Source organism: Cryptomeria japonica, chromosome 4, assembly GCF_030272615.1.
Source record: "Cryptomeria japonica chromosome 4, Sugi_1.0, whole genome shotgun sequence".
NCBI classification, from domain to species: domain Eukaryota; kingdom Viridiplantae; phylum Streptophyta; class Pinopsida; order Cupressales; family Cupressaceae; genus Cryptomeria; species Cryptomeria japonica.
Window position 1 is genome coordinate 325,296,967 of NC_081408.1, and position 288,358 is coordinate 325,585,324.

Below are 288,358 nucleotides of genomic sequence, written 5' to 3' on the forward strand. Positions count from 1 at the left end.
CGAGAAGTGCCATCAACGCCTGAAAGGGAAGAAGTAGAGTTTGTTCCATTTGTAACACAAAGTTTTTATTGAAAGTTGAAAACAAAACATCCATCATCTTACTCATACATCATCATTTCATCATCCATCTGTTCCAACTCTCAAAACATTAAGAGGTTCTTGTCCCAAGATTCCTTTTTAGATATTGCTTGAATCAAACACATCACATTACTTTTTAGATTGTTTCTACATCTAGGATAAGCTCATCCTAAGAGACACATCTACGCAGGTTAAAACTAGTTCATGAGTGAATCCTCTCATTGCTAGGTAGTCAAAATCTGTAACACATCTCAGATTTCTCTACACCTTATCACATCCAAACTTATCAAACAAGCAAGCAATTCAAAAAAGGAATTTTCGGTTACATCTACTTTAGAAGTGCTAGAGATCTACATACCACACAATCCACTAATCATCAATCTTTCATCAACAACTCATCATCATCTTCAATCAACTTCAACACAAACTTGCAAACAAAATGGCTCAAACCCGATCTCAAACAAGGCAACGTGAAATAGAAAGAGAAGAAGAAGAAGAGGAAAATCTCAATGAATTTCAAGAAGCACTTGGAGGAAATGCAGATGATGAAAACCCAAGTACTCCCACTCCTGCAACAATCAAAAGGGCTCAGGATAACCCTCTCTTTAACAGATTATTTGATGAAATACTCAGGAGTAATGCGGATGCTCACTTCTTAAGACTCGCACAAGAGGGAGCAAAACTCCCCTCTGACTTTGATCTCGCCCAATTAAGACAAGCATCAGATAGACAAAGTCGCCATGAAGAGGAAAGAGGTAGAGATCACATCAGACATAACATTCCTTAAGGTAACCCACCACCTCCTCCTCCAAATGAAATGGAGATGTTGCAGCAACAAGTCACGAATCTCACCCAACAACTTCATAGTGGTGTTAAGACCAATCAATTCTCACTTAATGACATCTGTCCCTATCCATTTGATAGGAATCTTTATATGCCACCCTTTCCACGCGGGTTTGAAACACCCAAATTTGAAAAATATAGAGGAAAGGGAGATCCATGTGATCATGTCCGAGAATTTCATTCCGCTTGTCTTGAAGTGGCCTATGAAGACACATACCTAATGCTCCTTTTTCCCGAGAGCTTGGGAGGAACAACCACATCATGGTTTTCCCAACTACCAGGTGGCATTAGAACATTTGAGGAACTCATCCAGAAGTTCCTATCTCATTACTCTCATAACATTGAACGCGACATCACTATGGCTGATCTATGCAACACCAAACAAAAACTAGGTGAACTATTCTCAATATTCCTACAACGATGGTGCCAAATGTCTAGCAGACATTCTCTTCAGTTACCTGAACGAGAACTAGTGGAAATTTTCATTACCAACTTAAACGAAGAAATGGAATTTCACCTAGATGTCAAAGACATAGACTCTTTTAATGATATGATCACCAAGGGTTTAAAATGTGAAAGGGCACTCATCAAGAAAGGACTCATCAAAATCTTTAATGAACCAAAAGATGGTCCTCACCCACATTTTAATAGTGACAAACAGAACTTCTGGAACAAGAACAAGAATATCGTCAAGGATGGAGTTGTGGATGCTCGAACTATCCAAAATGCACAACCAGTGGTTCGATTTGTACGACAAAATCCTCCACCTCAAAATAACACAAATGTTCCTTCAAATCAAGGTCACATCACACCTCACGATGAACCAAGACCTTGTCAGCAAAAACAAAAACGAACATACACTCCCTTAGGGGAACCCATTGAAACAGTCTTGCGACAACTCATTTCTCAGAATTTGGTCACTCTACCTAAACTATCAAACTATGAGCCGCAGGTCAAACTGGCCTGGTGGAGAGATACTGAACACTGTGAATTCCATCAAGGAAGAGGGCACAAGACAAGTAATTGTCACAGATTGAAAGATCTCATTCAGGATCTTATTGATCGAGGAGAAATTGAGATTGAAGGACATGACCCAAAAACAACCAATAATGATCATTAGATGTTCAAGAATCCACTTCCATCACAAGATCAAAGGGGTCCTTCCACTTCCCAGCGAGGCACTGATACCACTGATTATACGCAGGCTGCGTATAACTACACTATAAATCATCTGTATGATGCCAGTGAACAAGTTGCAACTATAACCTTCAAAAATCCCAACTCAAATTGCAATGTTGTTACACGTCGTGGCAAAGTCACCATAAAGGTAGCTCCACAAGGCACCACCTCCATCCCAAAGCAGTACAATCTTGTGGAACAATTAGACAAAATGCCTGCGCTTATATCCATTCTAGAACTATTGCGCCTATCACCATCTCATAAAACTATCTTGGATCAAGCACTCCAAGAGGCATCAGTCCCTGCAAACCTGAATACAGACCAATTTCAAGCCATGGTTGGAAATCTAAAGTCATCACCTTGTCTCACTTTTTCCGAAAGTGACAACTCTTCTTTCCAACAACCTCATAATGCTTCGCTACACATTGAAGGCTTTATCAACCAACATAGGATCAAGCGAGTCTTGATAGATAATGGAGCAAGCCTAAACATTTGTACACTACAGTTGGTCACAGCATTGGGATATGCAATAGAATCAGTGGATCCTCGCAAGAAGATCACCATCAAGGCCTATGATGATGCAGAGCGTTCATCCAAAGGAGCTATGGTACTACCAATCCGAGTGGGCTCTGTGGTAAAGCACATCATCTGCCAGGTTCTGGACCTTCCTCTGCCATATAATCTATTATTAGGGAGACCTTGGATACATGCTATGCAAGCCGTTCCATCCACCTACCATCAATGTATCAAGTTCCCACATTACGGTACAGAGATCACAATCCTGGGCGATGCAAATCCCTTTGCTTTTTGCCATAATATCAATCATCAACCAGAGATTACTATTCCTAATAATAGAGAAGCCATTTCCTCCACAGCATATGTAAGTCCCGCCTCTCTTGCTAGTTCGAACACCCCTATACCCAAGCAAGAAAAGCTTAAGATGAAAGTCGCGGAGGAAGGTCCGAGGGAATACAACTTGAGTCAACTCTTTTGTGTGGGACAGATGCCCACTTCCCCTAGAACATATGGTAAACCACCACAGTTACTCCAGCAACCACTGATCACGCCAGCATGTGCTTTGATGCCTTTCATCCTTGGAAAGAGTCAAGAGGAAGAAACAATAGATGAGGACCTAGCAGACTGGATCTATAAAGATCCCATCACCACTGATCTACCACAAGTTAAACTTCCTACAGATCAGTATGGTAAAGGCCTCCTCATTATGCAAAGAATGGGGTATGATGGTCAAAGTGCTTTGGGATATTGCAAACAAGGACGACATGAACCGCTGCTGCCAGAATTCAAGCCCAAAGGTAATACAGGCCTAGGCTTTGAGAAAGAAATATTTCCTAAACTCAAATTCAAAGGACAACCCAGCAAACCATTATGTCAGCCTACGGCAAAGAGGACACCTTTTATTATCAAAGCACCATCAAGCAATATCCCCACTGCCCCATTGAGGCTCACAACTCCATCGCAACTATCGCCAATGTCATTCATTCCATCAAACGAACCAGTAATCCCATCTGCAACACCATATGTAGTAGCAACTGTATCAGAACCCGCAGCAGCATCTATGGCACCAGTAGTTCCAGTAGAAGCCACTGAGTCAATCTTACCGATACTTCCTATATCAGATTCCTTGATCTCGTATATCAAATTCCTTGATCCCCATCAAAATCCCTGCACCACTGATCACTACAAAAATACATAAACCAATCACACCTGCAGTGTTTAACTCAAAAGATATCCCAGTATGGTATAGCAATCGGATGCTGGAAGGTGATTCAGAGACTGACTCACATGAATGGGAATTTGATTATGTACAGCTTAACACTTCAGATGAGGAAGACACATCACCACCTTCACCACGCAAAGACATCCCTGTTTACGGAGAAGCACAGATAAAGACCACTTGGGTACCTGAGCTGGAAATATCTTCCACAGACCCTACGTCTCATCCTATGCCTGATTCTAATAGGGAGAGTACCATTAATGACCTTCACCATAATGTCTTAACCCTCACTGATACATCTAACGCACTTAACCTAATCGATGAAGTAATGCCCATTATCCACCCTAAACTCATCGAATGGAACCAACCAAATTCCCCATGCCTTGACTTCTTCCAAAATGATGAGGCCATCATTGACTTTTTGGAATTAAGGGATAACCTACCAAGCGGGGATCACAAAGCTGGATTCGCCATTGAACTTAATAGTGCAGCATACTTCGGGGCGGATGCCAAACCTTTCAGCTGCAAAAATATAACAATAAAACATGGATCTTCCAGTGAAAACCACATTGTGGCACTGTTTGATCTGACAAAAGTAAAAAGAAAGAGCGTATCCAATGGTGAAAACCTCTCTAAGGCACCTAAGGATGAAGGGTTTGACATTCTCCCTACTAGTACACAACAGGAACGATCAACGATTCTTATCGAGGAAACCAATGAATACAATGTGGGGACTCCTAAAAATCCTCATATTATACATCTGGCATCTCTTCTCACTCCAGAGGAACAGCCTAAATTTATAGAGTTCTTCCAGCAGCGTCAGATCAACTTTGCATGGTCATATGCAGACATGCCTGGGCTTGATCCTGATCTAGTCATGCATCACCTCACCGTAGCAGAAGGAGCCAAACCTGTCAAGCAGAAACTTCGTAAGATGCATCTCCAGATTGTAGTACTAGTCAAAATAGAACTCAAGAAACTCCTAGATGTTGGTTTCATTAGACCAATTGATTATGCAGAATGGATCTCCAACATCATGCCAGTTGGCAAACCAAAAGGGGGCATCCACATTTGTACCGACTTCAGAGATCTAAATAAGGCTTGTCCTAAAGATGATTTCCCCCTACCAAATATCGACATCATAGTGGATTTAACAGCAGGACATGCCATGCTTTCACTCATGGATGGCTTTTCTGGATACAATCAAATAAAGATCGCACCAGAGGACCAACATAAGACAGCCTTCACATGTCCATGGGGCACATATTGCTGGAATGTAATGCCCTTTGGTCTAAAGAATGCAGGAGCGACCTATCAATGAGCAATGACCACCATCTTCCATGACATGATGCATACTATGATGGAAGATTATGTTGATGACTTACTAGCAAAATCACTCACCAGAGAAGGGCATCTCCACATCTTAGATAAAATCTTTGATAGACTAGAACAATACCATGTTCGACTCAACCCAAAGAAATGTGTCTTTGGAGTGACCTCCGGGAAGCTTCTAGGATACATTGTCTCAAGCAAAGGTAAAAGCAATCATGGACATGCCACCTCCAAAGAATATCAGTTAGCGAAGGACATTACAAGGATGACATCAATCCATCCAAAGATTCATTACACAATTGGCTGATAAGTGTCACCCATTCACACACCTGCTACACAAGAACATCCGCTTTTAGTGGGATGCCCGATGCCAGCAAGCATTTCAGACACTTAAAGACTATCTCATGAATCCACCATTACTGATCCCACTAGATCCACGTAGACCATTGTTACTCTATATCTCAACGACAAGTACAGCATTGGGTGTACTACTGGCACAACATAATGCAGAAGGAAAAGAGTGTGCTATTTACTACATCTCTCGCACACTGGTGGGCTATGAACTCAATTACACACCTATTGAGTGAGCTTGCCTAGCAGTAATCTTGGCAGCTACTAAACTGAGGCACTATCTGTTAACACATAAAGTGCAACTCATTGCAAAGACTGATCCACTCAAGTATTTACTCAGCAAAGCAGCACTGACAGGTCGCTTGGCCAAATGGGTAATGATTCTAAGTGAATTTGACATCAAGTATGTGGATCGTAAAGCTATCAAAGGTCAAGTTATTGTAGATCAGTTGGCCGATGCACCACTCATAGGCGATCATCCTCTCATTTCCAATTTTCCAAATGAAGAGATATTTATGATCACAGAAGTACAACCATGGAAACTATATTTTGATGGTTCATACACTCAGCACGGCTCGGGGGTAGGCATTCTGTTTATCACACCTCAAGGTGATAGCATCCTGAAGTCTTACAGGCTCACATTTCCATGTACCAACAACATCGCAGAGTATGAGGCCTTGATCACAGGACTCAGGTTAGCAGTACAATGGAAATTACAAGAACTGCAAGTATATGGCGATTCCCAACTAGTCATTTGACAAGCAACAGATGAATATCAAACCAAAGATGATAAACTCATGCCATATAAGCAAATGGTGGACACTCTAAAGACATCATTTATTACTATCACTTTTGAGTAGATATGAAGAGATCAGAATCGAGCTGCTGACGCTATGGCTACCATCGCATCTCTCCTAGATCTTCCACAAAATTCAACACGCTACGAGTTCTTGGTAGAACAGCTTTGGATTCCCACTTATGATATCCCCGAATCCGAAATAATATGTCGCCTTGTTGGTTCTGAATCCCCATGGTACAGTGAATTCTACACCTATCTTCACGATCACACCCTTCCTCCCAACCAATCAAATAACCAATGTAAAACCTTCATTCGCCAAACTGCTCGATATACCATTATTGCCGAAACCCTATACCAATGCGGTCTTGATGGTATTCTCCTTCGATGTCTGGAACAAGGTGAGATAACAAAGGCTTTGGATGAGGTACATGAAGGAATTTGCGGGACTCACTCAAGTGGTCCATCACTAGCCAAGAAACTCCTACGCAATGGATACTATTGGCCATCTATGGAAAAAGATTCCTACTACTTTGTTAGAAAGTGCAAGAAATGCCAAGTTCATGGTGACCTGATACATGCACCAACCCAGGAACTACAACCAATCACAACACCATGGCATTTTTGTCAATGGGGCCTTGACCTTGTGGGTAAGCTTAACCCATCTTCATCTAATGGCCATAAATTCATTATTACTGCCACCGAATATTTCACAAAGTGGATCGAAGCTATTCCACTTACCCAAGTCACCGGCAAGCAAATTGCCTCATTCATCCTCAACTACATCATCTGCCGGTATGGTGTGCCCATGTCCATCATCACAGATAACGGTCTTCCTTTCAAAAATCAGGATGTCCGCGAACTTTGTGAAAAATTTCATATCCAACACCGCTTTTCCACTCCCTATTACCCACAAGGCAATGGTCAGGTCGAAGCATCCAATAAAAACATATTAAGAATCCTAAAGAAGACAGTCAATGATGTCAGCCGTGATTGGCACGTTCAACTAAATCCAGTGCTATGGGCATATCGAACTAGCATTTGAACCCCTACAGGTGCAACTCCTTATTCATTGGTCTATGGTGCTGAATCTATCTTACCTATTGAAGTCGAGATACCATCCTTACGGGTTTCCTTGCACAATCTCATCGATGATGAAGCATACAGAGTCTCACGCCTTCAGGACTTAGAGTTACTTGATGAGAAGCGACAAGCTGCATACAATCACCTCAAAGCCTATTAGCAGTGCATGAGAAGAAGCTACAATCACCGAGTTAGACCTCATACATTTGAGGTAGGTGACCTTGTTGTATGAGAGAATCCTCGCAACCAACCAAACAGAGAACATCAGGGCAAGTTCGAATCAAACTGGCTGGGCCCATATGTTGTCACTGCTGTATTCGGGTCCGGGGCATATCAGTTGGCTACATCAGAAGGAGAACCGCTTGTAGATCCAATCAACAGCATGCACCTCAAATGGTTTTATACCTAGGTTGAACAGAGCATCAGGCTCCCCTGCATACCAGAAAATACCAAAAACATTCACAAAAAAAAAAAAAGAGTAAAGAAAAATCATGCATCCAAAATGGTGAACAACCACTCCGGTGGCACCTTGGGTAAGTGCGATGGTGAAAACTTGGCAAATAGGCACCACTCGTAAAGACTATGGCTCTAGTATCTTTCAAGCTCATTGTGATCACATTCATACATACACACATCCATCCATCCAAACCATGGCTTGCTATTTGATCTGCAACAAAGAGAAAGTACTTCATGCATCTTGCATCCCACCCTATCATAGTCATGTCTACACTTGGGGGCAATACCCTTAAAAATTCTAGAGGATGGAAGTGGATTCTACATTACTGGTGATTCATTGGCAAAAACATTCGAAAATGTCTCACAAAAATCCAAAAACATTCGAAAATGTCTCACAAAATCCAAACAAACATTTGAAAATGTCTCACAAAAATCTAAAAACATTCGAAAATGTCTCACAAAATCCAAACAAACATTAAAAAATGTCTCACAAAATCCAAAAACATTCAAAACTGTTCCACAAAAGTCCAAAAACATCGAAAAACCATCAAAAATCACACAAAAACATGGCAACGCCTTGTACATACTCATCTGCGCAGATACAAAACAAACATTGACATAATACTCACATGATGACCATTTACCAATCGACCACACAATCAACATCCAACAAATCGGAAACTGTCTTTAAACAAGGATGCATCCTTCCTTACCAAAACAAAGACAAAAGTGACGTTTTCTTTGACAAGAAAATTATGTTAAGCTATCAAATACTTGGTTGATTTATGAGTACAATCATTTGTTTATCTGTATCAGGATCTTTCAGCATTGTTTTGTATCATTTGCACATTGCTTCTAATGAAGTTCTGGGGCATGTACTAATGGTGTCTACGTGGGAAGTTCACTAAGCTACATGATCATAGGCAAAAATACAGTCATAGATCACTACGGCTTGCTGACTACAGCATATACCTCGACCATATGAGCATGAACCATTACCAAGGATCCATATTCTTTATTCTTTATGTATATACTGTTTGTTTGCAGGTACAATGCTTTTTATTTGGTTCCTCCTACCTCATCCAAATTGGATAAAGGTTTTATCTCTTAGTATGGTATGCACTTGTCTCAGGATATGATCAGCCTAAGATCAAGGAGGACGATCCAAGTCATGCATGAAAGGAGATAATCCTTGTCTATTCCGCAAGCAATACTCAGGTCAACTTGATCCATTATATCAAGTTGCTTGTATTAACTTGCTATATCAAATCCATGTAAGAAATACTCTGGTCATCTTGAATCTTTATGTCAAGTTGCTTATATTTTCTTACAACATTTTAAAGCTCAATGATGAAAAATAAAGCACCATGGATCGTCATTCCATCTCATCTGTATATATTGCATTTCGTTGCATTCCACCCATCCATACATTCATAATAGCTGCATATTATGCATACGTAGTCATAATAATGCATACTCTATTTTACTCATCTTCTTCCATAGGACTCAGTCCTAGTCCTCCATATCTTCTATCTAACATCGAATCCCCCCTCACCCTCCCTATCTTGATCATCAACATCATCCTAATCCCTTCATCGCTTCCCATCCTCACTCATCCACAAAATTAAGCTAGTTACTCTGTCTACACAGATACATCGACTCCCACACACCTAGACTATCAATAGATACTCTGATCAAGTATCTTCGGGTCTCAATAGGTAATCGATCATGGTAATCCTAGACTACATCAGGCATTTATCATAATGACCTAGTCTCAACGGGGCTGCCATGATTCCCCACAACCATCCATCACATGCACACACTATCAATTGATCAACCAATCAAACACAATCCAACGGACAATTACATCAATTGTCTACGTCTCAACGAGTATTTTGCTTCATATACCTTGACTTCATCGGGCAATTACATCAATTGTCTAAGTCACATCAGGTCACTTTGATTCACTTACTCAGACTTTATCATGTCCAAGCGACCAACTGACATCAACTGTCACACTTTGACTTGACCGAGGCAATTAAATCGATTGCACCAGATTGTCCAACCAATTTTGATCAATTGTATAGCATCAATCCAAACCCCACACTACATCTGCTATGTATCTCTTGCATGACCTCAGGGTACTCGCTGGCTTGTTGTTTCTTCATAGTCACTCCATTTTCTCCCATTCTTTCATCATTAGTTCTAAAATCTTCTATTTTTACCTCCCCTCCACTTTTCATCCTTTTTCGAGAGATCGCCTGATTTTTCAAAAAAATTCGGCCCATCTCTCGAGGGGGCATACCACCCATTAAATTTACATTTTATGGGGCATTTCTTCACACCTATTTTTCTTTCTTTGAAACGATGCGATAAACTGCACCGTCTCAAAGAGGGGCAAATGTAGTCACATAAATCTGTCCACTTAATTAAATGAATACTTAGTATTTATTTGATTATTTAACCATCAATTAATAATTAATTAAATTAATATTTAATTAATTCATCTTAACCCTCTTCTACTATTAATTAAATAAATTATTCAATTTATTTGATTTAATTCACTTAACAAATTCAGACCATTAATTAAATAAATAAATCATATTTATTTAATTAAATATTCTCTCACATTTAAATAAATAAATATTTATTTAAATCCCCCAAAATCCCACCTCTCACATTTAAATAAATTAACATTTATTTAAATCACCTTTATCCTCCTCCCACTTGTATTTTCCTACAAATGCAAGTTGCACAATTATTTTAAATAAATAATTTATTTAAATCACCTTTATCCTCCACCCACTTGTATTTTCCTACAAAAGCAAGTTGCACAACTATTTTAAATAAATTATTTATTTAAAATCCTATTTATCCTCACCCACTTGAAACCTTTAATGGTTTCCCTTAACGTCTTCAAACTTGATGGCTTTAAAGTCTTCAAACTTAATGGCTTCCCTTAAAGTCTTCTTAAGACTTTAATGGTTTTCCTTAAAGTCTTCAAGCCTTTAATGGTTTCCCTGAAAGTCTTCAAGCATTTTAATGCTTTATCTTCTTTTTTCTCATTTAAATAAATTAATATTTATTTGAATATTTATCCAAATGCAAATTACACCATTTAATTGAAATAAATGATTTTATTTTAATTGAAAATACCAAAATTCCTCCCACTTGCATTTTCCTACAAAATCCACTTGCATGCCTAAACCCCTTCTAGATTCTTCTAAACCTTTCCTAATTAACCTAATACATCCCCTAAATATTGTCACATTCCTAAGCAAATTGGAGTCACTTCTCAAAGACTCCAAAGTCTTTGAAAAACAATTACTGCTTTGTGTGTTCAACAAATTAACCTCTAAAGTCTTCCAAACCACTTATGGCTCTTACATGACCATTAATGGTTAATTCCACTTGCACCCATGGTTAAGGACTTTGACCCCTAACTTAACCCTCATGTAACCCATGTGTCTTTTCAAAGCATTTATTTCTTTGACTAGGGTAACCATCATGTCCCCTCAAGAATTTAATGCTCCTTATCTCTCCTCTCAAGCCTCCTCATGGTGACACTTGTCAACATGGGATTGGGTTGAAAGTCTCACATGGATTGAATATCTTTCAATCCTAACCCTTGTTAAGATTGCTCAATCTTAACCCTTCATTTCCCCATTTCTTCTATAAATAGAACCCTTCTCCTCAAGCAAAAGGAGGAAGCATTAGAGTATTGTTGTTATACTGGCATTAGCATAGAGCTTTCTCATAGCATCACTATCTACACTTGCATAGCATTTGCTTATCATATTCAACCACCTTGAATCTCCATATGGCATCCATGGCTAGTGCTAAAAGCTGAGAGCTACACTCATTTGGGATTTGGAGAGGAGAGGAACAAGGGAGGAGCGACTATAAGCATCTTGATTAGCTATTTTATTCTATGTTTATATGCTTTCTATTTCATGCTTAATATCTCTCTTGATATGCCTGTTTAGGATAATCTTTTGTTGCTAACACTAACGTTTGTTTCTTGTGCTCTTGTGTGTGTTGCCATCAAACAGATTTTCTAATCCTTTTTGCAGAGCATCATTTCCAATTTGGTACTAGTGCATTTATTGGAAAGATTTGCAGTGATATAAGAAATATTTAAAAAAAATTAAAGCAATTAATACGGTTAGAGAAGGTATTATTACAATCAAGAGCTTCAACTATTTATATATGATCTCTGCTTATTTCATCTTCAATTATCCTTCGGTAGATAAATTATCGGAGCTCATGGTATTTAAATTCTACCTCTGGTTTAGGTCTATAGGCTCAGGCTGTTTAATTTGGTAATTTGATTTCTCAAGATGGACACTCCTATCCACTTGAGAAGCATTTCTGTAGAGGACCAAAGGGCCTTTTTGGGCTGTGTTAGAGACCCAACTGTCCAATCAGTCTACAAGGAGGTTGGGATGTTCACTAATGCATTTGTGAGGATGGTGTGGGGCAAAGACTTTATGCATAATGAAAATAGATACCGTGTTAACACGGACATTATATCCTAGTTCTTGGCGTCTCTTCTGGACCTCAGAGGAGACAAGGTGGATATGTTGATGTTGTTACGGAAGGTGTTTAAAGAAGAATTCCTTGGAGATGATGTTACTTTTGGCATCCTTATAGAAGTAGGGGTGGGATCCCTTGGGCAAGTGAATTAACCAAGCTTCTCCTCCTTGACAAAACAGTGTCAGTGGCCAGGCAACCATTTCTTTTCAACCTGAATGCGGAGCAGTTGACGCATCATAGGAAATGGGCGCAGATTGGTAGGGAATTTCTTTGAAAATGGTTCCTCCCAGATGACTTTCCAAACTACAGTCGGCTTGAATAATTCTCTCATCTTATAATTTTTGAAGAATTATACATGGAGTGAGGTCCAGATTCTTAGGGTAAACCATGAATGTGTCCACTACCTGTGCCCTAGCCCCGACCCCCTAGTAGTTTTGTTTTTTTGGCTATGTCCTCGTAACCTCATAGGCTCAGTGGCTCACTCATTTTGGTTTTAAAGTTTTTGAGGGACTCAAGTCTCAGACATGTAAAAATTGTAAATTTCTAAAACATAAATATTAATGATAATTTTGCTAATTCCAATTCATTTCAGTTTGCCTCTTATGGATATAAAAATGCTTTCTATTTAATTTTATTAATGATAATTTTGCAAATGCTTTTTGTCTATGAGCTATGTTATTTCAATATTTTTTTAAACAATGGAAATAAATTTAATATTTTGATCTTTTTAATGTAATGCTTCTTCCTCTCTCTCTCTCTCTCTCTCTCTCTCTCTCTCTCTCTCTCTCTCTCTCTCTCTCTCTCTCTCTCTCTCTCTCTCTCTCTCTCTCTCTCTCTCTCTCTCTCTCTATATATATATATATATATATATATAATCCAGTTCGTTCCATTAATTATTTGTACATTGATTATGGTTGATTATAATTTTATAAATATTAAAAAAAAGATGTTTATCTTGCGAAAAACAAGTGAATTAAAAGTCCAACTTACTTCTTGTTGAAGTTTTGAACTAGTGCATGTGTGGGTTGGTACATGCTATGATTTATAGTTACGATTTTGTCATTATGAAGAAATTTGAGATATTTATGAACGGTAGATGGGATCTCTTTCATGGAAGAGAACCAAGGATGTGCCAACTTCATACAAAATTGAGCTAATGTAGGAATGATAGCAAAAATGACATCTATGCACTGAGTACCAACCTTAACGGGAAGAGTAATAGAACCTGTAGCAGGACAAGAGAAACCATCAAAGATCTTAACCACTAAATCAAATTTATCATATGTTACTTCATGCAATTGTAAATTATAAAGATATTATTAAGTTATTACATTCACCCACTAGTATATTCAGGGCTAATTTTTGACTACCTATTGTCGGAATTTCAACTACTTTTCGTCGAACTGCCAACAAATGAAGTCATCAAAAACTTATCGTCGAACTTCTCGATGATGCCATTTAATGTCATAATTCTGACAACATCTTGAACTCTTCTGAGGTTGGCCATGGTCGCTCCATCGGCCAAAAATGTCATCATATGGATGTCAGAATTCCAACGGTCACGCATAAATATACTTCAACGACCGTCTAACAAGAAATTATCATCAAACATACAACATCCTCATTAGATGTTTCTTCAGTTGGTGTCAGAATTCTGACGGCTACAATAAACTTTGCACCAATGAGGATGTTGTTGGTCTGACGGTTTGGTTGTCGATGCAAAGTTTAGTTGTTGTTGGAATTCTAATGGCTATTTATTTTAAATTAAAAAAATGAATACGCATATGAGGTTGTAAGCCACTAGTCAATTTGATTATTCCATACTGTGACTACAGTTGGGGGTATCAGTCGGGTGTTTACTTAATGTAGTCTGACTTACTGGAGTGGAGGTGTTTTCCATAGTCTAGATCCTCCTGAATACTAGTGTATCAAGCTAGAGGGCGGGTGTTGTCTACAATCTTTTTCAGGTGGTGTCCTCATCGATCTATGCATACCTTTGCTAGGGCAGCCAGGAGTGTTATTCAAATATATATATATATATATATATATATATACGGTTACCAACTATCTCTATACATACACCATCTCTCTAAAGTATATCCAGGAGTGGTTCTCCTTATCTAGACATAAATCACACCCCATTGATATGTATAGTGAATGATAATCTATCCCCATCAACTACCAATAGGGGGCATAGGTTTCAAGCTAATATGACGTGCACCATGGTTGAGATGGTCCAAATCCTAAGAGGACTATATGAACCACTGAGTACTGGTAAACCTATTAAAAATGGGATTAAAGGGAGAAGCTTTGGTGCTAATAGGGAATTAGCTAACCCAAATACAAGAGCCTTTAAAGCCAATTTTCTGGAAAAGGAAGGGACAACACCAATGGAAGAAGAGAAACCCAATCAGGGAGATGAAATGACAAGTCTTCATGATAAATACAATGCCCTAAGTTATAGCATATGAAGAGACACTTCCTTTACAAAATAGTATGAGATGAAGACAAGGAATTGGCATAGGAGGAGAAGATGTGATGAGAATCCCCAAAGGAACATTCAACAATGCTTTGGAAAGATCAACATTCCCACCTTTACTGCATCCGATAGCTCTTCAACAAGAGCTTGGTTGCAAAAATTGGACGCATGTTTCCTTTTGAATCCTAAGTTTGAAGAAGAGGCCATCAAGTTTTCCAACTTGCATCTTGAGGGGATGACTCACAAATGGTGGTATCATGGAATGATGGCCCAAGGGAAAGATTCAATCACTACCTTAGAAGATTTCAGTGAGACATTGATAAAGTGATTTGATAGAAAGGATAGAGAAATTCATTTCAAAAAGCTAGCACAATTGAATCAAGAGGGCATAGATAAATAGAGAATACATAAGATTTTGAAGGAGTGGCGAGACTAAACCAAACTTAGAATTTTATAACCTAAGGGCCAGACCTAGTGTCTCGGGGGCTCACTTTCCTCAATCTACCTTTCCCCTTCAAGTACACCCCTTTGAATTTGTTAATGGGGTTGGGATCCCAAATGTGATCCACATGGATCTTTGCTGCAAACTTAAGAAGATATTCATAAATGTACACCATAGTCCGGTATACCATATATCCCTCCACCATAGAATCCTCAGGATGTGCTCGTTGTCAAACCAAAGTCTTCAAAAATTTCAAGTGCCTCTCAACCATCCACATTGACCTAGTGTGTATAGGTCTACAAAATTCAATGTCCTCAACTTGGTGTATGAGGTAGCATTCTTGTGCATTGCAAAAAATTGAAGGTAGACACTTTTGCATTTCACACATTAGATGAGGAATTTTTCTCTTCTAATATTTTATATCTTCTTTATGGATTTCTTCAAATGACAACCACCTACAAGATATTCAAGACGCAAAAAAATATATTACATAAAAAGTAAAACAAATTGCAAATATAATATCTATACAACGAACTGAACAAATATCACTACTTATCTCATGTATTTTCCAAGATCATATATGACTTGCTTGACATTATTGTCGAAGTCGTCTGGGAGAGATAGAGGTAGAACATACTGCAACAATTTTAAAATTATCTTTTCATTTTTTTCTAACATAATACAATCAAAAGTACATACACAATATACAAATATATAGTAAAAACACAAGAACATGAATTACCTTAATGAAGGTATGCCAATCGTGCATTTTCATCCCTAGCCCAAATTCACTTTTCTTTGATATGAGATTGTTTATGTTCGCAGCAAACCCTGTGGGAAATTGAATTTTTCGTATGACTTCTTTTATAGCATTTCTTTGTTGTTCGTTAATAACCAAGGAAGGTCACTTATATTAATCTGGTCTCCATGGCTATTTGATTGAATGACATTTTTCATTGCATGATTGGAATCTTGAACGTGACTACAAATTTCAACAATTTTTCTTTGTCACGCCTTCCATCCAATATTTTCCATAATGTCTCTGTTATATTCTTTCCAAAATATGCATAGTATCAAACAAATGCATAATTTGTAACTGCTCATAGTAGGGAAACCTACTAAATTGTTGGGGATAACTTTTTAGTCCCTTAGGAAGGTGGTCATTTATGCCTGGATGACCTTTACTATAATCAATCACATCATCAGTGAACAAAACACAATAGAAAAGATGTTTTATGACATAAAACATTAGATGGAATGGCATTACCTTGACGATTAATTATATTATATTCTGACTTCCATAGGTGAAGTGTCATTCTTTGTGGCTTTGATGTATTCTCTTCTTTCCCATTGAAAATATGTTTTTTCAGTATTTCGATACTTATGATTTTTGTGGAGAAAGTGCCTATACTCATCAAACACTTGCTTTCCTAAACTTTTTGAATGATGAGATTTCATCTTTGGACCATAAACTAGACATGCAAATTTTCCATTTGTTTGAAGACCTACAAGATAATGTATAATTGGATTAAATATGTTAATTTTTTTAATTATAATTATCATGTACAACTTGAACACTATAACATACCACAAAAGCGTGTTAGCCCTGGGGCATCGTATGAAATTGAAATTGTCTTTGTCCTATTGGTCTATAGATGTCATACATAGTGACACCATTCCATAACTCCAACAACTCATCGATAAAAGGCTCGATATATACATTCATATCTTTAACCTTGTACTTACCTAATCGAATGAACAAAAACATTACATAATTATTATGACCATTTTACTGCAATATTTATAATTAAATGTAAACAACGATTAAATGATAAAATAGCTGGAACAATCATTGCCAACATTATGTGATCCCTCTTTATTGACATCCATAAAGGAATTTAATTGTTGATAACAAAAATAGGCCACACTAAGTAAACAGATCTCAGCTCTCCAAATGGATTGACAGCATCTGCTACCAATGAAAGCTTGAGATTATGAAGTTTTTCTTTAAAGTGTGGCCACTTTTCCTCTATGTCCATAAATGTTGAACCATCTTCAGGCATTCAAATAATGTCATCTCGACTTCTATTGTGTGCATGGTAATCCATAAATTGTGCCAAGCTAGTGCACTTGAATAATTGTTGCATAGGTGGAATAATGGGAATATAGCAAAGAACCTTGTGAGGAACCCTTTTTGTTATTTGATCTGTTCGATATCTACTGATATGACATTTAGGGCATTCAATTTGAAATTCATGTTTTTTGTCATATATAATATGATCATTGGGACAAGCATCTATTGCTTTATACTCCATTCCAATATCTTTCATAATGGCAGATAATTCGAGGTATGAGCGAGGTAGAATATTTGATGGTGGTAACAAAAACTCACCTATCAATCTACAACAAAAAAATATAATTTGTTAATATAAAGAATATTAAAGGTACAACATGATTCACCATTTATTATGACATATATGACACACTTTAACATACGTGAGATTGTTATGTTGGATAAACCATTCATAACCTTCAAGTTCACCAACAAAAATACAGTGGAGAGAAGAGTTGTCTAGAAGCCTTCCTAAAGGGACATCATGAACAACATCAAGTTCATCCTCATCATCATGATCAACTGCGCTAGTACTAAATGTGTCATGGATCAATGTATTTGTACCATCATCTTCAATTGTGTTTTGTGGCTCATGATCATCATCTTACATGGGATCATTGTCTTCAACTTCAATATTCACACCTCCATGTTCCTCCACTTCAAAAACCATATTCTTTGGGTTGTGTTGATCCATATCATGTGCTCCGGGGTGCTCGACCTATATAAAATTGATAAACATAAATAAACCATGATCATGATCTCATCATCAAGTGATTTCTTATGTATATAAATTGCTAAAATGATATAATGAAAAACTTACCAATGGATGATAATCATGTCCACCTTCAATGTGACCATGCAACCTACAATTTTTCTTAGTTGTTTTGATTAGAAGTCTTCTAGTCTTTAACCCCTTACAAATTTTGCGGGGACAATAACATTTTCCATCACCTTTTCTTTTCAAGTTAGACCACAATCTAGCAATTGTCTCCTTATTTTGTTGTTCGCTGATATTGTCTGACATGGTCTTTCTTCATAGGCAAAAAAATCGGTCTATAGAACTAGTTATATAGAAGTTGAATGTTAGTTATGAAATCACGTTTCAGTATAATATACCAAATTAAATTACTTGAACATAGAAATTATGCAAATTGAACCAAAACCATTTAACTCTTCTTTTTCATCTCAAAACATATCTAATGGCTTTGTGGTGATTTAGAGAAGGTGATATGCCCATTGAGAGTCATAGACCCAAGTTATAGAGAGTCATAGACACAAGTTAGTCTAAAAGGAAAGTAACTATCCATTCCCATGCTCATACATACTTACATGACTAATGCTTCCCTTGTGTATCCTAAACATTGGAGAGACCTTATTTGACTTGCCTAATCAATGTGGTTGTTATCCTAATATGAAATACTAAGTTCTATCCTTGCCTCTGCATCAAACTTCTCACATCATGTTTCTTCACCAAAACACACTTTTCCACTTTCTAGGTTAGTTGTCTTAGCTTAGTTGGTTGTTGTTGATTCTTTGTTGTTAACCCTTTGTTCGTAGTTTCTTAGGAGGTAGCCAAGTCTTTCTCTTTGAAATGAAGTGAGGTTTAACATTCCCTTTGCCCTGCCAAGGCATAATCCCTTCCACTTCTGTTGATCCTATCAATGGGTTCCCAAACTCAATCACTCCCATTTCCACCTCCCCTAACACTCTTTACTTCCATTTACCATACCTTCTAACTCACCTACCTTCCTATCCTCTATCCTTTAACCACCTTTCATACCCCATGCCTTAACCTCCTTCACATCTTAACTTAAACCTACCCTTCCATCTTACACCCTCACCTCCCTCCACTAACTTCCTTTCCACCTTACCCATACCCCTATTCTATCCTATCATCTCCCTTCCCCTCATACCTTATATCTCACACTCCCCTCCACAATACCTACCCCTTTACCCCTTTATTCCCCTAAAATCACCTATTCTAACCCACATCCCATAAGTCTTACTTCCTTTATTTCCCTAACCTTATCTCTACCACACACCTATTAACCTACCCTTTCCATCTTATCCCCTACCCCCATCCTAGCCTACCCATATCCTATCCCTATCCTAACCTACTAGCCTACCCCCTTACCCTTTTTCCTTGCCCCTTATAACTCCCATTATAACCTACATCCCCTTTACCCTTTCATTACCCCCTTATACCTCCCACTCCACTTTATTCCCCAACATATCCTAACTCCAACCCTTCTACTGCCCACATCCTAAACCTCTTTCCCCCCACGTATCTCCTTCTTCCATCATTTATATCCCTTATGTGCATAAAGAAGAATGGGATAAAAGAACGTACTTATTCTGTAACACTAGAGCAGTAGAGACAGAGGAGAATTTTGTCATGAAATGCTCGGCATATAGTGACATTTGTTCAATTTATGAAGACATTTTGAAAATAAATAATTTAAACATGCTTTTTGAGGAAACAATACTCAAGAAAATGATAAGTTTGCTAATTAAAATTCGCTGAAGAAGAGCATATCTTGAGAAGAGGTTACATGTTATTTAAAGTCATAATGCCTTGATTTTATAGGGTGTGTGTTGTCTGTGGGTCCCATGGGCTTCTTTTCCCTCATGGATGTTATTAAAATCCATCATCATCATCATTTCATGTGGCATTCAATGTATCTTTGTGTTCATGTCAACTTTTCTTCCTGTTTGGGCTCCTTCATTGTGAAAATGAGCTTAACCACTAAAAAAACGTTGTGTGTAAACCCTTATATGCCTACTGCACCACCAAAGAAGCCAAAAAAATGGCAATAATCTGAACCACATGAACAATCATGCATATGAAGGGCAGTCCCAAAGATTCAATGAGTAGTCAAAGAGCAATTCAAGAAGAGTTTTCAACCAAGATCATAGATTGAGGTAGGATTTCAACCCAAAGCCAACACCTTACATTGCAAAGGAAAAAGTATTTGCATTCAATTTAGATTGTTTATTGATAAATATAATTGTTATCAATTACTTAGGAGAGATCGTAATTTGTGAATATTACATAAGGAGGGCCAAAATAAGATGTTTGCAGAGATATGATGACAACTCCCAAGGGTTAATAGTCATAGAAATCACATAGATGTCAGCCATTAGGTAGAAGACGATGAGTAGAATAATGGGAAGATGATCAAAAATAGATGGAGCAGCGAATGTTACAATCCAAATAGAAGTTTTATAGCAGCCAAACATAGAGATTAAAAGCTCATGCCTAATGGATAGGTCTGAAGTGCTACAGACAACAAGGGTGGAAAGAAAATTTTTAGAGATGAAGAAAACACGTGCTTAGAGGGATTTCATTGACACCAAGGAGTAGAGATTTGTTCTTGGCCTTGAATTCCTATGAATGCATACAAACCATTGCCAATGATAAAATATATAAGTTTGTATAAAGAACCAATAATGGAGAATATGATATTCTTAGGAACACAAGAATATAAGCATGAATCTCAGAGTAGTCACAACATCAAAAGATAGTACAATGATAGATTTTGAGATTCTTTTTGGAAAAGAAATTATCAAAGGGTGATAGTTGAGATTTAGGAGAAAGTGGAGCCAATCAAAAGAAGTTTAATATAAACGAAAAACAAAGATCAATAATACAAATCATAGCAAGTATGTCCAAGGATAACAAAGAAATTCACCACAAGCATATGGAAACAATACCAAGTTGGTAGTTATGTAGTCCAAGATAGTTCAAGGACAAAGGCATTGGAACTTGTAGAAGTTTTTTTATCATCCAAATGGTATGAGGCAACAATGTTTTATGAAAAAAATATAACTATGTGAACAAAGAATCATGTCAAGACATAAAGAGGTAAGGTGGTATCCTTACGCTTAAAGTATGACAATTACCAATATTATGAAGAGAACTCACATGAATAGATTTAGTCACCTATGCAAAAAATTTAGTCATCTTATGATAGTCAAATAGGGCAATAGTAATAATTCTTCATGATGGAAGTCCATTAAAGGTGGTAGTCAACATAGTGAAAAATCCTAATCGTGTTTAGAGCAATAGGCAACCCTAAGAACAAGAAAAAATAGTCATGTGATTGTGAGATTTTGCCAAGATCAAGAGGCAATGGAAAGCACAAATAAGAGAGAAAAAATGTATGATAGGAATAAACCATATTCTATCAAGATGCAAAATATGATCAACTGGATCATTACAAGATTTTCAATGATTGCACGTACAAACAATGTAGATGAGCCTGCTTATATAGGCAATGCTTATGGATATGTGAGCACACAAACATGACATGTGGCTCAATAAGAAACAAGGGTAGGTAGGAAATAGGTGTGGGTAGGTAGGAGAAATAATATAATAGTCCACATGAGGTGGATCGCCCACTAAATGTGGAGTGTAACAACAATATCAACACCATAAAAGGTGGAAATTCTCCTACACACACTATCCCAATGTGGCACAAACACCCAAGTGTCTCATACCCAAACTACTATGAAATGCATGTACCTAAGTAAACTTAAGTAAGGTGTAATAATATCCAAGATGAATAATTATTTACAACAACACCCCCCCTTAAGTGCAACTTAGGGGAATGCACTTAAGTCTACAATGCAACTAAGCAATGCAAGAAGGGTCCTGGCTACTAGGCCATGTTAGGTACCCATGTACAAATGCAAATGCAATCTCCCATAAATGAGGAAAGAGAGAAAAACCCAATGGGAAAAAACTCTCCCCCAAAAGAGAGATGATGAAAGAACACAATGCTCTCAATGATGAATGAGAAGAACAAAACTATGTCCCCCCCATAAGAGAGAAGAAGAGACCATAAAGCCCCCCCTCAATGTCGAATCTCCTGAAAAGATGGTCTAATGATGATGACCAAAATACCTCCCCATAAGGAAGAAAGAGAGCCAATGTTGCACCAATAATGTCAAAGTGTGACAAAACCAGGTACCAAGTCGATGACAATGAATCACTCACTGCAACAAAAAGAAGATCAGGCATGTAGACAACCTGCTATGAGCATCATCTAGATACTCAGAAGTAGCAAAAATAATGGTACAATCCAAGGCTCACGGGAGCCATGCACAAATGTGTACAATCTAAGTCTCAACTGGAGCCATGCACCAAGTCTCACAAGATATTCTTAATCTACGTGTATAAGAGGATTACATCAAATAGTCAACAATGACAAGATACAAAAAGGTGTGGCACTTTATGGTAGTGTGAGTACAAAATTGCTCAAGCAAGAGCATACATCATGATAAAATATTCAAATGTGGAAACATGAAAATGATGCCACCAACAAAGAAACCCTGTAGAATACTGCAGATGAAGATGCCTTCGAATGGAATTTCACCAAGAGATATAAATGAACAACTGATCCCCCATAAAAAGATCATGTTGGCACTTGAAAATAATGACAAAGTGGACTTCTAATTTCAATGATCACAACTTCTCAAAATGAGATATAAGAGACTTCAACAAATACTGCTAGTGATCTAAACTGAGATCCAAGCAAAATACAAGTACCAAATAGGCCAAAAATGACCAAATATTGAAAGTATAATTTTTACTCAGAATCACTTTAAACTACTAGCAGATTCTGAAAGTAGATGAAAAAATATGCACTTTCAAAAAAAATGGCACCTAAAAAGGAGTCCATATAAGCCCAAATGAAGCCTTGAAAGTTGTAAAAATCAGGATTTCACGATTTCCGAAAAGCCTATATCTGAAAATTAGAAAAATCCTGCACCACTGTACAGGTCGTGAAATTCTAAACCAAAACAAAATAATTTGCTTGAAAAAAGGAGTCTAGATGAGTGAGATATCACTGTAGACGTATAAAAATGACCATATCCCTAAATGAATATTTTATGTTCATTTCTCTATTTAATTAAATCCAATTTAATTAAATTACCCGTATTCCTCTATTTAATTAAGTAAATTACTCAATTAAATTCATCATACCATTTAATGAATAAATCATTTTATTCAATTAAATCCCTTCTATCCACTTTTAATTAAATTCAAATTTAATTAAATAGTTATCCTAAATTGAATAAATCTAATTTATTTAATTTTCCCAAATTGCAACCATATTGAATTAAATTAATTTTATTTCAATTAAAACCTATTATCCCTCCATCCACTTGCACTTTCCTACATCTCCCACTTGCTTCCTAAATCCTTTCTAGACTCTTCTAATCGCTTCTAATTAGCCTAACCCATCTTCTAAACTTTGTCACATCCCTAAGCAAAGGGAGGTCACTTCTCAAAACCTCAAAGTCTTTGATAACCATTAAAGGTTTCAAGTCTTCAACCACTTAATTCCCCAAAGTCTTCATAACCATTAATGGTTAACTCAAACCCTCTTATATGGTTAAAGAATTTATTTAAACTCAACCTTCATCCAACCCAAGGGTCTCATCAAGCCTTTAATGCTTTGACCATGATTATCTCTTAATCATTTGCACAAAGGTTTATCTTTGGATTAACTCTTAATCCATTGGATAAGCCTAACTTAAGCTTAACCCTTACCCTCTAGATAACCATAAGGTCTTCTCAGGCATTTAATGCTTCCAACCCCATCTCTCAACCCAACCCTATGTTGACACTTATCACCATTTCATTGGTGCCAATTACAAACATGGATCCCCAACTTTCAAACTCAACCCTTGATTAAACCATTTAATTCTGACCATCCATTGTCCTACTTTTGCTATAAATAGAGCTCTAATTCCTCCATTTTCATCATCCAAATTTGTAGTATCACACTTATGCTCAAATACATTCAAGCTTTCATATATGCTCATCATTTTAGTCTCTCTTTTAAATAGGAATTAGTCTAAATATGCATGTTTAGAATACTTTCTTTATCATTTAGCTCAATCATAAACTAAATATATCATGTTAGGATAGTATTTATACTAACCTTATCATCTTATCATCTAGTTTATTGCATTTCTAGAATCATGCATAGTTTAGGATACATTTCATTTTAAAATCTATCAAAGCATCCCTTGTTCTTGCATTTGCCATCCCTAAACCAGTTTGCTCAGTGATCTGAGAGCAAAAATATTGGTTTGAGGGACATTGTGAGATAGAGAACCATGGGACCAACCTTGGGAAGCTAAGTTATACTTCATGACTCCATAGCTTGCACCAAGAAGTCCTCTGTATGTGTGTGGACAAGTCTTTTGGAACATTTTTCACATATTGAGTTCTATCCACCCACTTTTCCCGCATACATTTCTGGTGCCCACCGTGGGGCCCAACCCCATATATCTAATCGGTTTTTAAATTTAACTACTTTTGCAAGCACGCGAGAAAAATGAATTGGCGCATTAAGCTCACTGTTTAGCACATCCGGTAAATAGCATAGCGCATTCGGTCCACTGTTCAATGCGTGGAGTCCATCATCTAGCACATGAAGTCTATACATTAGCGCATCAAATCACCAATTTCTTGTAGGTCTCGGCACGGGAGAAAACCAGAGCAGCACTTTTGGCCCACAGAGTAGCGCATCCAGAAAATAGTGTAGCACATTGAGACTTTATTTTAGCGCATCGAGGGTATATTGTAGTGCATACAGTCTATTCTGTAGCGTGTCGCAGACAGAATATAATTTGTAACCGAAAGATAAAAAAATTAGGCTTGTAAAGCCCACCATGATGATTTGATTTTTTTCTGCTAACTGACTGTGTGCAGGTTCTGACATTTTATGCAGGAACAAAGGGGACTAGTCTAGTTTTCTTTGCTTTCTTTCAAAGTTAGTAAAAAGAATTCATCTTTCTTTATTGCATGTTAAAAAAAACAACAAAGCAAACCTTTCATTCCTGCAAGTTAGGAAAAACACTTCATTTGGAAGCTCTAAAAAGAACAAGCAAGTTTACTTTTTGCAAAAGCTTAAAACGAACCTCGCTTTCCTTTGGTATCTAAAAGGATTCACTTCATTTTTGCAAAGTAAAAGAACCTCATTTTCATTTTGTTCAAAGCAAAGAGGGAAATTTTTCCCCCATCGATTTTCATTTTACTGACCATACATCACGATTTACTTTGTTGACCAGGCTTATTTTTCAAAGGTTTTTGGAAATACACACTTTGCTATGAAGGGTTAAAAAGAACACCATGCTTGTTGGAGCAACATCTCCAAATAGAAGTTAGAAAATCATTGTCTTAAAGGCTAAAAAGAACAACTTGATTGCTTTGTCTCGAAAGTGAAAGGAATATGCTCTCCCCTTAACTGGGTGATCAAAAATCCAGACCACTCTTACAACTTTCTGTATTTCAAGCATTTACATCCTTTAGCAGGCCTGCCTTCCCGAAGAGTTGGAATCAACTCTTAAAGCTGTTTATGGCCGGTGTGAGGGGAACGACCTAAGTGGGGAATAGCTTTGACGCCAAGAATTCCAACCCACTATAATCAAACATGGAAAGTGACGAAAGTCTTTTTCAACGGTTGCGAGCAGCGATTAGCCTTCCCCCAATATCCTCGAGATATGTAAAGCCTTTGTTCTAAAGGTTGGGAAGCCTCCTGAGGGAGTTTATCACTGATGGCCGAATGGGAAGCCTGATTACGAACCATAGAAATAGAAGCTTTGAACCGAGTCAGTAACCAGACATTTATAACATCATAGTGCAAGGGTGGGGAAGAATCCGCCCCCAAGATTACTCACCATATATCTCCCAAGATAACTACTCAATTGTGAAGCGATTCACTTTGAGTTAATTTCTGGCAAAAGGCAAAAAATGGGTGCCCTCTAGGGGGTGACACGACTATTTGAGCTGACGGAGTATCGAGACTAGTGGGCTATGATGTTATTTATGACCCTTGACTAAAGAGTCTTTCTAAAGTGTATTATTCATATCCAAACCTGTTAAAACATTGGGGATTTGAACACATCCTTGCAGAACATACACTTTTTGTTAGATTAGGCAAAATGGTTGTGCTTTTTGTGTCGTGCTTGCATTTACTACTTCAGAAAATCATCCATCAAACTTGAAAAGTTCACAACAAAAATTCAAAATTCACAAACAAACCAACCAAAGGAAAAATTAGGGTAGTTTAGCGCATAAGAGAAACTTCTTAGCGCGTGAGGTATTTTTGTTAGTGCATCCAACCATCAAGTTAGCGCGTTGGTTCTAAACAGTAGCGTTTTATCTTAAAATCAAAACAGTGTCAAAACATTTAGCGCATCAAAAAAATATTCTAGCACATGGAAACCAAACATTATCGTATAAAGTTTAATAGTTAGCGCGTGATAGGCCCAGGGTAGCGCATGACCTTTAAACAGCTAGAGAACAATTTTTTTGAATATTCAAAACTTTAGCGCATGTCTGGGGGTAGCCTAGCGCATGTGGTCATCATTTTAGTGCATGGAGTCATTTCAGTAGCGCATGTGGTCATCATTTTAGCGCGTGGAGTCATTTCAGTAGCGCATGTGGTCTCTGTTCTAGCGCATGATTGAAAACACAAAAACAAAGGGAAAAACCATGAGGAATTTAAAATTTTTTGAAAACATTTTCAAAAGCCTCTCATTACCAACATCATTTTTCATCAAAGCAGAGTGACAAAAACAAACCGTTAAGGCTATTTCTTGAGCTAAATTTGTGTCAAAACAAATGTTGTCAAAATCCTAAATGAACCGCACAATAAAACATGTCTCTTATCATAATCCGGAAACCACATCATCCGTATCAACCAAATCCTTTACCATCTTATGGATTTTATCTCAAAAACACTTGTTTAAAATTTTCAAGTTGTCAAATCAAGTTTCCATATCGGGAGGCTTTTATCCATATCATTTGACACGCTTTGTCGTGAAGGGGCATCTAAACCTTCATTTTGATAAAAGTAAGATTTGAAATTTTTTAAACAAGATCAACTAAATCCAAACAAACCAAAGGAAACCATTGATTACTCATGCATGACTAATCCCCATATTCTAAGAAGAAAGAACCTTTATCGTAACATCACATTGAAGAAACAACAACCTAGTTTTTCCAATTTCATCAAGAGAAATAAGTTTTCATACATCAATCATCAACTCTTCAAATCTCATCGGGTATTCCTTCATCATGTCAAACATTATATCCAAAACAAATCCAATGAATTTGACAAAGAACCCTTAATGACAAGAGCCTACTGTCAAAAGTCCGCTTTTAATCAAATCATAAACCGCGGAGGAAAAATCAATCCAGCATTCTTTCCTGATGAGTGCATCACTTATAATACATCTCGACCAGAACCACCCACCCCTGAACAACACATCGAAGAGGATTTGGTCCCCTTCATCACTGAAAGTTTCTACTAAAATGCTTGTTACTTTCTCTCAAAGAAACCAACAAAGCAAGACACACACAGAGTCTAGTATGAATCAAAGATTGTCAAATCCTTTTGAAGTTCCACACTTGGAAGTGACTGAAATTTTTGAAGCACTTCTTCAGGAATGTCACGAAAACCCTTCATTCCAAAAACTTGTAGAAAGGCTTATGGAAAAAGACAAAGAAAAGTATCTACTCATGCTCACAAGTAAAGGAGAGAAACTTCCTAAAGATTTAGACACAAAAATTGTTGGAACCGGATCTTGACAATATGAATATCAAGAACAACAAAGAGAAGAAGAAACTCATGACTTTAAACAACGCATACCTGAGCAACATATTCCAGAACAACGTATACCAAAAATGCATATACCTGAGCTAGAAACTCCAGAGCAAAATATACCATTTACCACACTTTTTCAGCTGAGAACTAATACAAGGGAAGAACTTTTTCCCCAACAAGATAATGCACCTTTGGTTGCTCTTACTCAACAAATGCAAATGTTACAAAGGCAAATACAAGATATGCAACAAGGGACAACAGTGCGGTACTCTTTAAACAAAATCTGTCCTTATCCATTTGACAGGAGATTGAACATGGTGCCTTTTCCTCCAAACTCAGATGTTCCCAAATTTGATAAATATGATGGAAAAAGTGATCCCCAAGATCATGTTCGAGAATTTTGCACAATGAATCTTGAATTTGCTCATGATGACACCTATCTGATGAGGTTATTCCCAAGAAGCCTGGGAGGGCAAACAATGGAATGGTTATCCAAAATTACACCACCTGTCAAATCATTTGATGAATTGGTTAATAAATTCATAACCCAATATTCCTATAACATCCAACACGCCATAACCATGCTAGATGTCTGTAATACCAAACAAAAGAACAATGAAAAATTCATGATGTTCCTTCAATGCTGGCGACATATGGTATCATGATACCCTCGAGATATTCCCGAAAAGGAGAAAATGGAAATCTTCATCGATAACTTGAATGGTGAAATGAGTTACAGACTAAAACTTCAATGCATACCATCTTTCGCTAAATTGATTGAAAATGGCATTCAAGTAGAGGAAGCATGTGTCAAAAAGGGAACACTCAAATTCTACACAGAAGGAATGAACTCACCAAACTACAATAACCAGAACAACACCAACCTTGACAAATCTCAATTTTGGACTCAAAACAAAAATGAAGGCAACAATGAATCAGATGATCCCAAATCTAAGCAACTAGTGCTTGCATTATCTGGAAATCCTCAAAATACGAAAAATCCTAAAAATGCTAATCCAAATGCTAACACATATGCACCAAACACCGATCAAGGACAACTCAACACAAACAACACCAACGATACTTAGAGCAAAAAAATGAATCCAGGACCAAACAATAATTCACGCAACAACACAAACAATTTCCAAAAGCATATCTTCACACCACTCGGGCAATCATTACAATCAACATTCAGAGAACTTTTGGCAAACAAGATTCTTTCTTTGCCTCCAATCAACAACTATGAACCCCAAATCAAACCACCTTGGTGGAATGATTCACACTATTGTGATTTCCATCGTAACAAGGGTCATCGGACGAACGATTGCATGAGATTGAAACACATGGTATAGGACATGATCGATTGAGGTGACTTAACAGTAGATGGTCTCAAAACAAATGGTGATCACGGAGCCTTTAAAAATCCTCTCCCAAATTACAACAAAGATGGCACCTCAACCTCGAATGATACACGCAGAGCTCGTATCAACCATATCTACAACAACACCATAAATCACATATCAACCGAAGATCATCAAGTAAATGTCATCACCATTCGAGATCGGCGTGATCATGAATCTGTCAATGTAATAACCCAAACTCAGAAATATGTCTTGAAAGGACATACTACACCTACAACTACTACGCCAAAAATCCAATATGACTTGGTTAGCCAACTACACAAAACTCCAGCTCAGATATCTATACTAGAATTGTTGAAACTATCACCAAATCACAAAGACATATTGGAACAAGCACTATTGGAAACCAATGTACCTCAAAATCTGGATACAGATAGATTTCAAGCCATGGTTGCCCATATGACAGGACCTCATAACCTCACCTTCTCAGAGCATGACATTACTTCCTTGAGTCATCCGCATAATACTCCTCTCCATATTGAAGTCATTGTTTGCAAACACTGAGTAAAAAGAGTCTTAATAGATGGAGGAGCCAGACTTAATATATGTACTTTAAAGCTTATCTGTGCATTAGGCTTCTCAGAAGAGTTTATTAATCCTTGCAAGAAGATTACCATAAAAGCATATGATGATGAGGAAAGGTCCTCTAAAGGAATTGTGATATTACCTATTCAAGTGGGACCAGTGCAAAAAGATACTATATGTCAAGTCTTAGACATAGATCTCACCTACAATATTTTGTTAGGGCGACCCTAGATACATGAAATGCAAGTAGTACCTTCTACGTATCACCAGTGTGACAAATTTCCTTATGATGGACAAGAAATCTCCATATCTGCTGATCACAATCCATTTCAACATTGCAATGCAATGGGGGCAGCCCAAGACAATTTGGTTCCTCATAATAGAGAAAAGCAGCAATCTTTAACATCAGGTCTACAAACAACAATGCCCAACTCCTTACCCCGAGATTTCAAAGAGAAAATGCAAATCAAAGACCAAGGTATGAGAGAATACTCTTTGGAGCCTTTATGTTTGGCCAAATTACCAACATCACCTAGATCTCATGGATTGCCTACTACATCAACACATCTGGCCACTCAGCCCATCACCAAATTTGATAGTACCTTCATCCAATTGGGTACTCTAGCACATGAATCAGAAGACAAGGATGTTCTTAGCTAGTTATACAAAGATGAGGAAGAAGATAATAGAGCAGCCACTCTAGACATTGTTCTACCAACACACCTGTATGGAAAAGGATACTTAATCATGCAGCAAATGGGATATGACGGTAAAGGACCTATTGGGAAACGCAAAGAAGGAGTCACTGAACCTATAGATCTTCCTTCACAACCTAGTAGAAACAAAGTAGGATTGGGTTGTAAGCTCACTTTCCTATTGAAAAAGCCACCCAACATAACTAGAAAACCTCAATGGAAAGTAAAGAAGAAGTACAAAGAAGAATCCTGGCAGGAAGCACTTTTTGAATCAGCAGAAACAATCTGCAAGGCATGGGAATGTCAAGATCAGAAGTTACATCAGGGAAAGCTTCTAAGTTATAAGAAGGCCATATCTGTAGCAGAAGCTCATATTCCAACACCAATATCTCAAGAACAAATCATATCATCTCCAGATACCATTATTCCTCCCCGAGGAAGCACAATCTATGAACAAATACAGAAAGTAGAAGACCGATCTGACACAGAATCAACAAAAACTATCAAAATGGTATCCATCATCAAAGATTTGTTTTCACCATACAAGATACATGTTTACAGCACTGATAGAATCTGGGATGAGGCCTTTGAGATAGATTCCAATGAATATGAATGGGGTACTTGCTCCAATGCTATTACAGATATCCTTGATGATACTGATTCCATATCCCTTTCTCAAGAAGAACATAACGTAAAAGATAGACCTCTTGAATTTGGACCACAAAATATCTATGACGCCAAGGAAAGCGAACAAAAATATTATGAACAAGTCTATACGGAAGATAATACCATCGAAGACCTCGATGAAATCCTAGACTTATTTAAAACCAAGAACAATCACACTGAAAACTCTATCCTAACACTTACAGTTGTAGAGCTTGATCCACCCAACGATTCCTTACCACTTGTTTTTCCTAACCTCATTGACTGGGATGAACCTGAAATCCATGATATACCAATTTTCCCAGATGATGAATCTATTATCCATTACCTATGTACTGTAAATCTAGAAACAGGCTCTACCAGTGAATAAAGTAATGATGTCTGCCAATCAGGGAGTGCCAAGTCTCTCAGTCGCAAAAATAAACCAAATAAAAGATTTGATGCTGAAAACCAGTCAATGGCAGCTCTAGATCACAAAAAAATAAAAATAAAGGATGCATCTGAGGGTGAAAACCTTTTTAAGGCACCTAATGATGGGAGACTTGACACTCTTCCTGAACACTTTCATGAGCAATCACCCATATTGACTGAGCCCACTCAATCAATCAACATTGGTACCACGGAAGCAGCCAGAAACATACACCTTGCAGAATCTCTGATAGAGGAAGAAAGATCAACATTCATCATTTTTTTTAAAGAACAACAAATTAACTTTTCTTGGTCATATGTTGATATGCCCAGAGTAGATCCACACTTAATCATGCATCACTTGTCCATTTCTATAGGAGTTAAACCAGTCAAGCAAAAGCTATGAAAGATGAATCCACAAGTGGCACTCATGGTCAAAACTGAACTAAAGAAACTATTAGATGTCAGATTCATTCGACCCATTGACTATGCAGAATGGATTTTCAACATCATTCCAGTCTCAAAACCAGATGGTAGTATCAGAATATGCACTGACTTCAGAGACATCAACAAAGCTTGTCCAAAGGATGACTTTCCTCTGCCCAGTATTGACATAATTGTAGATCTCATAGTAGGCCATGAAATGCTCTCACTAATGGATAGTTTCTCAGGCTATAATCAAATCAAAATAGCTCCAGAAGATCAAGATAAAACCACATTCACTTGTCCTTGGGGAATGTACTGTTGGAATGTTATGCCTTTTGGCTTAAAGAATGCAGGGGCCACTTATCAAAGAGCAATGACAACAATATTCCATGACATGATGCACACATTTATGGAAGACTATGTGGATGATTTACTAGCTAAATCCTTCACCAGAGCTGAACATCTCGGCATCTTAACAAAGATCTTTGATCGATTGGAGAAATTCCAAGTCAGGCTGAACCCTAAGAAATGTGTCTTCGAGGTTACATTAGGCAAGTTACTAGGATATATAGTCTCAGCTAAAGGTATTGAAGTAGATCTAGCAAAGGTACAAGCCATTATGGACATGCCACCACCAAAGAATATCAATCAACTCAGATCTCTACAAGGATGACTTCAATCAATCAGGCGATTCATCGCTCAACTAGCCGATAAAAGTCTACCATTTAACCATTTACTACACAAAAATGTACCATTTAGATGGGAGACCAAGTGTGCAGAATCTTTTTACCAAATCAAACAATACCTGATGAATCCACCAGTCGCAGGAAAGCCTCTTATCCTATATATCTCAACAACTAATATATCGCTGGGGGCACTATTAGCACAAGATGATCAACAAGGAAAGGAACAAGCCATATATTACATCAGTGGGACATTGAATGGCTATGAACTCAACTATACATTCATTGAAAAGGCTTTCCTAACAGTGGTCTTTGCATCTCAGAAGTTCCGACATTATATGCTAGCACACACCATTAAGCTAGTGGCAAAAATTGATCCTCTCAAATATCTACTCAGCAAGGTAGCTCTTACAGGCTGATTGGCTAAATGGGTAATGATTCTCAATGAATTTGACATTCAATACATAGAAATATGAGCCATTAAAGGACAAGCAATTGTAGATTAGCTGGCTAAAGCACCGCTACTAGGAAAACAAACCATGGAGATTGAATTTCCAGACAGGGACATTCTTGCTCTTTCTAGCAAACAATGGACCCTATACTTTGACGGATCCTACACACAACATGGTTCAGGTGCTGGCATTCTATTCATCACTCCTGAAGGACACACTATACCAAGATCATATAGGCTTATGTTTCCATGCACAAATAATGTGGCTGAATATGAGGCATTGGTTATAGGCATCAAAATGGCCGTAGAATGGAAAATCACAGAGTTAAAAGTCTACGGAGACTCACAACTCGTCGTCCATCAAATCAACAATGACTATTAGACAAAGGATGACAAGCTACTACCCTACAAGATTGAACAACAAAGCAGCCGATGCAATGGCTACTATCGCTTCATTACTACAAATTCCAGAGCAACAGAGTCGTTATGAGTTCCTAGTAGATCAACTGTTCTCCCCAGCCTATGACCACTCTGAATCCCATGTTATCTATGCCTTGACTGGCTCTAATTCTCCGTTATATGGACCAATATACGACTACCTCAAGAACAATATCTTATCAATTGACCAATCCCGTAACCAAAAACATAACTTTATCCGACAAGTTTCCCGTTACACCCTTACCGCTGATACTTTGTATCATCGAGGTCTAGATGGTACTCTTCTTCGTTGCCTTGATCGTAATGATTCTGATTCTGCTTTACACGAGCTTCATGAAGGTATTTGTGGAACACATTCAAGTGGTACTACTCTTTCTAAAAAGCTTCTACGGATGGGATACTACTGGCCTACAATGGAAAAATACTCATATCACTTCGCCAAGAAATGTCCTAAATGCTAGATCCATGTCAATCTGATACATGCACCAACACAGGAACTGCAACCATTTACAACATCCTGGCCCTTTTGTCAGTGGGGACTAGACTTGGTTGGCAAAATTCGTCCTTCATCTTCAAATAGACACACATTTATTATAACAGCAACATAATACTTTGCCAAATGGATAGAAGCAGTTCCCATGACCACAGTGACTGGGAAACAAATTGCCTCTTTTATCCTAAATTATCTAATTTGCAGATATGGTATTCCAAGTTCAATCATCATAGATAATGGAAGACCTTTCAAAAACCAAGATGTACAAGAACTATGTAAAAAATTCAAAATCCAACATCGGTTCTCTACACCATACTACCCACAAGGAAATGGTCAAGCAGAAGAATCTAACAAGACAATACTGAAAATCCTAAAGAAAACAGTAAATGATGCAGGAAAAGATTGGCACGTCCAACTCAATCCAGCACTTTGGGCATACAGAACCAGCATCCGCACACCTACCGGAGAAACACCATACTCATTGGTATATGGATCCAAAGCCATTTTACCACTGGAAGTAGAAATCCCATCTCTCAAAGTCTCTTTGAAAGGTTTAATCCCAGATGAAGAGTATCGAGTTAATCGACTGCAAGAACTTGAACTATTAGATGAAAGACGTTAGCATGCTTACACTCATCTCAAAGCATATCAGCAACACATGTGCAGGAGCTACAATCACAAGGTCATCCCTCGCAACTTCAAAGTTGGTGACCTAGTCCTCAAAGAAAATCCAAGAAATCAACAGGATCGAGAAAAGAAAGGGAAATTTGAACCTAACTGGTTGGGTCCCTATGTCATCATATCAGTCTATGGATCAGGTGCTTATCAGCTAACAACTTCAGAAGGAGATGTGTTCGATGAACCAACTAACAACATCCATCTGAAGAAGTACTACACTTAAGTAGCCTAGTGCACGAAAAAAGCCAAAAAAGCAAAAAAATAAAAAAATCCAGAAAAAGCAAAAACACAAAGTACAATAAAAACAAATGGTGAAAACCTAGTAAATAAGTGCTTTTGTGAAAGCATGGCTCCTCTATCTATCTCCATACCATTTTATCCATAAAAACACTATCAGCCATTGCCCGACACTTAGCACATATCCATTCAGGACACACTTTTATCCATATCTATCCTCTTACCACATTCCACTATGGCTTGGACATCACTGTACATGATCATATCAAGAGGCACACTTAGCCAGGGGCATTAAATCATTTGCAACTTGCAAACATTCAAGACATCAAAACTATATTAGAATTCAGAAACATTGCATCCAACATCCAAAACTAGGCTTCATCGCAAAACAAAACAAAAACAATCTTCACAGACATACCAAGGATGGATGATTTTCTGAAGTACTACATGTTGCATTATCGCATAAAAATCTTGACTATTTTTGCATTTTTGAACTTTTTTAAATTATTGGATTCTCTTCCTTTTCCACTAAATGCTTCAAAGCTAGAGATCATGGGGAACTTCCAATATTTTCTTAGTCTTCTGTCTGGGAAGCGATCACTTGTACTGTGTGAATACTTGCCTCGAGACGTGATACATCGAATATCACTGAAGGCTTGATTCCACTTCACGCATACAAATGATTTAATCTTGTCTGTTTACGTAATACACACTCAGGTCATCCTAGTTCAATTATACCTTAACGCTTGTGCTATCTTGCAAAATCAAACATCATGTAAATTTTTCTCAGGACATCATGGTTCAATTATACCATTATGCTTGTATAAATTTTCAACATATCCTAAACAAATCAATGCTCAATGATGATACCTACAAAGAAAGCAAACAACATATGTCTATATCAGATGGCAAATACAAAATAAGGATGCTACCAAAAACATCATTGCATATCATTTTAAAAATAGCTGCATATCATTTTACGATTAATTGCATATCATTTTCAAAATACATCTTATCAAATCATACATCTCATTTTCAAGATACATCTCATAGCATAGAAAAGCATACATCCTGCATCATACATTATATCATATATATCATCATACAGTAAAGAAATAACCCACATCCATATAAACACACCACATGATCAATGAAAATGGTGCCATATATATATATATATATCTCAAAAATGATCAAAATATACAAAATGTATCAACACTGTGTCCTGTACAAAGAATCCAAATGATCAAAAATACAACAGAGACCACGTCTCTCAAGTATGACTATCCCCTGACGGAGATGGTCTAGCTCCAGATGTCCCTGCCCCTAGATCTCCAGGAGGGTCCTATCTTGGTGGCCCTGTGACACCTCAGCTCTCAGACCGCGACCCAGTATCCCGAGATCGACTAGATCTCAACTGTGCAAAGCTCTGTACTCGATGATCCCTAGGTACCACTGCCTCATAGTGTCGCCAGTAGTACTCCATCTCTTGAGCTCTCAATGCCAGCTCTCTCAGGGTGTCTCTCATCGGACCACCCGCCACTGCTCTCTACATACTGGATACTAGCTCCTCCGCTCGCCTCCTCCGCTCTATCTCTGTATCTTGCTCAATAGTCAATTGTGCAATTTGCTGCTGATATGTCAACACCTATGCCTGCAGCTGCTGCACAGTCACCTATAGGGTCCGAATTTGGGCATCCTCAATATGACTAGGGACCCGAACCCGTAGCGGCACCTGTGCTGGGGCAACCCCTCCCACTCTGCCTGTCCTCAGTGCTGGAGGTGGGAGCACATCCATCCTCCTCCTCTAAGCTGGTCATCTAGCCTCATCTGTGCCACCCACTATAGCTAAAACCTCCCCCGCTCTCCCCTCTCCACCGGCTCCAATAGCTAATCCACCTCTCCCCCTATCTATCACCGCTTGTCTCATTGCTCTCTCCACACCTCTATCCCCTCTCCTCCCTCTATCTCCCTGCCTCCCTCTGGCTCCTCTCCCTCATCCTCCATCTCCTCCATCATCTCCCTCTCCCTCCTCCTCATCATCATCAAAAGCTGGCCGCATCTCCTCAGGATCCGATATCTTGGCCACCGCCTGCGCAGCAAACAACCTGGCAAACTCATCAATCATGCACGCGTCCAGAATCTCTGAGGCATAATCCCATATCTGCCCTACCAACCTGACAAACTCCTCCACCGCCACTGAACTATCAATGTTTGGGCCCCAATCAGCTACATCCTGCCTCCATCGTGCATATAGGCAAGCTCCCTGAGAAATACCCTGCCAGCGCCCAAACTGCCTTAAAACTCGGGTCACCACAAACCTCTCTATAACAAATGGGGTCCTCCCAATCAGGTGTCTCATCATAAAAACAAAGGGCATCTCCAGCCCATCCTTCGCCCACACCTCACAACCTATATACGATCGCCATGTGACTATATCAATATCATCTAGTACTCTCTTCCAATGCTCTAGTTTGCCCAGCTTGCGCTAGACAACTAGACCCCTGTATCCATAAGCATATGCCGCTCCAATGGGCCTGTCTCTATTTGCTAATGGCCTTACAACTGGAATGTGCTCCTAGCACCATACCTATAACAATGTCATGCCAGCTGACAAACTGTCGTAACCAAGGTATACCACCTCATGTAGGCCCCTCTATAGATGGGCCAGCATAGTTGATCCCCATGAAAACCTCTGGCCCTGTGTGACCATCTCCTCTAATACCAGCCCCCATCCCACAAAGAATCCCTTTGACCTGTGATCAGGACAAAGGAATCCACCAATAAACCTTGCTAGTACGGATGGTAGTGGTGCATAATCCAGGTCTAAAAAATCCTGCTATAGGATCTCATAACCACAGACTATCTCATCGTGGAAGATGCAGCGCAGTGCCTTTGTACCACCCTCCTCTGACTGCTCATATGGTAGTAGTGCACCTACTACGGGAATGCACAGGATCCTGTAACAGTCCTCTGGTGTGACTGTCATCTCTCTAGTAGCAAAATGAAAGGTGTTCGTGTCACTGTGCCACCTCTCTGCAAGTGCTGTCAGTAGCCCCCAGTTCATAGTGAACTGAGGCATATCCAAAAGGGAAGTCAAACCGCATCTCTCAATGATATCGAGGTCAGCGTGCGACAACCGCGGTATCAATGTCCACAGCCTCGAAAATCTCTCTCGCGACTGCACCACACCCAATCGCTCCTGTCAACAAGTAAAATGAATCCAATAGTAGTTTCCACATCAAAACAAAGATATCAAAATCAAACTCACATCAACAACATGAAACAATTTGCTCATCTACATCAAGTTCAAAATCCTATCATTTCATATCAACTTGTAAAACAACTCAAGTTCTCAAAAACCATATCAAAACTTGTAACACAACTCAAGTCTCTATAATCACATAAACTTGTAACACAAATCAAGTTTCCCACCCATATCAGCTTGTAAAACAACTCAAGTTTCCAACCCATATCAGCTTGTAACACAAATTAGGCTTCACACATTAAACTTGAAATAACGTGCATAAATAAATCATATTTTGATCAACACAACACCTTGATATCTATACATAACTTGAAATATCGCAAATCAACACAAGTTATACCGACACTCATATTGGACAAATCCATAAATTCATGACAACACGACACAATAGATTCACAAATCCTTTCATCTTGCAAAATTTTTCCCGATGCACTAAAACAGACTCCCGCTGTGCTAAAATCCCCCCACGCGCTAGGCTATTTATCCTACACACTAATCTATTTCCCTTATGTGCTAGACTGACTTTATGCGCTAATATTTTCCCCCCATGCACCACCTAACCTACCCTATGCGCTAAAACCTATCCACGTGCTAACCTACACCTCATTGGCGCTACCTTTGAGACCCTATGCGCTAGGTCTACCCTACGCGCTAAAACCCCTTAACCATGCAAACCCTTGCGGCCTTTGTGCGCTAGGTCTACCCTATGCGCTACCCTACTGACCTGACGTGCTACCCTATGCTCGGCATGTGCTATTTTAACTCGATGAGCTAACCTAAATTTCCTATGTGCTACCCCATTTTTTTTCGGACGCACCCCTAAAAATCAGCTTGATGCGCTACTTAAAACTTCGTATGCACTAATCTATGACTTGGATGCGCTAAAACGCTGAAACCAAATTTTAAAAATCAAAAAAGGACCAAAAACGACCAAATCAAAAATCAAAAGAAGGTCAAAAGTATTGACTTACTGGTGGTCCATACGTTGTAGGTCTCCCGTACCTCCGAACACGCTCAAAACGGTGTCTATGATACGGAATAGGCATTTTGACTTCAGACCAAATTCTCTTTCTCCAAAGTCAACATGGCACAAATGAATCAAAAAAAATCCCTTTTCCCCTTTTATAGGAGGAAAATGAAATTAGGCTTAGCCAAACAGACCTATAATATGTTCGCGGTCTCCCCTATACCTTACACAATGTACATTATCGGGAGATGAATCAATTTACACACATTTCACATAGACGAAATCCTACACACCACACACCACTCATCCAATTAAATCAAAAAATTTCAAAATATTGATTCATCTCCTGAGGGGGCATCACCATCAAATATCAAATTTGGGGCATCATCATCAAATATCAAATCTGGGGCATCACGCATCAAACCCTGTGGTCATGGGGCATATTAGATTGCATTTGATCATAAATCATGATAAAACATCATTTTCTTTGAAATAAGATGTGCACACACGTCACTTCAAAGAGGGGCAAAATGTAGACGTATAAAAATGACCATATCCCTAAATGAATATTTTATGTTCATTTCTCTATTTAATTAAATCCAATTTTATTAAATTACCTGTATTCCTCTATTTAATTAAGTAAATTACTCAATTAAATTCATTATACCATTTAATGAATAAATCATTTTATTCAATTAAATCCCTTCTATCCGCTTTTAATTAAATAGTTATCTTAAATTGAATAAATCTAATTTATTTAATTTCCCCAAATTGCAACCATATTGAATTAAATTAATTTTATTTCAATTAAAACCTATTATCCCTCCATCCACTTGCACTTTCCTACATCTCCCACTTGCTTCCTAAATCCCTTCTAGACTCTTCTAATCGCTTCTAATTAGCCTAACCCATCTTCTAAACTTTGTCACATCCCTAAGCAAAGGGAGGTCACTTCTCAAAACCTCAAAGTCTTTGATAACCATTAAAGGCTTCAAGTCTTCAACCACTTAATTCCCCAAAGTCTTCATAACCATTAATGGTTAACTCAAACCCTCTTATATGGTTAAAGAATTTATTTAAACTCAACCTTCATCCAACACAAGGGTCTCATCAAGCCTTTAATGCTTTGACCATGATTATCTCTTAATCATTTGCACAAAGGTTTATCCTTGGATTAACTCTTAATCCATTGGATAAGCCTAACTTAAGCTTAACCCTTACCCTCTAGATAACCATAAGGTCTTCTCAGGCATTTAATGCCTCCAACCCCTTCTCTCAACCCAACCCTATGTTGACACTTGTCACCATTTCATTGGTGCCAATTGCAAACATGGATCCCCAACTTTCAAACTCAACCCTTGATTAAACCATTTAATCCTGACCATCCATTGCCCTATTTTTGCTATAAATAGAGCTCTTATTCCTCCATTTTCATCATCCAAATTTGTAGTATCACACTTATGCTCAAATACATTCAAGCTTTCATATATGCTCATCATTTTAGTCTCTCTTTTAAATAGAAATTAGTCTAAATATGCATGTTTAGAATACTTTCTTTATCATTTAGCTCAATCATAGACTAAATATATCATGTTAGGATAGTATTTATACTAACCTTATCATCTTATCATATAGTTTATTGCATTTCTAGAATCATGCATAGTTTAGGATGCATTTCATTCTAAAATCTATCAAAGTATCCCTTGTTCTTGCATTTTCCATCCCTGAACCAGTTTGCTCAATGATCTGAGAGCAAAAATATTGGTTTGAGGGACATTGTGAGATAGAGAACCATGGGACCAACCTTGGGAAGCTGAGTTATACTTCATGACTCCATAGCTTGCACCAAGAAGTCTTGTGTGTGTGTGTGGACAAGTCTTTTGGAACATTTTTCACATATTGAGTTCTATCCACCCACTTTTCCCATATTTGAAAATTGCCTGGAAAATTATAATTTCTCGAAACAGCTTCAAACTTCAAATGCCTCTAGATTTGGCCTCAGAAGTCTGATTTGGATGAAGCAAAAGGAAAATTGACTTTCTTGGACCTCCTCAATCCAATGGTGACCTCAGATTTGACCCATCAAGCTTCAATAAAAACCTGCAATAGAAATCTCCAAAATACGCAACCCCAAATAGCATCAAATTTCTCTCCATTGCCAAACCAATGACACTCTAATGGCTCTGATTCCATGTGAGACATGGAACAACTCTAATACCATGTGAGAATTTTCCAATATCAAGAGGCAATGGAAAGCACAAATAAGATAGATAGAATGTATGATAGGAATAAACTGTCTTCTATTAAGATGCAAAATATGATCAACTGAATCATTACAAGATGTTCAATGATTGCCCGTACAAACAATGTAGAAGAGCCTGCTTATATAGGCAAGTTTTATGGATATGTGAGCACACAAACATGACATGTGGCTCAATAAGAAACAAGGGTAGGTAGGAGAAATAATATAATAGTCCACATGAGGTGGATCACCCACTAAATGTGGAGTGTAACAACAAGATCAACACCATAAAAGGTGGAAATTCTCCTACACACACTATCCAAATGTGGCACAAACACCCAAGTGTCTCATACCCAAACTACTATGAAATGCATGTACCTAAGTAAACTTAAGTAAGGTGTAATAATATCCAAGATGAATAATTATTTACACCAACAGTGATAATGCATAGGACAACCTTAATGCCCAAGTTTAGAGAGCATACAAGATGAATAATGATAGTCTATTTGATAAAATATCATTGTTGCATGAAGATGATGATCTATGGCTATTGTGAACAATGTAGGATGCAGTCAAATTTAGAGCATAGTCAATGATATAAATAGTGAGCATCATCTTCAAGATCTTTATGAAAAAGCAGAAAGTTAATAAGGTCTACTACAAGTCTAGATTAGTCGAGATTGGGAAATATTTTGGTTGATCCTCTGTTCATGCCTTCTAGTCCATTAGCGAGATTGGGAAAGAGTTTGGTATTGAGTTTGGTGCTGGTGGAAGGTTTAAGGAGGTACACTATCATCATAATTAATGTTAGAGAGTGTTGTGAAGAAGAATGGCCATGAAAGTAGTGACTGTCCTAAGTGCTTGAGACTGTCACAAAAAGTGAGTGTTGTAGTAGTGAATCTTCCTTTGACCTTTGGGTGGTTGGGAGGGTAAGGACCCATGGTGGTATATGTTGAGTGGTTGGGAGGGTAAAGACCCACATATCAACTATCTACTTTGGCATCCTAGGATGGTGTCCACCTACTCTAAAACCTTGTGGGAACTCTCTGTCTGATACTAACATACACATAACATTTGCTTCTCATATGACCCTATGTTGGCTAAGCCCCACCATAATTAGAAGATCCTAATTACTAAAAACACTAGATTCCCCCCTAAAAGGTTTTTGAGTCATAGAAGGCCTAGCTTGATAGCCCTATAGTCTCTCATACCTAAAATATCCTTGTGTCGATGATGGTCACATGTGACTACCCTATGGACCCTACTGTGCTCTAGACCTTTGTCCCTAATATTGATACTATTGGGTTTCTCTTTGAAATCCTATAGTAAGTCTAAATTCTCCTATGAAGGATGGGGAGGCCTATGGACACTTTAGTCCCTTGATCAAGGTTACAAACTTCTCTCATACCTCTTGTTTCCTCCCATGTACCTCCTTTTGCATGAGAGACTTTTCCATAGCAACCCTAAAGTCATTTGGCTTGGCCATGTGTAGGAAAATTGAAATTTTGGGCTTTCCACCCCTAATGAAATAATTGACAAGTAACTTGTCTTGAATGTAATCTACAAACTACAAGAACTCCAAAAACTAACTCTCATGTTGAGCCACTACGAAACCTCATTATGTAAATTGTGAAACTCATCTATGCATCTTTGTCAAAAATAGTTTGAAATAGAAAACACTTTGCAAAACACCAAAATGGTATCCCATGAGAGGGTTTCTAATCTGAGTTGGTGCATTTTATCCTCCCAGTACCACAAGGTGGAAGCAAGTCCTCCAAAAATTGCATTGAAAATTATGCCTTTAGCTTTCTCACACATAGATGCAACCCAAAGCATAATTCCAAGCTAAGTAACCAAGACTTAGCCTCAACCCCATTTGTGGATCTTAAAAAAGTAGAGGATTGGAGATGAAGCAACTCTTGAATATGATCCTTTGACTCATGATATGTGCTTTCTATAGTATATACCTCTTGTATTTATGCATGATGAGGCTAGGTAATGTGTATTGATCAATATTCTATCTCCTCTATGTGTATTTCCCAAGATGCAAGTATATGCTCCTCTACTACAAGTGGATCCTCATGAGGTGTCTCTATTGTGGGTGAAAACCTATCCTATATCACACCTATCAAATTCTATAAGGCTTTTAAGATTTGAGGTCCATACTCAGGCTACTCATCTTGGTGAAAACTCTCAAAGTGATATGACTCTTCTTTTCCCTCATGTGAATGTGCTTCTCTTGAAGCACTATGACATGGATGACCCTTCCTTCTATTTCCTACACCCTATTTTCTAACCCACACCTCATAACCTTTACCTCGCTTCCTATCATTATTACCTTCCATCTACCTTTCATATCCCCTCTCTTAACCTTCTTCACTTTCCTCCATCCTATCCTAAACCTTAACCTCATACACATTTACTTTTACTTCACCTACCTAACCCCATTCCATCCTTCACATCCTTTTATCTCCCCACCTTCGCTTTCCTACCTTCCAAACCCCTAACATATCCTAACTTACTCTTTCACCATTACATCCTTCATCACTTACCTCCCTATCTTATCCTAACCCACACCTCATAACCTTATAACTCTCAGCTTCCATTTTATACCACCTTCCTATCATGGTACACTTATCCTCCCTTCCAAAACACTGACAAGCATATGGCTAATGTGAATGCCACCTAGGATCAAGGAGGGCCCACCCACAAAAGAAGTGTTGAATAAAAGAGATCAAAATCAACCCCATTTTGACCTTCAAAGACCATGATGACCATTGAAAGAACTCAACACTAGCTAAAAGGAAATGAAGGCTAACATGGATCTAAAAGGAGAATCATATTCAAGCACAGCTATTGAAAATTCCATTTTTTTAAAAATAATAAACATATCAAAAGCTAAGTTGGATATCATAAGGGTACACCACTCAAGGAGAAGGGATAAAATATTTTGTTTGTTAAAGCAAGTTGGCTATGATAAGGGTACACTGCTCAATGAGAAAGGAAGACAAGAAAGAGGTTATGCCTATAAAGAGGATAATTGATCATTTCATTTGATCAACCATCCAATTCAATCTTATTTATCTCTTTTTCTACCAGACAATGAATATGAGCTAGGGAAAAAAAATTATGAGCAGTAAAATTCATTATAAGAAGGATACAACTTGATCATCAACCAAGACAAATGCAACCTCCTATGTAAAATTCAAACAATTTCATCACTAATCAATCAAATTCGACACATTGTCACAAACATAATGATTTTTTCTTCAAGAAAACATCTTGTTAATGAATTGGTTGATTACCCTACCTTTTTTCTTCAACCGGATCTTGGCGGCACCCCCCACCCCCATCTATGGAGGCCCTATCTACCTATCCTGGGTGACCTCAATCTAGAACGTTATGTTTCCCTCCTTGTAATGCCCAATGTTTGTGTGGATACCAGAGGTCAATGGGACGAAGTCTAGGCAGGATTAATAATTTATCAAATGACTTGCTCTTTTTTTTTCAAGTAATGCCCACGGTTGTCAAAATTTCAATGAACGCGGGCACTTTTTCTCAAAAACACAAATTTCATTGCCAATTCCTTCTCTATCAAAACCAAATGTGCAATTATCATTGGAATTCTGACGAATTCAAGCATTTTTTCAAAAAAAATCAAATTTGGTCACAATATACCTTCTCCGTCAGAAACCTCTATTGGAATTTTAGACCAAATGTATTAGTGACCATACATGTTGGATCAATGAGAACCCCTCGTGAGAGTATGTCTTTGATCTTTGCAGTGATATATAGTGGGCCATTAGGTGTTTCAATAGTCTCACTAGGATCAAAGGTAATGCATATTGCATAGGTCCTTAGGAGGTGTAGGTTTATCAATAAGATTCACCACATTATTAGACTCAAGGCCAAGGTCATTAGAAGAAAATTCAAGATTCTTAGACTCAAATATAGAATAGGATTAGACTCAATTAGATCAATGACTTAGGGTGGATTTCGGCCCAAATGTGGGAAGTAAACATATTTGTGAGAACTTCACCCGAAATTGAACATTTTACATTTAATTAACTATAATTAAGTCTATAAATCTCTCTTTCGGGCGAAAGTTGAAAAGGATTAAAAAGACTTCAAAAACAGTCCGAAAAACTGACTTGAGTCTGGTGACGTGTTCAAAAAATGGATAAAGTCATGGGACCCATGACAACTGACAATAGATACCATCATCTGTTGGATGAGCACAAATCAACGACTTAGGGTGGATTTTGGCCTGAATGTGGGAGGTAAATGTTAGGTCCCGAAGGCAACTAAGAGGGGGGGTGAATCAGTTGTCAATTAATTTCAAACCAAACTAACTTAACCAAACTTAATGCTTAATATCGGTAAACCAAACTTTAATGCCGGTAGAAAGTTTTATCAGTTAATTGCAGTACCGGTAAAGTTTAATGCATGAAACAAAAAGACAAATAACATACACAACACATAACACAATTATTTGTACATGGAAACCCTGTAAGGGGAAAAACCATGGTGGGAAACCTTACCTACAATCAGATGATACTACTGTAGATAGTAGGTGTGTACAATATGGAGTCTACACATGCAAAAAGGTCGACTGCCTAGAGCTCACTACTCAATCACAAAATGGGAGTCACACTAACTACAATTGGATGGTTAAATCCAATGATAATGTACTACTCAAAATAGCATCTTCATATGCTGGATTCAGTACCAGTTAAGCTCCGATTGCCTTCTTCAAACCTTCCTTGAATCTTCAAATGATGTCTATGTGTATAGCTCTGCTTATATTCGCATATACCTTATTACAATCCTTTACCACTTCTACCACACAATCTCATAAATGAGATCTTACATATATACCAAAACCTAAGACCAAATGTGTAGGTCGGCTCACTAAGATATTATAATAAAATAAATTACAAATGAATCAATATGTGATGCATGATGTCATCTCAATGCATTTACAATAATAACAAATCATCTTCATGATGTGTCGTGCTGATCTGGAGTAGATAATGCTTGCCAGTGCATATCCTGGACCTATTTGTCGGTAACAACAAATATGCAAACCCAATTAGATGGCCAAATCACCAAAACCAAGTGATAAAACAATGTCTTTGACATAACCAAGTAATCTCCAGATGATAACAGATCATCCTCAGTGCCTCTGAACAATATAACCTGTCGGTGAATCAGATACCAGTGACTGTGCATATGTCACTAATCATGTTGGTGAACATAACCAAAGATCTCCAAGTGTTTCTCAAGATTTGACAAGTGTTGACATCAATGACAAAACCAATGCAACACATCCATAATACCAACAGTAAACACATTTGTGAGAACATCACCCAGAATTGAAAGTTTTACATTTAATTAAATATAATTAAGTCTATAAAGCTCTATTTCAAGTGGAAGTTGAAGGATTAAAAAGACTTAAAAAATAGTCCAGAAAAGTGACTCAAGTGAGGTGATGTGCCCAAAAAATGGCAAAAGTCATGGGACCCATGACAACTGACAACAGATACCATCGTCTACTGGACAAGCACAGATCAACGACTTAGGGTGGATTTCAGCCTGAATGTGGGAAGTAAACACATTTGTGAGAACTTCGCTTGGAATTGAATGTTTGACATTTAATTAAATGTAATTAAGTCTATAAAGCTCTATTTCAGATGGAAGTTGAAGGATTAAAAATACTTAAAAAATAATTCTGAAAATTGACTCGAGTGTGGTGACGTGCCCAAAAAATGGCAAAAGTCATGGGACCCACAACAACTGAAAATAGATACCATCATCCATTGGATGATGTAATGCCTCACCAGGAAACCCCTAAGGGTTTAAGTTAAAAACACTCAATTAGAGTGTAATTTTTTTTTTTTTTTTTAATAATAATTAAGAGCGTTAATGAAAAGTTACAATATTAAGATAGATTGAAGTTATCTGACATCTTAGATATCACAGCGGAAGGCTAAAACGATCCTAAGGAGTTTCCCAACGCGATTACATAACCTCACACCTAACTCAACTTGCGACATTGGATCCATTAAACTGGATATTATAAATACGAGATGATGCATAGATCTTGATTATATATGTGTTCTATGGTTTGACATCTTATAACTTTAGGAAGCGTTCAATTACCTTGGGTGGATAGGAGGCCATCGAGAGGTTAATTACCCAATGCACTTTAATTCATAATTTCATTAGGAGGCCTCCCAATAGGTTCAAGCGTTTAAATATAACAAAGTTCATTCATTAGGGTTTTAAGATAACCATCCACACTTGACATCATCCTTTAATGCTATAAATATGCGTAACGAGATTCATTCGTTTAGGGTTAAACCGCGATTAGTAGAATGAGGGTTCCATCATTTGATTTTAAAGTATTCACCCACATTTGATATATATTTCTTAAATATTAAAAGGTATGGTTAATAAGAAGAATTCGTTTCTTAAGGATTAAACTTCCATTAGTAGAGTGAGGTCTCTTCATTTGTTTTCATGCATAGCCAACTAATGAGTTGTAGATTCTTATGTGAAAGATAAAATGTGAGTAACCATAGAATTCATTTGAAGTTTTGATGATGCAATTAATTGGACTAATTTTCATTAAGGTGGGTGTGTATTAGGGCACACGAGAGCATCCTTTAAATTAAGATATCGTTAGCTAGATGAAATTCTTCATTTCAAGATTGAAATAATAAGTCCATAAGGGCGTTCTTCTATTAGGATTAAAATACAATTATCTTTTGCATATCTCTTTTTTTGTTAAATGAAAATAATATGAGAGAGATTCTTTTACTAGGTTTAATGTATAAACAACAAATCAATTACTTTCCCATTTTAGATTAATTTTAGCAATCATGAGGGATTCCTTTTATAAGGATTAAAATATGGATATCTAATTGAGTTCACCCAATTATAAAGTTAATCTGGTGAGGATTATTGATTATAATTACAACATGGATTATTAAGTATATTCATTCAATATACAACATGAATACCTAATTGAGTCCACACGATTATCAAGTAAATCTGGTGAGGTTTATTGTTAAGATTAAAACGTGAAATAACTTAACAAATTCATCCAATGTAATGAAACATAATTAACATGGCGTGATTCATTTACTAAGGTAAATAAAGTAGATATTTATATGATGTGCATCCTTTAGATTTCAATCTAGGAATTGTGACATAATTTTTAACTTTGTTTCCCTCTTACATTCATTCCATTAACATGCTTATTAACAAATTAAACCAATGAAGTATTCTAGCAAGATTCTTTCCACTATTACTACGTTTAACTAACCTTATCAAAATACTTCTTTCCACAACTTTAATTACAATATCTTAAATACTTTGCCATAATCATAATTCACATTGCTTTATGAAACTTAAATAACTACATTTATTCCAGATGATTAATGTTATGCACTTAAATTTTGAATTCATTAAATTTCCACCATACACTTATGCAAAAATACAACCATACATGAGTAACTTAAAGAATGAAACAAAGGAAAACTAAACCATCGCATAACACAGAAATGATCTCGGAGTTCACCCCTGATGGGCTACATCTCCGGGTCTGCTCAACTGCAAGACCCCTTTGGTATTATATATAGTTAAGGTTACATATTTACATGTCTTTACAACTCTGCCCTTTAGGCGAACACATACACTATTCAACATCTACCTCGATTGATTATTACATAGTGATCCCTTTTAAAGCGGGTCAAATTGAATCATAACAAAAGATGACAAACAAACCTAAATTCTGTTGTTTGATGGTACCCTAACTAGGGGCTAGACCAACTTGCAACCAAACACTGTCATGTCAAATCTTACCATTACATAACCAAAATCAATAATAGAAGTTTAATTCAGCATAGGCATTAACCGGTAGAGGTATTCGTTTTATCATATAGCTCTGACTAATAATGTCGATACTTCGGTATACTAGCTAAATTAACTTTTATTTAAAACTCGCATTAAACCACCATCACTATCTATTCCATGTCAATAATAAATATTAACTCGAGTACGTTATACAACATGAATTTAGTAACTTGTATTATAGTAGGGGTCAGCTAAATGTTGCATCTCTAAAACCCAAATATGTTATTTAGCAAATCAGAGATTAATTAACATAAAAGAAATTGAATTTTGAATGTAAATGATATAAAAGAACTAAGTTTAATTTCCTTATATTAATCTTAAATTCACTTATCAGCCTGTTTTTTTTTCGTTATTGTTGCATATTATACGCAAGCTTCGTGTTTAGCGCACACACACACACACACACACACAGATATATATATATATATATATATACATTATTCACTGAAATTATAATTCCCAACTCTCTTTTTTTTTATATATCACAAATATTATTTGAAATAAAACTATTTTAATAAGCATCTTCTTTTTTTTTTTTTTAAATACCATGGAAACCCAAAGCCAAGTGTAAATCCATACATAAAATACTGAGTGAAATACTATTAATACAAAAACATTTTAAAGGTTAACAAAGCGGCAGCCGAACCCTAAGCGAGCCCCAAATCCGCAGGGACTCTCCCGTGCGGCGGCGCCACAGCGGTGCCCGCGGCGCCCTGCGGCCACCACGGCCCCTGCGGCCACTGCATACATACGCATGTGAGCGGGGAAAAATGGCGGAAAGCGAGCGGGGAGGAGAACATGGGGTAGCCAGCGGGGGAAGGGGAGGAGGAGCGGGTGGAGCTCCGCTCCCCGCCCTCCAAACCCCAACCCACGGCCAAAACCACTACGCGCGGGCTTAAGTAAAATGCGTTAAACACAATGCATTTAAATATAAAACACAGTTCGTTTTACATTAACAATGGGAAACACGAAATGCTTCGAAAGTTAAATATTTCGATTCAATCAAACCAGAGGTTTTATTATTATATTTTTTTTTTAAATAAGAACGTGGGTTTCATCCACTCCCACTCACAACAGCAAAACCCCCAAATATCATGAAAAGAAAACAGTCTTAAAAAAAAAGACTTACAAGAGGATATTTCAAACCCATACCATTTCCATCAAGACCCATTTTTTTTTAAAAACAAATACAGTCACAGCCATCTCTTCTTCATCATTTTTCTTGGGTTTAAATGCAATACAAGATAAACAAGAGACTTACCTCCCATTAGCATCCCTGGCATGAATCTGAAGAAGAGCTCCACCTGCAACTCCAAGCAAGAAGGAAAAACTCCATCTTCTCCCACCATTTTTCCCACCTCCATTTTTTTTCCAAAACCTCCCCCCAAAGAGGGAACCCCCAAAATGTTTTCAAAACTAGGTTAAAAAGTGAAACCCTAATTTTACCCTAATTTTTAATTTCGAATTTAGGCATTTTATTTTTAAAAATAAAATAGATGAAAATCCAAATGGGAGTCATTCATTTCCTCCTTACTCATTTTTTTTCTTTTAAAATTTAAAAGCTTCCATCTCTTATTCAACTCTAATTTTTTTTCTAAATTTTCTTCATATCACTTTAACCAACACGTTATATTTTGATTAATTTAATTTTCTGAAAATCAAACTTTTATATTTTATCAACTATACAAGTAAGAAGAAATAATTTCTTTTTAAATAATAAAATTTACCCTTTTCTTCCAAATGCGAATATGATTAATTTATTCCCATCTCCCAAATGACTTTGAATTTTTCCTTTCCAAAACGCATAACTCATTAAATTCATTATTTTAAAATTAGCTATTTAATTAACTCGCCATAACATAATAAAGCGACATTTTTAAATAAATGACTAATCTAATGCAAGAGTCTTGTTTATTCAAATTTCTCAACTACAAATGCACAAATGTTACAAATGCGTAAATGAGCGCACTAACCCCAGTTAAATACCTTAAGCTTGCTACAATAACAATTTAAAGCAATCTCTTAAATTAATGATTAATCATATAAAAGAAGCTACCTATTTAAATTCCTATATCACTATTGTGTATGCCTACTCATTAATTTTGAATTTAATACTTAGGATAGCAAACCTCACTTACCTCGCGCAAGGCATGCAAATCGAGGGAGTCCTCCAAATCTCTCGACATGCATCCCAATGAAAAGCAAGCCCCACGAATCCACACACGATGCTCACCTAACCATGGCTAAGGCAAGACGAGAGCTATATGACCACTAAATCTGAATTCTAAAGATGAAGGAGGCATACTCAACCTTGCAAATCCCAAAGGAGATGAACCTTGCCCTAAGCGGTGTTGCACTTGCAATCATCTGCACCCATGAATTCATACAAACATGCATATACATATACACATTCAATGAAGGCGTTAGCTCAAGATTTGTCACAAGGGTTAGGAACAATTACATTTTTACGAAAATCGATGCAAAAGCACAATAATAAGTATGCACAGTTATTTATATTATCTAACTACACATTTCACCATGGTTAACCTACCTTTCAAGAATGCCACATAGGAAGCCAATCATGGTCAAACAGGTTTTACAAGTCTAACTAGGGTATGGGCATTACATTCTCCCCCCCTAGGCTCCGACTTACTCCTGGAAGTCGCAAAGCTAAACGGAAGTCCTGCAACACTTATTAGTCCTTAAACTCAATTAACCATTATCAGTTTGTACAAATAAGTATTTTGTCAACAATTTAAAACATTATTCATAACTCCTCTATGAGTGTCATCATCCATTATCAAAAATGCATCCAACATCAATTTACATCTTCAAATATTCTAAAATTTGCTCATAATCATAGTAGAGAAACGAGAATTTTCCATTTTTATTGCACCAAATTTAAGCAATTTAAAATATATAGGCACAGTTTTCATACTCATTTATCAATCATGACAAGAAAATATGCTCTCAAGGTCAATTTCTTTCACCAATTCATCTCTTTCACAAAACTTTATCACATAAAACTAGCCTCAATTAACAATTTCTACAACCAAGTTAACTTTTCAACAAATAAGAGCAATGTAAGAACTCAATTGTTTACATTTTTCAGCCATACCAGAACCTTTCCAATGACTATGCCCCATAACATAGTGACAAGTTAATACCATTTGATCCATGATTACACATAATATCCAACCACAAGACTGGTTTGCACAACACAATAGGCCACATGTGAGCATGTCCAATGCTCGGTCAAAGGTAACATATATGATCCACATCTCTATGTCTGCTCTCAGAATAAATATATGATCAACAAATGTCCAACATCTCACTCAAGGGCTTGATGGTGCTAGGGTACACCATAGCGGTGCTACCTTCCATACAAGTCCCTCGTGAATATCCCTTGTTGTGTAAGGTGTTTAGCCTCCAAGAGATAGTCACCACTCACAGGTAGGTAGTGGATCCTAGCTGTTTTCACAGCCTCACATACCTCCATCCTCAAGGTTCCTTGCGTCTACTTCCTCGTATACACTCATCCAAGCCCATCTCCTACGTTCTTGGAGAGGAATTCACATTACATCACAAGACCAGCATACGAAAACAACAAGGATAAACCGGTTTAGCCACCAAAGTACAAGAGATTAAAGATAATAATTGTCAATCCCAACAATAAAACAAGAAAATAATTTCCGGATTTGCAACATCAAATCAAATAAGATCAAGATTGCAAGATCATGGCTAAACTTTCAAGGTCAAAGTAAAATAAATTGCTGGCCCACAAAGAAATAAATAAATAATTAAAAGACAATCATAATTGCACATTACATCACTACGTGACTAGTAGCTAGCCACCAACGAGGAAGGAAGGAACAATCGTCTAGCTATCCTAGTAGCTCATCATGTGGTGTGGCCAAGACACACATCCACATGGCATGGTAGTGTGCACCTCGACATCACCCCGCATCACGTCGTCACGTGGCATGGCTCTACCCTATACCTATTGGTAGGCCACATGGAAATGTCTACTACATCCCGCATCGTGTCTCAGCATGGCATGGCAATACTCCAAGCGGACAAAGCATGCAATGGACGTATCCCGCATGGCAGTGTACCCCGCAGACAAGGCACGCACCGGTCACACTCCGCATAGCGATGTTCCTCTCAGGATACTCGCCGTAAGCTAGAGGTATACATGGCTAAGGTCTACCCACAAGTCTACCAACACCAGACAGTTGGCAACTTATGCAAGAAAATAACACGCCTCTCATGAAGACAAGGCAACAGATGCTCCAGTAGAATCCAACAATATGCTCAAAAACTGTCATTGATATGCTCAAGATAAAGGATAGGAATAAGGCTGGCACACATGAACCTCAGAAATCGGTTCATCACAAGGGGAAGTATTGAGTACACCTATGTTATAGTTTCATTACAAAACCATACTTTTCCTCAAAATAGGGAAGCTAAAGTCGCTTCGCGTCGACATTACTCGTACGTTGTTCATCCTATTCAAGGAATGGTGACTTCTACTACTACCCCTTCACATACTGACTTATCAACAACCCGTGGGTTGGCACTCAGTAAGGAAACAAATAAGCAACATCACATAGATAGGTATGGTTTCCCATACTCATAAACAAACATATTCCCCATGGTTGATTACTTCACCATCCCATGGGCACACAAAGAAAGTATGGGTTTTCTCATAGCACACACAGAATAGCACCATTACTTGTTTAGTCACATTTACGGGGATTACTTTACATTATGCTAACATATACTTAAGGGAAGTTTAATTATGCTTTACACATGAATCACCAAACAAAGTTTACTCTAGATCCACGTACTGAAATTTTCAACAATTCAAATTTTCACAAGGAAATAACATCATTCTGATATCTTTCTCAATATTCCCTAAGCATTTTCATTCACATTACTGACTATGCAATTTCCCTTTTCAAGATGAAAAATGTTCCCCTTTCAATTAGAAGCCCAAAGCAACATGAAATTTCATATGCATTATAAGGATTTCTTTAAATCACTGCATCCCAAATAGTACTTCGAAACCACAATTCTTATATTTTAAACAAGAGGAGGAAGAGAGTTGGAAAATCAACTATTTCCTACGAATACACAAGAATTTTCAAGATCACATCATATGCTCGGACATAAGTTTATCGTTTGAGTTGCACGGTTTTTTTTTTGTTTTGCTATCTTTTAGGAAGGTGCCAAAACATCCTATCATGACATTTCCAATCATTATTGTTGCACTCTAATGCTCCAGTTTTCCAACTAAGAATTCAAAACAATCAAATTTTCTTTTTGTAATACAAGTCTTCTAGAGCACAATCACTATTCGTAATACAATACAATACAATAATACCTCAAATTTAACATTGAAACTTCATAATATGATAAGGATGTAAATAAAGAGCTATCTTCTAAATTTTACACATTCAATGCATACAATTCCACATGTCTTTCATTTACTCTTTCTTAAACACAATAAGGAAATTATCTAAATCCAAAACAAGTTAAATGGTGCATCATTTAATAGGTCCTAATCACACTAGTTGCATAAGCACATAAAACAATCTTTTGAGGAGCACGCCAATTTACTCTTGAAGCTACTACAACATGTCCTCTTTTGGTTTTCCTTTCACATCAAGCAATTTTCACAAAATCAACTATACGCATTTTGAAGCACCTTACTTAAGATGAAATTTAATTATATTACTCCTACCAAACACATGGAGAACCCTTTAAAGCAAACATACCATTTTCTATCATTAACCAAAAATTTAACTCCCAAGTCATTCCCTTTCACAATCTAAAGCACCAAAAACATTATGAGTCTCACACAAGGGCTCAAGATATATCATCCTTTCTCTTGCAATAAGAAAACTTATATAAGCGATAACTACACATATCAATTCCTTTTAATTTACTTAGAGAGAGAAAAGGAGATGAGTCATAATCACTCAATGTACTACATGATAAGCATTAACATTTGCCATACTAGTCTTTCAAGTGGACAATCATTAAAATAGATCAAAACCATAAACAAGCACATTTCGTACTTTTAGATTTAAGATATCAACAACTCACCCATATGGATTAGTCAAAAGAGTAAAACAATCAAGAACGAAGGTACATATGAATCTTTTTCAAGTAAGGGAAGTCATAGACCCAGACCTCAATAAGGAGACAAAAACCTATAACCATTCACAAAACACCCACATCAAGAAGGTGAAAACAAAGTGTGAACACACATGTTACACACAAATAGGGTTTGTTAAATCACACCCTCACATCAAGGTGGACAAGCATACAACATAAGATAGACACACACACAACAACTAAGGGCACAAGCGAAACCAGAGATCCCAGTGTTGCAACATGGGCTCTGATACCAAGTGTAATGCCCCGCCAGGAAACCCCTAAGGGTTTAAGTTAAAAACACTCAATTAGAGTGTAATTTTTTTTATTTTTTTTAATAATAATTAAGAGCGTTAATGAAAAGTTACAATATTAAGATAGATTGAAGTTATCTGACATCTTAGATATCACAGCGGAAGGCTAAAACGATCCTAAGGAGTTTCCCAACGCGATTACATAACCTCACACCTAACTCAACTTGCGACATTGGATCCATTAAACTGGATATTATAAATATGAGATGATGCATAGATCTTGATTATATATGTGTTCTATGGTTTGACATCTTATAAATTTAGGAAGCGTTCAATTACCTTGGGTGGATAGGAGGCCATCGAGAGGTTAATTACCCAATGCACTTTAATTCATAATTTCATTAGGAGGCCTCCCAATAGGTTCAAGCGTTTAAATATAACAAAGTTCATTCATTAGGGTTTTAAGATAACCATCCACACTTGACATCATCCTTTAATGCTATAAATATGCGTAACGAGATTCATTCGTTTAGGGTTAAACTGTGATTAGTAGAACGAGGGTTCCATCATTTGATTTTAAAGCATTCACCCACATTTGATATATATTTCTTAAATATTAAAAGGTATGGTTAATAAGAAGAATTCGTTTCTTAAGGATTAAACTTCCATTAGTAGAGTGAGGTCTCTTCATTTGTTTTCATGCATAGCCAACTAATGAGTTGTAGATTCTTATGTGAAAGATAAAATGTGAGTAACCATAGAATTCATTTGAAGTTTTGATGATGCAATTAATTGGACTAATTTTCATTAAGGTGGGTGTGTATTAGGGCACACGAGAGCATCCTTTAAATTAAGATATCGTTAGCTAGATGAAATTCTTCATTTCAAGATTGAAATAATAAGTCCATAAGGGCGTTCTTATATTAGGATTAAAATACAATTATCTTTTGCATATCTCTTTTTTTGTTAAATGAAAATAATATGAGAGAGATTCTTTTACTAGGTTTAATGTATAAACAACAAATCAATTACTTTCCCATTTTAGATTAATTTTAACAATCATGAGGGATTCCTTTTATAAGGATTAAAATATGGATATCTAATTGAGTTCACCCAATTATAAAGTTAATCTGGTGAGGATTATTGATTATAATTACAACATGGATTATTAAGTATATTCATTCAATATACAACATGAATACCTAATTGAGTCCACACGATTATCAAGTAAATCTGGTGAGGTTTATTGTTAAGATTAAAACGTGAAATAACTTAACAAATTCGTCCAATGTAATGAAACATAATTAACATGGCGTGATTCATTTACTAAGGTAAATAAAGTAGATATTTATATGATGTGCATCCTTTAGATTTCAATCTAGGAATTGTGACATAATTTTTAACTTTGTTTCCCTCTTACATTCATTCCATTAACATGCTTATTAACAAATTAAACCAATGAAGTATTCTAGCAAGATTCTTTCCACTATTACTACGTTTAACTAACCTTATCAAAATACTTCTTTCCACAACTTTAATTACAATATCTTAAATACTTTGCCATAATCATAATTCACAATGCTTTATGAAACTTAAATAACTACATTTATTCCAGATGATTAATGTTATGCACTTAAATTTTGAATTCATTAAATTTCCACCATACACTTATGCAAGAATACAACCATACATGAGTAACTTAAAGAATGAAACAAAGGAAAACTAAACCATCGCATAACACAGAAATGATCTCGGAGTTCACCCCTGATGGGCTACATCTCCGGGTCTGCTCAACTGCAAGACCCCTTTGGTATTATATATAGTTAAGGTTACATATTTACATGTCTTTACAACTATGCCCTTTAGGCGAACACATACACTATTCAACATCTACCTCGATTGATTATTACATAGTGATCCCTTTTAAAGCGGGTCAAATTGAATCATAACAAAAGATGACAAACAAACCTAAATTCTGTTGTTTGACGGTACCCTAACTAGGGGCTAGACCAACTTGCAACCAAACACTGTCATGTCAAATCTTACCATTACATAACCAAAATCAATAATAGAAGTTTAATTCAGCATAGGCATTAACCGGTAGAGGTATTCGTTTTATCATATAGCTCTGACTAATAATGTCGATACTTCGGTATACTAGCTAAATTAACTTTTATTTAAAACTCGCATTAAACCACCATCACTATCTATTCCATGTCAATAATAAATATTAACTCGAGTACGTTATACAACATGAATTTAGTAACTTGTATTATAGTAGGGGTCAACTAAATGTTGCATCTCTAAAACCCAAATATGTTATTTAGCAAATCAGAGATTAATTAACATAAAAGAAATTGAATTTTGAATGTAAATGATATAAAAGAACTAAGTTTAATTTCCTTATATTAATCTTAAATTCACTTATCAGCCTGTTTTTTTTTCGTTATTGTTGCATATTATACGCAAGCTTCGTGTTTAGCGCACACACACACACACACACACACACACACACACACACAGATATATATCACAAATATTATTTGAAATAAAATAATTTTAATAACCATCTTCTTTTTTTTTTTTAAATACCATGGAAACCCAAAGCCGAGTGTAAATCCATACATAAAATACTAAGTGAAATACTATTAATACAAAAACATTTTAAAGGTTAACAAAGCGGCAGCCGAACCCTAAGCGAGCCCCAAATCCGCAGGGACTCTCCCGTGTGGCGGCACCACTGCGGTGCCCGCGGCGCCCTGCGGCCACCACGGCCCCTGCGGCCACTGCATACATATGCATTTGAGCGTGGAAAAATGGCGGAAAGCAAGCGGGGAGGAGAACACGGGGTAGCGAGCGGGAGAAGGGGAGGAGGAGCGGGTGGAGCTCCGCTCCCCGCCCTCCAAACCCCAACCCACGGCCAAAACCACTACGCGCGGGCTTAAGTAAAATGCGTTAAACACAACGCATTTAAATATAAAACACAGTTCGTTTTACATTAACAATGGGAAACATGAAATGATTCGAAAGTTAAATATTTCGATTCAATCAAACCAGAAGTTTTATTATTATATTTTTTTTTTAAAATAAGAACGTGGGTTTCATCCACTCCCACTCACAACAGCAAAACCCCCAAATATCATGAAAAGAAAATAGTCTTAAAAAAAAAGACTTACAAGAGGATATTTCAAACCCATACCATTTCCATCAAGACCCATTTTTTTTTAAAAACAAATACAGTCACAGCCATCCCTTCTTCATCATTTTTCTTGGGTTTAAATGCAATACAAGATAAACAAGAGACTTACCTCCCATTAGCATCCCTGGCATGAATCCGAAGAAGAGCTCCACCTGCAACTCCAAGCAAGAAGGAAAAACTCCATCTTCTCCCACCATTTTTCCCACCTCCATTTTTTTTCCAAAACCTCCCCCCAAAGAGGGAACCCCCAAAATGTTTTCAAAACTAGGTTAAAAAGTGAAACCCTAATTTTACCCTAATTTTTAATTTCGAATTTAGGCATTTTATTTTTAAAAATAAAATAGATGAAAATCCAAATGGGAGTCATTCATTTCCTCCTTACTCATTTTTTTTCTTTTAAAATTTAAAAGCTTCCATCTCTTATTCAACTCTAATTTTTTTTCTAAATTTTCTTCATATCACTTTAACCAACACGTTATATTTTGATTAATTTAATTTTCTGAAAATCAAACTTTTATATTTTATCAACTATACAAGTAAGAAGAAATAATTTCTTTTTAAATAATAAAATTTACCCTTTTCTTCCAAATGCGAATATGATTAATTTATTCCCATCTCCCAAATGACTTTGAATTTTTCCTTTCCAAAACGCATAACTCATTAAATTCATTATTTTAAAATTAGCTATTGAATTAACTCGCCATAACATAATAAAGCGACATTTTTAAATAAATGACTAATCTAATGCAAGAGTCTTGTTTATTCAAATTTCTCAACTACAAATGCACAAATGTTACAAATGCGTAAATGAGCGCACTAACCCCAGTTAAATACCTTAAGCTTGCTACAATAACAATTTAAAGCAATCTCTTAAATTAATGATTAATCATATAAAAGAAGCTACCTATTTAAATTCCTATATCACTATTGTGTATGCCTACTCATTAATTTTGAATTTAATACTTAGGATAGCAAACCTCACTTACCTCGCGCAAGGCATGCAAATCGAGGAAGTCCTCCAAATCTCTCGACATGCATCCCAATGAAAAGCAAGCCCCACGAATCCACACACGATGCTCACCTAACCATGGCTAAGGCAAGACGAGAGTTATATGACCACTAAATCCGAATTCTAAAGATGAAGGAGGCATACTCAACCTTGCAAATCCCAAAGGAGATGAACCTTGCCCTAAGCGGTGTTGTACCTGCAATCACCTGCACCCATGAATTCATACAAACATGCATATACATATACACATTCAATGAAGGCGTTAGCTCAAGATTTGTCACAAGGGTTAGGAACAATTACATTTTTACGAAAATCGATGCAAAAGCACAATAATAAGTATGCACAGTTATTTATATTATCTAACTACACATTTCACCATGGTTAACCTACCTTTCAAGAATGCCACATAGGAAGCCAATCATGGTCAAACGGGTTTTACAAGTCTAACTAGGGTATGGGCATTACATTCTCCCCCCTAGGCTTCGACTTACTCCTGGAAGTCGCAAAGCTAAACGGAAGTCCTGCAACACTTATTAGTCCTTAAACTCAATTAACCATTATCAGTTTGTACAAATAAGTATTTTGTCAACAATTTAAAACATTATTCATAACTCTTCTATGAGTGTCATCATCCATTATCAAAAATGCATCCAACATCAATTTACATCTTCAAATATTCTAAAATTTGCTCATAATCATAGTAGAGAAATGAGAATTTTCCCTTTTTATTGCGCCAAATTTAAGCAATTTAAAATATATAGGCACAGTTTTCATACTCATTTATCAATCATGACAAGAAAATATGCTCTCAAGGTCAATTTCTTTCACCAATTCATCTCTTTCACAAAACTTTATCACATAAAACTAGCCTCAATTAACAATTTCTACAACCAAGTTAACTTTTCAACAAATAAGAGCAATGTAAGAACTCAATTGTTTACATTTTTCAGACATACCAGAACCTTTCCAATGAATATGCCCCATAACATAGTGACAAGTTAATACCATTTGATCCATGATTACACATAATATCCAACCACAAGACTGGTTTGCACAACACAATAGGCCACATGTGAGCATGTCCAATGCTCGGTCAAAGGTAACATATATGGTCCACATCTCTATGTCTGCTCTCAGAATAAATACATGATCAACAAATGTCCAAAATCTCACTCAAGGGCTTGATGGTGCTAGGGTACACCATAGCGGTGCTACCTTCCATACAAGTCCCTCGTGAATATCCCTTGTTGTGTAAGGTGTTTAGCCTCCAAGAGATAGTCACCACTCATAGGTAGGTAGTGGATCCTAGCTGTTTTCACAGCCTCACATACCTCCATCCTCAAGGTTCCTTGCGTCTACTTCCTCGTATACACTCATCCAAGCCCATCTCCTACGTTCTTGGAGAGGAATTCACATTACAACACAAGACCAGCATACAAAAACAACAAGGATAAACCGGTTTAGCCACCAAAGTACAAGAGATTAAAGATAATAATTGTCAATCCCAACAATAAAACAAGAAAATAATTTCCGGATTTGCAACATCAAATCAAATAAGATCAAGATTGCAAGATCGTGGCAAAACTGTCAAGGTCAAAGTAAAATAAATTGCTGGCCCACAAAGAAATAAATAAATAATTAAAAGACAATCATAATTGCACATTACATCACTACGTGACTAGTAGCTAGCCACCAACGAGGAAGGAAGGAACAATCGTCTAGCTATCCTAGTAGCTCATCATGTGGTGTGGCCAAGACACACATCCACATGGCATGGAAGTGTGCACCTCGACATCACCCCGCATCACGTCGTCACGTGGCATGGCTCTACCCTATACCTATTGGTAGGCCACATGGAAATGTCTACTACATCCCGCATCGTGTCTCAGCACGGCATGGCAATACTCCAAGCGGACAAAGCACGCAATGGACATATCCCGCATGGCAGTGTACCCCGCGGACAAGGCACGCACCGGTCACACTCCGCATAGCGATGTTCCTCTCAGGATACTCGCCGTAAGCCAGAGGTATACATGGCTAAGGTCTACCCACAAGTCTACCAACACCAGACAGTTGGCAACTTATGCAAGAAAATAACACGCCTCTCATGAAGACAAGGCAACAGATGCTCCTGTAGAATCCAACAATATGCTCAAAAACTGTCATTTATATGCTCAAGATAAAGGATAGGAATAAGGCTGGCACACATGAACCTCATAAATGGGTTCATCACAAGGGGAAGTATTGAGTACACCTATGTTATAGTTTCGTTACAAAACCATACTTTTCCTCAAAATAGGGAAGCTAAAGTCGCTTCCCGTCGACATTACTCGTACGCTGTTCATGCTATTCAAGGAATGGTGACTTCTACTACTACCCCTTCACATACTGACTTATCAACAACCCGTGGGTTGGCACTCAGTAAGGAAACAAATAAGCAACATCACATAGATAGGTATGGTTTCCCATACTCATAAACAAACATATTCCCCATGGTTGATTACTTCACCATCCCATGGGCACACAAAGCAAGTACGGGTTTTCTCACAGCACACACAGAATAGCACCATTACTGGTTTAGTCACATTTACGGGGAGTAGTTTACATTATGCTAACATATACTTAAGGGAAGTTTAATTATGCTTTACACATGAATCACCAAACAAAGTTTACTCTAGATCCACGTACTGAAATTTTCAACAATTCAAATTTACACAAGGAAATAACATCATTCTGATATCTTTCTCAATATTCCCTAAGCATTTTCATTCACATTACTGACTATGCAATTTCCCTTTTCAAGATGAAAAATGTTCCCCTTTCAATTAGAAGCCCAAAGCAACATAAAATTTCATATGCATTATAAGGATTTCTTTAAATCACTGCATCCCAAATAGTACTTCGAAACCACAATTCTTATATTTTAAACAAGAGGAGGAAGAGAGTTGGAAAATCAACTATTTCCTACGAATACACAAGAATTTTCAAGATCACACCATATGCTCGGACATAAGTTTATCGTTTGAGTTGCACGTTTTTTTTTTTGTTTTGCTATCTTTTAGGAAGGTGCCAAAACATCCTATCATGACATTTCCAATCATTATTGTTGCACTCTAATGCTCCAGTTTTCCAACTAAGAATTCAAAACAATCAAATTTTCTTTTTGTAATACAAGTCTTCTAGAGCACAATCACTATTCGTAATACGATACAATACAATAATACCTCAAATTTAACATTGAAACTTCATAATATGATAAGGAGGTAAATAAAGAGCTATCTTCTAAATTTTACACATTCAATGCATACAATTCCACAAGTCTTTCATTTACTCTTTCTTAAACACAATAAGGAAATTATCTAAATCCAAAACAAGTTAAATGGTGCATCATTTAATAGTTCCTAATCACACTAGTTGCATAAGCACATAAAACAATCTTTTGAGGAGCACGCCAATTTACTCTTGAAGCTACTACAACATGTCCTCTTTTGGTTTTCCTTTCACATCAAGGAATTTTCACAAAATCAACTATACGCATTTTGAAGCACCTTACTTAAGATGAAATTTAATTATATTACTCCTACCAAACAAATGGAGAACCCTTTAAAGCAAACATACCATTTTCTATCATTAACCAAAAATTTAACTCCCAAGTCATTCCCTTTCACAATCTAAAGCACCAAAAACATTATGAGTCTCACACAAGGGCTCAAGATATATCATCCTTTCTCTTGCAATAAGAAAACTTATATAAGCGATAACTACACATATCAATTCCTTTTAATTTACTTAGAGAGAGAAAAGGAGATGAGTCATAATCACTCAATGTACTACATGATAAGCATTAACATTTGCCATACTAGTCTTTCAAGTGGACAATCATTAAAATAGATCAAAACCATAAACAAGCACATTTCGTACTTTTAGATTTAAGATATCAACAACTCACCCATATGGATTAGTCAAAAGAGTAAAACAATCAAGAACGAAGGTACATACGAATCCTTTTCAAGTAAGGGAAGTCATAGACCCAGACCTCAATAAGGAGACAAAATACCCACATCAAGAAGGTGAAAACAAAGTGTGAACACACATGTTACACACAAATAGGGTTTGTTAAATCACACCCTCACATCAAGGTGGACAAGCATACAACATAAGATAGACACACACACAACAACTAAGGGCACAAGCGAAACCAGAGATCCCAGTGTTGCAACATGGGCTCTGATACCGAGTGTAATGCCCGGCCAGGAAACCCCTAAGGGTTTAAGTTAAAAACACTCAATTAGAGTGTAATTTTTTTATTTTTTTATTTTTTAATAATAATTAAGAGCGTTAATGAAAAGTTACAATATTAAGATAGATTGAAGTTATCTGACATCTTAGATATCACAGGGGAAGGCTAAAACGATCCTAAGGAGTTTCCCAACGCGATTACATAACCTCACACCTAACTCAACTTGCGACATTGGATCCGTTAAACTGGATATTATAAATACGAGATGATGCATAGATCTTGATTATATATGTGTTCTATGGTTTGACATCTTATAACTTTAGGAAGCGTTCAATTACCTTGGGTGGATAGGAGGCCATTGAGAGGTTAATTACCCAATGCACTTTAATTCATAATTTCATTAGGAGGCCTCCCAATAGGTTCAAGCGTTTAAATATAACAAAGTTCATTCATTAGGGTTTTAAGATGGTTAACCATCCACACTTGACATCATCCTTTAATGTTATAAATATGCGTAACGAGATTCATTCGTTTAGGGTTAAACTGTGATTAGTAGAACGAGGGTTCCATCATTTGATTTTAAAGTATTCACCCACATTTGATATATATTTCTTAAATATTAAAAGGTATGGTTAATAAGAAGAATCCGTTTCTTAAGGATTAAACTTCCATTAGTAGAGTGAGGTCTCTTCATTTGTTTTCATGCATAGCCAACTAATGAGTTGTAGATTCTTATGTGAAAGATAAAATGTGAGTAACCATAGAATTCATTTGAAGTTTTGATGATGCAATTAATTGGACTAATTTTCATTAAGGTGGGTGTGTATTAGGGCACACGAGAGCATCCTTTAAATTAAGATATCGTTAGCTAGATGAAATTCTTCATTTCAAGATTGAAATAATAAGTCCATAAGGGCGTTCTTCTATTAGGATTAAAATACAATTATCTTTTGCATATCTCTTTTTTTGTTAAATGAAAATAATATGAGAGAGATTCTTTTACTAGGTTTAATGTATAAACAACAAATCAATTACTTTCCCATTTTAGATTAATTTTAGCAATCATGAGGGATTCCTTTTATAAGGATTAAAATATGGATATCTAATTGAGTTCACCCAATTATAAAGTTAATCTGGTGAGGATTATTGATTATAATTACAACATGGATTATTAAGTATATTCATTCAATATACAACATGAATACCTAATTGAGTCCACACGATTATCAAGTAAATCTGGTGAGGTTTATTGTTAAGATTAAAACGTGAAATAACTTAACAAATTCGTCCAATGTAATGAAACATAATTAACATGGCGTGATTCATTTACTAAGGTAAATAAAGTAGATATTTATATGATGTGCATCCTTTAGATTTCAATCTAGGAATTGTGACATAATTTTTAACTTTGTTTCCCTCTTACATTCATTCCATTAACATGCTTATTAACAAATTAAACCAATGAAGTATTCTAGCAAGATTCTTTCCACTATTACTACGTTTAACTAACCTTATCAAAATACTTCTTTCCACAACTTTAATTACAATATCTTAAATACTTTGCCATAATCATAATTCACAATGCTTTATGAAACTTAAATAACTACATTTATTCCAGATGATTAATGTTATGCACTTAAATTTTGAATTCATTAAATTTCCACCATACACTTATGCAAGAATACAACCATACATGAGTAACTTAAAGAATGAAACAAAGGAAAACTAAACCATCGCATAACACAGAAATGATCTCGGAGTTCACCCCTGATGGGCTACATCTCCGGGTCTGCTCAACTGCAAGACCCCTTTGGTATTATATATAGTTAAGGTTACATATTTACATGTCTTTACAACTCTGCCCTTTAGGCGAACACATACACTATTCAACATCTACCTCGATTGATTATTACATAGTGATCCCTTTTAAAGCGGGTCAAATTGAATCATAACAAAAGATGACAAACAAACCTAAATTCTGTTGTTTGATGGTACCCTAACTAGGGGCTAGACCAACTTGCAACCAAACACTGTCGTGTCAAATCTTACCATTACATAACCAAAATCAATAATAGAAGTTTAATTCAGCATAGGCATTAACCGGTAGAGGTATTCATTTTATCATATAGCTCTGACTAATAATGTCGATACTTCGGTATACTAGCTAAATTAACTTTTATTTAAAACTCGCATTAAACCACCATCACTATCTATTCCATGTCAATAATAAATATTAACTCGAGTACGTTATAAAACATGAATTTAGTAACTTGTATTATAGTAGGGGTCAACTAAATGTTGCATCTCTAAAACCCAAATATGTTATTTAGCAAATCAGAGATTAATTAACATAAAAGAAATTGAATTTTGAATGTAAATGATATAAAAGAACTAAGTTTAATTTCCTTAGATTAATCTTAAATTCACTTATCAGCCTGTTTTTTTTTCGTTATTGTTGCATATTATACGCAAGCTTCGTGTTTAGCGCGCACACACACACACACACACAGAGATATATATATATATATATATATATATATATATATATATACATTATTCACTGAAATTATAATTCCCAACTCTCTTTTTTTTTATATATCACAAATATTATTTGAAATAAAACTATTTTCATAACCATCTTCTTTTTTTTTTTAAATACCATGGAAACCCAAAGCCGAGTGTAAATCCATACATAAAATACTGAGTGAAATACTATTAATACAAAAACATTTTAAAGGTTAACAAAGCGGCAGCCGAACCCTAAGCGAGCCCCAAATCCGCAGGGACTCTCCCGTGCGGCGGTGCCACTGCGGTGCCCGTGGCGCCCTGCGGCCACCACGGCCCCTGCGGCCACTGCATACATACGCATGTGAGCGGGGAAAAATGGCGGAAAGCGAGCGGGGGAAGGGGAGGAGGAGCGGGTGGAGCTCCGCTCCCCGCCCTCCAAACCCCAACCCACGGCCAAAACCACTACGCGCGGGCTTAAGTAAAATGCGTTAAACACAACGCATTTAAATATAAAACACAGTTCGTTTTACACTAACAATGGGAAACACGAAATGCTTCGAAAGTTAAATATTTCGATTCAATCAAACTAGAGGTTTTATTATTATATATATTTTTTTAAATAAGAACGTGGGTTTCATCCACTCCCACTCACAACAGCAAAACCCCCAAATATCATGAAAAGAAAACAGTCTTTAAAAAAAAGACTTACAAGAGGATATTTCAAACCCATACCATTTCCATCAAGACCCATTTTTTTTTAAAAACAAATACAGTCACAGCCATCTCTTCTTCATCATTTTTCTTGGGTTTAAATGCAATACAAGATACACAAGAGACTTACCTCCCATTAGCATCCCTGGCATGAATCTGAAGAAGAGCTCCACCTGCAACTCCAAGCAAGAAGGAAAAACTCCATCTTCTCCCACCATTTTTCCCACCTCCATTTTTTTTCCAAAACCTCCCCCCAAAGAGGGAACCCCCAAAATGTTTTCAAAACTAGGTTAAAAAGTGAAACCCTAATTTTACCCTAATTTTTAATTTCGAATTTAGGCATTTTATTTTTAAAAATAAAATAGATGAAAATCCAAATGGGAGTCATTCATTTCCTCCTTACTCATTTTTTTTCTTTTAAAATTTAAAAGCTTCCATCTCTTATTCAACTCTAATTTTTTTTCTAAATTTTCTTCATATCACTTTAACCAACACGTTATATTTTGATTAATTTAATTTTCTGAAAATCAAACTTTTATATTTTATCAACTATACAAGTAAGAAGAAATAATTTCTTTTTAAATAATAAAATTTACCCTTTTCTTCCAAATGCGAATATGATTAATTTATTCCCATCTCCCAAATGACTTTGAATTTTTCCTTTCCAAAATGCATAACTCATTAAATTCATTATTTTAAAATTAGCTATTGAATTAACTCGCCATAACATAATAAAGCGACGTTTTTAAATAAATGACTAATCTAATGCAAGAGTCTTGTTTATTCAAATTTCTCAACTACAAATGCACAAATGTTACAAATGCGTAAATGAGCGCACTAACCCTAGTTAAATACCTTAAGCTTGCTACAATAACAATTTAAAGCAATCTCTTAAATTAATGATTAATCATATAAAAGAAGCTACCTATTTAAATTCCTATATCACTATTGTGTATGCCTACTCATTAATTTTGAATTTAATACTTAGGATAGCAAACCTCACTTACCTCGCGCAAGGCATGCAAATCGAGGAAGTCCTCCAAATCTCTCGACATGCATCCCAATGAAAAGCAAGCCCCACGAATCCACACACGATGCTCACCTAACCATGGCTAAGGAAAGACGAGAGTTATATGACCACTAAATCCGAATTCTAAAGATGAAGGAGGCATACTCAACCTTGCAAATCCCAAAGGAGATGAACCTTGCCCTAAGCGGTGTTGTACCTGCAATCACCTGCACCCATGAATTCATACAAACATGCATATACATATACACATTCAATGAAGGCGTTAGCTCAAGATTTGTCACAAGGGTTAGGAACAATTACATTTTTACGAAAATCGATGCAAAAGCACAATAATAAGTATGCACAGTTATTTATATTATCTAACTACACATTTCACCATGGTTAACCTACCTTTCAAGAATGCCACATAGGAAGCCAATCATGGTCAAACGGGTTTTACAAGTCTAACTAGGGTATGGGCATTACATTCTGCCCCCCTAGGCTCCGACTTACTCCTGAAAGTCGCAAAGCTAAACGGAAGTCCTGCAACACTTATTAGTCCTTAAACTCAATTAACCATTATTAGTTTGTACAAATAAGTATTTTGTCAACAATTTAAAACATTATTCATAACTCCTCTATGAGTGTCATCATCCATTATCAAAAATGCATCCAACATCAATTTACATCTTCAAATATTCTAAAATTTGCTCATAATCATAGTAGAGAAACGATAATTTTCCCTTTTTATTGCACCAAATTTAAGCAATTTAAAATATATAGGCACAGTTTTCATACTCATTTATCAATCATGACAAGAAAATATGCTCTCAAGGTCAATTTCTTTCACCAATTCATCTCTTTCACAAAACTTTATCACATAAAACTAGCCTCGATTAACAATTTCTACAACCAAGTTAACTTTTCAACAAATAAGAGCAATGTAAGAACTCAATTGTTTACATTTTTCAGACATACCAGAACCTTTCCAATGACTATGCCCCATAACATAGTGACAAGTTAATACCATTTGATCCATGATTACACATAATATCCAACCACAAGACTGGTTTGCACAACACAATAGGCCACATGTGAGCATGTCCAATGCTCGGTCAAAGGTAACATATATGATCCACATCTCTATGTCTGCTCTCAGAATAAATACATGATCAACAAATGTCCAACATCTCACTCAAGGGCTTGATGGTGCTAGGGTACACCATAGCGGCGCTACCTTCCATACAAGTCCCTCGTGAATATCCCTTGTTGTGTAAGGTGTTTAGCCTCCAAGAGATAGTCACCACTCATAGGTAGGTAGTGGATCCTAGCTGTTTTCACAGCCTCACATACCTCCATCCTCAAGGTTCCTTGCGTCTACTTCCTCGTATACACTCATCCAAGCCCATCTCCTACGTTCTTGGAGAGGAATTCACATTACAACGCAAGACCAGCATACGAAAACAACAAGGATAAACCGGTTTAGCCACCAAAGTACAAGAGATTAAAGATAATAATTGTCAATCCCAACAATAAAACAAGAAAATAATTTCCGGATTTGCAACATCAAATCAAATAAGATCAAGATTGCAAGATCGTGGCTAAACTGTCAAGGTCAAAGTAAAATAAATTGCTGGCCCACAAAGAAATAAATAAATAATTAAAAGACAATCATAATTGCACATTACATCACTACGTGACTAGTAGCTAGCCACCAACGAGGAAGGAAGGAACAATCGTCTAGCTATCCTAGTAGCTCATCATGTGGTGTGGCCAAGACACACATCCACATGGCATGGAAGTGTGCACCTCGACATCACCCCGCATCACGTCGTCACGTGGCATGGCTCTACCCTATACCTATTGGTAGGCTACATGGAAATGTCTACTACATCCCGCATCGTGTCTCAGCACGGCATGGCAATACTCCAAGCGGACAAAGCACGCAATGGACGTATCCCGCATGGCAGTGTACCCCGCGGACAAGGCACGCACCGGTCACACTCCGCATAGCAATGTTCCTCTCAGGATACTCGCCGTAAGCCAGAGGTATACATGGCTAAGGTCTACCCACAAGTCTACCAACACCAGACAGTTGGCAACTTATGCAAGAAAATAACACGCCTCTCATGAAGACAAGGCAACAGATGCTCCTGTAGAATCCAACAATATGCTCAAAAACTGTCATTTATATGCTCAAGATAAAGGATAGGAATAAGGCTGGCACACATGAACCTCATAAATCGGTTCATCACAAGGGGAAGTATTGAGTACACCTATGTTATAGTTTCGTTACAAAACCATACTTTTCCTCAAAATAGGGAAGCTAAAGTCGCTTCGCGTCGACATTACTCGTACGCTGTTCATGCTATTCAAGGAATGGTGACTTCTACTACGACCCCTTCACATACTGACTTATCAACAACCCGTGGGTTGGCACTCAGTAAGGAAACAAATAAGCAACATCACATAGATAGGTATGGTTTCCCATACTCATAAACAAACATATTCCCCATGGTTGATTACTTCACCATCCCATGGGCACACAAAGCAAGTACGGGTTTTCTCATAGCACACACAGAATAGCACCATTACTGGTTTAGTCACATTTACGGGGAGTAGTTTACATTATGCTAACATATACTTAAGGGAAGTTTAATTATGCTTTACACATGAATCACCAAACAAAGTTTACTCTAGATCCACGTACTGAAATTTTCAACAATTCAAATTTACACAAGGAAATAACATCATTCTGATATCTTTCTCAATATTCCCTAAGCATTTTCATTCACATTACTGACTATGCAATTTCCCTTTTCAAGATGAAAAATGTTCCCCTTTCAGTTAGAAGCCCAAAGCAACATAAAATTTCATATGCATTATAAGGATTTCTTTAAATCACTGCATCCCAAATAGTACTTCGAAACCACAATTCTTATATTTTAAACAAGAGGAGGAAGAGAGTTGGAAAATCAACTATTTCCTACGAATACACAAGAATTTTCAAGATCACACCATATGCTCGGACATAAGTTTATCGTTTGAGTTGCACGGTTTTTTTTTTTGTTTTGCTATCTTTTAGGAAGGTGCCAAAACATCCTATCATGACATTTCCAATCATTATTGTTGCACTCTAATGCTCCAGTTTTCCAACTAAGAATTCAAAACAATCAAATTTTCTTTTTGTAATACAAGTCTTCTAGAGCACAATCACTATTCGTAATACGATACAATACAATAATACCTCAAATTTAACATTGAAACTTCATAATATGATAAGGAGGTAAATAAAGAGCTATCTTCTAAATTTTACACATTCAATGCATACAATTCCACAAGTCTTTCATTTACTCTTTCTTAAACACAATAAGGAAATTATCTAAATCCAAAACAAGTTAAATGGTGCATCATTTAATAGGTCCTAATCACACTAGTTGCATAAGCACATAAAACAATCTTTTGAGGAGCACGCCAATTTACTCTTGAAGCTACTACAACATGTCCTCTTTTGGTTTTCCTTTCACATCAAGCAATTTTCACAAAATCAACTATACGCATTTTGAAGCACCTTACTTAAGATGAAATTTAATTATATTACTCCTACCAAACACATGGAGAACCCTTTAAAGCAAACATACCATTTTCTATCATTAACTAAAAATTTAACTCCCAAGTCATTCCCTTTCACAATCTAAAGCACCAAAAACATTATGAGTCTCACACAAGGGCTCAAGATATATCATCCTTTCTCTTGCAATAAGAAAACTTATATAAGCGATAACTACACATATCAATTCCTTTTAATTTACTTAGAGAGAGAAAAGGAGATGAGTCATAATCACTCAATGTACTACATGATAAGCATTAACATTTGCCATACTAGTCTTTCAAGTGGACAATCATTAAAATAGATCAAAACCATAAACAAGCACATTTCGTACTTTTAGATTTAAGATATCAACAACTCACCCATATGGATTAGTCAAAAGAGTAAAACAATCAAGAACGAAGGTACATACGAATCCTTTTCAAGTAAGGGAAGTCATAGACCCAGACCTCAATAAGGAGACAAAACACCTATAACCATTCACAAAACACCCACATCAAGAAGGTGAAAACAAAGTGTGAACACACATGTTACACACAAATAGGGTTTGTTAAATCACACCCTCACATCAAGGTGGACAAGCATACAACATAAGATAGACACACACACAACAACTAAGGGCACAAGCGAAACCAGAGATCCCAGTGTTGCAACATGGGCTCTGATACCAAGTGTAATGCCCCGCCAGGAAACCCCTAAGGGTTTAAGTTAAAAACACTCAATTAGAGTGTAATTTTTTTTTTTTTTTTTTTTTTAATAATAATTAAGAGCGTTAATGAAAAGTTACAATATTAAGATAGATTGAAGTTATCTGACATCTTAGATAACACAGCGGAAGGCTAAAACGATCCTAAGGAGTTTCCCAACGCGATTACATAACCTCACACCTAACTCAACTTGGGACATTGGATCCATTAAACTGGATATTATAAATACGAGATGATGCATAGATCTTGATTATATATGTGTTCTATGGTTTGACATCTTATAACTTTAGGAAGCGTTCAATTACCTTGGGTGGATAGGAGGCCATCGACAGGTTAATTACCCAATGCACTTTAATTCATAATTTCATTAGGAGGCCTCCCAATAGGTTCAAGCGTTTAAATATAACAAAGTTCATTCATTAGGGTTTTAAGATAACCATCCACACTTGACATCATCCTTTAATGCTATAAATATGCGTAACGAGATTCATTCGTTTAGGGTTAAACTGCGATTAGTAGAACGAGGGTTCCATCATTTGATTTTAAAGTATTCACCCACATTTGATATATATTTCTTAAATATTAAAAGGTATGGTTAACAAGAAGAATTCGTTTCTTAAGGATTAAACTTCCATTAGTAGAGTGAGGTCTCTTCATTTGTTTTCATGCATAGCCAACTAATGAGTTGTAGATTCTTATGTGAAAGATAAAATGTGAGTAACCATAGAATTCATTTGAAGTTTTGATGATGCAATTAATTGGACTAATTTTCATTAAGGTGGGTGTGTATTAGGGCACACGAGAGCATCCTTTAAATTAAGATATCGTTAGCTAGATGAAATTCTTCATTTCAAGATTGAAATAATAAGTCCATAAGGGCGTTCTTCTATTAGGATTAAAATACAATTATCTTTTGCATATCTCTTTTTTTGTTAAATGAAAATAATATGAGAGAGATTCTTTTACTAGGTTTAATGTATAAACAACAAATCAATTACTTTCCCATTTTAGATTAATTTTAGCAATCATGAGGGATTCCTTTTATAAGGATTAAAATATGGATATCTAATTGAGTTCACCCAATTATAAAGTTAATCTGGTGAGGATTATTGATTATAATTACAACATGGATTATTAAGTATATTCATTCAATATACAACATGAATACCTAATTGAGTCCACACGATTATCAAGTAAATCTGGTGAGGTTTATTGTTAAGATTAAAACGTGAAATAACTTAACAAATTCGTCCAATGTAATGAAACATAATTAACATGGCGTGATTCATTTACTAAGGTAAATAAAGTAGATATTTATATGATGTGCATCCTTTAGATTTCAATCTAGGAATTGTGACATAATTTTTAACTTTGTTTCCCTCTTACATTCATTCCATTAACATGCTTATTAACAAATTAAACCAATGAAGTATTCTAGCAAGATTCTTTCCACTATTACTACGTTTAACTAACCTTATCAAAATACTTCTTTCCACAACTTTAATTACAATATCTTAAATACTTTGCCATAATCATAATTCACAATGCTTTATGAAACTTAAATAACTACATTTATTCCAGATGATTAATGTTATGCACTTAAATTTTGAATTCATTAAATTTCCACCATACACTTATGCAAGAATACAACCATACATGAGTAACTTAAAGAATGAAACAAAGGAAAACTAAACCATCGCATAACACAGAAATGATCTCGGAGTTCACCCCTGATGGGCTACATCTCCGGGTCTGCTCAACTGCAAGACCCCTTTGGTATTATATATAGTTAAGGTTACATATTTACATGTCTTTACAACTCTGCCCTTTAGGCGAACACATACACTATTCAACATCTACCTCGATTGATTATTACATAGTGATCCCTTTTAAAGCGGGTCAAATTGAATCATAACAAAAGATGACAAACAAACCTAAATTCTGTTGTTTGATGGTACCCTAACTAGGGGCTAGACCAACTTGCAACCAAACACTGTCCTGTCAAATCTTACCATTACATAACCAAAATCAATAATAGAAGTTTAATTCAGCATAGGCATTAACCGGTAGAGGTATTCGTTTTATCATATAGCTCTGACTAATAATGTCGATACTTCGGTATACTAGCTAAATTAACTTTTATTTAAAACTCGCATTAAACCACCATCACTATCTATTCCATGTCAATAATAAATATTAACTCGAGTACGTTATACAACATGAATTTAGTAACTTGTATTATAGTAGGGGTCAACTAAATGTTGCATCTCTAAAACCCAAATATGTTATTTAGCAAATCAGAGATTAATTAACATAAAAGAAATTGAATTTTGAATGTAAATGATATAAAAGAACTAAGTTTAATTTCCTTATATTAATCTTAAATTCACTTATCAGCCTATTTTTTTTTCGTTATTGTTGCATATTATACGCAAGCTTCGTGTTTAGCGCACACACACACACACACACACACACAGATATATATACATTATTCACTGAAATTATAATTCCCAACTCTCTTTTTTTTTATATATCACAAATATTATTTGAAATAAAACTATTTTAATAAGCATCTTCTTTTTTTTTTTAAATACCATGGAAACCCAAAGCCGAGTGTAAATCCATACATAAAATACTGAGTGAAATACTATTAATACAAAAACATTTTAAAGGTTAACAAAGCGGCAGCCGAACCCTAAGCGAGCCCCAAATCCGCAGGGACTCTCCCGTGCGGCGGTGCCACTGCGGTGCCCGCGGCGCCCTGCGGCCACCACGGCCCCTGCGGCCACTGCATACATACGCATGTGAGCGGGGAAAAATGGCGGAAAGCGAGCGGGGGAAGGGGAGGAGGAGCGGGTGGAGCTCCGCTCCCCGCCCTCCAAACCCCAACCCACGGCCAAAACCACTACGCGCGGGCTTAAGTAAAATGCGTTAAACACAACGCATTTAAATATAAAACACAGTTCGTTTTACATTAACAATGGGAAACACGAAATGCTTCGAAAGTTAAATATTTCGATTCAATCAAACTAGAGGTTTTATTATTATATATATTTTTTTAAATAAGAACGTGGGTTTCATCCACTCCCACTCACAACAGCAAAACCCCCAAATATCATGAAAAGAAAACAGTCTTTAAAAAAAAGACTTACAAGAGGATATTTCAAACCCATACCATTTCCATCAAGACCCATTTTTTTTTAAAAACAAATACAGTCACAGCCATCTCTTCTTCATCATTTTTCTTGGGTTTAAATGCAATACAAGATAAACAAGAGACTTACCTCCCATTAGCATCCCTGGCATGAATCTGAAGAAGAGCTCCACCTGCAACTCCAAGCAAGAAGGAAAAACTCCATCTTCTCCCACCATTTCTCCCACCTCCATTTTTTTTCCAAAACCTCCCCCCAAAGAGGGAACCCCCAAAATGTTTTCAAAACTAGGTTAAAAAGTGAAACCCTAATTTTACCCTAATTTTTAATTTCGAATTTAGGCATTTTATTTTTAAAAATAAAATAGATGAAAATCCAAATGGGAGTCATTCATTTCCTCCTTACTCATTTTTTTTCTTTTAAAATTTAAAAGCTTCCATCTCTTATTCAACTCTAATTTTTTTTCTAAATTTTCTTCATATCACTTTAACCAACACGTTATATTTTGATTAATTTAATTTTCTGAAAATCAAACTTTTATATTTTATCAACTATACAAGTAAGAAGAAATAATTTCTTTTTAAATAATAAAATTTACCCTTTTCTTCCAAATGCGAATATGATTAATTTATTCCCATCTCCCAAATGACTTTGAATTTTTCCTTTCCAAAATGCATAACTCATTAAATTCATTATTTTAAAATTAGCTATTGAATTAACTCGCCATAACATAATAAAGCGACATTTTTAAATAAATGACTAATCTAATGCAAGAGTCTTGTTTATTCAAATTTCTCAACTACAAATGCACAAATGTTACAAATGCGTAAATGAGCGCACTAACCCCAGTTAAATACCTTAAGCTTGCTACAATAACAATTTAAAGCAATCTCTTAAATTAATGATTAATCATATAAAAGAAGCTACCTATTTAAATTCCTATATCACTATTGTGTATGCCTACTCATTAATTTTGAATTTAATACTTAGGATAGCAAACCTCACTTACCTCGCGCAAGGCATGCAAATCGAGGAAGTCCTCCAAATCTCTCGACATGCATCCCAATGAAAAGAAAGCCCCACGAATCCACACACGATGCTCACCTAACCATGGCTAAGGAAAGACGAGAGTTATATGACCACTAAATCCGAATTCTAAAGATGAAGGAGGCATACTCAACCTTGCAAATCCCAAAGGAGATGAACCTTGCCCTAAGCGGTGTTGTACCTGCAATCACCTGCACCCATGAATTCATACAAACATGCATATACATATACACATTCAATGAAGGCGTTAGCTCAAGATTTGTCACAAGGGTTAGGAACAATTACATTTTTACGAAAATCGATGCAAAAGCACAATAATAAGTATGCATAGTTATTTATATTATCTAACTACACATTTCACCATGGTTAACCTACCTTTCAAGAATGCCACATAGGAAGCCAATCATGGTCAAACGGGTTTTACAAGTCTAACTAGGGTATGGGCATTACATTCTGCCCCCCTAGGCTCCGACTTACTCCTGGAAGTCGCAAAGCTAAACGGAAGTCCTGCAACACTTATTAGTCCTTAAACTCAATTAACCATTATCAGTTTGTACAAATAAGTATTTTGTCAACAATTTAAAACATTATTCATAACTCCTCTATGAGTGTCATCATCCATTATCAAAAATGCATCCAACATCAATTTACATCTTCAAATATTCTAAAATTTGCTCATAATCATAGTAGAGAAACGAGAATTTTCCCTTTTTATTGCACCAAATTTAAGCAATTTAAAATATATAGGCACAGTTTTCATACTCATTTATCAATCATGACAAGAAAATATGCTCTCAAGGTCAATTTCTTTCACCAATTCATCTCTTTCACAAAACTTTATCACATAAAACTAGCCTCGATTAACAATTTCTACAACCAAGTTAACTTTTCAACAAATAAGAGCAATGTAAGAACTCAATTGTTTACATTTTTCAGACATACCAGAACCTTTCCAATGACTATGCCCCATAACATAGTGACAAGTTAATACCATTTGATCCATGATTACACATAATATCCAACCACAAGACTGGTTTGCACAACACAATAGGCCACATGTGAGCATGTCCAATGCTCGGTCAAAGGTAACATATATGATCCACATCTCTATGTCTGCTCTCAGAATAAATACATGATCAACAAATGTCCAACATCTCACTCAAGGGCTTGATGGTGCTAGGGTACACCATAGCGGTGCTACCTTCCATACAAGTCCCTCGTGAATATCCCTTGTTGTGTAAGGTGTTTAGCCTCCAAGAGATAGTCACCACTCATAGGTAGGTAGTGGATCCTAGCTGTTTTCACAGCCTCACATACCTCCATCCTCAAGGTTCCTTGCGTCTACTTCCTCGTATACACTCATCCAAGCCCATCTCCTACGTTCTTGGAGAGGAATTCACATTACAACGCAAGACCAGCATACGAAAACAACAAGGATAAACCGGTTTAGCCACCAAAGTACAAGAGATTAAAGATAATAATTGTCAATCCCAACAATAAAACAAGAAAATAATTTCCGGATTTGCAACATCAAATCAAATAAGATCAAGATTGCAAGATCGTGGCTAAACTGTCAAGGTCAAAGTAAAATAAATTGCTGGCCCACAAAGAAATAAATAAATAATTAAAAGACAATCATAATTGCACATTACATCACTACGTGACTAGTAGCTAGCCACCAACGAGGAAGGAAGGAACAATCGTCTAGCTATCCTAGTAGCTCATCATGTGGTGTGGCCAAGACACACATCCACATGGCATGGAAGTGTGCACCTCGACATCACCCCGCATCACGTCGTCACGTGGCATGGCTCTACCCTATACCTATTGGTAGGCCACATGGAAATGTCTACTACATCCCGCATCGTGTCTCAGCACGGCATGGCAATACTCCAAGCGGACAAAGCACGCAATGGACGTATCCCGCATGGCAGTGTACCCCGCGGACAAGGCACGCACCGGTCACACTCCGCATAGCGATGTTCCTCTCAGGATACTCGCCGTAAGCCAGAGGTATACATGGCTAAGGTCTACCCACAAGTCTACCAACACCAGACAGTTGGCAACTTATGCAAGAAAATAACACGCCTCTCATGAAGACAAGGCAACAGATGCTCCTGTAGAATCCAACAATATGCTCAAAAACTGTCATTTATATGCTCAAGATAAAGGATAGGAATAAGGCTGGCACACATGAACCTCATAAATCGGTTCATCACAAGGGGAAGTATTGAGTACACCTATGTTATAGTTTCGTTACAAAACCATACTTTTCCTCAAAATAGGGAAGCTAAAGTCGCTTCGCGTCGACATTACTCGTACGCTGTTCATGCTATTCAAGGAATGGTGACTTCTACTACGACCCCTTCACATACTGACTTATCAACAACCCGTGGGTTGGCACTCAGTAAGGAAACAAATAAGCAACATCACATAGATAGGTATGGTTTCCCATACTCATAAACAAACATATTCCCCATGGTTGATTACTTCACCATCCCATGGGCACACAAAGCAAGTACGGGTTTTCTCACAGCACACACAGAATAGCACCATTACTGGTTTAGTCACATTTACGGGGAGTAGTTTACATTATGCTAACATATACTTAAGGGAAGTTTAATTATGCTTTACACATGAATCACCAAACAAAGTTTACTCTAGATCCACGTACTGAAATTTTCAACAATTCAAATTTACACAAGGAAATAACATCATTCTGATATCTTTCTCAATATTCCCTAAGCATTTTCATTCACATTACTGACTATGCAATTTCCCTTTTCAAGATGAAAAATGTTCCCCTTTCAATTAGAAGCCCAAAGCAACATAAAATTTCATATGCATTATAAGGATTTCTTTAAATCACTGCATCCCAAATAGTACTTCGAAACCACAATTCTTATATTTTAAACAAGAGGAGGAAGAGAGTTGGAAAATCAACTATTTCCTACGAATACACAAGAATTTTCAAGATCACACCATATGCTCGGACATAAGTTTATCGTTTGAGTTGCACGGTTTTTTTTTTGTTTTGCTATCTTTTAGGAAGGTGCCAAAACATCCTATCATGACATTTCCAATCATTATTGTTGCACTCTAATGCTCCAGTTTTCCAACTAAGAATTCAAAACAATCAAATTTTCTTTTTGTAATACAAGTCTTCTAGAGCACAATCACTATTCGTAATACGATACAATACAATAATACCTCAAATTTAACATTGAAACTTCATAATATGATAAGGAGGTAAATAAAGAGCTATCTTCTAAATTTTACACATTCAATGCATACAATTCCACAAGTCTTTCATTTACTCTTTCTTAAACACAATAAGGAAATTATCTAAATCCAAAACAAGTTAAATGGTGCATCATTTAATAGGTCCTAATCACACTAGTTGCATAAGCACATAAAACAATCTTTTGAGGAGCACGCCAATTTACTCTTGAAGCTACTACAACATGTCCTCTTTTGGTTTTCCTTTCACATCAAGCAATTTTCACAAAATCAACTATACGCATTTTGAAGCACCTTACTTAAGATGAAATTTAATTATATTACTCCTACCAAACACATGGAGAACCCTTTAAAGCAAACATACCATTTTCTATCATTAACCAAAAATTTAACTCCCAAGTCATTCCCTTTCACAATCTAAAGCACCAAAAACATTATGAGTCTCACACAAGGGCTCAAGATATATCATCCTTTCTCTTGCAATAAGAAAACTTATATAAGCGATAACTACACATATCAATTCCTTTTAATTTACTTAGAGAGAGAAAAGGAGATGAGTCATAATCACTCAATGTACTACATGATAAGCATTAACATTTGCCATACTAGTCTTTCAAGTGGACAATCATTAAAATAGATCAAAACCATAAACAAGCACATTTCGTACTTTTAGATTTAAGATATCAACAACTCACCCATATGGATTAGTCAAAAGAGTAAAACAATCAAGAACGAAGGTACATACGAATCCTTTTCAAGTAAGGGAAGTCATAGACCCAGACCTCAATAAGGAGACAAAACACCTATAACCATTCACAAAACACCCACATCAAGAAGGTGAAAACAAAGTGTGAACACACATGTTACACACAAATAGGGTTTGTTAAATCACACCCTCACATCAAGGTGGACAAGCATACAACATAAGATAGACACACACACAACAACTAAGGGCACAAGCGAAACCAGAGATCCCAGTGTTGCAACATGGGCTCTGATACCAAGTGTAATGCTCCGCCAGGAAACCCCTAAGGGTTTAAGTTAAAAACACTCAATTAGAGTGTAATTTTTTTTTTTTTGTTTTTTTAATAATAATTAAGAGCGTTAATGAAAAGTTACAATATTAAGATAGATTGAAGTTATCTGACATCTTAGATATCACAGCGGAAGGCTAAAGCGATCCTAAGGAGTTTCCCAACGCGATTACATAACCTCACACCTAACTCAACTTGGGACATTGGATCCATTAAACTGGATATTATAAATACGAGATGATGCATAGATCTTGATTATATATGTGTTCTATGGTTTGACATCTTATAACTTTAGGAAGCGTTCAATTACCTTGGGTGGATAGGAGGCCATCGACAGGTTAATTACCCAATGCACTTTAATTCATAATTTCATTAGGAGGCCTCCCAATAGGTTCAAGCGTTTAAATATAACAAAGTTCATTCATTAGGGTTTTAAGATAACCATCCACACTTGACATCATCCTTTAATGCTATAAATATGCGTAACGAGATTCATTCGTTTAGGGTTAAACTGCGATTAGTAGAACGAGGGTTCCATCATTTGATTTTAAAGTATTCACCCACATTTGATATATATTTCTTAAATATTAAAAGGTATGGTTAACAAGAAGAATTCGTTTCTTAAGGATTAAACTTCCATTAGTAGAGTGAGGTCTCTTCATTTGTTTTCATGCATAGCCAACTAATGAGTTGTAGATTCTTATGTGAAAGATAAAATGTGAGTAACCATAGAATTCATTTGAAGTTTTGATGATGCAATTAATTGGACTAATTTTCATTAAGGTGGGTGTGTATTAGGGCACACGAGAGCATCCTTTAAATTAAGATATCGTTAGCTAGATGAAATTCTTCATTTCAAGATTGAAATAATAAGTCCATAAGGGCGTTCTTCTATTAGGATTAAAATACAATTATCTTTTGCATATCTCTTTTTTTGTTAAATGAAAATAATATGAGAGAGATTCTTTTACTAGGTTTAATGTATAAACAACAAATCAATTACTTTCCCATTTTAGATTAATTTTAGCAATCATGAGGGATTCCTTTTATAAGGATTAAAATATGGATATCTAATTGAGTTCACCCAATTATAAAGTTAATCTGGTGAGGATTATTGATTATAATTACAACATGGATTATTAAGTATATTCATTCAATATACAACATGAATACCTAATTGAGTCCACACGATTATCAAGTAAATCTGGTGAGGTTTATTGTTAAGATTAAAACGTGAAATAACTTAACAAATTCGTCCAATGTAATGAAACATAATTAACATGGCGTGATTCATTTACTAAGGTAAATAAAGTAGATATTTATATGATGTGCATCCTTTAGATTTCAATCTAGGAATTGTGACATAATTTTTAACTTTGTTTCCCTCTTACATTCATTCCATTAACATGCTTATTAACAAATTAAACCAATGAAGTATTCTAGCAAGATTCTTTCCACTATTACTACGTTTAACTAACCTTATCAAAATACTTCTTTCCACAACTTTAATTACAATATCTTAAATACTTTGCCATAATCATAATTCACAATGCTTTATGAAACTTAAATAACTACATTTATTCCAGATGATTAATGTTATGCACTTAAATTTTGAATTCATTAAATTTCCACCATACACTTATGCAAGAATACAACCATACATGAGTAACTTAAAGAATGAAACAAAGGAAAACTAAACCATCGCATAACACAAAAATGATCTCGGAGTTCACCCCTGATGGGCTACATCTCCGGGTCTGCTCAACTGCAAGACCCCTTTGGTATTATATATAGTTAAGGTTACATATTTACATGTCTTTACAACTCTGCCCTTTAGGCGAACACATACACTATTCAACATCTACCTCGATTGATTATTACATAGTGATCCCTTTTAAAGCGGGTCAAATTGAATCATAACAAAAGATGACAAACAAACCTAAATTCTGTTGTTTGATGGTACCCTAACTAGGGGCTAGACCAACTTGCAACCAAACACTGTCCTGTCAAATCTTACCATTACATAACCAAAATCAATAATAGAAGTTTAATTCAGCATAGGCATTAACCGGTAGAGGTATTCGTTTTATCATATAGCTCTGACTAATAATGTCGATACTTCGGTATACTAGCTAAATTAACTTTTATTTAAAACTCGCATTAAACCACCATCACTATCTATTCCATGTCAATAATAAATATTAACTCGAGTACGTTATACAACATGAATTTAGTAACTTGTATTATAGTAGGGGTCAACTAAATGTTGCATCTCTAAAACCCAAATATGTTATTTAGCAAATCAGAGATTAATTAACATAAAAGAAATTGAATTTTGAATGTAAATGATATAAAAGAACTAAGTTTAATTTCCTTATATTAATCTTAAATTCACTTATCAGCCTATTTTTTTTTCGTTATTGTTGCATATTATACGCAAGCTTCGTGTTTAGCGCACACACACACACACACACACACACAGATATATATACATTATTCACTGAAATTATAATTCCCAACTCTCTTTTTTTTTATATATCACAAATATTATTTGAAATAAAACTATTTTAATAAGCATCTTCTTTTTTTTTTTAAATACCATGGAAACCCAAAGCCGAGTGTAAATCCATACATAAAATACTGAGTGAAATACTATTAATACAAAAACATTTTAAAGGTTAACAAAGCGGCAGCCGAACCCTAAGCGAGCCCCAAATCCGCAGGGACTCTCCCGTGCGGCGGTGCCACTGCGGTGCCCGCGGCGCCCTGCGGCCACCACGGCCCCTGCGGCCACTGCATACATACGCATGTGAGCGGGGAAAAATGGCGGAAAGCGAGCGGGGGAAGGGGAGGAGGAGCGGGTGGAGCTCCGCTCCCCGCCCTCCAAACCCCAACCCACGGCCAAAACCACTACGCGCGGGCTTAAGTAAAATGCGTTAAACACAACGCATTTAAATATAAAACACAGTTCGTTTTACATTAACAATGGGAAACACGAAATGCTTCGAAAGTTAAATATTTCGATTCAATCAAACTAGAGGTTTTATTATTATATATATTTTTTTAAATAAGAACGTGGGTTTCATCCACTCCCACTCACAACAGCAAAACCCCCAAATATCATGAAAAGAAAACAGTCTTTAAAAAAAAGACTTACAAGAGGATATTTCAAACCCATACCATTTCCATCAAGACCCATTTTTTTTTAAAAACAAATACAGTCACAGCCATCTCTTCTTCATCATTTTTCTTGGGTTTAAATGCAATACAAGATAAACAAGAGACTTACCTCCCATTAGCATCCCTGGCATGAATCTGAAGAAGAGCTCCACCTGCAACTCCAAGCAAGAAGGAAAAACTCCATCTTCTCCCACCATTTCTCCCACCTCCATTTTTTTTCCAAAACCTCCCCCCAAAGAGGGAACCCCCAAAATGTTTTCAAAACTAGGTTAAAAAGTGAAACCCTAATTTTACCCTAATTTTTAATTTCGAATTTAGGCATTTTATTTTTAAAAATAAAATAGATGAAAATCCAAATGGGAGTCATTCATTTCCTCCTTACTCATTTTTTTTCTTTTAAAATTTAAAAGCTTCCATCTCTTATTCAACTCTAATTTTTTTTCTAAATTTTCTTCATATCACTTTAACCAACACGTTATATTTTGATTAATTTAATTTTCTGAAAATCAAACTTTTATATTTTATCAACTATACAAGTAAGAAGAAATAATTTCTTTTTAAATAATAAAATTTACCCTTTTCTTCCAAATGCGAATATGATTAATTTATTCCCATCTCCCAAATGACTTTGAATTTTTCCTTTCCAAAATGCATAACTCATTAAATTCATTATTTTAAAATTAGCTATTGAATTAACTCGCCATAACATAATAAAGCGACATTTTTAAATAAATGACTAATCTAATGCAAGAGTCTTGTTTATTCAAATTTCTCAACTACAAATGCACAAATGTTACAAATGCGTAAATGAGCGCACTAACCCCAGTTAAATACCTTAAGCTTGCTACAATAACAATTTAAAGCAATCTCTTAAATTAATGATTAATCATATAAAAGAAGCTACCTATTTAAATTCCTATATCACTATTGTGTATGCCTACTCATTAATTTTGAATTTAATACTTAGGATAGCAAACCTCACTTACCTCGCGCAAGGCATGCAAATCGAGGAAGTCCTCCAAATCTCTCGACATGCATCCCAATGAAAAGAAAGCCCCACGAATCCACACACGATGCTCACCTAACCATGGCTAAGGAAAGACGAGAGTTATATGACCACTAAATCCGAATTCTAAAGATGAAGGAGGCATACTCAACCTTGCAAATCCCAAAGGAGATGAACCTTGCCCTAAGCGGTGTTGTACCTGCAATCACCTGCACCCATGAATTCATACAAACATGCATATACATATACACATTCAATGAAGGCGTTAGCTCAAGATTTGTCACAAGGGTTAGGAACAATTACATTTTTACGAAAATCGATGCAAAAGCACAATAATAAGTATGCATAGTTATTTATATTATCTAACTACACATTTCACCATGGTTAACCTACCTTTCAAGAATGCCACATAGGAAGCCAATCATGGTCAAACGGGTTTTACAAGTCTAACTAGGGTATGGGCATTACATTCTGCCCCCCTAGGCTCCGACTTACTCCTGGAAGTCGCAAAGCTAAACGGAAGTCCTGCAACACTTATTAGTCCTTAAACTCAATTAACCATTATCAGTTTGTACAAATAAGTATTTTGTCAACAATTTAAAACATTATTCATAACTCCTCTATGAGTGTCATCATCCATTATCAAAAATGCATCCAACATCAATTTACATCTTCAAATATTCTAAAATTTGCTCATAATCATAGTAGAGAAACGAGAATTTTCCCTTTTTATTGCACCAAATTTAAGCAATTTAAAATATATAGGCACAGTTTTCATACTCATTTATCAATCATGACAAGAAAATATGCTCTCAAGGTCAATTTCTTTCACCAATTCATCTCTTTCACAAAACTTTATCACATAAAACTAGCCTCGATTAACAATTTCTACAACCAAGTTAACTTTTCAACAAATAAGAGCAATGTAAGAACTCAATTGTTTACATTTTTCAGACATACCAGAACCTTTCCAATGACTATGCCCCATAACATAGTGACAAGTTAATACCATTTGATCCATGATTACACATAATATCCAACCACAAGACTGGTTTGCACAACACAATAGGCCACATGTGAGCATGTCCAATGCTCGGTCAAAGGTAACATATATGATCCACATCTCTATGTCTGCTCTCAGAATAAATACATGATCAACAAATGTCCAACATCTCACTCAAGGGCTTGATGGTGCTAGGGTACACCATAGCGGTGCTACCTTCCATACAAGTCCCTCGTGAATATCCCTTGTTGTGTAAGGTGTTTAGCCTCCAAGAGATAGTCACCACTCATAGGTAGGTAGTGGATCCTAGCTGTTTTCACAGCCTCACATACCTCCATCCTCAAGGTTCCTTGCGTCTACTTCCTCGTATACACTCATCCAAGCCCATCTCCTACGTTCTTGGAGAGGAATTCACATTACAACGCAAGACCAGCATACGAAAACAACAAGGATAAACCGGTTTAGCCACCAAAGTACAAGAGATTAAAGATAATAATTGTCAATCCCAACAATAAAACAAGAAAATAATTTCCGGATTTGCAACATCAAATCAAATAAGATCAAGATTGCAAGATCGTGGCTAAACTGTCAAGGTCAAAGTAAAATAAATTGCTGGCCCACAAAGAAATAAATAAATAATTAAAAGACAATCATAATTGCACATTACATCACTACGTGACTAGTAGCTAGCCACCAACGAGGAAGGAAGGAACAATCGTCTAGCTATCCTAGTAGCTCATCATGTGGTGTGGCCAAGACACACATCCACATGGCATGGAAGTGTGCACCTCGACATCACCCCGCATCACGTCGTCACGTGGCATGGCTCTACCCTATACCTATTGGTAGGCCACATGGAAATGTCTACTACATCCCGCATCGTGTCTCAGCACGGCATGGCAATACTCCAAGCGGACAAAGCACGCAATGGACGTATCCCGCATGGCAGTGTACCCCGCGGACAAGGCACGCACCGGTCACACTCCGCATAGCGATGTTCCTCTCAGGATACTCGCCGTAAGCCAGAGGTATACATGGCTAAGGTCTACCCACAAGTCTACCAACACCAGACAGTTGGCAACTTATGCAAGAAAATAACACGCCTCTCATGAAGACAAGGCAACAGATGCTCCTGTAGAATCCAACAATATGCTCAAAAACTGTCATTTATATGCTCAAGATAAAGGATAGGAATAAGGCTGGCACACATGAACCTCATAAATCGGTTCATCACAAGGGGAAGTATTGAGTACACCTATGTTATAGTTTCGTTACAAAACCATACTTTTCCTCAAAATAGGGAAGCTAAAGTCGCTTCGCGTCGACATTACTCGTACGCTGTTCATGCTATTCAAGGAATGGTGACTTCTACTACGACCCCTTCACATACTGACTTATCAACAACCCGTGGGTTGGCACTCAGTAAGGAAACAAATAAGCAACATCACATAGATAGGTATGGTTTCCCATACTCATAAACAAACATATTCCCCATGGTTGATTACTTCACCATCCCATGGGCACACAAAGCAAGTACGGGTTTTCTCACAGCACACACAGAATAGCACCATTACTGGTTTAGTCACATTTACGGGGAGTAGTTTACATTATGCTAACATATACTTAAGGGAAGTTTAATTATGCTTTACACATGAATCACCAAACAAAGTTTACTCTAGATCCACGTACTGAAATTTTCAACAATTCAAATTTACACAAGGAAATAACATCATTCTGATATCTTTCTCAATATTCCCTAAGCATTTTCATTCACATTACTGACTATGCAATTTCCCTTTTCAAGATGAAAAATGTTCCCCTTTCAATTAGAAGCCCAAAGCAACATAAAATTTCATATGCATTATAAGGATTTCTTTAAATCACTGCATCCCAAATAGTACTTCGAAACCACAATTCTTATATTTTAAACAAGAGGAGGAAGAGAGTTGGAAAATCAACTATTTCCTACGAATACACAAGAATTTTCAAGATCACACCATATGCTCGGACATAAGTTTATCGTTTGAGTTGCACGGTTTTTTTTTTGTTTTGCTATCTTTTAGGAAGGTGCCAAAACATCCTATCATGACATTTCCAATCATTATTGTTGCACTCTAATGCTCCAGTTTTCCAACTAAGAATTCAAAACAATCAAATTTTCTTTTTGTAATACAAGTCTTCTAGAGCACAATCACTATTCGTAATACGATACAATACAATAATACCTCAAATTTAACATTGAAACTTCATAATATGATAAGGAGGTAAATAAAGAGCTATCTTCTAAATTTTACACATTCAATGCATACAATTCCACAAGTCTTTCATTTACTCTTTCTTAAACACAATAAGGAAATTATCTAAATCCAAAACAAGTTAAATGGTGCATCATTTAATAGGTCCTAATCACACTAGTTGCATAAGCACATAAAACAATCTTTTGAGGAGCACGCCAATTTACTCTTGAAGCTACTACAACATGTCCTCTTTTGGTTTTCCTTTCACATCAAGCAATTTTCACAAAATCAACTATACGCATTTTGAAGCACCTTACTTAAGATGAAATTTAATTATATTACTCCTACCAAACACATGGAGAACCCTTTAAAGCAAACATACCATTTTCTATCATTAACCAAAAATTTAACTCCCAAGTCATTCCCTTTCACAATCTAAAGCACCAAAAACATTATGAGTCTCACACAAGGGCTCAAGATATATCATCCTTTCTCTTGCAATAAGAAAACTTATATAAGCGATAACTACACATATCAATTCCTTTTAATTTACTTAGAGAGAGAAAAGGAGATGAGTCATAATCACTCAATGTACTACATGATAAGCATTAACATTTGCCATACTAGTCTTTCAAGTGGACAATCATTAAAATAGATCAAAACCATAAACAAGCACATTTCGTACTTTTAGATTTAAGATATCAACAACTCACCCATATGGATTAGTCAAAAGAGTAAAACAATCAAGAACGAAGGTACATACGAATCCTTTTCAAGTAAGGGAAGTCATAGACCCAGACCTCAATAAGGAGACAAAACACCTATAACCATTCACAAAACACCCACATCAAGAAGGTGAAAACAAAGTGTGAACACACATGTTACACACAAATAGGGTTTGTTAAATCACACCCTCACATCAAGGTGGACAAGCATACAACATAAGATAGACACACACACAACAACTAAGGGCACAAGCGAAACCAGAGATCCCAGTGTTGCAACATGGGCTCTGATACCAAGTGTAATGCCCCGCCAGGAAACCCCTAAGGGTTTAAGTTAAAAACACTCAATTAGAGTGTAATTTTTTTTTTTTTTTTTTTTTTAATAATAATTAAGAGCGTTAATGAAAAGTTACAATATTAAGATAGATTGAAGTTATCTGACATCTTAGATAACACAGCGGAAGGCTAAAACGATCCTAAGGAGTTTCCCAACGCGATTACATAACCTCACACCTAACTCAACTTGGGACATTGGATCCATTAAACTGGATATTATAAATACGAGATGATGCATAGATCTTGATTATATATGTGTTCTATGGTTTGACATCTTATAACTTTAGGAAGCGTTCAATTACCTTGGGTGGATAGGAGGCCATCGACAGGTTAATTACCCAATGCACTTTAATTCATAATTTCATTAGGAGGCCTCCCAATAGGTTCAAGCGTTTAAATATAACAAAGTTCATTCATTAGGGTTTTAAGATAACCATCCACACTTGACATCATCCTTTAATGCTATAAATATGCGTAACGAGATTCATTCGTTTAGGGTTAAACTGTGATTAGTAGAACGAGGGTTCCATCATTTGATTTTAAAGTATTCACCCACATTTGATATATATTTCTTAAATATTAAAAGGTATGGTTAACAAGAAGAATTCGTTTCTTAAGGATTAAACTTCCATTAGTAGAGTGAGGTCTCTTCATTTGTTTTCATGCATAGCCAACTAATGAGTTGTAGATTCTTATGTGAAAGATAAAATGTGAGTAACCATAGAATTCATTTGAAGTTTTGATGATGCAATTAATTGGACTAATTTTCATTAAGGTGGGTGTGTATTAGGGCACACGAGAGCATCCTTTAAATTAAGATATCGTTAGCTAGATGAAATTCTTCATTTCAAGATTGAAATAATAAGTCCATAAGGGCGTTCTTCTATTAGGATTAAAATACAATTATCTTTTGCATATCTCTTTTTTTGTTAAATGAAAATAATATGAGAGAGATTCTTTTACTAGGTTTAATGTATAAACAACAAATCAATTACTTTCCCATTTTAGATTAATTTTAGCAATCATGAGGGATTCCTTTTATAAGGATTAAAATATGGATATCTAATTGAGTTCACCCAATTATAAAGTTAATCTGGTGAGGATTATTGATTATAATTACAACATGGATTATTAAGTATATTCATTCAATATACAACATGAATACCTAATTGAGTCCACACGATTATCAAGTAAATCTGGTGAGGTTTATTGTTAAGATTAAAACGTGAAATAACTTAACAAATTCGTCCAATGTAATGAAACATAATTAACATGGCGTGATTCATTTACTAAGGTAAATAAAGTAGATATTTATATGATGTGCATCCTTTAGATTTCAATCTAGGAATTGTGACATAATTTTTAACTTTGTTTCCCTCTTACATTCATTCCATTAACATGCTTATTAACAAATTAAACCAATGAAGTATTCTAGCAAGATTCTTTCCACTATTACTACGTTTAACTAACCTTATCAAAATACTTCTTTCCACAACTTTAATTACAATATCTTAAATACTTTGCCATAATCATAATTCACAATGCTTTATGAAACTTAAATAACTACATTTATTCCAGATGATTAATGTTATGCACTTAAATTTTGAATTCATTAAATTTCCACCATACACTTATGCAAGAATACAACCATACATGAGTAACTTAAAGAATGAAACAAAGGAAAACTAAACCATCGCATAACACAGAAATGATCTCGGAGTTCACCCCTGATGGGCTACATCTCCGGGTCTGCTCAACTGCAAGACCCCTTTGGTATTATATATAGTTAAGGTTACATATTTACATGTCTTTACAACTCTGCCCTTTAGGCGAACACATACACTATTCAACATCTACCTCGATTGATTATTACATAGTGATCCCTTTTAAAGCGGGTCAAATTGAATCATAACAAAAGATGACAAACAAACCTAAATTCTGTTGTTTGATGGTACCCTAACTAGGGGCTAGACCAACTTGCAACCAAACACTGTCCTGTCAAATCTTACCATTACATAACCAAAATCAATAATAGAAGTTTAATTCAGCATAGGCATTAACCGGTAGAGGTATTCGTTTTATCATATAGCTCTGACTAATAATGTCGATACTTCGGTATACTAGCTAAATTAACTTTTATTTAAAACTCGCATTAAACCACCATCACTATCTATTCCATGTCAATAATAAATATTAACTCGAGTACCTTATACAACATGAATTTAGTAACTTGTATTATAGTAGGGGTCAACTAAATGTTGCATCTCTAAAACCCAAATATGTTATTTAGCAAATCAGAGATTAATTAACATAAAAGAAATTGAATTTTGAATGTAAATGATATAAAAGAACTAAGTTTAATTTCCTTATATTAATCTTAAATTCACTTATCAGCCTATTTTTTTTTCGTTATTGTTGCATATTATACGCAAGCTTCGTGTTTAGCGCGCACACACACACACACACACACACAGATATATATACATTATTCACTGAAATTATAATTCCCAACTCTCTTTTTTTTAATATATCACAAATATTATTTGAAATAAAATAATTTTAATAAGCATCTTCTTTTTTTTTTTTAAATACCATGGAAACCCAAAGCCGAGTGTAAATCCATACATAAAATACTGAGTGAAATACTATTAATACAAAAACATTTTAAAGGTTAACAAAGCGGCAGCCGAACCCTAAGCGAGCCCGAAATCCGCAGGGACTCTCCCGTGCGGCGGCACCACTGCGGGGCCCGCGGCGCCCTGCGGCCACCACGGCCCCTGCGGCCACCGCATACATACGCATGTGAGTGGGCAAAAATGGCAGAAAGCGAGCGGGGAGGAGAACACGGGGTAGCGAGCGGGGGAAGGGGAGGAGGAGCGGGTGGAGCTCCGCTCCCCGCCCTCCAAACCCCAACCCACGGCCAAAACCGCTACGCGCGGGCTTAAGTAAAATGCGTTAAACACAACGCATTTAAATATAAAACACAGTTCGTTTTAGATTAACAATGGGAAACACGAAATGCTTCGAAAGTTAAATATTTCGATTCAATCAAACCAGAGGTTTTATTATTATATTTTTTTTTTTAAATAAGAACGTGGGTTTCATCCACTCCCACTCACAACAGCAAAACCCCCAAATATCATGAAAAGAAAACAGTCTTAAAAAAAAAGACTTACAAGAGGATATTTCAAACCCATACCATTTCCATCAAGACCCATTTTTTTTTAAAAACAAATACAGTCACAGCCATCTCTTCTTCATCATTTTTCTTGGGTTTAAATGCAATACAAGATAAACAAGAGACTTACCTCCCATTAGCATCCCTAGCATGAATCTGAAGAAGAGCTCCACCTGCAACTCCAAGCAAGAAGGAAAAACTCCATCTTCTCCCACCATTTTTCCCACCTCCATTTTTTTTCCAAAACCTCCCCCCAAAGAGGGAACCCCCAAAATGTTTTCAAAACTAGGTTAAAAAGTGAAACCCTAATTTTACCCTAATTTTTAATTTCGAATTTAGGCATTTTATTTTTAAAAATAAAATAGATGAAAATCCAAATGGGAGTCATTCATTTCCTCCTTACTCATTTTTTTTCTTTTAAAATTTAAAAGCTTCCATCTCTTATTCAACTCTAATTTTTTTTATAAATTTTCTTCATATCACTTTAACCAACACGTTATATTTTGATTAATTTAATTTTCTGAAAATCAAACTTTTATATTTTATCAACTATACAAGTAATAAGAAATAATTTCTTTTTAAATAATAAAATTTACCCTTTTCTTCCAAATGCGAATATGATTAATTTATTCCCATCTCCCAAATGACTTTGAATTTTTCCTTTCCAAAACGCATAACTCATTAAATTCATTATTTTAAAATTAGCTACTGAATTAACTCGCCATAACATAATAAAGCGACATTTTTAAATAAATGACTAATCTAATGCAAGAGTCTTGTTTATTCAAATTTCTCAACTACAAATGCACAAATGTTACAAATGCGTAAATGAGCGCACTAACCCCAGTTAAATACCTTAAGCTTGCTACAATAACAATTTAAAGCAATCTCTTAAATTAATGATTAATCATATAAAAGAAGCTACCTATTTAAATTCCTATATCACTATTGTGTATGCCTACTCATTAATTTTGAATTTAATATTAGGATAGCAAACCTCACTTACCTCGCGCAAGGCATGCAAATCGAGGAAGTCCTCCAAATCTCTCGACATGCATCCCAATGAAAAGCAAGCCCCACGAATCCACACACGATGCTCACCTAACCATGGCTAAGGCAAGACGAGAGTTATATGACCACTAAATCCGAATTCTAAAGATGAAGGAGGCATACTCAACCTTGCAAATCCCAAAGGAGATGAACCTTGCCCTAAGCGGTGTTGTACCCGCAATCACCTGCACCCATGAATTCATACAAACATGCATATACATATACACATTCAATGAAGGCGTTAGCTCAAGATTTGTCACAAGGGTTAGGAACAATTACATTTTTACGAAAATCGATGCAAAAGCACAATAATAAGTATGCACAGTTATTTATATTATCTAACTACACATTTCACCATGGTTAACCTACCTTTCAAGAATGCCACATAGGAAGCCAATCATGGTCAAACGGGTTTTACAAGTCTAACTAGGGTATGGGCATTACAGATGAGCATAGATCAATGACTTAGGGTGGATTTTGGCCCGAATGTGGGAAGTAAACACATTTTTGAGAACTTGAACCAGAATTGAACATTTTACATTTAATTATCTATAATTAAGCTCTATTTTGATCATAAGTAGAAAAGGATTAAAAAGACTTCAAAAACAGTTTAGAAAAGTGACTTGTCACTCGAGTCTAGTGACGTGTTCACTGTCCTCATAATTTGGACTGAAGCAATGAATGTTTTGTTCTTCGGTGGTGAATAGATATTAAATATAATTAATTAAATTACAATAGGATTCTAGATATTTTGCCCTTTAGGTATTACTTTTGTACTTTTCAGTGTTTTCAAAAATAAGTGACTCATAAATCCTAATCATATTTTATTTCATGGACAAACCAGTAAATCGAGGGAGATTTAGAAACGACTACTAGATTGAGAAATGCAAGTTGCAAGAGAGTCTTTTTGCACCAATCTAGTGAAATAGAAATTTTGGGTAAAATCTAGAACACCTACATCCCACGTTTTTTACTTTTTTTAATCTCGTGGTTCAATTTGAGGGTTAGCATTTTTAGGCTTGTATCTAGCATTATTTTGAATTATTAACAATAACAACAATGGGAAAAATGGGAAGTGAAGAGGATAAAATATAGCAAGGTGGGATTAGATGGTTAGTATTCAAATGAAGCATTCAAACACATAAAACACAAAAAATAACCATTTATACCTTGCTATTTTTACCTCTCCCTTGTATTGAGCTTGATGAAGTGGATGGATGATGAGGATGTGCCATTGATACTCCCTCCACTTGATGTGCTCCTTGCTTGATTTGGATGTGGATTGATCTCCTTTGCTCAACAAGGTTAATGGGTTTGATAGGACTATTGGATAGATTTTGGATGGATTTGAATTGAAAGATTGAAGAAAGAAGAGAGAGGAGAAAAGAGCAGCATGACAATGCATGAGAAGTGGATGATTTGTGAGGAGAATAGGCTCCAATTGATAGATTAGAGAAGGCCAATGGAGGGCCAAGATTGATTTGATCATGAAGGGTTGAGATTGATTTTAGATAGAAGGCATGGATCAAGGGTGCCTTGGGAAAATAAATAGGAATATAAAATTCCTTGGGAAAAGGGGGGAGAAATTTGAATATCAAATATGAAAATTCCAAAATAAGGATGAATTGAGGGATTCAAAGAAATTTGAATTTCTTTGAGAGACTCAATGTTGATGTGACATGAGTGGGAATTAAAAATTGAGGGATAATGATAAGCATGATTATGAGAGATTCTAGAAGGATTAATTAGGTTGAGTGGGATTACAAAAAGTGATTTGTAGGAATCACATGACTAGGTTAATTAATTAAAGTTAATTAACTGAGTGGGTTTAGAGGAAATAATTATTGGAGGGGACTTTAGAAGAATAGGAGAATAATTAAATTAATTATTAGACAATAGTGATAGAATTAATTAAATATTAATTTAATTAATTTCAGGTGTCTACAGGAAGCAATAGTTCAATAGGAAGCCAAGTGAAAAAATAATGTACCTAACTGAACTAGTTAAAACACCAGGTTTCACTAATGAATACCATTATATTTATGACCCTACTATCCATGGTGAAAAGCATATCATAGATATTAGATATCCATTGTCTAATAAGGCAACAGGTCCAAGCAAGGAAAAATTTACCATTTTCAACACAATGTTAAAACAAAGAACAAATAAAATCGCATCGTGGGATGCTAGATTGGGAAGCATGGTGTTACCTGAAGTATTTCCTTACCCTGATTTTGTCATGGTCTCTACTAAAAATTATGATGAAGATAAAAAAGCAATTGTCAATAAAAAAACAAAAGAGGAAATTCTATCCATAAATGTGGGAGAATTTGCTCGTTTGTTAAACCTAGGGTTTGAAGCACAAAACTCAAATGTCCACATTGACCTAGGAAAGATTGCTGAGAATTATGAGAGTCTCTATCCAAGTTGTAGAGATTCATTTATCAAATCTCTAATAATGTGTGGTACTTCATTGGATCTGATTGATAAGCCTCCTTATGATTCTAACATTTTTGTTCCATTGGTTCGGGATACTATTTTCTTGTTGACATTTTACCTGGGATTGGAAAATGATAAGGAAGTGGGTGCTAGCCTTCTTGAAATGATTTTTAATATCCATTGTGTAACTCAACCAGTAAGATATAATTGTGTTGAGCACGTTGTTCAATCCATGCAAAAAAATTACTAATGATAAAAAAAGGTTATTGTTAGACATTTAGGTTCTCATCCTACTTGTGCTATCTCCCTCTATCCAAGTCTCGTGCAATATTTTAGACCAACAATCTTCACATTGTGAACTATAAGATTGATGAGAAGACTCAGAATAGAACAGAGTGTCCAATATATGAATGAACACCAAAGATAAGGATGCATGATAATAGAAAGAACTACAACTATTTTGTAGACTTCTTTTTGGTACCAATGTATAATGAAATTACAAACACTCCAATGCCTAGATTGCATGTTTCTTGTAGAGATTGCATTCAACTAGGAAGTCAAATACAATTAGTTGACTGGTTCTTCATGGAAGAATACATTGTGTTAATGTTTTACAGATCAACAGTAAAACCCTACAGACTTCCAATACATGTGACAGAGAGGGTATTTTCATTGGAATATATATGATAGTTGGAGAGCACATATAGGCACTTCCATGGTCAGCAAAAGAAGAGTATATTTCCTTGTCTTTCTCATGTGGAGGGTTCACATTTGAGAGAAAAGCATTCAATGTGGCACATGATTTTTTGACAATTTTTAGCTTTGGTGATGAGGGTCTCTGGCAGTATGATCCAATCAGTGTAGTTCAAGTAAGGCTTAAGAAAAATGGGAACTCTTCAGCGTTATGTCAACATGAAAGTAAACCATTGCTAGAAAAGATTAGAAACATGGACTACTGGGATGAGACAAAAAAGTGATGGAGAAAATTGTCATTGACAATAACATTTCAATAGAAGAAATGTCATCACAAATTATGGCATTGCACACACAGAGGACAATGGAGGAGTGTTAGGGCATCCAAAATAGGAGGTCCTACAATTTCTACCAAGAACTGCTAATCCATCTAACAAATCTATTCCCAAAACAATTATGCAAGAATGTAAAGATAGTTATTGGAATCAAACCAAAATAAATGATTTTTGGACTATGTGGAAGAATCATGGTGAACCAAAGACCAGTGTAGAATTTGAGTCCATCAACGAGGATGAAGAGTTTAGAAAATTATGGAATATGGAGCATCCCACAATAGCATATGACAAGAGTGAAGATGAAAATGAATATAAGGTTGATCCCACTCCAACAACTACTACAGTCCCTAAAATATTAGGTCGAGTCAATGAGTCCATGAAAGAAAAATATAGAAAAGGGGTAAACATTGTGGAAAAAATGGGTTTTGAAGATGGTGGTCTAGGTCCCAGAGGAGAAGACATTTGGTATCCACTTGAGGTAGAACTTCCATTAAATTCAAAATCAAAAGCTCCTGTTAAACCAATCACTGGACTTGATTCTTCAAATTCATCATGGAAAGATACTACTCATTACCCTCAGGGTCCACCTACATTTGTTTTAGGTTCAAATCCACAACCACCACCACATCATGGTATTCCCATTGGTGGCGAATCAAGTGCCACTGCCACTGGTGGGGAATATGGGGATAGTATTCCTATTAGTGTTTAGTAAAGTGCCACTACGATTGGTGGGGCTTGCATGGGTACTACTACTGATACTAGTTGTCTTGGTGTTGGAAAAGGGCGACAAAAAAATATCTCTTACAAGAGGCCACTAGTTGTATATACTCATACTATTCAGAATCCTATATAAAGTGCCACTGACACTACAAATCTATCATTTGTAGCTTTAGATCGGACCCCTCAAAATACTATAAAAACTACACATTAAAGTGATAGTGGGATAGGATCAGGAATGGTCATTGATAATCCTTGTAATACATTAGTTAAAACCACAGGCATAGGTGGAACTAGAGCCTCTGCTATTCCTATTTCACCTTTTCAAACATTCAATTTCTTTAGCAAACCCATATTTTCAATTTCGTGCTTACTATGCAAAATTTGAACACACAACAAATGCAAATAAAGAAAAAAAAGAGAGCATTTCATAGGGTTGTCATGAATGAATTTTTAGACAAACAACATGCAAGGAATAGGGTATTTCCAACATATGACCCACACAAAGATATGATGGAGTTCATGGTTGTTATTCCCCCAACTAAAGATAAAAATCCACCACATAGTCAGATAGATCCCTTTGAATTTCAAGTTAGAACCCTCCAAATGGATTTTTCCAAAGTACATAATGTGCACAAAATTAGTGTGTCAAAAAGGACTAACGAAGTGGTCTACAATTCACTGCTAAAGGTGTATAGATAAAAATAAATTGGAGAAACAAATAGAAAAGCTATAGGCAAACCTGGCAAACAAAAAATCAAAGAGGAAAGCAGCTGATAACAAGTGCAATGATTTATAGAAAAGGATAAAAAATTTGGGCTTTGCAGTAGAAATTGCATAGAAGGAAAAGATGGATGAAGAATTGAAGGACCTGAGAGAAAAATTGGCTAAAAGTAGTAAAAAAGTTGATGAGGAAAGAGCCAATTTTCAAAAATTATACAAAAGTTATGAGTCTGTTGTTGCCGAAATAAGAAAAATACAGGACCTTTTGGATTATGAGAAGGAAAAAGAAAAACATTTGGAAGAGGAAGTAGAGGAAGAAAGAAAAAAAAATGTGCACAAATGAAAGAAGACTTGCACAATGCAAATGATAAAATCAAAACTTCAGAGGATAGACTGAAAGATAATATGAAAAATACAATGAAGTATATACAAGAAAATATTTGGGGGAAAATAATGCAGAGGAGTGACAAGTTGTGTGAATGGTTTGAATTGAATGAAAGTCTGAGATTAATTTATATGAAAATCAAAATCCAAGGGAATTAAGAGTCGCATTGATGCCACAGTTAAGACATCATCTATCCTTCAAAAATGCTAGAAACCAAGGGAAACATCAGAAGTTATGGATAAATGTGGCAAAAAGATATTGAAGCTGCAAGAAAAGACAACTACTTTGATTAAACTTGGTTTGTGTAAGACTGTTGACCCATCAAATAAATTCATTGGAAAAGAAGCTTACAAAAAAAACATGAAGATAAAAATGAAGTCTGATTTAGACTTGCTTCCTAAGAACACAACTCCCCAAAGCTTTCTAGAATTCATCCAACCATTTACAACTCTGAATGCGGTATTGGGTGAAATAGTGATGTCAAGTCACTCTTCTAAATATGGATTGTTGATGAAGTTGTAGTTGACTTTCCATAGTTTAAAGAATATTGACCTTCCATCAGCCCAAGAGTGGAGCACCCTACAAAAACTAACACAAAAATCTTAAGAATCATAGTATGTATTGCATAGTTTTCTGCTTTTACTCTTAATTTCAAGGTTTTATGTTTTTTCTGTTTGGAATTTGGCATCGCTTGAAATAACTCTATTTTATGAATAGGAAAAAACCAGCACTCATTATTGCTAATCTAGCCTATGAATCTATGATGCATAGTGCAAACCTTCAGCCTATAAATTTGTATTCTCAAATTCTCCCAAGTTTTAACATTTTTGCACTTCTCTATTTCTGATTACTAGGTTTTGGGCACTACTAGTATCTATATTTAATTCATCATGGCTTGAATTAATATTTAATTTTGAACTTTGTTTTTTGAACAGGAGACATCAGACATGTAGCAGTATTTAAATTGTTAATCCATCCTATGATGGCCATGTAAATTTATGCTGAGTTTGTAAATTTGATGTTGTGTTTTCACATGTTACAAATCGACCTAAAGTCGTGTTACTCCCTTGTTTCTATAAAAGGGAATTCAAGGTCACTTGCAAAGGGTTCTGAAAGTTTGTATTGACTTTTGCATGGAGAATCATACAGAGTGGTGTATTGAATGAATTGTATCATATGGCTATATTTTGAAAGAATTAATGAAAATCTAAATTATCAACATGTTTAAATAAGCATCTTTGTATCAATAAACAAATTATGGTCTTTTATTATGCTATTTTAAAGCTGGAAATAGAAAGTTGAAAAATACAATTACAAATCAATATTAAATTCTAATTGCAAAAAGTTGACAAGCTCATAAAATATCATCAAGTTATCAACCATAATAATATGCTTTTGTAATATGGGTGATGAGATACAGTAATAAGATGAATAAATACCAAGCTCTTACAGTTTCCATTCATCCTCATCAAATTCAGAGCTTTCTTGATTCTTTTCTATGTTTTCTTCACTCTGAGTCTGCATACCTTCATTGAACTGCATCTCAATGCTACCAGTAGGTCCAGTACATGAGTCAATAGTCCCACTAGTACTTTGGTTTGAATTGTTTCCTAAACATCGTCTTTCACATTTGGACCTCCATATTTGCAGTGCCCTATCGTAAGGAAAAGTGTGGACATCATACCTAGATGTATAGAACCTCAAGCAATTTTCCAAATTTTTGTCTAGTTTGTTTCTTAGCTTTGATTTTAGGAACCCCAAAGCACTGAAAAATCTCTCATCTTCCACCGAACCCAATATCATGGTAAAACATAAATCAGCAAGCTTCAAATATTCTGGAATTGAATCACGTAACATTGCGTTCTCAGCTATATATTTCTAAAGCCTTGTTATCGATCCCTCTTCGCAGTGGTTCTCCATTGTACCATATTGTTCCCTCATAGTGTATGAAAAAAGGGATAATTTCATATTCCATTTATATTTACTCCATTCAATTCTTTGGATATACAAAATTGTTTTATCAAAGTCAGTAGCTTACTTCAAAAATTAGCTACACTATTGAGGCTCCAATATTGAGGAAACATAATAGACATGGCTTCGAGTAGGTTGTCAGGAGGGAATCTGCTTCTAATTTGTGAGGAAATATCATAGGCAATTTTCTTCACATAAGTAGTTATAGAATCAACAATCTTCTTGAAATCTTCCCTTGTAACTCTTGCTAGTAGCTTCTTGGGGCGCTTTCTTGGTTCCGCAGGGTCGACCATGGCATAGAAGTGCATTAGTATCTCAACTCCCCGTACATTGGCACATACCTCCCCATTTGCACTGATTTGTAAAAATTTATCAGGATTGTTGAAATATGTGAGTGTCTACCACTTAACAAATTTTTCATCAGATAGTGTTGGTTGATTTTGATAGAGATTGTTGAGGGTCATGCATGTCACCTTATGCAACATAGCATATTCTGCAATATACAGAGCTCTTTTATGGGCAACCTTCGTAATATTCCTCATTTCCTCTGGCATGGGCAAAAGAGTTGCTAAAGTTAAGAGTGTCTCTAGATTACTTAACCTCCAAAGAAGGTCAGGAAATTTTGGTTTCTCTGATTCATCACGAGTTGTGTGAAATAGTCCAATCAAGGATGGAAATTTTGAAAAAACTTGATGCGTTGGACCATCCAAAGAGATCCATCTAGTATCATTATCCTTGAGAAGCTTATTCCCATCAGTTATTCCATTAACAAAGTGTTGAAATTCCATAAATCACTTGGGACTTTGATAGAAGTGTGAGTAGAGCTCTCTGATTAAAATTTCAATTTTTTTTACCGAAGCATACTTGCTCACAATTCCAAAAGCTAGATTCATTTTGTGATCCATGCAGTGAATTGTAGTAATGTACGGTGCAAATTAAGTTTCAATCTTTGTACAAAGACCATTCCTGTGAGCTTGCATTACTGAAGCTCCATCTGCTCCAACACACACCAATTTTTTGGCAACCATCATGCCATCCATACCTCCATATTCAATTAAACTTCTCTTTACTAGTTGAAATAAATTTTTCGTTGTCGTACTCTCCTTCATTTTAGCAACAGATAGTAGATGAGCTTGGTAGGCATCATTTTGTATAGTATAAACATGCATACATACCCATGAAGTATTGTCTACTGCTATAACTTCGTCTAAAGAAAATGCAATAAAGTTTGACTCTCTTATTTTTTCCTTTACATCTTCTTTTTCAACCTCAGCAAGACAACTTACCCATTCCCATCCACTGTTTACTGATCAGTGTCTATTAGGATAGTTAGGAACTTTCAAAAAGTGTAATAAACCACTAATTGATGAGAAATATGTCATAGCATGCCCTCTGCTCAAAATATAAAAAACAACGCTTAACTGAACAACGTTTCCCAGTTGTTCTATTTGCATTGCTTTTCCAAAACTAGCTTCAATAGAACCTTTAACTTTAGAAGACTTCATCTATATTTTCTCATGAAAATTTCACTCTTTGACATTCCTCACATGCTTACATTCCTCCTTTATTTTCCCTCTTATCACTGATTTTTCAACTATGCCTATCATTTGTTTTTCATAAACTTCACCCATATGCTTTTCTATGGTGTCAAATTTTAGTTGCAACCTAATTTCCTTGTTATGTTTCCAAGTGCAAATCTTACACCCACATTCTATTGGAGGCTTGCCTTCAATTGGATTCTCCACTGGTTTAATGAATGGATACTTTAATGCCCAATTAATTTGAAAATTCCTCACTGACATGTCCCACTCCCGATCCTTTTTCATTGTAGTTGATCCTTTTTTTATCTGGATTTTCTTTTCCCCTTCCATGCATCATCATCAATGGCATTATCACCCAAGTCGATTATATCATTCCAGATAACTTGGGCACCTACCAGATAATCTTCTTCAAGATCATCCTGATCTGAGATATCAAGCTCACCATCGTCTTCAACATGTAGTGTAGGTTGTGAATTTTGTACTTGTACTTGTGATGATGTACCTTCCTGATTTTCACCACAATCTTTTCCAAAGGCAAATTACAAAGACAATGTTCTTTTTGTTGGCCTCTCATGGCCTTCCCCACATTTAGGTTTCCTACCCTTCTTCCTATTCGACATCTCCAATGAAATAAAGGCTGCCAAAAAAATATCAATTTGTTGAAGAAGCGATAATAGACTATAAAGTATAATATATGTTTCATTGGCCCTATGACCTACAATCTAGATGTTTGAGGTCTGAATCTCCCGACTGACCACTTGGCACTAACGAGTCTCCACTAAATAATAATGAACTCAACAGTGCAAACAAATATAGATAAATTCAGAATAATATTATAACACTTCAAAAATATGATCGCTCACCTTTAGGTCACTAGCAGTCGCCAATGCAGTCAACAACAATGATTTTCCTTGGTCTAAAACTTTGCTATTGATCAGAATTCAGAGCCAAGAACCCACCAAATTGTGTAGAAATAGATATAATCTTTGAATGTATTTATACCAATCCTTATATGGTGAATTCCATGGGAATTTTATATGGTATAAAAATATTTGGCGAATCTCATGTAACTATAACATGACTTATGTAATTTTTGAGGCGATTATGGGTCATCCAAATAATTGGCAAATACAATATAGTTGGCGAAATTTGGGGTGAATGGAGACACGCATCAACAAAATGTCAGGCGAATTGAGTCCTCCTGGCTAACAAATCTTCATATACCTATAGGCGAATTATGATCGTCTATTAAGACAACCTCGGAGAGTGTAGGCAAAATAATTAAATTTACCATGTGGTCACTACATATTGTATTGGCGAAATCCTTGCATAGAAACATTTAATTACATAAAACATATGGCGATCGGTTCATGAATTTGATGAAAATTGATAATGTTTTGGCAACATGGCCACCCCCAGTCAGTACAAAATATTCGTCATTTCCTAGGTCATGGACGTGAAAAATTTGCCATTAGTGAATATTCACCACTAAAGTAATCTCTTCCCCACAGTGAGGGAAAGCCCACACTATGAGTCGATCCACCCACTTTGTGGGTGGTCTCCCCATGGGCCCCCAAGGTAAACACAATGGTAAAACAAAATTTTGCAAGTTGATCAAGAAATTAAACACAGATGGAATAAATATTATGCTACCAAGGATATTGAAGGACAACAATCAATGCGATATTCATAAGAATAATTATATATGTATATTTATATATATATTTTTTATTTATTTATTTTTATTTATTTTTTATTTTTTATTTTTTTTGTGTGTGTGTGAAAACTACAATGAATTAAACATAATTAACAGAACAAAAACACAGGTATGATCAACATTATTAAATCAAATTCTAGATTTAAGAATGACTAATTTCCCCAATATGAAATGATTCAACCACCAATTTTTTTTTCAATAGAAATTACATTATGGAATAATATTAAACGTAAAAAAAATAGAGCCACAAATATATTTCTTTTAGATATCATTTCTTTTGTACAAGAACACAAATTTCAAAGATCTACCTAGCACAATCCTACAAAAACTAATTAATCCTTAAATTCCTTAAATCGGTAAATTTCATTAAGATTTTCATTCAAATTAACTTGCAAAAGAGGAAGATACATATTCCCTACCTCTTTACTCAATTTGGGAGGCAATCACAGAGGATGAAGCAAAGATTTTCCAAGAGATCCTCGACAAGACACCCAAATCTAGAAAAACTTCACAATTCAATCCAATTTCTTCACTAAATTTCTTCAATGGATTGTTCCCCCAAAAATTTCTTTGAAAAAACCCCAAAACAACATTTGCAGAGAAAACTTCACATCAAAACTCCTTGATTTAAAAAAAACAGCAACGATAATAAAATGCCCTTTTCCAGTGTAACTCCCAACATGCAAATTTTCCCATTTATTGAAACATTAATTAAATTATTTTGTAACCCCAACATGCACATGCAAGTTATTAATTAAAATAAATAATAATTTTTTTATTTATTTATTTTTAGATCAAGTGCTTTTGACTGGAGCTATGAACTAGTGAGATCACAAGGAGGACCTCATCTCCGAATCGAGGGTCAAGGCATCCTCTTTGAAGCACCCTACACAACTTGAGAGCACAACTATCAATTTCTTAGCCAACGAATGGAGAGCAATCGACCAACTAGCATCGGGGGGACCAAGAGCACACTCCAAATTTATCATTCACTCACTCCTTGGCATGCACCAACAGCGAATAACCTCTCCAGCCAAGTCTAACCTCTCCGGCCAAGAACAGACCGGTGCAGTGAGAGCTGTGCAGCGAGAGACGAACGGACGGTGGGGTGGAGAGGGGCCAAGCCCCGTGCATTGAACTCATGACCTCCACTAGGGGAGGCTCGCAGCACTACCACTGCACTATGGGGTGAACCCTAAAATAACTAATAATTATTTGCTTTTTAGATTTAATTTTTAAAACAATAAGAGGTAATAATATTATTATATATTTTTTTAAAAGCAATAAGTGATAATAATATTATTAAAGGAATATTTAATTAAATGTTTATAATAGATCAAATGAGACAACAATAATGAATTATTAATTAACTAACCTTTAAATAAATAGTTATTATTTTTAATTCCCTTATAAATTCTCTTTTCGAAATAATTAATTAATTTAAATATTTTAAAGCTTTAAGTATCACAATCACACTTTATTAATTAATTAAACAACGATATCCCAAATACGAAGAGAGATAAAATACTAATCACTCCACAAAAATTATTAAACTATAAGCAAGAGTAAAAAATTATGACAAACTCATCCAAGGGGTTGAGCTTAACTAGTTAAAACACTAGGTTCTCACTGTGGAGACCCAAGTTCAATTCCCAATAGGGACATCTAAAGTGGAATTCTAAGTTGTGACTCTTCGCCTTCCATAGGATGGGGAAGGTCTTGGGGTCAACCTAATCAAACATAATAATAATAATAATAATAATAATAATAATAATAATTGAAAGCTATGTAATGGGGATGGGGCCCCCTACTGTGTCCCTACTAGTTCATAGCTCTAGTCAAAAGCTATTCAGGCTTCAACCAATTACCGATCAAAAAAAAAATTATGACAAACTCAAAACAAAGTGAACTAACAAAGGGTGATGACTAACAAGACCTGACGAACAAAGAACTAGGGTGCCTGACATGGGCCCAACTGATATCTCCTTTGTCTACTTTACCATTGGGTTGGAGAGCATGCTCAGACCTAAAAATTCAGGTGGAGTAGATGCTTGGTACCGACAGCTGCATAAACAAGTTGTCGAATATATATATATATATATATATATATATATATATATATATATATATATATATATATATATATATATATATATATATATATATATATATATATATATATATATATATATATATATATATATATATATATAATCTACAAAATATCATACTGTGAATAGGGAATGTAAGCAACATAGCTTGTTCATAAAGATCAGTGCAGTGCTTTTCCCTTTCACTCAAGCACATCAAACATAAAAGCAGTGTACATCAGTCAGTATACATCGATAAATATAAAGAAACTCATAAATAAACTATCCCAATAATGAAATATCATATATGAATAACATCTAATAATCACATCATAAACTACATCATATGAACATATAATCAATCACAACCACATAACAACATCAGAGATAACAAGAAATGTAAGATCAAGGTAGATATACATCTATAATCATCTAACACACACACACAAAGAAAAAATACATCGTATAACATCATTATTTTGACCATCCACATAACTTGAAATATCATAGTCACATAGAAATCCAAGAAGCATAGACAAGCATCACAACCAAATCTTAAATCGACCAACATCAAAAAGGATCGAAACCACACACAGAAGGCTCATAAATATAAGGTATGCCAAGTCAAAAGAGAGGGGAACTACATACCATATGAACCAAAAATTGGTAGGCAATATTTCAATATTGGAAAAGAAAAAATTCCATCAAGTGGTTCTTAAAAAAATTGCAAATCCTTTAGTAGGATTTTTCTTCATGAGCTTTGGGCACTACGATAACATAATTCCTTTTTCAAATATTAGATTAGAAAGTTGGATCAATAAATATAATAATTTATTTGTACCATATGCTCAACCATGAGCATACAATGGCCCAGAAACAATTAACATCTTCCATTTGAATCATTTTACTAACACATATTTAGTATTTTATGTTCCAAAATTTTGCAATGATGAGTATCAATTGCATTAACTCTATAATTGTACAAATTGAATTCACGTCATATACTTAAAGGTAAGCCCTTAGATATTGCAATGGCTTAATGGTAGGAATTGAGATCATAGTTGTATTAAGTAAATTTGTAAGCACATTATTAACATGCTCGCATAATCTTATAGAAAAATCAAAACTATGTTCCTTAAAAATGATGAATTTGAAGTATAGTGACATGATGGTCATTAGCTTGGCCTCTTGTCTTTCTCTATCCTTTTGGAAATTATTCTTCTTTTCAAATATATACTCATACTTGAATATGTTTATTGCTAAAAATTTTATCTCAATATTCTTCACACATGCATAATTTTTTATAAATTAAGCATTACTATTAAGATAGGTGTTTTGTTCACTGGTTGATAATAATCACTTTAAAATATACTTTGAAGCTCATAATCAAGGAGTTTATGTTGTATTTTACACACATGGATTGGAATCTTATGACATAATCGTGTATAGTCTCATTAGATCCTTATTGACAAGAAAAAAATTAATATATTATTATTCAATCCAAAATCTACATGAAAATGACTCACAAAAGCATTAGCCACATCTAATAATAAATTAATAGACCCATGTTGAAGGGAATATAACCATTTAGCGGCATATATATTTCAAAGTGAATTACAAGAGATTAGCCAGTGACTTATACACTATAAAACAAAACGTGTTGCATTAAAGGACCTTAAATGTGTAATGGGATCTTCTTTTTTATGATATATTTCAATCTAGAGCCACAAGCCTAATAATGGACAAGTCAAAATATATAAATAAAGTGGATTGTGTTGCATTTTGATAGATACAGTCTTACTATTTGTATTATGTAATGTGTTATTTTTTAAAATCCATTCTATAAAATAAATTATGTCAAGGGTAGAGAGGGTTACACTAAGGGTGGGGGTATGAGAAATGAGGGGTTAGGTATAAATAGGTTGTGATTAGGAAGATAATGGGTGAAAAATAATATGAGAAATGAATAGAGCACTAGCAAGAGGAACATGAGAGGTAGTGAAAATAGTAAAAAGATGAGAGGTGGACATGACATTGGTAATAAGAAAGGTAAGCATCACACTAGTAGGTAAGATATATAAATATCACTAGTAGAATAAGCATAGGAAGAAGTAAAGGAATTCTAGGGTGAATAGAAGTGATTTATGAGAAGACGGTACAAGAATATTGGATCTTTTACCATTGATGTCAAAGATGAGAAGATTAATGGTTATTAATGTCATGTTTTCATTGATGTCAAGATGCATGGGTGTGATCAATAGGATGTTGACATTGATGTCAAAGATGTTATTATAAACCATTGTTCCAAGAAAAAGAGCAAAGGCCACCATATCACTTGTCATGATTGACTTCATCTATATTATAGAAGCAATAAAAGATGAGATATTTTGTTAAATCATAGAGGTATGAAAAAGATCATGAATTGACATTGTTAGTACCAAATTTAGCTTGATAAATGGTAGAAATTTTTTTTATGTTTGATGGAAACGATCTCTATATGAAATATGGATTCAAAACTTCATGATTAAGGCCAACTCCAAAGAGAAATAAATAATAATAATAATAAAATTTAATTGCTATTGTGTAGGCCTACAATTAAATACTTGTTAAAGAAATGGCCCACTATATTAAGGAGCTAACTCCCTTCAAACATGGTTGACTCCTAAAATAGAAAAAGGAATTTAGACTGGCACTTGCACCAAATGAGGTGCAAGGGTTACACTAATAGAAATGTATACTTTCAGTGATATATTAGAAGGTAAAATATTACATAACATTAAAAATTATATTATTAATGATAATTTTTTGTTTAATGTAATCAATTGATTTTAAAATATAAAAAATATGTCGACGAGCCCTTGGTCTATTGGTGAAGTTGAATGGCTCCAAATGAGCCCACAAGTGATCAAGTCTATTGTCACAACCCTTATTTTAATTATCTCTAATTTAATACTAATAATAGTGCTAACCTTAATTCTAATTGTAAATAGTTATATTACTCATAAACATAATTGCTAATTATTATTGTAAACTTATAATGTTTAAATCAAATTTATGTAAAAATAATTACTGTAGACATATAAAAATGACCACTTTCCTAAGTGAATATTTAATATTCATTTTAACCTCATTCCTCCATTTAATTAAATTTTATTTAATTAAATTATTCATATTCATATATTTGATTAAATGAATTAATCAATTTATTTAATTAAGTTCACCTAAACCTTTCATAGCCTTTAATTAAATAAATCACTTTATTTAAGTAATTCCCCTTTCTCCCCTTTTAATTAAATTTACATTTAATTAAATTGATCCTTGCAAGTAAATAAATCTAATTTGTTTATTTGAATTCTTCACTTGTATTTATGCAAGTTGCATCTATTTTTGTTGAAATAAAGTAATTTATTTTAATTAAAAATCCCCTCCATCCACTTGCATTCTCCTACATCTCCCACTTGCCTCTCTAAACCCCCTTCTAGATTCTTCTAATCACTTCTAAATTGGCCTAATCCATCTCCTAAATATTCTCACATCCCTAAACAAAGGGAAGTCACTTCTCAAACCCTCAAAGTCTTTGAAAACCATTAAAGGCTTTGTGTCTTCAACAAGTTAACCTTTAAAGTCTTCCAAACCATTAATGGTTAACTCAACCTTCTTGCATGATTAGAGACTTTCTCTCTAACTCAACCTTCATCTAACCCAAGGGTCCCATCAATCATTCATTGCTTTGATCATGGCTATTCCTTTAACCCTTGCACAAGAGTTTATCCTTTGGATAAAATTTTAATCCAATGGATAATCTTACCCTAACCTTAACCCTTACCTCATAAGGTAACCATGAAGTCTTCTCAAGCATTTAATACTTCTTACATCCCCTCTCAAGTAGTCTTTTGTTGACAACTGTCACCATTTCATTGGTGATAATTATAAATATGGATTGATAACTTTCAATCCTGGCCCTTGTTAAGATTATCCAATCTTGACCATCCATTGCCCTATTTTTCCTATAAATAGAGCTCCCATTCTCTCATTTTCATATCCAAGTCTTTAGTATCAAACTTATAGACATTTACTAAGCATCTAATCTAATCATTTTTAAATCAAGCATTTAGCCTCTTTTTGAATAGAAATCATCTTAATAATCATTTTAGGAAGCATTTCTATTATCACTGCATTCTCATATTAGACTAGTATAGCATGTTAGGGTAGTTTTTACTAATCTTCTTATCTTATCATCATATTCATGCTAGTTTAATTCATACTAGATTTAATATCATGCATAACTAGGAATGCATTCATGTCAAGTTGATCAATATCCCTCGTTCCCATGGTTGTCATTCCTAAGTCAATTTGCTCTGTGACTTGAGAGCATAGGCATTGGCTTGAGGGATCCTGTGAGATAGAGAACAATGGAACATCCCTTAGAAAGTTGAGCTATTCAACATAGCTCCATATCTTGTACCCAGAGTCCCATTGGTGTGTGGACTTGTCAAGAAATCAAAATTCAAGTTTCATCCCCCTACTTTTCCCACACACATTTCTGACGCCCACCGTGGGGCATAACCCCATAAATAACATCATTTTTAATGTAGGACTACTATTGCAGGTACTCAGAAAGGTTGAGTTAGTGCATTGGTACCTTCTTTTAGCCCATACAAATTGTTTGTTAGTGCATCTTGCCTACTGTTTAGTGCATCAAATCCTATCCTTGGCGCTTTGAGTAGTTAGACTATCGCATAGCATTTCTTTTGGCAACTGTAAAATCACAGTGCATTAGGAAATTAGTCTAGTGCATCCCAAGAACAGTTTAGTGCATAGGGTCTTTCCTGTAGCACATTTGTGCCTTTCTGTAGTGCATTGGTGCAACAGTTTAGCGCATAGGGTTAGCAGAACAAAAGAAAAAGTTTGTAACCAGGAAAATCAGTTTAGGCTTGTGTAAGACCACGCTATATTTTTATCAATGACTGTGTATAGGTTTAATCTTTTATGCAAGGAAGGAGTTTAGTTTAGGAAAAAAAAAAAAATTAATTTACTTTCTCTCAAAAAGGAGTTGGTTAAAAACAATTCATTATCCCTGTTTTCTGCAAGGTTAAAATAAACCTCACATTTCATTTTGGAGTACTTAAAATGAACATCAGACTTCCTTTTGGCGCTTAAAAGAAGATTCATATTTTTGTTTACAAATTAAAAGGAACAACAACAATCACTTTTTGCTTTCTTAGAGAGAACACACTTCATTTTGGAAGCTCTAAAAAGAACAAGACAAAATTTACTTTCTGCAAAGTTTAAAATGAACCTCACCATCCTTTGGTGTCTAAAAGGATCAATTTTATTTTGTAAAGGTAATTGAACTTCATCTTTAATTTCTAGGAAAAGCAAAGAGGGTCCCCCATCGATTTTACATTTTGTTGACCAAATCGCGATTTCTTTATGTTGACTAGGATTTCCATTCTTAGATAGAAAATCACTAATTTGAAGGTTAAAAAGAACACCATTATTTTTGGAGCAACATCTCTGAATAGAAATTAGAAAATCATTGCCTTGAAGGGTAAAAAGAATCTTGTTTGCTTTGCCTCGAAAATGGAAGGTATATGCTCTCCCCTTAACTGGGTGATCAAAAAGCCAAACCACTCTTATACTTTATTCATTTCAAGTACTTAATTTCTTTAGCAGGTCTACCCTCCCAAGTTGCTCTTAGAGAACCATTTAAATGGTCGGTGAGAGGGGAACGACCTAAGTGGGAAACAAATTTATCGCCAAGAGTTCCAACCCACTATAATCAAAAGTGTAGGTTGACAAAAGTCCCTTTAATGATTATCCTTCTCCCAATATTTTTACAATACGTAAAGCCTTTGTTCTAAAGTTTGGGAAGCCTCCCAAGGGAGTTTATCACTGAAGACCGAACAGGAAGCTTGATTACGAATTTTAGCAATAGAAACCTTTGTTGTCATATGATGAATCAACATGTTGATATGATGATAATGTATGTTGTCATTGATGTCAATAAGTGCAAGTGAACTGGTATGAAAATTGGAAGAAGTTGGTGAACCGGTATGAAGAGATGTAGTGAACCAGTGGCTGGGTTTCACTAACTTTGACTACCGATTGGTAGTCTTAGATCTAGGGTTTCCAGTTTGGAAATCTCGCTTGTGCGATGCAACCGATGACATCCTATGATGAGTTAGCTAAGAGATGAAGATGAGATAATGATGCCACATTAGCCTTGTGCACGTGAAGGATTTCATTGAGGATCTTGCATGAGAAGATCAACTGCATTAAATATCTACCTTGGGAATAAACATTCTTCTTAGCGGTATGAGAATAAAGCGTGATGAGTTACTGATTTCTATGTGTGGTGAAGAATGGACGATGCAGATTGTCTTGTGATCTGTTTGAAATTGTATTTCTCTATGCAAAGTGTTTGGACAGTCAGGATTGGACCACTTGTATTGTAAACCTAAAATGCTTAGGGTTTAGGGTTTATGCTACCGACCTAATTATTGTCTATAAGGTCGATGATGTTTGTTATTGTAAGTTGTTGGCAAATATTGTGTGTGTATCCAAGTGATGAGATACTTGCTAGACTAGTGAGAGAAAACTGCAAAGTGTGATTGCAAAGTAGAGGAACTAAAAAGGATCTGCCTTAGCATATAGTGTTGTTATCATATCAAAGCTTTACCTATTGTCTTCTAACCATTTCAACAAAAGGAAAATCCCTTTGTTGGATAGCTTTAACAGGCTTATTGTAAATCCTCTAACCAAGTGACTCAAGTTCATTGAGTTCTTTAAATCCTCTAGCAAGGTAACCTTTAACAGGGTTTCAACCTTTAATAGGGTATATAGCCATCTCTTAACCGGGTGATCTTTAACAAGATTAGTTCCTAGAGGAACCTTATTGTAAAGTCTTTAACCGGACTAGGCTCCTAATAGACCGAGCTTCAAAAGAGTTCAAAAACAAGCTTATGGGTATTCATCTGCACCGTGATTTTTCCCATTTGGGTTTCCCCATGAAAAATCTGTGTGGACCATGAGTTGTGCATTTTTTTTTGTGATGATTAAGTATTTTTGTTCAAGTGATCATGCATGTAGAGCTAATGGTTATGGTATTTTTGACACACCACATGCATATGTTTATGGGTGAAGTAGTTATTAAGTATTGAAAGAATCTGAAGGGTTTAGTTTTACTGGTTTATGTTGTTCGAAGTCTTACTGTGTTTAACCGGTATTGCTATGGTTAAGCTTAACCACTAGAGGTAAAAGATCTTGCCTTAGTGATAAAGAGGGAAGGTCCTAAGTTCGATAGAGATAGCTTCAAAATATGGAAGGATGGAATGAAGATCTATATCAAGATTTTGGGTGCTCAACACTGGAGCTATGTTGAGAATGTCTATGTAATTCCCACTGGCACTTTAACCGGTGATCAAAAAAGAGAGACTCAAGAAAATCGGCAAGTCATGGAAGCTCTTATTAGCAGTTTGTCTTATATTGAGTTCATTGATGTACAAGATAAGGACACTCCTAAAGATGTATGGGACACATTGGAAACTATTTATGGTGGTGATGAGCATGTAAAGCAAGCTAAGGAAGAGAACCTTAGAGGAAAATTTGAGGACATGAGGATGGTTGAAGGTGAGACCATTCAACAATATGGCATAAGAATCAAGACTATTGTTGGAGATATCAAGAGAATTGGTGGAACAATTGATGATGCCACTGTTGTTAGTAAAGTCTTGAGATCATTGTTACCAGTCTATGCAATCAGAGTTGCTTCTATTCAGGAACTAAGGTCTATTGACAAAACCAAGGTATCCTTAGACTCTATCATTGCAAAGTTAACTGCATATGAGTTGAATAGCTATGATGGTAGTGTTCAGAAGACTGAGTCAGCTTTTAGAGCATATGTTGCACCAACCCAAAAAGGAAAAGAATCAATTATTAGTTATGAATCCATGCAAAGTAGAGGTATGGATGATGAAGAGATTCTGATGGAGTTTGAAGCTCTTCTTGCCAAGAGACTTCCAAAAGGTAATGGAAAATACAAAGGTAAGCTTCCTTTAAAATGTTTTTCTTGCAATAAGATAGGACATATAGCTGTTAACTATCCTAAGAATGAGAATAAGGATAAACTGGAGAGGTTTAGAAAGTATAAAGGAGGAAATAGAAGAAATTGTCTTGTTGCAGTGGATGAAGGTGTTACTGATGAAGAATCTGAGAATGAAGAGAATGAGGACATAGTGTTTGTAGTTGTAAAGGAGGAAGTGTCTGACAAGAAAGCACTTTTCTCTCACATTGACAACTCTAATGAGTGAATAATTGATAGTGGTTGTTCTCACCACATGACTGGTGATCGAAAAAAAAAATTGTATCTAGAAGAATATGATGGAGGTGTTGTTTGATTCGGCAATGATGCACCATGCTTGGTAAAAGGGAAAGGATCCATCTCACTAAATGGAAAGAGTAGTGTGGATGATCTCTACTAGGTAGAATGTCTTAAGCATAACTTGTTGAGTGTTGCTCAGCTAAATGATAAAGGACTCATTCTGGAGTTCAAAGGTGGAGTTTGCAGTATAATAGGAAAAAGTAGTGAACTTATTGCCACTAGTAAGAAGACCAAAGGTAACTTGTTTCAGTTGAATGCCAAGATAAGTTGGTGTCTGATGGCAAATATTGATGACAGTTGGATATGGCATAGGATACTTTGTCATATGAACTTTGATAATATTGTGAAGGCTAGTAAGATCAAGGTAGTAAGAGGATTGCCTTTGTTGAACAAACTAGAGAATTCTTTATGCAAAGAATGTCAACTTGGGAAGATGTCTTCCTCAACTTTCAAAGGTAAGTCTTTTTCAGTAGAAAACTTGCTTGATCTTGTGCATACTAATTTGTGTGGTCCTATGAAAACTAGAAGTATTTAGGGAGATAGGTATTCATGATTCTTACTGATGACTACTAAAGAATGATGTGGGTCACATTCTTGAAAGACAAGTCTGAGGCATTTGGAAAGTTCAAAGCCTTTAGAGCATTAGTAGAGAAGGAAAGTGGTCAAAAGATAAAATGCCTGAGAATTGATCAAGGAGGTGAATTCACTTCTGATGAATTCAACAAGTACTATGAAGATAGCGGTATCAAGAGGCGGATGTCTTCCCCAAGGACACCACAATAGAATGGCATAGCAGAAAGGAACAACAGGACTATAGTTGAAGCAACTAGAACAATGTTGATCCAAGGAAAGGTTGCTCACACTTTTTGGAGAGAAGCGGTGAGCACTGCAGTCTATACCATGAACTAGGTACTCATCAAGAAAGGTAGACTTAAAACCCCTTATGAGTATTGGACCGAGAAAACTACCACTGTGAGTTATTTTAAAGTGTTTGGTAGTAAGTGTTACATCAAGAGAGGTGAGCACCTGAGCAAGTTTGATGCTAAATATGATGAAGGAATATTTATGGGATATTCCACTAAGAGAAAATCTCTCAAGTGCTACAACAATAGAACACAAAAAATTGTTGAGAGTATCAATGTCAAGGTTGATGAATCCCCTAAGGAACCTGAGGAAACTTGCAGCAAGGAATTGGAAGATGAACTAGGTATAGCCTTCTGGGAACCAGTTAAGAAAGAAACAAGTAAAGATCTTAGTGTTCTTGTACCAATAGAAGCTACAATAGGTGAAGAAGAAGAGGTAAGTGAAGAAGAAGAGGAAAAACTAGCAGAACCAGCTAGAGTCATTCCTAGGTATGTGAAACTACATCATGATCTAAAGCAAATCATAGGAGATAAAGATGCAAGGATACCCACAAGAAGAAAGGTGAAAGAAAACTCTTGCATGATTTCTAAATTGGAGCCCAAGACTTCCAGAGAAGCACTTACAAATGAAGACTGGATTAAGGCAATGGAAGAGGAGCTAGACCAGATAGAAAAGAATGCAACATGGTCCTTGGTACCCAGAATAGAACACAAGAATGTCATAGGTACCAAATGGGTCTTCAAGAATAAGCTAAATGAAGAAGGCACAATTGTGAGGAACAAGGCAAGATTTGTATGCAAAGGATATGCTCAGGAAGAGGGAGAAGACTATGGAGAAACCTTTACTCCCATGGCTAGACTTGAAGGTGTCCGAATGCTACTTGCATTTGCAGCATTCAAGGGATTTAAGGTTTATCAGATGGATGTGAAGTCTGCATTCTTGAATGGAATCCTGGAAGAGGAAGTGTATATTGAGCAACCGAATTGGTTTGCCTTATCAGAAGATAGTAACATGGTGTGTAGATTACACAAAGCCCTGTATGGATTAAAACAAGCATCTAGGCATGTAATGAATGATTACACTCTCATCTTGTGAAGATAGGATTTCAAAGAACAAGTGAGGATAGAAACATCTACCTAAAATCTGAAGGTGATCAGATTTTAATTTGTGAAGTATTTGTAGATGACATAATCTTTGGAGGAAATGATAAAATGAGTCATGCTTTTGCAGATGAAATGAAGAAAAAGTTTGAGATGTCTCTAATTGGAGAGATAAAGTTCTTCATCGGTCTACAAATTTAGCAAATGAAAGAGTGTATCTTTATTACCCAGTCCAAGTATGTCAAAAAGGTATTGAAGACCTTTTCCATGGAGGAGAGAAAACCGGTTTGTACATCGATGCTGACTAGTTGTAAACTGACTAAGGAAGATGATTTAGCATTGGTGAATGAGGAGTACCGGTCAATGATTTATAAGCTGTACTATGTGGTGCACAACAAACTAGATATTGCTCATGCAGTGGGCATAGTAGCTCATTTTCAGAAAAGTCCAAGAGAATCCCACTTGGTAGCTATCAAGAAGATTCTTAGATATCTGAAAGGAATAGTTGACTATGGATTGTTGTATCCATATAATGGTGACTTTAATCTCAAAGTATATACCGATGTCGATTTCATAGGTAATGTAGATGACTAGAATAGCACAACCGGTGGAGCATTCTTTCTTGGTGGAAGACTAATCTCTTGGAAAAGCAAGAAGCAGAGATTTACTTCTCAGTCTATAGTTGAAGCAGAATATGTGGCAATATTTATGAACTGCACTCAAGCAATCTAGATGAAACATGTATTGGAAGGTTTCAAAGTACCTATATCTGAACTAGTGAGTATATTTTGTGACAATAATAGTGCAATAAATATTTCCAAGAATCTGGTATTGCATGCTAGAATTAAGCACATTGAGCTCAAGTATCATTTCTTGAGGGAGAAGGTTCAGAATAAGGAGGTTGTACTAGAGCATGTTTCCAGTAAGGAGTAGCTAGCAGATATAGTCACTAAACCCTTACCGAAGACTACATTTACCTATTTGAGAGGTGAATAAAGGGTTCTGCCCCTTCATGAAGTCAACTAAAGTTGTGTGATCCACATCAGTCAAGTACTACACTGTCAAATCTTTCAGGATCGATGTGTTGAAGGATGCTACTCCATAGGGGGAGCAGCATAGTGGAGAATGGAAGCTTGTGCCTCCACTTTGGCATTGTTGTCAAAGGGGGAGAAGATATCTGATGTATAGGGGAGAAGATATCTGATGTATGGGGAGAAGATATCTGATGATGCCGAATACACTGGTCTATGATGTTTACAATTGCAATGCTACACTGAGTATTGCCATCAATGCCAAAGAGGGAGATTATTGGCATATGATGAATCGACATGTTGATATGATGATAATGTATGTTGTCATTGATGTCAATAAGTGCAAGTGAACCGGTATGCAAATTGGAAGAAGTTGGTGAACCAGTATGAAGAGATGTAGTGAACCGGTGTATGGGTTTCACTAAGTGTGACTACCGGTTCGTAGTCTCAGCTCTAGGGTTTCTGGTTTGGCAATCTTGCTTGTGTGATGCAATCGATGACATCCTATGATGAGTTAGCTAAGAGATGAAGATGAGATCATGATGCCATGTCATCCTTGTGCATGTGAATGATTTCCTTGAGGATCTTGCATGAGAAGATCAACTGCATTAAATATCTACCTTGAGAATGAACATTCTTCTTAGTAGTATGAGAAGAAAGCATGATGAGTTATTGATTTCTATGTGTGGTGAAGAATGGATGATGCAGATTGTCTTGTTATCTGTTTAAAATTGTATTGCTCTATGCAAATTGTTTGGATGGTCAGGATTGGACCGCTTGTATTGTAAACCTAAAATACTTAGGGTTTAGGGTTTATGCTACCAACCAAATCGCTACCTATAAGTTCGATGATGTTTGTTATTGTAAGTTGTTGGCAAATGTTGTGTGTGTATCTCAGTGATGAGATACTTGCCAGAACAGTGAGAGAAAACTATAGAGTGTGATTGTGGAGTAGAGGATCTAAAAAGGCTCTTCCTTAGCATATAGTGTTGTTATCAGATCAAAGCTTTACCTGTTGTCTTCTAACCATTTCAACAGAAGGAAAATCCCTTTGTCAAGTAGCTTTAACAGGCTTACTGTAAATCCTCTAACCAGGTGACTCAAGTTCATTGAGTTCTTTAAATCCTCTAGCAAGGTAACCTTTAACAGGGTATATAGCCATCTCTTAACCGGGTGATCTTTAACATGATTAGTTCTTAGCAAAACCTTATTGTAAAGTCTTTAACCGGACTAGGCTCCTAACAGAGAAAGCTTCAAAAGAGTTCAAAAAAAAGCTTGTGGGTATTCATCCCCACCGTGGTTTCTCCCATTTGGGTTTCCACGTGAAAAATCTGTGTCATGAGTTGTGCATTTTTTTTTGTGATGATTAAGTATTTTTGGTTAAGTGATCATGCATGCAGGGCTAATGGTTATGGTATTGTTGACACACCACATGCATATTTTTATGGGTGAAGAAGTTATCAAGTATTGAAAGAATCTGAAGGGTTCAGTTTTGCTAGTTTATGTGGTTTGAAATTTCTTTGTGTTTAACTGGTATTGTTATGGTTAAGTTCAGTAATGAAGACAACCAGTTAGCATTGTTTTAACTTGATAAGTTGCAAAGAAGTTTTTGTATGTATTGATTCACCCCCCCCCCCTCTTAATACCAGTTAGGGTATTTGTTGTTCATCATTATTCATAAACCTTGAGCTGAGTCAGTATCCAAACATCTTCAATATCATAGTGCAAGGGTGGGGAAGAATCCACCCCCAAGATCACTTACCATATATCTCCCAAGATAACTACCCAATTGTGAAGCAATTTACTTTGGGTTAATTTCTAGCAAAAGGAAAAAAAAGGGCGCCCCTTAAGGGGTGACATGAATGTTTGAGCTGACGGAGTATTGAGACTAGTGGGCTATGATATTGTTGATGACCCTTGAATAAAGAGTCTATCCGATTTGTCTTCTTTGTATCCAAACCTGTGAAAACATTGGGGATTTGAACACATCCTCATAGAAAATACACTATTTGTTTAAAAAAGGCAAAATTGGTTGTCTCTTTTATGTTGTGTTTTCAAGTTATATTTTCAAAAAATCATCCATCAAAAACAAACAAGTGTTGAAAATTTCAAAAAAGCTAGAAATAGAGCAAACATGGTAGTTTAGCGCATAGGAGCAACTTCCTAGTGCATCTGGAGCATTCTTTAGTGCATGCAAGAAAAAACTTAGCACACTCACCCATGAAAATAGCACATGTAACAGTCAGAAATTTTATTAAACATCTCATTAGCACTTTTGGATACCATATTAGTGCTTTCAAGCATTAGTCTAGTGCATTGGGGGCAAACCTTAGTGCTTTGAGTCCAAACAACAACGTGTATTCAGAACTTAATATCACGTAATCATTCTATAAAAAGAAAATTTAAAATAGTCAAATCTAGCGTGTGGCAGATGCATCTTAGCTCATAGAGAACTTTTAATAGCACATCTAGATCATACCTTAGCGCATCTGGTCTCTATTTTAGTGCATGGTTAAAACTCAAATAAACAGAGAGTAAACCAAGCAGTTTTGGAAAATTTTATCATCAATCCTAAATACCCCTTTGGACCTTTCATCAAACTCACCAATCAGAATTTGAACCAAATCATCAGAGCAAATATTCCAAATATCAAGCAAGCATCCTTAGAACAAAATTGTCAAATCTAAAACTAGCTAGAGATAAAACTTTATCCAATCAAAATCAGGTAATATCATCACCCCGATCAAAAGGTCCGCCATCTAAATGGATTCTATCAAACCAAACAAAATACCAATTTTAAACCTGAAGTTGTCAAATCGATTTTCCATATCGAGAAACTCTTATCCATATCATTTGACACACTTTGTTGTGGGGGCGAATCTAAACCTCTACTTGATAAAGTAAGCTTGAGTTTTTCAAACAAAGTATCTCAATCCAAACATCGAAGGAAACCATTGATCTTTCATGTATAACCACTCCTCATATTTGGAGAAGAACAAGTCTTCATCAAAAAACTGAGTTGAAGAAGAGACAACCTAGTTCTAAAAAGCTTGCCAAATAGAATAAGTTTCTTTATATTAATCGCTAACTTTTTAAATCACATCGCGCATTCTTGAGTCATATGAGATTATATCTTCAAGGAAAATCAAACGAGTTTGACGAAGATCCCTTAAGAAGCAGAGCTTACATTTAGAAAGCAACATTCAGTCAACGCTTAAATAGTGGAGGAAGGATCAACCCCGCTTTCTTCCCACAAGTCTGCATCACTTATAACATAGCTCGATTTGAATCACCAACCCTTGAACAACAAGAAGAAGAGGAGTTTTTCCCCTTTGTCATGGAAAGCTTCTACTAGATGCCCATTGTCACTCACTCTCAAAGAAACAAGAAAAGAAAACCACAATTAGAGTCAAGTATGGGTTGTAGACTATCAAATCCTTTCGATTATACTAATCTTGGAGATACTAAAATCATTGAGGAACTTCTCCAAGAATGTCAAGAAAACCCTTCATTCCAAAGGCTCATAGAAAGACTCATTGAAGCTGAGAAAGAAAAATATATGCTATTGCTAGCTAGCAAAGGAGTTAGACTTCCTGAATATTTCAGTACTGAAAACTTAAGGAATGTAGACGAACAAATTTTTAGGACAAGGTCTCAAAATTACGCCTATCAAGAACAATAGAGAGAAGAAGAAATGCATGACCCAGAACAACATACCATACTAGAACAACATACCATACCTGAACAATGTAACATACTTGAACAAAACCATGCCCAAACTAGGGATAATGAAAGGGAAGAAGATTTCCCTCGACAAACAAATGCACCCATGGTTTCTCTTACACAACAAATTCAAATGTTGCAAAGACAAATGCAGAACATGCAATAGGGGACCATAGTACGATACTCCTTAAATGAAATTTTTCCTTACCCCTTTGATAGTATATTAAACATGATACCTTTTCCCCCAAATTCAGATATACCAAAATACGACAAGTATGATGGAAAAAGTGATCCCCTTGATCATGTTCAGGAATTTTGTACCATAAGCCTTGAATTTTCTCACGATGACACTTACTTGATGAGGTTGTTCCCAAGAATTTTGGGAGGAAAAACAATGGAGTGGTTGTCTAAACTTACACCTCCCATCAGATCCTTTGATTAGTTGGTAAACAAATTTATCACACAATACTCCTATAATATTCAACATATGGTCACCATGTTGGATGTATGTAATACCAAATAGAAAAACAATGAAACATTCATGGTGTTTCTTCAGTGTTGGAGACATATGGTTTTGATATATCCTTGATATGTTCCTGAGAAGGAAAAGATGGAGATCTTTATCAACAATCTAAATAGTGAGATGAGTTATCTACTCAAGCTCTAGTGCATACCATCTTTTGCCAAGTTAATTGAAGACAGAATCCAAGTAGAGGAATCTTGCATCAAGAAAGGAACATTGAAGTTCTTTAAGGAAGTAACTAACTCATCCAACCCTCACTCCTTTAACAACCAAAACAACAACAAAACTTTAGACAAATCCAGATTCTGGATGAGAAACAAAAATGTTGTTAATGAGGGAGGAAATGATGCTAATGATATGAAGTCCAAACAACTAGTATTGGATTTATCAGGTAATTCGCAAGCTAACAAGAATAAAAAAAGTGTTAACCAAGGCACTAACACTTATCCACAAAACACCAATCAGGGACCTTCAAACTCAAACACCAACAAAAATACCCAAACCAACAACAATACCCAAGGCAACAACACTAACCGAGGGACTAGTACAAATCAAAGAGGTAACATCAACAATTTCCCAAATAGACGCATATACACACCATTGGGGCAATCCTTAGAATCAGCCTTTTGTGAACTCCAGGCAAACAAGATTATCACATGGCAGCCATAAACAACATTGAACCCCAGATTAAACCACCTTGGTGGAATGACTTGCATTTCTGTGATTTTCATCGAAACAAAGGACATCACAAATGATTGCATAAAGCTTAATAACATTGTCCAAGATATGATTGATAGAGGTGATTTAATGGTTGATGGTTTAGAAACAAATGGTGATCATGATGCCTTTAAAAATCCTCTTCCAAATTACAACAAGGAAGGAGCTTCATCATCAAACAATACACAAGAAGCTCACATAAATCATCTATACAACAACAATATCAATCACATATCAACGGATGATAACCAAATAAATGTCATAAAGATCAAAGACAAACAAGATCATACATCAATCAATGTGACAACTCGAGCTCAAAAATATGTCTTGAAAGGGCATACATCAATGTCGACCACTATCCCCAAGACTCAATATGATTTGGTAAATCAACTATGGAGAACTCCTGCTCAAATATCCATACTTGAGTTACTCAAACTCTTGCCCAAACCTAAGGACACCTTAGAACAAGAACTCGTTGAAATAAATGTGCTTCAAGATCTAGATATTGATAAATTTCAAGCCATGGTGGCTCATATGACAGGGCCTCATAATCTCACCTTTTTCAAACATGATAATATCTCTTTGAGTCATCCACATAATACTCCCCTTCATATTGAATTTTTAGTTACAAAGATTGAGTTAAAAGAGTATTAATAGATGGAGGAGTTGGTCTTAATATCTGTACTTTAAAACTTATCTGTCCATTAAGCTTCTCTGAACAGTCTATTGATCCACACAAAAAGATCACCATCAAGGTATATGATGAAGAAGAAAGATCATCCAAAGGGCCAGTGATACTACCTATTCAGGTAGGACCAATACAAAGGGACACTATGTGCCAAGTCTTAAACATAAACTTAACATACAATATTTTATTGGATCATCTTTGGATACATGAAATGCAAGTAGTACCATCAACCTACCATTAGTGTGTCAAATTCCCATATAATGGATAGGAGATTTTCATATCTGTTGATAATAATCCCTTTCAACATTGCAATGCTATGGGGGCAGCTCAAGATAGCCTGGTTCCACACAATAGGGAAGCTCTAGCTTCCTCAACACTAGATCATCATCAAGAAAAGCTCAAATCTTTATCAATGGATTTCAAACAAAAGATGAAAAACAAAGAGAAAGGCATGGGGGAATGCTCTTTCAAACCCATGTGCTTATCATAATTACCAACGTCACCAAAATCTCATGGACAACCTTCTGCATCGATGCATTAAGCAACACAACCCATCACCAAGTTTGATGGCAAATTTATCCAATTTGGCACACTAGCACATGAATTAGAAGAGAAAGACATCCTTAGTTGGCTATACAAGGATGAGGGAGAAGTCAGAGATGCTACCCTAGAGGTAGCCATACCAACACAATAGTATGGAAAAGGATTTGTGGTCATGCAACGAATGGGATACAATGGAAAAGGACCTATAGGCAAGCGACAAGAAGGCATTACAAAACCACTCGACCCTCCTTCACAATTTTCTCAGGATAAAACAGGATTGGGATATGGACACAGCATACCCCCAAAGCAAAAACAAAATAAATAACAAAAACCTCAGTTGAAATCAAAGAAGAAATGCAATGAGGACTCATGGAAAGAAGTACTACACCAAGAAACAATAAGGAAAGAATGAGAACACCAAGAAAAAGAGAAATGACAAGAAGAGTTGGCCATTCAAAGAGAAGAAGCATCTTATGAGGAAGTGAACCATGTTCAGAAACCTATTCAAAACAAGGCAGAGCCACCACCTGAAGAAATCACTACTCCCCAAGGAGAAACAATATGTGAACAAATGCAAAGGGTACAAGCAGGTTTTGATTCAAAATCAAAGAAAACTACAAGACTGGTATCAATTATTAGAGATCTCTTTTCACCCTACAACATACCCGTCCACAACACTTAAAGACTCTTGGACAGTACATTTGAAACTGATTCTAATGATTATAAGTGGGGTACTTGTTCAAATATTACTGAAGATGTCCTTGAAGGTGATATACACACACCCCTTTCTCAGGAAGGACAAGGTACAGAGTCTTGATTACTTGAATTCAGTCCATGACATACCTATGAAGCTAAGGAAAATGAGCAAATGTACTATGAACAAGTCTACATGGAAGATGATACCATCGAAGACCTTGATAATATCATTAACCTAACCAACATCTCAGATAACCCTAATGATACCTCTATCATGACACTTACTGTAGCCAACCTTGACCCATTAAATGACTCTCTACCGCTCGTATTTCCTGATCTCATAGACTAGGATGAACTTGAACACCATGACATACCTATTTTCCCAAATGATGAATCCATTGTCCATTACTTATGTACAGTCAACCCAAAAATAGGCTCTACCAGCGAACAAAATAATGATATTTGCAATCGGGAGGGTGCCAAGTCTCTCAAACACAAAAATTAGAAACGAAGGATCTTATGTTGAAAACCAATCAATGGCAGCACTAGATCACAAAAAAGTCAAAATAAAGGACGCATCTGAGGGTGAAAACCTTTTTAAGGCACCTGAAGATGGGAGACTTGACACTCTTCCTGAACACTATCAAGAGTGATCACCCAAATTGATTGAGCCCACTCAATCCATAAACATTGGTACACAGGCAATAGCTAAGAACATATACCTAGCAGAATCATTGAAAGAAGAGGAAAAACTAGAGTTTATCAAATTCTTCAAATAAAAGAAAATCAATTTTGCTTGGTCCTATGTGGATATGCCCGGAATAGATCCAAACTTAATCATGCATCATTTATCTATTGCTCCAGAATCTAAGCCAATCAAACAAAAGTTAAGAAAGATGAATCCACATGTAGCATTAATGGTCAAAGCTGAATTAAAGAAACTATTAGACATCGGATTTATTCAACCTATAGACTGTGCTGAATGGATTTCAAACATTGTACCAATTTCAAAACTAGATGGCAGCATCAGAATATGCACAAATTTTAGAGATGTCAACAAAGAATGTCCAAAGGATGACATTCCTTTGCCCAACATTGACATAATTGTGGACCTCACAGTGGGCCATGCAATGCTCTCATTAATGGACGGTTTCTCTGGCTATAATCAAATCAAGATAGCCCCAGAAGATCAAGATATAATAGCATTCACCTATCCTTGGGGAATGTATTGTTGGAATGTCATGCCTTTTGGCTTAAAGAATGCTAGGGAAGCTTATCAAAGAGCAATGACAACAATCTTTCATGATATGATATGCATACCTTCATGGAGGACTATGTGGATGATTTACTGGCTAAGTCATTCACTCTGGAAGAACATTTGGGCATATTAGGTAAAATCTTTCAAAGACTGGAGAAATTCCTAGTTAGGCTAAACCCTAAGAAGTGTGTCTTCAGGGTGACATCACGTAAATTATTAGGCTACATTGTGTCTAAAAAGGGCATTGAAGTAGATCTAGCGAAGGTATAGGCCATCATGGAGATGCCACCTCCCAAGAACATTAGTCAACTCAGATCTCTACAAGGATGGATATAGTCAATCAGGCGATTCATAGCCCAACTAGCAGATAAAAGTCTACCCTTCAATCATCTACTACATAAGAACATACCATTCAGATGGGAAGCCAAGTGTGTGGAATCATTCTATCAAATCAAGCAATATCTAATAAATCCCCTAGTTTTGGTACCACCTATAGCTGGAAAGCCGTTCATTCTCTACATATCAACAATGGACATATCATTGGGGGCATTTTTAGCACAAGAAGATCAAGAAGGCAAGGAACAAGCTATATATTACATCAGCAGAACATTAAATGGATATGAGTTGAATTACACATTCATTGAGAAGGCTTGTTTAGCTGTGGTATTTGCCTCTCAAAATTTTTGACATTACATGCTATCTCACACAATCAAGCTAATATAAAAAATTGATCCTCTCAAGTATTTACTCAACAAAGAAGCTCTTACAGGCATACTAGCTAAATGGGTCATTATTCTCAGTGAGTTTTATATCCAATACACAGAGATTTGGGCTATCAAGGGACAAGTAATTATAGATCAATTAGCTAAAGCACCACTACTAGATAAGCAACCAATGAAGGTGGAATTTCCAGACAGGGATGTCCTTACTGTTACACTCAAGCAATGGACCCCGTACTTTGATGATTCCTACACTCAACATGGCTCAGGCATCGGTATCTTGTTCATCACCCCTGAAGGAAACACCATTCCAAGATCATATAGACTCATGTTTCCATGCACCAATAACATCATTGAGTATGAAGCCCTGGTCACTGGAATCAAAATGGTCGTGAAATGGAGAATCATGGAACTGAAAGTCTATGGAGATTCCCAACTGGTTATAAATCAGATCAAAAATGAATATCAAACAAAAGATGACAAGTTCCTGCCATACAAAATAATGGTGAATGAATTCAAACAATATTTTGTACATATCACCTTCGAGAAAATACCAAGGTTGGACAACAGAGTGGTCGATGCAATGGCTACTATCGCTTCACTACTACAAATTCCAGAGCAACAGAATCATTATGAGTTTTTGGTAGAGCAATTGTTTTCCCCAGCCTATGACAATTCTGCATCCCACGTCATCTATGCCTTAACCAGTTCAAAATCTCCTCTATACAGGACAATCTATGAATATCTTAAAACCAATGCCCTACCCATTGACCTATCTCATAACCAAAAACACAACTTTATCCGAAAAGCCTTCCGTTATACCTTAACTGTTGATACACTTTACTATTGAGGTCTAGATGGTATTCTTCTTCGTTGCCTTGATCGTAATGAATATGACTCTTCTTTACATGAGATTCATGAGGGTATCTGTGGCACGCATTCAAGTGGTTCTACTCTTGCTAAAAAACTTTTGAGAATGGGATATTACTGGCCGACAATAGAGAAAGACTAATCAACTTGCAAAGAAATGTCCTAAGTGCCAAATTCATGGCAATCTTATCCATGCACCAGCATAGGATTTGCAGCCATTTACAACATCTTGGCCTTTCTGTTAGTGGGGACTTGATTTAGTAAGAAAAATCCATCCTTCCTCTTCAAATGGACACAAGTTCATAATCATTGCAATAAGGTATTTCATAAAATGGATTGAAGTAATCCCGCTAACCATAGTAACTGGAAACGGATTGCATCATTCATTCTCAACTATCTAATTTGTAGATACGACATTCCCAGTTCCATCATCACAAACAACGGGTGTCCCTTCAAAAATCAGGATGTTTGAGAACTATGTGAGCAATTCAAAGTCCAACATCGTTTCTCTACACCTTACTACCCACAAGGGAATGGTCAAGCAGAAGCATCAAATAAAACAATCTTGAAAATCCTAAAGAAAATAGTAAATGATGTAGGTAAAAATTGGCATGTACAACTCAATCCAGCACTCTGGGCATACAGGACTAGCATTAGGACACCTACAGGAGCTACGCCATATTCATTGATGTATAGATCAGAAGCAATTTTACCTCTTGAGGTGGAAATTCCATCACTCAAAGTATCTTTAAAAGGCCTCATACTAGATGAGGAGTATCGGGTCAATGGATTGTAGGAACTATAGCTTCTAGATGAAAAATGACCACATGCCTATGATCATCTCAAAGCATACCAACACCACATGTGCAGAAGCTACAACCACAGATTCATCCCTAGGATTTTTAAAGTTGGTGATCTTGTACTCAAACAAAATCCCAGCAATCAACAGGATCGAGAAAAGAAGGGGAAGTTTGAACCTAACTGGTTAGGTCCCTATGTTATCATATTAGCCTATGGATAAGGTGCCTATCAACTAAGAACTTCAGAAGGTGATGTGCTCGATGAACCAACCAACAACATCCATCTGAATAACTTCTACACTTGAGTGGTCTAATGGACAAAACAAGTAAAAAACATAAAAAAATACAAAAATACAAAAATTTTTTTTTAAAAAAATCAGAAAAACAACAAAAAGGTGCAATAAAAATAAGTTGTGAAAACCTAGAAATAGGCACTATTTGTGAGGGAAAAAATCCTCTATCTATCATTACTCATATATTTTACATCCAAAGTCAAAACTAATGGCCATCACCCAACACTTTCATGCAACATTATCCCAAACATACCTAGCGTAGTCATTGTCCTTGATTATCTAAAGATCAGTTCATCATATCCCACCATGGCTTGGTAATCACTATGAATTTCCCCATCAATCTATATCTATAGCTAGGGGCAACATCCCTTTGACTTCAAGAATTCCAACAAAAAGAAAATAAGAATCACAACATGTTAAGGAAACCTTGTCAACAACAGCTCATCAGCCGAGAAATCTAAATATTGGTCCAATTAGCAACTTCAAAACACACATGATGGATAATTTTCTGAATTATAATTTGTTTACATCTCGCATGAAGTTTTGGCTATTTTACACTTCAAATTTTTGAATCATTGGATCTCCTTAATTTCTCAATGATGCATCGAGCTAGAGAAAGTAGCGGGAGAGTCTGATATTTTTTTTGGTTTTCTGTCTGTGAGGCGATCACTTGTACGATGCAAATCTGTCTTGAAACATGATTGGAAACATATCATTGAAGACATTGTTCCACTTTGTGCATACAAATGGTTAAATCTTATCTATTATACGCAACCAATGCTCAGGTTGTCTTGGTTTAATTATACCTCGACGCTTGTGTCATCTTGCAATATCAAAATCCATGTACATTTTACTGAGGTCATTATGGTTCAATTATACCATTATGCTTGTATAAACTTCCAACATATCAAAATCTCAATGATGACAAATAAAAATAGAGCAAAATCATGTGACTATATAGGAATGACAATGAGAAAATGAGGGTGATCAAATAGTTGCATATCATTTTAAATCTTTCATTTAGTTGCATATGATTTTAAGTCTTGCATTTAGTTGCATATCATTATCATGCATCTCATTTTCAAGATACATCTCACATCATCATTATCGTACATCTCATTTTCAAGATACATCTCACATCATTATCATTATCATACATCTCATTTTCAAGATACATATCACATATCAAATTCATCAAAGCAATCTATCATTATATCATTAAATCTTCATCATCAATCATATCAATCAATATCAAATCAAGAACATTTATCAAAGCATCATCATCATAGAAACATCATATCAATGCATAAATCATCATCCATGAACACATCACATGTGGATCAGAAAATTGGTGTCATATATATATATATATATATCTCAAAAATGGTCAAAATATACAAGGGATGTCATGTCTATCAAAATACAACACAATGATCAAAATAAAACAGAGACAAATCTCTCAAGTATGACTATCTCCTGAGGCTGACGGTCTCGTGATAGATGTCCCAGCTCCTAGATCTCCAGGTGGATCATGTTGAAAAGGCTCTGTAACACCTCTAATCTCTGTCCCCGTCTGACTCCAAGCTGCTCGACTGGCTGCAAAACTAGGAGCTCTCTTCTCTCTAGGGACTCTCTCATATAACTGCCTGTAGTACTCAACCACCATGGTTGTGTACCATATCGCTCTTAGTATGTCCCACATTAGGGCACCACATGTCGCTCTCTGTAGTCTCTCTGCAAGATCCTCTACTCCACCTAAGCGTTCTATCACTGTATCCCTCTCTGTTGTGATATGCGTAATTTGACAGTGTTGAGCTAGTACCTGCACTGTAACTTGCAGTGCTCGAATCTGTGAATCCTATCAATGCGATGGTACCATGATCTGTACTGGTACCTGAGTGGTGACACCACCTGTCCCTATCCTAGGCCTAGTGGACGTAACACATTTGATCTCCTCTGCTGGGTCAACCTCCTAAACTCCTCTAAACCACCCACAACTGCTAGCACCTCGCCTACTCTACCAACCCCTCTAGCTCCCAAAACCAACCCTCCTCTACCTCCATCACCACCCTATCATCTATCTAATTTAATCTCTCCTCCTCTCCCTCTCCTCCCCCCATCTCTGCCTTTATCTCCTCTCCTCCCTCCATCTCCTCCTCTATCTCCCCATCTCCCTCTCCCACCTCCTCTCTCATCTCCTCCACCATCTCCTCCATCACCTCCATCTCCCTCCTCTACCTCCTCTCCCTCCTCCTCTCTCTATCTAACTCCCCCTCACCTCTCTGGCTACTCATCCTCATCATCAACAAAGGCAAGAAGAATCTTTGTCAGATCTGATATCCATGCCACTGCATGTGCCACGAAGTACGTTGCAAACTCCTTTGTCATACCCACATCCACTATTCCAGCCCCATAATCCCATATTTATCCCACCAAGAGCATGTACTCCTCCACCGCTACTGCACTATCTACCATAGGACCCCACTCTGGCACGTCCTATCTCCGGAGAGCATATAAGCACACTCCCTGTGGCTTACCCTCTTGTCTCCCATATTGTCGCAAAACATAGCTATGTAGAAATCTCTCAATAATAAAGGGTGTTCGCCCAATCAGGTATCTAGACCTATAAACATAGGGCATCTCTAGCCCATCCTCCACCTATACCTTGCTATCCATATATGGTCTCTAGATGACTATATCAATATCATCCAAAACCCTCCTCCAATGCTCTAGCTTTCCTAGCTTACACTGGACAACTATACCCATATGTATAGGCTCGACCAATCGGCCTATCCCTATCTGCAAGTGGCCTCGCTGCAAGTTTGTGATCCCAAGCCCACACCTATAATAATGTAACCCCCACTAACAAACTATTGTATCCTAGATATACCACCTAGTGCAGCTCCTTGTACAAGTGTGTGAACATACAAGACCCCAAAGTGAACCTACGTCCCTGTGTAACCATGTCCTCCAACACCAATCCCCAACCCACTGCTAGTCCCTTCGACCTTCGATTGGGATACAAGAATCCACCTATGAAACCTGCCAGTACAGAGGGTAAAGGAGCATACTCAAGATCCAAAAACTCCTACCAAGGGATCTCGTATCCACAAATCTAATCATCATGGAATATCCAGTGGAAAGCCTATGTCCCATCCTCCTCAGTCTGCTCATATGGCAATAGTTCCCCAATCACTAGAATCCACAGAATGTGATAATAGTCCTCAAGTGTGATTGTTATCTCGCTAGTCGCCAAACGAAAGGTGTTTGTGTCACTGTGCCACCTCTCTACTAAAGCTGTTAGCAAGCCCCGGTTAATGATATACTAAGGCATGTCAAAAAGAAGAGGATAAACCATACCTCTCAATAACATCTCTATCCACCTGTGATAACCATAGAATCAAGGACCAAGGTCTCAGAAATCGCTCTCGTGATTGGAGTATGCCAAGTTGTGCCTGCAAAAATGCAAAATGTTCAACATCAGTTCCCACATTAATCTGATATATCCAATCAAAACAAAATCAACTTGAAACAATGAAGAATCAAATCAAGTCCCATATCGAAATCAGTCAAGTCCCATATTGAAAACAATCAAGTCCCATATCGAAATCAATCAAAGAACCATATCAAAAATCAAAGACCCATAACGCAAGCAACTCAAAATCCATATCGAACGAACCACATCCGGAATCATATCGGACATCCAAATCTATTTTCAAGGCATGCTATAATAGATCCATATCAAAAGAAAATCAGGATCCTCATATAAAACAAAAACTCAATTTGGCAATCCATATTAGACACAAAATTCAAAATGGCAACATCTGACACTAAGACAGTAGACACCTATCCATCCCTAAGCCCTCTACCTCTTTTATTTCCCCAAGTGACACCTTCTCCAAAATCATTTCTACCCATTTTTCTTACCCACACACCAAATCAGCCCTCCCACGCACTAAGCTGCTAACAATGCACTACCCAAACCCTGCTACACACTAAAATCTTTACTCAATGTGCTAAACTAAATCTATGCGCTAACTGGGGTTTCCATCGCATTAACCTAATTACCCTATGCACTAGGTTAACCCTACGTGCTATCCTACATTCCCTATGCGCAAACCTATTAGCCCTATGTGCTAAACCACTCTACGCGCTATCCTATACCCGAGACATGCTACAAACTAACCCCAAGATGCTAACCTACCTAAATAACCCTATGCACTACTGTTTCTATCGTATGCGCTACCCAAGGAACCCTATGCGCTAAAATGATGGAATTCAAAGCAAAAAATAAAAAACGTGACTAAAACTGACAAAATAAATAAATAAACATGGCAAAATTTAGGTGAGTTACAAGTTGACCATACGTAGTAGGCCTCCGGTATCAATGAACGTGCTCAAATTGATGAGAATCCTAAGGAACCGACATTTTTGTCAAACTCCACATGTCACTATCACAAAAGGTCAAATATGCAAATGATAAGAATAAAATGACTTTTTACCTTTTTATAGGGTAAAAGTCAAAAGGGGTTAGTAGGTGGGGCATGTATTTTGCTCATTTTCTCACTTTTAACCTTGTCAAACAACATTTTTTGGGAGATGAATCAAATACCCTGCATTAAACACAATCAATATTTCAAAATGCAAGTAATTCAAAAATGATCATCAAATCAAAAAAAAATTCAAAATCTTTGATTGATCTCCCGAGGGGGCATCATCAACATCATTCATCAAATTTGGGGCACGACATTGACATTGATCAAATTTTGACGACATATCCGACAATTTTCTTTGAATCAACATGTGCACACACATCACTTCAAAGAGGGGCAAAATGTAGACGTATAAAAATGACCACTTTCTTAAGTGAATATTTAATATTCATTTTAACCTCATTCCTCCATTTAATTAAATTATTCATATTCATATATTTGATTAAATGAATTACTCAATTTATTTAATTAGGTTCACCTAAGCCTTTCATAGTCTTTAATTAAATAAATCACTTTATTTAATTAATTCCCCTTTCTCCCTTTTAATTAAATTTATATTTAATTAAATTGATCCTTGAAAGTAAATAAATCTAATTTGTTTATTTAAAATTTTCACTTGTATTTACGCAAGTTGCATCTATTTTTGTTGAAATAAAGTAATTTATTTTAATTAAAAATCCCCTCCATCCACTTGCATTCTCGTACATCTCCCACTTGCCTCTCTAAACCCCCTTTTAGATTCTTCTAATCACTTCTAAATTATCCTAATCCATCTCCTAAATATTGTCACATCCCTAAACAAAGGGAAGTCACTTCTCAAACCCTCAAAATCTTTGAAAACCATTAAAGGCTTTGTGTCTTCAACAAGATAACCTTTAAAGTCTTCCAAACCATTAATGGTTAACTCAACCTTCTTGCATGATTAGAGACTTTCTCTCTAACTAAACCTTCATCTAACCCAAGGGTCTCATCAAGCATTCATTATTTTGACCATGGCTATTCCTTTAACCCTTGCACAAGAGTTTATCCTTTGGATAAAAGCTTTATCCAATGGATAAGCTTAACCTAACCTTAACCCTTACCTCCTAAGGTAACCATGAGGTCTTCTCAAGAATTTAATACTTCTTACATCCCATCTCAAGAAGTCTTTTGTTGACAATTGTCACCATTTCATTGGTGAGAATTGTAAACATGGATTGATAACTTTCAATCCTGGCCCTTGTTAAGATTATCCAACCTTGACCATCCATTGCCTTATTTTTCCTATAAATAGAGCTCCCATTCTCTCATTTTCATATCCAAGTCTTTAGTATCAAACTTATAGACATTTTACTAAGCATCAAATCTAATCAGTTTTAAATCAAGCATTTAGCCTCTTTTTGAATAGAAATCATCTTAATAGTCATTTTAGGAAGCATTTCTTTTATCATTGCATTCTGATATTAGAATAGTATAGCATGTTAGGAGAGCTTTTACTAATCCTCTTATCTTATCATCATATCCATGCTAGTTTAATTCATACTAGATTTAATATCATGCATAACTAGGAATACATTCATGTTAATTTGATCAATATCCCTCATTCCCATGGTTGTCATTCCTAAGTCACTTTGCGTAGTGATATGAGAGCAAAGGCATTGGCTTGAGGGATCCTGTGAGATAGAGAACAATGGAACATCCCTTGGGAAGTTGACCTATTCAACATAGCTCCATAACTTGCACCAAGAGTCCCATTGGTGTGTGGACTTGTCAAGAAATTGAAATTCAAGTTTCATCCCCCCACTTTCCCGCACACAATTACAACCCTAATCTTAATTCTTATACTTAACATAAATAATAAAATTACTCTTAAACAAAATTGTTAATTAATATTAAATTGTAAATTTATACTATTTAAATTAATTTTATGTCAAATTATTTATAACCTTGAGTATTGTAAATTTATATTGCATAAAGTAAGCTATGCCAAATTAATTATAATTTTAAGATTTTAAAAATAAATTTATTTTATTTTTTATATACAAATTTTGGGATTGGGGCCACTTATAATAAATTGTTTTATAAATTTTAATGAAATAGAAATTTAATTTTAATAATTAAATAAATTTCATTTTTTTTTTTTTTTTAAAATACATTATGCCTCATAAAAATTAAGAAAATATTTTTTTTTAAAATTGACATTTAAAGTAAAAATGTTAGTTAATGTGATAACGTTTTGAAAGTAAAATAAAGCAATATTTTAATTAATAAAATATTTATGTATTTATTAAAAGTTTAAATTTTAAAAAAAGATATATAATTAATAATTACTCACAAATTTTAATAAAATGGGTATCTAATTTTAATTAAAAAACATATATATTTTTTTTCTAACTTTACATTTTTCTTTAAATTTAACATTTAAATAATTTTAAAACAATTATATATGAACATAATTAGTTTTATATCCAACTTTAATCTTACCTTCACACTTTATCATTTAGACAAAAAAATACAAAACTTTTTATTTATAAGAATCTAAGGAGGTGTTAACACTTCTAAACTTAAAACCATTAAAAGAAATTTAAATATGTAAGAAAATATCATCAAATTATTAATTAAGACTAATCAATTTATAATATTAAAAGAAAATATTCTAAGAATGCGAGAAAATGAGACATAATCACTCAATTAATTAATTTTTTTTACTTTCAACTTAAATTTTTCCATCTATAAATACTTTAACTTATAATTTAATATTTATTAAAAATATGATATAAAATATATAATTTTAAAATTTTAAAATATTAATTAAATACCTAACTTACTTTAATAAAATTGATTCTACATAATTTACTACAAAGAATACTTAATACCACATTTTGTTACCAAGACTATAATATTAAAACAAATATTTAAAAAAAAAGAGGAGCAAATTCACTTTTTAATACTACAAATGTCTAAGATAAAACAAATATTAACTGGCAAATTCCCACAACATTGATGTTTAATTAAGAGCTAAGAAAAAAGGAGAACAGTTTTAAAGGACAAAAATTAGAAAAAGACTGAGAATGGTAGGTTAGCCTATATGTTCTTCCACATTCAAAAGTAAGTTTATATTCCAGAACAAAAAGGACTAATTTAAATGTGGAATTTACAATAAGAGAGCATAGTAAAAAAAATATTTTACAAATGTAAAACGAATACCAGGTCAATAAGATAAATGTGCAAGAATGAATATCTATCGTGAAATATTTATAGAGGAATGGTAAAGAAAATTTGAATGATAGTTAGGGGAAGAGCACTAGTAGTTGAGCATGTCCCAATTGTTGTGAGGGTTGTTGATACCTTTTGTTCCAAAAATTGAACAAATAAAACCTATTGTTTGAAACATAAAATATCAATTTTTGTTAGTAAATGTACCAATAGTTGTAAGGAAATGTACCAGTAGTTCTTAGGAAATGTACTAATATTGTAAAAAGTAACCAATCACGTGATGCCATATCAGCTGCACAACTATTGGGGTCTCTTTTGCACACTTATTAGCCTCACTTTTTTTTTGGGCTGTTTTGGACACCTTGACAAAAAGATTGCTTATGTGGCATCATATTTGATGATGTGGCCCTGAAACCTTAGTTATAAGTAGGGGCCTTGCCAAGTAAGCTGCTGTAAAAAAATCAGAGTGATTTGAAATTTCCACATAGGATTTTGAGAAGCACGAAGTTAGGGTACACAACTACTGGGTCATTTCCCTACTAACTATATTAAATAACATTAATGTCTAAATACAGTCAACGCTATTTGTGCACCACTATTGGAACATTTGTGTACAACTATGGGACATTTGTCAACAAGTACTAGTGATTTTGAGTTGACGGTTACTAGAACATCTTTAGTTAGGTATCACATGACACTTTGAAATGTGTACTTTTTGACCTTTGTGCGCATAATTGATTCCATAGTGTGCATCGTTACTACCCAGCTATAAGTAGTTAAGTCGCATACGAAGACAACTAAAAAAATAAAATTCAAAATCTGATGTACCATTTAGGATCTGTGGGTGCATGAAGTTAGCTATGATAGCTATTGGTGCTCTTCCCCTAATGTGAACATATGTCATGAAAGATAAAATAAAATTCTACCTAGGGGAAGAGCACCAATAGATAACATAGTTCCAATAACCATCACCTTATTGTCATGTTGACCATTAATAAATTTGTTTTGTACCAATAGCCGATCATTTTTTGTAATTTTTTGTTCATAATTGGCCCATTTGTTTGTGCACCACTATTGGAGCATTTGTGCACCACTATTGGGACATTTGTCAACAAGTACTAGCGATTTTGAGTTGACGGTTACTGGAACATCTTTAATTATGTATGAGGTGACACTTTGAAATTTGTACTTTTTGACCTTTTATGTGCATAATGGATTCCACAACGTGTATCATTACTACCCAGAAACCAGATCAATAGCTATAAGCAGTTAAGTCGCATATGAAGACAACTGAAAAAAAAATCAAAATCCGATGTACCATTTAAGATTTGTGGGTGCATGAAGTTAGCTATGATGGCTACTGGTGCTCTTCCCCTAATGTCTATGTATTATTTGGTGAAAGCCTAGTGGTGGTTTCTATTGGCGATACATATAAATTTCCATTTTTATATCGCCTTATTGAGTCATGTCCCTAACTAGTCCTTTGATCGAGTTGTGTTTTTCAAATTTTCTGTGCAATTTAGTCTTCGCAGTCTTCTTTATTTATGTTTCATTGTGTTGAACTTGAACCTTGAACTTGAACCTTTTCGGGGGTTCAAGGTTCAAAGTTCATGTTAAAGTTTATTTCCCCACGTAGCTTTATAAGTCTTTTTCAGTGTTTTTCTGTGTTTAGCATTGGTTGAACCTTGAACTTGAACCTAATGGGTTCAAGGTTCAAAGTTCAATATTTGTCATGTATATGTTTTTGCGTTGTTGTTGTTCTTCAAGGTTCAAAGTTCAATTTTTGATTTTTTGGAAATCATACAACTTTTCACAAGATGGCAGTGTGGATTTTGAGGAATGGCTAATGGCGGCATGGAAAGGGAATATTCTTTCTTAATGATTTAAAAGTTGTCATTTATAGCAAGTATGGCGTGGGAATCCGTGTTTTCAAATATGAAGTGACTTGTTATTAAATGCATGATTGTTTGCAATCATTTCAGAGTAATGTCGCATGAGTGAAGAGTAATGATGATAACTTATGGAAATCATGAGTAAGATTTTCTTGGTTGTTTTAAACTGAGCAGTTGTCTGATCGAGATTGTCATTTGTGAAACATAAGTTTTAAGGAAATTTTTTGGAGCAAAAGAAAATAGACTATGACAAGGGGTTTGCAGATGACAGAGGAAGGTATGTTCAACGACTTTCCTAATTGCTACAATTTTAAAAGATCTGGGTATATTATTTAGCTGCTTGTTTCTATTCTACCTATTTTCTTCTTTTTCTGAGTTGATTGGGAAAATATTATGGGTTAAGCATGAGGCCAACCTTGCCTAAATTAGTGAGCTCTTCTTCTCTTGTGAGTTCCTTACCAGAGATAGCTGATACGGCTCTAGTTCAATTAGATTTAGATGTTTTCTTAAAAAGAGTGAGGAACCCAGCTGTTGATACTATGCTGAAAGATATTGCACAAAGTGGTTTATTGGAAGTGGCACCATTTCCCACAACCACCCCTTGTCCTGAGTTGGTTTTAGAGTGCATGAATCACTATGTCAAGGCTAACAAGTGCATTAGGAGAAATAATGGTGAAATTTTGTTGTCTATTGATAGAGAGATAGTAATGGCGGCCATGGGTATCCCACATCGACAACCCTATGAGGATTGGACTATTGGAAAGTCTTATGGGATTTATTCCGAGAAGAAGCAGTATTACAGAACCATTATTGCACAAAATTAGCTTATGAAGTATCAAAAGGGCGGCTCAAGGCTACCAAGGACATTAACCCAAGAGCATTTGATTCCTGAAATCAGGGATTTGGTAATAATGTTGAGCAGAATTAGGGGAAATTCACAGTCCTTTTATTGGGAGGATTGGATGTATTTCTTCATCCAAGTCACTTTCGAAAAAAACCAGTTCATTGATTAGGGCACAATAATTGCAGAAAGGTTGCATGAGGGTTTGAGCAATCATGTTGGGGTTTCAAATTTTTACATGTCTTCATATTTGTTCTACATGTTAGCCTGTGTGAGGGAGTGGCCTGGAATGTTCCATACAAAATGGATTCAAGGTATAAAAATCTATGAATACCACCCCCATTTGACCCAAAAAGGACATGTTGACAGTTACCTTTGCTGGAATGATATATTTGTCGGGAGGCTAACTTTTGAGTTACAAGGTAATTTCCAGAGGAGAATGTCAGTTGAAGCTGTCGAACTAATCGACAACTATGGTAGCTTCTTTATTTAGTTTAATCACTTCACTTATATATGGGTTGGAGGCTTTAAAGGTGAACCCTTTAGGCTACCTAGATATGTTTCAGATTGTTGTGTTTTGATTGAAGTTTCCAGGCAATTAGCCTATGTTGTAAAGGATTCTGGTGAAGATTCTGGCACAAATGGAATTTTTCTTATTGATTTAGGTCATTACAGTTGCAGGTCTGTTTCTGTTGCACTGAATCTTGAATTGGAATTTCAAAGGTTCCATTTGAAAACTTTCATGAACAGAGATAATTTTGACTGCAAAGGTTTTACTGCTCATTATGTGAAAATGACAATGCCTCGTCAACATGTTGCAAAGTTTGAAGGTTACTGGGAAGACTGCTTAGATGAATTTGAAGTAAGAAAAAGAAATTGGTCCAAGTTAACTCTAAAGCAGATTCTTGACATGAAGTTGCAAATGGATACCTCTGTTGTGACTATTGATAACAAAGATGTATTGGACCGAGAATTCATGAAACAAGTCCACAATGAATATCTTCCAGAGGTTGATTGGAGTAGAAGGGTGGAGGATGGAGGATAGTGAACAGGCACGCACCTTCAGTATAATTCGTAAAATGGAGAATTCGCTAAGGAACTGCAGATTTCATCCAAACATGGGAACTAGTTCAAGAAATAAGGGTGGAAAAAAGGAGATTGTAAGCAAAACCACTGTTTTAACTAATATTCATATTTTTGTTGCAGGAAAGAAGCAAGCTAAGATTAAAGAGGAAAAACTTGGCTTTGAAGCTGCACATTCCATTGGTGGCCGAGTTACTAGATCAACATATAAGAAGAATTTTCCGCCACTTGGCACTCATCTCATTTTTTATTTGGACGTTGAGTAAGTACAAGGCAATATGACAACCCCTGTTTCTGATGCTAACAAGGTTGTAACCAATGTTGATGGTAATGTCCAAGAGTCATAGGTGCTTGATGTGCTATTGAATACAGATAATGCTATGCTACTGACTTTAGGAGGGCCTCCACCCATGCAAACCAAAGATCTAACTGTGGCTCCTAAATGGTTGAGTGATTCAATTACCAAGAAGAGGAATGTTGTGCCTATTTCTGTGTCAATGGAAGATTCTGTGAGTAAATGTCCAAGAAGAGCCATGAAGCCTAAGCGGCTAAAAGTGGAAACCATGATCAGTTTTGATGAGGGCACAAAACATTGGATTGCAGATATTGCTAGGCCTACATCTGATAAGGATGCTGCCACTACCTTAGAGGCCAATTATACTATTGAACGAGTTGATCTGGGGGTAGGAACTAGAGCGGTTGATGTGAAACATTTAGAAACTTCAACCAAAAGGATTATCTCTCGCGGCTCGAAGGATGAAAAAGATAAAGAAAAGTTGAAATAGATTTTAATGCAAATGGCTCAATAGGATGAAAAAGATAAAGAAAAGTTGAAATAGATTTTAATGCAAATGGCTCAATACATCCATTCTATGCAGAATAGTCCACTGCCATTGTCCCAAAGATTTGTTGCCTTTAATCTAAAATCCCCTCATAATCAGAACTTCTTGAATGAAGTTCAAAGGAACAAGATGATCGTAGATATTTTCTCTGTGTGGCTTACATCGATTGTGCATCAAGGAACTAATTATATATCTGATTTAGTTCAAATTTTCAAAGATTCCAATGATGTTACCAAGGAATTGGATGCTGACTTAATCGCATGGCAAAACAAAAAGACTAAATGGGCGATGATATCAAGCCAAATGTGCGATATTCAACGCTATGGGTTGATGAATTTTCTTGTCGAAAGACAAGTGTCAGGATTAGATGAAGATATAATGTTCATATGCAAAGAAAGTATAGAGTGGCATAACCAAATCATTGAGCAAGGTCATAGTGAGTCTATCAATATGCGAGGTGAACTAACAACCCTGAGAACAACCATGCAAAAGGATCTACATTGTGTAGATATTTAATTGCTTAAAGAGGATGGCCAGACTTTGGAAGATACAACAGAAATGGTCAATCTATTTAGTAGTTGCATTAAACAAATTAAGGTGGAAAAGTCCCTAGCCGTGGAAGATTTTACAAAGATAGCTAAAGTGGAGTTGATGCTTACAGTATGTCTAGATGACTTGAACTCTCACAGAGATAAAGTGCAACTGGTGAAAAGAAAGAAGGAACTCTAGAAGCAAAGGGTAATTCATATCAGCCTGCCACATGTAGCAGTAATCTAGGAATTCTTGAGGGTTCATCAGGAGTGGAGTGCAGCGAAGGTGGTTATGGTGTCCGCCCGGAATAGCAATCTGGGCAATCTGACTGAAACAGAATCAACCACATGACTAGCATTGCTGGCAGTTGTATGCCAGCGTGTCTAGGTTTCTTTTTATTTTTTAGTTATGCAATTAGGATAGTTTCTCATTAACTCATTTGGAGTTAATTTTACCTTTGGTTGAACTATTGGTCTGAGGGCATATTTATAAGCTTTGTAATGACTTTACGCGGGTCCGCTAAGTTTTTGAAAAACTCTCTCTTTAATTTTGACTGAATACTTTATGTATGTGGTGGAAGTTAATGATCAGTTATGAATGAAAATCAAATGACAATTTATCTTTGGCTTCAAATCTGTGGGTTTGGTGTTTGAAATTTGATTTTTGTGAGAATCTATTTCAAGAAAGAATCTGTCATAGCTTTCTATATGTGCAGAAAATATCAGTGAGATTCATCTTTTAAGGTTTTCATTTTGTTATAGCATACATGGGAAGTCTGTCGGCTTTACACAAAGTATTATATATGAATCAATGCTTGTGTTCATTTGGTATTGACTGGTGAATACAATTACCATTTTTGTACTTTTTGGTGAAAAGTATAATATTGGTTGTATGTAATTTGGAGTTGATTGAATATCTATTAAAGGGAGTTGTACCTTAATTGAGAGGTTAATCAATACGATGATTTTCCAACTGTATGGTGAAATTTGTCTTTCATTTCTTGGGCTAAAGAGTATAAAAGTTAAATAAATTGTGAGAGACAAATTTGTTTACCAACAACTTCAAACCCTGAGACTAAACCAATGGCAGGATACAATGTGTGCCTCCAAAAGTTTGTAGTGGATGTCCTTCCTCTGTTATACGAAGTCACGGTCAATGAGAGGCCATGCAATAAATTATATTTCACAGTTCCAAAGAAACTCTTCTCTATTTACAAACCCTTGATGCTATGAAAGTTTCAGTTGTGAGTCTAGAAGATGATTCAATCACGACAGGCAAGTGGAAAAGAGAAGTGCAAACTTCTTCTCATTTTGCAAGTGCCTCTACTTCATCTAACCCTGTGATTGAATGGTTAATGAATGATGTGATTGCCCTAAAAAGATGGGCTCCTAAAGCAAGTACTTCATATTCTCAACTGTACTAGGACATTCCTAGAAAATATCCCAATCAACAAGGAGGAAATGGAGGAAGATAATTACAATTACCTCCTGCGCAACAAAGACTTGCTATTGAAGCACCACCTCCTAAGACAAACACATGTACGTTTCATTTAAACAATGAACATGATGGTTCTTCATGTCCAGAGATGGCTCATTTTTCTAAAATGGTCAGTAAATGAGAAACAATCTTAGAGGCTGATGAAGGAGGTTCCCAAAGTATGCCTAGCGACTCTAAAATTCATTATATGGAATATGTCTCTGACTCAAAAAGGGGGGGAAACATGTTGTTGACTTTGGAGGATTCCTCATATGCAATTCTTACTAGAACTCAACAAAATTTGAAGCCTCAAGATGTTGTAACACCTGTCCATAGCACTGCAAAGGGTAAGGAAATTCTGACTCGTCCTAGAAGTGTTTCAAAAGTTGTTCAAGAAGTTGCTTCTTCAAGTTCTGATTCATCTAATAGTTCCTTTGATATCATCAAATTTTACAAATCATCCCATATTCAAATTACTCTAGTTGAGTATCTGAAGTTGGACCCTAAGGAGTTAGATAGACTAGTTGAATTTTTCACGGGAAATGATACTCAGGCTTTAGCAAGTGAAACCCAAATTCCCATGACTTGTAATTCTTCAGCATAGGAAAATGTCAGCCCTGCTTTAGTAATACCTAAAGTTTCATCAAATATCATTCCTCAACAAGCTGAATTGGTTGAACCTAGTCTTGAAGATAAGCCTGAACCTTTCTATGTGTCCTTGTTTATCAATGGGCATAAATTGAGTAATTGTATAATAGATTCTAGAGCATCAGACAATGTCATGCCCTCAGCAGTAGCAAAAGCTTTAGGTTTAACTTTAGCAAAAACCTTTGGCAAATGTTATTCCATGGATTCCAAGCAGGTTCCTTTGTTAGGGTAAATTAAGGATGCACAAGTGGCTTTAGTAGCACATCCTGATAAGAGAATCAAGTTGACAATTCTGGTGGCTAACATCCCTGCCAGTTATGGCATGTTATTGAGTCGTACCTTTTGTAAAGACATGGGTGGGGAAATTAGAATGGATTGGTCTCAAGCAATGATCACAGTTGGAAAATAGAGAGTTGTCCTACATCCTGAAATGAAAGCCAAATACACAATCTTCCCTTCACATGATCTGAAAGCTCAAATTTTTAATCAAGATTGTGGCTTTGGAAAATATATAATCTCACCCGATTTTAAAGGTGTAGATAAGACTGTAGATTCAGGTGTGTCTGATGAACTCTGGTCTATGGAATTTGATGGGAGTTGTTCATCTTCTAGTTCAGGGGTTGGGGTTGTATTAATTCCTCTTGAAGGTAAAGTTATTCCTTATGCTTTCAAATTGGAGTTTCAAAACACTAATAATACAGCTGAATATGAAGCTCTATTATTAGGTCTTGTTGAAGCGAAGAAATTGCAAATCAAAATGTTGAAAGTTAAAGGTGATGCTAAACTTATTGTGAAGCAAGTGAGAGGTTTATTAGCTATTAAAAAGGAGAGACTGAGATGTTACAGAAACCATGTTTGGGACGAGATTGAAGCATTCGATGCTTTCTCAATCGAAGCAGTACCAAGGCAGTTCAACTTGAAGGCTGATTCTTTGGCGGTATCTGCATCTTTAACAGTGCCTCATCCTGATTTCACAATTGATACCTATAGGGTAAAATTGGTTTATAGACTGGGTGTGCCTGACAATTTTGAATCCTGGCAAGTGTTCAAAAATGATAAGCAGATTCAAAATTTTTTGTTGTGTGCTGAGATTTTCGCTTCCTTGTTTTATGAAGGATCAGAAGAAAGTTGTAAAGAGTTTTCTCCTGATTCACCAGAGGAACTGCATGATGGGGTATTATAGTTGAAAGGAAACAAAATCCCAAAAGGCTTGGTTTCTCTTGAATGTCTATTTGATAGAAAGGATGGGTATGTTAAGCAAGGGGAGAAAGAGACTCCTATAATTCAAAACTTTGGTGAGTATGAGCGAATCAACACTGGTACTGAGGAGGATTCTAAATTTGTTAATTTGGGAAAATGTTGTTATGAAGAGGAGAAGAGGAGGTTCATTAGCCTTTTGATTGAGTTCAAAGATGTTTTTGCATGGTGCTACAATGATTTAAAGAATTTCAGAGATGGTAAGTTCCAACATCACATTCCTTTGAAACCTAGAGTCAATCCTTTTCGATAGAAGTTGAGGAACTTTAACCCAAAGGTAGCAGAAGTAATCTTTCACAAGGTAGACAAGATGTTGAAGGCCCAAGTTATTTATCCTATACATCATTCTACCTAGATTGCTAATATTGTCCCTGTTCGGAAGAAAAATGGTGAGATAGGAATCTGTGTTGATTTCAGAAACTTGAACTTAGCAAGCCTGAAGGATAATTATCCTCTTCCAGCAATGGATCATATTTTACAACTTGTTTTAGGATCAGAGATGATGTACATGTTGGATGACTTCTCAGGATATAATCAAATCAGTTTCTTGATGCAAGATCAACACAAGACAACCTTTATAACTCCCTGGGGCACCTTTGCATATAATAGGATGCCTTTCAGATTGATTAATGCAGGGGAAATGTTTCAAAGGGTAATGGACCTTTCCTTTGGACATTTGAGGGATAATATCATTATAATATATTTAGATGATTTGACTGTGTTCTCTAGGAAGAGAAAACATCATCTGCGAGATTTGAGGAAAGTTCTGATCAGATGCAAAGAGCATGGAGTGTCATTAAATCCTAAAAAAAAAAATTTTGGCATCACAGAAGGAAAACTTCTTGGACATATAGTTTCAAAGGAGGGAGTAAAGGTGGATCCAGAAAGAGTAAAAGAAATACAACAACTCAGCCTTCCTTCCAATAGAAATGGAGTGAGATCCTTCTTTAGACAGGTGAACTTTCTAAGACGTTTTATTCCCGATTTTGCTGAGACTACTAAATATATTGTAAATATGATGAGTGAGAAATTAGTTTTTAAGTGGAATGAGGAAGGTAAAAGGGCTTTTGAAGAAATAAAAAGAGAAATTGTGCATGCACCTACTCTGGTTAATCCAGATTTTAGTAAGGATTTTATTATTTATTGCTATGTGTCAGAGCATACTATGTCTAGAATTTTAGTGCAGAAAGGAGAAGATAATGAGGAAGTCTCGATCTCCTTCATGAGTGTACCTCTAAAGAAGCATGAGTTAAAGTACTTGCAGATAGAAAAGTAGGCTTATGCAGTAGTGAAAACCATAAAACAATTCAGGTACTATATACTTCATTCACATGCAACTGTCTTTGTTCCAAACTCTGCAGTGAAAGGTATTTTAACCCAGCAAGATGTTGGTATCAATAATAGAGCATCTTGGGTCTCTAAGATTCAAGAGTTCAATTTAGACATTAAGCCCACTAAGCTGGTCAGAGGACAAGGCCTTTGTAAACTAATGGCAGAGAGAAAGTTTGAAGAGGAGGAGAATCTTCCCTTAACTTTATTTGTTAGTCATCAAGATTCCTGGTTCACCTATGTTGCCTATTATCTCACTTATGGAGACTGTCCAGAACATCTTTCTCCTAGGAAGAAACAAAATTTGAAGCTGAAAGATGCAAAGTATGTTATCTTTGATGATATACTGTACAAGAAGGGTTTGGATGGCACATTTCTCAGGTGTGTAGATAAGCCGTGTCAAGAAGCTTTACTGAAAAGTTTTCATGATGAGGCGTGTGGTGGTCATTTCTCTTCTATGGTGACTGCATATAAAATCTTGAGGAACTGTTACTATTAGCTAGGAATGTTCAGAGATGCATATTCTTGGGTGGCGAAGTGTGAATAGTGCAAATTGTTTACAGATAAACCCCAATTGGCTGCCTTGCCTTTAAAACTTGTAGTGATTGAGGAACCCTTTAAACAATGGGGATTAGATTGCATTGGTCCTTTGAACCCAACCTCCAGCACAGGACACACTCACATATTAACAACAACAGATTATTTTACTAAGTGGGTGGAAGTTATCCTTGTGAAAAAGACCACTTCAGAGGTTGTGTCTGCGTTCCTTAAGGACAATATTCTTGTCAGGTTCGGGGTTCCTCAAAAAATAGTCACAGATAATGCATCAAATTTCTCTTCATCCGAATTAGTTTTATTTTGCTATGATCATGGAATTTATTTGGTGCATGCTTCTGATTATTATCCACAGGGTAACGACCAGGCAGAATCAAGTAACAAAAACTTCATTAACATCATAAGGAATTGGTTAGCGAAAATTTCAGAGACTGGCATAAGAAGTTGCATGAGGCACTATGGAAAAATCGAACCTCACCTAAGCGAGCTATAGGGATGTCTCCTTTTAAGTTGGTATATAGCATTGGTGCCCAAATCTCTCTTCCTCTAGAATTAGCAGCTTCCAAATTGCAGACTATAGTAGAAGACGCATTCTTTCAAAGCTCTCTTGAAAAGAGAATTATGTACTTAATTAAGATCGAGGAAGAAAAGGAAAAGCTAGTCGACAGGATTCAGAACATCAGATGAGGGTGAAAAAGATTTTTGATCAGAAGGCAAGACCTAGGAAGTTCATGAAAGGTGATCTGGTGTTATTATGGGATAAAAGGAGGGAGTCGATAGGAACTCACAGCAAATTTGAGTCACTATGGAAAGGACCTTATGTAATTCATGAGGTAAAAGGTCCCAATTCTTCTAAAATTGCTTATCAGGATGGCTTTGAACTACCTCTATCCTATAATGAGCAGGACTTAAAATTGTATCAATTGTAAGCAAGAGACCTTGCCAGTTTGTGCATACATTTTTTGTTGTGTTTAGCTTAGGTGTGTGAGTTTTGGTGTGAGTCGGGCCTTACATTTAAGTCATTTGTGAAACCAAGGATTCTAGGATTCATTGCTTGGTACTTTATAGTTCCAGTCCCCATGTAGACCCACTATTGGTGGTACGTATAAATTTCCATTTTTACATCGCCTTATTGAGTCATGTCCCTAACTGGTCCTTTGGTCGGGTTGTGTTTCTCGAATTTTCTGTGCAATTCAGTCTTCACAGTCTTCTTTATTTAAGTTTCATTGTGCTGAACTTGAACCTTGAACTTGAACCTTTTCGGGGGTTCAAGGTTCAAATTTCAATGGGCATCATGTTAAAGTTTATTTCCCCACACGGATTCATAATTCTTTTTTAGTGTTTGTCAATGTTTAGCGTTGGTTGAACCTTGAACTTGAACCTAATGGGTTCAAGGTACAAAGTTCAATATTTGTCATGTATATGTTTTTGCATTGCTATTGTTCTTCAAGGTTCAAAGTTCAATGTTTGATTTCTTTGAAATCATATGACTTTTCACAAGATGGCGGTGTGGATTTTGAGGAATGGCTAATGACGGCAGGGAAAGGGAATATTCTTTCTTGATGATTTAAAAGTTATCATTTATAGCAAGTGTGCTATGGGAATCCATGTTTTTAGATATCAAGTGACTTGTTATTAAATGCATGATCATTTGCAATCATTTCAGGGTAATGTCGCATGAGTGAAGAGTAATGATGATAACTTATGGAAATCATGAGAAAGATTTTCTTGGCTATTTTAAATTGAGCAGTTGTCTTGTCGAGATTGTCATTTGTGAAACATAAGTTTTAAGGAAAGTTTTTGGAGCTAAAGAAAATAGACTGTGACAGGGGTTTTGCAGATGATAGAGGAAGGTATGTTCAACAACTTTCCTAATTGCTACAGTTTTAAAAGATCTAGGTATATTGTTTAGCTGCTTGTTTTTGTTTTACCTATTTTCTGCTTTTTTTGAGTTGATTGGGAAAATATTATGGGTTAATCATGAGACCAACTTTGCACAAATTAGCGAGCTCTTCTTCTCTTATGAGTTCCTTACCAGAGCTAGCTAATACAACTCTAGTTCAAATAGATTTAGATGTTTTCTTAAAAAGAGTGAGGAACCTAGCTACTGATTCTATGCTGAAAGATATTGCACAAAGTGGTTTATTGGAAGCGGCAACATTTCCCACAGCTGCCCCTTGTCTTGAGTTGGTTTGAGAGTGCATGAATCACTATGACAAGGTTAACAAGTGTATTAGGAGAAATAATGGTGAAATTCTATTGTCTATTGATAGAGAGAAAATAATGGCGGCCATGGGTATCCCACATCGAGAACCCTATGAGGATTGGACTATTGGAAAGTCTTATGGGATTTATTCCAAGAAGAAGCAGTATTACAGAACCATTATTGCATGAAATTGGCTTCTAAAGTATCAAAAGGGTGGCTCAAGGCTGCCAAGGCCATTAACCCGAGAGCATTTGATTCCTGAAATTAGGGATTTGGTAATAATGTTGAGCAGAATTAGGGGAAATTCACACTCCTTTTATTGGGAGGACTGGATGTATTTCTTCATACAAGTCACTCTTGACAAAAATGGGTTCATTGATTGGGGCACAGTAATTGCAGAAAGGTTGCATGAGGGTTTGAGCAATCACGCTAGGGTTTCAAATTTTTATATGTCTTCATATCTGTTCTACATGTTAGCGTGTGTGAGGGAGTGGCCTGGACTGTTCCATATGAAATGGGTTCAGGATATTAAAATTTATGAATACCACCCCCATTTGACCTAAAAAGGACATGTTGACAATTACCTTTGCAGGAATGATATATTTGTTAGGAGGATAACTTTTGAGTTACAAGGTAATTTGCACAAGAGAATGTCGGTTGAAGTTGTTGAACTAATTGGCAACTATGGTAACTTCTTTATTTAGTTTAATCACTTCATTTATATAAGGGAAGGAGGCTTTAAAGGTGAACCCTTTAGGTGACCTAGATATGTTTCAGATTGTTGTGTTTTGATTGAAGTTTCTAGGTAGTTAGCCTATGTTGTAAAGGATTCTAGTGAAGATTCTGGCACAAGTGGAATTTTTCCTATTGATTTAGGCCGTTATAGTTGCAAGTTTGTTTCTAATGCACTGAATCTTGAATTGGAATTTCAAAGGTTCCATTTGAAAACTTTCGTGAAGAGAGATAATTTTGTCAACAAAGATTTTATTGCTCATTATGTGAAAATGAAAATGTCTGGTCAACATGTTGCATAGTTGAAATATTACTGGGAAAACTACTCAGATGAATTTTAAGTAAGAAAAAGAAATTCAACCATGTTAACTCTGAAGTAGATTCTTGACATGAAGTTGCAAATGGATACCTCTGTTGTGACTATTGATAACAAAGATGTACTGGACCCAGAATTAATGAAATAGGTCCACAATGAATCTCTTCCAGAGGTTGATTGCAGTAGAATGATGGAGGATAGTTTACAGGTACTGGCCTTCAATATAATTCGTAGAATGGAGAATTGGCTTGGGAACTGCAGATTTCATCCGGACAAGGTAACTAGTTCAAGAAATAAGGGTGGAAAAAAGGAGATTGTAAGCAAAACCATTGTTTTAACTAATATTTCTATTTCTATTGTAGGAAAGAAGCAAGCTAAGATTAAAGAGGAAAAATTTGGCTTTGAAGCTGCACATTCCATTGGTGGCCGAGTTACTAGATCAAGATACAAGAAGAATTTTCAGCCACCTGTCGCTCATCTCATTTTTGATTTGGACGCCGAGGAAGTACAAGGCAATATGACAACCCTTGTTTCTGATGCTAACAAGGTTGCAACTGATGTTGATGCTAATGTCCAGGATTCACAGGTGCTTGATGTGCTATCGAATACAGATAATGTTATGCAACTGAATTCAGGAGGGCCTCCGCCCATCCAATCCAAAGATCTAACTGTGGCTCCTAAATGGTTGAGTGATTCAATTACCAAGAAGAGGAATGTTGTGCCTATTTCTATGTCAATGAAAGATGCCATGAGTAAATGTCTAAGAAGAGCCACGAAGCCTAAGCGGCTAAAAGTGGAAACCATGATTGGTTTTGATGAGGGCAGAAAACATTGGACTACAGATATTGATATGCCTGCATCCAATAAGGATGTTGCCTTTGCCTTAGAGGTTGATTATACTACTGAGTGAGTTGATCTGGGAGTAGGAACTAGAGTGGTTGATGTGAAACATTTAGAAACTTCAACCAAAAGGATTATCTCCTGCGGCTTGAAGGATGAAAAGGATAAAGCAGAGTTGAAACATATTTTAATGCAAATGGCTCAATAAATCCATGCTTTGCAGAATAGTCTACTGCCATTGTCCCAAAGCTTTGTTTGCTTTAATCTAAACTCCCTGATAATCAAAAGTTCTTGAATAAAGTTCAAAGGAACAAGATGATCACAGAGATTTTCTCTGAGTGGCTTACATCGATTGTGCATCAAGGAACTACTTATATATCGGATTTAGTTCAAATTTTCAAAGATGTCAATGATGTTACCAAGGAATTGGATGCTGACTTAATCGCATGATAGAATGAAAAGACTAAATGGGCGGTGATATCAAGGCAAATGCACAATATTCAGTGCTATGGGTTGATGAATTCTCTTGCCGAAAGACAAGTGTCAGGATTAGATGAAGATATAATTTTCATATGCAAAGAAAGTATAGAGTGGCATAACCAAATCATTGAGCAAGGTCATAGTGAGTTTGTTAGTCTATGAGGTGAACTAACAACCCTGAGAACAACCATGCAAAATGATATGCACTGTGTAGATGTTCAATTGCTTAAAGAGGATGGTCAGACTCTGGAAGATACAATAGAAATGATCAATCTATTCAATAATCGCATTAAACAAATTAAGGTGGAAAAGTCCTTAGCCGTGGAAGATTTTACAAAGATAGCTAAAGTGGAGTCGATGCTTACATGTCTAGATCACTTGGACTCTCACAAAGATAAAGTGCAGCTGATGAAAAGAAAGAAGGAACTCTGGATACAAAGGGTAATTCATATCAGCTTGCCACATGTAGCAGTAATCCAGGAATTCTTGAGGGTTCATCGGGAGTGGAGTGCAGCGAAGGTGGTTATGGTGTCTGCCCAGAATAGCAATCCGAGCAATCCGACCAAAATAGAATCGACCACATGACTAGCATTGCTGGTAGTTGTATGCTAGCGTGTCTAGCTTTCTTTCTATTTTTCAGTTATGCAGTTAGGATAGTTTCTCATTAACTCATTTGGAGTTAATTTTACCTTTGGTTGAACTATTGGTCTGAGGGCCTATTTATAATCTTTGTAATGACTTTACATGGGTCTGCTAAGTTTTGAAAAACTCTCTTTAATTTTGACTAAATACTTTATGTATGTGTTGGAAGTTGATGATCAGTTATGAATGAAAATCAAATGACAGTTTATCTTTGGCTTCAAATCTGTGTGTTTGGTGTTTGAAATTTTATTTCGGTGAAATCTATTTCAACAAAGAATTTGTCATAGCTTTCTAAATGTGTAGAAAATATCAGTGAGATTCATCTTTTAAGGTTTTCATTTTGTTTTAACGTACATGTGAAGTCTGTCGGCTTTACACAAAGAATTATATATGAATCAATGCTTGTGTTCATTTGGTATTGACTGGTGAATACAATTACCTTTTTTGTACTTTCTGGTGAAAAGTATAATATTAGTTGTATGTAATTTGGAGTTGATTGAATATCTATTAAAGGGAGTTGTACCTTAATTCAGAGGTTAATCAATATGATGATTTTCCAACTGTATGGTGAAATTTGTCTTTCATTTATTGGGCTAAAGAGTATGAAAGAATAATTGTGAGAGACAAATCTATTTACCAACAACTTCAAACCCTAAGACTAAACCAATGGGAGGATACAATATGTGCCTCCAAAAGTTTGCAGTGGATTTCCTTCCTCTATAGTAAGAAGTCAGGGTCGATGAGAGGCCATGCAATCAATTATATCTCATAGTTCTAAAGAAACTCTTCTCTATTTACTTGTGCAAGAAGGCAAAACATGGTGGTGAGTACCATGATTATGAATGATGTGGCATGTTGATAAAATCTGCAGCAAGATTTTCCTAGCTATTATTTGAGTATTTGTACAACATGTTTGAGTATTCGTACAATATGCACAAAGATTCTAGAAGAGTGCATTCATTAACACCTCAAATCATGCCTGGGATTGACGGGAAAAGAAAATAGCATCAAACATGAGGAAAATCTAGTGGTTTCCCCACATAATATAGCCTATCGGCTAATTACTCATGTTGGTTGACTTCCTTATGTTGGCCCACCTTCACTAAAAAGATAAATCATCCTATATATTATATAATAAAGTAGTGATTGGATATAAGACATGAAGCAACTATTAAATATAAAGTAAAAGAAGCAATTATTAATGAAGTAAGAGGTGGCAGTGATTAATACATGGAGTAAAAGCAACAATGTAGCAAGGCATTGATTAAATATAAAGTAAAAGAAGCAATTATTAATGAAGAAAAAGGTGACAATGATTAATATATAGAGTAAAAACAACAATGTAGCAAGGTAGTGATTAATATATTAAAATGTAATTATTAGTACTTTTCGTTAGGCTAGTACTATTGTAATTATGATTTTTAAGTTCTTAAATAACATAAATTTTTTTTCTTCAATCTAATTGATTCAAATAATTTGCATCTTATTACTGGATTTCTCAGATCCACTTTCTACTTGAGTTCTTTTATGCAAATTTTTAGCTCATTAAAATAATACTTAGTAGAGTTCATTAAAATATTTTGATGTTAATTAACTAGCATATATATATATATAAAATACGCTGACTAATATGCTTCTCGAGCCGCCTAACTTTATGATTTAAATTTAATTAAATTTAATAGGGTTTAGTGTTAAGTTCTGATACTAAATGCAAAGTATTGATGCCAATAGCTAACAAGATGAGAGGGGGGGGGTGAATCATACACACTTAATCTTCAATGAAATCAACAAATTCAACCTTGGTAACTTATACTTCAGCAACATAACCAAAAACTGCTAAACATGCAAACTCATAAACGCATAATCATCATAACATGTATAACACCAGATTTAACATGGAAACCCAAATAGGGAAAAACCACTGTGGGATTTTGGACCCACTAAGAAATATACTCTTCTAGAGTATGCTCGGTTAAAAGCAAATCCTATTAAAGATTACAAACACATTGCTAGATGTGACCCAGTTAAGGGATTTCCCTCAGATCTGTTAGGATCTTCACTTTGTTAGAAGTGACCTTGTCAAAGGATTTCAAACACTCATTTAGAATGTTACCTTACTAGAGGGTTTACAAATAAGACTGTTAAGTCCACTCGGTTAAGAGATTTTCTGTCACTTACAAAATAACAGTAATAAAAATATATCTGCAACTTCACATCTAAAATGCTAAAGAAGATTCTTATTTGCTCAAAACTATTTTGTCATAGGACTTATCTTGTCCCTCTACTGGGCTCCTTAATCTGTTATTCAAAACAAGTCTTTAAGCTTCTGTGCTCGGTAATCACTATGTAGCATCCCTATGCTTACACTTGCCCGCATACATTGTTTATCAACAATTCCTTATTTTATAAACAATTTGCTAACCGCTGAATCTCCTTGATCACATTTCCCATGATCAATATTAGCCATGAGAACTTCAATCTTGACCAGGTTCAATGTATCCTTCGATCTGAAAATGTTTTCCCTCGCCTTGGGACTTGCATTCCTTTCTTGGAACTTGCACAAGATTATTTCGGTTCAATCTACGCTGTAGATCTTCCTTTTGATTTTCCATTGCCATAGATCCTTAACAAACTTCATGCATGACATACCAATCATTTATACATCTCTAGCTCATCAGCATCCTTCATTAAATAATACTTGTATTAATCCAATTTGATTTGTCATAACTCGGTTGCAACTCGGTAAATACTAAACTTTACTCGGTAGACATTCCGCCTTCATTAACCGATATCGATAACCTTAGGGTTTACCAACTAGGTTCTTTGCTCGGTGACATAGTATAGTATTAACCTTACAATCAACAACATTTGTAGAATATAAAAACAATATAAACATCATGATCTCATAATTGTCTAACTCGGTAATAGTTGCCCATTGAATAACTTATTTCTTCCCTTATTCATCACATTCTTTCTATGTCACTTACCGACCATTTAATACTCATCAAAACATGCTTCTTAAGATATGGCAACATCATACTGAATCAGAAAATCAATTTCTTGACATCAATGACAAAATAATGTTATAAAGATAGTTATCATCCTTTTTCAGTAATATCAATAATCTTCAACAACCTTCTTAATATCCTTAATAAATATCAACAATCTCTCTTTCTACTAAAAATGTCAACATTTAGGTGCCTCGAGAAGGATATCAGTCGACGTATATATATATATATATGCTAGTATCAGTCGCGAGACAATGTAGAAGACATTAAATAAGTAGATAATATATAAATTGGTTGTTTTTTATAATAAAGCAACCAAAACAAGGGTGCTGACTTGCAAATTACAGCAAGCCTCAAAGAGAGCAAAACTGACACACACAGCCGCCTAATGGCAGTCAGTCAATCTCTACCTTAATCATCAAAAACAAAAACTGCCTACAACTATTGGATAACCCAATATTAATAACAATCTCATCTAAATAGCACCTTAAATAGTAGATAATCAGCATATTGTTCATACTATAAAAACTAAGGAAAGTAGCAAGAGTCTTGGCAAGTCTCATATGGCTAATAAGGAAATTAAATTTAACAGGGATCCAACCGATCCAGAAATTAAAACTATAACAAAAAAGAAAAGCTTCCACTATTAATCGTGTTTTCTAGCTCCCATGTGATGTGAGAGTAGAAGCCCAGTCCAATCTTCAGCTAGGAACTCAAAGAGTTTCTTCGTGGTGTTGCCTTCTAGCCCGCCCTGTTCCAATTTTTCCTGGTGCAGCAGGAACATTGAAGTAGCCGAGGAGTGCATGACTTTAATGGTGAATTTCCCAATTTTGTTGACATGGGACTCAGATAGTCCAACTTCTTCTTCACTCCATTCAGGTCCTCGGAGATAGCATTACAACCCGCATAGTGCACCACCTCCCCCTTCTCCCCACCTTCAATAGTAGTCTACCCATCCTTAGAATTTCTTTCATCCTCCTCAGAGATATGCGGGGGGAAGTGTTAGAATAAGGGGAGGCATTCTTATTATCATCCTTGATAATCTCATAGTCAGGAGCATTTATACCAAGCTTGGAGGATTCTGAGCCCTTCGTAGCCTCCATCTCATCCTCAACGTTATCACTTTCTGCCTTCTCAGAATCTTCCTCCTCCTCATTAACATAGTTCTTCCTCACGACAATTTGTTTTATTTGGGGTTTGCCAGTAAACCCATGGGATCTTCGCGGGGTCAATCCATCCTCCACGTCAGACTCAACTAATAGGATTTTAGGTTCTTTCCTGGGTTTCTTGGAGGTAGGTTTAGCAGCGGAAGGGCTGCCTTTGTTCTTCTCCCCAAATTTTGGGGGAAATGAGAGGGGCGTGGTCAAGGGATTGAGAAGGCATAATAGGATTTTTTGGATTTTTTGAGGTCTTTTTGAGACCTTTTTTAGTACCAGCAGGGGGGCCCTGGATGGAGAGAGCAGGTTGAACAGAGATGGGTTTAGGAGGACATAGGGCCCTGTGGAATTTGTAGAGCTGAAACATCAAACCTTGGTGGAGGATGGTGTAATTGTTGTCTTGGCTCATGCAATGGTGGACATCTTTAACAGTGGACTCTAAGGTGTGCAGTAAAAAGAACAAGAAAGAAATAGTATCATGGTTGCAAAATTGATTGAGCAACGAGAAATGGTAAATATAGAAAACACCATACCTTCCCTCAAGGGTAAAGTATTTCATAATGATTTTGCACACTTGGTCCCATAGGTAGGGTAGGCATTCCCTATTGAAACCCCCATGCATCTTGACAGGTTCCTCACCCTTTTTGTAGAAGCAGTTCATACTGGTCTCATCCACGACCCTGCTGGTTTTATTCCACTTCCTTCCCTCAGTTGAAAGACCCGTAGCCTGGGCAATGACATCCTCACTAATTTCAAAAAAAATATCCCCCATAACAACTCTCAAGTCATTCTAACTACTGACAAACTGCATGGAGAGGTTTTTCATCAAACCCAGTCATGGCTTCCATGAACAAGATGATGCCCCCTTTCTTGGCATACATCCAAATGCATGGGTCATTGAAAAAGTGGTCATCAATAATGTCTGGCTCAACCCAGACTAAATCCCCCCCCATAACAACTTCCTCTAGAGTGAAGTTGGAATGCAATGCAAATCAGAAAATGGTTATCCAGAGGGAAAAACCAGAGCAGAAGATAAGAAAAATTGACCAAGAATTATCCAATGTGTAGTGAGAGCTGCAATAATTATCTTTTGTGGTGTTTCCCAAGGCATGTGTCTGCCAGCTCTGGTAAGCATGTGAAGGGAAACCTCTTAATTCATTTGCCAACTTGTAAAGATCCTCATTATGGAGAAATCTTAAGTTCTAGTTATAGTAATAAGTGATGTACTTAATATGGTTAGTCAAGTTAATGATTAAAATTTGGCTATTCAATCCTTTGGTAATACAATTATCAATGGTCGATCAAATCATCACCGGACCAGTGCGATGGAGAAAATGGGGACCACCGAAAGCCACCTTGGCATAGCCCACCAAATTTGAATTTGAATTTCTCTCCTACAGCTTGACATCACAGATGGGCCAAAATGACCCCCCATAAAAAAGGACATAGCACATCATTGGCAAGTAGAGAAATTTTGGTCTCTCCCAATTAGGGACTTCTGCCTGTCAAAAAGTGAATCTAGGTGCCTCCAGCACCTTGTACCTTTTATCTCAAGGCTCATCACAGCCAGAGAGTTTGCCACTGAGTTTCACTCTCTGTAAATGTGTTGAATTTCAAATTCCTCAAGCTAGACTATCATAGACCAAATGTCCTTGATTATGTTGCTAATCATCTAGCTAATCCCTAAAACTCCTTTAGTTGCCTCAATAATCAGCTTAGAGTCCCCTTAAATGATCAATATTTTAGCATTGATATCGAGAGCCAATTTAAGCCCCTAGAAGAGTGTAAGGGCTTCAACCATGTTACTTGAGACAAAGTCAAAATTCCCCGCATAGGCTAGAATCAGGTTGCCCAAGCTATCCCTAATAATTCCACCTCCTGCCGCAACTCCACTGCGAGTGGTGCCATCGAAGTTAAGTTTGAGCCATGAGGGGGGAAATTTCAACCATCTAGTGTTAAACCTCTCCATTTTTTTTGAGTTGTCACATTGAAGGAAGGTGTCTGGAAGATTCCATGTTCTAATCCAATTGCAATCTGATGCCCTCCTAAATGGCACAAGGTTAGTCTAAGATCAAAGAACACAAAAACATACAAAACATTAGCGTTAGTCAATCTAAAACTAAACATATGAAGGCATACCAAAAGAGACACAAAGAGACATGTTAATATATCTAATAAGTAGAACAAAGATCATGAGACATCTCCAACTGCCTCTTAGCATGGCCTTAGCTTCTTCTGCCTTGTTCCTCTCCTCTCCAAGTTCCAAAATAGTGTAGCTCTCAGCAGCTTTTTGCACTATGGATGCTTATGGAGGATTGAGATTGTAGTATAGCTCTAAATGTGAAATAAAAAAGCTAATACTAATGCTAAAATGATATATTTTAACCAAAAAGACAAGATGTTAGATTGTTTATGCTAAAATGCTCTCTAAAATGTCTATAGCTTAGATGCATACAAGTTTTCAGGATCTGGATTATGAAGGAATGGGTTCTATTTATAGGAAAAATGGAGCAATGGATGGCCAGGATTGAAAGGTTTAATCAAGGGTCAAGCTTGAAAGTTGGGGATCCATGTGCACAATTTGCACCAATAAAATGGTGACAAGTGTCAACATAGGGTTGGGTTGAAAGAAGAGGTTGGAGGCATTAAAGGCCTGAGAAGACCTCATGGTTATCTAAAGGCTAAGGGTCAAGCCTAAATTAAGATTATCCACTAGATTAGGAATTAATCCAAGAATAAACCTTTGTGCAAATGATTAAGAGATAATCATGGTCAAAGCATTAAAGGCTTGATGAGACCCTTGGGTTGGGTAGGGGTTGAGTCAAAACAAATGTTTTAACCATGTGGAAGGGTTTGGGTTAACCATTAATGGTTTTTGGAGACTTTGGGGATTAAGTGGTTGAAGGTTGGAAGCCTTCAATGGTTTTCAAAGACTTTAAGGATTTTGGTGGTTGAAGGTTGAAAGCCTTTAATGGTTATCAAAGACTTTTAGGCTTTGAGAAGTGACTTCCCTTTGCTTAGGAATGTGACAATAATTAGAGAATGGATTAGACTAATTAGGAAGGGGTTAGAAGAATATAGAAGGGGATTATATTTTGCAAGTGGATTTGGTGGGTGAGGAAAAATAGGATTTTATTAAAATAAAAATTCATTTATTTCAATAAATGTGTGCAAGTTGCATTTGTAGGAAAATGCAAGTGGGGGGGATGATGATTTAAATAAATGTTTTATTTAATTTATTTAAAAGAGGAAAAGGGAATTTTAATTAAAATAAATAGATTTTATTTATTTAATTGATTGGAATTTGATTTAATGAATTAATTAAAATAAACTGAATAATTTATTTAATTAATAGAAGAATGTTTGGAGATGAATTAATTAAATATTAATTTAATTAACTGATGGCTAGTGGATTTTTAATCAAATAAATAGCAAATATTCATTTAATTAAGCTAGACAGATTTATGTGACTACATTTGCCCCTCTTTGAGACGGTGCAGTTTATCGCGTCGTTTCAAAGAAAGAAAAATAGGTGTGAAGAAATGCCCCATAAAATGTAAATTTAATGGGTGGTATGCCCCCTTGAGAGATGGGCCGAAAAATTTTGAAAAATCGAGCGATCTCTCAAAAAAGAATGAAAATTGGCAGGGTGATAGAAGAGAAGAAGTTAGGTATACTGGTGAAAAATAGGAGAAATCGGGGGAAACATGGAGAAATGGGGGGCTCAGGAAGTTCACGGGGACCACGGCGATGAGCGGGGCGAAGTTACGGTGATGACGGAGGGTATAAATGGGGTGAAATGGGTGAAAATAGGATCATTTGTGACCGCGACTAGTTGAAAACGAGAGCTCTGATAGTGACATTTGGAGGAGCAAGGAGGAGCTATTATGCCGATTCCGATCACTAAGCATAGATTCGAGCGAGTCCGACGGTTCTAGCGCCCAGACGACTACGGACCAGCGGTACGCAAATTTGAAAACTTACTTTTTATGCATTTTTGATAGGTTTTTAGCTGAGTCCAAGTCAAGTCGGAGCAAGAGCACTGGAACTATGGTTTTAGCGCTTTTTCTCCATGAATTAGTGCTATTGTGCCACAATAACGCTATTGTGCTCTAGTGTGAGCGCTTTTGTATTCATTAGTGCTAATGTATGCAAGTTTTAGTGCACTTGACCAAGTAGCGGTATGGTAGGGTTAATTGAGCGCTATTGATGTGTAATAGCGCTATTGTATAGTGGGTTTAGCGCTTTTGTTTTTGTAGCACTTTTGTAGAGCTTTTTGAGCATAGTTGCTAGGGTTGTAGTGCTATTGTGGAAAACTAGCGCTTTTGTAAATAAAATAGCGCTTTTGCCTTAGGATAACGAGATGCCCCAGTTTTGGACAAAATAAATCTCCTGATGCCAATGATTGATGGAAGGCGAGGTGAAGTGGGAGTTGTTTTGAACCATAGCAGCCCGATGAGACTTAGGTCATTTGTTAGGATAAATGCCTGTTGAAGTCTAGGTGGCCATGATTGCTTACCTGTGGAGACCCGAAGATACTTGATCAAAGTATCTGATGATAGTCTAGGTTTAAACTTAAGAAAGTTTGAAAACAAAACAACTGATGGTGATTGATGAATGTCTATGTGCAGGAGGATTTGCGCGTGTTGCAGTTATGCGAGTGCCATCCTGCGACACAGGGGTTGCGGGACCGATTGACGCAGATAGAGATTGATTGTATAGCAACGACTGGGTTGTATGAGGTGATGCACATGCCCGTGATTTGGATGAATCACGGCCTGATTACAGCCTTGGCAGAGCGATGGCACAGTGAGACATGCACGTTTCATCTAGCCCAGGGAGAGATGATGGTGACTTTGGAGGACGTGTGGCGTATCCTTCAGATTCTGATTCGGGGGGAGCTGGTGACATACGATAGATCCTGGGGGATGGTGTCATGTTAGAGGATATTTGATGATGATGTATACATTGACGATGGCTCGATCGCATGGGAGGATATAGCGGCACTATATGAGCCCCTTCCAGCAGTGTTGTCAGGGATTGTGGGAGGACTTTTGTGTCCAGACAGGCGGTCACATAGATTGGCGGTGGGATGGGGACAGGTTATAGAGATGATGATGACTGAGGGGACCCGATTTGCCTGGGGGCCGTGCATGTTAGCGCACATGTATCAGGAGCTCCACGAGGTAGTATACTGAGGGAGGGGTTCTTTAGCAGTGGGCATGACGCTGCTACATGTGTTGGCATGGGAGCACCTTCCAGTGACTCAACTAGTGAGTCTCAGATTCCGAGCCGTGGACCAGCCATACATGTTTATGTACAGTGGCATGATGAGTTAGCCCCACTTGGGGAAGTTAGAGTGGTGGCGGTGAGCATTGGATGACTTGGATGCAGTGATCTGGCAGCCATACTTGGAGTGTGAGCCATGGGAGGATGATGCGGAGGCACTACCTTATGTCTTCATGACCCAATTCCTCATTGGGAGGACCTCTTATCATGTAGAGAGACAGGTGCCGGGACGAGTGATGAGGCAGTTCGGACGGCAGCAAGGACTGCCTAGCGGATCAGGGGAGTATACACGAGTGATTCGGGAGCGGTATGCATGGGGTCCAGTGCTACCGTATGATCAGGCACTGGCAGAGTTTCGGACACTGCAGGCGAGGCCATGGGACCTACGACCGAGGGTCATTGATGCAGGGGTGACAGATGAGTATACACAGTATCAGGCGGTGCACCCGATCCGACGGATATCAGACCCGGCAGAGCCGATCCCATCTTTTGAGGATGAGAGGGGACGGGGACGAGGACGGGGAGCAGGAGGTCGAGGTGGAGGAGGAGTAGGAGGAGGAAGTGGAGGAGGAGGAGGAGATGGAGGTGGTGGAGGAGGTGGAGGAGATGGAGGTGGGTTGGGGATGCCGAGGCAGCGGAGAGGGAGAGGTGGACTACCTCTTCAGATATCGCAGGGACCTTTGATGCAGGGAGGAGTGCAGCTGAGTGGGAGGGGGATGGAGAGAGAGATCCCGATGGATACAGGGGCAGGGGAGGGTGGTGCAGGGGAGGGACCTACTGGAGGGGGTGATACAGGTGCGGCAGCCATGGACACAGGAGAGGGAGCTACTAGGGATCTGTGGGATGATATGATAGGTTATTTGTAGACCTAGGTAGAGAGATTAGAGGAGGAGGTAGCAGCTAGGGATGTGCAGCTATTTGCACGTGAGTCAGAGCTGACGATGGTGCTGCGGGAGAGAGATACTGCGATGGAGAGATTGGCGGAGCTGCAGGAGAGAGTCCGAGCGGGAGTAGGAGCACAGGGTCCTACAGGGGAGATTATGAGGCAGTTTGGGTGAGCACAGGCTAAGATAGAGTACTGGCGAGGTTTATATGAGCAGGTGGTGCCACTCAGTCAGCGAGCTCTCAGTTATACCTAGATGCAGCAGACGAGATCAGAGCGATCATAGAGGATGCAGAGCAGTGGGGGTGTGATGGGTCCTCTACAACAGGAGAGATCAGGGGATGCAGGAGGGAGTGGGGGTTCGATGAGACCTCCACGGAGAGATGGATCAGGTGGTGCAGGTACCAGTGGTGGAGCAGGTAGAGGTGGTGGTGGTACAGCATCTGGCCAGAGCGGCATTTGAGAGAGCATTTTTGCATATATATATTGTATCATTGTCTATTTATGGACTGTATCTTGGATGGCTCTTGATAGCCGATTTTGTAGACTTCATTGTACTCTTATATATGAGATGATATATATGAGGAGATCCCATATTGTGATGATATGCATTTGATTTATGTATGGATGTTTATGCATGATGATGATATATACTACTTAGATGGATATGTCTATATGTATGCATTTGATGAGATATTTCCTATATGCATGTTTTTATGATGATTTATGATGTGGGATACTGACATATGAATGCAGGTTTATATATGTATTTGATTTTTGATGTAATGCTTTATGTAGGTAATGCCATGATGATGATATATACTGATGCGTGATGTATGAACAGGATTTTTGATGCTTCCTATTGCGATATAATGATGAGATAATGTTAATGCAATGGTTTGAATGAATGACATTTATGTATGAATATGCATCTAGATGTGTTTAGATGAATGTAATATGGATAAACAAATGTAAAGTACAAATGTTTATATGATAATGTGTAAATGAATGTATTTATATAATGGATATTTAAATATGAACCAATGTTTTTAGAAACAAATGAACTTATGAATCTAAAATGCTTAAAATATGAAAAATGTGATGATACTATAACTAATATTTGTAATAACTGCACCTTAATGCAATAAAAAAGAGGATAATGAATGCGATGTGAATGACTCCTAAAATGAGCATAATAAAATACTTTAATAACTGGATGAATGAGTGCAATGTGTTAATTTATAAACGAATGGATGCAATGATAAATGATAAAGGATAATGAAATGATGACGAATAATCAATACTATATGAATGCTGAGTAAAGGACTAAATATAATCAAAGACAATTTAATCCCCTAAATGGATCTATTTATTTATGATCAATGTAATGATGCAAATAATGATTAATGAAAATTTAATGTCTAAAATGAACGATATGCAAAGTTAAAAGTGACATGAATGTTTAATGCAAGATATAACTAAACATTTAATGCAAGAGGCAACTAAATGTGAGGATGATATGATTATGAGGAATGCAAGGTTTGTCAGACTTTGCGTGATGCATTGATGATGTATCAGAGTACTTGGTCGTGATTGTATCCAAGATCAGCTTTTATTGGTCATTTGTTGCGTGTAAATCCTACATATGAATGAATGGGTGGGTGATATGCAACGGAATGCAATGTATAAACAGATGAGATGAGATGACGATCCATAGTGCTCTATTTTCATCATTGAGCTTTAAAAATGTTGGAAGAGAATACAAGCATCTTGACACAATGATTCAAGATGACCTGAGTATTTCTTTCATGGATTTTAATATAGCAAGTTAATACAAACGACTTGATATAAGGGTCAAGTCGACCAGAGTATTGCTTGCGGAACAGACAAGGATTATCTCCTTTCGTGCATGACTTGGATCGTCCTCCTTGATCTTAGGCTGATCAGATCCTGAGACAAGTGCATACCGTACTTAAGAAATAAAACCTTTATCCAATTTTGGAGGAAGAGGAACCAAAGGATGAGTATTGTACCTGTAACCAAACAGTACATATACATAAAGAATAAAGAATAAGGATCCTTGGTAATGGTTCATGCTCATATGGTCGAGGTATACGCTATAGTCAGCAAGCCGTAGTGATCTATGACTGCATTTGGCATAAGATCATGTAGCTTAGTGAACTTCCCACATAGACACCATTAGTACATGCCCCAGAACTTCATCGGAAATAATGCGCAAGTGATATAAAACAATGCTGAAAAGATCCCGATACAGATAAACAAAGGATTGTACTCACAAATCAACCAAGTATTTGATAGCTTTAACATAATTTTCTTGTCAAAGAAAACGTCACTTTTGTCTTTGTTTTGGTAAGGAAGGATGCATCCTTGTTTAAAGACAGTTTGGATTGTTGATGTGGTTTGTTTTGGTCGATCGATAAGTGGTCATTGTGTGAGTATTGTGTCAATGTTTGTTTTGTATCTACGTAGATGAATATGTACAATGTGTTGCCATTTTTTTTTGTGTGATTTTCGATGGTTTTGCGATGTTTTGGGATTTTGATGAGACATTTTTGAATGTTTTTGGATTTTGATGAGACATTTTTGAATGTTTTTGTTATTTTGATGATTGCTCGAATGAAGAACGTAATGACACATAAGACAATGTAGAATCCACTTCCATCAATAGGTTAAGGGTATTGCCCCCAGTTTTTTAGACCTGACTATGAAAAGGTGGGATGCTAGACGCATGGAGTACTTGCTTAATGACAGATGAATAACAAGCCATGGCTTTGGATGGATGGATGTATGTATGAAGTAAATGTGATTGCAACAAGTCTGAAAAGATAATGGAGCCATTGCCTTTACGAGTGGCGCATGTTTGCCAGGTTTTCACCATCGCACTTACCTAAGGTGCCACCGGAGTGGTTGTTCACCGTTTGGATGCATGATTTTTCTTTACTTTTTTTGAATGTTTTTGTATTTCTTCAGGATATTTTTCTGAATGTTTTTGGTATTTTCTGATATGCAAGGGAACCTGATGCCTTATACACCTTAAGTATAAAACCTTTTGAGGTGCATGCTATTGATTGGATCTGCGAGCGGTTCTCCTTCTGATGTAGCCAACTGATATGCCCCAGACCCGAATACAGCAGTGACAACATATGGGCCCACCCAGTTTGATTCAAACTTGCCTTGATGTTCTCTATTTGGTTGGTTGTGAGGATTTTCTCGAAGAACAAGATCACCTACCTCAAATGTACGAGATCTAACTCGGTGATTGTAGCTTCTGCTCATGCGCTGTTGATAGGCTTTGAGATGATTATATGCAGCTTGTCGCTTTTCATCAAGTAACTCTAAGTCCTGAAGGCGTGAGACTCTGTAGGCTTCATCATCGATGAGGTTGTGCAAGGAAACCCGTAAGGATGGTATCTCGACCTCAATAGGTAAGATAGCTTTAGCACCATAGACCAATGAGTAGGGAGTTGCGCCTGTAGGGGTTCGAATGCTAGTCCGATATGCCCATAATGCTGGATTCAATTGAACATGCCAATCAAGGCCGACATCATTGACTGTCTTCTTTAGGATCCTCAGTATGTTTTTATTGGATGCTTCGGCCTGACCATTGCCTTGTGGGTAATAGGGAGTGGAAAAGCGATGTTGGATATGAAATTTCTCACAAAGTTCACGGACATCCTGATTTTTGAAAGGAAGACCATTATCTGTGATGATGGACATGGGTACACCATACCGGCAGATGATGTAGTTGAGGATGAATGAGGCGATCTGCTTGCCGGTGACTTGGGTAAGTGGAACAGCTTCAATCCACTTGGTGAAATATTCGGTGGTGGTAATAATGAATTTATGGCCGTTGGATGAAGATGGATGAATCTTACCCACAAGGTTAAGGCCCCATTGACAAAAAGGCCATGGTGTTGTGATTGGTTGCAGTTCCTGTGCTGGTGCATGTATCAGGTCACCGTGAACTTGACATTTCTTGCATTTCCTGACAAAGTAGTAGGAATCCTTTTCCATAGATGGCCAATAGTATCCAACTCGCATGAGTTTCTTGGCTAGTGACGGACAACTTGAGCGAGTCCCACAAATTCCTTCATGGACCTCTTCCAAAGCCTTTGTTATCTCATTTTGTTCCAGACATCAAAGGAGAGTACCATCAAGACTACGTCGGTATAGGGTTTCGGCAATAATGGTATATCGAGCAGTTTGGCGAATGAAGGTTTTTCGTTGGTTATTTCATTGGTCAGGAGGAAGGGTGTGATCGCGGAGATAGGTGTAGAATTCACCATACCATGGGGATTTAGAACCGACAAGGCGACATATCATTTCAGATTCGGGGATATCATAAGCAGGGATCCAAAGTTGTTCTACCAAGAACTCGTAGCGTGTTGAATTCTGTGGAAGATCTAAGAGAGATGCGATGGTAGCCATGGCGTCAGCAGCTCGATTCTGATCTCTTGGTATCTGCTCAAAAGTGATAGTAGTAAATGATGTCTTTAGATTGTCCACCATTTGCTTGTATGGCATGAGTTTATCATCTTTGGTCTGATACTCATCTGTTGTTTGTCGAATGACTAGTTGGGAATCGCCATATACTTGTAGTTCTTGTAATTTTCATTGTACGGCTAACCTAAGTCCTGTGATCAAGGCCTCATACTCTGCTATGTTGTTTGTGCATGGAAATGTGAGCCTGTAAGACTTCGGAATGCTATCACCCTAAGGTGTGATAAACAGAATGCCTGCCCCCGAGCTGTGCCTAGTGTATGAACCATCAAAGTATAATTTCCATGGTTGTGCTGTTGTGATCATGAATATCTCTTCATCTGAAAAATTGGAAATGAGAGGATGATCACCTATGAGGGGCGCATCGACCAACTGATCTGCAATGACTTGACCTTTGATATCTTTCCGGTCCACATACTCAATGTCAAATTCACTTAGAATCATCACCCATTAGGCCAAGCGACCTGTCAATGCTGCTTTGTTGAGTAAATACTTGAGTGGATCAATCCTTGCAATGAGTTGTACCTTGTGCGTCAACAGATAGTGCCGCAATTTAGTGGCTGCCAAGATTACTGCTAGGCAAGCTCGCTCAATAGGTGTGTAATTGAGTTCATAGCCAACCAGTGTGCGAGAGATGTAGTATACAGCACACTCTTTACCTTCTGCATTATGTTGTGCCAGCAATACACCTAATGTTGTACTTGTCGCTGAGATATAAAGTAACAACGGTCTACTTGGATCTGGTGGCATCAACAATGGTGGATTCATGAGATAGTCTTTAAGTGCCTGAAATGCTTGTTGGCATCTGTCATCCCACTAAAAGCGGATGTTCTTGTGTAGCAGGTGTGTGAATGGGTGACACTTATCAGCCAATTGTGCAATGAATCTGCGGATGGATTGAAGCCGTCCTTGTAGTGTCCTTAGCTAACTGATATTCTTTGGAGGTGGCATGTCCATGATTGCCTTAACCTTTGCTGGATCGACCTCAATACCTTTGCTTAAGACAATGTATCCTAGAAGCTTCCCGAAGGTCACTCCAAAGACACATTTCTTTGGGTTGAGTCGAACATGGTATTGTTCCAGTCTATCAAAGATTTGATCTAAGATGTGGAGATGTCCATCTCTAGTGAGTGATTTTGCTAGTAAATCATCCACATAATCTTCCATCATAGTATGCATCATGTCATGGAAGATGGTGGTCATTGCTCATTGATAGGTCGCTCCTGCATTCTTTAGACCGAAAGGCATTACATTCCAGCAGTATGTGCCCCATGGACATGTGAAGGCTGTCTTATGTTGGTCCTCTGGTGCGATCTTTATTTGATTGTATCCTGAAAAGCCATCCATGAGTGGAAGCATGGCATGTCCTGCTGTCAAATCTACTATGATGTCGATATTTGGTAGAGGGAAGTCATCCTTAGGACATGCCTTATTCAGATCTCTGAAGTCAGTACAAATGCGGATGCCCCCTTTTGGTTTGCCAACTGGCACAATGTTGGAGATCCATTCTGCATAATCAATTGGTCTAATGAAACCAACATCTAGGAGTTTCTTGAGTTCTGTTTTGACTAGCACAGCAATCTGAGGATGCATCTTACGAAGCTTCTGCTTGACAGGTTTGGCTCCTTTTGCTACTGTGAGATGATGCATAACTAAATCAGGATCAAGCCCAGGCATGTCTGCATATGACCATGCAAAGTTGATCTGACGTTTCTGGAAGAACTCTATAAATTGAGGCTATTCCTCTGGAGTGAGAAGAGATGCCAAATGTATGATATGAGGGTTTTCAGGAGTCCCCACATTGTATTCTTTGGTTTCCTCGATAAGAATCGTTGATCATTCCTGTTGTGTACTAGCAGGGAGAATGTCAAACCCTTCATCCTCAGGCGCCTCAGAGAGGTTTTCACCGTTGGATATGCTCTTTCTTTTTACTTTTGTCGGATCAAACAGTGCCACAGTGTGGTTTTCACTAGAAGATCCATGTTTTAATGTTATATTTTTGCAGCTGAAGGGTTTGGCATCCACCCCGAAGTATGCTGCGCTATTAAGTTCAATGGCAAATCCATCTTTGTGATCCTTGCTTGGTAGATTATCCCTTAATTCCAAAAAGTCAATGATAGCCTCATCGTTTTGGAAGAGGTCAAGACATGGGGGATTTGATTGGTTCCATTCGATGAGTTCAGGGTGGATAATGGGCATTACTTCATCGATTAGGTTAAGTGCGGGAGATGTATCAGTGAGGGTTAAGATAGTGTGGTGAAGGTCATTGATGGTACTCTCCTTGTCAGAATCAGGCGTAGGATGAGATGTAGGGTCTGTGGAAGATATTTCCAGCTCAGGTACCCAAGTGGTCTTTATCTGTGCTTCTCTGTAAACAGGGATGTCTTTGCGTGGCGGAGGTGGTGATGTGTCTTCCTCATCTGAAGTGTTAAGCTATACAGAATCAAATTCCCACTCATGTGAGTCGGTCTCTGAATCACTTTCCAGCATCTGATTGCTATACCATACTGGGATGTCGCTGGAGTTGAATACTGCAGGCGTGATCGGTTTATGTACCTTTGTAGTGACCGGTGCTGCAGGAACTGTGATGGGGATTAAAGGTTTTGTTGCTGAAAGTATCGGCAGTGTTGATTTAGTGGCTTCTGTTGGAATGGCTAGTGCCAGAGATGTTGCTGTGGGTTTCAATATAGTTGCTGCTATGAATGGTTTTATTGATGTGATGACTGCTGCGGATGGGATGACTGGTTCGATTGGCGGGATGTTTGGCACTAGTGATGGTTGCGGTGGAGTTGTGAGCCTTGATGGGGCAGTGGGGATGGTTCTTGATGGTGCTTTGATTATAAAAGGTGTCCTCTTTGCAGTAGGTGGGCAAAATGGTTTGCTGGGTTTGCCTTTGAATCTGAGTTTAGGAAGGATCTCTTTTTCAAAGCCTAGGCCGGTATTACCTTTGGGCTTGAATTCTGGTAGCAGAGGTTCATGTCGTCCTTGTTTGCAGTATCCCAAAGCACTCTGACCATCATATCCCATTCTTTGCATAATGAGGAGGCCTTTGCCATACTGTTCCGTAGGAAGTGTAACTTGCGGTTTATCAATGGTGATGGGATCTTTATAGATCCATTCTGCTAGGTCCTCATCTTGTGTCTCTTCCTCTTGACTCTTTCCAAGGACAAAAGGCGTCAAGGCACATGCTGGCGTGATTAGTGGTTGCTGGAGTAACTGCTGTGGTTTACCATGTGTTCTAGGAGAAGTGGGCATTTGTCCCACACAAAAGAGCTGACTCAAGTTATATTCCCCAGGACCTTCCTCTGCAACTTTCATCTTAAGCTTTTCTTGCTTGGGTATAGGGGTGTTTGAACTGGCAAGAGAGGCAGGATTTACATATGATGTGGAAGAAATGGCTTCCCTATTATTAGGAACAGTAATCTCCGGTTGATGGCTGATATTATGGCAAAATGCAAAGGGATTTGCATCACCCAGGATTGTGATCTCTACACCATTATGTGGGAACTTGATACATTGATGGTAGGTAGATGGAACAGCTTGCATGGCATGTATCCAAGGTCTCCCTAATAATAGATTATATGGCAGAGGAAGGTCCAGAACCTGACAAATTATATGCTTTACCATAGGGCCAACTCGGATTGGTAGTACCACAGCTCCTTTGGATGAACGCTCTGCATCATCATAGGCCTTGATGTTGATCTTCTTGCGAGGATCCACTGATTCTATTGCATATCCCAATGCTGTGACCAATTGTAGTGTACAAATGTTTAGGCCTGCTCCATTATCTATCAAGACTCGCTTGATCCTGTGTTGGTTGATAAAGCCTTCAATGTGTAGCGAAGCATTATGAGGTTGTTGGAAAGAAGAGTTGTCACTTTTAGAAAAAGTGAGACAAGGTGATGACTTTAGATTTCCAACCATGGCTTGAAACTGGTCCGTATTCAGGTTTGCAAGGACTGACGCCTCTTGGAGTGCTTGATCCAAGATTGTTTTATGAGATGGCGATAGGCGTAATAGTTCTAAAATGGATATGAGTGCAGGCGTTTTATCTAATTATTCCACAAGATTGTATTGCTTTGGGATGGAGGTGGTGCCCTGTGGAGCTGCCTTGATGGTGACCTTGCCACGACGTGTAACAACATTGCAATTTGAGGTGGGATTTTTGAAGGTTATAGTTGCAATTTGTTCACTGGCATCATACAGGTGATTTACAGTGTAGTTATACGCAGCCTGCGTATAATCAATGGTATCAGTGCCTCATCGGGAAGTGGAAGGACCCCTTTGATCTTGTGATGGAAGTGGTTTCTTGAACATCAGATGATCATTATTGGTCGTTTTTGGGTCATGTCCTTCAATCTCAATTTCTCCTCGATCAATAAGATCTTGAATGAGATTTTTCAATCGGTGACAATTACTTGTCTTGTGTCCTCTTCCTTGATGGAACTCACAGTGTTCAGTATCTCTCCACCATGCTGGTTTGACCTGAGGCTCATAGTTGGATAGTTTAGGTAGAGTGATCAAATTCTGAGAAATGAGTTGTTGCATCACTGTTTCAATGGGTTCCCCTAAGGGAGTGTATGTGCATTTCTGTTTTTGCTGACAAGGTCTTGGTTCATCATGAGATGTGATGCGACCTTGATTGGAAGGAACATTTGTGTTATTTTGTGGTGGAGGATTTTGTCCTGCAAATCGAACCACGGGTTGTGCATTTTGGATAGTTCGAGCATCCACAACCCCATCGTTGACGATATTCTTATTCTTGTCCTAGAAGTTTGGTTTATCACTATTGAAGCGCGGGCGAGGACCATCTTTTGGTTCATTAAAGATTTTGATGAGTCCTTTTTTGATGAGTGCCCTTTCACATTTTATACCCTTGGTGATCATATTGTTAAAAGAGTCCGTGTCTTTGACATCCAGGTGAAATTCCATTTCTTCGTTTAAGTTGGAAATGAAAATTTCCACTAGTTCTCGTTCAGGTAACTGAAGAGAACGTCTGCTAGATATTTGGCGCCATCGTTGCAGGAATATTGAGAATAATTCACCTGGTTTTTGTTTGGTGTTGCATAGATCAGCCATGGTGATGTCGCGTTCAATATTATAAGAGTAATGAGATAGGAACTTCTGGATCAGTTCCTCAAATGTTCTAATGCTACCTGGTAGTCGGGAAAACCATGATGTGGTTGTTCCTCCCAAGCTTTGGGGAAAGAGGCGCATTAGGTATGTGTCTTCATATGCCACTTCAAGACAAGTGGAATGAAATTCTCTGACATGATCACGGGGATCTCCCTTTCCTCTATATTTTTCAAATTTTGGTGTTTCGAACCCGCATGGAAAGGGTGACATATAAAGATTCCTATCAAAAGGATAGGGATAGATGTCATTAAGTGAGAATTGATTGGTCTTAACACCACTATGAAGTTGTTGGGCGAGATTCTTGACTTGTTGCCGCAACATCTCCATTTCATTTGGAGGAGGAGGTGGTGGATTACCTCGAGGAATGTTATATCTGATGTGATTTCTACCTCTTTCCTCCTCATGGCGACTTTGTCTTTCTGATGCTTGTCTTAATTGGGCAAGATCAAAGTCAGAGGGGAGTTTGGCTCCTTCTTGAGCGAGTTTTAAGAAGTGAGCATCCGCATTGCTCCTGAGTATTTCATCAAACAATCTGTTAAAGTGAGGGTTATGCTGAACCCTTTCGATTGTTGAAGGAGTGGGAGTACTTGGGTTTTCATCATTTACATTTCCTCCAAGTGCTTCTTGAAATTCATTGAGGTTGTCCTCTTCTTCCTCAATTTCTATTTCTCGTTGCCTTGATCGCGATCGGGTTTGAGCCATTTTGTTTGCAAGTTTGTGTTGAAGTTGATTGAAGATGATGATGAGTTTTTGATGAAAGATTGATGATTAGTGATTTGTGTTGTATGTAGATCTCTAGCACTCTAAGGTAGATGTAACCGAAATTCCTTTTTTGAATTGCTTGCTTGTTTGATAAGTTTGGATGTGATAAGGTGTAGAGAAATCTGAGATGTGTTATAGATTGTAACTACCTAGCAATGAGAGGATTCACTCATGAACTAGTTTTAACCTGCGTTAGATGTGTCTCTTAGGATGAGCTTATCCTAGATGTAGAAACAATCTAAAAGTGATGTGATGTGTTTGATTTCAAGTAATATCTAAAAGAGAACTTGGGACAAGAACCTCTTAATGTTTTGAGAGTTTTGGGATGGATTGATGATGGAATAATGATGTATGAATGAGATGATGGATGTTTTGTTTTCAACTTTCAATAAAAAACTTTATGTTACAAATGGAACAAACTCTACTTCTTCCCTTTCAGGCATTGGTAGCACTTCTCGAGCTGTGTTGTAGGTGATACAGATGTTTGGGAAGAAGTTGGGATTAATCTTTCCTCCTTGATTTTTGTGATAACTTAGAGCTCTATATTGCATAAAAGCTCTGCGGTTTAATGATTCGGAATCAAATTCGTTTGTTTTGCCTTGAAGGTAGAGACGCATGCGATGTAGAAAGACTCTATGGGAGACAAAGATTTATCAATTGATATAGAAGAATTTCCTCCTCTTGATCAAAGCCTTTGAGCTTAATGGTCTTCTTTTCAAGTTGATATTCTGATGACACTTCTTCTTTCGCAAGATGTGAAGAATGGTCATAAAATTTGACTCTTTGTTGTTTGCACTTTGTTTTTGATGTTTTTGGTTGTTTTGACAGATGTTTGGTTGGATGAATACTTTGTTTTTGGGAAGTGATTTTCTGATTTTTCTTTGACAAGAAAACAAAGCAAGCACACAAACACAAGAATGTTGCCTAAAAGGCACAAATGAGTATGGGTCTAGATCAACCCAATCCTTGGACTTTGATATGACCCTTCCTTTAGATGTATTTTAAGGTGTATTTCCAAAGCCTGAAGTTGGCTCAATTTGCACCAGGTCTTTAAAACGAACACACTTCAAACACTTTTTATCCCTAAGGTCAAATGGCCAGTTGTGATAAATTTAGCCCACATCTTGATATTTCTTCGACTTTGGTACTACATACCTTATGAATCCCACCGTGGCAGGTAAGGATGTGATATACTAAGTCTTGCACGAGCATAACAAATAGATGATCCCTATGATGGGGGAGTCACCACTTTTATCAAGCCACAATTGACTTTTCAAAAAGCTATGTTTCTACTCAAGGAAATATGTATGGTGAGTATCTTGGGAGCAAAACCATCTATGCTCTTGCACTAAATTATATCTCAAATATCCTCAATCAATAGAACAGGTGGGCTACTACTTAAAGGTGTTTAGTCATGTTCGATGGCTTTGGACATAAGTTCATTTTGCAGTGACTCACTTAAGAGCCTTGTAACTGGTGGTGGGGCCCATTTGTCCTTTCGGTCAGTTACACTGTAGGAACAGCTATACCCAAGGCTACAGCTTTCGCTCTCACCTAATTTCTATAGCGGCTCGAAGGATTTACCGCTCGAGGTCGTTCCCAAGAGTATCAATCCCTTGGCAGGCCTCTCTTAAAAAGATAAAATTTTGAGTGTTACTAACACTTTTCTCTTGCACCTAGGACCACAAGAGCCAAGGGAGAGGATAGTGTGTGTTAGAGGTAGGTCCACTCGACTGACTTTTGTGCACAAGCATGCCAAACACGAAATTCACTTGTTCTTTTTAATCCATCATTGCAAATATTATCTAACTATTTGGAGATGTTGCTCCAACAGTCATGGTGTTCGTTTTAACTTCAATGGCAAAATGTGTTGTAATCTAAAAATTTGGAAATCCTGGTCAACTTAATGAAAAACACGTTTTTTTTTTGCTTGAAGTAAAATTTGTTTGCAAAACTCAAAACAAGTGGATTGTGTATTTTATTTGCACCAAAATTTCGAAGTGTGGATTGTAAATTTTAGGTCCAAATTGATGCAATGAAATCAAATTTGTGTTGTTGATTTTAAGCACCAAAAGAAAATGGGTCCTAACTAGAAAACAATGAATATTTTTTTTTGTGTTTTTCAAGTTCTTTTTAAGCACTAAATGTCAATTTTGTGATTTTTATGTTGGGTTGTTAACCTGCATGAACAAAAACAAGTTAGTAAAAATCAATGTTCAAGGGGGGCTTCCACAAGCCTAAGATACTCAATTTTTTGGTTACAAAGCGACTTGGACAACATTCTGTCGCAATAGCGCTAGTCTGCTTTTTAGACAGAAGCGCTAATTTATACAATAGCACTAGTCTGCGCTTATAGAAGCGCTAATTTACATCGTAGCACTGAAAGAATAGAAAATTCTGAGAGGTCAAAAGTGCCAGAAGTGTTTCAATAGCGCTAGAATTGTGACAAAAGCGCCAGAATGTTGTCAATAGCGCTGAAACTTTTTCAATAGCGCTATTTTAGGGACAATAGCGCTAAAAGAAATTGTTTCGATAGCGCTAAAATGTGTTCATTAGCGCCGAAGCACGACCTGTGTGGCACTTTCAACAAGCAAAATATGTTAGTTGTCAAAAAAATAATTGTTTGTTGAAGTGTTCCGATTCACGTCGGGTTCACCAAATGATGCCCTCGTAAATGGCACAAGGTTAGTCTAAGATCAAAGAACACAAAAACATACAAAACATTAGCGTTAGTCAATCTAAAACTAAACATATGAAGGCATACCAAAAGAGACACAAAGAGACATGCTAATATATCTAATAAGTAGAACAAAGATCATGAGACATCTCCAACTACCTCTTAGCATGGCCTTAGCTTCTTCTCCCTTGCTCCTCTCCTCTCCAAGTTCCAAAATAGTGTAGCTCTCAGCAGCTTTTTGCACTATGGATGCTTATGGAGGATTGAGATTGTAGTATAGCTCTAAATGTGAAATAAAAAAGCTAATACTAATGCTAAAATGATATATTTTAACCAAAAAGACAAGATGTTAGATTGTTTATGCTAAAATGCTCTCTAAAATGTCTATAGCTTAGATGCATACAAGTTTTCAGGATCTGGATTATGAAGGAATGGGCTCTATTTATAGGAAAAATGGAGCAATGGATGGCCAGGATTGAAAGGTTTAATCAAGGGTCAAGCTTGAAAGTTGGGGATCCATGTGCACAATTTGCACCAATAAAATGGTGACAAGTGTCAACATAGGGTTGGGTTGAAAGAAGAGGTTGGAGGCATTAAAGGCCTGAGAAGACCTCATGGTTATCTAAAGGCTAAGGGTCAAGCCTAAATTAAGATTATCCACTGGATTAGGAATTAATCCAAGAATAAACCTTTGTGCAAATGATTAAGAGATAATCATGGTCAAAGCATTAAAGGCTTGATGAGACCCTTGGGTTAGGTAGGGGTTGAGTCAAAACAAATGTTTTAACCATGTGGAAGGGTTTGGGTTAACCATTAATGGTTTTTGGAGACTTTGGGGATTAAGTGGTTGAAGGTTGGAAGCCTTCAATGGTTTTCAAAGACTTTAAGGATTTTGGTGGTTGAAGGTTGAAAGCCTTTAATGGTTATCAAAGACTTTTAGGCTTTGAGAAGTGACTTCCCTTTGCTTAGGAATGTGACAATAATTAGAGAATGGATTAGACTAATTAGGAAGGGGTTAGAAGAATCTAGAAGGGGATTAGATTTTGCAAGTGGATTTGGTGGGTGAGGGAAAATAGGATTTTATTAAAATAAAAATTCATTTATTTCAATAAATGTGTGCAAGTTGCATTTGTAGGAAAATGCAAGTGGGGGGGATAATGATTTAAATAAATGTTTTATTTAATTTATTTAAAAGAGGAAAAGGGGATTTTAATTAAAATAAATAGATTTTATTTATTTAATTGATTGGAATTTGATTTAATGAATTAATTAAAATAAGCTGAATAATTTATTTAATTAATAGAAGAATGTTTGGAGATGAATTAATTAAATATTAATTTAATTAACTGATGGCTAGTGGATTTTTAATCAAATAAATAGCAATTATTCATTTAATTAAGCTGGACAGATTTATGTGACTACACAATCCATCACCAAAGGGGTAGATTGCAGAGTTTTCCATTTGCAGACTAGAGCATTCTCCCTGAGGAACTTTTCAGTTATGCCAACCACCGTTTCAACAGAGTTATTAGTTTCACAGAAGATTTGATTGTTCCTTTCCTATCAGATATGCCAACAGATATGGGGAGGGATGAGTTTCCAAAACTATCTAATCGGCGGGTGGGCACTTCCAATTGCTAATAAACTGCTGCAAGTCTTCTAAGAAGCTCCACACAATATTAAATTTCTGTAAAACTTTATGCCAGACCATAGAAGCGAAGGCGAAATGCATAAAAAGATGATTTATGCTTTCCTCAGTACAATTACACATGACACACTGATTGGCTCGCAGGAAGCCTCTCCTTTTAAGGTATCAATAGTAAGGATTTTCCCATGTAGAGTCATCCACTAGAAGAAGTTAATTTTAGGGATAAGCTGAGAGTTCCAAACTTCTCTCCAGCTATAGCAATCATTCACAGGGGTGAACAAGAGATTTTAGGCCAACTTAACACTGAAAGTCCCTGAGGGATTCATAGCCCAAGAAAACTTATCAGTATGAGTGAAGTGGGGGATCTTGACCTTCTCAAGAAGAGATTGTAACTCTCCAACCAAATGGTCCCAATGAGTATTATTTCCCAGACCATCAGCAAGCCTCAACTAGCAATGAGAGGGAGAAATGTAGTTTATCACAAGAGGACCTAGCAAGTCCTTGAGAGTTCCCATGAGGCAACTGAAGCAGGAAGAGGCCAAGGGCCTATCAGCAATCCATTTGTCCTCCCAAAATATGATCTTCTCACCATTGCCCACCTGCCATTTTAGGCCCTGTTTAAGCATCATCTTGTTTTTGACAATGTTGTTCCATATCTTAGACCCAAGTGGAAGCTCATTAGAAGAAAGGAGGGAAGAGAAGGGTGTGTGATTAAAATACTTTTCCCTCATGACCTTTCTCTAGTCAGCTTTGTCCTTCATAAGATTCCAACCAATTTTAGTCAGCAAATCCTTGTTCAGGTCTGAAAATTTTCTAATCCCTAGGCCTCCCATGTACTTAGGTTTGCACACCACCTCCCAATTGACTAAGATGATTCTAGACTTTTCCTCTATCCCCATCCATAGAAAAATTCTTTGTATTTTCTCAAGTTTCTCAGCCATAGCAATGGATATCTTGAATAGAGATAGAAAATAGACCGGGACACCTTGAAGAGAGGCCGACAGAAGCTGGAGTTTACCTGCACTACTCAAAGTTTTTCCAGTCCAACCAGCAAGTTTCTTCTGTATTCTTTCTAAGACTAACTCCCAGAAATGGGAGGTGACCTTAATTGTGAGGGGAAGACCCAAGTAGGAATCGGGGAGATCAGCAACACAACATCCGAGGATTTGCATAAGTTTACCTTGGAAATTTCTATTAGTGTTGAAAAATAAATTTTGCTCTTGTTATAGTTGATAAGTTGTCTTGAGGCAAGGGCATAATCCTCCAACAAGTATTTCCATTATTTTTCTTCTATTACAGATGACTAGCCAAATGGGAAGATGTCATCAACAAATTGATGCATAACCACCGAGGGAAGGGTAGAAGCAACTTTCACCCCCGAGATACTTCTAGTCCTAATTAAATGGGAGAAGTTCCTACTCAAAACTTCTACCACCATAATAAACAAATAAGGTGAGAGAAGGTCTCCCTGCCTTAGACCCTTCCCGGCATTAAAGAATCCCCAAGGGGTGTCATTGAGAATCACCGAATAGTGAACACTTTCCACTGCCACCTTGATAATATGATGAATCTTCCCTGGAAACCCATCTTGGAAAGAACAACATACATGAAATTTTAGTTAGCTTTATCATAAGCCTTAGAGATGTCAAGTTTAAGAGCCAAACCTAGGTTGCAACTTTTCTCCATGGAGTGGATGACCTCATGGGTAGTAATGACTACATCAAGAATCTGCCTGCCTAGAATAAAACCCCTCTGAGAGGGACTGATACATCTTTCAAGAAGGGGTTTAATTTTGTTGACAAAAACTTTAGAGAAGATCTTATAGACCGAGTTACATAGGTTGATGGGGCAGTAATCAGTCATAAGCTTTGGGTCAGGAACTTTGGGCACCAAAACAATGAAAGTGTTATTCAATTTCTTCAGAAGGTTCCCAGTGTGAATGAAATCCTTGGTAGCTTTGATTAGGTCATACTTCAAAGTTTCCCAGAACACCTGAAAGAAAGTCAAAGGGAAACCGTTAGGTCCAGGGGCCTTGAAGGAAGTCATCGCAAAAACTGCCTCTTTAACTTCTTCTTTAGACATGTGGCTCATCAGCAACTCATTATCAACATCATTCAGGACTTGATGGATAAGATTGAGAAGCTTATCACTAACCTCAGTAGGTTCATTGGCTCTGTCATTCATGTAAGCATTAGCAAAGTATAGGGAAGCCCATTGGCCAATCTCGCTATTCCCCACCAATTCCTCATTTCTGTTATTGAAAATGGATCCAATAGTGTTCCTCCTTTTGTTCTTTGAAGCAGATCTATGAAAGAAGGAGGTGTTCCTATCCCCCTCAATTAACCACTGGATTCTGGATCCTTGCTTCCAGTAGATTTCTTCAAGGTTCATGATTTCTTTCCATTTTTGTCTCCAACCTTCCTCCTCTTTGTGGATATTCGTAGAGGTGGTCCCCTCCGTAATGGTTCTCTGGAGGTGGTCCAAATCGGTTTCAGCCTCCTTCTTTCTCTTGAAGATATCCCCAAAGGAAGATTTGCTTCAGGCTCTGACCTCCCTTTTGATTATCTCCAACATTTTAGCAATTCTAAACATAGCGGAACCTTGAACAAGGGAGTTCCACCAACTTTGGATACACTATTTGAAATCTGCATGGAAGTGCCACATAATCTCATACCTAAAGGGTATGGGGCCCAGAGTTGGCTTGTCAACCCATAAAAGGAGGATTGGGGAATGGTCAGAGATAGTGCGTGAGAGAGACAAGAGCGAGGAATTGTTTCCAAGGTTCCACTTGCAGAGATCAAAAACCTATCCAACTTGACCTGAATCAGATTGGAGCCTTTTCTGTTGTTATACCAGGTGAAAAGATTCCCTTGAAGGTCAAGATAAAGTAATTCATTATTTCTAATGAATTCAGCAAATTCAAGCATGCTATCATTGTAATCAGTTAGACCTCCTAACTTCTCAGAGGGAAAAGGGGGGGTGTTAAAGTCACCAGCTAACATGAACATTGCCTCCCTATTATTAGTCATGAAGGTAGTGATTTCCTCCCAGACCAAAGCTCGGCCATGTCTAGTATTAGGAGCATAAATGTTGAAAAAGTACCATGAGAAGTTGTTCATAGTGAACCTGGTAGTAAGAAAGTTGTGAGAAAGGCCAACTGTGTACCCGTCTAGCTTGCTCTTATTCCATAGAGTGGTGATTCCCCTTGAAGTACCTTCTGCCTCACCATAATGGAAAGCAACACCCGGCCATATATTGTCCACGAGTATATCAACTTATAAATTGGTTGTTGTATTATTAGGTTTAGGCTTAATTTTTGGGGTTACAGTGTACATTTAGGGTTAGGATCAGAGTTAAGATTAATGAGAATCATGCATACAAATCATGCTTAGTATTTATGGTCGTAGGGGTTACAATGTACATGTAGGGTTAGGATGAGAGTTAGGATTAATGAGAATCATGCCTAGGGATCATGCTTACGATTTATGGTTATGGTTGCCAACGTGGGTAGGGTTAGGGTAGATATCATGGTTACTTTATTCTTATGTAATAGATTTCTACTTATTTTGAGAAAAACTATTAGAATATTTTAAACATTTTGAGTACATATGTTTGTTCATGTATGTCAAGGTATTAATATTTAACATTTGATACTATTAAGTTTCTTGAATTGGTTATTTTTTTAGAAATAAATTGAGTTTAATAAATTATTTAAATACATTTTGCATATTTCATCACTATAATAAATTTCTGAACTTTAAAAGATTCATTAAAAATTGCCAATAGAATATTGATTATATTTAAATAATTAATTAGTTGTTAATGTTAATTCAATTAATAATGAATTTTTATTGTAAATTTTAAACACTTTATTAAACTAATTGACTTAACATTATTTAAATCATTTGAACAACTTTCATATATTAATATAATACATTTGTAAAACATACTCCAATTTCGGAATGATTTTTATATCACCATAGTCACCGTGCATGTAGAGGACATGAATCGAAAAAATTATAGCGTGTCATGATCAAATTTGAGAACACTGAATGAAGTGTGGTTTGTTCCAACATGTGTACAAATTCATTGAACATATACACAAGTAGAGAAATAGAATTTGGAAGGGTAATACAATTGAGCCAATGATAGTCAATGGAATACATTTTACAATTGGTACTTATGAATGTAAAAGTTGTCTCCACGTCTTCGGGTTTATGTAAAGAACCTGTTAAAAACAAAAGCAATTGACATTAATATTAACATTTTACAATACATCAGTTTAGAAAAAACTTAAAACTTAATATTAATGGTTTGAAACACTTAAAACCTTATTCTATAATATGGAAGGGGAGTAATGAACATTTTCATTTGTACATAACGATATTGATGTCATAGAAATTTAATTGTGTTTTTTATGTTGTCACATTTATGTTAGGGCCCTGTGAGAAGAAAGAAAATTATAATTAATATTGTCATTCTTTCATAATATAGTAGTATTCAAGTAAGTGGAAAATAGATGTACTTCATGAAAGAAAAACTTGCGTGAATTGTTCTCGATGGATTGAAGCCTTTCTTCTTCTCTTTTCCTACTGATGACTTGTTTGCCTTTGTTTAATTTCTCATACCTATCATAGCTAAATGGTGGCATGATTCATAGTCCCTGTAAGCTTTTCATCCGAGAGATTGCCATGAACGTCAGACCTATTCTTTCTATTGGCCCTATATCAATGGTAGCCTTTTGAAGAGTGAGTCCTTGAGATTTGTGTATCATTAGTGCCCATGCCAATCGCAATGGTATTTGACAAGAACCACCTCTTTTAATTGCTCAAATTGGAATTGTGGATGAATGATGATCATCGAATGGCAATCCAGAGTAATTGTCAAATTCAACTAACACATATGTTGCTGGTTAAGGTAGTGCACTTCTAGGTTTATAAACAATTTTTCTTATATTTCCTAAATCTCCGTTGACAAGTCCTTCTATCCACATATTTGATGTCAATATTACTCTGGAATTTTTGAATAATAATAATTCTACATCAAGTTCATCATCCATTCCACTTTTGTTCCTAGTACCATTCTATACTTTTGATGCAATGCTGTGTGCAACTGGATTTTTTAATGATTGTAATTTTTTCTTGTTGTGGTTGTGAACATTGTCGTTTGTTGAAAAAAATGCATGCAACTATCAAATTCTTGGTTGCTTGTTGTATCAATTACATTGTATAAGACCTTGTCATTAGTAACATCCAATCATCCAATGTTGGTTTTGCATCTCTAATGTTCACTAACAATTATCGAAAGCATTCTTGGTCATTGTCTTGTCCTTGTTGTCAATAGATATGATCCAAAGCAATAATAGTTCTAAATTGTTCCCACAAAAGTTTTGCCCATCTTCTACTATTATATGGCGGCCTATCGTTCACCGGAGGCAACTGTCCAAGATCACCAACCAGAATAATAGATATTCATAAACATTTTTTAGAACTATTAATTATCTTAATTTGTATCTATCATGATATTCACATTTAAACATTTCTATAGTACAATAGTTGAAATAGAATGGAATAATTATAATTTTTAAAACTTTCATAGAAGACAAACCTATGAAATTTTCATTAGCATTTGAAGGAAAAGTTTGGCATATACGTGCATCTATGTTCTCCAATAACCTTTCGCCAATAAAACTCATTTCATCAATCAAGATATATCTGACATGTGTCATCTCCTCTTGGAAGGTTGTTAGTCTTGTTGCCTGAAGACCTGTAAAATCTCTTATGGGTAATCTTAATCTTGAATGAATGGTTGATGCTCCTATATTGAAGATAGCAACTCTAGTTGGTGCAAGCACAAGTAGAGGAGATCGATTTGGCATGGAAGCATTTTTTAGTGCTTCATTTATAGCACCTATTAAATGTGATTTCCATGTTCCAGCCATACCTTGAATTATCATGAATAAAGGAGGCTTTGTTTCATCTGTGAGGTAGTGTGAAATGATAATATTGAGTGCCTCTTCCTATTGATTGTTGAGGTTGTGATAGTTGACAATCTGTGGTATATCATCATGGATGAGAGAACCAATACTTTTCATGGTGGCAATGAAATTCATGGCCTTGTCAATATATTCTTCACCTTCATAATCAGTCGACCAATTTGTCTCCTTATCTAAGTCTCTCCTACCAAGCATTTCTATCTTTCAAGTTTACATTAATTGGTCACAATGAAGCCTAGATATTATCTCCCACTCATTTTCTATAGTTTCTTCTTTCCCAATATCATTTTCTTCAGTTTCCAAGAATTAAATGTTTTCATCATTCTTTGTTTCTATTCTCCATTGCACATGCCATTGATTGTAATTGAAGTTATCCCAATTTTTCTGTATTGTATCATCATTATTCCCAATGTCCCTTTCAATGTTGTGAATAGGTTTGTATAGTAGCAATTCTGAAAAAAAAAATGTGATCAATTTCTCAAAGCCACATGTCAAAATGGATGCGAACCTGGGGAACACTCTAACAATACTTTCACTTTTTTGTGGATTCCATTTGTTGTCATCTTTTCTTTTCGGATTGTATATTCATGATTTTGTTGCATCAATCAATGATATAGCTTCCATAGAAAATGGCCTATTTTGATATGCATCTATGAATGTGACTATGTGTTCTTCATCATTGTTTTCAACATCTTCTACCACATGCTTGAAAACTTTAGTTGAGACATTCAAATTAATAAATTTTTTGCTACTTTCTACCAATGGAAATTCCAATAACATGTGGCTCATTTCTTGTGCTCCTATGTCTCTCTCAATTATTGTTTCAGTTAGTAGCTTTCGATAAGCCTTTGTTGCAGAATCATCTGGGTTTTCAATATTTGCCAACCGTAGTAACATCTGTTGGTATGTTTGTGAACTTTTCTCTGATTTGGCTGCATACTTTGCGATGTATTTAATTACTGCATGTCTAGAGAGAACGGGTTGCCCGTCAATGTTTTCTCTCCAAAGTTGTAATACATACCTATTGTGTGTGTTTACTCTATCATCATTTCGTGCATGTTCAAACTTCTTATCACCCGTCTTTGGATAATTGTACATTTTTTAACCATGCAAATTAATTGGCCAAGGACCATTGTATTTGATGGTTCAAATTGTCATATGATTGTATAATTTATCAATTTATTCTATTATGAAAATTGTTGTTACATTATATTTCTTATAAAAACATTACCTGCAAACCATTCTTCCTTTTTTCTTACGTAGACATGCTCCTTCTTTGCACATTGTATGTCTTTCAACTGTGTTGAGTATTTCTTCGTAGTCATTGCCAAAATCAGCTTTTGCAATCTGTCTTGTGTTTTTCAGACATGGATGCAAGGAGAAATCTTGAAATGGCTGCAAATAAAATTTGAATTGATTAATTTATGATTTTATAAGGATGTTGATAATAAAGCTTTTTGCAAATATCAATGAATAGTTGAAAACATACCTGTACATTTCGTTGATGTCTATCTTCTCTAGGGTTCCATGCATGAACAATGTTGTCAAAATATTTTTATGCACTTTTTCTTTGTACATCATTCAACCAATCAATGTTATCCATGTCTGGTTATCCATGTATCTAGAGAAATCCATGTACATGTGCAGATCCTTTGTGTTTCCATTCATGTCGATACCAATAATCTCTAACATCAAATCCTTTCTCAAGGATGTCTTTTCTAAAATTAGAGTTACGTAGATGCATGTATTGTGCAACAATATGTGGATAATCAATGACATTTTTTTTTTGCCATAGCTGAGCTTCACATGGATTTGATGGTGTTATACCTAGAATTAGTGCATGTAAGTCTGGCCAATACAAATCAGCGGTACTTAAAGTGAAAAATATAATCGACGTTCCAATTTGATGTAGCATGTTTGTTAGTTTTGCTCAACATTTTGTCCAGTAAGATCTTGTACCTCTTAGACTTGTCCCAAATCACATCAACCTATCATCCAAATGTGAGCTTATAATATTCTCCATATGCTAACGTAGTTCCATTATAGTGATTGGCAATTTGCCTAGATTTCTTTTGATGAAAACAACAATTGACGTTTGTGCTCGATGTCTCAAAATCATATTTGTAATGTAATATCGGAATCTGAGATACTTCCCAAAATGGTTATCTCTATATCAAATTAGATGATTTGCATATTCATGGAAATGTACTTGTTTGATCCAAGGCTCCAACCAGTCACATTTCCCATTGGGAAAAAATATCAAGAATGCCATATCGAGTAGTCCCAATGTAATATATTCATTGATTGGATATCGACCAATTGCTAGACACTCGATCAATGATGATAAATTTGTGTTTTTGTTGTTAATTCATGCACGAATCAACTCCATCTCTCTTTGTGTGTTTGGTGGTCTTGATGCCATCGATATCATGTGATCAATAATGTTATCTTCTTTAGTTTCCAAGAGCGGTCTAACAAACACAATTTCATTTGTATTAGAATGTAATTTCATGTTCACAGTTTTTAGCTATTCAAATATATTTTGATCATCTTTTTCTAATAAATTTTCAAGTGCACATGTATCAATCATCACATCTGCATAAAACTTGTCATTTTGAATTTTGTATTGCAGTGCTCTATACACATGCTCTCTGTTTACTATAAAATTGTAACTCGTCCCATGTTGATCTCTCCTTTGTACTATAATTATTGGCAAGCTTGTAATACAATGTGGCAATTTTTCCGCTATTTTTTTGATGTGTTGTGGAAAGCTAATTGTGTGTCCTTTATATTTAAACTGAGCACCTGTGGCATGTGTCACTTGTAATATTGGATTTACATGTGCGATAAACATTTCTTTTACTTGTGTCAAACATGCTACTTTGGGTGGTTGGCCTCCCGGATCCATATTATTCATAGCTGAAAATCTGTTTATTCCTCTCTCTTTCTTGCATCTATTGCAAATAGCTCCTTCTAGATTTCAAAATACTTTCATTCCAATATAAGATTCTTGGCATATATGACACATTGATGGTGAATGGTAGGCATCTAAATGATTATGAAATGTCATTTGCACCTTTTTAAATTCAGTACAAAGTAATCCATTCAGATTTGTTGTGTTATCTATATTGAATCGATTAGGGCTTGGGATTCCCCTTCTCATAAGTTTCCAACATTTTTTGTGTTATTTTCATTCAACGTTGTTCGGAGAGGTTCCTCCTGAAAACTGATTTCTTATGGTTGTACATCTCGAACTAGTTGTTGACATCTATTGAATTGTTAAATTTTAGATTCACTATGTTGTGCTGATAATTCTTGTGTTGATAGTTGTAATCTTCTAGATGCAGATGTAGCTCTTTCTATTTCATTCCTTTGCCTCTTTTGCTCTTCCTTTTTTGCATCTGAAATTTGTTCATTTTTTTGTTTCCTATATTGTCTCTGATATTCTCTTTGATATTCCTTTCTTTGTTCATCAGATTCAAATAATTTCTTTGATCGACCCATTTCTACAAATTTGATAAACAAATAAGAAATAAATGAGTCATATACATTGATATAATTAACATTAATAAAACTATTTAGATTTTCTCAAGTCAAACAAATAATAAATAAATGAGTCATATACATTGATATAATGAAAATTAATAAAATAATCTAGATTTTATCAAGTTATCAAATCATTATTAATATTGTTAACCTTTTTCAAGTTTGAAACTTTATTAATATTAATATCAACATATTCATGTTTATCAAGTAATTTATTTAATTATTGCAATATTTTTTTTTTTCGATAAAAGTGGACAAGCCACTAAAGTATATTTTATTTATATTGAATTTTGATACAAATGGGTTCAAAGGGCATACCGGCAGGAAAGAAACTACAAGAAAACCTCTAGTTGTAGCCCAAAATGCAAAAAATTAAAAAACCCCATACACCCGATTACATATCTGATTTTGATCACCCACCCATTACATGGCTTTCAAATATACATTTAATTATCCATATGACCCAAAAAAACATGAGAGAGAACCATCCAGCTTGTGAGATATGATCTATAGAAGAGGTTCGTAGCATCAAGGCTTCCCAGGCTTGCCAAAATTTGAACATATCAATCGATCAGAACCCTGCATCAAAAAGACATCAACCCATAGGTATCTGCATAAAATAATTAAATCTGAAACCAAGAACTTGAGCTCTCAATAGTAGGCTCTCTACCCATGCTCGAAGGAGGGATGGTTTGCAAGGGAAATTCTAGTCGTGGAGGAGCTGAGGCCAAAAAACCAAAAGATAGCAGAGAATGTAAACCCATAAGTACCACCAATGCTTTACCCACAAACTGTGAGGGAACTAATTCTATCAAGGTTTCAAATGCATTCAAAGTGTCCCCCAGTCTATTGCATAATAAACCCATTCTCAACTCAAACAATAAATCCCCACACCTCCCATTATCCAACAGATGAGAATGAGGAAGAAAGCCCCCATAATAAAAAGAACCCAGCTCAAAATGATAATTATCCAATTCAGACCTAACAAGCTCCTAGGATAAAATTGAGGGAGGGATGAACACATGAACCAAGAGTTGGAGTAAATATTTATCAAGCAAAATGTCGTGGCAAATAATAAGAAATTGAGACAAAATCTCATAGCCAGAAAAGGAAGGACCAGACTGCAACCAGAGAGTTCCCACCAACCTACGGACCTCAAAATCCACCTAAGGAGTAAGAAAACAAAACACCTTCCCAAGTATTTCAGAATTATTATTTGGAACCTCATTTTCCCCCTCAATCTGTCACTCAACAATGACCCTATATCTTGAAAGAGCAATAGCACTCAACATATGAAAAGAGCCCAACAAGAACAATACAAATTTTTATTGTTGTATTGAAAATGATATCGGCTTTTAAAGACAACAACCATCAAAAATGTGAGATGATCAAATCATACTACTTCATGATTACAAGGCAATTAAAGCAAGAATAAAGCTCATAAGAGATAACACATAAATGAAGGACTTTGCACAATGGTGGCAGTTGGAGAAAGCAGTACTCATATCCTAGCCAATGCCACATAACAAACTACTTACTCCACCATGATGACATCATAAAAAACCATGACCGATTACAACTAAAGCACATTCCCTACATACAACACATGACAATAAAACCTTTAAAACACTCGTGCGAGAGCAGAGCAAATAAACAAGCCGAATCATAACTGCTGACAGGGCGCCACCTTAATACCATAAAAGGTACCCACCCTTGCTACCTATGCTGGATCATAACCATACTTAACAGCCAACTAGGAGTTGCCTACTAAGCATCCTTACCACCTGTGCATATACACCAAACATGCTTACCTCTCAAGGCATAAGGGCACTAAAAAATTTAATGATATCCATACTTAGGAAGAACCAAAAAGACTTATTACTAATGTTTCAGAAGGGAAGCCGGAATCTCCTCCATATTTATATCCCACAAATTTGCATTACTGTCAATGGCTCAATTTTCCAAGAAATCTGCAATTCTATTAACTTCTCTGAAGCAATGAGTGATAAAGAAAGAATAAAAAAAAGTCAATTGTTGTAAAATTAAATCCAGAACATATTGTAATTTCCAACAGTTAGATTTCTTCTTCATAACACATTGAATGGTTACCATCGAATCCCCTTCAATTACAAGATCCTTAATTCCCAAGGATATAGCCATGTCCAAGCCTAGAGATAGGGCATTAAATTCTGAAAATTTATTGGACTTATGCCCAATAGCATGACATCTAGCTTGGAAAAAATTAGCATGATGGTAAAAAATCACCATACCTACTCCTGCCAAACCGGGGTTTCCATGAGAAGAACCATCAAAATTCAATTTAAAATGCCCATGATGAGGAGGCTTCCATATAGCTGCATTTCTTTTGGTTAAAGCATCATTGTTTTTTAAAATTGATCTATGAGAAGGCAAGATAGATAACAACTTCCAAACCCTAGTCACCCTACTATCCCAGTACGAGAAAGAAGAAAGATTTTCTAGATTCCTGAAGATATAAGTCAAGACAACTCCTGAAATAGAAGATTCAATTTTCATTAAGATCTCCTCAAGAGAAGAGCTAGTTTTTTTACAGATCCTATTGTTCCTTTCTAACCAAACATTCCAGATTAAAATAGAAGGAGAAACGATCCAAAGACAAGCATAGAAAGATGAAGAAAATAGAAGAGGCCAGGTTCTGAAGTGAGAAATGAGATCTTTCCCTATAACAAAAGTCAGATTCAATTTATCAAAAAGCCACTACCAACATTGAAATGTAAAATCACAGTGAAGGAAAAGGTGAGAGGAGGATTCCAATTTTTTGTTGCATAACACACAAGAAAAAACATTAGTGATACCAAGTCTATCCAAGCACATTAGTACCATGTCCTAAACTACTAACCAGGCGAAAGCCCTATCTTTTGGTAGACAGGTCGAATGCCATAAAAGCTTGTGTGGACAAGAGGATGAGTCTTTAACAGACATAAGAGAATTATATCCATTTTTAATCATATATTTGCCCGACATATTCCTTGTCCAAACAAGTTCATCTTCGGAGTCAGATAGGGTAATCATTCTTTCTTCCAAAACCTTTGCATAATGCAGTTTGAGATCTTGCTCAACATCCAAGAACTCAATGGACTTCCATTTAGCCAACTTAAGATCTCCATTATGAATTACCTCGAAGTAATCTACCACAAAGATCCCCCAAAGGGAAGAAAGGGTAGATATCAAAGGGGACCAATCCCTTATATTTCGTAAGGGAGTATGACCATTCCACACCTCATCCCAAAATCTAACCTTCTTCCCATTATGAACAATCCAAGAAAGATTTGGCAAAATGACATTCCAACATTTGCAAATAAAATTCCACATAGCCGATCCTAAAGGTAAGTTTGAAATTTGAAAAATATACTCCCTAGGTCCATTATTCAAATACTTTGCAAACATGATTTATGCCCAAAAAAAATCAGAATTCTCATACAACTTCCAGACCAATTTAGCTCCTAGAGCCAGATTCTGTTTTTCCAAGTTCCTAATTCCTGTACCCCCCAGATCCTTGGGCAGACAGATTTTATCCCAAGCTACTAAAGGTAGTTTATTCCTCCCATCTTTATTACTATTCCAGAGAAAGGACCTAAGAGTGTCCTGCAGGATCACCAACACCGATTTAGGGGTTTTTAACACTGATATAAGGTAAATATGGACCGCATTCAACACAGATTTGATCAGGACAAGTTTCCCTGCAAGGCTTAACCATTTATGGCTCCAAGATAAAATCCTCTTTGAGATGACAAAAATAAGCTTATCACAAAAGGTTAGTTTGTCTTGTTTGATGAAAAAAGGTATACCGAGATACTTACAAGGAAGGATACTAGGTTCAAAACCCCAAAAGGACTGCAATCTCTGCTGAACTAACTGTGATGTGTCAAGGAAGAATATTTTTGACTTCTCAATATTCACTTTTTGGCCAGAAAAAGTCGCATACTTTTGAATAATTCCATTTATAATATTTGCCTCCCTCAAGGAAGCCTGACCAAAAAGAAGAGTATCATCTGCAAATAAACAGTGTGAAATAGGAATGCAAACCCCATGGATCGCAATCCCCTTCCATAATCCTTTTGACTTTGTAGCCTTAATTGCCCAACTAAAGGATTCAACTAAAAGTATAAACAGGAAAGGGGATAGAGGATCCCCCTATCTCAGACCTCTGGAAGAAGAGAAAAAACGACAAGGAGAACCATTGATTAAAACTGAAAATCTTGCAAAGGAAATAAAAGCATTAATCCATTTGACCCAAGCCTTGGAGAAACCTAACTTGAGAAGAACACAACCTAAAGCCCCCCATTCAACCCTATCATAGGCCTTCATCATATCCAATTTGAGAATCATGGACAAGACCCTCTGAGTAGAGATAGAATGCAACACTTCATGAGCCACAATGGCTCCCTCTGATGTTTCCCTACTAGGAACAAAACCACCTTGCTCTAAGGAGATGATTTTGGGAAGAGTTCTTGCCAATCGAAGGAAAATTGCCTTAGTAAATATTTTATATAGGGTGTTGCATAACGCAATAGGACGAAAATTAGCAAAGGTCTTTGTGACATCTTTTTTAGGGATAATAGCAATCAATGTGGTATTAAGTTCTTTTAAGATTGACTTATTTCTCCTAGCCTCTTCAAGAGCCAAGAGGACATCTTTACCCACAAAGTCCCAACACTTTTGAAAGAATAAAATGGTAAACCCATCTGGCCCCGAGGCCTTGTCGGGATTCATATCAAAAACTGCACATTTGACTTCTTCTAAAGAGAAAGGAGACATCACCATCCTATTATCCTCAAGGGACACTAAGGAGGGATTATCAGAAATAAAAACATTCGAACAACACCCACCCTCCGAGGACAATAATGATTTAAAAAAGTTAATTACTTCTAAGGCAATGTCTTCTAATTCAATAAGCAACTTCCCATTGGGATCCTCTATGCAAGATATCCTATTTTGACTCCTTTTTAGCTTGGTGGAAGAGTGGAAAAACTTTGTATTTCTATCCCCATCTGAAAGCCAAACTTCCCTAGATTTTTGTCTCCAATAAGATTCTTCCCTAGCTAATACTTCTCCTAATTCTGATTTTAGAGATTTTAATTCATCAAACACATGTGAAACCATACCATGAGTAAGTACATGCATGTTTAAGCATTCAATCATATCTTGAATTCTTTGTTTCTCATGAAAAATATTCTTGAAATGTGAATAATTCCACTCTCTAATATTTTTCTTCAAAAATCTAAGCTTCTTGACAATCTGAAACATTCGAGACCCTCGACAGAAAGGAGTAGATTCCCACCATACCCTAAGGAGAGGTAAAAAGGAGGAATCCATGAACCACATGGGTTCAAATTTAAAAGAAGACTTAACACTAGGATTGACCTCCAAAATAGTTAATGAAATCGGAAAATGATCAGAACCTGACAGAGGCAAAATAGAGAAAAAAACTCAAAATCTGATTGTAACCATGATTCTGAAAGAGAGAAACGATCTAGCCTCTCTGCTATTTGAGAAAAATCCCTTCTCATATTTTTCCAAGTAAAAACCCCATTTTGAAACTTACAATCAAAGAGGTCCATTTCAAAAATAAAATTCCCAAAATCAACCATAGTTTTTTTAGATGATAAAATGCCTCCTCTTTTTTCACTTGAGTCTATGATTGCATTAAAATCTCGCCCAAATATGACTAAAGACCCTTGCCTCAAGGGAGAAGCAATCCTTTTCAAATCACCCCATAACTTGGATTTTGCCTGAATCGCAGAAGGAGCATAAACATTAAATAACCAAATCTTAAGCTTAGAAATCTTACTAATAATCAAAAACAACATCCAGTTTGTAGCCAAAGTTACTAAATGCACATCTATACTGAAATTATTCCATAGTAATGCTATGCCTCCAAAAGCTCCATTAGCTGGGTGAGAAACAAAATTCCACCTCTTCCAAGATGAAAAAAGCACATCAGCGGAAGCCTAAGATAATTTAATCTCTTGCAACATAAAGATATCAGACTTAATTAAATCCATCTGGGATTTAATCAAGCATCTCTTTTTAGGGGCATTTAAGCCCCTAACATTCCAAGAGATAATCTTCATTGTCCTTGAGGGGATCCTGAAGCTTCCCTCTTCTAAACATCCAGAGCTTTATTGCTCTTACCAAAACAATTTTGAAGGCTTCTTTTAATAGCCCCTGACCTAGTCATAGGAGGTCTGGTCAGCAAAGGCTTCCCCTTTTTCTTTTTCCCCTTTAATGGAGTCAAGCTAGATTTTTTAGGTCTTCCTAGGGAAAGAGTCTTTCTCCCCTAACCAATACCAAGAGAAAGGGACAAATTTTTTTGTAACCCTGCATCAATTTCTAGTTGAGTCTAAAATTTCTTAGGGGGTCTACCTCGTCTAGGAAGCCGACAGGTGGAGTTAAGAATAAAGAAGTTTGAGCAATTGGTAGAGTCTTACCAGATTTTGGAGAAGCTAAGCCATCTACCATGACAGGCCCCAAATCCTTAAATGCCAGGATCTCAAAAGGGTTAGCTGTTAAATTAATAGGAAGGGAAGAATTAATCCCACCTAAATCACTATCAATTGCATCAATAACTCTATCTGCAACTTCCCCTACTGACTGAGGGGCATGTTTAATAAAAAAATCATTTACCTATTCAACCAATTCTGTATCAGGTACAATTACTTCCAGCATCATATTACAACCCAAATTTACTTCCTTATCTAAAACATTTTGCCCTTGATGGGCAAGAGAAGAAGCAAGATTCTGAATTTCAGAAATTAGAACTGAATCCTGGGGAGTTACAACATTAGGAAGCTTAAGATTAGATTGAGTGCCTTTATCCTTCCTAGGAGGATCTAAGGGCTTAAGGTTGGAAGGAAAAACATCAACTTGTTTCAAAATTTGGTGTAACCCAAAGTCGGAAGCAAAAAGTAAACCAAGATTATTAACAGATTTTCGAGGATGAAACAAAAACTCAAGATCCCCTATGATGTAACTAGGTGGAATGTTTGACTGAACAGGGAGCATATGAGAAGCCCTTACAGTAGGGTTATTCTAGGGATTACTCAAATTTCTCGCACCCGACTGTTTGACATGCAAAAATGCAAGAGAAGTCTTGGGAACAGATTCAGCCAGAGGACAATGTTTCTTAAAAACCATGAATAATGGTGCATCTAAGATAAGAGGGGGTTGAAGAAGTTCAGAATCCAACCTTTCAATATTCTAATGCCAGATCCCTTCCTAAGACTTGATATTGCATGTACGAGGATGCACATTGTGAGGTTTAACCAAAACACATATTTTTACTAGAACCTCCACCTCCGAAAAATCCATTCGAGAAGTAATAAAAGTGCCAAACGAAATCCCAATTTGTTGCAGAACAACGGGATCCATAAATTCAAAGGGAATCCTTGGTAAACCAAACCAATAAGGAGTTAACTTCTTTATTGACCAAGCAAGCACAAAAAAAGGCTTCTAGATTGAAACAGACAATAGGTGGTTTCCAAGCCAGTGATGTTCAGAACCCAAAACCTCAGCGCAAACCAAAGGTGAATCAAAAACAATAATGAAGGAAGTCGCTAAAATTAACTGAAAGTAATGCAAATTTTTCCAACATTTTTGCAATTTCATATAAAGCTTGGACAAACCCAATTGATCCCCCCAAATTTCCCCCAAAACAACATTCGAATGCAAACAATGCACTTTCTTATCAACTAGAGTTCCTACCAAATCAATGCAAGGTATCAACACCCAGGCAGAAGGAGAAATAATGGGTTCCAAAGGGGTTCTTGTCATTTCCTTCACTGGAGAAGAAACTTTAGGGCTTGAGATTACTATGTTATTCAAATTCGTAGAATGTAAAGTATCCAACGGAGAAACCCTAGTTCCCAAATTCACAACCTGGGCAAAAGAATAATTATCACCGCGGAGATGACCCCATTTTGTCTTCAAAATGAACTGCTGACGAGACTACATGCTCTGAGAGTGCAGACGACGGGATGATGATGTAGGAAAATGGCGTCGAGAGGAGATGCCCTGACTACGAAAGAAACCCTGAAAATATTGTGAAACTGGTCGATACAAACCCTTCTGCCTAGCTTTGTTAATGTGCCAAGCTTTGTCTTCCCATCGACCCCCGGTGAAAACCCATTGCAGGGTATGCGGCGGATCTTCCCAAGCGACATCTGCCCACAAACCCAACCGATGGCTGTCCTCCATACCCACGAAAATTTGCAGAGATTGGAATATATAAGATTCTTAATGAAAAATATAATTATTGCAATATTATTAGTTGATTATTAAATATAATTGAATTCAATATTTTTGTAATGAATGTTTAATTAAATTTTGAAACTGAATTTTCCTAATTCAATTTATTTAATCATTGTATAAAAAATTGAATTCAAACTTTTGTAGTTGAATTGAGTATATTGAGTATTATATTATTTATGTAAGTAATTATTGAAAAAGAGTGCGCAAGTGCAAAAAGAGAAAGAAAGAAACATTGTGGAAAATTTATTAAGCATGTATATCATAGTATATCATAGTTTAGAAAAGCATGTACATTTTTTTTTTACAAAATGTGGAATTAGCTTTCCACATACACGTACATCAAGCCAAACTCAACAATTAAGAGGACAAACTAAACTCTAAAGCCAAACTCAACACATTCAAAACACAAACTAAACTCTAAAGACTTAAAACTCTGAAGAGACACTATAAATATGTTATGTACATATTAACTGTGAAGTTTGAACTTTTTGCATTATCTATTGATGGAGGAAACAAACAAAGCCTTCTTTAATTTACTCGCAATGTTCCCCTTGATATTGCAATTCGTCATGTGTGATCTCTTGGAAAAACTGGTCCAGTGGTTGAACCTTGAAATTTAAAAAAATCATCATTTCCTGAATGTCACATACTTGCTGCATGTCATGATCATTAATAATTGCTATCTCAACTGCAATATTCTCTAAATGATCAAGAATTTCATGGATATGATGTTCGATTTCATGGATTTCTGTATCCATGAATGATGGGGTGAATATGTTTGAACTTGTTGACTCAATTGGGCTAGGAGGAGATTTCACGGATTTATGAGATTTCATTTTCTCATTACAAAACTCTTCATCGTAACAATGTGCATCCATCTTCTATTTAAAAAAGATAAATTCAATAAAAAATAAAACCATTAATTTGAAATATATTTGTAGTGTCAATAAAAATTATTTTCAGCAAATGATAACTATATATCAATTTCAAAGCTATGTATAGATATCCACTTTCAAAAAACAAAACCTTAAAAAAAAAGAACAATACCATTATTTATGTACAATCTAAAATAGTAAACAAACATGCAAGATTAAAATTAGTAGGGATTTAATTATTACCATTATTACTTTAGTAAAACATATTTCATTGATTATCTGTGTGTTCTTTAATGACAAGTTGAAATTAAAATATATTACTTTTTTTCATTTCTATGTAAAGTGAATTATTGTTGTGTTTCTATGTAAAGTATATATATATATAGTTTACTTAGAAACACAAGAATAATTCACTTTACTTATAAATATGATAATTTTTAGTAAATTTAAGTTTCTATATGATGTGGGATCTATTTTTTGTTTGTTGGTAATAGAGATTTAGGGATTTAGGGTTTAAGTGATATAGGATCCCAAATAGAGAAAACATGGTGTCATACAAACAATGGCTATCAATAGCGTAAAACAATCTTTAGTCATAATTGTACTAGGGTAAAAATTATAATAATTAATTTCACTATTTTTTTATATATTCAATAGTATAAATTTAAATATTTTGTGTTAAATATTTTAATTTTAAATAATATAATTTCAGGTGTCATTTAGTCATTGAGTAAAATATATTTATTTTTTCCTTCTCAGCTCCCCATGGTATTCAAGGTAGATATTTTAATGTAAAGTTTTAAAATATAATATTTGACTATTATCGTAATAGGTTGCAACACATTTTAATTGTAAAGTTGACCAACAAAGTAATGAAAAATTTTCTTTTCAGATTGAACAATCTCAAAAGGGATTTGATTGTTTTTCAGCCAATATGTTCATTTCAATTTTGCCATGTTCTACGCAGACTCATATTAGAAGACAGGCAACCCCGTAATTTTTTGACCGCCCATTGGCTACAGCCACTGAATTTTTTGGTCAAGTAATATTGTGGGTTCATATGAAAACCTAATCCTCACGAAGGCTTCGAACATGATCTTTCATATGAAAACCTAATCCTCACTAAGGCTTCGAACAGGATCTCCTATTAGGTAATCATTTGAAACCAATATCATGCAAATTGGAAGGTTACCATGCAAACTAGAAGCTTCCACCGTTATCATAACCATCTCCATCTCACTGTGTTGCAAAGAAGACACGTGCACAATCAACTACACATGGCATCACTATTGGCAGGAACGGTGGTGATTGCAATGTTTGCTGAGATTTAATCTGAGGACGAATAAAAGTTTACACAGAATGGCTGCCATTATAGTCTATGGCATAATTAATCAATTTATATTTAAAAGAAATAAGTAGTCCACATTTAATAAAGACTTAATATTCAAATTTTTGTCTTCTATATCTTATAATTTTTATTATAATAAAGTTAAAACAATATAAAATAATTAACTAAAGATTTTACCTAAGTCTAACCAATTTAAAATAAAAGCTTTAAAAAATTTAAAAACTAAATTTGACTACTATAACTCAAATTGAATATTGAAGAATGAATAATGACATTTTTTTTTTAATATTTATTATAGCACATGTAATTAAAAAATAAATATTGATTTTAATAATCTTATTGATCGAATACTTCTATCCATATGGATTAATAAAATTATAATAATAATATTAAATTAGATTGTTAACTATTCATTCATTAAGTTATTATTATTATTAAACTATTTCATTTTCTTAACTAATTCTTGAACAGTTACATTTTTATTTTCCCATTATCTCTTCAACATTTTGGTTGTAGACACAAATACATTCTTGAATTAGGTTTAGGCACAAATAATTTTCTATACATACTTTACATTTTTTAAATGTCATGGCTTTTATTATTTCATTTTCCCTTTCCTTTTCCTTTTTAAATTTTTTTTAAATGTTCATATGTGCCATGAAAATAATTAGGGTTTCTTAGGTTTTCATGTCTTTGCAGAGGCAAATGTGTAAGATATGCACACACATAAATGTTCTATTAGCCTAATTCAATCTTATTGGTACTCTCTCTTTATATATATATATATATATATATATATATATATATATATATATAGTTTTAGTTAGGTTAAGGTTATCCTCATACAATTTAATAATATTAAATTTTGTAATAAAATAATAATAATAGTAGTAGTAGTAGTAATAATAATAATATATTTACAATAATAATATTTTAGTTATTATAGTATTAAAAAAATTATTTTAGTTGGTTAGGGTTATCTTGTATTCTAACAATTATAAATGGAATATGATTGAATATTATTACAATGTATCTTACCCTTTTTAATACAACATCATTGCTTAAAATTAAATTACAATACACATAATCATATAATTCAAAGTTATGATTACATTGACAATTTCTATTTCTATTTTATATATAATTATCTTATTACGTATATTACTTCTATTACAATATTAAAACAACAAGTACTTGTCACTATGTGGCACTTGTTAAAGAATGTATACAGTAGTGCACTTGATCAAGACAAAAATATTTGTGGAAGGAAGAGTGTGGAAAATAAAATATTTATCAATTAGATACCCCATATTTGCACATGAAGAGTTGAATAGAAAATTAGTAAAAGAGTTAAAAAGGAAAATTTGTAAGAGAGGACTAAAGGTATATTTCTCTTGAGTATAAGAGCAATTTAAATTGAGTCTTAAAATTAGTGATTAATATAGAAATAAGAAAGTGATTGAGGAAGAGAGTACATTGTTTGGATTAAAGATAAATAACAAATATTAATGAAGAATAATTTGTCTCCTTGAAAGGAAAAATCTATTTAAAGGCATGCATTATTTCATATGAATACGAGGATATATAAATAGGTTTGGGGAATGTAATGAAGTGTGGAGTGTAGAGAAAAAAATATGTTCAGATCTAGAGAAAAAAATATAAAGAGTAAATCAGATCTATAAATATGAAATAGAGTTAATATTGTGAAGGGAGAAATATACGATGCACAATTTGGAGGCAAATTTGTAAGTGAAACTAGAGTAGATCTTAATGTAGAATTATCAAGGTAAGTATTGCATTATTTGAGAGAGAATTTGTGAAGAAAATTAGTTGTGTCATTATAAAGAAGACTTGTGAATGGAAGTGATTACATAATCTACAAACCAGGTTGTAAAGGAGAGCACTTGTATGATAATTGTTAGATAATCCACAAGAAAAGGTGTGAAAGAAAGTGTATTCATTATTAGATCTTTGTGAACACAATTTCATACTTGAAGAATTTGTGTAAAAGTAGGTTGGTATCTACAAATTGTGGGAGTTGGTGCCTACAAATTGAGGGGATTAATGTCTCATGTGGCTCGGTGCCTAGAAATTTTGCAAGGGAAAAATTATATAAGTAATATTTTTTTGTTGTTTTCTCTTTTAAGGGTTTCCACAAAAATCGTCGATTCTATTTTTGTTTCATAATTGTTTCATTTTATGTTATTGATATTGTGCAATTAATATGCTTATGGTATTAAGTTTGAAAAAATAGAAAATAGTATCATACTGATTCTTCCCTCCCCCTTTCTCAGTTTATGTTCTCTTCAAAGAAGTGCTTAAATATTAGAAGAAGAGAGAGGAAATGTAGCATGTGGAATACCATAGAGGGATAAAATAAGGAGGAATGATGAAGAGGTTTTAAGGAAGGGGTAGACAAATGACTCAAAGAAATTAATAATTTATCATTTCACCTATATCTTTAGAAACTCTAATCTATATGGTATTAATCATCAAATTATGTATCTCATCAAATTGTTTAGGATTAGCATTAGCATCCAAATAAGTATGATAATTAGAAATCATATGTAAAGCTAAAGCAATATTGTGTCTATCAATTTGATCAATGTGGAGATCATAATAAAATTTATCTTCCCAATTAAGATGAGGATTATCATTCATAGTTTAACCATAGCATTCTCAACTTAAGTCACAACCATTGTGGGAATCAACTAATGAGTTTTTTAAGGAAAGGGAGGAAAATAATGATATTTTAGCATACACAACCCTAAAATAAATTAAGGATAAAATGATTTTTTTTTATTGGTTTAGAAATTAGAAAACATTCAAATCTAAAAATAAAATCTCAAAGGTCAAATTATAACTTGGGGTGTAATATTAAATGGGTTCACCAAAATGAAATAATTAATTTTGAATATTATTTAGGTTAAATAAAATCAATCAATAAATAACACAAATTCCTCTATATATAGTGATTGATATGGTATGAATACACAAACAATATTTTGAATTTGATGAGGTGTAAGTATTTAGATTTCAATCTTCTAGTGGAGTAATTTATGTTGGTATATTATGCTCAATGGTTGAATTTAATTCTTGATGATAAAATGTGATAATTTTAAGCTCTAAAAAGTATAGTATGTTTCAAACTCTATCTTGGTTAAATTCTACAACTATAGACATGATCCCTATAGATGTTGTTTTGACCCAAATTTTAGATTTGATGTGTGCTCTTGTGACTTGTTGAAACTTATGCACTTTGAATATCTAAAATTGGTGGTATCTAAATATACCTTTAGAATTTATTGTGGTAGGAGTGTTGCCTTAGTCAAAACCATAAAACTGATTTAATGATTTAAACAGGATTGAAGACAAGTCAAGCAACTATCAATATGCTTGATTGATTTCTATTAATGTATATATTGACATTAGCTAATTTATTATCATATGATTCTCCCTACATGATAATGTGATGATTAGATAAGAGGTGGATGCATTGTATAGAATAAATTAGGGTTTTTTCCTTTTATACAAAATTATAGCATGCTAATTGCACATTTCATGCTCAATTTAATAAATATTAATCAATTGGATGGGCGTTGGCTTGGACCAATAATAAGATATTAATTCAAAAATTTATAAATCTAACTTATAATTATGGGTCCAAACTAGATTCAAATATGCAATTTTAGATGAGACCTAAGTCAATGAATTGGGAAAATACATATTGGATCTAAGTGCTTAGCATGTTTGTATTCAAGTTTAGTCAAGGATTTAGCTAAATGTCATTTTTTACACAAAATGATGCCTTCTCACACACTAGTAATTGTATATGACAAAAGTGCAAAATTAAGTCTAAAAATGAAAAAAATATGCAATGTACTTGACACAAGATTTATCCTAATCTTGGCTAAATGTTTGGGCAGAAATATAAGCAAACTTGTTTCTCAGGGTCTTCTGTTGGGAGTTTCTCCCTCTGCTGGATTTAAGGCATTTTCTCACCAACAATTTGGTGATGATACAATTTTAAGGGGTACTTCATCGATTAGAGAAGCAACTAACTTGAAGAATCGTCTCAATACTTATAGTGTTTCTTCGGGCTAATTGATTAACTGGGAGAAAAGCTCTTTATTCTTCTTCAACATTCTGGAGAATAGATAAACCAGGATGGCTTGTATCCTGGGTTGCTAAATTTGCCAACTTCCTTATATTTACTTGGGTTTCCCCTTGGGTACGAAACCTACAGATCTTTTCTAGAACAGTCTTGTTGACAGATTCAACAAGAAGTTGGCTGGGTGGAAAGGGACCCTTGTTAACCAAGTAGGTAAAATCCAGCTCTTTAAATCTTCTCTCCAAAGTCTTCCAATTTATGCCTTAAGTCTCTTCAAAATTCCAAGAAATTTTTTTGAGGCAATTGAAAAAATTCAGAAAGCTTTCCTATGGTTCGAGTTGAGGAGAAGAAGAGAATTGCCCTCATTTCCTGGGATAAAGTTTGCAAATAGAAGAAGTCGGGGGAGCTTGTCCTGAGAAACATTAAAACCCTAAATGAAGCCCTCCTAGCTAAAAAAATATGGAGAATCTATCACAAAATAAGTGAATGGAATGATATATGGAAGGCAAAATATTTACATCTAAATCCTACCATGGAAGGTTTCCTTGCCTCAGATTAGATCCTAATTGGCTCTACCATATGGAACAATTTTAATCATGCTAAAGGAGTTGTGAGTCTGGGCAAAGTTTGGGCCATTGGTAATGGTAGATGGGTCAGTTTTTGGGATGATGCATGGATTGGAGGTGCACCTCTTAATGATCATTTTGTTCCTCAAGTGATCATCTAAGCTTGCAAGATCAAGTTTGGTGTCAAAGTTGTTGACTATTGGAGAGATCAGAAGTGGTTGGACCTGAGCACTATTGATCCCAACCTTAAGCATGTTAATTTGAAACTCAACTAGGTTGTCCTTAACTCAAGAAGGGATGACCACCTGGCGTGGGGAGGAACCTCTTCAAGGAATTATTCAGTGGCTTCGGCTATCCTTAAGTTGGCTCAGTCTCAAGACTCTATCCCCTGTTGGGAAAAAGCTTGGTTTTCAAGTTTGACTACTAAAATAAATATTTTTTATGGATTCTTCTGCAAAATAAAATCCTAATAACCGATAACCTAAGAAAGAGAGGATTTTGAATCCCCAATAGATGCTACTTATGCCTCAATGATGAAGAATCTGAGGACCATATTTTTATTCATTGCCCTTTTGTCCAACCTATATAGTCGATGCTTTTTCATTTATGGGGTGTACATTGGGTGTTCTCGAGTCAATTCAAGACTATTTCAGGAGTTGGTCTTGTAGAACAAAAAATATAACTATAAGAAAAATATGGGATTTTACTTTTCCATATATCCTTATGGGGTATCTAGAAAGAAATGAATAACATAATTTTCAAGAACACCATTAATTCCCCTAAAGTGGTGTGGGCTAAGATAAAACACAATCTTGTTGAGAATGTCGTGGCTACTGGATCTCATTCTTACAATAGTAAGGAAGAGTATGAAGTTTTAAGAAGTTGGAATATCCTTGCCTCTATCACTAATACATTTGGACTAGGTTTTTGACTGAGGTTTCCAACGGAGAAGGTATATTGTGACCAAATTTGATTTTTTTTTTTTAAAATGCCCGCATTCATCGTAATTCTGACGGAAATTACCCATTTGGTTTCGATGAAGAAGGCATTAGCAATGAGAATTTTCTTTTTTTCACAAAAATGCTCGAGTTCGTCGTAATTCCGACAACAGCAGCCATTACAAAATTAAAAAAGAGACAGGGAATTGATTTGTGAATTGCAATCCTGCGTAGGCATCCGTGGTGACTTCAACCCCCAAGAACATCAAACCCGCATCAAAGGCAATCCCACGCAGGAGGTAGATTCAAATTACCCTATTTTTTAATTTCATGTTGCAAAAAATATACATGTGGTGGTTAATTGTCCTAGTTTAATCTCATAAAACCATAGAAATGTGATTGAGGAGTGAGCATTCAATTTTGTATCAGCAATCCCTTCCTCCCATATACATGCGTGTTGATTGTTCACATGAGATCACATCTCTTTGTGGCATCGTATCAAACAATTCACGGGCCTTGTCCATGTTTCCACATTTTGCATTCATGTCAGGTAGGGCATTTGCAAGTACAACACCTAACAAAATTCCTCTATCCGTTATGCTTTGATGGATGTCCATACCCTGTTCCAAAGCTCCCATTTTTGCATAGGCAGGGAGGATGCTGATAAAGGTTGTGGAATTTGGCTTTATGCCTTCCAATTTCATTTGCTTGAAAGTGTCTAAAGCCTTTTCGACAAAACCATTTTGTGCATATCCAGCAATCATTGCAATCCACGAGACAACATTTCTTTCAGGCATTCTATCAAATAGTTCACGTGCCTTGTCTATGCTTCCACATTTTGCATACATGTCTACCAAGGCAATTACAACTACAACATCTAACAAAATTTCTCTATTCTTTATGCTTCGATGAATGTCCATGCCCTATTCCAAATCTCCCATTTTGGTACAGGCAAGGAGGATGGTAGCAATGGTCATGGAATTTGGCTTTACACCTACCGATTGTATTTGCTTGAAAGTTTCTAAAGCCTTCTCAACAAATCCATTTTGTGCAATTGCAACTACATCTGACAAAATTCCTCTATCTTTTATGCTTTGATGGATGTCCATACCCTGTTCCAAAGCTCCCATTTTGGCACAGGTTGGGAGTAGGCTAGCAAACATAACTAATGAAATGCAATGATCAGCTCCAAAGACATAAAACCACTACTAACAAAACTGAGAGTCTAAAATATGATAGGGAATAGTGTGAGCTGTCCTAAAATAAAATATTTTATTTTCAATTTCAACTAAAACATAATTACTCAGCCATTTAATGTTATTAATAAGTGTTTAATTTATGAAAGAGGTAAATGGTTGTCCACAAGTACATGAGTTACTAAATGCACACAAATAAGTGAATTTGATATTCAAAACTATCTACAATGAATTCAATTCTTGTCCATTAGTCATTTATGTTTGCAATAAGCATCTTTCTTTGTTTTTCTTAATCTTTATTCATAGTTATGTGCATATTTCACATTCTATAATTAGGATGTCAATTGCTATGGTTGAACACTAGCATGATGTTTGTGTTGTGGTATAGATGCGTGGAAACATAATTATGGGATTATTATATTATAGAGATCATAAATCTAGATATCGCATATTAGTTCTAGCTCTTCTTGGATTGAGTCTAAAGTTGACATACAGTCATAAAGCCATTATTAGCAAATCTATCCATTTCTAGTAAAGACAATTGAGAAAGTCATTTTGATATTGAGAGTTTCTTATCTGTTTACCTATTGATCATTATTAAGCCATAATATTTAGGTCTATTTATCTCTTTTGCAAAACCTCTGTAAGTGTCCTAGATTGTCCCTACTGCTCACTCTTCAATTTGGAAAAATGGAGTTCTAAAGATTTGTTGCACAAGATGGTGTTGAACGTATCAACAAGGCTAGCATGGAAGGCATGTTCAAGCTTCCACTTGTACAACTTACAACAAATGATTTGTTGATAGAAGAAATTATTGAAATAGGGATACAATCGAAAGACAAGTACATATAAACCTCCTCATTTGAAAGTAAAATTTGTGTATAAAAAGAGTACATTGAATCCCAATCCATAAACACAATAGAGATACCAATGGAGACTTAATTAGATGTAGCATGTTGCACCAAAGTTGTTAGAGTATGCTAAGCTAGTACATAATGTTTCATAAAGCCACATTAGTATTTTACCCAAATCATTATCTACCAAAACTAACTATAGTAATCCTTTTGAGGATTAATTTCATGGTACTAGATCTTCATTTAGTTCCACTTCTTGTTGGAGAAAAGAATAGTTATTTCTTGAGGTAGATGAATATCCCATCGACAAAGGACAAGACCCTTTCTAGAATATAACAAATTCTACTCCAACAAAAGATCATGGGGGTTTCATTAGAGATATTGAATAAGAGATAGACTTCTACTGCTGCATTAAAAGCATTGGCATGTTCTTCATTTATTGATGTAAACTCTCTGTGATGCCACCACAACTAACAAAGGTGTAAAAAGTTGTTTGCAATGCATGGATTTTTAGGATTGTCCTTGTAGAAAACAAAATTAAAGTATGGAAGTAGGATCTGCCAGCTCCTGAGGGAAAGACCATGTCAGACAATAATTTCTATTTTCTTGCCTGTGAAGAAAGACCATGTCAGACAATATCAATGAACAACAAAATAAGGAGACAATTGCTAGATTGTGGTCTAACTTGAAAAGAAAAGGTGATGGAAAATGTTATTGTCCGTACAAAATTTGTAAGGGGTTAAAGACTAGAAGACTTCTAATCAAAACAGTGAAGAAACATTGTAGGCTGCATGGTCACACTGAAGGTGGACATGATTATCATCCATTGGTAATTTTTTCATTATATCATTTTGACAATTTATATACATAATAAATCACGTGATGATGAGATCTTGATCACGGTTTATTTATGTATATCAATTTTATATAGGTCGAGCACCCCAGAGCACATGGTATGGATCAACACAACCCTGAGAATATGGTTTTCAAAGTGGACAAACATGGAGGTGTGAATATCGAAGCTGAAGATAATGATCCCATGGAAGATGACGATCATGAGCCAGAAAACACAATTGAAGATGATGGTACAAATACATTGATCCATGACTCATTTAGTACTCGCATAGCTGATCATGATGATGAAGATGACCTTGATGTTGTTCATGATGTCCCTCTACTTGAGAAGGCATCTGAGGCCCTTTATGAAGGCTCGCAGGCAACTCTTCTCTCTGTTGTATTGTTGTTGGTGAACTTGAAGGTTATGAATGGTTTATCCAGCATAACAATGTCACATATGTTAAGGCATGTCATATATGTCGTAATAAACTGTGAATCATGTTGTACCATTAATATTCTTTATTATAAGAAATTATATTTTGTTGTTGTAGATTGATAGGTGAGTTTTTGTTACCACCATCAAATATTCTACCTCGCTCATACCAAGAATTGTCTGTCGTTATGAAAGATATTGGAATGGAGTATCAAGCAATAGATGCTTGTCCCAATGATCATATTATATATCATAAACAACATGAATTTTGAACTGAATGCCCTAAATGTCATATCAGTAGATATCAAACAGTTCAAATAACAAAAAGGGTTCCTCGCAAGGTTCTTTGCTATATTCCCATTATTCCACGTATGCAACGATTATTCAAGTGCACTAGCTTGGCACAATTTATGGATTACCATGCATGCAATAGAAGTCAAGATGACATTATTTGAATGCCTGCAGATGGTTCAACATTTATGGACATAGAGGAAAAGTAGCCACACTTTAAAGAAGAACCTCGTAATCTCAAGCTTTCATTGGCACTTTCTCCACAAAAATCAAAAGTATCGAAATACTGAAAACATCTTTTCAATGGGAAAGAAGAGAATACATCAAAGCCACAAAGAATGACACCTCACCTGTGGAATTTGGAATATAATAGAATTAATCATCAAGGTAATGCCATTCCATCTATTGGTTTGTCATAAAACATCTTTTGGGTATGTGCAGGATCATGGTGTGCCAAAACAGGCCCTTAAGTGGCAATGAAATTTTAGAAAATCAGAGTTATGCAACTTGACATGAAAATTTGAATAAGTTGTGAACATTATTTTTAAAATATGTAAAAAGAGAATATCTATAAAATTGAATGTAGTTTCTAAGCTACTAGTTATTTTTTGGAAAAAAAAAATCCTATTTGATGAAAATTTCAAATTTCAATGCAGTGGTACTAAAATTTCAGGAAAAAAATGAGAAGTAGACGTATGTCTAACCACCCTAATCACAATCAAATCTCAATATTTTTTTATAATATTTATAATATAAGTATTAGACTCATGTCCGGATGTGACACATTTTTTTTTTAATTTTTTATAAATTAAATAATTATTTATGAATTTTTTACTATAGCTTTTCAGAAATTCAAAAACTCCTATGTCTAACCACCTTAACTTGGTCAAAACTTTATGAATTTTTTTTTTTTTTTTTCCCTATAGCAGACGAAGCATAGGATGTGACACATGTTTCGGTTTCAAAAAATGTTAGACTGTTTGAAAGTTATGAGTGTTTTTCAATCAGTATATCAATCAGGACTACTGTCAGAATTCAATTAGAAAATAAATAATAATTATTTATTAAAGTCAAAATAAGACAAGCCTTATATTTTTGGAAAGCTGGGAATGTCTTTAAAAAACCCTTTTCATTTTATCAATTTTGGTTACAAAAAAAGTCATCAGCCACCAGTGTAAAGTCTAGAAAATCAAGGAATACTGAAAAACACATTTTTTTAGTTGACTTTCCAGGCTTGTCACTTCCAAGCCAAATACCAAAGCATTCCCGAGCCTAAATTGGAAATTTTAAAATTTGTCTACAAAAATCAGATATTAGATTTTATCTGATATTGGATAAAATCAGATATCGGGTTTTACAAAAATTTCCCGTTGCCGCCATTTATTTGGTAAACTGTCACATGGTAGAAATCCGATATACGATTAAATCGGATATCGGATTTTATTAGTCATATTTTTGAGAGAGAGAGAGGAGAGGGAGAGAGAGAGAGAGAGAGAGAGAGAGAGAGAGAGAGAGAGAGAGAGAGAGAGAGAGAGAGAGAGAGAGAGAGAGAGAGAGAGAGAGAGAGAGAGAGAGAGAGAGAGAAGGAGGGGGAGAGAGAGGAGGGGAGGGTGAGAGAGAGAGAGAGAGAGAGGGAAGGAAGGAGAGAGAGAGAGAGAGAGAGAGGTGGAGAGGGAGAGAGGGAGAGAGAGAGAGAGGTGGAGAGGGAGGAAAAGAGAGAGAGAGAGAGAGGAGGAGAGGGAGAGGGAGAGAGAGAGAGAGAGGAGGAGAGGGAGAGAGAGAGAGAGAGAGGAGGAGAGGGAGAGAGAGAGAGAGAGAGAGAGACAATATGACTCCTAATGACACAATTTGGTGTCTTAAGGTGTCCTATGCTGTCGTTAGGGGTCATATGGTGTCCCAAGAACCCTTATGACCTCTTAGGACACCATATGACCCCTAATGACACCATATTAGGTCACTTTGGGTCATTTTGTGTCCTAAGGGGTCATATTGTGTTCTAAGGGGTCCTATGGTGTCCCAAGACACCATATGACTCCTTGGGACACCATAGGACCCCTTAAGACACCAAAGCATGTCGTTAGGGGTCATATGGTGTCCCATGAACCCTTATGACCTCTTAGGACACCATATGACCCCTAATGATAGCATATTGGGTCGCTTTGGGTTATATTGTGTCCTAAAGGGTCAAATTGTGTCCTAAGGGGTCATATGGTGTCCGAAGACACCATATGACTCCTATGGACACCATATGACCCCCAAAGACACCATAGGCTCTCTCTCTCCCTCTCCTCTCTCCTTCTCCCTCTCTCTCTCTCTATGACTACTAAAATTCGATATCCAATTTAATTGGATATTGGATTACTACAATGTGACAGATTACAAATAAATGGTGGCAATGGGAATTTTTTTGGGGGACCACAAATTTTGTACAAAAATCGAATATCGGATAAAATCCAATATCCAATTTTTGTACAAAAAATTGAGAAAAAAAGGGTTTGTGGGCCATTCTGTAGATTCCAACGGCCCACAGTCTATATATTCTATTTTCTGTTGAGGATCACGGGTTTTTAGATAGCTAGAGACAAATTTGTACTTTTGGGAGATTCTTAAAGTGAAAACTTACATTGTCAATCACGAAGGCACATGTGTGGAGGGAAATGGGGAGTAGTAGTCGTCGAAAGTCTAAACGCAAAAGAAAACTTTCAAATGACCAAATTGAAGTGTATAGAGAAAGAGATAGAGAATGTCATAGGAGGAGAAGACAAGGTATGTTAAATATTGCTAATGTTACTTCAACTGAAGAGGAAATTGAATTTGAAAATGTGCCACAAGTTATTGAAAATGAAAATGTAGATTTTGAAAGTGAAAATATTGAAAATTTTGAAAATGTTGAAAGTGATAATGAAAATGCTCAACATGTGGAAAATTTTGACATAGGAGGTGAAAATGTGGAAAACTTTAACGTTGAAGGTGGAATTGCTCAACCAAGTGAACCATATGTAAAGCCTAATTACTTTAGAAATGAAGACCCTCTCATGGATGAAAGACAAATTCCAAATCCAAGACCTTCAAGAACCCCAAAATGGTTATTTGAAATCGATGAGAACATTATTGCGAATCTTGAAGGCAAGAGGTCAATAAGAACCGTTCGGTTGTGGGCTACACAACTTTTCAACCAAAATTTTAGCAATAAGACATTGACTGAGCAATGCCAACTCTTTGTTCAATTGCTAAAGATGATAAAGATGAGACCATTGCTAAACAAATTGAAGATTCGTATGAACAAGAAGATGGAGAGAAATTCTGTTATTGCAAAAAATCTATTTGATGCTCTCAATTCTATTGGAAAGAATACCAAAGAAAGAGATAAGAGAGCCTCTCGAAGAGTGATTAAAACATCTTTAGTAAGCCATCAATTGAGGAAGGCTCATCAAATGAGACAAACTTGTGTTGATTTTAACATAAACCGTAAAACTTTGGATAGAGCACCTACACAAAGACAAATACTTGATGATCCACTTCAACAAGATACATGGGCATTTGGTGGGAGGCTTCTATGTGTTGATAGAAAGTTGACTGACAATGTGAAGGAAGAGATTCAACAATTTTGGCACTCTAATTCTAGAGTGTCACCCAATGTAAAGGACGTTTTGAAATTAAGAATTGGCAACCGAGACTGCACACCGCATCCCAAACATTTCTTTGAATCAAGTCAAACAATGTTGTACAAATTTTTTTGTGAATTACATCCAACTTTGAAAATATCACAAAGGGCCTTTGAATCTTTGAAACCATTTTATTGTGTTCCTCTTAAGATTCGCTATACCTGTTGTTGCAAGTACCATGTGGAGTTTTCAATGTACCATGAAATTTTATGTCATATTCGTTCTACGATGAATACTAATGAGATGTTGCAAGAGTGTGGTGCAATGTTATTTCCGAGATCATCAAGAGACTTGCAAGATCTATTTTTATGCCCTAGATATTATGGCTGCTATTTCTATAGAAATGATTGTTTGAATGAGAAGTGCTTAGAATGCGGTGGGTTGTCAAAGTTTGTTTCATGTTTTCATGAGGGCAATGAACATGAGTTTGGAAATAATTATGTTGAGAAAAAAAGATACGAGATAGTCAAATATACTTTGAAGAGTGGAGGTGAAGGTTCTAAATGCGAATTAGTCTCAAGAGAAGTGAGTATTGCTGATTTTATTTTGGATTTTAAGGAAAATATTTTCTACAAGTATGCAAGGCACACCCATAGGTCTCAGTGGTTGGATCAACAGTTTAGGATGTGTAAGAACTCTTTCCCGATTGGCACTATTGTATCGGTGGTTGATTTTGCAGAGAACTATACATTGCAACCACAGAATGAGGTATAGTCTCAGTACTACAATTCAGTCTAGATTGTTATTTTTGTTCACATTACATATATACATGCTCCTGATAGTACAGAAGAGGACAGGAAGATAATCAGGGAGTATCATTTTTATATGAGTGATGATAGATCACACTCCTCCGAGTATGTGCAACATTCTTTCGAGAATTTTTTTGAGTTCTTGCATGAGAAAGATATTTCAATTGACTGACATATAATATGGTTAGATAACTGTACGAGTCAATTCAAGAATGCGCATATGTTTTATTGGTTGAGTAGAATGCATATGGAGAGGCGTATACCTCATATTTGGTGTTTTTTTGAGGTGGGGCATGGGAAGGGAGAGCATGATGGAGCAGGTGCATGTTTGAAGAGAGCTCTAGTTAAGGAGCAATTGAGGATTTCAAGTGTAAATTTCTCTAATGCATGTTCTATTGTTGATTGGTGTAGTTCAGCATTGTCACATGGAGGTACTCTTGATTTAGCAATGAGCAGATTCTTTTGGTTGGTTGAGGAGGGAACAGTGGGAGATAGATTGGATTGTCAAACAATTAAAGATTCTTCAAAGATGCATTTATTTCTCAGCTCAGATGCAAGTACATGGACCATTTGGACATAAGCATTGGCTTGTTTTTGTCAGAGTTGTGTTCGGTGTGATTGGGATCAGTGCAAGTCAAGTGAGTGGGTTGATATGTGAGTTCCCCACTATCTAACTCCTTTATCTCAAACACTATCCTTGTCAAATGATGACATGGAAAGTTCACTTGAGTATGATCATCTATCAGATCTTGTATAGCCAGGACATGTTTTTGTAGTTGTTGCACCGCAAGGGAATGAAGAGAGATCAGAATATTGGTTGGCACGATGTGGACAAGGAAAACAAAAGCTAACACAACCAGTGACAGATGATGATGGGTTCACATATCCTACAAGTTCAGTTGTTCTTGTGGGAACTTGGTCGTGAACATACATGATTAGAAAGAATGGCATACCTGCATTTTAAGACTATGAGAGACACAAAACCATTATAATGTATTCACACCTTATTATAACTACAAATGTCAAGTTGTTGAAGCATCAAGAAAAACCGAAGACCAAAGAGCTATGGACAGTGACTACTACTTATCATGAAGCAATACTTGATACTCTTAAACAAAGAGATGACCCTTCAAGTACACTTGAGTAGTAGGTCTTTAATGGTGCCTTATTTTTTTATCATGCATTTCATTTCAAACAATGATCATTAAACCTTAATGTTCAAGTTTGTTACGTGTATATTAAGGATGTGTTCAAAATGCAGGTCTATTGATGAACATTTTTTTTTGGCAACACAGTTTTTGCATGCACATAGCGAGTACACTTGATATAATTGGAAGGGACGTATTTTTGCAACATGACTTATTATCATGCATTTGATGAGCTTTACAATTTTTGTTATTAGACAACACTATTTGATAATATTTTATGATATAATTATCGCATAACCTTTATGCTCATGAAGGTCTTTTTTTATGATATATAGTATCACATTACGATTTTTGCGTCAACATAGTGGGTTCTATTGATATAATTTGAAGGGACGTATTTTTATGGTATATAATCCCACCTTTTCATTTATTATCATGCATTTTAGTTAAAGTGATTGTCATAAATCCTTTATGTTCATCCATGCATTTTATGTGTAGACTAATAATTCTTAACAATACAGGTTCATGCTAGACCATTCATCGTTGGCCACATATTCCTTGGTGCATTAATGAGATTAAATTGTGGGTCTTGTTGTGTTTATTATCATGAAGATGATTCAAATGCATGTGGCTAGGACACATCTGCAGTGGATCAAATTGTCATGACAGATGATCTATTGAATCAAACATTTGACATTGATGGTCAAGGTGGTCTGTTGAATCAAACATTTGACATTTGACATTTGTTAATGTTGGGCCTTCAACATTGAAATAACCCACCATGATTCATCCAAAAAAGTAAAAAAAATGAGTATATATATATATATATATATTTTTTTTTCCTTTATTATGTTTTATTCAGTTGCATACTCTGGGCATCCATCCAAATAGGATTGGGCATTCATCCATTCAGGATGAGCTTCTAACCATACGGGTTAGGCAATTGTCCATACGGGACATAAATTCCATCTATCTAATACGGGATAGGCATCTACCCATACGGGGTAGGCATCCATCCAAACGGGATAGGAGATGCTCTGGCCAGAGACTTAGACTCATCGGGACCATTCGAGTCCTGAGCCACTCACTAAGTACTACATTCTTCTAACAAGAATGCACCGAGGTCGCCGTCCTTAGGAGTAGCAAGAAAATAATACAAGCTTGAATTCCGCCTCAGAATTTGGCTTAAAGCCTCGGGAAGTCAAGCGAATCCATACGGGATTCCTTCTGAGTATGCATTGAATTAAATTTGATTAACTTATCTTTCAATTAGGATTCTTACTCAACCAAGCCTAGACCCCACCCATGAACTCCTGAGTACGAGGGACAACTCCGTCCCAAGACTGCCTACATACCCGCTTCGGCGCGGGATCAAGGCGTAAAGTATGTAGTTCTATTTTCTAATCTATGGTTTGATGTAAACTGATTTTGTGGGTACGCAACCCTTTCTAGGGTCAGTGTCCCAGATAGTTTCTCTGCGGTTGCTACCCACGAAGGTAGCACTTAAGCGAAGGCTCAAGATGGCCTATTGCTTGTGGCCTAAACAAAATAACTAGAACCTAATTCTTATCATGAGCGTCACCCAAATTTCAAATCACCAATATCCCTTCGAGGTGAATAAATAAATAAAGTAAATTTCACGAGAGCTCTTAACTTGACCATCCCTAAGAGGGGTTTACTATGGTTTATCTCAACGGATGTGGAATTCAATTAAAAGTTATCTTATTAAATTATCGATCCAAGAGGGATTACCCACCCCTTGGATTTTTTTAAACTTCCAAATGTCCCTTATTACTCCCCGACGATTTATAGGGACGATGCCACAGACGTCGTTAATGCAGCTTTATTAGGCGTTAAGTGCAGTAGTTCAACACGACGGCATTACCCGTAAGCGTGACCCAGAGGCACCGTATATACCAAACGCTGCTGGTTTTAGTTTTCCAACTCCATTTGTTTAGTTTTCTAAACTAACATCATGCTTGAATATAATTATGAAATGGATGTACATAATTTAAACCTTAAATACTATTTGAAAAAAAAGAATATCATTATTCTACAATTAATTGGATTAATACATATATTGGCATGGTAATGATAATTGTGAGTAATTGCATGAAAATAAGTGATACGAAATAATCATAATGCCATGCAAAAGTAACGTCATTTACATACAAAATGTAGAAATGTTTTCTCTTATCGCAAGACTTAATTAGTTATAAGGTTACAAAATGAGTGACCAAATTGAATAATAATGAGACTTTACTTTTCTCCAAAATCATGGGTCAAATAATCCATTCATTTCTCTAAGGAATTGAAATAATACATTGAATTCAACTCTTGTTAATTTTAAGGAAATTAAATTTTAACTAAACAAATGTACATAACAAAAAAAGTTAATTTAACTTTAATTTAAAACGATACACAAAATAACTTAAATTTTAAACCAACATTTAAACCTTCCATCGAAATTTCCCCATGGCCGAACCTTGTTTTAATTGTTTATATATAGAACCGGGGGTGGGGACCACGGGTCCCGTCACTCCCTGCGGTCCTGCATGTGCAGGCCCGTAGGGGTTGACGGGGCCACGTGGTCCCCTCCACTCCCCTGCGGCCACTTGCAGTGACCGCAGGGTAGTGGGGGGTACCACTAACCCTGCCGGTTTACGGTAATGCCATTCTGCGTTCGTATGGTTATTCTCGGGGTCTGTGCTGAACGCGGTAGTGAATACGATAATTGACGTTAGGACATTAATGTTTGTGAATTAACGTTGGAATTTATATATATATGTATACATATATATATATAAATGGTTTCAAATTTCTTTACAAAGGATAATTTATTTAAGAAGGTAAGATCAGGTAAATAATTGAGTTTTTCTTGATTTTGTCTCTTTACAGAATCCAGACTTTTATTATATATTTATCTTATTCATAGAGAGAGAGAGGGAGAGAGATTTATCCAGCCATTACAGGAAGGGAGTTATTCTCAGTCTTCTCAGGAAATTTGTTTGTTTCCAGGATTTATTCTCAGAGTCCAGGAGGATTTATTCAACTGATATTTTCAGTGAGCTCTTTGTTCAATCCACAGAGAGTTTTCAAAAAGAAAATAATAATAAGAATACACATTAAATGATTACAGAGAGAAAAATTGTAGTGAAGTTTATCCTTGATTTCAAATAATTTCTTTTCTGTTCTTCAGAAAATTTATATAACCAGATACAGAGGAGATAATCACAATGAAAATGAGATTTAGATAACAATTAGCAAGAATCAATCTAAAATCTAATAAGAGGAACAATTTAAATCTGGATCTAAATTTTTAAAAACAATGAATCTAATTCTTATCAAGCAAATTTAATCTACTTCCTTTTTATCAAGAATCTGAAATTAATAATCAACAATTTGTTCTACTTTTTTTTTTTCAAACATTTTATTCTATTCCAAAATCTGAAACTAAATTTTATCAAAAATTTGAAACAATGAATCAACAATTTATTTTGCTTTTTATCAAACATTTTAATCTACTCCAAAATCTGAAACTAAATTTTATCAAAATCTGAAACAATGAATCAACAATTTATTTTACTCTTTATCAACATTTTAATCTACTCCAAAAATCAAGAATCTAAACAATGAATCAACAATTTAATCTATTTTTTTTTTATCAAACATTTTAATCTAATTCTTATAAAAGTCTGAAAACTAATTTCACAAATGAATTTCATTTTCATAAAATAATTTAATCTAATCTAATCTACAACAAGAATAAGATGCACAAAACTAAGCTTGAAGGAACCTGGATGCTTGCAAAATGGTGTAGAGTCTTCCTTGATCCTCCAAATTGAAGAGAAATCCTCCCAACAAAACCTTGGCTGCAATGAAAAATGGACTACAAAGGAGAAATTGCAGAATTTCTTATGGAATAGCTAACTTTTCTTTTGAAACTTGTACCTATTTTATAAAAGAAATTTCAAATTCCCACTACCTAATTATTAATTGAAAAAAAAGAGATTCTCTCCTAATTTGGCCTCCATGCAAATTAATTGGGCTTAGTGGGAGGAGTTACATGCAAGGAGGTGGAGAAGCCTCTAGAAGCTTCTTATTCCTCCTACAACATGTGCCTTAATTTGGGTGAGGGAAATTAAATAACTAATTAAAATATATATGCATTTTCCATGTGTGTGTGGTTTATTAATTTTATTCCCTTACAATATTCATTCAATAATTCATCCAAAGAGTATAAATAAAGTTTTGTATTTTAAATCAAAAAAAGTGATAAAGGAGGGTTGTGAGATCCTCCCCCCCTTAATCTGTGCATCGTCCCGATGCACTTATTAAATGCATTCAAAAGAGTTTATAGTTCATGTTCAAAACAAAAAGGGGAATAGCTGCTGCATCTCCTTAGTATCCTCCCACGTGGCATTCTTCTCATCGTATTGGTCCCATTGCACTTTGCACTGATCAACCTCTCTGTTGCGCAACTGGCACTGGCGCCTCTCCAAGATTCTGAATGGCTCTATCATTATTCCCCCCATTTCTTGGACCTGCAAGGCATCCCAATTCAAAACGTGTTTCTCATCAGGTACATACTTCTTAAGAAGAGATACATGGAAGACATCATGGATTCGGCTCAATTGGGGAGGTAAGGCCAACCGATAAGCAACTGGATTAATTCTTCCCAATATTTCAAAGGGTCCGACATAACGAGGTGCAAGCTTAGTCTTTTTCCCAAATCTTATGGAACTCTTGTGTGGCCTAACCCTTAGGAAGACTTTCTCTCCTACTTCAAACTCCCTTGGCATTCTGTTTTTATCTGCATAACTTTTCTGCCTATCTGAGGCTTCCTTCAACCTTTGCCTAATTTCCTTAGTTTTCCTTTCCATTTCTCTCAACATATCTGGCCCAATAATCACTCTATCTTCAAGACTATCCCAACTCAAAGGTGTTCGACATGGTCTACCATACAAAGCTTCAAAAGGTGCCATTCCCAAAGATGTTTGATATGTATTATTGTAGGCAAACTCTACCAAAGGTAGGTACTCTTCCCATTTTCTCTGTTGGTCCATGCAGTACATATGAAGCAGGTCTTCCATAATCTGATTTGTCCTTTCTGTCTGACCGTCGGTTTCCGGGTGGTATGTGGTGCTAAAATTTAGTTGAGTCCCTAGAGCTAATTGAAGAGTGGTCCAAAACCTGGAAGTGAATCTTGCATCTCTGTCTGATATGATTTTCTCTGGTATTCCATGCAACCTAACTATCTCCTTAATGAAACGTCTAGCCAAGGTGGGTGCATCATCTATCAGATTTCCTGGTATAAAGTGTGCCACCTTAGTGAGCTTGTCAATTACCACCATTATTACATCATGCCTAGAAGGTGACATGGGTAGCCCTTGTACAAAATCCATACTAATAACTTGCCACTTATGTTGAGGTACATCGTGCAATTGTAACAATCCAGCTGGGTGCCTATGTTCTGCCTTTACTCTTTGACACTCCAAACATTTAGCTACGTGCTTGACAATATCATTTTTCAACCCTTGCCAAAATTATAGCTTCTTTAGATCTGCATAAAGTTTGTTAACTCCTGGGTGGCCTGAATAAGGGGCATCGTGAGCCTCCGAAAGGACTACTTCCCTTAAGTTCCCTGAATTAGGAATATAGATTCTATTATTATATCTGAGTAGCCCATCTTCATCAAATGTATACCCTTCGACCTTAGGGTCGGTCGGGTTGTGTCTTATAGTTAATTTGACTTGCTCATACCATGGGTCATGTCCTTGTTCATCCATTACTTGCCTTTTGAAAGAGGTTTTGAAGGTTGCTATAGTCATCAAGTGTCTCCTCCTACTTAAGGCATCTGCCACCCTATTTTCTTTCCCCTTAATTTATTCAATCTCAAAGTCATATTCACTTAGAAACTCTAACCACCTTCTTTGTCTGGCATTTAAGTGAGGTTGGGTAAAGATGTATTTTAGTCCTTGGTTGTCCGACTTAAGCTCAAAGGGCTTCCCTAGTAAGAAGTGTCTCCACTTTTGCAGGGCATGCACAATTGCTGCCAACTCTAAGTCGTGGGGTGCATAATTGACTTCATGAGTCTTTAGCTTCCTAGATTCATAAGCCACTACCCCTTCATCTTGGACAAGTACTCCTCCTAACCCTTCTATAGAAGCATCTGTTACAACTGTGAAGTGTCCATTTGGGTCTGGTACCTTTAGAATGGGTGTTGAAGTTAGTTTTCCCTTCAAGATTTGAAATGCCTTATCACTTTGCTCGGTCCATACAAACCTTTTGCCCTTCCTTTGCAACGAGGTGATGGGATTTGCTATCTTAGAGAATCCTTCCACAAACCTCCTATAGTAACCTGCTAGCCCCATAAAGCTTCTTACCTCTGAAACATTCTTAGGGATTGGCCATTCTACTATAGCCTTTATTTTATCTGGGTCGACTGCTATTCCTTCCTTTGATATTATATGCCCAAGGTAGTGAATCTTTTCCTCAAAGAAGGCACATTTGGACAATTTTCCATATAACTTATGTTCTCTTAACCTTTGCAAAACAATTGTAGATGCGCTAAATGTTCCTCTTCATTTCTAGAATAAATCAATATGTCATCCAAAAATACCAAAACAAACTTATCTAAGTAGTCATGGAATACACTATTCATCAGGTTCATGAATGCAGCTGGGGCATTAGTTACTCCAAAAGGAACTACTGTGAATTCATAGTGTCCATATCTCGTCCTGAAAGCTGTCTTCGGAATGTCTTCTTCCTTAATTCTGAGTTGATGATACCCTGACCGAAGATCTATCTTGGAGAAAACTGCTGCTCCTTTCATTTGGTCAAAAAGGTCCTCTATGCGAGGTAAGGGATACCTATTCTTTATGGTAACTTTGTTCAACATCCTATAGTCGATGCATAGCCTTAAGGTTCCATCCTTCTTCTTAACAAATAAAACTGGCGCTCCCCATGGTGATACACTTGGCCTTATTAATCCCTTAGCTAAGAGTTCCTCTAATTGCATTTTGAGCTCCTGTAATTCGGTTGTGTTCATTTGGTAAGGTGCCTTTGATACTGGTTCAGCTCCTAGGAGTACTTCGATAGAAAAGTCAAACTTTCTCTTAGGGGGTAAGCCGGGTAGTTCTTCTGGAAAAACATCCTTAAACTCCTTTAAGAAAGGGGTATTTTCAAATGTTGGTGTATTTTCCTCCTTTCCTTCATCAATTTCGACCATAAAGATTTGTCCTCCTCTTCTCCTTTCCTTCTTTAATTGCATTGCTGAGATAGTTTCTATATTAATGGGTTTAAACTTTCCTTGGATTTTGACCCTTTTCCCCCCATCATCCAAACATTCAACAACTTTGCTATAACAATCTACATTAGCTTGATGGTCTGCTAACCAACTCATTCCCATAATTACATCATATAATCCTAAGGGTGCCACATAGAGATCTACCCTTGTTTTGAACTCAGGGAATTGTACCCTTGCCCTTGGTAAACACTTAGTTACTTCCCTAGTTGCCTTATCCCCATATTGAACCATCCATGATGACTCCATTTGATTAACCTTTAATGCATATTTGTTCACTAATTCAGGTGAGATGAAACATTCAGATGATCCAGTGTCAATTAGAATTGATATCGGTTGTTCAAATAGTGTACCTGTAGTTTCCACGGGAACATTCTGGTATCTTCTTCTTTGGTTCCTAACTGCTGCATGAATCCTCTGTTGGGGCCCTTGTTGGGGTTGATTGGCTCTAATTTGTCCTTGCATCCTGGGGCAATCTCTAGCAAAATGGTTTTCCCCGCACATAAAGCATCCGCCTGGAGGACCTCTCCTACCTTGATTTCTAGGGGGATCGTTCCTTGTTTCATTTCCCCTGGGTGGATAAGTTATCCTGTTCTGCTGGTCATTCCTGTTATAGTTGCCCCTGTTATCATTGCCTCTGTTATTATTGCCCCTGTTATTATTACCCCTGTTATTATCATTTCCATTCCTCTGATATTGATTAGGCGGTGGTCTCCTTTCGGAAGAGTTATTCCTTTGACCCTTGTTGAAATTAGTATTTCCATTGAATTCTTGCTTCCTTTTGAATGAGTGATTCCCATTGTAGTTTCGTCCCGCTAGTGTCTGAATCTTCCTCTCTTGCCTTAGGGACTTTTCAAGTACTTCATTCATGTTTCTGGGTCCATGCATATCAACCTCTGCCCCTATGTTGGTATTCAGCCCCAAAATGAATTTCCTTGCTTGGCCTTCTTCATCCCTTTGGTACATAGGCACATATTTAAGCAACTTGGCAAACTTATCCCAATATTGTTGAACGGATAGGGACCCTTGACGTAGATTATGGAATTCTGTCACTTTCTCATCAAAGAACAATTGAGGGAGCCACCTATCTCGAAAATTGTGAACAAATTGATCCCATGTGATTGTATCCCTGTTATACCCATTTTGTTCCTTGGTGTTGGTCCACCAACTAGCCGCCTCCCCTGTGAGTTGATAGGAGCCCCATAAAGCCTTAGTTGTTTCACTAAAATCTCTTAGCTCAAAATATTTCTCCATTTCATTTAGCCAATTCTCAGCCCCTTCACCAATCTGCCTCCCATCGAACTTAGGAGGGGTGATTTTCTTTAAATCCTTGGAGAGTTCTAATATGTTATTTTCCTTTCCATTACCCATTACATTTCCTTGATTGCTACCAGGGTTTCCATTCTCGGTACCACTTCTATTCTCATAGTCATTCTGCCTTTCCCTAAGATCCTGTAGTGATTGTTCCAGGAAGTTGATTTTATCTCTTTGTTCGGTTAGAAGGTCGATTATAGCTTGAACCCCATCTCCGTTATTCCCTAGGTTGTGTCGAGCCTCTTCATGATCTTCCTCATGGTTCCCTTCATGGTTTTCCTCATGGTTTTCCTCATGGTTTTCCTCATGGTTTTCCTCCCTTTCACTCCTCGTACGTCTCCCATTACCCCTTCCTCTTCCTCTTCCTCTTCCTCTTCCTCTTCCTCTTCCTCTTGCCATTCTAGGTTTTACCTGAAAGTTAAATTATGTAGTTAGTTTTTTTTTTGTAGAATAAAATTTAATTTCTATTATTGTAAAACATTCCCTTAGTTGAATAAATTGAAGTGAGCACAAGGCCTAGATTTGAACCTTTGCTCTGATACCACATGAAATAACCCACCATGATTCATCCAAAAAAGTAAAAAAAATGAGTATATATATATATATATATATATTTTTTTCCTTTATTATGTTTTATTCAGTTGCATACTCTGGGCATCCATCCAAATAGGATTGGGCATTCATCCATTCGGGATGAGCTTCTAACCATACGGGTTAGGCAATTGTCCATACGGGACGTAAATTCCATCTATCCAATACGGGATAGGCATCTACCCATACGGGGTAGGCATCCATCCAAACGGGATAGGAGATGCTCTGGCCAGAGACTTAGACTCATCGGGACCATTCGGGTCCTGAGCCACTCACTAAGTACTACATTCTTCTAACAAGAATGCACCGAGGTCGCCGTCCTTAGGAGTAGTAAGAAAATAATACAAGCTTGAATTCCGCCTCGGAATTTGGCTTAAAGCCTCGGGAAGTCAAGCGAATCCATACGGGATTCCTTCTGAGTATGCATTGAATTAAATTTGATTAACTTATCTTTCAATTAGGATTCTTACTCAACCAAGCCTAGACCCCACCCACGAACGCCTGAGTACGAGGGACAACTCCGTCCCAAGACTGCCTACATACCCGCTTCGGCGCGGGATCAAGGCGTAAAGTATGTAGTTCTATTTTCTAATCTATGGTTTGATGTAAACTGATTTTGTGGGTACGCAACCCTTTCTAGGGTCAGTGTCCCAGACAGTTTCTCTGCGGTTGCTACCCACGAAGGTAGCACTTAAGCGAAGGCTCAAGATGGCCTATTGCTTGTGGCCTAAACAAAATAACTAGAACCTAATTCTTATCATGAGCGTCACCCAAATTTCAAATCACCAATATCCCTTCGAGGTGAATAAATAAATAAAGTAAATTTCACGAGAGCTCTTAACTTGACCATCCCTAAGAGGGGTTTACTATGGTTTATCTCAACGGATGTGGAATTCAATTAAAAGTTATCTTATTAAATTATCGATCCAAGAGGGATTACCCGCCCCTTGGATTTTTTTTAAAGTCCAAATGTCCCTTATTACTCCCCGATGATTTATAGGGATGATGCCACAGACGTCGTTAATGCAGCTTTATTAGGCGTTAAGTGCAGTAGTTCAACACGACGGCATTACCCGTAAGCGTGACCCAGAGGCACCGTATATACCGAACGCTGCTGGTTTTAGTTTTCCAACTCCATTTGTTTAGTTTTCTAAACTAACATCATGCTTGAATATAATTATGAAATGGATGTACATAATTTAAACCTTAAATACTATTTGAAAAAAAAGAATATCATTATTCTACAATTAATTGGATTAATACATATATTGGCATGGTAATGATAATTGTGAGTAATTGCATGAAAATAAGTGATACGAAATAATCATAATGCCATGCAAAAGTAACGTCATTTACATACAAAATGTAGAAATGTTTTCTCTTATCGCAAGACTTAATTAGTTATAAGGTTACAAAATGAGTGACCAAATTGAATAATAATGAGACTTTACTTTTCTCCAAAATCATGGGTCAAATAATCCATTCATTTCTCTAAGGAATTGAAATAATACATTGAATTCAACTCTTGTTAATTTTAAGGAAATTAAATTTTAACTAAACAAATGTACATAACAAAAAAAGTTAATTTAACTTTAATTTATAACGATACACAAAATAACTTAAATTTTAAACCAACATTTAAACCTTCCATCGAAATTTCCCCATGGCCGAACCTTGTTTTAATTGTTTATATATGGAACCGGGGGTGGGGACCACAGGTCCTGTCACTCCGTGCGGTCCTACATGTGTAGGCCCGTAGGGGTTGACGGGGCCACGTGGTCCCCTCCACTCCCCTGCGGCCACTTGCAGTGACCGCAGGGTAGTGGGGGGTACCACTAACCCTGCCGGTTTACGGTAACGCCATTCTGCGTTCGTATGGTTATTCTCGAGGTCTGTGCTGAACGCGGTAGTGAATACGATAATTGACGTTAGGACATTAATGTTTGTGAATTAACGTTGGAATTTATATATATATGTATACATATATATATATATGTATACATATATATATATGTATATATATATATATAAATGGTTTCAAATTTCTTTACAAAGGATAATTTATTTAAGAAGGTAAGATTAGGTAAATAATTGAGTTTTTCTTGATTTTGTCTCTTTACAGAATCCAGACTTTTATTATATATTTATCTTATTCACAGAGAGAGAGAGGGAGAGAGATTTATCCAGCCATTACAGGAAGGGAGTTATTCTCAGTCTTCTCAGGAAATTTGTTTGTTTCCAGGATTTATTCTCAGAGTCCAGGAGGATTTATTCAACTGATATTTTCAGTGAGCTCTTTGTTCAATCCACAGAGAGTTTTCAAAAAGAAAATAATAATAAGAATACACATTAAATGATTACAGAGAGAAAAATTGTAGTGAAGTTTAACCTTGATTTCAAATAATTTCTTTTCTGTTCTTCAGAAAATTTATATAACCAGATACAGAGGAGATAATCACAATGAAAATGAGATTTAGATAACAATTAGCAAGAATCAATCTAAAATCTAATAAGAGGAACAATTTAAATCTGGATCTAAATTTTTAAAAACAGTGAATCTAGTTCTTATCAAGCAAATTTAATCTACTTCCTTTTTATCAAGAATCTGAAATTAATAATCAACAATTTGTTCTACTTTTTTTTTTTCAAACATTTTATTCTATTCCAAAATCTGAAACTAAATTTTATCAAAAATTTGAAACAATGAATCAACAACTTATTTTGCTTTTTATCAAACATTTTAATCTACTCCAAAACCTGAAACTAAATTTTATCAAAATCTGAAACAATGAATCAACAATTTATTTTACTCTTTATCAACATTTTAATCTACTCCAAAAATCAAGAATCTAAACAATGAATCAACAATTTAATCTATTTTTTTTTTATCAAACATTTTAATCTAATTCTTATAAAAGTCTGAAAACTAATTTCACAAATGAATTTCATTTTCATAAAATAATTTAATCTAATCTAATCTACAACAAGAATAAGATGCACAAAACTAAGCTTGAAGGAACCTGGATGCTTGCAAAATGGTGTAGAGTCTTCCTTGATCCTCCAAATTGAAGAGAAATCCTCCCAACAAAACCTTGGCTGCAATGAAAAATGGACTACAAAGGAGAAATTGCAGAATTTCTTATGGAATAGCTAACTTTTCTTTTGAAACTTGTACCTATTTTATAAAAGAAATTTCAAATTCCCACTACCTAATTATTAATTGAAAAAAAAGAGATTCTCTCCTAATTTGGCCTCTATGCAAATTAATTGGGCTTAGTGGGAGGAGTTACATGCAAGGAGGTGGAGAAGCCTCTAGAAGCTTCTTATTCCTCCTACAACATGTGCCTTAATTTGGGTGAGAGAAATTAAATAACTAATTAAAATATATATGCATTTTCCATGTGTGTGTGGTTTATTAATTTTATTCCCTTACAATATTCATTCAATAATTCATCCAAAGAGTATAAATAAAGTTTTGTATTTTAAATCAAAAAAAGTGATAAAGGAGGGTTGTGACAAACATCAACACCTACTAGTCAAGGGGGTCATCGAACTTTCACTCAAGTAACCTTGTCTATTTTTATTCATTAATGGTTTATAAAATAAAGTCAGTTAGATTTTGGCAATTGAATAACATTGTTTCATTTTCAGATGTTGACATCATATGCACCTAATATTCTCTCCACAATGGAGCATGGTGTTCTCTAGCAATAGCATCTTTGATGCTTTTGACAATAGTATGAGTCAGATTAGTAAATTTCTAATTTGATGCTTCCCACAGGGCTTTGCAACTTCAGATTGTGAGTGTGCCCTTGTTACAAATGAATTGTAATTTAATCGACATAGATGGTCTATGATGGCTTTTGTGTAAGACTATATGGTTTTATAACATATATTGTACTTTAATCGACATATAACAATATCCAAGTGGTGGTTGGCATGAGCTTGAATATGGGAAGTTGTATGCATCTTGAAGTTGAATATGATATGTTGTATACATCTTGAAGTTGAAATTTCATTAGACTTTGTTAGCATTTGATGAATCATAAATGTCATTTCATTATTAATCTTGTGAGTGTGAGGTGTAAGAATAAATATCAATTACTTTGAAAGTCATGGATGGTTGTCCTGATATGATAACCACCACATGGTTGTGCCTTATGAAGAAAAGCTGAACAGATAATAACTAATTGAGAACATCAATTCAAATCCATAATATACAAGATACTAATAACAGATCTTTGTATATTTATTTATTCTAATAATGAAATAGGTACAACTATATTGAGATAAAATGAAGCTTTTCTCTCATGGATGTCACATGCGTAGGGTATGACCCCGAGCATTTGATCGAGTGGGGAGGCAAAACAGGAGCATGCGTAGAGTAATTATGCCTAACTCGATATGTCAGAGCTGATGGTTCATCATCACGACGAGCAAAACGAGAAATCGGCCACGCGACAATATTCTATTGAGTGAGATTGACGATTTTTTTGCCAGCCGAAAAATTGCTGCCCTAATAAAACCATAGGGCAACTTGAAGAACCAAGATAGGATTTTGTAGGGACCTCTCTTGTGGCCCTGTAGGTTTAAATGGATCATTCACAGGTGCCACAGATTTTGAGTTAGGGTCTGTCAAAGTTTGATAATTTTGAGCACTTATGGCGCTCAAGGGACGATGCCGGTAGGGTATGACCCCGAGCATTCGATCGAGTGGGGGGGAAAAATAGGATCATGTGTAGGGTAATTATGCCTAACTAGACATGTCAGAGATGATGGTTCATCATCGTGATGAGCAGAACGAGAAATCGACCACGCGACAACATTCCATTGAGTGAGACTGACGATTTTTTTGCCAATCGAAAAATTGCTGCCCTAATAAAATTGTAGGAAATATTGAAAAACTGAGATAGGCTTTTGTAGGGACCTCTCTCATGGCCCCGTAGGTTCAAATGAATCATTTGTAGGTGCCATGGATTCTGAGTTAGGGCTCATCAAAATTTGACAATTTTGAGCACTTAGGGCACTCAAGGGACGACGCCAGTAGGGTATGACCCCGAGCGTTAGATCAAGTGGGGGGGGGGAAATAGGAGCATGCATAGGGTAATAATGCCTAACTAGACATGTCAAAGCCAATAGGTCATCATCACGTCGAGCAGAATGAGAAATCGGCCACGCGACAACATTCCATTGAGTGAGACTGACGATTTTTCGCCAACTGAAAAATTGCTGCCCTAATAAAACCGTAGGGCAACTTGAAAAATCGAGATAGGCTTTTGTAGGGACCTCTCTCATGGCCCTATAGGTTTAAATGGATCATTAGTAGGTGCCATGGATTCCAAGTTAGGGCCCATCAAAGTTTGATAATTTTGAGCACTTAGGGCGCTCAAGGGACGACGTCGGTAGGGTATGACCCCGAGCATTCAATCAAGTGGGGGGGGAAAATAGGAGCATGCATAGGGTAATAATGCCTAACTAGACATGTCGAAGTTGATAGTTCATCATCGCGATGAGCAGAACGAGAAATCGGCCACGCGACAACATTCCATTGAGTGAGATTGACGATTTTTTCGCCAATCGAAAAATTGCTGCCCTAATAAAACCTTAGGGCAACTTGAAAAACCAAGATAGGATTTTGTGGGGACCTCTCTCATGGCCCCATAGGTTCAAATAGATCATTTGCAGGTGCCACAGATTCTGAGTTAGGGCCCATCAAAGTTTGACAATTTTGAGCACTTAGGGCGCTCAAGGGACTACGCTGGTAGGGTATGACCCCAAGCGTTCAATCGAGTGGGGGAGCAACACAGGAGCATGAGTAGGGTAATTATGCCTAACTGGACATGTCAGAGCTGATGGTTCATCATCGCGACAGGCTGAATGAGAAATCGACCATGCGACAACATTCTAGTCAGACTGACTATTTTTTTGCCAACCGAAAAATTGCTGCCCTAATAAAACCGTAGGGCAACTTGAAATACCAAGATAGGATTTTGTAGGGACCCCTCTCGTGGCCCCATAGGTTCAAACGGATCATTCACAGGTGCCACGGATTCTGAGTTAGGGCCCGTCAAAGTTTGATAATTTTGAGCACTTAGGGCACTCAAGGGACGACTTTGGTAGGGTATGACCCCGAGCGTTCAATCGAGTGGGGGAGCAAAACAGGAGTATTCGTAGGGTAATTATGCCTAACTGGACATGTCAGAGCTGACAGTTCATCATCGCGATGAGCTGAACAAGAAATTGGCCACGCGACAACATTCCATTGAGTGAGACTGACGATTTTTTTGCCAACCGAAAAATTGCTGCCCTAATAAAACCATAGGGAAACTTGAAAAATCGAGATAGGCTTTTGTAGGGACCCCTCTCATGGCCCCGTAGGTTCAAACGACTAGTTCGCAGGTGCCATGGATTCTGAGTTAGGTCCCGTACATGTTTGACAATTTTAAGCACTTAGGGCGCTCAAGGGACGACGTCAGTAGGGTATGACCCCAAGCGTTCGATCGAGTGGGGGGGAAAAATAGGAGCATGCGTAGGGTATTGTTCATTAAATGAATTGTATTGTTCATGAATTGTATTGTATTGTTGATTAAATGAATTGTATTGTTCATTAAATAAATTGTATTGTATTGTTCATTAAATGAATTATATTGTTCATTATAAAAACAACACTTACAATGAAATGAAATGAATTGTATTGTTCATTAAATAGCCATTATTAGCCATTGTTAATTATTGTAATGAAGATTAAAGATTTCCATGATAACACCACACACAGATGAGCAACAATTTACATGATCGAATATCAACTTCTGTATATATAAAAATGTTGAATGATTACAAATGTATGTCCATACACAAATATGGCATAAATGCCAACTGAAACAAAATGTATGTCTAAATACATGAATGTATGTCCATATACAAAATATACATGCCAACTAGACATGTAAGCATCCCAAAACTATCTATAACATCCTAAGCTGCTGATGGATCATCAAAATCGATCCTCTTGGCCGCACTGCTCGGCTTTGAAGGATCCTGCACAAGAAAAACAAACCACGATTAATATTAGCTATATTATATCATTCACATTCAAAAAGTTAACATAAAAATGAACTATTTAATTTAACTATTCATGTTTACCTCATCTCCATGTTTTCTCTTCAGCTTTGTAGGACTCTTGATGTATGTCTTTGGTAGAGGAGGTATGTTTTGAATATTTTGATACACAACCTACAAATGTTCAGAAACATGAGATTGATACAAGTTAGCATATAATTGTCACTGATAATAACAAATTATATCTACTAATCAAATAATAAAATAAACACACATCTACTCGAGGCATCTCTTCTTCTTCTTCTTCAGGTATATTGGGTGTAGTCATCAAGGATGTGAAGCCAAGAGTTCTCTATATATATACACAACAAGTATATGAAACTATCAATCTATGTCTAGACATGTATAATCACTATAAGTTATTTAAACTATTCATTCAATCATATTTGCATTCAATTACCTTTCCCTTGTCTCCAATTGCACTACCAAATCCTAGATCACACTGCACCGCACTCATGCTGCTTGTGCCCTACAAGAGTAAAATAAGATATACATGCAAGTTACTACATAATCTAATTAATACAAATATAAATGATGAGTGTGTATGTACAATAAAATACAAACGACTAGGTGCAATAATATATGTACCATCAAGCTATCGAGGCCAAATGAAATGGCCGACAAGGTGCCCTCCTGAATCTGCCTCAACTCATCCTCGATCATCAACTGTTAAATAGACCATGTAAATAAAAATTAGTACTTAATATTATCTAATTTATAAATATTTAATTAAAATATAACATGAACTATGAAAACACAAATCTTACCAATACATCATCAATGTATGATGACGGTGCCTCCTCGCCTCTAGCATGTGAGGACTCCCCAAGGTATCCTCCAGTCTGTGTAATAACCTCTAGTGCATCATGCATCTCATGCACCTCGTAATCTACATTGTCCATAGCAAGATCAACGGGTTGTCCAGCTATACCCAAGCATACATGCCCACACATGACACAACTATGGGGCACGCATATGTGTGGAGCCAAGGATGACGTGTCACTGGCACCGGATGCACCACTACCATCAAGAGTAGGCTGAGCTACTGACACAACCTGAGAAACCAAAAGGCTACTCAAAAAGTGAATAGCCGATATGGTCTGTGAAGCCGCCTCACAAATGATATCAAGATGCTGAACTGGAGGTGGGGGATCAACAGGAGGAGGGGGGACATATGGGCCCTGGGCTACTCTGACTGCCCCAGGTCTATTTTGGGGCATAGCTAAACCTACACCCTGGAAAGGTTGGATGTCAAAGTAGTTCACATGTTTGTGTAAAACAAACACAGCATACAATTTTTTTATGAAATAGAAGGGGATATCAAGATTGTTGTTGGGTGGTTTGTCAAAAACCATCCACCAAAGATCCCAAAAGTTTTTCACAATCCCATTATTTGTGCACCATTTGATAGAAAGTTTTGTTTTTTTGGGATCTACGGGCTGACCAGTACGGGGATTGACAAACAATGAGGCGATTTCGGCTTTGGATATCTCAAGATCCTTAATATCCTTATACAACAAGCCATCTGCATATTTTTCCTTCATAGAATCTTGCCACAAAAGGGCGACATCGTGCTCCTTAGTCATGGTTTCCATACTTTTTACGATCAACATGAGAGGATCAAACAATGGGTTTAGACGAGGGATCCTATGATATACTTCTGCAATCCCCCTCAATTCATTCAAATTTTGTGCAATCAAATCTTGAATTGAGAGGGGGTTTGGCAAATGAGGGTTTGGTTGTTGCAGTTGTGGTTGGTCAGTGTTTTCATTTTTATCCCCCATTTTTAACCTAATTGAATGTAAACAATTAAACTTAGTTAACAAATTTAAACAATTAGGTATTTGATTTTAAAAAAACCTAGTTTTCATGAAAAAAAAACATATTTTCAATGAAAAATCAAATAAACATTCACAAAAAATACAAAAAATGAATGAAAATGATTCAAAACGACAAAATTCTTACCTCTAAATCTATTTTTTAGCAATTTTTTGTCAAAACACCGGATATCGGATTTTGACGAATTCGTGTGAAACATGAGTTAAAAATGACTCACGGGACTGTCACTGTCGAAATATAAAAGTCTCAGAAAATCGGATATCCAATTTTATCGGATATCCGATTTCAACACTTAAATTATTTTTAAATAACATATATAATATAATAATATATTATATAATACGTATTGTATTATATTATATATATTATAATATATAATATAATATAATATAATATAATATTATATTATATTATATTATATTATATTATATTATATATAATATTATATTATATTATAATATTATATTATATTATAATATATAATATAATACAATATTATATTATATAATATAATATTATGTTATATTATATATAATATAATATTATATTATATTATATTATATTATATATAATATAATATTGTATTATATAATACATATTATATTATATATAATATAATATTATATTATATTATATTATATTATAATATATAATATAATACAATATTATATTATATATAATATAATATTGTATTATATAATACGTAACATATAATATATTTTTTAAATTAAAATTACAAATAAAAATCGGATATCGGATAAAATCCGATATCTGATTTTATCAGATATCCGATTTGCATAGGTAATTACCAGGCCAAGGTGTACTGACAACTAGGCCAAGCAAAAAGTCAACATGGATTTTCGCGTTTTTAGGTGAGTGAGGAAGGCTATTTTTTTCACATCGCCACTTTTTGGCCCCCCTTGATCCTGCACTAACCCTTTTCTATTTTGTTTTGTTTATTGACGATGTGATTGATGATCATGAAGGTCGTGAAGGCATAAATGACCACCTTCCTAAGGGAATAAAAAGTTATCCCCGATAATTTAGTAGGTTGCCCTACTACGAGCAGTTACAAATTGTTCATTTGTTTGATAGTATGCATATTGGAAAGAATATAATAGAGACATTATGGAAAATATTGGATGGAAGGCGTGACAAAGAAAAAATTGTCAAAATATGTAGTGAGATTCAGGATTCCAATCATGCAATGATAAATGTCATTCAATCAAATAGCCATGGAGACCAGATTAATATAAGTGAGCTTCCTTGGTTATTAATGGACCAGCAAAGAAATGCTATAAAAGAAGTCATACGAAAAATTTGATTTCCCATAGGATTTGCTACGAACATAAACAATCTCATATCAAAGAAAAGTGAATTTGGGCTAGGGATGAAAACGCATGATTGGCATACCTTCATTAAGGTAATTCATGTTCTTGTGTTTTTAGTATGTATTTAAGTACTACGTGCACGTGTACTTTTCATTATGTTTTTGATTAATTAAAAACAGGTTTTAAGGGACCCGAAACCCAATTACATATGAAAGATATTCAGGAAAGAAACAAAATACAACAGCAACAAAAAGACCAGCAACATAGGAAAGGATAGCAAGAGGCCAACAAGAAATTGGCCCCAAGCCCAGCAAAAACAAAAAATTAGAAATTCTTCATGGTTTCTTTTGCATCCTACACCAAAAGCATCATTGCCTTGGCCACTTCCCTCAAGTCGGTATTTTCCTGAGCGGTTTGGCTTTCTTTCATCTTCATATCCTTCTCCGTCGTAGTCTGCCTGGTTCTGCGCCTAGGGGTCTGGTGGCTTAGGCTAGAAGTAGGAGCATCTTCAATAACACCCAGGTTCTTCTCCTGGTTTTTCTTTTCCAGATGATTCACCAGCGCGTTCATGTCCTGGGAGGAGACTTTTAGAACCTGGAGGCTATGGTCCATAAGGCTTTTCAAGGCTTTCTCATTTCTAGCCATCCGAGCATTGACATTTTCCTTATCCTCCTCCACCTGTTCCTTTAGTATTTTGATGACGTCCTCCAGATGTTTCAGGTCGCCTTTTATCAAGTCTTTCTCCAGCCAGTCTTCCATTTCCATTTCTTCCTCTGCTTCACCATTCTTCATCTCCTCGTGCTGCTTCCCAGAGTCAGACATGTTGATCAGCTTGTTGATCTTAACTTCCAACTCCCTTTGTTTACCCTACATGCTAGTAATGTTTTCCACCACCCACTTCTGAAAATTGAAGAATTCAAGGGTGCAATTGTGGGCGGTATCCAGAATGGTGTCCACAGAATCCTTGCTTTGTTTTGTCTCCTCTGCATTAGGGTTTTCACCTTCCTTAGGCTTCAGAGCCTCTTTCTCAATTTTCGGGCCTTCAAGATTAGGTTGATGATTCTTAGAAATGCCCCCTTCCTCTCCTTCCCCGTAATTCTCCTCCTTGTTAATCTCCATTTCATAAATGTCTTCCTTATTCTTTCCCTCTTCTTCCTCACAAAGCACATCCTTTTCTTCCTGCACAATATCAGCCTTCCTTTTTTTATGGGTAGGGGTGCTAGTCTCCTCAATCGAATCAGAGTCTATGCATTTTTCAAAAATATGAGCATTGAGGATTAAAGGGTCATCCTTGGTAGCCCTAGTCTTATCCTTCATATATTCATAAATCAGCAGAATGAGGCCCTAGTGCGCTAGAGGGTAGGAACTGGGTTTTTTAATATGGTCGGCCAAGCTCTCATTAAGAGAAGAGGCTAAATAGAAGGGCAAAGATATTTTAGCCCCATGGCAGAAGTGGTTTAGGATGGCAAAGTGATAATTGTAAATTTTTGTAAACCTACCATCCACAGTTAGATATTCCATTAAAGCCCTAAGAATTTTTTGCCAGAAAGGTTTTACCTATTGGGGGGTGAAGTATGATATATTGTCCTTCTTCGCCAGGTTGCCCTTCTCATCCTCCATCTTAGGGAAATTTTTGAAGGCCTCAACAGTGTACTTTCTATCCCTATAGAATTTGGTCCCCTCCATCTTGAGTCCCGTTACCTCTAAGATCAAACTTTCATCAATGTGCCAAATTTCCCCAAACAGGGTAGCCTTGTTATTGCTCCAGCTTTTTGCAAACCCATGAGAAACAGAGTTTCTACTACCATGGAGCTTCTCCATATAATCCATGAAACCGTGTCGGTGGAGCCTTCTCCACACCTTTCTTTCACTCTTCTAGTGCTCACAACTTGACGGTTCATTCCTGTTAAGGTTGCCTCCCATTCTGCTTTCTAGGTCACAATCTCCTCTGTTACAACTCTCGGCCCGTGGGTAAAACTCTGAGTTTCTGGTTTCTCCTTGTAGAGAGTCTTTCACAATTTTGAGATTGCCACTCATGTTCATACAAACCTAGCTATTATTACAATTACCTCTCGCACACATATGATCTTGGTTATGATGTCGAGAAACACTCATCATCTTGCAGTTCATCCGCCCCCAAAATCTATCATTGGTACTCATTCCCAAAATTCAATCATAATATTATCTTGCTCCATTAAGGCGATCAAAATATAATTGTTCCTTACTCTCCCACTTGATGTGATCTTCCCCTATATATTTGACTCCCTTTTCCAAATTAACCCCTTCATTGGCAAGGATATCCGCTACCTTGTTACCCTCTCTAAAGGTATGGGTTAGAATAATGCTAACATAGTTATTAAGGATAGCTTTAGCATTTTTAATAATATTGGCAATATTCTAGGAGACTGAACTAATACCTTTGAGGGCTTGTATAATATTTAAGGAGTCCCCTTCGAGCTAGATTTTTTTAAAATTGAACTCCTGGGCTAACTAGAGGCTCTTAGGCATGACCATAGCTTCAGCCACATGGTTGTTTTGGGTTCTGAAAGGGGAAGCAAAAGCAGCAATACACCTTCCTTGAGCATTTTTGATAACTCCACCTCCACCAGCCTTTCCAGGGTTCCCTTTGGCTGCCCCATCAAAATTAACCTTTATCCATTCATAATCAGGGAACCTCCAAACAATGTTATCTCTATTCTTCTTGTTGTCCAATCTGTAGACCTTATGAATCAGGTTCCATTCAGTAAGAATTCCTTTTTCCATATCATTCATATCAATAATAGCCCATTGTTGATTATTCTTGTGAGGGATTTTGATGTTCTCCTTTATAGCCCTGCATATTTTTTCAAAGACAACCTGAATGTTACACTTTTCTTCCTTGAATATCATGTTATTCCTTTCTTTCCAAATTCCCCAACATATCATGGGGAGGGTCAAAGACCACAGGTTTTTAATAATTTAACATTTGGTGGGATAATTCCATTGCCATATTATATCCTTAATGCTTTTGTTCATGACCCAATTAATTTTCCATTTTTCCCACATTTTACACCAGATTTCCCTAGTGAAGGAACATTGAAAAAATAGGTGATCAATGGATTCCCCCTCCTTTTGACAGAGCTCACATCTATTAGGGAATTTTAAGCCCCTTCGAATTAAATTATCAATAGTAAGGGTACTATTATGAGAAGCAAGCCAAAAGAAAATGTTGACTTTAGGGATCAAGATGTTGTTCCAGACTCTACTCCAAATGGGATTGCTGATCTAAGAGAAAGTGTTTTTATAGGTGGAAGAAACTGTGAATTCACCTTTAGGATCACTTTTCCAGAGGATAACACCATCATAGTTGTTGTTAGGGGAAAAGGACAACAACTCTTTCTGAAGAGAGGAAAAACCAGGATGGATGTCCTCAAGTTTGACCCACTTATTCTCCTTCCAATAGTCACAAACCATCAGCCCAAACCTCCTTTTACATTCTTCAATAGCTTGATTGTTGTTTTGATCAGATAGGGCTTCATTCTTCATCCAGGGGTCTTCCCAAAACCTTATTCTATCACCTTTTCCAAGGACCCATCCAGCTCCAACTTTTGCAACTTTTATGGATTTGGTTACACTATTCCAGATGAAGGATCCAGTCGAGATATCTTCAGAATTGAGGATTCCTTTGATAGTCTGATTCTTAATGTATTTGTCAAACCAAATTTTGTTCCAATTTTTCTTAGTGTCATAGGCTCTCCATAACTGCTTGGCAAGAAGAGCTTTGTTAAATGTTTTAATAATTTTAATCCCCAACCCTCCTTTGTTCTTTGGTCTACACACCTTGTCCCAGGCAATCAAAGGTATTCTCTTCTTTTCTTCCAGTCCTGACCATAACAATCTCTTATGAATTCTTTCCATAGCTTCAGAACTTTTTGCTGGAATACCAAATAGACTGAGGGCATAAACAGGGAGATTTTGAAGAGTAGCTTGGAGGAGCTGCATTTTCCCAACCTGAGATAACATTGAGCATTTCCATCCTACAAGTCTCTTATTAATTTTATCAATGATCATATTCTAGAAGGAATTTGGGGGAGCCAACCCTAAAGGAAGACCCAGGTAGGTGGAAGGCAACGATTCCACTTTGCATCCAATAATATTGGCAATTTTCTGTTATCTTATGACTGGAGTATTGAGAAAGTACATAGCTGATTTGTCCCAATTAACTTGTTGACCAGTTGCCAAAGCATAAGAGTTGAGAGCTATTTTGAAGGCTTCAACCTCCTTGACTGATGAATATCCCATGATGATAGTATCATCAACAAACTGTTGATGAGTGCAAAACACATTAGCAGAGGAAGGTTGAAGACCTTTGATAGTTTTGCTTTGTTTCAATTTATGAATCATTCTACTCATACTTTCAGCCAAAATGGTAAAAAGGATAGGAGATATGGGGTCTCCTTGTCTTAGCCCTCTAGAGTTTTTAAAAAAATTTGTAGGAGATCCATTAACCAAAATAGAGAATATAGGAGTAGTGATTAGTTTTCTAATTATTTTGATAACCTTATCATCAAAACCAAAAGCCCCCATGATTTTAAATAGAACATCCCATTCAACTCTATCATAAGCCTTTGCCAAATCCATCTTTATCAAGAAACCTTCTTTCTTTGCAGCACTGAGGGAGTGAATGTTCTCATGAACAAGAATGATTGAATCAAGAACCTGTCTACCAGGAACAAAGCCTTTTTGCTCTTCAGATATGATGAAGGGAAGAACCGCCAAAATTATAGTAGTCAACACTTTGGATATTATTTTATAGAATGAGTTGCATAAGCTAATAGGCCTAAATTTGCCCATAGAATCTGCCCCAGCAACTTTGGGGATTAAGGCAATAAAAGTGGAGTTCAATTCCTTAAGGATTTTTCTAGATCCAAAAAATTCTTTCACCGCATTAACCGTATCCTTCCCCACAATATTCCAAAATTCTTGAAAGAAAAACATTGGGAATCCATCAGGGCCCGGAGCTTTATCCCCTTGAAAAGAGAAGACAGCTTTTTTGATTTCTTCAGCAGACGGGATGGCCGTAAGGGTCTTATTCTGAATAGAGTTTATAATTTTAGGAATATTATTAACCAGATTGAGTTGATGGGTTTGATCAAGATCCTCGTTACTAGATAGAAGTTGCTTGAAGAATCTAATAACTTCATCCTTGATATCATCCTTATTAAGTAGAGTGTTGTTCTCAACAGTTAGCTTTGTGATTCTATTTGCTGCCTTATGTTTTAGGGAAGTCATATGGAAAAACTTAGTGTTTATGTCCGCTGCCTTCAGCCATATAGCCCTGGATCTCTATCTCCAATATATTTCTTCCCTAGAGATAATGCTATGAATGTTGTCAAGGACCTTATCTTCCATGGCTTTGGAATACTTTTTGTAGCCTTCTTTCTAGATGGAAATTTGAATCTGGTCCAGTTCCTCCTTTAATTTTTTCTTTGAATAAAAAATATCACCAAAGACCTTCTTGTTCCAAGCCTTAATATTGGTTTTGACATATTTAAGTTTTTTGGCAACTTTATACATGACTGTTCCATTAATATCAAGATTCCACCATTTAGCAATGGAATTTTGAAGATTGGGGTGGGATATCCACATCTTTTTGAAGCGAAAAGGGAATCTCTGATTATGCTTAGAGTTCTCAGCAACAAAGGAAATGGGATATTGATCTGACCCAATTCTATTAATAACAAAAGGAGATAAACTATGAGAAATAATCCAATCATTAGAGAGAAGAGCTCTATCAAGTCTTACCTGGATAAGATCATCACCATCTCTTCGGTTTGACCAAGTATAGGAGCCTCCGTTGAGATCCAAGTCAATGAGAGCATTGTCATTGATAAAGTCCATCAGGTTAGATTTGCTTTCTGGTTGAGCTTGACTACCTCCAAATTTTTCTCTGTCTTGCAGAGGAGTATTGAAATCTCCCATGACAACCCAACTATTCATAGAGAATTTTTTCCTTTTTTGCTGAACTTTTCCCCAGAATTTACTTCTAGCATATTTGGAATTAGGGGCATAGATATTAGTTATAACGAATTCCTTTTCATCAAAAAAATTTCTAGCTTTTAGGGATAGAATATTGCCATCCTCATCTATCATATCTCCAGAGGTTGTGCTTTTATTCCAGAATATTGCAACCCCTCTAGAGGCTCCATTTGAGCTACTACCACAGACTCCCCCATTTTTAAAAAACTTTAGTTTCTCCACTTTCTCTTTACTCATTTTAGTTTCCTGAATCAGGATAATATCCGGATTTTGATCTTGAATAAGATTCCTTAATATATCCTATTTATTGAGACCGTTTAGGCCTCTAATATTCCATGATATTACTTTCATTCAGAAGCTTGGGGGTAGGACTGCTTGATAGTTCTCTACCTTCCATCAGCTATGTTTTGTTTACTCTCTTGGTCCCTATGCCATTTCATGGTTTTGCGTCCTGGTGGGGATCTTGAGGCCCCAAAATCTGCCTTAGATCTGGTTCTAGTTTTTACTCCATTAGGACCTCCTGTCTTCTTGGTCTTAATTTTCTTTCCATTTTCTGTTGTGTTTTCTTCTTGTTGTTCTACCCTGGATTCATCTTGTATGTTGCTCCATAGCTTTTCTCTTTTCCAGGGTGAAGTGGTCATATTTACTTCTATGTTTTGGAATAAAGCATTTAAGTTTGCTTGTGGCAATCCAAACTTATTGCTCCATAGCTTTTCATTATGCTACAAAAAAATAAAAAGATAATTTTATAATTGCTGCAGTACGTTCTACCTCTATCTCTCCCAGAAGACTTCGACAATAATGTCAAGCAAGTCATATATGATCTTGGAAAATACATGAGGTAAGTAGTGATATTTGTTTAGTTTGTTGTATAGATATTATATTTGTGATTTGTTTTACTTCTTATGTAATATGTTTTTTTGTGTCTTGAATACCTTGTAGGTGGTTGTCATGTAAAGAAATCCATAAAGACGATATAAAATATTGGAAGAGAAAAATTCCTCATTTAATGTGTGAAATGCAAAAGTGTCTACCTCTAGCTTTTTTCAATGCACAAGAACACTACCTCATACACCAAGTTGAGGAGATTGAATTGTGTGGACCTGTACACACTAGGTCAATGTGGATGGTTGAGAGGCACTTGAAATTTTTGAAGGCTTTGGTTTGACAAAGAGCACATCCTAAGGGTTCTATGGTGGAGGGATATATGGTATACCAAAATATGGTGTACATTTCTGAATATCTTCCTAAGTTTGCAGCAAAGATCCATGTGGATCGCATTTGGGATCCCAACACCATTAACAAATTTGAAGGGGAGTACTTGACAGGGAAAGGTAGATTGAGGAAAGTCAGAGGTAATTATAAGATGTTATTGTAGTTAATTAATTCTTAATCTTCAAAATAAATCGATTGTAAGACGTCTATTTATTTTTTGTACAGTTGGTCGAGAGTGGGATGCACTACATTTGTATATTGCAAACAATCTTGATTGGATGATGGTATGGATTGAACATTGTCAACATTCTAGATGCACTTTAACATGGGAAGGTGTGGCTTCATTGGTTAAAGAAGCACATCGTAATGGAGATTCCAATGTTACGCAAAGGGAAATTGATTTAGCATATGGTTTAAGAGATAAATAGGTACGTGTAGCGTCCTAAAATTGTGACACTTGCAATTTCGACCGCATTTGGGTCTTCACGATGGTGACGCAACACTGAACCTGAATGGAGACCCTGAAACTTGTCCACGACACCAAAAACTGCATTTTTCCAGCACCTTGGCTTGATCCTCCCTGCACCCTACTGTCTCGGGAGGTGGGACCAAAGTACCCAGTGCCCTGGTCCTTCAGGACCAGGGCACCCAGCGCCCTAGTCCCCCAGGACCATGGCGCCCAGCGCCCTGGTCCCTGGCCCCATTTTGGGCCCGGTCTCCTATGGGACTTCAGGTCTTTTTGTTTGCAAAATGGAAAATAACATTTCCCGGTCGGCCTAAGGTCGGGAAAAATCAGTCTATCAACCCTAATTGACAAGTATATAAACTACATTTTCCTCTCTCATTTGGATGGATAAAAAAAGGCAGAAACGATACTCAAACATTCAAGCATTCAAGCATTCAAGCATTCCTTCAAGCAATTGATCATTCTAAGTCTCCATTCAAGGCTAAGTGTTGCATTCAAGACAAGGATTCAACCATTGAAGAGGAGATCACATACTACAACATACAACATACAACATACAACATACAACATACAACAACATCTATACCTTCGCATATAAGGATATAAACATCCTTACAACAAGGTATTAGTACTTGTTTTACATTACATTTACAGCATTTCTCATTTCTTGGTTAATTCCAAAACCGGGGTTTGACCTAAGGGCAAACCCCTAATCCCTAACCCCCCAATTGTCTTCGCTTTTCTATGTGTAGGTTGCAGGTACGCGGCTGAAATTGAAGATCTGAAATCCTTGTGCAGAGACGAACAGATCCCCCTTCGTTTCGCGGATTTTTCGGAGGACCGTGTGCACGCCGGGCGCCATCGTCCCGTCAACTTTTGCTCAAATTTGCAAGACAGTGCCGTATCGACATTTTACTGCTAATTCCAGGTCAGCAGCTTCATCCTACATCCCTATCTCAGTTTATAAGCGAATCTTTCTCACTTTCTATGCATTCCTAGCTTAATCATTCTATCCACAATCTTTACAAAAGAGGGTAGCCTTGCTGTCTTAGCCCTTGAAACTCATCTAGAATCCAATCTTGCCTTGTGTGGGATTGGATCTTGTGGGTTTCAACCCCTCTTTTGAATGTAAAGTCTCCCCTAAGTGAAAACCGTCAACCCTAGTGACCTCCCTTCTCTCTCCTTGGAGTTGGAAGAGGGGAGAGCAACTAGGGTTCAATTTTTCCGCTTTACATTTTGGTGAACCCGACGTGAACATCCTTTCTGATTATTCATGGTTAGATTTGAAAATTGGATTCCTTGATTACATTTCCATGTTTGATCTTTTGCAAAATTTTAGAGGTTAATTGCATAAAAACCCTAAATTTTCTTTTTGAAAATTAAACTTGTGAAATATTTAATTGTTAATGCTTGTTTCAGATCTACCCTTCTATTACAAATTATCAAATCATATCTGTGCTTTAATTCTAAAAATTAAGTGGTTAAGTGTCAAAACCCTAATTTTTAAAACCCTCTTGATTCAACCTTTGACTGATAATTTCACTGATCAAAACATATCCAAATCAGTTGTAACTTTGGATTTCGCAATAAAATCATAATATCTTTCATCCTTGAAAATTTGGAAAAAAGTTGCAAGGACCGTGTGCACTCTGAGCGCCATCGTCCCCGACATTTTTTCTGAAATTTTGGGAGCTAGATCTTACTGTATTTTCCTGCTAAAATCCAGAATTTTGGCTGATTTTATCAATTATAACACTTTCAAAATTAAAGTCAAAATTGGTCTTGTGGTTGCTTGGATTAAGGCTTCTAAACATTCAAAAATTGTTGAAACTGAAATTCATGTCAAAATTGTGTTTCTTACTGTCTTAAATCTGAAAAGTGTGTTGGCATTCATTCGAAATTTCAGTGCTTTATTCAAATTCTTGCAATTTGTGACTTTTGAAATTAAGTGCTTAATTACAACAACTTTGATTTCCGCTTTCAAAATTGAATTTTGCGTGAAATTGAGTCAACTTCTAAATTTCAAAACTTGCATTGCTCTTAACATTCCCTCTAAAATCATAAAATTCAAAATTTCAGTTTCCCTCTCTTTTTCAAAATTCAAATTTTGCATTTTTCGACAATCTGGGTAGGGTTCAATTTTGAGATTGCAACTTTAATTTGGCCTGTCTACAGATCGTAAAATCACTCAATTTTTTCAGATTAGCTTTAAAATCATCATAACATTCATCCTTGCAAATTTTGAAAAAAGTTGCGAGGACCGTGTGCACTCCGTTCGCCACGGTCCCGGACATTTTTTCCGAAATTTCAGGAGATTGTCCTGATTGCATTTAACAGCTTAAATCTAGGAGATTGGCTGATTTTACTGAAATTGGCTACCTCTAAAATTCAAAATCTTCTCTCTCTCTTTAGTGCATGAGTTTTACAACAATAAGCCCTACTTACACTATTCCCGTTAGACGAAGCCGTAGAATTAAGTCTTTCCGAGGTTTAATTACTGAGGAGATGGAACCTAATTTGAATAGCCTTTTTAATGAGGACATGGGTAATTCCTCTAATCCTCCTAATGATGAAGAAGCTCTCCATGAGGTTTCTGAAGAACAACTTTCGAAATTGGATAACCAATTTGACGATTTTCGACAATGGATGTCTCAAGAATACCCCGATAGTCAAGCTCTTCCTTTAATTGAGGGTCTAAAATGTATGCTTCAAAGTGATAAGAATGGAATTGATATTTTGCGTGGTATTGCACACATTGTGGATTCGAATGTGATGCCTATGAAGAGTTGTGCTGAAAATTTGGGTTATACACAACCTCCTACTCAAGTCAATCATTCTATTCCTTTGACAACTCCTATTGCTAGCGTACCTACCTTTACATCAAACATAATGACTACTTCAATACAAGACATTCCTCCTATGATCACTAGTCATGGGGGCAATCCTTCCTCTTCAATTAACCCTATTCCTTCATTCAATCCGACTTCTTCATTCATTCCTTCAATGAGTGCTCCTGTTACATCTCCACAAATGAACCTGGTGCAAGGGGGCAATTCATTTAACCATTCCATTCCTCCTTGTAGTGTTCCTCCTTTCCAATCCTCTCCTATGACTAACTATCATAGTGTCCCGCCACCTTACTCTTTACCTTCTTTCAATAACATAACACCTCCATCTCAATCTAACACATCTAATATGAATTCTTCGACTGAAGCGACTATTAACAATCTTGCACAAACTGTCTCTTCTTTATAGCAACAAATTGCCTCTATGAATCAATCTAAGTTTAGTGTGCCCACATTTGATGTTGCGAGCCCACTTTCTCTTGACATTGTTCGAGCTATCCCTCCTAAACATGTTGAAATCCCGCATTTGGAACTTTATAATGGTAAAGGAGATCCTCTAACACATGTTAAGACTTTTCAAACAATATGTACTGATTTTGCTTATGACCAAAGGTTGCTTGCAAAACTGTTTACTAGAACATTAAGAGATAAAGCCCTACAATGGTATTGCTCGTTGCCTTCTTATTCTATTACTTCTTTCGAACAACTTGCAAATGCTTTCATTCAACAATTTCAAAACAATATAAGTCCTAAAGTTACTTTGATTGATTTAATGCATTGTAAACAAGGTGTTAAAGAAAAAGTGACTGATTTCATTGGTAGATATAAGCATTTGTATGCTCAAATTTCTTTTCCAGTGCCTGACAATGATATTCAAAGAATCTTTATTTCTAATTTACAAAAAGATATTCGAGATAAACTTCTATTTTTTGAGTTTACTTCTTTCCAACAGTTGTGTGCAACTCTTCACAATTATCAACTGACTATGAGTCAAATGGAACAATCACATCCTATGGCTCCGAGTGATAAGGGTGATAGCAGTCAACAACAATCTGGAAAGTTTAAACCAAACAGAGATTCCATTAAATTCAATGAAAACATCATCAACAACAATGTGAATGCAGCATCAGGTGTGCCTCCTATTTCTAAGTTTTTCAAGAAAGAAAGAAAGTATACTCCTTTGAATGAATCATTGCATAGTATTATGAATAAATTATTGGAACAAAATGTGCTTACTCTTCCTCCTATAAGGCAAATTGATCCTGCAAAGATTACTTCACCTTATTTTGATAACAAATCTTTTTGTCAATTTCATCGTCAACCTGGGCATGATACTGAAAAATGTTTTGCTTTAAAGGGTAAAATTCAAGATTTGATTGATAATAATACTATCTCTGTTTCTAGAGTGAATGATAAAGGCAATACATCTGTAGCTCCTCCTAACCAAAATCTTTAGATTTTTACTGATCCATTACCTTCTCATACCTCTAATGCGATTGAGGCCAATGATTCCTCTTTCTCATCTGATGGTCTTGTGTCTATGACTCCGAATGTGATTAACTTTGTAGAGCAGCAAGAAAACCCTAAAGAACCTTCCATCACATTTGATTCTAGTGAAACTATCAGGGCACCTGATGGTCCTTTATACATAGTTGCAAAAGTCAAGAATACACCTTGCCGTGGAGTGCTTATTGATCCTTTGTGCATGGTTAATGTTATTACTGAACAATTTCTTTTTACTTTGCAATTGAATCAAGTGATCTATGACAAAACAGATGTGATTGTGAAATTATTTGATTCATTTTCTTCTCCTGCAATTGGTTCTATTACATTACCTATTGAGGTCCATAACAAATCCCTTGATGTGAACTTTGCTATTATTCCTTCATCCGAACAATTTCGTGTGAAGCTTGGCTATCCTTGGCTATCTTCCATGAAAGCTATTGCTTCTCCTATTCATAAGTGTTTGAAATTTCCCCATAATGGTGAAGTTGTTACTGTCAATCATAGTCTCTTTAAACCAGCTGAAAGAACTTCTAGCGTTCCTATTGATTTTTTTTTGCCTAAACAATTCCAATCTCTTCCACCGCGAAGTGATCATCTTTTCAAATCTTATCAAAAGTGGAAAACAGATATGATCCTATCTCTAAGTGAACCTAGAACACCCAAACTTGATATTCCTATCGTTCTTGAGAAGGAAGTTCTTCCTTTGAAAGATAAAACTAATGTCTTTCCTCAAGAAGATTCCCAACCCATCCCTATGGATGTGACTATGTCTATGCCTAATAAACTTCCTAAAAGTAGACCTATACCTCCTCGTCATGATGGACTTGGTCTTCTTCCTAAACCAAATATTCCTCCTTTATATGGAGCAGTTCCTCCTACTTCTTTTTATAGAGAGAAGAGACCTTCTTCTTCTCCTATTATCCAGCTTAAGAGACCACAACCTAAACACCCAAGTAATAAGGATGAGAACATTCCTCCTCCTCAATCTTCTCCACTTCCTACTAAGACTAGACGAAATCGTTCTGCACGTGAATGCCGACAAAAGCGTCATCTTAGAGCTCAAGTAGCTGCTTCTCAAACTTTGCAATCTCCAAAAATACCTTCAACAAGCATTATTCCATTTTCTCCAAAATCTCCTAAACATAAGATGCATGATGATCTTAATCTTGTGCAAGTTAAAGATCCTATTTTTATAAATCTTGATGATGATATAGATGAAAATGTTATTCATGATGAAAATGTTACTCCTCTTGCTTCTGATAGTGAATATGAACTTGTTGATATTGATAACCATCTATCTAACGAGTTTTCTAAAGCACTTATCCTAGCTCCTAGACAAGAACAACGTGGCTCAGAACATGAACATAGCCCTTGTTTGGATCTTGTGATAGCTCCATCTGCTGTGTTGGATGTTCCTCCTCTAGCATGTTCCCTGCCTTCCCGAAACATTGATCAGCAAGATCGGGGGGTAGATGACGTGCTAGACTAGTTTCATTAGCATAGCAGATTCTCTCCTCCTCTCTTTTGTTACTTCCTCTATGTGTTATTCTCATTCTTCTATTTGTTGTCCTTAGTGTTGTCTACTTGAGGATGATGCAAAGCATTGAGATCTCTTTCAGTCTCTCTCATGTTGACTCAAAAGACACATGTGTTCCCTTCTTCTAGGTGACCTTCCTTGATTGGGGAATGAAGAACAATTATGCATACATATATATGATATACATGAATTATCATACAGCATACTGACCCCAAGGAAAGTGAAGTCACCTTGTGCTTTGTGTTTTGTGTCTATTATCCTTGGGTTTATCTCACACTTGGGGGCTAAATCCTTGTGATAACGTGCTCCTTTCCTTCTCATTTCTTATATGTATCACTACCTTAAAGCAATCACCCCCATTGAGGCGTGTGCGATCGCTTTAACGTAGGGGGGCATACACCCCATCTATCCCTTCAGGATACTTGAAAATTTCTTGGCGAACTTAGCTTTGCCTTGAAAAAATTCGGTATTTCTCTTGCATGACTCATAGTGAGGGAACCTTACTACTGACAGTCATGGTTCTCCCTCGTGATCTTCCCTTTTACTTTGTCAATCAAAGTCATAAGATCCTTAGTCCACTGGGGGCTTGGTGTGTCTTGCCTCCTTGACGTGGTGAAAGTCTTTCAATGTTGTTTCCTTGTACTTTACCGGAAGTATGAGCATATGCTTATACTCCCGCTAAAGTGGGGGCTAAATGTAGTGTCCTAAAATTGTGACACTTGCAATTTTGACCGCATTTGGGTCTTCACGATGGCGACACAACACTGAACCTGAATGGAGACCCCAAAACTTGTCCACGACACCAAAAACTGCATTTTTCCAGCACCCTGGCCTGATCCTCCTTGCACCCTGCTGTCTCGGGAGGTGGGACCAGAGCGCCCAGTGCCCTGGTCCTTCAGGACCAGGGCACCCAGCGCCCTGGTCCCTAGCCCTATTTTGGGCCCGGTCTCCTATGGGACTTTGGGTCTTTTTGTTTGCAAAATGGAAAATAACATTTCCTGGTCGGCCTAAGGTCGGGAAAAATCATTCTATCAACCCTAATTGACAAGTATATAAACTACATTTTCCTCTCTCATTTGGATGGATAAAAAAAGGCGGAAACGATACTCAAACATTCAAGCATTCAAGCATTCCTTCAAGCAATTGATCATTCTAAGTCTCCATTCAAGGCTAAGTGTTGCATTCAAGACAAGGATTCAACCATTGAAGAGGAGATCACATACTACAACATACAACATACAACATACAACAACATCTATACCTTCGCATATAAGGATACAAACATCCTTACAACAAGGTATTAGTACTTGTTTTACATTACATTTATAGCATTTCTCATTTCTTGGTTAATTCCAAAACCGGGGTTTGACCTAAGGGCAAACCCCTAATCCCTAACCCCCCAATCGTCTTCGCTTTTCTGTGTGTAGGTTGCAGGTACATGGCTGAAATTGAAGATCTGGAATCCTTGTGCAGAGACGAACAGATCCCCCTTCGTTTCGCGGATTTTTCGAAGGACCGTGTGCACATCGGGTGCCATCGTCCCGTCAACTTTTGCTCAAATTTGTAGGACAGTGCCATATCGACATTTTACTGCTAATTCTAGGTCCGCAGCTTCATCCTACATCCCTATCTCAGTTTATAAGCAAATCTTTCTCACTTTCTATGCATTCCTAGCTTAATCATTCTATCCACAATCTTTACAAAAGAGGGTAGCCTTGCTGTCTTAACCCTTGAAACTCATCTAGAATCCAATCTTGCCTTGTGTGGGATTGGATCTTGTGGGTTTCAACCCCTCTTTTGAATGTAAAGTCTCCCCTAAGTGAAAACCGTCAACCCTAGTGACCTCCCTTCTCTCTCCTTGGAGTTGGAAGAGGGGAGAGCAACTAGGGTTCGATTTTTCCGCTTTACAGTACGTATAAATTTATTAATCACCCATATGTTTATCAACTCACAATACAATAAATTTAATATGTTTGACATATCGTAGGTCAAACACCACAACGCTATGTGCTACAATGGTCATAAATTTTGCATAAAAAAGTTGGATGACATGTAGAAAACTTGTGATTCTGGCATCATTGCAGTCTTTGAGGTGACAAATATTTCATCGAGAAATGACATTCATCCTCAACAGTCTCAAAATCAATACTATGGCATTTTGGATGATATACTTGAGTGTGACTTTAATTCCTTCAAATTAGTTTTGTTCATCATCAAATGGTACAGGCTACGATTGAATAAAAATAATCCTGATAGAACTATTATTGAACATGATAATGGTTTTATAATGCTAAATACAAGGTCATTTGAACTAGTTGGGGATGAGCCCTATGTTCTTCCAAGCCAATGTGAGCAAGTATTTTACTCAGAGGTTCCACATAAACCGGGTTGGTCATTTGTTGTTAGACATGATCCAATAGGAAGGCCGATAAAGTAGAATGTGATGGAAGAAGAAGATATTGAAGAAGTAGAAGATGAAGTGGATGATGATCACGATTGATAGTTTCACAATGACGATTAAGAAGAACAAGAAGAAGAAGAAGAAGAAGAAGAAAAAGATGATGATGATGATGATGATGATGATGATGATGACGGTGATGGTGATGATGGTGATGATGGTGATGATGATGGCGAAGACGTTGATGATGATGATGATGATGACGACGACGACGATGATGATGATGATGATGATGATGATGATGATGATGATGATGATGATGATGATGATGATGATGGTGATGATGATGATGATGATGATGATGATGATGATGATGATGATGATGATGGCAATGATGACCTTGATGTTCATGATGATGAAGAATGAAATGTATGAGGAATGCGATTAGTATATTATCTACTTAATATTGACTTCTTGATAGAAGTTTTTTTACATAATTAATTCATTTTGTTTTGAACTCTAATGCCATTACATAATTAATTCATGATGCACCTTTTAATATGGAGATGGAGATAGGGAGTGTGACTATTTATGTGACAATTTTTAAACTGTGTTTATTTATGAAAGTTGGATTGTTTATTAGCTATGTGACTATTTATGTGATCATTTAGTTGAGGATCTTGCATAGTCTACATAAAGTAAAGGTAAGGAATTAAAAAATTTACAATGATTTTGATGACAACATCTTTTTAATATTTAATACTCTTTTTGTCTACAAAGTTCATGTTGTTCATGTTGTGTATGATGTAATTTTACTAACATTTTTTTATATTTTTTCTTTGTCACAGGCTGACATGGATCCATCACATATCACAGATAGAGATGTACCTTGCGACACTTCTACCAAGCAGGTAAACCTCATTGTAATTGTACAAATTAGGTAGAAGCAAACGGTTACATTATTATGTTCTTTTTTTTAGTGATTTATACTAATTTTGTAATTGTTAATGATATTCTTGACACAGACAGATGTTCAGGGAAAGGGAAAGGGAGTTGCAGTACCTGAGCACCTTTCTATGGATGTGGAATCATTAGGGTTAAGAAATGATGACCCTGAAGATCCCACAGACCTTGTGAAATTCTTTAAAATGCCTCTTATAAAAATTAGAAAAGTGATTGTTGCTTTGGTAGCCGTGCATCCTACCACTGATGAGATATAATAGAGGGCGGAATTATTGTATAAGACATCAAAAAACTTGCAAGTAAGCAGTAATGAAAGATTTAATTATAACAAAAGTTCAATAATGGTTTATATTTTATTCTCTTTTTATGTCATTAACTAAAATATGTACGTATTGTTTTTACAGCAATTTATCCACCCTCATGAAAGTCATTCCTACAATCAAGGTGTTGCAGGATTAGGTGATGACAATTTTCTTGTATTATCACTTGCTTGGCTTATCACTCTGAGTACCCAAAACACATCATACTTGGTACTGTCGATTTTCAAAATAAAGGTTCATCCTTGTTTACAATTCTTGCACTTTTCATATATTTAATGTTTGATATATTTAATGTATTATTCTTTAGGTGTTGTCAATGTTACTATGCAAATGCCGACACTGCCTCATCAGAGGTCACCCTCACCTATATTGCCCACTACAATGTTGGTAACATGTAGCATGCAGACATCCTCTAGTGCACGTCATATTGGCCCGCCCACTGTTGGTAGATCCCTCTTTTGCTCTATCTTCTGTCATATGTTTATTTCCCTTCAAGTGTTCTTTCTTCAATTCTAATGCCATTTCATAGTGGATTCATTTTTTGTATGAGGATGTGCCATAGGCAACTACTGCTGATAACATAGCATCATTTCCTGGATCTTCTCATATTGCTAGTACGGGAACATTGCAGGCCACATTCATGGTGAGCGATGAAGAAATGCTTCCCTTAAAGATACAAAAGTTTCCAGGTACTTTAAAATTATTATTATATATACCCTAATTGTAATTTACTTTATGATCACTCGTTTTGGACTAATGATCCCATGAATTTTTTACAGGCAATGATATTTTCTATAAACATCTTAGTGACATTGCATTGCAGATATTTGGGCCCACCATACGTAAAAGGTGGTACATCATATGTGAACTAACCCTTATCCACTTTTGATTTCATATCATTGCTAGAATACTTTTCCTTTGATCCATTTCTTGAAGTGTAATAAATGTAGCTTCAGTTCATTTCTGAATCTAACAGCTTTGTTTTTGCTTTAAAAGGTGGAATGACCAAGAAAAAAGGTTAAAAGATGAATTGACAAACCAAATGGCTGAGTGGTTTGGAAATGACACCTTTGACAAAACCAAGCTCCTTGAAAAAGCTGGCACATATCTAAAGTATGTGAGGGACCAATACAAGACCCATTTGGAGAGGAACCTAAAGTATGAGCATCTCCCCATGATTCCAGAGAGGGAGTGGAAGGACCTGGTTTTGGATGCCAAGGATAGAATTGAAAGGAAAAAAGGAAATACACCAGTAGACGCCAGAAGAAGGTACAGGATACTATTAAGAATGTAATTATGTACTAATTAATTACTCTTTATATTTATATAATCTAACATATTTCAAACTTTTTATAGACTAAGTGACACGTCAAAGGCAACCAAGGCAAGGCAAGAAAAGCACGGGCAACACAAACTTGGCTCTGGTGGTTACATGAAACTTGTTGCATGAATTGTAAGTATCTCATGTAAACTCCCATATTGTCTCAAAATATTAATAAATTGCAAACATTTTTTTTTATCAAACAATGCAAGAAAAATTCATGGTACCAAGCAAAAATGTAGGGCTCTGAATTCAATAGAGCACCCATAGAAGATGACAAGAGAATTGCCTACCAATAAGGCTATTCAGCTGTGGCTGATCGGCTATGAGAATTGAGTGGGCATATACAACATTCAAGTGCATCCGTCACACAGGTAAATATGCTAAATAGAAGTTGTTTCAAATTGAATAGTTTACCAATAATCTAATTGATGTTGAATTCCAACATAAAGTGACTATATTTGTTTTAAATAAGCAAGCAATGATAACAATGTGCATGTCATTGGAATGCAGCCTGCTAATTGTGAAACACCACTTGCACATGAAGGTCCAAATGTGCATCCCAGTAGTGGAGGTATTCATTTGCTATTCAAATTTATTTATTTAGCTATTAATACAATTAAACATCTTAATTTGTAATTAGAGTAGTAATTAATGTAACCTTTCTTGTTAATATTTTAGAGCATGTAGTCGGTGGTGAGCAAGTGGAGCATGATCTGGGTACACAACCTCAAGAACGTGATGTTCCCCACTTAGGTAAAGAGGACCACTGATATTGCTTTAAACAAATATAATTGCAATTGGTGTTCAGTATGTTGAGGTTGAGGCTACACAAAATGATGTGGCCCCATCAGGTAAAGAGCACAACAATTATGTTCTCTAAATTAATGAAATACTTGTAACAATAATTTTTTTTTTTTGAATTTAACCCATTTCTTTATTATTGCAAAGGACCCCCCTTCGCTTTAGTGTCCTCATCCTTAGTATAGGACTAGGCGTACATTGAGATCACAAGCAGTTAGCGGAACATCTGCAAATGAGGGAAATGATGAAGACACCGATGTTCCACTTAGTCTTTTCATAACTTCAAAGAAAAAAGAAAGAAAGAAATGATTGTAATCTAACTTATTTGATAATGACTGATTTTTATGTGTTGGTGAATGTAATTATGTGCTAATTAATGGTTATGGATGATATGTGTTAATTAATATTGATGAATGTTGTGTGTTAATTAATGTTAATCAATGTTTTGTGTTAATGAACATTATGTGATATTAATGACTGAATGCTATATTTTATTAATGGTAGAAAGAATTAATGAATGAATGTTATAAGATGTTAATGGGGAATTTAGAGTGATGTTGGGGGGGGGAGGGCGAGGGGCCAAATGAGCTTCCACCTTCACATGGTTGGCCCTGTTAAGTAGAGAATATTAAACTATTCTCGAAACCAAGCGAAGCTCAACAAGGTAACACACTTTTCAATATTTCATTATGTTGCACAGTTAATCTTATTGAATAATGTATATTGAATCTTAATTGCAGGGTCCAATAGAACCCACACAAACAAGAACACCACGAGTTGCTGGGTATAATGAACTCCCATATTGTCTTGTCTGTATATGAACAATATGAGTTTCTTCTAGTGTTGATATCCAAGGTGGGAATGCAAAATTTGTGAATATGCCTCATCCTTGTAAGTTTTTTTATTACAACTCCTAATGCTTGAGACTAAACTTTTTGTTCTTGATGTTTTTCACTAGTTGTCATAACCTCTGACTTTGATGCTTGTGCCTTAATAGAACTAGATGTTTCTTGTATGCATACTTGGTCAAGGACTGCATTAATACTCATGTTTCAATGTTGACCTACAAGACATGTAAAAGGACAACTACAATTGATACCAGTGCCTTATCCAAGCCACAGAGTCATCTAAGTTTAAACAATACTCCCACAATCAAATATCTCCACACATCCCATCACCTTGGCTTCTATAAAACCCCACATATGCCTGACATACATAATAATTTACCCTTATCAAACTAGACTGCATTCATCAAATTCAAAATCTCCCACAAGGAATTTATTGATAGAAATGCTTCATGCATATTTAATTTCCCTCCTGGAAAGAAAAGCTAAGAAATGTCTCTATTTAAGATTGCCTTACAATCCATACTCAAATGAATAACCCTAGATTACTCATATTGAAAACCATAAATATTTGCAAGTAGACCAGAAGACAACACAAAATTTAGGCTCGAAAGTTGATAGTCTATATATTGATATTAATTTTGAGAAAATATTGCAAAACTCAGAGTATTCTCCATAAGACTAGAAAAAAGCTTAGATAAATTTTTGCAGTGTTTTCTTACAATTACTTGTGATCATTTTTTTAGGAGTCCTAGTATCCATTTATAATAGTATGGATGCATACAAGCTTTGGACCCTTCAAAAGAAAGTGTGTTACAAACAACCGGACGTTTTCAAGAAGCGATTATAAGTCCTTTTCAGCATCTGCGGCTTCCTCTGCTTGTTGTTCTATTGCAACCTTCTGTAACTACTCCTGAGCATCTTCTTTCTGTCCCATATACTTATCTTTCCACTCCTAATACACATCATCACTAGGCCAAGTAAAACTAGCAATCTTATGTTTCATATCTTCTAGCCACTTCCAAGTGACTCGTACATGCCCAATCTCTGTTTCTATGAAACCATAATGAGATTTCACTTTTTCAATTTCCTCAATTGTTTGGACAAATAAGGATGTGTCATCAGTACTAATAATCTGATTGATCCTTAGGGACAAATTGTGGTCCACCTCCTTTAACCAACTCTTCTCTTCCTTTAGCTGGACAGGACCAATGAAACCTCCTAGAAACATTTCAAATTTATGATTTGAATATTCTTTCCTATAAAGTTGGGCTTTTCTTTTTATACCTACTCCTTCCACTGAAAGAATATTCATCTCTTTTATAAACTCACATGTGGACCTTAGATTGTCATTCTCTTCTGCATCTGCATGGGAAGAACACATGAGCTCTAACTCTTTACCTCTAGGCACCCACTTATTCAGGATTGGTTCCAAAGTGGCTTCTTCTTCTCTGAATTTGATCAAAATCTCAAGAATCCTCTTCATTTTTATGTATACATTGGAGGTTTTGACTGATTCAACAAACTTCAAGATGGTGGCTTTCATTTTCTCCTCATATTTGTTTGCATACAATGTCTAAGCTTGTTTCAATTTTTCCAACTCATGTTGGACATTTTTAGGTAATTGGGAACTAGAAGGCATAGGAGAAGGGGGACATTCAATGATGGGACTAGTAGGAGGGGGTCTTGCTAGAGAGGAGGCTATCATGAGTGTAGAAGATTCATCGGGATGATAGTGACTTGCCAATTGACTCTGGAGTCTAGCAATTATGTTGTCTCTATTGGCTATTCCTTCTTTAGCATCACTGTAAGCTTTTAAAATAGTCTCCAACTTCAATTGGAGATTAGCCTTTTCTTGTGCCTCTTTCTTTGCCACTGCAACACTGAATTTTGCAATCTCTACGACTATGCTTGCAGCTTCCACTACCCCTGTGTCTTGGACTCTTTTAACTATCATGCCTCCTAAGAGGCTAGAATCTGATGCATCCTTCCTTCTTTTGTTTTCATCCTTCTTTAAAGACCACATGACAAGAGCAACATTATCCTTGCTAAATGTCACTCCTTCCATAAGCTTTGTTTCTTTCCTCACTGCATCAAGCACTAAGGCATCAGCTATATCCCATTCAGGGAGAATCAATGCACCAGCCTTTGCTACCATTTCTCTTCCTTTCTCAGGGGTGATTGCTTTGAACTCCTCCATCATTTCTTTCTTAACCTCTTCTTCTACCTGAGTTGTATTTTTAAGAGGTTGTTCACTTTTCCTCTGTTCACATCTAGTCTTGAATTGATCAATATTTTGCTTCCATAGAAACTATATAAAAGCTCCTAATGTGACAAAATTACTGTCAGCTAGTAATTCTTCACTAGCTTGCTAAATAGTAAGGTCCATTTCTTGGCCCTTTAACTCACCATCAGTCAAATCCATTTCAACATTAGGTGGCTCTTCGGGTATCCCCTCTTGGGTCTCCTCATAGGTATAGGCAATCTCACCTAGACTCCCTAACTGCAATAATTGTTCAGCTACAGCTTGTTCATCTCCAATGTGGATAGGAGACTGAGATGGAGAATATTGAGGATCATCAGTTTCAATTTCCTTTCCCACTCTCTTCTTCGTAGGGGAATCCTGGATGTCAATGACATCTTCAATTTTCCTCTTCCCTTTTGAAGTGGAAGGCTCACCTGTCACTAGCATTATCAAAGTGTACTTTGACCTTTTGTGCATTACATAGTCACTAGGCGGGATATCTCTAGGAAAGGAAGGCTTAGCCAATACCATCTTAGCCTTATCAGGCTCATTTTGCATTATGGCCTCCCTCTTTTCTTTTAAGGTCTGCATGAGATCTTCAAAATAAAGAATCAGGAATTTTATTTTCTCCTCAAATGGATTGAAGCTAGAAAGGGGGTCAAAGCCAGTGTCAAATTGATGGATAAAATCAAGGGCTTTCTTATATGCCACCCACTTCTCCTTCCTCAATTCTTGCTCATCTAAGCTAAATTCATTTCTAATCAGATCTTTTGGGAATTGAAATTGATGTGGCCTACCTCTGCACACTGCTCTTTTTCTGAACATGCCATTGAAAAAATCCTCAGGGTCTGCACATCTTGACACTATAGTAGACAACCTATATGGCTTAAATAATTCTTCAAAAAATCTCCATCCACCCTTAGTGATCACAAAATGATGAGCCATGGTAATAGTTGGGAAAATAGTCCCTTTACCTCTATTGATTAGCTCTACTTCTTGTACCCCCCAATTTGTCTCAGGACTTCTGCAATCCCTATCTTCAATGGGACCTGATAGGGTAGTAAAAAGGGGGTGCCTCTAAATCCAAACACTCTAAAAATAGTAGACATAGGGTACAAATATATGTCTCCCCAATTGTGAACAATCTTGATATCCTCTGCAAACTCCTTTGGTCTGAGAAAGTCCAAAAGAGCCTTAGGAATTCTAGGGTTTTCTCTGCATAGAAGAATCCTAATTTTAGATGCAAAGCATCTATCAAACTTTAAATAACTTGCATCTTTTCTATCCCAAGATAGAACAGTACTCCATAATTGCATTGGCATATCCTCTTTATCCTTGACCTTAATCAGGTCCATCTCCTTTCCAAAATAATCAGGCCCTTTGAACAAAAACATATGCATTAACATGGAGTACCATCCAAATGGCCTATCCACCTTACCAGTTTTTATTCCTACTAGCCCTTTATGAATTGCATCAGCAAGGTATGAGGCATAATCAAATGTCATTGCTAGGGAGGGGTTTAGAATTTGTGCAATCATTAACATATAATGGGTTGGCATATTCTTTTCAACATCCTCTCCAAAAATTTGGCATAATGCCCAATACATACCCTTAGCTCTTAGAGTGAATAGGTTGAGAGAGAATGGCTCCATTGTGCTGGGGCCTACAACTATTAACCCCTCTATCTTTACAAAGAATTCTTTCAATGGGCCACTTCTAAGATGATCCCTTTGTGTGTTGTAAACTTGGGCTAACGACTCACAGTCAATAGGCTCTAACAAATTGGAGGACTCACTGAGTTTAAAAACTTTCTTGAATTCATCTTCATTTATCTCAATCAAGACTGATCCCTTTATGTTCCTGATGCATCTTGCCATAGAGTCATAATTCTATGCAATCAGGGATAGCAGATCTACATCCATAAAAACACATGGGACCACAAGTTTTCCTACATCCTGCTCCCATATGCCATTCAAAGGAGCTGGGGAGTTCCTCTGCCCAAAACTGACTTTGAAGAGTCCTAAGCCTAAAAATCCTATTTCAGGGTCCCTCAACCAATTACCCTCATCATAAAGGCCATCTCCAATTTTTAGACGAGGGTTCTTAGGTACTAGCTCTTTGACCTTAGCCCCAGCATTGGTGGACATGGTTAATTGCTCTAAAAAAATCATCACAGATATTTCGGTCCTAGTAATTCACCTTCCCTGTCAATTCTCTTTTGGGTGCCATTCTGGTCAAACAATTATACCACTACCAACTAGCATAGACCTCTAATGAAGTAATTCACATAGCAGTATTTGAGAACAAACCAAGAGTTATCAAGAAAAGCACAAAAAACCTGATTATTCACCTGAAGAAAATCGCTCTGCAACAATTCACCCTGCAACAAACTTCGATGAAACAATACTTAGCAATCAAGTTGATGCAGACTCAAAAAGGACAAGTTGGCATTTAAGTTTTAGAAATTAACTCTACATGCTTTGGCTTTCTTTTTAGAATTGAATTCGCCAAATCAAATTCAAAACTGGCTCCAATGGGTCATAATTCCTCTAAGTCTTTCCTCTATTTCGCTCTTTCGCTATTTCGCAAAACATAAAACTCATGCTCTTTTCTTTCACGAAACAACGTCGGCCGTTGGATCATGAGAACTTGCATCGCTTTTATCTCCGTTTGATCTCTTTGCTTTAGTGTCGGGCCCTACCTCCTTTTCGCCACTTCATGGACTTTAATAGTCGTTCACTTTTCCTTCGCGAGGCCGCGCCAAGCGTTAGATCAAACTCAAATCACCCGGCCTTTAACTCCAACCGGGACCGTCAATCCTTTTAATTAACCGCGCCTCATCTTGACGGCTAACGGTTTTTGCCATTTTGCTAAGGTTAAGCTGCGGGCATCTTAGGGCCACAAAACAATGAGAAGTATTGGATCAATCTTGAGATGAATGCCTTTTAAGTTGGCCCTTTACCCGGGAATTACTTACCCCACTTGTTCTTCGGTTAATAAATGCCACATGGCAGTTGGCCATTAGCCCTGGAAACTCCTTTTGTTTCCACCCTTAATCCGCCATGTGTTCCCTTTTACTATTCCCACATAACTGCTGGTTACACCTTAGGCAGGCCCTCAACCACTTTTAGAGCCACGTGGCATTCGACACATCGCTATCAAGCTCTACAAAAAGCGGTAGCTGTTATGCCATGTCACACCTCCATGTGAATTCCACCTGTCTTTCATGACTTCGCAAACATTATACTTTGTTTGGCTTGCGGCCGCGAATCAACGTGAGCCATTGATCTTTTTCCAACCCGATCATTCTTTAACCAAAGAAGACCGCTTATCTCTAGGACCCACCAAACCCTTTCGCCACTTCACGAAGGTTAAAACACGTTCAGCTTGAGCTCACGAAACCACACTGTCCGTCCGATCAGATGAAACTTGATTGGTGTTTAGCTTTGGTCCAAACCTATATGTCAGGTCCACCTTCACCTTTCGCTACTTCGCAAAAACTAAGTTTTTAGCACTTTTTCATCGCAAATCAACGCGGGCCATCAGATCAACTGAAAATTGCATGATACTTATAAGGCCCGATGAACATTAGAAAAGGCAGATTAAAAGTGAACAAGAATAAAATATTTAAAGGGACTGCCTAGGTAAATGACAAGGGGAGAACACTTTTATGGTAAATGGACCCATCGCTTAAGTGAATAAAGTAACGCCAAATTAGAAACCAAAAGGGCTTTTCTCAGGTATTGAAGCGACTTAAAACCTAAACCCTGAACCCCTTAGGATTTAAAACAACTTAAAAGAACACAGGTGTACCAGACACAGAATTTTCAAAAAACCTAGTCATTTATGGACTGAGAACATCCCTTTTTAAAATAGTGATAACAGGACCATCCCTTTCAGTGAGTCTTTTTGCACCGATAGTGTTATATCCTCGAAGACCTTTTCTTGTCGATGAGAACCATCTCCACTCTTCTCGATATCTTTTATCAATGGAGTTACTATCTTCGATGAGTCCTTTCTGAAGTTCATCGGTGTTTGCTTTCTTTGATGCCCTTTTTATATTGATGAGACATCATTGGGTCTCATCGATACTGTTCGAATCTTAGATAATTTGATAGAATGCTTTTAGACTTGTTCGATAACTTATGGGTTATTATAGTATCAATGAAAATGATGATTTCTTCCAAAGAGAGATGGCTTCTATCGATGAAACCATGTGTATCAGAGACATGCCTTTTAGTCTCCTCAAAACTCATTCTCATCGAAATCTTTTTGTTGTCCGCTGGGTTTCATGTCAAAGAGACTTTGGACTTCGGTGACTTCTTTTTTCCTCCCATCGAAACTCATATTCTTATCGATATCATTCATCGATCTAGTTTTCTTTTGTTTTATCAATATCACTTTTTCGATGAGAATGCTTCTTCCGGTGAATCTTCTTTATCTTGCATCGATGATATTATTTCTTCGAAAGCCTTTTCTCATCAGTGGGAGCCACCTCTGCTTTCTTTGATACCTTTTGTGGGTGGGACCATCCCTTTTGGTGAGTCTTTTTGCACCAATAGTGTTATATCCTCGAAGACCTTTTCTTGTCGATGAGAACCATCTCCACTTTCCTCGATATCCTTTATTGATCGAGTTACTATCTTTGATGAGTCCTTTCTGAAGTTCATCAAAGTTTTCTTTCTTTGATGCCCATTTTATATCGTTGAGACATCACTGGGTCTCATCAATACTATTTGAATCTTAGATACTTCTAAAATGCCATAAAACGGTTAGTCCGGGGGTTAGTCAAATCAACATAGAACTAAACCATTAAAAAGCGTTATCAAGAAAGATTAAGCATAGAAGCATATTAGAAATAAAAATGAATAAACATTAAGACTTCACTCATGATGCTCCCTACGCCATTAGCTCTCCCTTGTTCCTCTCCTCTCCAAGTTCCCAAATGAATGTAGCTCTCAGTAGCTTTTTACACTATTTTTGGATGTCTTATGGAGATTCAAGAGTATGAAGTAAATGTTCATGAAAATGCAAACATGAACAAGCTAAGAAATGAGATATTATGTAACTAACTAAGATTAATTCTAGACCAAAGTGAATTATGCTAAATACTCTCTAGATTTTGCTATAAGTTAGATGCATACAAGTTTTCAGGATCTAGATTATGAAGAAATGGGCTCTATTTATAGGAAAAATGGAGCAATGGATGGTTGAGATTGAGCAATCTCAACAAGAGTCAGGATTGAATGATTTTCAATTCATGTGAGGGCTTTCAACCCAATCCCAGGATGACAAGTGTCCATGTGAGATAGGTTGAGAGGAGAGGGAATAAGCATTAAATGCTTGAGATGACCTTGGGAGTTAAGGTCAAGGTTAGTTGAATGAATAAACTCTTTATTCAAAGAATAAAGTTTTTATCCAATAGATAAACTCTTGTGCAAAGGCAAAAGGGATAAACATGGCCAAAGCAATAAATGCTTGAGGAGACAAGTTGAATTAACCATAAATGGTTATGTAAGAGACATTAATGGTCATGTAAGAGCCATTAGTGGTTTTGGAAGACTTTGGAGGTTAAATTGTTGAACACACAAAGCATTAAATGTTTTTCAAAGACTTTGAGGTCTTTGAGAAGTGACTTCAAGTTGCTTAGGAATGTGACAATAATTAGGGAATGGATTAGGCTAATTAGGAAGGGGTTAGAAGAATCTAGAAGGAGATTAGAATTGCAAGTGGGTTTGGTGGGTGAATAAAAATAGGATTTTTATTAAAATAAAATTCATTTATTTCAACAAATAGGTGCAAGTTGCATTTTTAGGAGAATGCAAGTGGGGGGGATTTTAATGATTTAAATAAATGTTTTATTTAATTTATTTAAAAGAGGAAAAGGGGTTAAATGAAATAAATAGGATTTATTCATTTAATTGATTGTGAGCTTGGTTTAATGAATTAATTAAAATAAATTGAATAATTTATTTAATTAATAAGAGAAAATTTTGAAGATGAATTAATTAAATGTTAATTTAATTAACTCATGGCTAGTGGATTTTTAATCAAATAAATAGCAAATATTCATTTAATTAAGCTGGACAGATTTATGTGACTACATTTACCCTTCTTTGAGATGGTGCAGTTTATCACGTCGTTTTAAAGAAAGAAAAACTGGTGTGAAGAAATACCCCATAAAATATAAATTTAATGGGTGGTATGCCCCCTCGAGAGATGGGCCAAATTTTTTTTAAAAATCGTGCGATCTCTCGAAAAAGAATGAAAATTGGTAGGGTGTTAGAAAAGAAGAAGTTAGCAATACTGGTGAGAAATAGAAGAAATCAAGGGGAAAATAGAGAAATGGGGGGCTCGGGAAGTGCACGGGGACCATGGCAGTGAGCGGGGGAAAAATTACGGTGATTGTGAAGGGTTTAAATGGGGAGAAAGAAGTGAAAACAGGATCATTTGTTACCGCAACCAATGTGAAACTATAGCTCTGATAGTGACTTTTGAGAGGAGCGAGCAGCAATCAGGATGTCGGTACCAGTAGCAAAGCACCGTTTCGAGTGAGTTCGTCGGTTCTAGCAGCCAGACGACTACGGACCAGTGGTACACAAATGTGAATTTTTTATTTTCATGCATTTTTGTCATATTTTTTGCTGAGTCGAAGTTGAGTCGGAACAATAGCGCTGAAACTATGTTTTGGCGCTATTGTCCAATTAACTAGTGCTATTGAGGTGCTGTTTGAGCACTTTTGAAAATTGTAGCGCTATTGTAGGCTAGTTTAGGTGTTGTTGATGGATGAGTGCTATTGGGTGCTTAATTGAACACTTTTGTCATGAATTAGCACTATTGTGATGTTGTTCTAGCACTTTTATAGTTTGAGCGCTATTGGATAGCTGATTGAGCACTTGTGTTAGGAGTTCAGTGCTATTGTAGGTAAGGAGCGCTTTTGTGTACAAAATAGTGCTATTGTTTGCAAGATAAGGGATGCCCCAGTTTGTGTGAAAATCTTCTGATGCCAAAGATGGATGGATAGGGAGGCGAAGTGGGAGTTGTTTTGAACCATAGCAGCCTAATGAGACTTAGGTCATTTTTAGGATAAATGTTTGTTGAAGTCTAGGTTGCCATGATTGCTTACCTGTTGAGACCCAAAGATACTTGATCAAAGTATCTGTTGATAGTCTAGGTTTAAACTTAAGAAAGTTTGAAACAAAACAACTGATCATGATTGATTGATGCCCCTATGCAGAGGATCTACGCATGTTGCAGTTAGGCGAGAGACATCTAGCGACACAGGGGTTGTGGGATTGGCTGACAGAGGTGGAGATCGATTATATTGCTGCGACGGGGTTATATGATGTGATGCACATGCCCCTGATTCAGATGAATCACAAATTGATTACTGCGTTAGCAGAGCATTGGCACAGCGAGACGTGCACCTTTCATCTGGCACAGGGGGAGATGACAGTGACCCTGGAGGATGTGTGGCACATCCTGCATATTCCGATTCGGGGGGAGCTAGTCACATATGATAGATCATGGGGGACTCTAGTGGTTCAGAGGTTCTTCGATGAGGATGTTTTCATTGATGATGGCTCCATTGCTCGGGAGGAGATAGCTGCTTTATATGAGCCTTTACCAGCAGTCATGTTTGGTATTGTGGGAGGACTATTGTGTCCTGATAAGTGATCACATGGTCTAGCTGTTGGTTGGGGGCAGGTGATCGAGATGATGATTACCAAGGAGACCCAATTTTCTTGGGGGTTGTGCATGCTGACGCACATTTATCAGGAGTTGCATGAGGTGGTATACCATGGGAGGGGTTCCTTAGCAGTGACAGTGATGTTGCTACATATTTGGGCATGGGAGCACCTACCAGTGACTCGACCAGTGAGTCTCAGGTTCTGAGCAGTGGATCAGCCGTATATGTTTATGTATAGCAGGATGATGAGTCAGTCCCACCTGGGGAAGTTAGAGTGGTGGCAGCGAGCATTAGATGATCTTGATGCAGTTATATGGAGACCATACCTGGAGTGTGAGCCCTAGGATGATGATGCAGAGGCACTGCTGTATGTATTTATGACGTGATTCCTCATTGGGAGGACCTCGTATCATGTGGAGAGATAGGTGCTAGGGAGAGTGTTGAGACAGTTTGGATGGCAGTAGGGACTACCTAGAGGATCGAGGGAGTATGCTAGAGTGGTCCGAGAGAGGTATGCTTGGGGGCCAGTACTTCCATATGATTAGGCACTGACAGAGTTTCGAATGCTGTAGGTGAGACCTTGGGATATACGACCGAGGGTGGTGGATACAGGGGTATCGGATGAGTATACACAGTACATGGCGGCTCATTTGATTCTTCGGATATTAGATCCGGCAGAGTCGATGCCCGATTTTGAGGATGATAGGGGGTGGAGATGGAGGAGGAGAGGGGAGCGAGGACTGATGGTAGCTGGATAAGATAGAGGAGAGGGTGGAGATGGGGGAGGAGATGATGGAGGAGGTGGAGGTGGTGGTGGTTTAGGCTTTCGGGGCTAGCGGAGAGGAAGAGGTGGACTGCCACTACAGATATCGTAGGGACCATTGATGCAGGGAGGAGTTAGATTGGGTGGTAGAGGTATGGAGAGGGAGATCCTGATGGACAAAGGAGAGAGAGCCATTAGAGAGGGTGATATAGGCGAGGCCGCTATGGATACAGGGGAGGGAGCCACTGGACATCTTAGGGATCATATAATAGTACATTTATAGACCCATGTAGAGGATTTGGAGGCGAAGGTGGCAGCTAGAGATGTGTAGCTATTTGCACGGGAGTCAGAGCTAACTATTGTGTTGCAGGAGAGGGATAGTGTAGTGGAGAGATTAGCAAAGCTGTAGGAGAGAGTCCGGGCTGGAGTAGGAGCACAGAGGCCTACATGGGAGGTGATGAGAGAGATCCAGTGAGCACAAGCTGAGATAGATTACTGGCGGGGGTTATATGAGCAGGTGGTGCCAGCTAGTCAGCGAGCACTGAGCTATTCACAGATGCGGCAGGCCAGATCAGAGTGATCACAGAGGATGCAGAGCAGTGGGGGTGTGATGGGTCCTCTACGGAGGGATAGATCAGGGGATGCAAGAGTGAGCGGGGGTTTGATGGGGCCTCCATGGAGAGATAGATTGGATGGTGTGGGGACTAGTGGGGGAGCAGGTGGCGATGGTGGTACAGCATCTGGTCAAAGTGGCGTCTGAGAGAGCATTTTTGTATATATGTATTTTATTTTTGTTTATTTTTTGACTGTATCTTGGATGGCTCTTGGTAGCCGATTTTGTAGACTTCATTGGACTCTGAGACATGAGATGATATATATGAGGAGATCCCATATTTTGATGATATGCATTTGATATGTATGGATGTTTATGCAGGATGATGAGTTTATGAGTTTATTGCTTAGATGGATATGTATGCATTGATGAGATGATTCTTATATGCATGTTTTTATGATGATTTATGATGTTGGATACTGACATATGAATGCAGGTTTATATATGTATGTAATGCCATGATGATAATGTATGTTTATGATGAGTTATGAACAGGATTTTGGTGTTTCCTATTTTTGATATAATGATGAGATAATGATATGCAATGATGTTAATGCAATTTTTTGGATGAATGATGCTATGTATGTTTATGCAGCTAGATGTTTTTAAATGAATGTAACATGGATAAACAAAATGTAAAGTTCAAATGTTTATATGATAATGTCTAGGTGAATGCATATGTATAATGGACATATAAAATGATATGAACCAATGTTTTTTGGAAACAAATGGTTTTATGATTTTAAATGCTTAAATATGATTAAGTAAAAATGATAATGTTATGGTACTACAACTTATGGTTTAATAACTGCATCTTAATGCAATTAAAAAAGGATAATGAATGCAATGTAAATGAATCCTAACATGAGCATAATAAGATACTTAATAATGGATGAATGAATGCATCTTTCAATTAATGAATAGATAAGTGAATGTATGCAATGATAAAGGATAAAGGATGATAAAGAATGATAAAATGATAATTGACACCTGACACTAAATGAATGCATAGTAAATGGTTAATACAATCAAGGACAATTTGATCATATCAATGAATCTAATCATCATGATTATGTAATGATGCAAATGATTAATGAAGACTAATGTCAATAAACTAAATGAACCATATGCAATTTTAATTAAAAATGACATGAATGTACTTAATGCAAATTGCAACTAAATGTAATGATGATATGACCATGAGGAATGCAAGGTTTTTGAGACTTTGCATGATGCATGGATGATGTATCAGAGTACTCGGTCGTGATTGTATCCAAGACCAGCTTAATTTTCACATAACTGTTCATATTAACCTTGTTCATATTTGCATACAAATTATATATATGAATGAGTGAATGGATGGGTGATATGCAACGGAATGCAATATATATAAATGAGATGAAATGACGATCCATAGTGCTCTATTTTCATCATTGAGCTTTAAAATGTTGGAAGAGAATACAAGCATCTTGACATAATGATTCAAGATGACCTGAGTATTCCTTACATGGATTTTGATATAGCAAGTGAATACAAGTAACTTGATATAATGGGTCAAGTTAACCAAAGTATTGCTTGCAGAACAGACAAGGATCATCTCCGTTTAGGCATGACTTGGATCGTCCTCCTTGATCTTAGGCTGATCATATCCTGAGACAAGTTCATACCATAATAAGAGATAAAACCTTTATCCAATTTGGATGAGGTAGGAGGAACCAAAGGAAGAGCATCGTTCTTGTAAGCAAACAATATGTACATAAAAAATAAAGAATATGGATCCTTGGTAATGGTTCATGCTCATATGGTCGAGGTATATGTTGTAGTCAGCAAGCCATAATGATCTATGACTGCATTTTGCATAAGATCACGTAGCTTAGTGAGCTTCCCACGTAGACACCATTAGGACATGCCCTAGAACTTCATCAGAATAAAAATGTAGAAGGCATACAAAAAATGTTGTAAGAACCTTATATAACTAACCCACAAATCAACCAAGTTTTTGATAGCTTAAACAAAATTTTCTTGTCAAAGAAAAATGTCATCTTGTCTTTGTTTTAGATAAGGAAGGATGCATCCTTGTTGAAGACAGTTTGAGTGTTTATGTTGATTGTTTGGTTGATTGATGAGTGGTCATTTTGTGGAGTATATCACAACATTTTGCATGGTATCTACCCAGATGAATATGTACAATGTGGTGCCATGTTTTTGTTTGTTTATTTTTTGTTTATTTTTAGTGTTTTCCGTTGTTTTTGGATTTTGTGATTTTGAATGTTTTTGGATTTTGTGAGACAGTTTTGAATGTTTTTGGATTTTGTCAAATAGTTTTGAATGATGAACCCAATGAATCACAAGTAATGTAGAATCCACTTTCATCAACTAGATTAAGGGCATTTCTCCCAAGTTAGACATAACTATAAAAAAGTAGGATGCAAGACGCATGAAGTACGTTCTCTGATTGCAGATCAAATAACAAGCCATGGTTTGGATGGATGGATGTGTGTATGTAATGAATGTGATCACAATGAGCCTAAAAGATAATGGAGCCATAGCCTTTACGAGTGGTGCTTGTTTGCTAGGTTTTCACCATCGCACTTACCCAAGGTGCCACCAGAGTGTTTGTTCACCATTTGGATGCATGATTTTTCTTTACTATTTTGATGTTTTTGTATTTCTTCAGGACATTTTTTTGAATGTTTTTGGTATTTTCTGGTATGTAAGGGAGCCTGATGCTCTGTACAGCTTAGGTATAAAACTGTTTGAGGTGCATGCTGTTGATTGGATCTGCGAGCAGTTCTCCTTCTGAAGTAGCCAACTGATATGCCCCGGACCCAAATACAAAAGTGATAACATATGGACCCAGCCAGTTTGATTCAAACTTTCCCTGATGTTCTTTGTTTGGTTGGTTGCAAGGATTCTCTTGGAGAACAAGATCACCTACCTCAAATGTACGAGGTCTAACTTGGTGATTGTAGCTTCTGCTCATGCGCTTCTGATAGTCTTTGAGATGGTTGTATGTAGCTTGTCGCTTTTCATCAAGTAACTCTAAGTCCTGAAGATGGGATACTCTATAGGCTTTGTCATCTATAAGATTATGCAAGGAAACCCATAGAGATGGTATCTCAACCTCAATAGGAAGGATAGCTTCTGCACCATAGACTAGTGAGTAAGGAGTTGCGCCTGTAGGGGTTCGAATGCTAGTTTGATATGCCCATAGTGCTGGATTCAATTAAACGTGCCAATCACAACCGAAATCATTGACTATCTTCTTTAGGATTCTCAATATGTTTTTGTTTGATGCTTCAGCCTGACCATTGCCTTGTGGGTAATAGGGGGTGGAAAAGTGGTGTTGGATGTGAAACTTCTCACAGAGCTCACAGACATCTTGATTTTTGAAAGGAAGCCCGTTATCTGTGATGATGGACATGGGTATGCCATATCGGCAGATGATGTAATTGAGGATGAATGAGGCGATCTGCTTGCCAGTGACTTGGGTAAGTGGAACAGCTTCGATCCACTTTGTGAAATATTTGGTGGCGGTAATAATGAATTTGTGGCTGTTGGATGAAGATAGATGGATTTTACCCACAAGGTCAAGTCCCCATTGACAAAAAGGCCATGGTATCGTGATTGGTTGCAATTCATGTGTCAATGCATGTATCAGGTCTCCATGAACTTGACATTTCTTGCATTTTCTGACAAAGTAATATGAGTCTTTTTCCATAGATGGCCAATAGTATCCATTGCATAGGAGTTTCTTGGCTAGTGACAGACCACTTGCATGGGTTCCACAAATTCCTTCATGTACTTCTTCCAAAGCCTTTGCTATCTCATCTTGTTCTAGACATCGAAGGAGAGTACCATCAAGACTGCGTCAGTATAGGGTTTCAGCAATAATGGTATATCGATCAGTTTGGCGAATGAAGGTTTTACGTTGGTTATTCGATTGGTTAGGAGGAAGGGTGTGATCGCGGAGATAGGTGTAGAACTCACCATACCATGGGGATTCGGAACCAACAAGATGACATATCATCTTGGATTCGGGGATATCATAAGTAGGGATCCAAAACTGTTTGACCAAGAACTTGTAGCATGTTGAATTCTGTGGAAGATCTAGGAGAGATGCGATGGTAGCCATAGCATTAACAGCTCGATTTTGATCTCTTGGTATTTGCTCAAAGGTGATAGTAAGAAATGATGATTTTAAAGTGTCCACCATTTTCTTGTATGGTATGAGCTTGTCATCCTTGGTCTGATATTCATTAATTGCTTGTCGAATGACCAATTGTGAATTGCCATATACTTGTAGTTCTTGTAATTTCCATTGTATGGCGAGCCTAAGTCCTATGATCAAAGCCTCATATTTAGCTATGTTGTTTGTGCAACGAAATGCAAGCCTGTAAGACTTCGGGATGTTGTCACCTTGAGGGGTGATAAATAGAATGCCTGCCCCCGAGCCATCCCTAGTGTATGAACCATCAAAGTATACCTTCCATGATTGTGCTTTTGTGATCATGAAGATTTCTTCATATGGAAAATTGGAAATGAGAGGATGATTGCCTATGAGGGGTGCATCGGCCAACTAATCTACAATAACTTGCCCTTTGATAGCCTTACGGTCCACATACTCGATGTCGAACTCACTTAGAATCATTACCCATTGGGCCAAGCGGCCTGTCAATGTTGCTTTGTTGAGTAAATACTTGAGTGGATCAATCTTTGCAATAAGTTGTACCTTGTGTGTTAACAGATAGTGCCTCAGTTTAGTGGCTGCCAAGATTACTACTAGGCAAGCTTGCTCAATAGGTGTGTAATTGAGTTCATAGCCAACCAGTGTTCAAGAAATGTAGTAAACAGTACACTCTTTCCCTTCTATATTGTGTTGTGCCAATAGTACTCCCAAAGCTGTAGTAGTTGCTGAAATATAGAGTAATAGAGGCCTACTCAAATCTGGTGGGATCAGCAATGGTGTATTCATGAGATAGTCTTTAAGCATCCAGAATGCTTGCTGACATCTAGCATCCCATTGAAATTGGATGTTCTTGTGTAGCAGGTGTGTGAATGGGTTACACTTATCTGCTAGTTGTGCAATGAATCTGCGGATAGATTGGAGCCATCCTTGTAATGTCCTTAGCTGACTAATATTCTTTGGAGGTGGCATGTCCATGATTGCCTTAACCTTTGTTGGGTCGACCTCAATGCCTTTGCTTGAGACAATGTATCCTAGAAGTTTCCCAGAGGTTACTCTAAAGACACATTTCTTTGGGTTGAGTCGAACATGATATTGTTCTAATCTATCAAATATTTTCTCCAATATGTCTAGATGACCTTCTCTGGTGAGTGATTTTGCTAGTAAGTCATCAACATAATCTTCCATTATGGTGTGCATCATGTCATGGAAGATGGTGGTCATTGCCCATTGATAGGTTGCTCCTGCATTCTTTAGACCAAAAGGCATTACATTCCAGTAGTATGTGCCCCATGGACATGTAAAGGCGGTCTTGTGTTGATCTTTTGGTGCGATTTTTATCTGATTGTATCCTGAAAAACCATCCATAAGTGAAAGCATGGCTTGTCCTGCTGTTAGGTCTACTATGATGTTGATATTTGGTAGGGGGAAGTCATCCTTGGGACATGCTTTGTTTAGATCTTTGAAGTCAGTATAGATACGGATGCCCCCATTTGGTTTTCCAATAGGCATAATGTTGGATATCCAATCCACATAATCAATGGGTCTAATGAAGCCGACATCTAGGAGTTTCTTAAGTTCTGCTTTGACAAGGACGACAATCTGAGGATGCATCTTGCGAAGCTTCTGTTTGACAGGCTTAGCTCCTTTTGCTACTGTGAGGTGATGCATGACCAAATCTGGATCAAGGCCAGGCATGTCTGCATATGACCATGCAAAAATAATCTGGCGCCTCTCAAAGAACTCGACAAACTTGGGTTGTTCCTTTGGAGTCAAAAGAGATGCCAGATGTATGTGGTGAGGAGTGTCAGGAGTCCCCATGTTGTATTCTTGTGTTTCCTCAATCAGAATCATTGATCTCTCCTGCTATGTACTAGAGGGAAGGATGTCAAACCTTTCATCCTTGGGCACCTCAGAGAGGTTTTCACCATTGGATACACTCTTTCTTTTTACTTTTGTGGGATCAAATAGTGCCATAGTGTGGTTTTCACTAGAAGATCCATGTTTTGTTGTTATATTTTTGCAGTTGAAAGGTTTGGCATCCACCCCAAAGTATGTTGCACTATTGAGTTCTATGGCGACTCTAGCTTTATGATCCCCGCTTGGTATGTTATCCCGTAATTCTAAGAAGTCAATGATCGCCTCATCATTTTGGAAATGGTCAAGGCATGGGGGATTAGGGTGGTTCCATTCGATGAGTTTAGGATGGATAATGGGCATTACCTCATTGATTAGGTTGAGTTCGTTAGATGTGTCAGTGAGGTTTAAGATGTTGTGGTGAGGTTCGTTGATGGTACTCTCCCTATCATAATTGGGCACAGGATGTGACATAGGGTCTATGGAAGATGATTCCAATTTAGGAACCCAAGTGGTCTTTATCTACGCTTTAATGTAAACAGGGATGTCCTTGTGGGGTGGAGGGGGTGGTGTGTCTTCCTCATCTGAAGTATTCAGGTGTACTAAATCAAACTCCCACTCATGTGAGTCAATTTCTAAGTCACTATTTATGATCTAGTTTTGACAACATACTGGGATATTGTTTGAGTTAAACATTGCAGGTGTGTTCAGCTGATGTATCTTTGTAATGATCAGTGCTGCTAGAAGATTTATGGAGATTGCTGACTCTGACATAGGAAGTACTGATGTTGTTGATTCGACTATTTCTGCTGGAATTGTCAAGTTTGTTGACACGGCCGGAAATTCAGATATAGTGGCTGCTGCTAATGGTACTGTTGCTGGTATTGTGGTTGCTGATGGGGTTGTTGTTTTGACTGGTGGAGTGATGGGTGGTGTTGCTTTGATAATGACAGGTGACCTCTTTGTAATAGGCTGATATAGTGGTTTGTTGGGTTTCCCTTTGAATTTGAATTTAGGAAAGTTCTCTTTTTGAAAGCCTAAGCCTGTATTATTTTTAGGCTTCATTTATGTCGACAGTGGTTCCTGTCATCCTTGCTTGCAAAGTCCTAAGGCACTTTGACCATCACAACCTATTCTTTGCATAATGAGCAGGCCTTTTCTATATTGATCTGTAGGAAGCTTAACTTGTGGGATGTCTGTGGTGATAGGATCTTTATAGATCCACTCTTCTAAGTCCTCATCTTGGGTCTCTTCTTCTTGACTCTTTCCAAGGATGAAAGGTGTCAAAGTGCATGCTGGTGTGACAGCTGGTGTATGAAGTACCTGCTAAGGTTTACCATGAGTTTTTTGGAGAAGTGGGAATTTGTCCAACATAGAATAGTTGGCTTAGGTTGTACCTTGTGGAGCTACTTTTATGGTAACCTTATCGTGACGTGTAACAACATTACAATTGGAGTTGGGGTTTTTGATGGTTATAGTTGCAATTTGTTCACTAGCATCATACAGGTGATTTACAGTATAATTATACGCAGCCTATGTATAATCAGTGGTATTAATGCCTTTCCTGGAAGTGGAAGGACCCCTTTGATCTTGTGATGGAAGTGGATTTTTGAACATCAGGTGATCATTGTTTGTTGTTTTTGGGTCATGCCCTTCGATTTCAATTTCCCCTTGGTCAATGAGATCTTGAATAAGATCTTTCAGTCTACGACAATTACTTGTCTTATGTCCTTTTCCTTGATGGAAATCACAATGTTCAGTATCTCTCCACCATGCAGGTTTGACTTGAGGTTCATAATTTGATGTTCTGGGTAAAATGACCAAATTTTGAGAAAGTAGCTGACGTAACACAGTTTCGATGGGTTCCCCTAAGGGAGTGTATGTTCGTTTTTGTTTTTGTTGATGTGGTCTGGGTTCATCTTGAGATGTGATGCGTCCTTGATTTTGAGGAGCAATTGTATTAGTTTTGGGTGGAGGATTTTGTCCCGTAAATCTAACCACAGGTTGGGCACTTTTGATAGTTCTTGCATCCACAACCCCATCATTGACGATATTCTTGTTTTTGCTCCAGAAGCCTGGTTTGTCACCATTAAAGCATGGGTGAGGACCATCCTTTGGTTCATTATATATTTTGATAAGTCCTTTCTTGATGAGGGCCAACTCACATTTCAAACCCTTGGTGATCATGTCATTAAAAGAGTCGGTGTCTTTGACATCCAGGTGAAACTCCATTTCTTCATTTAAGTTGGAAATGAATATTTCCACTAGTTCTCATTCAGGTAACTGAAGAGAACATCTACTAGACATTTGACGCCATTGTTGCAGGAATACTAAGAATAGTTCACCTGGTTTTTGTTTAGTGTTGCACAGATCAGCCATGGTGATGTCGCGTTCAATGTTATGAGAGTAATGTGCCAAAAACTTCTGAATTAGCTCTTCAAAGGTCTGAATGCCACCTGGTAGCCGGGAAAACCATGATGTGGTTGTCCCTTCTAAGCTTTGGGGAAAAAGTCACATTAGGTATGTGTCCTCATAGGCCACTTCGAGGCAAGCTGAATGAAATTCTCTGACATGATCACGAGGATCTCCCTTTCCCCTATATTTTTTGAATTTGGGTGTTTCAAATCCTCGTGGAAAGGGTGGCATATAAAGATTCCTATCAAAGGGATAGGGGCAGACGTCATTGAGTGAGAATTGGTTAGTATTTACACCACTATGAAGTTGTTGGGCGAGATTTTCAACTTGTTGCCGCAACATCTCTATTTCATTTGGAGGAGGAGGTGGTGGGTTACCTCGAGGAATGTTATATCTGATGGGATCTCTACCTCTTTCTTCTTCATGGTGACTTTGTCATTCTAATGCTTGTCTTAATTGGGAAAGATCAAAGTCAGAGTGGAGTTTAGCTCCTTCTTGAGCGAGCTTTAAAAAGTGAGCATCTGCATTGCTCCTGATTATTTCATCAAAAAGTCTGTTAAAGAGAGGGTTATGCTGGGCCCTTTCTATTGTTGCAGGAGTGGGAGTACTTGGGTTTTCATCATTCGCATTTCCTCCAAGTGCTTCTTGGAATTCATTGAGATTTTCCTCCTCTTCTTCTTCAATTTCTACTTCTCGTTGCCTTGAGTGTGACCGGGTGTGAGCAATTTTGTTTACAAGTTTTTGTTGAAGTTGAGTGAAAATGATGATGAGTTGTTGATGAAATGAAAGATTGATGGCTGGTGAATTGTGTTGCATGTGGATCTCTAGCACTCTAAAGGTAGATGTGACCGAAATTCTTTCTTGGAATTTCTTGTTGTTTTTGATAAGGTTTGATGTGATAAGGTTTAGAGAAATCTGAGATGTGTTACAGACTTAACTACCTAGTAATGAGAGGATTCACTCATAAACTAGTTTTAACCTGCGTAGATATGTCTCTTAGGATGAGCTTATCCTAGATGTAGAAACAATCTAAAAAGTGATGTGATGCATTTGATTCAAGCAATATCTAAAAGAGAACTTAAGATAAGAACCTCTTAATGTTTTGAGAGTTGGAATGGATTGATGATGAAGTGATGATGTATGAGTGAGATAATGGATGAAATGTTTTAACTTCAATAAAAGCTTTGTGTCACGAATGGAACAAATTCTATTTCTTCCCTTTCAAGTGTGGGTGGTATTTCTTGAGCTATGTTGTATGTGATACAAATGTTTGGGAAGAAGTTGGGATTAATCTTGCCTCCTTGGTTTTTGTGATAACTCAAAGCTCTATATTGCATAAAATCTCTGTGGTTCAATGACTCTGAATCAAATTAGTTTGTTTTGCCTTGAAGGTAGAGATGCATGTGACGTAGAAAAACTCTATGGGAGACAAAGATTTGTCTATTTAGATAGAAGAATTTCCTCCTTTTGATCAAAGCCTTTGAGCTCAATGGTCTTCTTTTCAAGTTGATGTTTTGATGACGATTCTTCTTTCGCAAGATGTAAAGAATGGTCATAAAGTTTGATTCTTTTCTTTTTGTTTTTGATCTTTTTGGTTCTTTTGAAAGATGCTTGGTTGGATGAACACTTGTGTTGATTTTTTGATTCTTCTTTGACAAGAAAACAAAGAAAGCACACAAACACAAGAATGTTCCCTTAAAAAGGCACAAATGAGTATGGGTCTAGATCAACCCAATTTTTGGACTTTGTATGACTCTTTCCTTTAAGTGTATTTTAGGTGTATTTCCAAAGCCTGAAGTTGGCTCAATTTGCACTTGGTCTTGACTAAAATGAAAACACTTCAAACACTTTTTATCCCTAAGGTCAAATGGCCAGTTGTGATAAATTTATCCCACATCTTGATATTTCTTTGACTTTGGTACTACATACCTTATGAATCCCACTGTGGCAAGTAAGGATGTGATATACTAAGTCTTGCATGAGCATAACAAATAGATGATCCCTATGATGGGGGAGTCACCACTTTTATCAAGCCACAAGTGACTTTTCAAAAAGCAATGTTTCTACTCAAGGAAATATGTATGGTGAGTATCTTGGGAGCAAAATCATCCATGCTCTTGCACTAAATTATATCGCAAATATCCTCAATCAATAGAATGGGTGGGCTACTACTTAAAGGTGTTTAGTCATGTTTGATGTTTTTGGACATAAGTTCATTCTGCAGTGACTCACTTAAGAGCCTTGTAACCAGTGGTGGGGCCCATTTGTCCTTTCGGCCAATTACACTGTAGGAACAACTATACCCAAGGCTACAGCTTTCACTCTCACCTGATTTCTATAGCAGCTCGAAGGATTTACCACGCGAGGTCGTTCCTAAGAGTGATGTGTCTCTTGGCAGGCCTCTCTTAAAAAGATAAAAATTTTGAGTGTTACTAACATTTTTCTCTTGCACCTAGGACCATGAAAGCCAAGGGAGAGGATAGTGTGTCTTAGAAGTAGGACTAGTCGACCAACTTTTTGTACAAGTGTGCCAACCATGAAAACACTTGTTCTTTTTAACTTGCCATTGCAATGTGTTCTAACTATTTGGAGATGTTGCTCCAACATTCATGGTGTTCTTTTTAACTTCAAATGCAAAGGTTTGAGTAAACTAGAATTTTGAAAATCCTGGTCAACTGAAATTGAAGCATGTATGCATGAAGGAAAATTGCTTTGCAAAATTTTAAACAAGTTGATTGTGTATTTTATTGGCACCAAAAATTGAAGTGTGGATTGTAAATTCTTTAGTTTGATGCAAGAAAGAAATTTGCCTTGTTGATTTTAAGCACCAAATAAAGTGTGTCTCCTAACTTGCAAGAAAACAAATTTTGTTTTGTTGAGTTTTAAGGCACCAAAAACAAGTGATCCTAACTGGAAAGCAAGGGAAAGTTTGTTTGTTCAATTCTTAAAACACCAAAATAAAGTCTTTAATTTTAAAGAGGTGAGTTTTTAAACTTGCACAAATAATAACCAGTTAGTAAAATCCATACCTAAGGGGGGCTTCCACAAGCCTAAAATATTTTAAATTTTTTATTGCAAGGCCTTCCTTACAACATTTTGTTACAATAACGCTAGTCTGTGTGAAAATAGAAGCGCTAGTTTAACAGAAGCACGTTTTTCGTATGACAAAAGTGCTAAAAGATCAATATTGACTGAAATGACAAAAGCACTAGAACAGGATCAAAAGCACTAAAAGAATATCAAAAGCGCCCAAACAAGAACAATAGTTCTTAAAGAAATGACAATAGCGCCAAACTTGGTACAATAGCGCTATCATAATAACAATAATGCTAGAATATCAAGTTTCAATAGCGCTAAAATGAGATCAAAAGTGCTAAAGCGCAACCTGTGTGTCAAGATCAACATTCAAAAAGTTAGTTGTGTCAAAAAAATATTTTTAGGTGTTTGGAGATTCACGTCGAGTTCACCAAATGAAATGCCATAAAACGGTTAGTCCGGGGGTTAGTCAAATCAAAATAAAACTAAACCATTAAAAAACATTATCAAGAAAGATTAAGCATAGAAGCATATTAGATATAAAAATGAATAAACATTAAGACTTCACTCATGATGCTCCCTACGCCATTAGCTCTCCCTTGTTCCTCTCCTCTCCAAGTTCCCAAATGAGTGTAGCTCTCAGTAACTTTTTGCACTACTTTTGGATGTCTTATGGAGATTCAAGAGTATGAAGTAAATGTTCATGAAAATGAAAACATGAACAAGTTAAGAAATGAGATATTATGTAACTAACTAAGATTAATTCTAGACCAAAGTGAATTATGCTAAATACTCTCTAGATTTTGCTATAAGCTAGATGCATACAAGTTTTCAGGATCTGGATTATGAAGAAATGGACTCTATTTATAGGGAAAATGGAGCAATGGATGGTTGAGATTGAGCAATCTCAAGAAGGGTCTGGATTGAATGGTTTTCAATCCATGTGAGGGCTTTCAACCCAATCCCAAGATGACAAGTGTCCATGTGAGATAGGTTGAGAGGAGAGGGAATAAGCATTAAATGCTTGACATGACCTTGGGAGTTAAGGTCAAGGTTAGTTGAATGAATAAACTCTTTATTCAAAGAATAAAGCTTTTATCCAATGGATAAACTCTTGTGCAAAGGCAAAAGGGATAAACATGGCCAAAGCAATAAATGCTTGAGGAGACAAGTTGAATTAACCATAAATGGTTATGTAAGAGACATTAATGGTCATGTAAGAGCCATTAGTGGTTTTGGAAGACTTTGGAGGTTAAATTGTTGAACACACAAAGCATTAAATGTTTTTCAAAGACTTTGAGGTCTTTGAGAAGTGACTTCAAGTTGCTTAGGAATGTGACAATAATTAGGAAATGGATTAGGCTAATTAGGAAGGGGTTAGAAGAATCTAGAAGGAGATTAGAATTGCAAGTGGGTTTGGTGGGTGAGGAAAAATAGGATTTTTTTAAAAATAAAATTCATTTATTTCAACAAATAGGTGCAAGTTGCATTTTTAGGAGAATGCAAGTGGGGGGGATTTTAATGATTTAAATAAATGTTTTATTTAATTTATTTAAAAAAGGAAAAGGGGTTAAATGAAATAAATAGGATTTATTCATTTAATTGATTGTGAGCTTGGTTTAATGAATTAATTAAAATAAATTGAATAATTTATTTAATTAATAAGAGAAAATTTTGAAGATGAATTAATTAAATGTTAATTTAATTAACTCATGGCTAGTGGATTTTTAATCAAATAAATAGCAAATATTCATTTAATTAAGCTGGACAGATTTATGTGACTACAACTTCGATAGAATGCTTTTAGCCAAGAAAGAAGTCCTTATCGCTGGGTCCCGCCAAACCTTTTCACTACTACGCGATAGGTAACTTTCAGGCATGTTGAGTTCGCGAATCCACGTGGGCCATTCGATTGACTGAGAGTTGCGCAACAATTACAAGGCCCGACGGTCATTAGAAAAGGCAATTTAAAGGCGAATAAAAATTAAAACATTTAAAAGGACAGCCTAGGTAAAAAACAATGAGGGGAACACTTTGCATGACAAAAGGACCCATTACTTAAGTAAATAAAGTAACACGGAAATAGAACTATAAGGGTTTTTTTCTCAGACATTTTGAAAGTGATTAAACCTAAACCCTAAAACCTCTTTAGGACCCAAAGCAATAGAAGTCACAAGGCCATACCGGACCCAAGAATTTCATAGACTTAGCCAATTATGGAAAAGAATATCCATTTTTTAAACAATGATAACAGTAACCTCTGAACCTTTATCTCTTCCCTCATAAATGAAACTTGCCATTTGAATTCCTTTCTCATATTGATTAGCTTAATAATATTTGTTCAATGTTTTTTATCGTTAAAAGATTACCCTCCTTTTAGATAAATTAGTTAGATTCTTATTATGTTGAAGAACATTTAGTTAGTTTTCTCCTTCACCTGAAGTAGTTATGTTTTATTTTGAAATGCTCAATTTTTTATCTTAATATAGATCATAATTTATTTTCTTTAAGTATAGAATTAATGGAATATTACACATGGTATGAGAGCAACCAAGTTTGACATTGAACCTCAGGCTTTCCACCTATAAACAAAACTATATACATATGCAGGCGCACCATGGTTGAGATAATATGCATGCACACTATATACAAAACTACATTCGCAAGTAAATCTTTTATTCAATTCCACAATATGAAACACAGAGTTTTACTGGAAGAACACAAGTAACCTTATCTCCTTTAGATAATATCACAAGCAACTACCTACAGAAAGATGCAGTAATCCACAGCATATACACAAAGGAAAGATGACTGATTAGATTATGTATGTTCGCAAAATGGTACAATAGTAAGCATGAGGCTATATTCTACTTCTTCTCTAGTGATCCTTATTGTTAAAAAAATTCCCTCATTTATATGAGGGTATACATTGTCACCAAGCATCATGGATTTTCAGCACATAACTATTAATTAGCACTTTTGTTAACAAACTGGAAGATAAACAAGTTCAGCATTCCTATGTGTTCAATGTACTTATCATCTTTATACATTAGAACGTCATTGTTTAGTGTCCTCATGTTGCTTTCTGTCTAGAAATGATTGGATAGAATATTGTTAACACAAAGTGACAAATCTTTGTCCCAATCCAACTCTGCTACTACTCAATTCTTCTCATCACTGAACTCTTGTTTCCACTGTTCCAACGATACTAACTCGCCATTACTATAAAAAGAGGGAACCCTAGGGGTATTCCCATCGTCCAGCCTCTGATGCTCTTTCCTTAATTGATTTTCCAATTCATCATGGGACTTCAAGTGAGCCTTGGCTTCAATTTTCTCACCTGGATTCATCAGACTATTGTCATTCATCAAGCCTTCCAACTGAGACCTAAGCCTTTCATGCTCTTTCATAGCTTTGACTGTTCCAGTGTATGTCTTCCAATATATTTCTGCAACCTGCATCATACTTTTGAATCTATGGTCAACGACCCCGAGAACTAACTTATCCATCTTTTGTTGTTCCTTTTTTGGTTGTCGAGATGTCTTTTCGGCCCTATTCCTCCAATACATAGCATCTGTCAAGGCATCCATGGCATCTCTGTCAATACTGTATGTCATCCCTGTTTAACTAGTACCTGTATCAATCTGAAGCAATCTTGCTTGCAACCTCTATTTTTCTTCATTGGTTTTCTCATATAGGCTTTTGTATGTACAATTTTCTCAGACCAGAAACTTTATTTGATCTTGATTTAGTTTAGCGACATCCAAATTTAGTTTGGCAGTTGTTCTAGGGTCAGTCTTTCCAACCTACTGCACCATCAAATGTCCAAAAGCTTCTTCTATATCAACCAATATAGGTCTTTTATCTTTGGGATAGATAGCCCACTGTAGAAGAGCCTTCTGATCTGGATCATATCCTGATCCTCTAAAGAGTTTATCAATCTCTTTTGGCATGATTTTCCTACTTGGGTCATGTTTCTTGAGGAATCCATCAAACAACAAGGCAGAGTTCATGTCCCATCTAGAGTATAATAGCACACCAGCTTCCTTAAGCAACTGTCTTCCCTTCTCAGGTGTCATTTCTCTCATCATAAGATCCATCTCCTCTTGTAACTTTTGAAGCTACTGCTCTTCTTCACTATTTCTCATGTTATTCCTAATTTGAGATCCTTTATGTTGATAGAGGAATGTGGTGAACTCCTTGGAAGCAATGAAGTCACTATCAGCAATGAAATCCTCATGCTCCAGGAATCTGATGTCAGCCACTTCTCAGACATTCAGTTGTCCTGTTGCCAAGTCTATCGGTGTATCCTTTGCATAACCAGGGGGTAATCCTCTCGAGGAGTGAATGGAATGATGCCAAATGTGAAAGAAGGAGACATATGAGCCAAAGGCTTTGTATTCCTAATAGTATCAATGTAATCCCTAAAAACATGAGGCAGGACTCTCTCAAGTATTTCCAATTCATGCTCCATAAGTTTGTTGGCCAACTCCAAGGGGTCTTCAATCTTTTGTAGCACGTTCTCATCCATTTTCCTTCTATAAAGCTTCCATTTATAAGCCTGCATTGCTTTCTCAAACTTTATTCACTTCAATCTGGCCTCTTCTCTACCAATGTTCTTAATGAGGTCATCTGGTAGGTAAGATTTATGCTCTCCAGCCTTCAACTTTTGTGATGACCGGGGGCTATCCTTATGTATCCTTTAGGATTGAAATTGGGCCTTGGATCCCCCATAGCCATGCCATAATAATCCAATTTTGTCTACAGCAGTCCATAACTCTTTGAACTTTTCACAATAAAATCTGAAAATACTAACAACCCAAGTACAATTGATTGTTTTCCATGGCTTGTCAGATGCTTTGTACTCACTATTGACAGTTGCCTCACAATTTCCAGACAAGCCACTCTATTAGGGATTGTAAGTGTTAGTAAGTATGGTCTCCCTTTGAACCTGTATACCCTGACTTGTGTGCAGTCTAAAAAATAATACCAATCTCCCCAATTGTGTTCAATTGAGGGATCTTCAGCGAAATCTTTGAACCTCTTGTGCAAGGGCATGATCGCACGAGCATCCCAACAGTCTATATAATGGCTTGACAAAGAACTCCTCAAAATACCAATATTGATTATTCACATACCTTTGTTTCTCATTCTAGCATTGTCATATGTCCTGACACATAACTCTTTTGGCCATAACCCTTCATCTTGGCCCACATACAATAGCATATGCATAAGTAAGGAATAATGCTTGAAATGAACATTGATGACATCTCCCTTCAACTTTTCTAACCCATGATTCAAAACCTCAACCAAATAAGCAGAAAAATCAAAGAAGCGAGGGTCCTTAGACTGCAAATCGGCACAAATGACCATGGCTGCAATATCCATCAAAGGATGGGCTTTTATCCCTAGCACTTGGGCAACACAATAATAGGTATACTTGAAATATGGATGGAAAGAGTTGACATCATAGGGAGCTTTGTCATCCTGACCTAGTGGCACTAAGGACTCTGCATTCCTAGGTCTATGTATAGGGAGTCTCCACGTTTTGTAAATGTGCTCTAGGTTAAAATATTCACTTGTTAACTTCTTGAGGTCAATCAATTCTTCAAATCCCCAATCCAACTCGAACATGGTGTCAGTAACCTCCTTTGTGATTGCAAGAATTAGCTCACCCATGTAGTTATATATGGTCCTGGTTTTAGGGTCATAATTGTTTGCCAATGCCTTCATGAGCTCCACATTCATGAATACATTAGCCATAGCTAACCTTCCTAAGTTCAATCACCATAAATTGTTGATAGGTTGAGGGGAAACTCTTTTGTTGTACCCATATATGAATAATTCATACCCTCTCAACTCTGTCCATATGTCTCCAAGATCCTCAAACCAGTCCTCCAGGCCTTCCTCATCAACTCTAATCTTCTTGGACCTCAAACTGGATGATGGGCACTGATCAATCAAGTCCTAGGCCAAAGAACGCCCTTCCCTTTTCTATCTTTCAGGTTTTTCTTCTACACTGATAGGTTCTTTTCCTTTTTTGGTCTTATTAGTTTTAGATGATGATTCCATTTGAATTTTGAAAAAGAGGTTTGTGTACAAACAACTTACTTGGAATTACTAAGCTTTATTTGTGAATTCGCCCAATTCCTGCTTTCAGTTCATCGCCTATGAATTCCTTAATGTTGTGCCCTTTGATGGTTGATCCACTACTTATGGCATATTTAATTAGTTAGTAATGGCACTTTGGACAATGGTCACTTGGGCACACGTTTGAATTTAATGGCGATGTGACCTTCCCTGGGATTTGTTTATGATTTTTGCAGAAATCAATAATCATTTCGATGAGGATATGTCTTTCGATCATTTTTTTCTTTAGTCCATCGATCTCTTTGTTTCTATCGACAATACTTTTGTTTCGAATATTACTTCGATCAAGTATTTTTTCCCTTCATCGAAATACTATATTTGGTTAGTATGGCTATCTCCTCATCGAAACATATCTGATATCCATCAGGTCTTATGTCGAAGAAACCTTGGGCTTCGGTGTCCTCCTTTATTTTTCATTTGAAATACTTCTTTCATCGATATCACTATGCCCCGTTAATGAATGAGTCTATTATCTCATCAAAGCTTTTCTTTATTTTCCCTTATTGTTCTTCACTAATAAAGTTACATCAGCAAAACCACGCATATCGATATATTTTATCAATGTAGCTTCCTTTTGTCTGATCGATATTATTCTTTCAATGAAAATGCTCCTTTCGGTGGGTCCTTTTTATGTTGCACCGATAGTATTTTTTCCTCGAGAACTTTTCCCGTCAATGAAGACCCTCTCTGCTATCTTTGATATCTTTTGTCGATGAAGTTTAACCTCCTCAAAACCTATATCTTCATCGATATCTTTTATTGATGTAGCTTCATTTTGTCTGATCGATATTATTCTTTCGATTAAAATGCTCCTTTCGATGGGTCCTTTTTATGTTGCACCGAAAGTATTATTTCCTTGAGAACTTTTCCCATCGATGAAGACCCTCTCCGCTTTCTTCGATATCTTTTGTCGATGAAGTTTAACCTCCTTGAAACCTATATCCTCATCGATATATTTTATTGATGTAGCTTCTTTTTGTCTGATCGATATTATTCTTTCGATGAAAATGCTCCTTTCAGTGGGTCCTTTTTATGTTGCACCGATAGTATTATTTCCTCAAGAACTTTTCCAGTCGATGAAGACCCTCTCTACTTTCTTTGATATCTTTTGTTGATGAAGTTTAACCTCCTTGAAACCTATATCCTCATCGATATCTTTTATCGATGTAGCTTCTTTTTGTCTGATCGATATTATTCTTTCGATGAAAATGCTCCTTTCGGTGGGTCCTTTTTATGTTGCACCGATAGTATTATTTCCTTGAGAACTTTTCCCATCGATGAAGACCCTCTCTGCTTTCTTTGATATCTTTTGTCGATGAAGTTATTATCTCTGGTGAGTCCTTTCAACGTTTCCTTTCTTCGTTGGCTCTTTTATATCGATGATAATTATTATGTTTTTTATAAAAATGATCATCGTCGGAATTACGACGAATACCAAGCTTTCGACTGATGACTTCTTTGATCGTTGGCAGAGTCCATTGGATTGTCAAATTTTCGACGGGCATGGCATCATTGACCAATCTGACGCTGAGTTTTTTACGGTGGATTTTGTTGACACTCCGATGAAAATTCATCGAAAATCCGACAAATGGCCGTCGGAAATCAGCTCCGAATGTACTAGTGTATGGACAATGACACTTACCAACTCAACAGAAGGATTTGTTTCTGGTCTCTCCCCTGATGACTAGATTAAGGCTAACTTCGACGGGGTTGCTAAAGGGAACCCTGGGCCTGCTGGTTGTGGTGGAGTTATCCGAAATAGGGTTGGCTTTTTCCTGGGGTTGGTTGCCCTCCCCTTAGAGAATAAAACCAATCACTTGGTTGAAGCCATGGGTACCCTCCAAGCCATAAAATTAGCGCATCAAATGGGAGCCAAAAAAATATGGCTGGAGGGAGACTCTAATAATATAATCAAATGCCTCATTGGAAATCAACAATTGTCGTGGATGATAGAAAACATTATCTATAGTGCCAAGGAGTTACTTGAGGGATTTGACCAATATTATATCTCTCATGTTTATAGAGAGTCCAATAAGAGTGTTGATTGGGTTGCCAACGAGGCAGTGCAGAATGGGCAGATAATGATATGGCATGGAGAGGGGTAGCTCCCTCAAGTTGCATGTGACATCTTAGATTATGAGAGATATCATGGAAAATAAGGAAGGATTTGATATCATTTCTTGATATGGTAGGGGTGGTTGTGGCATCATGAAACAGCTTCGTAATCAACCGAGAAGGAAGTACACCATTATTTGCCATAACATCTCACACGCTTTGTGGGCTTTACTTCCCATTTGGAGCGGATGCTTGAGGAATGTCTATTTGCTTCTAGAGGCTTCTTCTTTATTTTTTAAAACAAATTTTGTTGAGAAGAGCAGTATTTGCTGGAATTTATAGTCTATAAAAACTAATAAGAAGATGGGGGGAAATCGTAAGCGCATAGAGTCCACAAAAATTGAAAAATGGCGGGACCATCCCTAGGTTTGGGTTGTGCTACAAGCGGCAAAAATGTCGGATTACATTGAAAGAATGCAAGAAATAAGACCTAAAATCACTAGGATATTCAAAAAGGGGTGGAAAGAGGGCACCTTGACCATTGGTAGCAGGAAGGTCAAGGTTAGCAAGACCACGATAGCTAAGGCGATGGGTATGTCGATGGATGGTATCAAATTCTATAGGGACCAAAAGCTGTCGGAAGCGACTGTCAAGAAATTCCCCAAGGACAAGGAGGAGAAAGAGAATTTGGTCAAGGGAAGTCATACCTACTATTCCCCTAAGGTATTCAAGGAAAAGTGGCAAAGGATTTTGTTTGCTATCATGCAATTTATAACTTTAGATTGTAGATATACTAGAGTTTATAGTTACCATTTTGTTCTTCTTAATCATTTCTGGCACAAGGAGAAAGTTTCCCTCCCCTACTATTTATTTTGTGCCCTTAATGTCAGGATTAAGGATGCTATCTCTAATCCCAAATCTAACCTTGCTTTACATGAGGGCCTTATGGTGGTCCTATACAACCATATTAAGAATGCCACTATTCAAAAGGCTGTATCTGAGGTGTCTAAGTCAGATGATGATTTGGGTGATTCAGATGATGAAGATTATGAGGGGTACAATACAGAGGTAGATGTCAAGGAGGACCCCCATACCCCCGGGTTGAGCAAGCATAAAAGGAAAACCAGCCAAGAGAAACAAGGGAGAGGGTCAATCAGCCAGAAAAAGAAGGGGGGGGATAATGACAGTTGGGATGAGGAAGAAGAGGAGAGTGAAGAAGACATGGAGATAGATTGTGAGGAGGTTCAAATTATCTCTAGCCAAGAGAAAAAAGGGAAAATGATGAGAAGTGATGAGTTGGAGGCCAAGGGCTGCTCACCCCTTCCTTTTCACTCCAAGGAACAGAGTAAGAGCCTGGCTGGGGAGATTGCCCCCAACAAGGAAATTAAGACTACTGAGAGGAAGGAGGTGGATCTGTAGGTGAATTTGAACCCTGTGGGGGATGAGGCTAAGGATGGCTCCCATCTACATGTCGACCTCTGTATCAAAATTGGTATGGATTTCTTCAACAAGGTCTTATTTTGGGTACAAAAGGAAATGAAAAACATAAAAGAAAAACAAGCCCAGGAAGCTAGCAAACTTGAAGCCATGGAAGCTATTAGCATCGGCAAATTTAGTTCTCTACCTGACTACTTAAGTGAGTTGACTAAAGCTATCAGTGATGCAAAGGGAATTATTAATGCCTAATGCAATAGCTTTAAAATCCTGGAAGATAGGATTGGTGCAACTGAAAATAAGATGGAAGGGACTGAGTAGACCCTCAAGAAGATAGGGGAGCAAAGTTATAAGATTTTCAAGGCAACTTTTGATAGCATCAAGGTCCTTATTAGAAAACTTGAACAGACCCAGGGGATAAGGCCCCGGGGGACACTACTGAGGAGAAAGACGTAACCCTTGAAGATAAGGGAGCTGGTCCCGGAAAAAGAACTAGAGAAAGTACCAGGAAGAAGAAAAACCAAAGTAGGGACATTGAATATCTCAAGGGGATTTTTGTGACTATGGAACAATTGGAGCTGGAAGCGGCTGAATTGTTAAAGAAATTCACCTAGGCCTGGTTGTTTTTTCTGTGCTTTCTCTGTTGTCTGGTGTTTTGTTTCTTTTTGTTGTGTCTTTTCTGTTGCTGGCTTTTTGCCTTCAGCCAGTTGTCCCTTTATATGGTTGTTGTCATTTGTTTTTCTGGTGGACTTTGATTACTATCTTTTGATTCTTTGATGTAAAGGGTTTCAGGGGGCCTTCAAAACATGTTTTCCCTTAATCAAAAACACAAGATTTATCCTAGGAGACCTCATGAAGGGTGAAACCTCGTATTTATAATGTCAAATATTTTTTTATTGTAGTGTATTTTTCAAATAGACAATTACATATATAAGTGCAACCTTAACTAGCATATTTCACTAATTTAAACTTGTTGTGCAATTTTTATTTATATACAATAACTTAATTCACTTTCTCCCATTCATTTTGAGTTGTCAATGACTTCAAATAGGATGTTAAATAATTATACATGCACATTAGAAGCCTTCTTATATACAATTTAAAGAGACAAGAACTTCAAATTTCTTTGTATTCTCATTTACATAGTGGAACAAAATCACCCCTTTCAATAAATGACAATTGTAAAACAATGCCTATAAAGAACCAAATAGTTTCTTATAACCTACTTATTAAAATGATTTATTCACCTAAAACTTATTGATATATCTTTTATCATTATAAGTCTCCTCTTAAATCTAATATATATCACAATACCTTATATGTCTCTCATATGCTTTCATACATTAAATCTAAAATTTAGAATTTCTTCATAATATCCATAGTTAAGCTTCCAAGGCCCAAAATCATTCATTAAGGTGTGGTCCATAATGGATCTATAAATCAGTTGGATGTTTAAATATGGAAATAGACATTACTACTACATTTGGCTAGTCATTTAAATATATGTTTATGAATTGACAAAGAAAGAAACAATAAGCAATTGACATGTGGATGAACTTATTATGTCAAGGGGATGTACTTTGCATTTTACCATAAAGAGTATTTAGTTTCCCATTCTACAATGTGGACATTTTCATTTGTTAAAATGGAATGAATATACTTGGGGAATCAATACTAGTGAGAGGTCAAATGTTGATGCATTTGAATCTTTATACCACTTCAATGAATTCATTCTCTACCTTTATATGCATCTTATTTTCATTAATTTTCAAAGAAACAAAGAGGGGTTGAGGTAGGTTGAGAAGTATGAGTGCTTGCATGCTACAAAATACTAATGGTTTAATCTAAATTTTGCATGTTAGTAGTTCATCAAGAAAATAAAAGATAATTTTTTACCATTATATTAAACATAGTACATATATTTTATATCATTTATTTTTACAATTATCAATTAATTATAATATTTTTTAATAAAAATCTTAATTTTAAATTTAACATGTATTTAGATTCATTTTTTTTTATTTTAAATATCTTATATTTAATATCAAATTTACAAATATATTAATTATAATAACAAACTAGATGGTCCTAATGACAGTATCGCTTAGACTATGGTTTGTTGTAGTACCCCTGCCCTAATCAATTTCTAATCTTGGTTTCACCTTGGTTAGTTTATCATGTTATAATGGTATAGTCAGATGTGGTTTTCGCATCAATTTGTATGTAAGCTTATTAGTTCTCTTGATTCATGTTATTAATCTCGGGCTAACACTTTTATTAAATATATATATGTATGCATGTAGGACTCTTGGTTGCAGGAGATTTCAGGTATAGTACCTCATGGGTGCGAGGTTCATCTCCACCTGGATTCACAGGTTTGAGTGTACCTCTTTGGCCCTTAGAGTTTGGATTAGGTGGTTGTAAGACCCTCGTTTGACCACAGTCGTGCTCAAGTGAGCATCGTCAGTCATCGTCGGTATTCCCTTTGGTTGGGTATGCAGGTCGTCTGTCTATTTGGCTTTCTTGGGTTGTGTGTTTGTGTGTGGTTAAATTGAGTATTTAATCCTTAGTATTTAATTTGATCTAATGTGTGTTTATGCATTAGTATTTTGGGGACTAAATTAAATAGGATTCCTTTTATGTGATTTATCGTTAATTAGAATTGCTCAATTCCTGTTTATAGCAAGTCCGATTTAAATGGTTAATTTTAATGATGAATATTTCTAGTTTATGTTCTTCTGAAAGGAAAGCTTAAATTTATTTTAAATAGAATTAATTTAATCTCTTTGGAATTTTGGAATAGAAAAGGTTAATTTCAAGGGTAAGTGCACCAAGATGGTGAACAAAAAGGGGAGTATAAGTGGCCACTTTTTTTCTGAAAACAGGTAAACCTGAACTTCAAAGAGCTATTTGAAGGTCATGCACTCAAAACTAGAAGTTGAAAAAAGAATAAGAATTGCAGTACTTTGAATATAGTTTCTAAACTACTAATTTTTTTTAAAATTGGATAATATTAAGAGGGTCAAACCTTTCACGCACAAAAAACGGTTCCTGATTTTTTCAGAAAAATATAACATAGCTGTTTTTGTGCACTGCACAAAATATATAGGTGGATTTAGTATTTTGAAAAACCCTTTGGTAGGATGATAGGTAAGAGTGAGATCTAGAAGTTGTGTATTTATTTGCAATTTTTTGTTGAGTATTTTATTTTTTATGATTTTTGGAAGTGACCGCATCTTGAAAATTTGGTACCTGTTCATGCGCTAGGCATAACTTGCATCAAAATAATCAAAAATGCAAATTTTTTTTTTAAAAGTGTATAGAATATAGTGTATAACAATAATATATAATTTATTTTAAATTTGGTCAAGTATATCAAAAGTTATTAAAAAAATGGTAGACATATGTCTGTGAGGATTGTCAAGGCACTGATAAAGAAAATTAAAGTTTACTATGCTAATGTTGTCCAAAAATTAAAAAATTTATATGGTCAGAAAAATAAGAAGATGTGTGAGATTATGGTGGTAATTTTAGAGATACCCACTTCATCATTTGTAAACTTGATGATGATGAAGTCAAGAAATCATGGTGGAGGATGAAAAAATGTGTAAAGGAACAAAAAAGGGGGGGAAATGGGCTTGCAAGCCTTAGGGTCATTTTCCAACCCTCTTACCAAGCCAAAACCCACACCAATTTTGAAGAACCGAAAGTACTATTCACATTTCTTCATAACCCGTACGGGTTATGAAGAACTAGAAATATTTTTTTTTGTTTCACAAAACCTGTACGGGTTATGAAGAACTAAAAACATTTTTTTTGGTTTCACAAAACCCATACGGGTTATGAAGACATAATAATGTATGCTTGTAAACTTAGCATTTACTACACATGTTTTAGGCATACCTAGATAATA